Here is a 243,793-nt window from a genome sequence, read left to right as displayed (position 1 = left end):
ATGTTTAACCAGAAGTTAAAACAGTAAATTATATAATTTTTTATACTGTCATTATACTTGATAGACAATAGGAATACCCTTGTTTTGGCGTTTGTCATAGTTTTGATATTTGCCGATTTGAAACTTGGTGCTGCTTTGCATTTTTGTTGGTAATTTGGAGTGCTGTTTTCATACTCAACGCTTGAATATTTCTGGCCTTGCACCTGGTTGGCAGGGTGGATTGAAATGTATGGTTTTGTCTGGATTTATGGTGATGGTAGCCTCATGGCTGAGAATCAGTGCAGATAAACAAAAGCTTGCAGGTTTAGTCTCATCATGTATCAGAGGCACTGCAATCATCACAGCCCTGTTTTATTGCGGTTACATTTATTACAGACCCTGTAAATTCCCTCCTATAAATTGCCTTGAATGAAAAATAAGTTGCATAAAATCCATTTCCTGAAAATAACAGCACCCAGACCCCATGAATAGTCAGTTTGTATAATGGGAAATCACTTTAATATACCCAGCTTCTCAAAATACATTTCAGTGCATTCATAAAACCTTCATATACATGCGTTTTTCCTTCAACATTCTTTTTTCTTCCTTCAAACAAACTGTGACAATGATGCGACCACTTTGATTGAAATTAAAATACATAAATCATCACAGAAAATGTTGCAATAACATTCCCGCCATGTTAAGTTTCCATCAAGAATCTTCTCAACTCTAACCAACGTCTAAAAAGCTAAAACAATAAGATAAATATCCTTTTATTTCATTCATTCATTCGGCTGTTGTTTTGCCAGCACTTATACACAGAAGTTATAAAGGCATTTCATAAAATACTTTGACTTCATATCTGATGATCCAGTAACACAGTACAAGCGGTCCATATTAATTCAACTCATCACCTGCAAATGAACTTGAAATTCTCATTTTAGTGTTTCAACTTTTATGAGTTATAATGCATGATTGCACATATAGTGTAACCAAAACGTGGTACGGAAAGACATTCATAAAGCGCATGGAGATTAATGAGATAACGCTGATACATACGTGACAACTCAAAACTTTCGCATAACAGCCATTTTATGCCATGGACATCTCAGTCCATCTGTACATACATGCAGGCTGACAGTGTATCTCTATAAATAACGGGAGCGTAAATAGCGTCATTGTCAGGAACGGAACAGCTCAAAATCTCTCCAGAGGAGCCATTGTGTGGGATAAAGAACAGGCCTGAGAGAATGTCATGGGAGTCGGGCTGTCTACACAAACAGGAGGACGAGGATCGAGATTAGTGTTGAGTTATGGCATTCCAGGGAATTTCAGAAGCCTTCTGCATACCTTCATGTTGACTGAGCCTCATTATTGACATTCCTCGAGCCATCAGCACCTTGACGATTATCGCTACGATGCTGCTTACAAAGGTAAGGATCCTAGACTTTCTCTACGAGACTTTGCAAGTTCAGACCTAGAGGTCACATAGTGTCAAAAATATGCTAATGTGCATAATGCTTCACAGACTGACCCAAGGCCATGTGATTATGACATTGAGCACAGAGATGTGCTCATGAAACACAACACTAGCATCTATAAAGCCAAGCTTATACAATTGATATGAATAAAAAATAAAAAAAAACATATATAAGACTTGAAATGTTGCCCATTTATAAAACGACAAAGACAGATTTGGAGGTATTACAGTAACACTGCAAAAAATTATATTCTTAATGAGTATTTTTGTCTAATTTTCCAGTAAAAATATCAAAAAATCCTTCAAAGAAGATTAATGTACATACTTTTTTGGAGACAAAATTTTACAACACTGCATTAATGAGACTTATTATCGTTCAAAAGTTTGCGGTTGGTAAGATTTTTTTTTTTTAAGTTGTCTGCATTTATTTGATCAAAAACACAGAAACAATCAGTAATATTGTTAATCTTAATATATTTTAAAATGTAATTTAATCATGTGATGGAAAAGCTCAGCATATTACATCAGTCTTTAGTGTCACATGGTCCTTCAGAAATCATTTTAATATGCTGATTTGGTGCTCAAGAAACATTTATGATTATTATTATCAAATGTAGAAAACAGCTGCTTAAAATATTTGTACTGATACATTTTTTTTTTAGGATTCTTTGATGAATAGAAAGTTCAAAAGAACAGCATTTATATGAAATAGAAATCTTTTGTAACAACTAATATTCAAGATATAATAAGTCGTCTTAATATCTTATGCAGTGTTGCTTTTCAAGTCAATTCATCTGAAAATTCTACTGGAATATTTGACTGGGAAAAAAAGTCAAGAAATACTTTAAAAACTGTTTTTTGCAGTGTAGTATTGACTTTGGTTTCTGTTAATTGATTCATCATGTTTTTTTGATTACAAGTCCACAAATACTTTAAAATACAATCTCTCAAAGAATTATGGTGCTATGATTAAAAAAACAATAGTGATTTTCATCATTTGAATAATTTTATCTACGAAATGACTAAGCACAATCAGTGGTACTTTGCTATACAAGGCAAAATATCAAATGCAGAATGAAAGCAGTCTAAATGACTGATTCAAGCCACTTTGGCCTCTCTTTTGTCATTGTGGAAGCCTGGAGAGCCAATGATCTTGTGGGGAAAAAGCCTGTTATTCAAATGACAGCAGGTCAGGGTGGGATTCTTCGCTCTCCAAGTTCAGGGATCGGTAATCCACGGTGCCGTTCCCCAACAATTCCCCCTCAGTGACGCTGATGCGGCAGCCTCCTTTCCCTGGACACGGGGTGGAAGCCATTCTAGTTTCAGTGTTGGCCAGTTTTTTGGGGTCCAGATTGTCTTTGTGAATGAGATCTGGAACAGAAAGCAGCAGCTGTGACTGATCGACATCCTCCGAATTTTTCTCATCCGTCACCCCAGCTGTGGGCTCGTTTTTTAGTTCTAATCCGGCCTTCTTCTCCATCTGGCTGTCGACACGGTCGCCGGGTTCTGAAGGGTTCTCAAGGGTGGGCTCTTCAAGGCTCGGTTCAGGCTGAAGCTCAGCTTTATCTTTGGAGATCTTGTCAGGTGAGGAGACGAAGGAGGATTCTGGGGAGGCTACCACGGGGTCAGAGGATATCATCATGTCCTGGGTGGTCTTCAGGGCACGTGGGAGACGCTTTTTACCGGTGGGAGGTGGGGGATCTAGCCGAGGGAAGGAGTCTAGGGAAATGTGACTGTGTGAGAGAAAGAAAAAGCAGACACAATGTGACCATGCAGGACAGAATGACAATGAAAGATCAGAGCAAATATGCGGTCAGTTCTCTCGCATGGTGGTCCAAAATGACTACCTCTTTGTAAGACTATCATCTCCCTCTGTAATACAAGAGTACACTTCATTTGAATATATCTTATTAAAGGTAGATTTAATAGCACAGATAAAGCTTCCAGGGATGAGGAGAAGACAGCTGGACAACTCATGCTTTGCCATCTTTACTTAGAATACTTTTGGGAAGTTGACAGCTGACGTTATACTCCATGTAAAACCGTTTTAATTGCATTTTGCCAATTCTTTTATAATAATTATTATACTTTACCTTTTTATTAAAAAAATAGAAGGCAAAACATGGTGACAAACCAAACACGTTTAATAAATAAATGTATTTTACTTTAATTTTTGTAATGTTCCATACAGACACTACAAATTAAAAGTATGGGCTGTCAGCAAGATTTTTGTCTGAAAGAAACAATACTTTTAAAGGAATCATTAAAATCAAAAGTGACAGTAGACTTGCCTTGTTACAAAAATTCTATTTCAAATAAATGCTTTTCTTTAACTTTCTATTCATCAAATAATCCTGAAAAAAAAACCTATCACAGATTCAAAAAAATTTATTAAACAGTACAACTGTTTTCAACATTGATAATAAGAAATGTTTATGGAGTAATGATGCTGAAATCGAAATAGTATTTTGTTTTTTTACTGTATTTTTGGTGAGCATAAGAGACTTCTTTCAGAAATTTGAATGATAGAGTATAATATATAAGTTGATATATTATAATGTGATGTTGAAAAAGCTCTATGGACAAGAAAATAGATACAATGATGTCATGGTCTTCTCAAGTTATTCTCAAGATTCTTGTCTATGTAATAGTGAACTTACCATAAATTTCCCATGATAACTGCACAATTCCCTCAATAATGTCACATATCTATGCAATAATAGCCTTACTAGAGACAAGACGTTGGTTTCTTGTAAATTCATCATTTCGTTTATTATTTTATGACAGTGGAATTTGAACTTGGTCTGTTGAAGATATGAATGTTGATGATGAGAATCAAAGTCCATGTTTTTTTTTTTATTCGCTTAAACATATCATTCATGTCTGTAGTATGAATGGTGAAGGATTGCTAACATTAAAAGTTTAGCATTTGTTTAAAGCCCTAGTAATCTTTTAACGATTGTCTTAAAAAGCACTACAATTATGAACATAAATGCATTATTTCCATATAATTTACAAGCAGGTATAATAAAAAAGCTGGAAGGAACTTGATGTTACATAACTGGTAAGATTTCAGCCAATTAAACCAAACCCTTGACACAAGTCAAAGTTTGCCTGATGCAACACATAGACATGTACATAGACACATGTACATTCTGTTGAAGGCTGCTGATAATAATGGTGGATACAGTTGCTGTGCATGAAAAAGCCTTTTTTTTTCTCTCAAAGAGATGTCAGTCAAATCTCAGCAGTAACGCATGATGTTCATATAATAACAGTGTTCAAAAACATTTCTCCCTTTTTGACATCGTTGCTGAAAGAGTGAACTGCCATCGAAAAATATGATCGGCCATCTGCCACAGTGAATGATGGTACTGATAAATATATTAGTGCCATCAATCGATTGTAAAAAAAAAAAAAAAAAATAAATAAAAAATTCACACTTTTCTCTATTATGAGACCCTCAATTTCTGGGACAAATTAGAAATTATAGCCATTCAACATTAGAGTATAATTGAAATTCATATTTTTAACATTTAATAGGCTTTAAAATATATAACTTGTAATTTAAGTGAACTTCGGATAGGCCGACATGCTGACCATCCTCAGTCAGCCACTCTCTCGGATGTTGTATTAATTGGCAAGGCAAGTCAAGTTTATTTATTTAGCACATTTCATACACAATGGTAATTCAAAGTGCTTTACATATTCAGTGTTGCGATATGTATTGAATTCTGGCACGAGTATCATTACACCCCTATTATAGGTATGCAATAAACAGTATTGGGAAGGTTACTTTGAAAATGTAATCGGTTACAGATACCCTATTTAAAAGTAGTGTAACTATTTCAATTACTTTATTAAAGTAATGTAACTGATTACATTTGATTATTTTTGGATTACTTTTCTAATTTCCAGCACTGAAACACCTTTTTACCATGGTGGCAACTCTCAGACAGGTTGTGGCCTAAAGCTTTCAGTGCCAATGTGGATTGATGTAATTGGCAGACGTGGTGTCTTAATGAGTCATCATGGGCGTGTTTTGGGTGTAACGTGCAATGAACCAATCAGAGTCTAATCTCCCATTCCCATTCCAGTTGCGCTTCCACCATGGTGGATTCGCTATTTACATGGCGGAATTTGCGAGCGGAAAGAGTGAACACTTCTCCAGAGAGGAATCCTTTTATTTTTAATATTTAAAACTATTTGTGTGCTGCTGCACATCCCTTTGTGTGTGTGTGTGATAAGCAAAGTGTACACGTGTTGTGGACCCGCCAATAGGGGCATTTTACTAACACACTCTTTAAATAACAAAAAATATATATATATACACACACACTCACCTAAAGGATTATTAGGAACACCATACTAATACTGTGTTTGACCCCCTTTCGCCTTCAGAACTGCCTTAATTCTACGTGGCATTGATTCAACAAGGTGCTGAAAGCATTCTTTAGAAATGTTGGCCCATATTGATAGGATAGCATCTTGCAGTTGATGGAGATTTGTGTGATGCACATCCAGGGCACGAAGCTCCCGTTCCACCAATCCCAAAGATGCTCTATTGGGTTGAGATCTTGTGACTGTGGGGGCCATTTTAGTACAGTGAACTCATTGTCATGTTCAAGAAACCAATTTGAAATGATTTGAGCTTTGTGACATGGTGCATTATCCTGCTGGAAGTAGCCATCAGAAGATGGGTACATGGTGGTCATAAAGGGATGGACATGGTCAGAAACAATGCTCAGGTAGGCCGTGGCATATAAACGATGCCCAGTTGGCACTAAGGGGCCTAAAGTGTGCCAAGAAAACATCCCCCACACCATTACACCACCACCACCGGCCTGCACAGTGTTGACAAGGCATGATGGATCCATGTTCTCATTCTGTTTACGCCAAATTCTGACTCTACCATCTGAATGTCTCAACAGAAGACTGGCCCGTCTGGCACCAACAACCATGCCACACTCAAAATTGCTTAAATCACCTTTCTTTCCCATTCTGACATTCAATTTGGAGTTCAGGAGATTGTCTTGACCAGGACCACACCCCTAAATGCATTGAAGCAACTGCCATGTGATTGGTTGATTAGATAATTGCATTAATGAGAAATTGAACAGGTGTTCCTAATAATCCTTTAGGTGAGTGTATATGTCTGTATATATACACATTTTGGATGGAATACATTCATTCAGCATTAGTTGACGAAAGTGTACTGGAACCAGATCAACACTCACCCCACGTTTAGAGGAATAATATGTTTACTTCCTTTTTTATTTGACATTTATTAGACAGGACAGTGTAAAGAGAGTATCAGATTGGCACATAACGCAGTCCAGCCTTGAATCCGTCTCTGTAGAAGCACTGTGGTCCTTAAATGTCAAAACTGCTACAAGCTGAAAACTTCCAAGCAATTTGATTCTTAGCATGAAGTCGATTGAATATAACCGTATTGTGGTCATTGCCGTTTGCAGCTGTGAGTGTGTAATCTTTACCTGTTTTTTGCTGAATTGTGGCCAATCTCAGTCAGGCTGGACCACACTGGCTCCACGTTCTTATTCACTTCTGTGACTCCAATGTCTCCGAAACTGTTGGGATCTTTTCGGCGGAGCAAGTCGTTTACCTTCGCACCCATGGCTTTGCCCAAGTTCAGGGCGTTTTTTAGGTGCTGGCTGCCACCTGTCCTTGATCCTGCCAGGGCAGATGTGTCTGTGGAGCCTGCTGGACTGACAGGGCTGCTTCCAGGACGAAAGTTCAGCTTTGGCTGTTCCGCAGCATTGCAGTTCTCAAACATGCTTTGGTCCACTAAAGAAAAAAACAACAACAAAAATGTTTTCAGACAAAGTGAGGCACTGGAGAACTTTATAGTTTTTAAATGAACATTTAAAAGTGAGCTTCAGTAGCTTTTGTACAGACTTAAACACATGACTGTTTAAAACTGAAAGCGAAACACTCCAGGAAAGTGTTCATTCAACCGATTTGTTCAACATAAAACCAATATTACTACATTTAACTTAGTTTAATCTATTAGATTAAATTTAGGGATGCACTGATTATTCTGGATGAATAACTTTATTATTTAAAATTGTTATTAATTATCTTATTATGGCTGATAACTGATCAATAATGATTATTACATTTCTATTCTATTTTCCAATAAAAAAAAAAATTTCACCAAAAATTCTCGTTTTGAGGTTTGCTAAAACTACAGTGTAATTAAATTATAAATGAGCATTAGGTGATGGCAAATGTAATATAAATGTAAAAACATGCACAATTAAAATATCCAATATATCCCCAATAGCAACAGATACCAATTTAAAAAAAAGATACATTTATACGATATGATACCAATATTATATTGTGCATTCCTACTTTCATGCAGTGGTGAATAAGCATTCTATACATCCAATGTTGAACAATGGACACAAATTCATGCAAAAAAAGAAAAAAGAAAAAAAGAATGACCCCAAAGACACCAACATAGAAGGAAATAAAAAGCATTTATCAGGTCGCAAAAGATTATGTTTCTTACCTCAGAACCATTATTTCATTGTTTGCATTCAAAGTGACAAAGAAAGCATGATTTATTGTTTGCATCTACACAGATATTCTTAAAAAAACAGTATATTAATGCTCAAACACTAAAAAACTAAAAAACTTCCATCACAATATAAAAAAATAAACTTTTACCTTTTAAAAGGTGACCGAAGAGAGGTAGACCGACAGTGATAAAGATGGAAAGATAGAAACAGCAATTTGCCAACAAAAGTGGCCCAGACAAGCAGTTTACAACAAAAGCTGTACATTAGGCTGGCTCTAATCAAATGTGATTTCAAGAAACTCTTGATGGCATTTGATGTGGCATAGTTATTTCCAGCTTGTTAAACTCAAACAGTTTCAACACTTGCTCATGGAGGAGTGAGAATTCTCATTAGCTGGTGACAGTCTCTCGTTGACGACAAACACGGGCCACATACGAGACTAGAGAGGCTTTGAGACACAAATATTTGACAAAGGGAAGTTATTTTGATGCTGACAATGTCTTGGCTCTGCAGGCAAGGCAAACAGATGAATGAGGGAAATTTGTGCGCCAAAAACAGCATGTTGTTGTCATGGTAATCATGGAAAAAAAAACTGACGACAAAAAACCCCCATAACTTGCCATTTGTGAAGGGTCTGCCTTCCTATTCCAGGCAAGCCACTGGGTAACAAGATGAGTTTAAAGGGGTCATAGAATGGTACATGCACTTTTACAAGTTGATTATATGGAAATGTGTGTTGGCAGTGCCTGTACACAACCATCCTATAATGATAAAAATACATCCAGTGTTTTTTTTTAATATCCTTATATATTTTCCCCTGTCTCAAATCGAGCCGTCTGACCGTGTGACGTTACACGGTGTACGCCCCTCCTAAGATTGTTGATTGACAGCAGCGTTTCAACACAGACCCGCCCTGAGCGAGCTGTCATCAGTCCGCCATTGTTGATACGCTGGAGCAGAATGGCGTCTAAGCGATTGTGGTGTTGTGTTTTATTAACCTTTATATTAATCTTTGCAAATCGCTTGCACGCTTCACGATGAATGAGGCTAAAGTTTACAGGGTAAGTTACATTACGGCATGCTTTCTGTGTATGACGTTCTCAATATAATTCATAATCCCACGTTTATAATGAACAACGCGTTATGTTTGTTATTACAAACTGTGTACTCGGGTGATAAAGTTAACGTGGTAACACTACACTAAGCTTACTTTTGTACATGGTTTATAACGGTGTCTGTTACTGATTAAGAAGTAATGTAAAAAAAAAATCTTATAACATAACATCAATCTGTCAATGAACTAACACATCAGTAAACACATAGCAACTACGCTACTCTGCCAGTACAAAGATAGATCAAAGTGACATGACGTTAACCAACCATTCAGAAATGTCCTGTTTGAACTTCGTTGGGTTCGTCATCTGTTCCTGGTCCGACTCCGGTTCAAAATGATAAGGTTGCTTAGATGTGTCCTCAGAGACTCCCGTTGCCATTATTTCTCGAAAATATACCCTCAAATGTTGTCAAGGCAACACTCCACGTGTGTTGTGGTGTTGTGTCGGGTCGAACCGAACGCCCCAGAGAGCAGAGGGGGCGGGGTGAGTAAAGCTCATTATCATTTAAAGTCACATACACTGAAATGACTTACTGAAAACTGAGTTGGTTTTGACCAGGTAAAATGAGTGTTTTCTTACAATACTAATGAGAATTTTTAATTAAAGTATATTACAAACTTTTCATTTAGACACTAAAGAATCATATTAACTTGTACAAAAATGTCATTCTATGACCCCTTTAAATAACTCACAGGATTGAGCTTCAAAATGTCTTCTGCATTAAAGGGTTAGTTCACCCCAAAATTTTAATTCTGTCATTAATTAAACACCCTCATGTCGTTCCAAACCTGTAAGACCTTCGTTCATCTTCGGAACACAAATTGAGATATTTTTGATGAAATCCGAGAGCTCTCTGATCCCTTCATAGACAGCAATATAATTAACACTTTTAAAGCCCAAAAAGGTAGTAAAAACATCGCTAAAATAGTCCATGTGACTCCAGTGGACGCAGTTTACGTTGTAAAAACAGTAAACTGCGTAGGAGACTATTAAATTGTTGAATAAAGTCGTTATTTTTGTTTGTTTTAGCACACAAAAAGTAATTATCGTCGCTTCATAAAATTAAGGTTGAACCACTTGAGTCACATGGACCATTTTATCGATGTTTTTACTACCTTTCTGGGCATTGAAAGTGTTAATTATATTGTGGTCTATGGAGGGGTCAGAGCGCTCTCGGATTTCATCAAAAATATCTTAATTTGTGTTCCGAAGATGAATGAAGGTCTTACGGGTTTGGAACGACATGAGGGTGTGTAATTAAATGACAGAATTTAAATTTTTGGGTGAACTAACTCTTTCAATTTTACTATGTGGCTTAAACAAGCAGAACATGCTGCTAATAATGAGCTCTGGAGAGAAATAGGCAGGAGAAAAGAAGCCACTTGTCTGTGGTATCATGTGATTGTATCATTGCAAATATTGATCTGCAGTAGCCATCTAACATCTGAAGGAGATCATTTACCATGCACTTCAATGGCTGACATGTTATTTCATCTGGTAATGTTACAATACCCAGACTAGTTCTGCTATGCTTGTGTAGTATCAGCCTAAGGCGGCGGCCCACAGTTCCTTCACTGCATATTGCACACAAAACTGCAAAACACAAGCATCAATTAGATTTTCTGATTGTAAAGCAACTTTAAAGAAGCAAAATCATGATTAAAAAGTCTGTTTTGTGCCATATTATCTGGTATCATCCGTTTCAAATGTATCTATCCCTATAAAGCACATACAACGAAGCAATCTGTAAGAGCTGTTTGATTAATTGCATTTGATTTTGGCTTCCAAGGATTATAAAAACAAGATAATTAATGTAAAATGATTATTATGCCGCATCCCCTCCCACGCACCTTCCTTTCCTTCACTGCGGCGTTCCTCCCTAAAAGCCCAAACTTGACACCCATATCAGCCAAATAAGTGAGTGTTGAAAAATGCAGTCTACTATTGCTAAAGCCGCGTAAGAGATACTGTTCCCTAGGTGGCCTTCTGCATGCGAGTTCCGCCCCGTCTCGGAGCAAGAGCATGGGAAACAAAGTATACTGTGGGCTTCAGATACGCACCTAAGCGGTCAAATAGCCTACACACAAATATGTCGACATGCCGTTTTGGCAAGTATCCTCTTAAACAAAGCCGGTTATGTCTTAAGTGAATGTAAACACTGAGAAAGGGCCCATGTGTAACAGTATATTGGGTCTTAAAGTGACAGCAGCCTAATAAATCTGCTGCATTCATTATTGTTAATCAAACAACAAAAGAAAAAGAAAAAATTACTCACTGCTCTTGAATGGATAAACTATAGATTAGTCTAATGTATACAGCAGTGTTATTTTACTTTTGATTACTAGGCTATTACCAGTGTTGGGGAAAGTTACTTTGAAAAGTAATGCATTACAATATTGCGTTACTCCCTTAAAAAGTAACTAATTGAGTTACTTAGTTACTTTTTAAGAAAAGTAATGCGTTACGTTACTTTTGCGTTACTTTTTCTCACCTGGGCTGGGCTTGTTTTTTTTGTGTGTTTTTTTATAATATAAAAAGTTATATTTTTGTGCAACGGTAAAGACCTCTTCATACCAAAATTGAAATAATAAGTAAAAATGCAAATTCCCGCATGAACAGTAGAGGGTGCAGCTCTGCTGCCATTCTGGATAATGGTAGAATAGGATGCAGGAGAAAAAAGTTTTACCAATAAAAACAAAATCTAGTAATTTTCATCATCAAAGGTCAGCAGCAAGACATTTAATTAAATATAAAGGTAGATTATGCATAAAAATTGCTGTTTTATTTAACATTTAATTATTGGAGGTTTGCATAGTACTCTGATTTTGCATTTGACTGATTTTATTCATTTTGAGGAGAACAGAATCTTTATTGTGCAAGTGAGATGAATAAAATGCTCACATTTAGTCTAGACCTACAATAACCATCATGTTCACACACACACCTCTGCACTAACTCTCAACATGGGGGCAGGAGAGCTGTCAGTCAAGTGAATGTGAAAAAGTAACTTGCATTACTTTTTTAAAAAAGTAACTCAGATATTTTGTTGTAAATTTGAAAAGTAATGCGTTACTTTACTAGTTACTTGGAAAAAGTAATATTATTACGTAACTCAAGTTACTTGTAATGAGTTACCCCCAACACTGGCTATTACTTATCTGAATACCATTGTCAGTACATCCTAACCTACATTCCCGAAAAAGCACTATTTATTTGATTAGCATTTTTGTTCTGTTGTATTTTTTGTCGGTTTTGTTTGCAATTAGTTTCTTTGTTCTTATTGTATTGCTGACTGTTTACTTGTCTTCTGTAACTGTTTTGAGGACTTTTACTTACATTAATGAACCTAGTATTACTTTTTGCTGAAGTATTGATAATTGTGCTTCACAGACATTTAAAATGACTCATATCATGTAATAAAATCACCCACCAATAATCGTATTAAATAAGCAATTTCAAGCAATTGGAGCCAAATAATCGTGATTATGATTTTTACCATAATTGAGCAGCCCTACAATCTGTGGTTGGTCTTGTTCTAAATGGGTAGTTCTTGGCTTTATAAAACTTTATAATGCAAATCAAAAGTACGGGTCTGTGAGACTAGATTTTGAGAGAGAATATAGCAAATAATATAGCAAATAATCAGCTTTCGAGATTGTGACGCAGTGATCATTGGATTTGAACCTTCTCCACAGGGCTGGGCCTTATCATTTAGCTCGAGGCAGCAGTTTAAAATTCCTCAGTAGTAGCAAATGCTAGGAGGGTGTCTGACACGCTGCTATTCTGGGCTGGTTTATGAGCTCCTGATGTGTCCCAGCAGGAAACCTCTGGACCAAAGGGTGTCCAGCCCACACATACACACGCTGCATGGTACAGGGTTCCCACACTCTGTTTGAACAATGAATTTCAATTATATATCCAATCGTTCAAGTTTAGTGCAGTGATTTAAAAAAATATTTTACAGCAAAGACAGCACTTACAATTTTTAACAGATGAAGTGCTTTTAGTGTATAATATTTGGAGAAGACAATTTCAATGATATATATATGTATATACTGTACATGATATAATACAATACAATAATGTTTTTATTATAATTGTACTTTCTAAATTTGCAGAATATATTTCATACATGCATTATTCATTTTATTGAGTTTATTTATTTATTATTAGTTTAATTTTTAATTCCCATGACTTTTCCAGGCCTGAAGACATATTTCTAGGTTATCCATTACTGAGTGAAACCCTGATGACCAAGACCCTAATATTTATGAACCGTACAAAATTAATCAAACTGAAAAGAGACAAACACTTTTATGATGAACTACGTCATTCAGTAAAGAATCAAAAATAAACCGATGAACAAAAAGCAAATATATATAGACCCCAAGCCAAAACACTACCATCCCCAACACTTGGAGAATAACAATGAATAAATAAAGAATTTTAACCCATTATCCCCAACTCGTTTGACCTAGCAGATGTTCAGGTCAGCAGAAGTTGGGTCAAACATTAATATTTCATTTGAACCCCAATTCTAGTATGAATCTTTAAACACATGGGCATGGGGGGATGGAAAAAAAAAGTTAGCTCTGGCCTGGATAACACATGATGAGAGGGTCATGGTGGAGTAACTCGGAATGCATTTGCACCATTTGACTCCCTGCTATCAACTCCATTAACACAAATGAGGTGGAGCACTATATGGCACAGTGGTCCAGAATAAAAGCATCAATCTCAGGACTCCTAAATGAAAAGGGCAGAGAACTCCACAAGTAAACTGAACTGTTAGGACTATCCATTACCTTTATCTCTGTTGAACAGCACTGCTGGCTGACTGGTCTCCTTGGTACTGTAGATATACTGTAGCGCATTCAAGGCTAGAAAGGAAATAAATTAATAAAACCTCAAAAGAGCAAAAAAAGCTGCCATGGAAACCCTCCTGGTCAATAGCTATTTGTATGTTAAGTAGCGTGCTGTAGGCTAAACCAGCAATTTAAAAAAATACATCGGCAAAAATTGATTTTTGAAAGATGATAAATCTCAAACTATGTCAAAACAGTGTTAAAATTAAGGTGAGACCAAAAACAGCACTGAACACATAAAATATAGATGTGAGGATGTTATTATGGCAATGTTCTGCTACTGGAGACAAAAAACAACACTGAACATAATGCGAGACAATGCCCCAATTTTCGTTTGACTTCAAATCTCAGATCAATAATGAATCAAAGGCTCTGCCACATCAATGTCAAGCATGAACATGAATGCAATGCAACTATCTGCAAGTTTATCATCGTTGAAATGAAGGGATTTGGAGCAAGCAGACTGTGATGCGAGATAATGGCAGCTTATTCACTTGATCGACGCTCATGTGTCTTTGAATAAATCATTGGAACCAGATTGGACTAAAGAAGCGTGACGGTGCATTCTGTGAAATATAGCCAATTAGTTTTTTTAAAGGGCAGTTTTAATTTCATGGTGTGTCACCCTTCTGGGGCACAAAGGAGTTCAAATCAACTGTATTGGAATTCACTTTATAACATGAAGGATTTTTTTTTCCAGTCAAGTGCAGCGACAACCAAAATAGGTCAGTGCCAGCGACCTGGACTTCACAATTCACGTCTCCTTGAGTCTCCTTAGGTCTCAATGTCTAATTTTATAATCCAGAAAGGAAATATAATGAGAGTTTACGGTCTTTACAATAGCTGGAGCTGAACTTTAAACTAAAGTACCTTGCAAACTACAGAGCGAGCATGTTGGCCCAGGCTTGAGCTTCTAATTCAGAGGCACCCGCGTTTCTCTCAGAAGAAGCAGCTGTACTAAAATGAGATGTGATATTGTTATGCAATTTCAATTACGCCGCAGGGAGAAAGATCAATCCGACAGCCGCCCGTTTCCCTGAGCGTGCAAAGATGAGACAGCAACGCTCCAGAGCATCCGTTAAATTACACAGCGATTCAGGTGCTGTTTTCTGCCCTTGCTGGTTTTGTGAGCTCTACACGTTTTAGTGGTTATTTCTATTTCTTGAAGCAGCTGTGCTTGTTTAAGGCATCTGAAGTGGGTGAGTGCCAGCGATTCTTGGAATCGCAGGATTGAACCTCAGCTTAACTAGGAAAGTCAATCAACTGTAATATTCATGATGGATATAGGCCTGTGTGTAACAAAGTGTGCACTTAGAGATGGCTGTTAAAGTGTTGCCAATAGACCCTTTTCACATTTCCGGGTTTCTCAGAGCGGAAGTCGTCATAGTTGGGTTAACTTTTATCGCAGTGAATGAGCGAATACATTAAATATATATTTTTTGTGTGCCCATTTTCTCAAATAGCAAAAGAAAAACGCCACAATAGCTATTTCACAACTTTCAAAAAGAGGGAAAAAATTGAGTGAGATTGATAATGGCAGTCAAAAGAGAGAAATGTGTTAATTTTTACCATCTCTCCCATAGACGCTGAACACACAGCAGCGGTAATTAGTTTTTTGTAATTTGATGAAAAAGTTATAAAATACAAAGTATTAGTGTTATAAATGTACATACATAAAAGAAAAGAAAAGACAATACAAAAAACTTTGCAGGATTGACCGTTAAAATGCGTCATCACAGTCTGTGAAAAGGGTCTATTGATGTAGCCATTTTAAAATCTAAAGAAACACCTTGAATCCAACAATTCAACTTGATGCACGTCACTGAAAATTCACTGACAACGACTCTCACACTGAATGAGCAGTTACACAGTCACGCAGTGGCACTGCAAAGCTCTTAACAATGACAGAACTCATTATAAATGGCTTTAAAATGAGTCATATACTTTGAAAACCTGCAGTAAGCAACAGGAAGGACAAGTGATGGTTTATTATTCGTGACACCAAAGGCTGTTTAGCGTGGAATAATTATTGGCACCCCCCCCCAAAAAAAAAAACTAACAGCAACTAGGATTCAAGGACAACATCAATGGCAAAATAAATAATTTAAAATAATTAGCAATGTTTCCTCAGGCATCAGTATCAAATAAAGACCAAGTATGCTTGTGTAAAAACTGCCAAAATGTTAGAGCTGCTAGGGCTTTGTGGGCAGTTCTAAGCAAATTACTTTTCAAATCAAAAGAACTTGTGGCCAAGGTTCTATAAATGCACTTACACAAACTTCACGAAGTGAATGCATTAACCTGTTTTCCTTTATCAAGGCCATAAACTGATCGACACAGCTAGATTTTTGCACCGTACCCAGATTTCTCCCGGCATATAAACACATTAAGCTGCGTTCTGATGCCTTATTCAAGTCCGAATGTGTGACATGTGACAGGAAAGCACCCTTAATGCTGATTTAAGCAGACAGAGCGAGCCTTTCAAGGAAATATCTATCGCAAACACAAAAAATGTGCTCTGATTTCATGTAGCTGAATTAGAAGTGTTCAGTCAAAATGCTGCATCTGTAACTGCATGAGAGTATAATATACGAGTCCTTAAATTTTCTGTTGACATGTTGGAATACTTTTTTAATGCTATATTTAACATCATAACAATATAGCATATGGAATACTCAAAATCAGATACTGAAATTATCACGTTTCGACCTCACTACTGGAAAACAGCCTGATATATTAATAAAGTCTCATAAACGCAGTTTACTTGTGATGCAGGGCTATGTGTTTACATGTAAACCGGGACAACTGGTTATTTCAAGAACCTGATTTTTGGGAGTTATCAAACGTGCACAATAAAACCGAAGTAGCAACATATATCTTTGCTTTCATATTGTGACATACATTTTAGTGAACAGAGTATCGAGAAAAAGTAGGGCGGGAACAAACAATTGGTTCTATAAATAGGTTGATGACTTAATGGAGGAAGATCAGCTGAATGTGCACTTGCAGTTGATTGTAAAAAAGGGGTGGGGTTTAAGTGGACTAAATGATTGGAAGTTATGACCAAGTGTGCCACACAAGTCCTGAAAAGTGAAGCCAAAACGTTTTGATCGCCCCTAGGTGGCTGGATACAATATAGGTCGTAAACCCTGCCCTCTCCAAGTAAACTAATGGGACACGAGACAAACTTAATTAAATCAAAGATGGTATCTGTCATTTTAGGTCTTTTTTATAATGCTGATGTAAGTTCAAGTGTTGTTAAAAAAAAAAAAAAAGGTTTGGCTTTAGTAAGTTATGTGATGCTATAAAACCTTAGCTTCTCTGAGCGAAGTGAGGCACCAACAGACTTTTTTCAGGATCTTCGGGAGGAGATTTGAGCTTTAACTTAAATTTCTACATTTTCAAAACTGTTTATTTCAAAACCAACAAAATGTGGATGTGTGGACCTATACAATTTAAATGTATTGTAGATCTGCTTCATCCAGCATCTATAGACATTAATCAGACAACGATCTGCTTTGTCGCTGTGCACCCAAGTCCAAGTGATGGGAAACGAGAATTGAATCCTTCAAATATTTGATTATTAGGGCCCAAGCACCGATGGTGTGAGGACCCTATTGGAATGGCTCAGTCTATTCTTCTTCTCCGAAATGAATGCATTTTTGAGGGCCTAAACATCCTCGAAAACTCATGAAACTTTGCACATGCTTCAGAAGTGGTGAAAATTTACATCTTATATGCGCTTCAAAATTTGGTGCCCCAGACTTCACGTTCCTGGCCTGAAGACATCTACATGCCAATATTCAGTTATAGTCAAAGCGTCACCTGCTGGCAGCAGGAAGTGTGGCACATTGAAGTGACTTTGCCATATTTCTCCTTTACCCGCATAAATGCATGTCGCCCACTATTCACTGTTTTCCTAAAGCCACCGGTTGCTGGTGGCCCCGTGTGCGAGGGCCCTTGCAGCTTTAATGCACATTGTATCTTTATACAGACACAACCGAAACTGGGCTAAAAAACTTGAATCATACCTGATATAATGAACTATAGAAATTACTTCAATGTAATTATATGGGATTTCTTCTTATTTTATCGTTCAACATGCAATAAATCATGCGATTGGTGAGAAAATTAACAGCACGCTTCTCCTCAAAAAGCTGCATGATTTGAGTCATCAATCATGCCTGTAACAAAAACTATGTGGGATGAATTATGCACTAACAATACTTATTTTGACTTAAATCCCTGCATATAACAGAAACGGTGATGCTTGAGCCTTAAGCAAACACCACTACAAATGTACTGTGTCCTTGAAAGAGGGGAAAAATCTAAAAAAAACAAAACAAAAAAAACACCAGTCATCTTGTGTTCAGACAATGACACGTTTCCCTGTGGAGGATTTAGACCACAGCTCACAGCTGGGTCTTGGCCTCCAGACCCGCTGCAAGACAACACGACTGGTCATGAATCCCTCATTAGAGATGCAGCGAAGAATCTGTGGGAAGATTTTGTTACAAGCCTAAGGAAGATTTAAAGATGGTAAATACGTAATTTTAGTTTTGTGTAAAGAAAAAAGATCTTAGTGCAAGGAAAAAACAGACATTTAAGACTAAACCAACAACAGAAATGCTTTCAAAGTCCTGCATGTGTGGGAAGACTTGCTTACCACCCTATTATTACCAAGCTAATCGTGCGCACTTGTCTGGCTCTAAATGATACTGGGCACACAGAGAGAAATAGAGAGAGAAAGAGAGGGGAAACACGGGAAAATATAAACAGAGAGTTTAAAGAGGCGAGTAGTTTATCAGAGAGGTACAGGTAAGACATTGAAATATCACTTTTTAGAAGCACAGTAGAAACTGAATGCAAGAAAGCAAAACATGTACAAAAATTCATGTGAAGCAGTCAGACACGACAAGCTCTTCTGAGTATGAAAATAATGTATGTGGGTTGTGAAAATTCTGACACACTAATTGGGGTTCTTGTTGGTAAAGATCTGACCGGTTTAGACGCCTCGTTACCCTTAGGGTATAATTAGCTTAGCATCCTCAGTCCACAGTCATTCAATTAAGAGTAGGTTCTGTCGTGCATGCTAAAACAGATGTAGCTGGGTAATTGTCTTCATTCTGAGCACTTCTGATGGAAGGTAATCTAGTGGCATACATGCCTAATACTGCCCAGAAACAAACCTGCAACTGTACAACTGATGTTATAGATACAATATCACAGGCTAATGTGTAAAATTGGTTGTAAATTTCTTTTCGTATAGATGTACAGTATCTTGTAGGAAACAATTACTTATTTGTGAATAACAAGCAACTGCTTTGTGGACTCTAAAGGAGCGTTAACACAGTGATTCGCACCGACAAAGCAACTGGTGGCAATGGAAAGTGGGTGTGTCCAGGGACGCAACAATGTTTATAACTTTATGCAAATGAGTATCAATGTGATGTGGCAGCTACCAATAAAAGTGAAAATGTTTGACATGATCCGCCTCCTGTGAGCGATTTAATTAATTATTTATAAAACATTTAAATATTATTCTTTATACATATATAATATATATGAATTGTTAATGGCTAATTAATTCATGACATTAATGTTGAAAATGTTAAACATTTATATTAATAATGCTGAAAATAATGATACCTAATGAATTAACTAATGTTATTACACGCCACGGCTCTGTGGAATACTTGATTCTGATTGGTCAATCACGCCATTCAACGCTATGTTACTCCTCAATAACAACCTATAAAAACGGATAACAGGCTCATCTGGGTAACTAAAGTCAGCGCTTTACACTCGCTAAGAATGTTTTTTCTTCGTAGAAGATTTACATTTGGGTAAGCTTACAAAATATTAAAACTCAAAAGAATATTTTGTGTACAATTATATAATTATGTAATCCGGGGAATCGCAGACTTGCTCTCTCCTTTCATACAAATGTAACTGCTGCCATTTTGCAACGATTGTTTTATACACTGTAATGGGTTATAAGATAACATCTCAAATCAATATCTCTTATCCCCATAATTGTATATGTGGTGAAATACCATGTAACAAGAGTTATGACTGTACCGTATCCCTTAAATTCCCGTCTAGTTTGAACTTGCCGCTTGCTAGCTAATGCTCTCTCCGCGGAAGATTTGCGCTTAAAGAGCTAATCAAATATTTTGACTCAGATCAATATTTCATGTCTAATTATTTACTTATGTTGCAATTAGCCGTGTAATAAGCAGGGTTTTTTCTGTCAGGGTTTATTCTGTGATAACAACCGGCTGGATGTACATTATTCCCTCACTTAACAAATTGAACGTATGAAGTGTTACCAAAAAAATGTCAAATAAAGATCCATCTAATTCATATTTTGCATTATGCACTGCTGCAATTTATATACACAGAATGTCACCTTTTAGTGGCAAAATTTGCGTCAAATTAGAGTGAATCTTATATTCCCCATCCAGCAATACATCCCACTTGTGATCAAAAGTGATGGTCAGTTGCACAGCCCACCAACAACACTGAAGTGTTCGGAAGTATGGGCAGCCATTATGACCAACAATACTGCCACTAGAATCACTGATTGTGTGAACGTCCCATTAGAGATACAAGAATCTGACATCTGATGCGTGTCCCTACACTTCAAAATGGAGACAACAGCATTTACTATGCTTTGGAACAGTTTCCTCTTCAATATATGACATAAAAGGTAAACAAAACAGCCACCAAATGGTTAAAGTCACCCTGGTCGCCCAGAATTTTCAGCAGTACAAACAGCAGTAGATGGTTTAACAATTTTGACATTGATTGACTTGAACCGTTTAAGCAGAGCATCAAGCAGTGTTTTTCTAAGCCGTGTGCACAAAATCACATTAAACAGCAATTTCGTCCTCCAAGCAGTCAGAGGGGCAGTGTTTGTTAAGCACATTGAGCAGACGCAGGGAGCTCTCGTCCTGCTGTCCCCAGCTTTCATCACTTTCATCTGTGTTTGACTCGTACTCGGAAGCAATTCCCGACTCACGGAACTTTAGCAGCTCAAGGCTACCCAGAAGCTCGTCCCGTGATGAAGGCGAGACACCTTGGGATGACGTGTCAGGGCTCTCATCCTGTTGGGGTGGTCCAGGGAGAAAGCGGAAACACTCAAACTTGATCAAGCACTGGTCCCTACCTATTGGACTGCCCAGCGGCAGGGAGAGCGGTGTCCCATCGTTGAGTGGTGGAAGGATGGCGTCCTCTGGTCTTGGTGTGGTAGGGTCGCATAGGACTGGGGGTACGTTTGCACGGAAGGTGATTTCAAGGAGACTGTCTTGAGATCCCACTGTTGATAGAGAGGAAGAGATTGAAGGCTTTTTCACACTGGGTTTGTTTCAAGGCCCTGAGAGCAGTTCACATGAATTTTAAACTAATACTCCAAAATAACTTTAAAGCAAACAGAAAAGTATAAAGAAAAAAGATGGGATAATACATTCAATTCATAAATAAATTGAAAAAGTAAAATACTACTGTTCAAAAGTTTGGGGGCAGTAAGTATTCAGCAAGTACACATTGATCAAAAGTGTCAGTAAAAAACATTTAAATTGTTACAAAAAAAGTACATTTTAAATAAATGCTGTTCTTTTGAACTTTCTATTCATTAAAGATAATATATACTTCTACTTCTGGAGAGCGTGTGGCAGCCCTTTAAATAGCTGCGGCCTGGAGGCTTGCTCCAAACACATTTCGTTGCAGTGCACTTGTACATGTGTAAAGACAATAAACTTGAATCTAATCTAATATATTTAGTATGAACCGTTTTCAACTGTGATAAGATATTATATGTTACTTGAGCAGCAACTCAATATATTAGAATGATTTGTGAAGGATCATGGGACACTGAAGACTGGAGTAATGATGCTGAAATTTCAGCTTTGCCATCACAGGAAAAAATTTAAATTTAAATTATATTAAAATAGAAAACAGTTATTTTTATAATATTTCACAATATTACTTTTAATATATTTATGATCAAATAAATGCAGCTTTGGTGATCATAAGAGATTTTGGTAACACTTTACAATAAGGCCTCATTTGTTAACATTAGTTAATGTATTAACTAACATGAACTAATCATGATCAATCCATTTGTTACAGAATTTATTCATCTTTGTAAACGTTAGTTAATAAAAATAGAGCTGTTCATTGTTTGTTCTGCATTGACTAATGTTATCAAATACAACATTTGATTTTAATAATGTATTAGTAAATGTTGAATTTAACATTAACAGAGATTAATAAATGCTGTAGGAGTGCAGTTCATGTTAACTAATGTAGTTAACTAATGAAACCTTATTGTAAAGTGTTACAGAGATTTCTTTAAAAAAAAAAAAATCTTACCGACCCCAAACTTTTGAACATTTCAAAATTAACTAGTCAGTGGGCTGCCTGAACCCTGCGTAGTTGACCAATCGTTTCTTAAGGAATCCCTGTATGACTAGGCTGGTTTTGGAGTGCTTACATCAGACACGGTCTTACATTCCAACAGAATGGGCTTAAACATAGTTGACAGTAAGTTGCTGACTGACCAACTAGATAACCAATCAATATGTCATTCTTAGGGTTAAAAATTGTAACTACTTCAGAGTTGCTTGTACCTTTTCAAACTACTTTTTCAAAACTGTTCTATTTTTGTTCCCCAAAACTGATGTTCAGACATTTCATTATTTCCTCACTATCAATCTCATCTGCCTTCCCTCATATTAAATAACGCTTCATAATGGCAGCTCTGCTCCACTTTTTCTTCCATTTAGTTCTGCTCCAGCAGGTTAATAACAGTGCTCTTACACCTGCAACACATCCTCACTTGCCCTCTCTGAATATATCTGATGTGTTTCAGCAGCTCTCTTTCACTCTCTATGTCTTTTACCTCAGACCTCCTATTTGCCCCTCACCCCCAACCTTTCTCCATCAAGTATATTTTAATTTCACTTTGCCTTTTAATTTTTCTCCCATCATTGCATGTGCATTCCCCACAGGGGTTAATTTCAGGCTTATTTTAAAGCAGTTCGTCCGAGGACACTCTCATATAGACCAGCAGCACCCCGAGATGTGCTGTCTTTAATATTACGGAGTTTCTATTCACACCACGTGCAAATAGCGTGCCTTGTTGGCAAGTGCTCTTCACACTACCTCCCTCTAACAATGCCTGGTTGGGCCAAACAAGATAAAAAAACCCCCACAGATATTTCAATGTCTTCAGTGGTGCAGTCAGTAGGCTTAAGGACCTAGTTTTTAAAGTGAAATTCTCCCTTTCCCCATCACATATCACATCGGAAAGGCATTTACTTACAATAGAAATTAAGAAAATGTTCTAAAGTGGAAATAAAGTGCCTAATGAAATGTTTAATAATAATAAAAGCATTTATTGGGTAGGGTTAGAGGGAGGGCTTTTTATTGTCCCCTTAAGGCGGCATCCATTTAATAAATTAATAATTTTAATAAATATAATAACTTACACAATGTTATTATTGCATCCTGTTAATGTACAACAATACTGACTGAGGTGCCTATGTATCTGTCAAAATATAGTATAAATGTAAATATCATCTATCGTAAGAGACGGCTGTAAACGACTGTCAAATCTCTTCTCAGATCATCTTTAATGATGACACCATATACATTTACATTTACATTTATGCATTTGGCAGACGCTTTTATCCAAAGCGACTTACAGGGACCTTATTACAGGGACAATCCCCCTGGAGCAACATGGAGTAAAGTGTCTTGCTCAAGGACACACTGGTGCTGACCACTGGGATCGAACCAGCAACCTTCTGCATATCAGTTCCATGGTTTAACCCACTGGACCACCATCTCACATATACTGCTCTAAAGTGAAGGTTTGAACATTCACTGTGTTTAGTCCTCTTTAAAATCATAATAAATGATAATAATAGTTTTTTGCATAAACAGGTCTGTAGACATTACATAATTATTTAATATAACATTTAAAATGTATGTACTAATTTAAAATACATCCAAAATAAATGGATGTATTGTAATGCAGCATGAAGGTAAAAAGTAATGCCTGATGAAGGTCATGGGACCAACATTGCCAAATAAATGTTGATATTTTTTATAGTGTGTAGAATTTCTTTTTCTAGTTTAGTCAGGTTTTTGGCAATAGCCTATATCCTACGCACCTATCAATTATTTGTAGGTATGCTAGGTGTCATGGGTGGTTATTTATAAGTAGCGCACGGACTAGGACTAAGGAATCAAGAAACAGTCTTTATTAATAAATCCAACAGGGAACTTGGGAGAATACAACCACATTAAGGGGCTATTTACACGACAACGTTTTCAAATAAAAACTTATGCGCTTTGGCCGTTCATTTACACGACAACGGCATTTCGGGTGCCTGAAAATGCAAACTTTTGAAAACGGGTTTCAAAGTGCAAGTTTTTGAAATCAGTCTCCATGTAAAAAACAAAAATGCGAATCTGTGAAAACGATGACGTCATGCACATGTGCATTACATGTTCAGTCTATAGTGTTTCATTGCCATCTAATGCATTTTTAGTCTCAGCATTTTTAGTCGTTTTGACAATGGTGTCGTCTGTACGCGGAAAACTCGAAGGAAAAACTTCTCTGTTTTAAGCATATTGTTGTTGTACAAACGTACCCTAAATCATAGACAAAACAGGACAAAGGATTGAACCAAAATACAGAGTATAAATACCAAAACTAATGAGGGAATTAATGAGCTAATTTATTAACAACAGGTGTACTGAATGAGGATGACACAGACTAGAAAACTGGGTAATGAAACAGAAACAAACACAAAGCTTACTCCTGACACTAGGCTAATTGTTTATTGCTAGCATGAAGTTAAAGACATTACAACATAAATACAAATACTGTTGTATTCTATGCATGGGTGCATTGTGTAGCCTGAGGCTGTGAGGAGTTATTATTTAACTTATACAAATTATTTGTGAATATTTTTATGACCTTTTTCTACTTAATAATCGGACCCCAAAAAACGGACTATAAATAAATATTTTCATACCAAAATGTATTCAGTTATTTTATTACATTTATTTTCTCTTTTAATCAATAGATAAACTATCTAATAAAGATGTTTTGATAGATGCAGAAGATTGATAAAGATAAACAGACTGCTTATTCTTTCATTATGAGCATTAAATAGGACGCAATTACTTTGTCACAAAACACAGGTTTTTGAAGTTACTCTCTAGCACTGCTGAACACAGGAAATCATACTCACTAGAGCCATGTCCCGCCAGCTTGAGCTCCAGCTCCTGAACCTGTTTGACCAGGAGAGAAATATGCTGCAGTAGGTCCTTATTCTGCAAAAGCAGCTGGTGAACTCGAGCCTGGGCCTCAATCCTTGCTGCAGCTTCTGCGGAGAGCTGATCCTTCAGCAGATGAACCTGAGGAATACATAACAATAGCATGCATGCTTAAGTACATAGACAAGCAGACACTAGAAAGCACCAGCAAACCAACAATACAGAGACACCCAGCAGTTTATTTACTGTATATCTTAATCTTCCCTGCTATGAAATACTCAAACTCCATTTACTTTTAAACATCAGCAAAACTCCAACTTAAAGCATTATTCAAATGTAAAGCTTTACTTTAAAAGAGTAAAAGAAGGAAACGTTTTAGTTTATCATTTGATTAAACTTTAAAGCCATTATTTCATAAATCATTTCAGAACAGAAATCATGTCTGAACACACTGGATTCGGTCTGGGCTTCAAGAGTTCAAGGACACAACAAATATGTTATCATTGTTATTCTAAGAATTTCAAAGTCCTACCTGAAATTATTAATATATTTAAGGTCAAACATCTCTAAAAGCTCTTTATCTAATGCATTCTTTCATGCACATTATGCATTTCTATTCAATACATTTTGAATCTGTTTATATTGAACTTTTATGATAATCTTTGTGAAGTGTTATTATGAAGGTCATTTTATCTACGGTGTGGGTAGCTGCCATTCATGCAAATTAAAGAGCGCTTTCATTCAAAAAGCTTCTTTAACACCACGTCATGAAAGACCTTTGAGCGGACATCAAATCGGTTCATCATTACTGTTAAAATACATCTGAAGAGCAACAACAGAAGGACAAATGACTGATATATGTCAAATCTCTCATCACATCCACTTTAATGATGACATCATATACTGGAGGTGAGAATCGAATACCAGCTTCATTTTCTGGGTGTACGTGTCCTCTAAACAATAATAATAATACTATGAGTATTTCACAGATTAAGGCTGTGATGTACCATGTTTACTGGGAATAAGGTAGTAAATCTAGATTTATGAGATTAATTATCCAGTCAATCTATCCAGTTATCTAATTTATAATTAAATCAGTCATATTTAACAAAGCAGGTTTTTGCATAAATAAATAAATTACATATCACGGCTGTTTGTTTCAAGAAATACCCTCAGTATTCAATTTTCACAGGTGTTTGGTCAAGTAATTATTAAATTGAATCAATCTAGATAAAGGAATTATCTGTAATAGTCTAACAAACAGTCCTCCATTCTCATAAGTACCAGAAATAGACACAAAAGGCAATCCCTCCATACATTGTAATGAAATACTGCTCGGTACGTCCTGCTAATGACAAACGGTGCCAGCTATAAAGATATCCAAAGTGATTATGATGCACTTCAGTGTCCTTCATATGTCCTAAGATTCTATCCAGCGATAGAAGGGCGAATCCATTTCCTCCAGTGTCTTGAGCACTGACTAAGTGTCTGTTTGCTCTTAAAGCCCTTGCGGCCGCCCTCCGAGAGGTCCGGGGTGATTTATGACCCAGCTTAAACAGCGTGCCTGCTCGTGCCGCCTGCCCTTAAGAACAATACATACTCCAGACAAAGCCAATGAGCCGTCAAGATCAGGCCAGCAGGGAGTAGCGCAAAAAATTAAGGGGGTGGGGGGAAATCACCATACTGTAAATGTGGACTGAAAGCTTAGTTCAGGTTGAGGCGTTTGCCATCAGTTCTTGAGTGCACATGCTTGTATGCATGTGCGTGTGTGTGTTTTCTGACAAAGAGTGATTGTCTTTGGGAAAAGAGCTGCCTACCATGACAAAAGACGTTGTTTTCAAAAGGATATAGGATGTAAATGTATACCAGCCTCATATTTCATACTGTCATAGTTTTATATCTCACTCTGAGTGGGGCACATTCATCAGCCAAGGCAAGTCAGGGTGAATGTTGAAGCCCAAATGTTTTGATGATCATCATTTTCCTTGGTGGCATAAAAAAAGCAGTATTTCTTCAGTATTTTATTATTGTAAACAACAAAATCAGCAATGAAGAATTGTTTAATGTCAAATGCATTGCCATAGCAATCAGTTATTATTCGTTTCATTTTCAAGTCTACTAATTAAGCAATTAAAAATTCAGTGTGCAATTACTGTACATCTGGAAAATGAAAAGAGTGAGAACAGTAATATCTTTGACTGTATGATGGAAATGATCGACAATAATTGCTGGCATTAACATTAGTGTATAGTGAGAGAAATAGCAGAGGTTTACAAAAAGTAAATGCAGCAAGTCGAGTCTCTTTCAACATCAAGGACATGAATTTCAACAATTTAACCAGGAATGTTTCAGTTTTCAAACAGCATGTGACATTACAAAAGCAGTCAGAGTCCAGACAGGTCTAAAGTCTAAGGTGAAGTCCAATTTGGCATGTGCTGGTATCAATTATTCATATCCTAATAACTCCTCAAGCTATTATAATGTTACAACGATATAGTACTGTATTTTTCGAAACCGGTAAAAAAAACCTTAATTGTTCTTAAATGACCCAAATTGGCCTTTAAAAAAGGTGCAAACTAAAAAATTATAAATTAAATGAACAGTTACATGGACACTACAGTTAAATCACATCAAATTACACCAAACCCAACTCAACCCATCTCAACTAAATTCATCCCAACCCAAACCAACTCAACCCAACCAAACCCAACTCAACTCAACTCAACCCAACCCAACCCGACTCAACTCAACCAAATTCATCCCAACCCAACTCAACCCATCTCAACCCAACTCAACCCATCTCATCTCAAAGCAACCCAACCCAACCCATCTCAACTCAACCCACCTCAACCAAATTCATCCCAACCCAACTCAACTCATCTCAACTCAACCCAACCCATCTCAACCAAACTCAATCCAACCCATCTCAACCAAATTCATCCCAATACAATTCAACCCATCTCAATCCAACCCAACTCAACCAAATTCAACCCAACCCATCTCAACCAAATTCATCCCGACCCAACTCAACCAAACTCAACCACATGAAACTAAAAAAAAAAAAAAAAAAACAAGCAACCAAAATCAAGTTAATTTCCAAGTTAATGGGTAAGGTTTGCTAGCTACACTCACCTAAAGGATTGTTAGGAACACCTGTTCAATTTCTCATTAATGCAATTATCTAATCAACCAATCGCATGGCAGTTGCTTCAATACATTTAGGGGTGTGGTCCTGGTCAAGACAATTTCCTGAACTGAACTCCAAACTGAATGTCAGAATGGGAAAGAAAGGTGATTTAAGCAATTTTGAGCGTAGCATGGTTGTTGGTGCCAGACGGGCCGGTCTGAGTATTTCACAATCTGCTCAGTTACTGGGATTTTCACGCACAACCATTTCTAGGGTTTACTAAGAATGGTGTGAAAAGGAAAAACATCCAGTATGCGGCAGTCCTTTGGGTGAAAATGCCTTGTTGATGCTAGAGGTCAGAGGAGAATGGGCCGACTGATTCAAGCTGATAGAAGAGCAACTTTGACTGAAATAACCACTCGTTACAACCGAGGTATGCAGCAAAGCATTTGTGAAGCCACAACACGCACAACCTTTAGGCGGATGGGCTACAACAGCAGAAGACCCCACAGGGTACCAATCATCTCCACTACAAATAGAAAAAGAGGCTACAATTTGCACGAGCTCACCAAAATTGGACAGTGCAAGACTGGAATAATGTTGCCGGTCTGATGAGTCTCGATTTCTGTTGAGATATTCAGATGGTAGAGTCAGAATGAGAACATGGATCCATCATGCCTTGTTACCACTGTGCAGGCTGGTGGTGGTGGTGTAATGGTGTGGGGGATGTTTTCTTGGCACACTTTAGGCCCCTTAGTGCCAATTGGGCATCGTTTAAATGCCACGGCCTACCTGAGTATTGTTTCTGACCATGTCCATCCCTTTATGACCACCATGTACCCATCCTCTGATGGCTACTTCCAGCAGGATAATGCACCATGTCACAAAGCTCGAATCATTTCAAATTGGTTTCTTGAACATGACAATGAGTTCACTGTACTAAAATGGCCCCCACAGTCACCAGATCTCAACCCAATAGAGCATCTTTGGGATGTGGTGGAACGGGAGCTTCGTGCCCTGGATGTGCATCCAACAAATCTCCATCAACTGCAAGATGCTATCCTATCAATATGGGCCAACATTTCTAAAGAATGCTTTCAGCACCTTGTTGAATCAATGCCACGTAGAATTAAGGCAGTTCTGAAGGCGAAAGGGGGTCAAACACAGTATCAGTATGGTGTTCCTAATAATCCTTTAGGTGAGAGTATATTTCACATACACTCTTTAAAACTATTTTTAATAACTTTTTTTCATGCTTTCTAAAGACAAATTTAATAACACTAGAATGTCACCAAATGATTCACTTTCACCAACATAACCTAGAGAGTTCTAAAAAAGGTAATTTGTGTGATTCATGTTCTAACAATCCATTTAAATCACACACATTTAAAGTGCAGACTTCCATGACCATAGTAATTTCAACACACAAAGGTAATCTTTTTTTCTTGCACTGCAATCATTGCACGGTTTTTATATGACTATTTATTCCATTGTTGCTGACCTCAAACTGCACCAAATAGCTACATCAAATATTTCAGTGCTGATCTTTAGACACCCCATTGAAAGCTGCAAGAGGGCTGTGGAAACCAAGCAGTGCTGAAATACGAAGAGCTCTCCATAAACCCTTTGTATACATCTAATTTTATCACATTTGACTCTGCATGCACAACTAGAACTCACTAGTTTCAAAATATATTTTAACTGAATTGCCCTCATAAAGCATCTGAAATGTACAGACTTGTAAAACTGATGTTCTGGACGTAGGCATCGCTTTCTGGACGTAGCAGGAGCCAAATGTTTTTGACTAATTTTATCTGTACTGAACTGTCTAAAAGGAGAATATTCCATCAGAATGTGATTAAAAGAAACACAAAACACACAAAAACCTTCCTCCGCAAATAACCCGCTCCACCCACTGCCACTAATCCTGACTTCAGAAAAGCAAATATCGTTTCATCTGCAGATCATTTTCCCTCCATAAGGATGAGGGCCACTGCAAAACAAATGGAGAAATAAATTAATAAGCGACGATTGACTCGCGTGTGCCGCTCTGATAGCATGCTTCAAAGTGTCTCTTTTCTACAACGACTGAAGATATCACAGCAGCTAGAGCAAAGCCACAGCTTGTTTCTCTTTGAACGTGTTGTGTAGCAAATCAGGGTCTGCTTTGCAGTAGATTTGCTTAGAGTTCTGACAGGACGGACATCCATGACTACAGCCATGATCGTTCAACAAAGATATGGGTCAAAAGAGCGTGAAACGAAATTCCACCCCCTGTGAGCCCTTTCTCAGACCTGTGAAGAGGCAAGTGTCTTCCGTGCGAAAAAACAACAACAAAAAAAAACATAACACTTTAAGAGAGAGCATATCCTCTGGCTGAGCATTATGCTTATGAAAAGCAACTGCTTGCAACTCCTCTTGCCAAACTCTTGGTGTAGAACTGTGGCTAAACAAGCAAACTGCAGGTTCTCAAAGGCTGAATAAATAAACCAGTCTAGTGCCGGAGAGAATGAAAACGCTTAAGATACACAAGACTGCAGGTTTTTTTGTGCACTCCAAGCCTTTCACAATCAGTTCTAATATTGTGGCTCACATTGAGACGGCCGTAGTCGAATAAAGACTTTTAGAGGTACAGAGGTATACACTTCATGCCACAGTTAAGACTGCCATTAAATAATTTCATACTTCAAGAATATATATATATAAAAAACGTTATCTAAAAAGGATCCAGTCAAGGTCAAAAATTACAAATTCATCAGTGTAGGAACATTTTACCCCATTTTCCTGCTCATAAATTACTGGAGGAACTGAATTAGATTCCGGCAGAACAGCTGTTGTTTGTATTGTGTTTATCTGTTTGAGCAAACAAAACATTTAGACTCACCTGACCCATAATAAAACTGAATTTGCATAATGCACAATGCGCATTAATAAAACCGCCCTCAAAAGAACAATACATGTAATTACATTGGCAAATGAGATGAGCTAGCTGTGCTTTTTTAACCTCTCAACAACCCCCCCCCCCCAAATATTAATACACTAAATATATAAATAAATATTTCAGTAAACTCTACAGTTTGTGTTCAGTCAGATTTTTGTTTTAGAGAAATTAACACTCTTATTCAGCAAGGATGAATTAATCAAAATAGACAGTTCAAACATTCGTTACAGGGGATGCACAGAAATTCTAGCCACCGGAAATTATCGGCCGGAAAAGCAAAGTCCGCTCAAATAACGAGCCGACAAGAAAATGTATATGTAGTAGTATACTTGTTTCTGTTTGCTACCCTCTCATTCACTGTTCCGCTCCACCCTATGCTCTCCTTACATGCACTGATAAATAATAGCTTTGTAGGAATATACATCATTTAGATAATTGCTTAAAAAATAAATAGTTAAATCTGATTTTGTTGCATAGATCTGAATAAAGAATAATATACTGATATTTAATATTAATATATTTTCTGTCCAATTTCAGTGTTACTTTCAATAAAAGTGTGGTTATTTTATTTTATTTGCTTGTTGAATTATTAAATTTCATTAAAAAGTCTAATATTATTACAATTATAAAAAAGGCCATTTAAAATAAATTAATTAATTAATTAAAAAGGTTTTAAATTAGGTTTAGGCCCAGAATTTTCATTCCCTGTTTGTTAAATTTGCATTAATACAATAATCCTGAGTATCATGGTTGCTACCAATATATTAAGCTACACAACTGAACTACTCAACTTTCAACATTGATAATAATAATAAACGTTTCTTGAGCACCAAATCAGCATATTAGAATGATTTCTGAAGGATCATGTGACACTGAAGACTGGAGTAATGATGCTGAAAATGCAGCTTTGCCATGACAAGAGAAATTAATAATAATAATATATATATATATATATATATATATATATATATATATATATATATATATATATATATATATATATATATATATATATATATATATATATATATATATATATATATATATATATATATATATATATATATATATATATATATATATATATTAATTTCTCTTGTAGTATTTAGTATTTAGATACCTCGATAGTATTTTATACATTTATTAATTAGAATTAGAAAATGTTTAAATTATAATATTTCACAATATTATATTATATTTTTACTGTATTTTGATCAAATAAATGCAGACTTTGAGAGGATACGTTTTCAAAAGCATAAAAAAAATCATCCTAACCACAAAATTTTGAACAACAATAAATGTGTATTTATGTGTACATAATGTGTATTTACACACGGTAATGTGCTAACATACCTGATACTATATGAAAAATGTACACAACAATAACCACAATAGCTCACAGCCCACTACTTCTAATGAACCCCACTACTACTACTACTACTACTACTACTGAATCCCACTAATCCTAATCCCACGACAACTCTATAAATTGTCCATTAAAAGTGCAGTGACTCCATCTTACCTGGGCCACAGCCACATGTGTCTGTTGCTGCTGCTGGGTGAGCTGCTGCTGGAGCAGCTGGAGCTGGTGATGCACAGACAGGGGTGTGCTGGCCGGGAGCTGACTGGATGAAGGAAGCAGCAACTTCGGGGAAGCCAGCAGGATGTTGGGCTCCTCAGAGGGCTGGAGAAAAAGAGAGAGAACAGTTGTTTTTCCAAGAACAGTAATTAATCTACATGTTCTCCACAAAGAGTAAAAAAAGGCTTTGTCTTAGAATAAGGAACAACATGAAATAAGCAGAAAAAGTATAAAATGCATTAAAAACAGACAAAGGCCTTTAACAATGAGCAAAATAACAATACAAGCTAGTTTAGAAGTCATTAGTGCACGACAAACTCCATTTCAGCCCCTGTGCTTCATGCCGGTGTTAACTTAAAAACAACTGCATGCTTTCTATTAGGAAACAATGCTCTGCTCTGACAAACTCTGTGGTCAAAGATGTCTCTTTGCCTGCTCCTACTGAGGCTCAAATATTAATTACAGTAGCGCCTGCAGTCTGTGTAGCTGCGCAAACAAACAGAGCTCCGAGGGATGGGAGGCAGTCAACTGTGACAAATTGTTAGTTTTACCCTACACGGCCAACTTATTAATACCCCTACCGGGATGAAAATATGGTAATGCCAGCTGTCAGATATTGACCTCCCACGTACAGAATGAGGGACTGAGTATGAAAGCCTCAGCAGCGTCCAGATATAAGACTTATTTTGGCTGAGATTGATGTGCTGAAGAGCCCTTTGAAATATCCTGGCATTGCTTGGTGCTGGATCACTAAACGAGGGGCTAGACGCACCAAACCAGAGCTCAGTCATTTGAAACTTGAGCATCTAGATGTACAACTGCTATGAACACCCTAAAGCATGCATTTCAAGCATTATGTTTTTCTTCAAAGTTAAATAGGGTAATGCTCTCCCATTCCAGTTTAATCTGCAGGGACAATGACAAGAATGCTGTCCATAAGCTGATTCTGTCATGCTTCACAACACTGCTTTTGGAATAGTCCAACAACAAACAACTGAATGTTTCGGGTAGGACTACCCGTTTGTCCAAACATGGAAGACAGGGCAGTTCAGAAAGGAAAGTATGGGATGTTTATTCTAAATGTATGATCAAATTTAAAACCACCTTAAATCATTTTTTTTACAAGACATTTTTTATTACTCTTGGTGTCATTAGAAACAATTTGTTAAGCTAATTTTAAAATATGCACTACTATTCATACGTTTGGTGTTGGAAAGCTAGCAAGACAGTAAAACAGTAACATTGTAAGATATATTCAAATAGAAAAGTTATTCTTAAATTGTAATAATACTGTACAATGTAATTTATTCCTGTGATGGTAAAGCTGAATTTTCAGCATCAATACTCCTGTCACATGGTCCTTCAGAAATCATTCTAATATGCTGATTTGCTGCTCAAGAAACATTTCTTAATATTATTAATGTTGAAAACAGTTTAATATTATGCTTATGAATCATATTTTTGTGGAAACCATGATGCATTTTCTCAGGATTCTTTCATTTTGAAATTATGCAAAATCTTCATGGTCACTTTTGAACAGTTTAATGCATCCTTACTGAAGAAAAATATTAATTTATTTAAAAAAACAAAAAACAAACACAACCTGACCCCAAATATTTGAACAGTAGTGTATATACTATTAGAAATTCAATAACTGACTAAACAAAAGTAACAATTAAACAAAAATGCAGCCTGGACTGTATGCATATAGCTGGCAAGTCTGTGAAGACTACTATTAATCACATGTAGTCTATAGGCTTATATGAAACAGGTTTTAACTGGTCATTGAGAATGGCACAAATAGCTTTTCTAAAATACAAATTGTATGAAATTATTAGTGAACAAACCTTTAGACAATTCTTGGTCAATGGCAAATTAAAATGACTGCTTTTCTTTATATTATATTCTTTATATTTTTTACTTTGGGGGATTCATTTGATGTCAAACAAGTTTGCGAGCAGTATATTGGACAAGATGTTCACCTCAGCTTCTCATATTTTTCATTTCTCACATGTTATTGAGGTCGGCTGCATGAGGATTTCCTTCTGTGTGTGTGTGTTTACTGACAGCTGTTTATTTGGGCAGTGCAGCAGAATGGCACATTGTAAACAACACCTGCTCTCACAGTGAATCTACCTCAGTCGGAGAGACCGGTGACATCCACTAAATTCATAGCTTGAACAAAATCAGCATAGTGCGTCTGGGGAAAATGTTCTGTGAATGATATTACTGCTCATCTTCTGATGTCAACTGAAAAATTGAAGATCAACATGACTCCGCTGAGAAAATATTTGCTACTTTTGTGCAGGGCAACTTTGAAGTCATCACATCATGGAGCATAAATCATGGATGAACTCATTTGTTATGAACAGAGTGTCTGGACTGAGAAAGCCACTGTGACCACAAGAAGTGGTATGGATGGGCTTAATGAATATTTTCTTGATGAATTAGCACATTCTTAATGAATGATTCATTGATGAATATATTTGACACACTTAACCGCTACTTCTTCACAGCTCAACAAACGCTGCAGAAACAGATTCCTTAAGTGTGAGAGTTCTTAAAACATGAGACAAAACAAGCTATAGAAAAGATGAAATAAAAGATCCTGCTTCTTCCATACTCTCACAGAATGAGTCTTTCTTGCTGTAACTCAGCGTGTCAACAGTCAGACACAAATGTAATGTGTGGAGCCATGTCAAATAGTTATAATTCTTGCATATTTAGCACTCAACTACAATTAAGAATAAAATTATACTACAAGGATGATCTAAAACTGGGTTTTAGCTCCATTAGTTGAATTGTCACCACTTTTAGAGAAAAAAAAAATCTTACGGTTTGGACAGCTTATGGTGTCAAAATCAAACTTATTCAACTTAAAAATCCAAATAATCTAAGAAGAATTCTACCATATTTCTTTACAATATGTAATGAGGTCGGCATGAGCAAAATTACATAATATTAATGTTCAAAATCCAACCAAAAGCAAAGATATAATACTTGCAACTGGTCTCCTTCAATGGATTTATTTTCATATTGAAATGAGATCTGTCTTCTACATATATTTAACAATCTAAAGTAGAGGTCTGCATTCCAGCTTGTCTTGCCATCACCAGACAAAGCTCAATTTAAGATTGAATATTGGTCTGGGAAGTCTGCTATGTATTTTCTATTGCACAAGATGCGTGACAAACAAGCATAATTCAAATGACGCAATTGTAAGCTGTAAGCAATTGGATAGTCCTTCAACCAATCAGACCACAAGAGGTGATCAACGAGCATCGATCCATCGCTTCTCTATCCGTCATAGTGTTAAACCCGCCAATAGCGCGCCAGGTGGATAAGCCAGTCTGTGATTGGTTCCCGTAAAAGTGTGACAGAAGCAGGATACATGAATGTACAGGTTTCCAGCCTGAGCTGCACGGCGAAATCAAATCGCCGGCAGATCAGGGTGGGTTTACCCAGTCTACATTCCAGCGGCTCTCCCGAGGGAACCTTGGGACGCGATCAGTTTTCTTGTGGCGCGGGAGTAAATTTCCAAATCAAAGAATTCATTAATTTGAATAAATCAGAGTTAATTAAAGTAACTCTGGTGTAGCTACTTTGGATGGGAGTGGGCAGTCTGACAATAGCCCGGCCGCTCCCGTCATCCTTTGACAACAACGTATCCGCGCTTGAACTTGAAGGGAACAAAACTTTCTTCAATGGTTCACACAGTTCCCGAACCTGGCAATATATGTTCTATAGCTAGTAAGCCGACAGTTTTTTTTTTATTAAACAGTGGTTTACTGAAGAAGAAAAAAAGTGTCTGTCCTTGAATGAATTAAATTATAACAAAGTTTATTGAATATATTTCTGTAAATTATAAAGGGAGCCCTTACTTGCACATTAATATTAAAGGTTAACAACCTCAAACTATTAGCCTGTATTCAGTTGCTATGTATTTTTAGGTATAATAAATCAACACTCAAATAACACATTGTTTGCAAACATATAAACTTCACATAAGGCAGTTTTTGCAATAACTTCTAAATCTAATTATAAAATATTTTTTTCTCCAATTCATTGTTGAAATATAATCATTTATACACAGTGTCTGTCATTTTCATGACTTTATTATGTAAACATACATGAAATAATCAAGACATCCCTAACAGGTTAAGTAGAATATAATGAATATATAGGCTAATATAGAGCATATATTTAGTGAAAGAGTTGATTTATCTAGTGAATAAAATTCTGTGGACACTGAATGACTGCCTGAGGTAAATGTGATTCTAACGTTAACGTTACATGACATTGTTTAGTTTACAAGCAGTTATATTGACGTCTTTCCACCGTTGAAACACTGACTGAGCGATTACACCACATATGATACCAGACAGTAAGTTGTAATGTATCCTCAGCATCACTGATCACAGTTCAAGCGGCCGCGTGACGCGCATGCGTGTGAACGCGATCATCTGTGATGGCGATCGATCATATCTTCCTAAAGAATAAACATGAATGACCATCTGAAGGTTGGTCATTCATGTTTATTCTTTAGGAAGATATGATCGATCGCCATCACAGATGATCGCGTTCACACGCATGCGCGTCACGCGGCCGCTTGAACTGTGATCAGTGATCAGTCACGCCACAGAGCGTCAAAGCGGCATTTATCGTTTGAATTTTGTGATAAAATGGTCTGAATACTTATGTTCGTGTGGGAACTCGGATTGAAGTGTGTTCCGCGCCTAAAACAAGCCGACTGTTAACTGTTAAAGATTGCACTCGGAAACAGTTCAGTACAGGCGTGCACCGAACCGAAAGCCCTGTACCGAAACGGTTCGGTACGAATACGTATATCGTTACACCTCTAATAGCCAACATTTTATATTTGTAATCCCAGTCACTCTTTCTTTCTTTCTTTAGGGAAACAAGATCTAAATTTAGCATGATCGGTCAGGTCGGGAAGAAAATCGTTAAGCGGCAAGCGGATGACCACACAGAGAATTTTAAGCAGGAGGGTGCAGAATAGAACCTGGCGGGATCGGGGCGAAAAAAACAGTCCCGCGCAGACCTCTAATGTAAAGCCGTTTACAATGCAAAGGTGGTTTTTTATTACCATGCAATTCCGACAGAAAACAAGACATAGGTCATTATGACAGCAACAAAGTTTATGACCGTTCTAATTTGACATTTCATTTATGCAGAGCTTAAGCTTTTGCTGCTTAGCAAGCACCCGCATTTTCTCTGGAAATGCAAATGTAGTTGATCTATGGTGGTTATTGGAATATTTCCATCACTCCACAGAGAATAATTACACTATCATCTGTTCTGAAATCTGTATTTTTGTGCGTTTGTGTGTAACAGAAAATATAATGCAGAACAGACTTTGGTAATAGGTTGAAGAAAACACATCTGTTAAAAGGTATCAAGGGAAGTGCTGTTCATTTGAGTGCTTTCAATTAACTGCTGCAGAAAAAAAACCTCCTCATTAGCTTCATCTGTGATTATGTAATGGATGTGTAATCAACAGCAGCTACTGTAAGTCTAAGTGTTACTTTAGTGACAAGTATCATCAGGATCCATGAAAACATAAGGTTTTGGTCTAGGTCAAATATGGACATATAGTGGCAGAAAAAGGTCAGTGAGGAGGATATGGGGACGTCTGGCATGCTGCACAAACTCAACTCCCTAAAGGCTGTTACACAAGGGAATCTTTGCAAAGCAGCAAATCGCTGCACATGTTCCCTTGTTTCTGTGTTTGGTTTCCATGTCGTGGTTAGGGGGTGAAGATTCCTTATGATGACTTTTAAAAGCAATACAATGACAACAATTGGTTGTGCTCATTTCAAATGTCTTCAAAATCAGAAGAAAAAATGTAATCCCTATTTGCCAAGGACAAAGTAAAAATACAGCAATTTATGGCGTACAATGCTATTCAATTATCTCATATTTCATTGGATTACAAAATGCCGGTGGAATAAGGCCATTGGTAGTGGACAGTTATTATATATAATATAATTAATACATCAATACATCCATACTATATAATATAATATAATATAATAAAATAAATATGCTACATCTTACATACAGATCTTCTGAAATGCCACAGCAGATCGCTTGGAACAGCTGTGTCCAGTTCAGCCTATTCAATCTTTACTTCCTATTCAAGCCTATTCAGACCTCAATATCAATATCAGAAGATATTTTGCTGCAATTTTCTCATCTATTCCCATGTCGAGCCATTATTACGGTGTCTGCTGAGTGTTGCTAAGCTGTTGCCAAGGAAAGTTCACACAAACTGTGTATTGAGGGCAGATATATTTCACTAACTGTAAGAAACTCTTGACTCCACATGTTTAGATTTATATGACATGCAGACTTTGTGTTGTATTGCCAGACTTTTGACAACCAGCATAATATCTTTTTATCCTCTGCACAAGAACTTCCAACCTAGACATTTCTGCAAATACACTACTGTTTAAAAGTTTGGAGTTGGTAACATTTTTTTTTTAAAATGTCTTCAGCGTCACATAATCCTTTAGAAATCATTCTTAAGCACCAATATTTTTTTGGAAATCATGATACTTAGAAGGGTTTGTAAAGGAAGTAAAAAAAAAACAGTATTTATTTAAAATATAAATCTTTTGTAGCAATGTAAGAAGTATTGTTCCGAATATAAGCCAATGTTTTTTTCTTAGAAATGCATCTGAAAAAATGGGATCGTCTTATATTCAGGGTCTAGACTTTTACGTCAATAATACACCCGCAACAATAGGAGTCGCCAAATACGCGTAAAAAGTGTGTGCCAGGAAATACGGTGTGTCAGTGTAATATCAGAAGATTGCAAGGGCAAAAAGACAGTGGCTGTGTCCGAAATCGTGCCCTATACCCTTAAATAGGGCATATTTGAAGATACAGCCATTTGTAATGGTGTCTGAAACCATAGTGGACGTTATTGAGGGCACTCGTTCAATCCTTCAAATGTACAATTGATGTACGCTCAGCGGCTAGAGAATACCCATAATGCACTGTGAGAGTCGCACGCTGAATGAATTCCCGCATCTCAGCAAGAGAAGGCGCCCGCAGCTGAATCAATCATCCATCCATTTTCCAAACCGCTGTCCACCGTAATAACATATAGGTATATATTCCTCTTAAATGGATTATTAAATCATTTGATTACTGTTTATACATGCTAGTTTCCATGGCAGAGTTCAAGATAAATCTTTTCATTACTACTGGAGCTGCCAGTTTGCTACGTTTCAAATAATTGTTAAACAGCAAGCAGAAACTATGCAAAAGCGACAGCCCTGCAGTGTCCAAATTCACTCACTCGTTTTCATTCACTCTTTCCAGCGGACTATATTAGTGGAGTAATGTAGGGAATAGTGAATGAGGGTACAGGGGGCGATTTCGAACACAGCAAGTTTTAAAGGGATAGTTCACCCCAAAAATTGAATCAGCCCACGATTTACCCACCCTCAAGTCATCCTAGGTGTATATGACATTCTTCTTTCAGACAAATACAATCGGAAAAATGTCCTGGCTCTTCCAAGCTTTATAATGGCAGTGAATGGCTGATCTGTTTTGAAGTCCATAAAAGTGCGTCTATCATCACAAAAGATATCCACACGGCTCGGGGGGTTAATGAAGGCCTTCTGAAGCGGAGTGATGTGTTTGTGTGAGCAAAATATCCATATTTAAAACTTTATAAACTAAAATAACTAGCTTCTGCCACACGGCCATACGCACGATTTACGGCGAAATAGTAACCCTTGACCTGACGCATAGCGTATTGATGAACACGGAAGCGCAGAGGATAGAGCAAGACAAAACACCGGTCATGAATAAGAATAAGAAGTCTAAAATGAGTATTTTTAAAGAGAAATGCCAGAGGATTTTGATATGAGAGAAGAGGAGCTTGAGTTTGTTGCCCAGCCCTATTTGTTTGAACTGCGAGAGGCGTAAAAGCTTGCGATACTCCTACATCCCTCTTTTAATGTAAGTCGACTTGCGTAGGCCGTCTGCCGGTATCTAGTTATTTTAATTTTTTAAGTTGTAAATATGGATATTTTTCTCAAACACACGCATCACTTCGCTTCAGAAGGCTTTTATTAACCCCCTGGAGCCGTGTGGATATCTTTTATGATGGATAGATGCACTTTTATGGACTTAAAAACAGATCAGTCATTCACTGCTATTATAAAGCTTGGAAGAGCCAGGACATTTTTTAATATAACTCTGATTGTATTCGTCTGAAAGAAGAATGTCATATACACCGGCTTGAGGGTGAGTAAATCATGGGGTAATTTTCATTTTTGGGTGAACTATTCCTTTAAAAAACGCAAACAGTCAAAGAAAAGCTTACCGTCTAAGAGCAGAGTGACTCATGTTTGCGTGCCTCGCTGAAGGGACCAAACTTCCCCCATATCTGATTTTAAAACGTAAGATTAGATTTAAAAACTACAAATCTTCTACAGTTCAAGATTTCACTTCTAAAGTTAATGACATTTTGGTAGGCTACATGGTTTTCACTATGAGATGGATAGCCCAATTGTTATATAATTCAAATGGGCAACAGGTTATGCCAAAAAGTGTTTTATGTGATTGTTGGTACATTTTACCAGTATTTACCATACTTTCAATACAAACATTTTAATATGAAAAATACGCAGTATGAAAATTCTTATAAGGCACTCGATTTAGAGCATCACTGATGAATAAAGTATCAATACTAAAAGTATTAAAATATTTGATGGAATTGAATATTTGGGTATAAGTAATTAGTGGATTTGACACAATCGAGCAGATTAGCTCTAATTACTTTGTACTCAAAAGTTCTGTCTCCAGGCGTACTGGTGCATTCTAAAATGGTGATATTGTGAGGAAGTGAGCCAGTCAAATTGGAACTCTTGCTATTTTTTTGATGCATACAATATGCATCAGATGGTCAGTGAACCGCAAGTAGATTAAGACACCTACTAGTCAAAAGACATCAGAGGAAAGTTTGCAGAAAACTGTTTAAATGTATATTGACTTCACAAATGAGATAAGCTGACTGTCATCCTAAGCAGCAATTTCTTGGAAAAATGTTGAATCCTGCTAAACATCAAATAAACGTCTTATCTAGCACGCAAAACGACGATGAAAATGTGCCGAGATCTCTGATAGTCCAGGATGGATGTTCTGTACTTGAAAGCAAAGCATTTAAAAGTGGATTAGATTTCACAACACGTTAATCCACCGCTGCCTGAGAACGTCTGCACATCTTGCATGAGAAAGAAAATATGCTGAGTATTAAAACGTAAGCCTCTCTCAAGCACACTGTTACTATTGCTGGTCTTTTTGATAATTGGCAAAACAATCCAGGAGTCTAACACAGTGCTGCATATTCATTATACAAGTATCACACTTAAAGACCTGAATGTAAAGCAGGAGCTTTTTTCAACATTGTTTGATATTCCAGTCAGACACGAAACGACACACTGAAACGCTCCGCAGCATTTGAAATACAACAAGCTTGGGAGCAAACCGCTATAACTCATTTCTGTAGACTAGACACATTGCCTCTCCTGAACCTGTGCAATATGTCGACCGTTCTGAATTTGAAGTGTTAGTTGTACCCTAGTGGAGAGCGCTGAGCCCTTGAGGGTAACCGAGGGTAAAAGAGCAATGTTCAGCTCACAGCTGGACTGAGTGAGATTCGCCCTCATTGCTTTTCTGCTCATGGGCTTTCTGCTAGGCAGATTGCTGCCTCCTGTTTATTGACTTTTTTTTTCTTTTCTGAGACGTCCTTGACAGTGTTAGAGAAGTAAAGATGGTGACGTTGTTCAGATTAGAAGCTTTTAGTGATGGCATTGAGAAGCACATTATGAAATGTGACAATGTTCATTAACATTTTATTGCAAAAGTTCCAACTTAAAAAGTAAATGCAAAGACATTTTTAATACAAATAAAATAAGTTTTAAAGAAAACATGGTGGCACATACTGCCTAGTTTTGAAAATAAAATAATAAATGAGCTAAATGAATGTAATAAAATGCATAAAATGACAAATAATTTATTCAAGAATAACTTGATAAATATATAAAGTAATATGAATAAATAAAAAAAGATTAATTTATTCAATTTTGTTCAATGAAAGGGTGGCTCACCCTTAAATAAATAAAAAAAATAAGGATTCGTTTATAATTAATAAGTTTGTTCGATAAAAGTGCCGCATTCAGTCTCTTGCATGAATGCCTTTCTCTGCCACTCTTATTGTTCAAAAACTCTAAAAGTAAAAAATACATGTTGGACGAATAAGTCCTACGTCCGAAAAACTGTATACGCATGCGGCATGTGCAAAATGCCCTTGAGAAAAATGTTGGTGTGGAGATTTCAAATGCGGAGCGCGGGAGTGGGAGCGGGAGTGGGAGCGCGAGCGCGAGCGGACTGCAGAGCCAAACCAGCTGTTGCTGAAGAACGAAACAAACATTCCCAAGAGAATAGAGAGATATTCATCATCACAAGACGTTGGTGAGTAATGAGCACTGACATTATTCTCCAGAGTTTTGCTTTATGACCCGGTATGAAGTTTAAAAGACATGTTGTATAATCACGAGTTCATGCATTCATTGGTTTCATGAGTGTGTTCTCGTTTACCACATAATTGTCTAATGGTAGCCAATACTTTTATTTTCCTCATGTCTTATATGTATAAAATATTAGGTAATAAGTAAATTAAGTCATTTGTGTATGTGCGGCATGCGACTGTTGAACACGGTGCGTTTGGCGTCGGCCTCTTTCAGGGCTTGAGTTAATGCCTTTTAATATCAAACACGTCAAGCACGTGATTTTCTTATTCGTCCATTCATTCGTCTCATCCTCATTATATAATAAAGAAACTTCTGTTCTGTCACTTGCCAGATGTGATGCAGGGGAGCTTTGTCATTAATGTTAGTTTTTATTTTTATTTTGCAGGTTTTTAGCCTATGCAGTGCTGCGTTTTCTTCACTACATTAAGACATCCTGTTATGCAGAAGACTTCTTGAATGTATTCAGAGTTTTTCCTTATTGAAATTAATGTATTTTCACCAAATATCCTGTGTTGGAATGTACTTGTTAATTAAGTAATGTGATAAAATGTCAACCCTGTTGTCTGTGTTCTATTTTGCTAAATATATTTATGTTTTTAGTCATTTTTGTCTTTTGAGACAGTGAGAAATAAACAATTGTTACTACAATTTAAAATATTTAATTGGACCAACCTCACAGTTTCATTGTTAAACATTTCTCCAATTTAACATTTTCTAGTGACTGGTCACATCAAAAAAAATTGAATTTCTGTGAAAGAAATTGTCTCAATTCACAGAAATTCAATTTGGCCAACTGAAAAATTTAGATGTGATCGGTCACTAGAATTTTTTTAATTGGAGAGGCCTGAATTTTTTTTACAGTGTCGGTAAATAACATTTTTCCATTGGCTCAACATTTATTTCTAATTGAGCCCATGTTAACAGACTGTTGCCACAATGGATACAATTCAATTCACAGATATTCAATTTGGCCAATTGAAAAATTTTGATGTGATCGATCACTAGAAAATTTTGAATTGGAGAGGCCTTACATTTTTTACAGTGTGTTTTTCACGGTTAAAATAAACATATTAAATACATTTGAGTGTGTTGAAAGTTATGTTGTAACATTATTCTGCGTTCGCTTGGTGGCTGGTATGAGAGACTTGTTGCACTTTGCAGTAATCTAGATAGATATTATAATATCATTAATAAAAACAGGATGACTAAATTACATGCAATTACTTTTAAAATATTGTATGATGGAGAAATCTCACTCTGATTATGCTATGTTAGCCACTTGACAAAATAGTGTTGTCTCTGAGGCATGGTAAAAACGTTACTTGCGGTGAATCAAGAAAACAAGTGATTCAAACAATAAGACTAACCGTGTTGCGCTGTATAACAATGATTCGTTTTCTGTTGATAAATGTACATCAAAACACTTACTCGCCTGTCATTGACAGGCAACACAAGGACATGGTCCGTAACACTGGTTAAAATAACTGACTTCTCTGGATTCAAACATTGTTGGAAACTATTGTGACAATATAAGTAAATATGTAACATTGTTCGAGTGGTTTTGGGATATTTTAAATCTAAAAATCATACATATTGTGCCTTTAAACCCAGCTATAAGCAGGAGGATAAAAAACTAGATGGTTACAAAATAACAAAAAACATGGAGAGGTTTGGACAGCTCTTGTGGGATTAAACATGAAGGGTAGTTAAGTGAAATGCAAGCATAAACACTTAACTACCTGAGTCAGCGCTACTTACAAAGAACAAAAACTACTAAATCAATGGCCTACAGCAGAATGTGACGCAGACAAGAGTTTCAAATGTGACATTATATACCGTTGCTGTGATATAAAACTATTAAAACTATTCTAAAGGAGTTTTGCCGACCGGATACGGCAAAAGTTTAGTCTATCAACTAGCTCTGCATCACCTTCTTTGCTGCTCTGGTTGGTTGTAGTGCTATCCTTTTGTGTGCAGAGGCAATTTGAAAGACAACCGTTTATCCCGCCCCTCGGATTGAGCCCTGCTAATGGCATGTTCCCAGACCCAACATCTTGATGTGGGTCTGGCTTGTCAGGCTAATCAACCTCATTAATAAGAAAAAAATCAAGAGTGCAGCCTTTCAAGCTAAAGGGATCTTGAGGCTTTGTGACTCGAGTAGCCTTGAGGACAGGAACATGACATTGGGGATTGGAATACAATGCTGAAAGATCTTAACAGCAAATATATTCAGGATGTAAGTGAGCACTGTTACCTTTCTCACTGACATGACAGACTCAATACAATAATGTCTGAAAAGTCACAAGGGAAAACCGTGTGCATTGTTAAAGTTATGACACTAAAAGTTGCCTGCGGCTACCGGCACACCCTAGACATAATACAGCTTTAAAACATCAGACAAAACTAGTGTGTCTACTAAAACACAGTCCACATGGATTTCCTCCATTGACATGTCAGGATTTATAGAGTATAGTACAATGACCAGAAACATCAAACAATCTCAAATAACGGCTTTTGAAAGCAAGTTTATAAAGGATATGTTTCACTATGGTGGTTCATTCAGAACCTTGAGAAATATAGGTTAGCATTAAATATCATGTGCTGGGATGGTTGTCAGACACAGTCTGAAGGAGAATCGCAAGAGGTCTAAGCTGTTAAATAGCTAACTAACACGCACTAAAGATGATTAAGTGCCACTATAAAGCTGTTGGCTTTTATTGTCTTCCACGCATTCAAACTAATGTTAAATGTCACTGTAACACATTAGCATATGGATAGAAGTGAATGAACTAATCACGCATTGAATAATCGGGCATCCTTTTGAAATGCGATCTAAATTTATGACTGAATCAATTATAAAGACAAAAGGGCTTTGTTATTATGTCTGAAAGATCATTGAGAGTAAAATGCCAAAGCTTTATCAGCATTTAGCCTACGCATCTGAGCATGGTCGAAGTTACTCTGTTGAAATTCATTTGTAGTTTGCCATTTTTAAGCATCCATTGTTACCTAGCAGGGACGATTCAATATCAGTTCTGCTGCAGAAGGTGCAAAGGCTGCTGTCTGTATGAATACTAAAACAACAGAAGTCCATCTGTCCATCTCTCCTTTTCAATTTCATTCTTTGGTAAAGGTGCTGGAGACAAAGGGCCTTACTGCTTTTCTGTTTCATTTATGACACTATAATAGTTTTTCAAATATAAAATCATACAACATCATATTGAAATATAAACACCATACAAACAAACTGCTCAACTCTTATTATTCTATAAGATGCGTGTTGAATGCAACACTTAACAGTGTTAAAAATGTGTCAATTTTTTCTAGGCTGGATGTGAGTTAATCTCTTAAGAGCTCATTCAAGGCAAACATCAAGGTGATAAAACTGAACTGACTGCAGAGGCTCTTGAAGCAGAAAGCTTTTCCTCTTCAGAGTGTGTTCTTTTATGTCTCCTCTCAGCTGCAATGAAATTAATGTGTTTCAAAGGAAAACAAACAAATAGATGCTCATTATTGGATTGAATTAATGCAGACTGAACCCAGTACACTCAAAAAATAAAAACTTTCACTGTTGTTAGTTTCACTCAAGCCCTCCTTGTTTACATTACTTAAAAACTCATGTAACTACATGAACTTAAATTAACTGAGTTGTTTCTACAAAAATGAGTATTGTCAGTTTTACTTAAGTGTTTGTTCAGTCACCTTAACATTGCTGAGTGAAACTCACAAATTAATGTTGACAACTAACAGGGCAGAGGATCTGTAGTTTCCCGCAATCTTTTCAAGGAACTGCATTAGGAGAATACATTTAGGGATTTAAGTGTTATTTTAAAGGGAAAGATGTTGTTTGTTTATGTTAGTGTTTAATGTTCAGTTATGTTGGACATACAGAGGAGTTTCTGTTATGTTTTTTAATTTTGTGGTTACCATTAAGCAGAAGAGTGGTGCCTGTGTTTAGGCTGTGATCCCTCAAAACATGTTTATAGGATTGAATTCTTGCTCTTGATTAAATTAAGTTTATTCAATTAGTTATTTTTTGAGTGTGTTTTGCGGAGCAAATAGTTAATTAAATAAGGTAAATTAGGTCAATAAATGTGTTCACCTTACATAATAAACTTTTATAAATTTAACATAACATTAAGTAAACTGCACATATGAATATTATGTAACAGTGACTCAAAGAAATTGTGTCAGCTTAACTTGAATTCCTTTTGTTCATTCAACTAAATTGTTACTTGTACTAATTACTCAAAATTGTTGTGTGGAACCACTTGACGCTGCTTTTTTTAAGTAAATCCAACAATTTTTTTTTTTTTTGAGTGTATACTATAGAGCCACGGCAAAATTAATTATAGTTTCAGAGTTGTGAACTTGCAGTCTGAATTGAATGTGATGAAAGAGGATGACTTGTCACCGTGAAATAATACAAACACTATAAATAAATATATAAAATCTATATAAATATAGTCATGTACGTGTTTGGCAGACACTATTATCCAAAGCATCTTAAAAGTACATTTAAAATAAACATTTTGTCTATATTTCTGTTGCTGGGGAATTGAACCTGTGTTACTGTGTGTAACCAGCAGGACATTGGGTTTCTGGTGCCCAACTGGTACAAAAACACAATGAGCAAATCGCTCAATGAATCAGTTACTTATCTGTAAAAACAACCCTTCCCAACAAAAACCCCAAAACAAAGCACCACACAACACAACATAAACAAAAAATGTTAAAGCAAAAAATGCTATTTCAAGCATTCTGACTTATCCTCACTGTTAAAGAGTTGGATTCTCATGCTAAACATGGCCAAAAAAAAAAACATGTCCGGAAAGGTTTTTTCGAGTATGGGCCAGTGTGAGGTCATAATAGGTGGAATTGCTTCTATGCTTCTATGGGCACTTTTCCCGGATGAGCGCACGCGTCGTGTCCATCAATGAGCTTCGTTCAGGTTACGGAAGCCGTCGGCAGCGCTGTCATTTTGTTTTTAGACCACAAAATCAACAATGTCACTAAAGAAGTGTTCCTGTTTGTGAGGGAAAGATAACCCTGTTCCGCTTCCCAAATAACCCAGCGTTAAACAGTGGATTCAGTTTGTTTTTCAGGAGCAGCAATGGAGTTCTGCAAGTGTGTTTGTTTGTTCCCGGTCACGAGTGGAAACTGGTGAGTGAAACCGTATTAAATGTCTGTTTCGTTGGCAATCGGCGCGCAAGTGCATAAAATGTAAACAACACGAACGTATATTGAATAGAAAGTTATCCAGGGAGGAATAATGCCAATAATGTATTATGCGTGCGTGTGCGCGCTCTTTAGCTCTGCCCACTGCACTCCTCCATGAGTTTGGCTGTTTTCGGAAAAAAACGGTACAGCGTATCTGTCTTTTATAAATATGATAAAACTAAAGACTTCGGAGATTTAAAGGATGCAATACTACACTATAGGTACTCTGAATTAGAATGGTGAAGGTGAACCACAAATCTTTAAATTCCTTAAGATGCTCATCCCTAGTCTACCTGCTCTGAAGTGTCTTACCACCAGTCTGGTGCAAACAGCAATGCATTGGGGAGGATTTTCTGGAATTGAGCACTAGGGCAAAAGTAAGCTGCCTCTCTCTTACACAGATACATGGGTTGAACTCAGCTCATCATGAATTACCCAGAGAAACTGACATTACTTTGAAACACATTTAGCATTTCAGACCTGAGGGCTCTTGAGAGCGCATCTCTGTACCACCATTGCCCAAAATCCTAAAATCCCATCTCCAAACACTTTACAAGAACAGTCTGATCTGGATGGACATTACTTCTCTAAAATGAAGAAACAGGGCTGTGTTTACACACAGGGCTATGTTTACCCACTTTCGGTCTGTGATGTCCAGCTCCTCAGGGTCTGGCTGGTTTTAGAGTTATTCTACCAGCATCCAGGAGATGCATGTGCCCAGTAACTAACGGGAACTAATTCCTGGCAGGAACCTGGCTGTTTACCTGGCAGATATAGTCTGATAAGATCACAGCTGCACGGTAGCCTCATTGGATATGTGAAATTCCCACAGCGTTGGGCTGGCTGCCACAGAGTTTCCAGAATGTGGTACTGAGGACTGACATTGGGTGAGATTCAGAATGGTTGAGGAGGACTAATTGCTTTCATTAGTTATTCAGTGACCGTTTTGTGCAGAAACCCTCTAAAGCACACTGCGGTCTCTTATAAAATGGGATGCAACCACTTGTACACACCAAGAGTCCCTTGCCCATTCATTATCTAAGCTCAGAGAGGAACACCATAGAAACTCTAAACTTCTCATTGTATTAGAAAGAATCTGCCAGTTTCCTATAAACAATATGGTGGGGTGAAACAGAGATTTGCTGTTCTATTTTAACTGTCTGCAGGAAAGGAAAACACAATAAACATGGTCATTTGTTCTACATTGCATACTAAATAAGCGCACACACACATAAGCACACACACACACGATTTTATTTTGAACTGATGTAAAGCCAACCATTCCATATTTAAATGACTATAATATATAGTTTTAATTTAGTTGATGTAACACAAAATGGGTTGTAAAATAAAATAATTAAAATGAAATGAAAATAAATCCCCAAACCCATTTCTCAAAATATCTAAAGTTGAATTTTTAATTCAAGTTTAAATTAAACTGAGAAGCACATGTCAGACTATTTAGGGTGCCATTTAGTTCCCCTTGCCTTCTTATAATTACGTGACACGGTCCTGCCCAAAATGTGGATTAAAAATGCATTAAAAAATGATAAGGTCACATTCATCAGTGAAAACACCAGCCGGAAAAAAAAATCTGTGTATGAATTTCATTTCAGAAGGGACAGATAAATCATTATTCTGCTCACTAACCAATATCCATCGATTCAGCTAGGATGCATGACCTCAATATAGACCAAGAGCTTTTCAGCAAGCTATTACAAACATTCCCTCATACATGACTTACTAATCAATTCTACAAATAGGTCTCCAACCATGAATCAAGGAAAGGTGCTCTTTAAAGCATGCACTGTGATTTGAAAACAATGTTTAATCTATTGAGGGAGAAATGTATAGTCTAATAACTGTCTAGGCTTACTCCACCATAAGCTCATGTTCATAAATGGAAGACACAAAAGGCACATGGAGTCGGCAGACTGACATGGAGAAGCTCTCTGCTCCACTAGCAGAACTGACTGCTGGCTTATTGTACAACTCTGAAACTTGTACCAGCCCTAAAAACAGCATGAACTCCTACACAACCAGTCCAGTTCAGCTCCACATGTCCTAGAGGATGGCATGAGTATCCCTGTACTGCAGTGTACAGGAAAATGATCTGCTTATGTAGGAGTATGACAGCATGCTCTCAAAGGCTTTATTCATGAAGACATTTGCTGAAATGCTAAATTTAAATAGGTTTTCTACAAGTGCCAAGTGTACACATGCATGTGATTCTGTTATAAAAATGATATTTCTTTGAAAACCAGAGACAAGAATTATTCTGCAGTGCCAAACAACCAGGCATTTACAAGACTCTCTTCAGTTAAGTGACTCAGACTGTCCTATTCATACAACAGCAGACAGACATGGATCACCTGTATGATCAAGTAGCCAGTCAATGACTCGAATAATGTCTATAACCGGGATGGTGTCAGATTTCAATAGTAAATATCACATATCAATGGGTCTCATACAGCCAAAGACTGAAAGACTGTTCACTCCTATTAGTTATGAATGGGAGAAACTGCAACGCGGAATATTGGCAGAATACTTCCCACCTTCTAGGTAAAAGTGCCAATCGTTGATTGATAATGTTACTATGTCACTGCAGCTGCCGTTAGAAGCTCCGGTTCCCATAGAAACCTGAGACTCGCGCTTAGGACTGCACATGCGCACTGGCTCGTCGAGCCTGAAAAATAAGCTTTTTTTAATGCTATTTGAGCATAAGAAGCAATATATGGCCGCCGAGTGAACAGACTTTCCTTTAAAGGGACTTTGATACAGCACATGTAACCCAAACTTGTGATTAAATTTATTGGAGTCTCAACCAGATTTTAAAGTAGTCACTTGAGTTGTAAAACATTACAATTTTGGCCGATAACTTGTTATACGTTAATGGACGGTAAGTGATAAATGGCTGATACTGTATTATAAATCCATATTATAACAACTATTTTGTCTAAAATTTGAAAAGAAAATAATTACAAACAGCCTATTTACAAGCAATTGCTTTTGATTTAGGCATCACAACATTCTAAATGTAGAGTATATGGTAAATGGTAAATGGACTGCATTTATATAGCACTTTTAACAGACCTACGGCCATCCAAAGCGTTTTACATTTTTGCCTCACATTCACCCATTCACACACTCATTCATACACCGACGACAGTGTCAGCCATGCAAGGCGCCATCCAGCTCGTTGGGAGCAGCTGGGGTTAGGTGTCTTGCTCATGGACACTTCGACACTTGGTCAGGTTTCGAACCACCAACCTTCCGGTTTGTAGACAACCTACATGAACCACTGAGCCACTGCCGCCCGCCGAGTATTTGTACAGATAAATAAAAATGAAGTTATTATATAATGATAGCAAAGGTATTGTATATATATATATAAATATATATATATAGACAAAAAGATAAATAGGAAAAGACAAAAGAGCATGAACAAAATACCCAAAATCAACAGAAATATATCCAATATCAACTGATACAGATAACTTAACACAGAATCAATTTACCAGAAAAATATTGTGCATCCCTGAAACAAACCTATTGAAAAAACAGGACAAGCATATTCTTCTTTAGCATGAATGTAACCAGTCTATATATGAAATCAGGACAAGTACTGAAATTGAAAATTAAAAACAAAACTTCAGAAAATTGTGTCATCATTTCCTCACCCACAAGTTGTTCCAAACCTGTATGATTTTCTTTCTTCTGTTGAACACAAAAGTGGATATTTTAAAGAATGTTGGTATTCAAACAGTTGATGGACCCCATTGACTTCCATGGTTGGAAACTAAATACTATGGTCAATGGGGTCCATCAACTGTTTGGTTATCAGCATTCTTTAAAATATATTATTTTGTGTTCAGCAGAAGAAAGAAATTCCTGCAGGTTTGAAAAAACGTGAGGGTGAGTTAATGATTAAATACTACCGTATGATGACCAAACCTAAGAAAAGTAATGAGTATCTGGAATACAGTCTTTTAAAAAAAACTTAAAAATCATTACTTGTTTGTTTTAGTATTTGACTCATGCTCAAGGATGGTTTATCCTTGCTTTTGTTAACCACACTGACCTCACACATTACACTTCCACCACGCCTCATTAGAGTTTCATATTGGATTGCAAAATTTCCATTTGGGTCAAAAACTTTTTGAAACCAAACAAAACAAGGACACAGTGAACCTCTGAGGCTGGCATGGGAGCTTCCTTTGGCGCAGAGTAAAAGTTTCTGACTGGCTTATAAATCATGAAACAATCATCAGAGACAACCCAAATATTTCTGACATTGTAATTTCCTGAGGAGAGGAATGTCTTATCAGTCTCAGACATGGTTCCAGCCTCATCGCCCCAGACACTGATGCAACAAACCCACAAAATTATGTCTGAGCGGAAAGATAAACAGACTTCAGCGAGGTAGAACAAATAAGCTTTATGGACAACAGGAAACCTGCATTCAACACAATGAATACTCATGCTGCTATTTTTAGGCTGACTCAAAACCTCAGTCCAACTCTATTAGAATGCATGTCATTTAGATGATCCAGATGGTGAAACTTATCAATGGAGATAAATTCAATGCAATGACGACAATCCAGATCCACCAATACTCCAGTACCTTGTTTGTCACTTTCCTCTGATCAACACTAAACTGTCATTACCATAATACTTCTCTTGAAGAATGTCTCAGCTAGTCAGGGTCACAGTATCATTACATAATCCTTTGCAGCACAGCTGCTTTCACACTACAAGATTATGTTAATAGGCTTATAGCTGCATCTGGACCCCAGGCTAAACACAGCCGTGAGCATAAAACAAACCTAATCTGCAAAACAATGTGCATTGAACAACGTTACCTAGATTACTCAAATTAATTGGAAGATGCAGTGCAAGGGATGTGTGGGTAAAAGCTGATATAACAAACTACATTGAGAGCCTGACATTATGGAAAATTGTGGTTAATTATTGATATGAATTGAATAATTAAGTAGGCAAGCGAACTGCAGCTGGATACCTTTTTGTCCTTGGTGACATCTTCCTCTTTCTTGGCCGCATCCAGGTCAGTGACTCCGCGATTGAACTCGTCCATTGTGCTGTCGGGGAGGGGAAGCTCCTCTGCATCAATGTCTGTCTCGTCTGTAGCTGGCTTTTCAGCCCCTGTGAGCTCCCGCCCTTGAGAAAGAAACAATTTATCTTGTTAAATATTAATTCCCAAGCTGGAAATCATGCATAGAGGGATTAAAGAAAAAGCTCACTTTTGTTAGGTTTATGCCATGCAGCCAAGGAAACATTTCTCATTTCAATTTAGTTTAACTTGATGTACTAAACTAAAGCAAACAATTAATACAACTATACAATAAATATAAATATAAATATAAATATATATATATATATATATATATATATATATATAAAAACAATTAAAGATGCAATATGTAATATTGACAGCAAGTGGTTGAAATGGGTACTGCAGTCCAAATATTGGAGAGAGTTGTTTCCCCCGCCTCCTCCTCCTCAGACACCGTTGCCAGAGTGAGGACATGCAACAGGAGCAAACGCAATTGACACTCCCGTTCATAGAGATTTTTAGATGGATGCTGATACTTTTTCGGTCGGTCGGGCGGCTTCCATGGCTGCAATACGATGTGTTTTCCGCCAAATGGCAATATGTGGTGTTGAAATAATATTGGGTAAACTGGAAGCGTGCGGAATCACACAGACCAAAACAAAAACAGACATTCTGACACGGAACACACATTTCAAAGTAGAATAAATGGCTGTAGCATTGTTTTTCAGTGAGTTTAGCATGTTTCCTAAATATTTGCAGACATGGTACTTTTCATGCTCTAGTAGAGTGAAAACATACAGAACCTTAAAAAAGAAAAAGAAACAAAACCGGACAAAATATTTATAAAACACAAAATATTAATAAAAAATATAATGGTATCTCAATGATACTAAAATAACACTGGTTTGAAGAGAACTATATTTTGGTGTTAGTGAGAATAGAATTTTTTTTTGCCCAAAATGCCTTTATCCACACACAGGTAAATGTACACAAACTGACTAAACACTGATGTTTCCCGTGCAAACTGTGGATCCCCTGTGGGAGGGATTGTGTTACTGATATGGGGCCCCATGCATGTTCCGACCACACCTTCACTCAGTCTGTACAGCAGATCTGTATTTCTGGAAATGGGTACTTGACATGATATGTCAAGCAGTGACAGCCATGTGACATGCTATACTACATCAAAAACAATTTTGAACAACATTCTTGTATAATTATATTTTAAGCATTTAATTTGTATTACATTAATTGAGAGACAAAAGTGAATATTTATAATTTGAAGAATGTATTTGTCAAACAGTAGGACTAGATTTTATTTTAATAAATACATATGGGTAATCCAATAAATATTTGTAATTTATACATGGTAAAAAGATCTATGAAATCATTACATAACTTAAAATACAAATTGTGGGGATTATGGCTATTTTAGGGTGACAATTTGACCCAGATCATAAACTGTGTATTGTATTACTGAACATTACACGAGAGTTAAAAAAGGAAATAGAGCTGAGGTCAGAGGCATTTACCCTACACTGAATGTAATGGGACACAGTCCCTCACAGATCTTCACTGGCATTTCTACTGGCTAAAAAACAATTCTGGACTAGAAAAAGATCACTCCTATTATAAACAAAGTTATTTACAACACACATTCCGTTGACAAATCCCATTCCTATGTACAGTGTATTGCACATCGCCTAAAGATAATATATTTTCCCCATCTGTCTAACATAAAATATTAACTAATATCATTTATGTGAGTGTATTGCTATGAATTTGATCTACTAAATATTTAAACAACTAATAACCAAATTTGAAGCCACAAAAAGCTTGTAAAGATTGTCAAAGTATTGTAAACTCCAGCCACTTTATTTTCCCCTTGAACATCTACAATAAAATAAATTGGAAAAACAAACATGTGTTTGCTATGAATTATTTGTTGTAACTTAGACAGCTGCCTTAAAAGTTTCTCTTGGTGGAATTAATACGGTTAGACAATTTAAAATGTTTTTAAAAATCGTAAGACTCAAAAACAAAGGCTGCAATGCACAACGCTTATTTGTCTGAAGGTTTAGTCATTTAAACGGTTACGGCCTTTGGTTCTAAACTGTCCGTTCTAAGGCCTGTTCACTGTGTGCGTTATTAAGGTCTTCCTGTCCTAACACTGGGTCAGCAGTGGAGCTGTTAAACATAGCGAGTCCCATCCATGTGACACCGCAGCGTGTTGGTGCTGGGGAATCCTGTGCAGATTAGAAACAGTGTGTGGGTGAGCGGGAGCTCATCTGCATTTGAAAGGAAAACCTGTTCGGAGGGAGCTGTGGGAGGATGATCAGCCTGAACCCATGGCCCATGCACCGTGAGATCTGCCCCACAGACACAAGCAATCAGAGGTGCTGTTCCATCCTGCCTATCAAAGCCCCGGCACACAAAGACTTCCTCAAACTCACTGCAGTGGATTGCACCAAAATACCTCAAACAACTGCATGGATTTTCCCTTTGCTCAATCAAAGTGTGTCACAGCTCAACAGAAACATCACTCATCCATAATCCCCTCAAACCAAGTTCAAGGGGCACAAACAGACAATTAGAGGGAGTCTGGAGAATAAAAACCTGACTACACTAACTAAGACAATGAAGTGAAAAGAAAAGAGGATACCATTCATTACAGTACCTGGTACTCCAGAATCTGTGCATGTCTTGTCAGTGTCACCGTCTTCCTGGCCATCTGCGTTTTGCTGGGTGTGCTGAAGGCTAAGCTTATGACAGACCTCAAAAGCCTGACCCACTGTCCGCACTATCCGCATGGCTTGGCTCTAAAGAGAAATGAAGATGAGCTTAGTATTAATAATGCACTGTCTGAAATCCAAGTTCTTGGCTGAACCAAAAGTCAAAACCACAAATCCTAGTATTTTATCATACAGAATTAATAATACAAGGACATTCTATATATTTATATTTAAATATTCTTTAAATCCAGCATTTTCACTATTGGATAACCAATTCCTCAATAAAAAAAAAGAAGATTCCTTTTTCAAAAAAGGAAGGAAGGAAGGAAGGAAAGACAGACAGAGATATTTTAACGGAGTTTAGAGTCAAAATCTGAGAATGGGGGCATCAACAGGGTAAAAAAAGATGAAAGTCTCTGAAGTCTTAGTTTAGTCAGAGAACAAAAACAAAGGGACTCAAACAAAAGGGAAATTCTTTATTTTGACTTATACTTGTTCATTTAAATAATCATGACAGCTTTTGATTCCCATTCCCACGCTTTTAATTTCAGATGGTATGCTGATAGCCAGCAAATGTGGAAAACAGGAATGCTGCCAATCATACAAGCAGACAATCAAATAAACTATTTAAAACATTTATCAACAATTCAAATTTGTTATTAATAAATAGAAATGCTCTGTTTGTGCATCAGACGATTTAAAATACAATAGTTTGTCCCAAAAGTAAATGTGGTAACCATCAAATAAAAGAGGTATGGAACTAATGTTTTGTGGGGGTGAAACACTCAGTTTCAGTCAATCTTATGTCAATCTTGAGTGCCTATAGAGTAGTACTGCATCCTTCATATCTCCGAAAATTCTTTAGTTTTATTATTTTTATATAAGAAAGATAGGCTGTACCAAGTCTTTCCGGAAAAAAAAACGAGAGGCTGGAGTCGTATCATGTGGGCGGAGCTAAAGAATCACGAGCGCGCACAGCAATTGCATTGAGAGCATCTGAAAGATGTGACATCCTTAAACGTGGAAAAAAAAACGTTATCCTAAATAAACCATGGAGATCAATCAGATTTAGCCATACATATAGGATCCAGATCTAGAGGCTGAAATTAAACAGGAGAAGCAGCAACGACGACTCCAATGGTATGTACTGTAACTGTAACTTATATACTAGCATAGAGGCTTGTCATGAGCGAGTTTTGCAACATTTGTGTGTGTTTACACAGGACATGGTTTAGTTTATGGACTATTGTATGCGATTTAATGTTGGCAGTAGCAAGCGGAACGGTTTTGCATGTCAGACTAGTGCGTGTTTACATAAAAAAACAATGGAATAGTAGCGCATTTGAATGAACGAGTCGATAGCTAACAACACAAAGACATTTGAAGCAGTTTTACTCACCGCCTGCTTTCAACACACGAGTCACGACCATGAACCTTAATTGCTGGGACCGCTCCATCTTTCAGCATTAGACGAGCTACAAATCCGGAGTTGAACGAAATTCAGGGAACAAACAAAAACACTTGCACAACTCTGTTGCTGCTTCGGAAAAACAAACTCCATCCACTGTCCCATTAACGCTGGGTTCTTTGGGAAGCTGTGCAGGGTTGTCTTGCCCTGACAACCAAAAACACACATCTTTGGTGACATTGTTGATTTTGTGAAGTCCTGTGACTGCAGCGCGCAGCCGATGACTGCCCTAAAGCCGAGCATAGCGCGTTAATGGCCGTGCATTTGCTCTCTCGTTCTAGCCGCGCGTGCGCCCTTCCTGGAGAAGAGCCCGTACAAGGACATTCCGCCCTTGTTGACGTCACTTTGGCCCATACTTTTGGCCCAAACGACCAACTTTTTTTTATTTTTACTTTGTTCATGTTTAGCATGGGAATCCAAGTCTTTAACAGTGTAAAAAGCTCACTATGCATGAAACAGCATTCCCCCCCCCCCCCTTTAAAGAACATGTAAAGCAGCAGACAACTTAACTGCAGCACATGCTTATAATAAGCAGAAAAATTTCCTGCGTTAGTGTAGACCTTAATTAAGTTTTAGTTTTCTTTATAATTAATGCTCTTGGTGTGAACGAGTCCCCATTCTGAGTGCCACTTTATGTAACTTGCTAGTTGTTGACCATCCATTGAGTGTCCATTGGATCAGTCTGCTGACTCAATGAGACTATTGCTCAAAAACCACCTATTCCACAAAATGCTGAAGAGTTGTTTACAGTATGTTGATGGTGAGAAATGGAAAAACAACATTATTCTGACTACAATGTTTGAATCTGCAGATGGTAAAAGGAGAAATGATCAGTGCAGATCTATCCTCAGTTTATTGAGAGCACACTTGAGCATTTGATGTACTATTACCCAGAGAAGCTCTGAATGGCTTGGTCTGTAATGAACAGTGAAGCTGGGGAGAAATGGGCCAGACAGGGCTTTCAACTCAAATGAGCATCTTTCTAAAGAACCTTTGTTAAATCAAGAATACTTCTTTCTTGATTGTCTTTTCACCACAGTCAAACTTCTGCTCTATAATCAATAGCCATTGTGGAAAAAATGTGTATAACGAAAGTAGGGATGCAACAATACAGTTAGTCCACGGTTCAATACATACCTCGGTTTTTGGTTCGGTTCTGATGGCTTGTCACATACATTTTTTGTTATTCTATTCTTAGGCGACAGTAACAGCAAGGGGTTAAAGAGAAAAAATATATTTTTTTTTTATTGTAATACTCTTTCTTTATTTTACTTAAAAGAATTGAAAAACCTTACTTAAACTTAAAACTTTACTTTAAAAAAACTTAATATAAAATAATTATATATAAAGATTTACACTGGCAGCTCAGAGCTGTTCAGCAGCATTTAAGTATGAAATTGAATGAATGAATGTAAAAATAAAACACTACATAGACTTCACTATAAAATATACACTGATTCTTAGCTACTGTTTTAGTTTTTCAGTCAAGAGCAGTGAGTGATTTTCTCTTTGTCTTTTGTTGTTGTATTAACATTAAACGGATATTTCACTCAAAAATGAAAATTCTGTCATCGAGAAATGAATACAGGTTTGGAACAACATTAGAGTGAGTAAATAATGACATAATTTTATAGGTGAACTGTCCCTTTAAGGACCGCGTGTTCACTACTGCCCTGTTGTCAATTTAAGACCTGCGTGCATCTAATATACAGACACACACGATTTTACTTTCACTTTAGACATAACCGACTGTGTTTATGTTAACCTTGTGTGTATTTGACAGTATTAGCGCAGTAAGATGACTACTTAGTCCAGTAATCACGTGTTTGACAGGCTTTTAGTGCGCACGCTCTGAAAAGCGCATGTTAAAACCGCGCACGCGAATGAAACCGGTCCGGCAAGGCTTTAAAACGCATGCAAATAATGAACTTTCGCGATTGTGAATAACTATAGTGTTCCGTGAGTATAACTCTACCACTAACGTGTGATGTGAATGTATGTCGCGTTGTTCAGTATTGGGATGGAGGCAAATTATAGAATTTGTAGAAAAATAATTAATTAAATGCGAAACCGGAAAAAACTCAATTCACAAGCGCGTATTGAACCGTGAATGCCGTACCGAATGGTTCAATATTATATTGAGAATTGTGGCATCCCTAGACAAAAGAAACACGGGTAATATTGAGTCCATGTGTCAGGCTTTTATAATAACAGTCTTTTACAGTTTACAGTCTTCTTAGTTTTTAGTATTGTGGCACTGTTATTACAGTGACCTCATTCTGTATGCTATTTGAAATTTCACATCCAAAGAAGAATCAGGAATGAAACAAAAAGTCAGTTTGAAGATGACTGGAAAGTTGTATTCCGATTAGTGTCTGTTATGTCTCTCACAGCCTTGTATGTGAAAGGCCTATTCAGACTTACAAAACAAACAATTACACACAGACTAGTTTCAGTGGAAAAAAGTGATGTTAATTTGCATATACAGTCTTAAAGGTGCAGTGTGTAGTATTTATGATGATCTATTAACAGAATGTTTTTACTACCTTAGAATGAGCCATTTCAATCTATATACGCCGCTGGTCCCCTTACAGTGAATTTTCCATTTTGCGCCGTCATGTTTCTACAGTAGCCCTAAACAGACAAACTGTTCTATAGAGCGCTAGCAACTCTATTGTCTCCGATGACAACATTTTTGTCCTATGTCAGCCACCGTAGCTTCTCTATGTGCATCGAAAGTGAGGGGTGACCGGTGACCGGAGACCGGTTGCAATTCGTGAACCCCACCACTAGATGCTCCTAAAATTTACACAGTGCACATTTAACTTTACTGCTTTGCTGAAATGTAAATAAGGTACAAAGCACACTGTAAAATGTTTTTTTGTTAATTCTACAGAAAAACGCTACTGTAAAAACCTTTTAATTCATATGATACAATATCCGGTTACACTTTATTTTTACGGTGTCTTTGTTACACTGGAATTATACATTTAGGTAGTGAGTAATATTAAGTAACTACTAGGGCTGTCAAAATTGCTCAAAAATGACGTTCGAATATTCCCTCTAAATAAAGCACGAATATTCGAACTATTCGAACATCTGGTTGCGCATTTTATCAATGACGCGCATTACGTCAATAACAGGACAAATGAATACAAAAGACACATAACTACTTATATAGGTAGTCTATTTAAGTTTAAACATATTTGGCAACGTATTACCTACACAAAAACAAGTAAATCACTAATGGCTAAAGACCGCAGACCTCACTCTCTCTCGCCCTCACGCTGTCTGCGCATAACGGTTTAAATGAACACACACACATTTTGAGACTGATCAAGAGTTTTGTGCAAGCAATTTAAGGTCGCGACTCTTGTCCCAAATATAGCAGGCTTCATTCAGTGATTGAAACAAATATTAATATAAGTTTTACAGCATATTATTGAACGCTCCGAGCGAGCTGTGCTGTGGTAAACATGGAACTTTTCCTTGACATGAAACGGAATAATCAAACCAGTGGAAGCAGTGCATTTATCCTTCATTCATGCAATATCTATTCAGTCAGTACCTCGGTTCCATTGCTTGACAGAACTCCCTGAAGCCGCCTCATCCACGACACTGATCGCTCTCATGTCCCTACAAATTAACTAAATTAATTTCTCCGTTATGGCCTCGCGTGTTGCAGACAGAGAGCTTGTGGCGGGCGATGCAAAGTAAGGGTGGTCCAGTTTGCACATACAAATTAGTTGCTTATATTTACAAAACGAGCCTACAAAAGCATAAAAAAGCCTGTTTAATAAAGAAAAGTTCACGAAACTAACGTAAGTGAAAACTCACTAAAGTGTTTAGTGAAATTAGGAAACATTTAGATATCATAAATTGAGTTGTATAAGTTAACGTTACATTTCTACATACATTTTGTTCTCATGTCACAAGTAATATCAAGGTTTATTTTGATCTGTTTTACATGATTCTTTTGTAGTGTGGTTTTCGGTGAAGTGTACTAAAATAAATATCGTCACCTGTGTACATTAGCCCACTTCTTCTCGACGCTTTTCCTGATAGTTTATAGAACAATTACTCCGAGTCGCCATCTGTCGTTTCAAAGAAAAGCACAACGCCGAGCGCGTCAAATATAAACGCCTCGTCCGTTTGGGGAGGAGCGCGCGCAGTCAGCGTGGGCTCGCGCTCTGGAGACAGGCCAAAGTACACAAGGCTTCAGGCGCGCTAGCGCGCCCACTCGCAAAGCAGACAGCCACGCCTCTACTACCGCGGGCGTTTTTTTCCCCACATTTTTTTGTTTATTCGAATATTAATTTTCACCTTCGAAATTCGTTTTTTAAAAACTATTCGAATATATATTCGAATTTAGAATATTCGTTGACAGCCCTAGTAACTACATGTACTTACTATAGGGATAGGATTTGGTTTGGTTTAGGGTTAGTTGCATGCATAATTTATAGTTATTACTATAGTAACTACATATAATGTGTAACAATGACACTGTAAAATAAAGTGTTACCATATTAATATATGGTGAAAAACTGAATTTTATATAGGTAATTTTACTGTTACATAATATGGATTCAACTATATGGATTTTACAAAAAAATTATGAGAATTTATGGTGAAAAACTAATAATTTCAGTCACTGAATGACATATTTTCTTTAAAATAATGCAATAAACATTTTAAAATGTAATAAAACCACCTAATGTAGGTTGATATATTAACATTATATCACGTGATAAGATACGGTTCTAAGTTGAACAATTTACAGGCACCAATATGCCATCCCGTAACACCTGAAACACTGTCATTATTTTGGTGAATTTGGTAACCACAGCTGCTGTTGTTTTTACTGTACATTTAACAGCACACTTTGTACAGTGCATGAAAGAGAAGAAAAAAAAAAAACTACCGCAAAAGATGTGGTGACCAGTCATACTGTATTTGTCTGCTATAGTAAGCATTTGCCTTATATATACACTTGACATCTTTGCTTACATTTCTCTCTAAGTTCTTACCACTATTTCTCTCTAAGTTCTTAGCACTTGGAGTTATAATGTGATTTGATATTGTGTCAACTAGCTCCTAGCATGAATTCCTCTCTAAATGTATGGTGTGTGTGTAGGCCCCAGAACTGGAGAGGAAAAAAATAAATACCAATTTTCCCTCTCTAAAAAAAAATCTTATTTTGATTCTTGTTATGATGTAGATTAATTGCCAATATTAAAAATAAATATTTAAACCAGTCAAGCAGAGATAAGCAGATCGTCAAATCCGATTGTCAAATCCTTCTCAGAAGTGGTGGGCGTCTTTAAACAGTTTTTTAGCTTTTAAATTTGCCTCTGATTCAAATCCAGTGTGGAAGCTTGAAAGGGATCAGAATTCGATAGCTTTAAGAACTAAAAGCAAGCCCTGTCAGCATATCATTTACATGCTCCACTGCTGAATCATTGTACTGCTCTGCATGCTAGACCGAGAAAGAAGAAAAATATAGCTATTCTGAAAAGTGCACTTCAGTTTCATGGCCAATGGCTGCTGTTCACTTTTTTCTGATGGGTTTCTTCAACGATATGCCCTGAAGTAAAATAAGTGTGCCGAAGAGGGAAGGAACTGACAGTAGCTTTCAGTCTCTTGGAGCCTTAATGACAAGATTCCATTATCCAAGGAAAACCATCAGCACTCAATGTCCTGACTAGAAGATGCGATCAAGAGAAGCCTACCTTTTTCTTCGATTTAAAGACGTTACATCGAAACACATTGCTCTGTCCATCTCTTGCTATGTAACTGAAGATCTTCAAATCTTGAGAGTCGTGCGATACGTAGAATATCCTGTAAACAACAACAAAAAAACATCCTGTGTAAGAAACCAACAACAACCACAAAAATTAATTAGGCAATTACATTTAATTAGAAATAAACAGTCTAACATGTGAAGTACTTGGCCAAATTACAAGGATAGTAGATTCAAGGGGAGCAAATAGAGTTAAAAGGAGAAACGTATTAAAGGGAACATATCTGGGACAGTTAAAAGCTTTTATTCCTGCATTTGGTTAATCTTTCTTGTTATATTTTGGTTCAAAACACAGCAGTGCATAGCACTTTTATCAAGAATCCATTAATGTTGTGCGGAAAGGACATTTATGAATGACCTTTGGCTGTGTATTTTGGTAGGTCATCTAAACAAGAATGATGTTAGTAGTGTAGCAAACAAAGCAGCAACAACACGAATCACAGAAGCATGTTATTCTATTGTAACACTGCGTGAGTGCATTTACCCCAAAGCAAAAAGGACTTTTAGCAATAAACAAGTAGCAATGCAGATCAGAGTGTAAAATACTACATAAACCAAAAGATAATTAATTGAGCATGCAAATCTGGATTAATTTCCTTCACAAGAGAGTAGAGGACTTTTCTTCAGAGCTTCATAAAGTGACAATGCAGCCGTCACAAGGAATTGAGGAAAATCCTGAGCAGAAAACTCTAAATGCTTTGTCGCAGATTTATAAAACGCATCAACGTCAATTGCAACTTCTTTTTGTGCAAGACAACATTTACCAAGAATAAGCGAGCTGGTTTGGTGCATGCCGGTTTGGTGGTGGTACCTTGTATTGTACTATTCACTGAATAAACCCTGACAGACAAGGGAGACAACACACACACACAATTTTAGATTGCTTCAGCAGCTATGTCAGAGAGCGAATAAATGGCAGCAGGAAGAAGAGATGACTACACTACTCAAATCATCCCACTATGGATTTAAAAGAAAGTTAATAGTCCCCTGAAACTCTTCATTCTATCGAAAAAAAAAAAAAAAAATCACTTATATAGTCACAATGACCAAAGAATTAGAGCTGGGAAAGGAAAAATAGAAATCATAGGAACCTGCAAAAACATAACACAGATTGGAAGGTCATGCAGCGTAACGTACAAACAGTTTCTGCAGGTTTTATGAAGATAAATTTAATACTTTTTTAAGACCATTTAAAGAAAATGTAAAGAATAAATTGAAGGGAACATAACACATCAATATGTTATCTAAAGGCTCTCATTTACCTCTAAAGTTTTATGATTATGAATTTATGAATTTTATGATTAAAACATGAATAAATATCTGCCAATGGGTTTATAAAAATCAACTTAATGTAAAGTCATTTTCATACCCAATAACAGATATTTGTTCTTGTTTTAAGCATAAACTCACTTTAATTTTGTTTCTATTTGTCAGAAAACAAGACTTAATTTCTTCATTTTTCATGTCAAGTAAATGTATCTTGATGTAAGGATGTTTAGATATTTGTACTGGAAATCAAAAATCTGATGGAAGTCTTACGGGTTTGGAACGACATTAGGGTGAGTAAATGATGACAGAATTTTCATTTTTGGGTGAACTACCCATCCCTTGTACCGACCTGCTTTTGATTTATTCATCCAAAATTTGACAAATTCCATGACATTCTGCATTATACAGTAAATTCCTTTTTTATTAATGTATTCTGCAATTCCGTCCATGTTTTCTGCATCATAGAAATCATAGGACCCTTATTTAATGCCATGATGTTGAATTTAAGATTTTCTGCCCCACATTTTTAAGGTCTAAAATTGTGGAAGGTCAAATTATGACTTTAAGACTCGCGGAAACCCTGGTAAAACTGTGCAGATGTTGCATAAGAAAAAGTCTGCACACTTCAGCGTATACATTATAAATAGCTGAATATGGAAAATTGCATAGTTAAGAGTTATTCGTTAGAATGGCATAGTTAGAGTATTATGCTGACTTGGCTAAAAAACATTAGGTAACACTTTATCTGACAGTGTCCTTGTTACATATGTTACATGTACTTACCATAGTAATAACAGTAAATTATGCATAATTACATGCAATTAACCCTCAACAAAACCCTATAGTAAGTACATGTTGTTAATCAATATTACGCATTACTTAAAGGGGCTATATGCAACTTTTTCCCCAAAATAAACGTAACAATAGCCTTTTTATTTTACCATTTATGACTCAAAGATCTCCTGATGAGCATACTGACACCTTGTCCGCTCACAGTGGGTGCACCTATAAGTCTGTATCCTATTTTTCATATTTTCTGGCGGGTCGTCTTTTCCCGCGCTGTCTGCGGATGTGACGTCACCACCACTGCGAGAGCCAGCAGAAAATGAGAGCAGTTCTGTTTTTTGGCCACAGGTGTCAGTCGCGAGTTTAAATTTCAGAAAAACGTATATAGCCCCTTTAAATATATAATTACACTTTAACAATGACACCTTAAAATAAAGTGTAACCAAACACTATACTGCAGGAAAACTACACACAGAAAATTGATTAATTTTCTGGTGTAATTTCATCATTATTGATATTAATATACATTTCCCAATTATCTGCGAAAAAATCAGCCATGATATCCATCCCACACCTCTAATTATCTGAGACATTAGAAAGCAGATACTATTGATCCCTCACAACTGAAGAGCAAGCGCAGATCGACCTTTTGAGATAAAAGCCTGACAGTGAGTAACTCTGTTTCAAAAGCTCACAAATGTCCGGTACCATTGTTAAATTAGCTTGGAAAATATTTATTAATTATCCATATAGTCTTCATATGGACCAGTGCAGACTTAATATGGATCCAAAACACACTACTGAGAATAACAGCATGTTACACGTCAGAGCTTGCTGATACATGCAGTGACTCTAAAGGGATCGGATAAACCCTGTAAGAAAGATGTAGACAACGATCATCTGAACTATATTAACCCACCAGTCCACTCAGGGATACACCGAACGCAGAGTCCCGGACAGATGGGAGAAGAGAAACGCCGCTCATTAATTGAATTCTCTTTGCTGTTGACACTTAAGGGAGACGTGCTGCATCAGCGATTTGCACAGATGACACATGCTGTTTAAGAGCTTTTCCCCCGCCACTTTAATTCATCAAATCTGAAAGCAAAATGAGGAGCTGAAATATCTGCTGAGTATATGTAACGCACACTACTTCACTCATCAAAATAGAAAGTGATTTTACTACACAAGCCTGTAGCCTTATTTTATAGAATATAATAAGCATATAATACTTACTCAAAGGTAAAGCGCTGCTTTGCTCATCTCTGATAAGACGCAATGACTAATGGCATTTTAATATTACAGACAAGTGCACCCATTTAACACAGACAGAAAAGGCTAGAGTGATGATCCATTAGCATTCTAATCTCAACGCATTCATCTTGATTCAATGAAAAATCAATAGTGACAAAGACTTTTGGGGATACCTGGCTTAGCTAAAAAAAACATTTTTCAAGGTCGCAACAAAGAGTCATATGCAGGACATTGTACATTTGCACATTACTTATTAGTTTTGTACACTAAACTAATAAGTAATGCTCATCAATATTATTACAGTAACTATAAACGTGGCCATGTAACTTGTCCTGCAGTTTATGAGACATGAATGATACCTCAACTTATTGGATGACAAAACAAACAAAAACATAAAATACATGTGCATTGAAAAGTAGAATCAGAATAGGAATCAGAAAATCACATAGGCTACGTTCAGACTGTCAGCCCAAATCTGATTTGTGTGCATCCGATTGAATTTAGCAAGTCTGAACGGCCAAAAATCAGTTTCCTGACCGCTCTGATCGGATTTTGCGTGGTTTATGTGACTTTCTCACGCCATGGAAAGCCGAAACGTCAGACGTTGTTATAGGAAACATGCTGAAAAAAAACAAGCAGAAACAAGGTTGTGCTGTTGCAAAGTGCCGGTCAAGCAGTAAAATACAATATAACGGAGACATGTTTTAAACCGGCGGAAACGGCAGCACGGAATAAAGCCGCTAATGCGGTGGCTGCACAATGTCATGTTGTAAATAAGACAACATCTGTATTGCAAAACCCTCTATGCTGCGGTTGTTGTCGTTTTTGGCTTATGCCTACCAATGCAAAGTCATTGCCATAGAAACCAATCCAGATATTCCGGAAAACAAAAAGCTGCATGGATAGGCTACACAAATCGGATCGGAACAGTTGCGATACATAGTCTGGATATCAATAATTTTAGATCAGATTCCAATCGTATACGCAAATAATCGGATTTGGACTAACAGTGTGAACGTAGCCTATATATTTGGGGGGGGCTGTTTTGAGAAATAAACCAACCAACCAACCACAACACCATTTAGAAACAACATCATGGCAACCACCTAAAAACACCTACAGTATATAACCAACCAGAATACCCAACACTGTAAAAAAAAATCAAGTCTCCAATTGAAAATGTTCTAGTGAGCGATCACATCTAAAATTTTCAGTTGGCCAAATTGAATTTCTTGAATTTTAATTGAATTAAATTGCATCAATTCACAGAAATTCAATTTGGCCAACTGAAAAATTTAGATATGATCGCTCACTAGAAAATTTTCAATTGGAGACCTGAATTTTTTTTACAGTGAAGGAATGCCCTGACAACCAACACCACCACCCTTACTTTATTAACGTACACCGATAAAAATGATCTAATGTTACCGTCATATTGTGTTTTGAAGTGTATTGAGTTCTGGTGAGGGCTGCATTACTTCTCTTGACAAGTCTACATGATATCTATATTGTATTATTTACTTAGATGTTTCTATGTAAAGCATACACTTTAAAAGATATTATAATTACTAAAGGTGTCAAAATATTGGAGTGTGTTGTTTCCCCCACTCCCTCCCCCTCAGACTAAACGTTCATGCGGGTTGCTAGATTGAGGACATGCAACTGGAGCAAGCGCTATTGTGAATGAAAGCCACACTAAGTTGATGAGTTGATTTATCAGCGTTTTAATATGCTTTCGTTCACAGAGATTTTTAGATGGATGCGAAGGCTTTTTAGGTCTGGTCGAATCTGTGATCTCTGACCCAGTGTGTTTGTTGGCTTCCAAGGCTGCTGCAATAAGATGTGGTTTCCTCCCATGGCAACCCGTGGTGTCGAAATACTATTGAGTAAATTGTCAACGTGCGGTATTGCACAGACCAAAACAAAAACAGACATTTTGACACGAAACGCACAAAGTAGAATAACTGGCTGTAACATTGTTTTTCTGATAAATAAGTATAGGTGAATTTAGCATGTTTCCTACATATCTGCAAGCATATGGTATTTTTATGCTTTAGTAAAATTAAAAACTTACCTTTAAGCACCCTTTAAGTACTATTTACTGAATGAATGTCAAAGGGTTAGTTCACCCAAAAATAAAAAATTGTGTCATTAATTATTCACCCCTCATGTCGGTCCAAACCCGTAAGACCTTCGTTCATCTTCGGAACACAAATTAAGATATTTTTGATGAAATCTGAGAGCTGAGAGTAAATCCTACAAGTATTTTTTTTTTTCAGTGTATGTGACATGTGTACGTGTAATTACTAGGACAATTTATATTTGTCCATTCGGCATGTATTCAAGTCATAACTTTGCTCTATACCACCATTCCCAAACTCCACTGCCCCTCTGGTGAATTTTTTTATATGTTTCTACAGGTTATGAGGACTGTATGGATGAGCCATGATTTCCTCTGCACTTTACAACAAATGAGAGATCTGAATTATTGATACCGCTTATTATATTCCTGATAATAATAGCAGGCCAGTTCTCCTGCTCCTTGGGCTCTGGGTGACAATAAAATACACACGAATGTCACCATTGCTCTTCAGAAGTGGGGAAACAGCAGGCATTCTCACACCTTCAGAGCTGACACGACCCCAATCCTGTCATCCTGAGAGAGTCCCCATACACACATGATTCAGTCTCTTCAGCTTGCAATCAAACACACTCACAGGAGCTGTCAAATGCCTCCTGGGGTTGCTGCTCCTTGTTTAGCAGGCTGTTGGATAGCAAAGTCATTGTAATCACTTAACTACGCTCAAATTATATAGTCAAACTCGAGTGTTATCTTCATGGAAATGATTTAGGATGCTACTATTTTTCCATCCGTCGTACTCAACTAGCTCAAAAACGAAATGCCTAGATTCAAGAGGGCCACTGGACCCCAATCGTTTTACGGCTTCATGTCTGCCAGATAAAAATAAATATTGTCCTGACATGTCAGCTGCCTCATCCAATGAGTCAGGGGATTTCATGGGCATGTTGTCAAGTTAAAGCGGCAAATTTCAGTGAAGATGATTAATGTGTTATGATTGGGCTTTCGTGCGGTTTTGCATTTGATGAGGACACACAGACAAACAGGATTTTTTAACTGCACATTAATACTGTTACCATCAGCAGCAACTGCGTTGCTAAACGGCTTAGCAAAGAACAAACACTTCTAAGCACCTTCTCCTGAAGATTATTGGTTGTTGCTTTAATTTCCATATATTATTTGCATTTTCTCCAAAGCTACAGAAATAAAAAAGCACTGAAGAACGAGTCACGTGCCATTTCCTTTTGCGCAAGCTGTGTGTCCTTTGTCATCCAAATGGATTAATTTCTTCAAGGTTTTCTCCAGTTAATATGTGAAGGTACATACTTGCTATTACAGTATCTCTAAGTGAAATGTCACCATGTTCATGCAAATACAAAAGTGCATGTTGGGTCTACTGCCCAATTCCTATGATTGCACAAAAGGAGCTCATTAATGTTAAATTGCTCACTTAGGCATGATTGTAGTATATTAGAACACTAATGGTATCTCTTGAATGATTCCTTTATCTACTATGTGGTATGAATATATTGAACATGAATATTCATGTAGTAATGTTCAAAAAGTCCTATCCAATCCCCACCATTCCACATAATGTTGTCATAGGAAATTTAAAATAATTACATGACATGAAGCTCAAACCTGACTTGTAAGCAAGACCCTGACAGCACTGGCTAAAACAGATGCAGTGATATTTGCAGATCTGAGTGTGGGTGCCCAAAATGAGTTATGTTAAAAAATATAACAAAATGTTTGGGGTCAGTACGATAAAAAAAAAAAAAAAGAGAAATTAATACTTTTAATTAGCAAGGATGCATTCAATTGATGTGCCGGTAAACCAGAGTGACAGTAACGACATTTATAATATTTAAAAAGACTGATATCTCAAATAAATGCTGTTATTTTTAACTCTTTTGATCGAAGAAGGAAAATGTATCATGGTTTCCCCCAATAATATTAAGCTGCACAAGTGTTTTCAACATTGTTAATAATAATAATTATTATTATAATTATTACTATACGGAATGTTTCTTGAGCAGCAAATCAGCATATTAGAAGGATTTATGAATGATCATGTGATAAGTTTTTGCACGCAGATTTTTTAAGTAAATTTCACAATAAGTACACTCTACTTAACTAAGTTAAGAAAAATGTACAAAGAAAATAAGTAATTTGAACTTGGCCAGTAAAAGTTTAAGTAATTTCTACGTAGTTGAAGTTTCCTTTGCAATACCTTTTACTCAAACAATATAACACTGAATTAAACCACGCTTTTAAAGTGTATGCTTTACTTAGAAACATCCAAGTAAATAATACAATAGATAGTGTGTAAACACCATACTGTATCTACATAATAGAAGTAATGTGGCCGCTGAACACCGAGACCAATACTTGGTACACAATACACAGTAACATCCAATGAATCATTGAGTATGAATGTGTCATTTTGAGTAGAAAATGAACTCCAAATGTCACAAAATAACAAGTTACTAAACCTAAGTTACCTAACAACAAAAGCTATGATAAAACAGCTGGAAAACAGCAAAAAAAGAAAAAACATAACGTTTACTTATTAGTTATTCAAGCACAAGTGCATTTTTGAAACACCAGTATCAGAAAAGTTGAGTAGTTTGACTTAATTTTATAACGTTGTTACACTTTAATTTCTACAAGCTTGAATTGAGTACTAATATAGAATTTACTTTGTTTTTTGAATTCTTGCCTGAACTTACTTTTTCATGTAGAAATTATATTAGTTTTTACTTACTTCACCACAGAATCATTTTTATCAGTGTAATGATGCTGAAAATTCAGCTTTGCCATTTAAAAATATATAAAACAGAAAAAGAGTCGAAATCAACAACTAACAATAATTCTACTGTACATAATGCAATATTGTTTGCTGTATTTTTGATCAAATAAATGCAGCCTTGGTCAGTATAAGAGTCTCCTTTAAAAACATTTATAGGATCTTACCTGACTCCAAACCTTTGAACGGGAGTGTATTTAGAATAAATCTATTTTTCTTTAATTACAAGACCAAACCCCGACGGCACCCTCAAATAACACAAATCTGAGCCAAATCTGGAACCGTGGGGTCCCGTCATGCTTGGATCATGTAGCAGACCTCTGTTATACATGTGTAAATAAAAGATATGAATGAGGAAATAAAATGGTAGTGACAGGAACAAATTGGCAAGAAATGTAGAAACGGAAGAAGCTGAATGCCAAGTTTTGGGCTTATGTTGAATATCAACGTACTGCTGCTGGCATTTGAAAAACTGAGGAATACACCAACTATACTGAAATTCAATCAACTTAAGAACTAACAAACACAATATTTAAATACATTATGTTTCTTTAAACAACAGCTCACACATTTACTATTGACAAACATCACATTTATTTTCTAACTGAGCTATTTACAAGTGCTGTCAAATAGATGAAAGAATGAAAGCCTAGACTGACTTTTCTGACTTGGCTGTTCTACAGAGAAATGGGAGAAAGTAAAACAACGAAAGGGAGAAAGAGGTCTTGCGCTGACACAGCCATTTAAACTTTTCATTAGGAAAGCATAACAATGACAAGCCTTTCCAGCACGCAGCTCTAAACACACTAGCTGACTTGAAAATGTTTTGTTTTTTTGTTGGGGTCTTAGTTGTTATCGCAAGTTCCGACACACTCCCATGCAGGCGACGGGAGTTCAGGTCTGACTTGCGTCATTTCCTGATCCCGCTCCTCTCTATTCTTGTAAACATTTCCTGTTCTTTCTCTGCCATCCTTAGAAACTTAAACATGGAGAAAAGAAAAGGCCCTTTATTGCATATTTGTCCTATTAAAAGTATTGAAATCATCAATGAAGCAATAATTATGATCATTGAGAGATAATAAATACAAAGCCTGTTGACTGATATTCACTGTATAGCCCTGCATTGAACAAAACTGAAGTGCCATTGGCACACATACATTCGCTTACACACACGTGATGCTGGGAGAGAATAGGGTGAGCAGATGGCCACGATAAAACATCAAGACAGGTCAGAGACGTGTATTGCATTGCATGTGCCCCAACACAGTGGGTGACCTCAGTTTAAATCCATTGTGAACAAAAACCTTGACTTCAGTCACATCAGACCAGTTGAACATAAACTTTATCTTATGTTAATAATGAAATCCTGAACGAAGATTTAAGATTTATAATGCCTAAGAACTGGCAAAAAATGGTTTATTAGATTTCCAAAAGAACATGTTTGTTGTAATAAGTTTAGATAATTTATGTACATGCTGATGTGTTAATGCCTCTCAGGTAAAGTACATTTACAGTATATCTAATGTACTGTACACATCTGTAATGTGTGCAATAACACCAGATATTTTCAACTTCCTTCTCAGTATTTAATGTTCAATTAATGAGGCAATTAATTACATAAATGTTCATTTTTAAGCTTGTCTTCTGACAAAAAAAAAGAAATGCTTTAAAATAAGTCAATATTTCACCACACCATACTACACTGAACAAAATCATGTGGCCTTTAATTGTGGCCAGCTGTGCAATAATCATGCTGTCTAATCAGCATCTTGATATGCCACACCTGGAGGTGGATGAATTATCTCGGCAAAGGAGAAGTGCTCACTAACACAGATTTATGAACAATATTTGAGAGAAATAGGCCTTTTGTGTACATAGAAAAAGCCTTAGATCTTTGAGTTCAGCTCTTGAAAAATTGGGGCAAAAACAAGTGTTGTGTTTATAATTTTGTTCAGTGTAATTCTAGTCTTTTTTTTTTTAATACAAAATTTCAATACACAATAATCAGTCAATAATTATTTCAAAATGAAATAAACAATAGCTAGCAATAATCTGAAAACTGACAAAAAAAAGGTAAAACTATAACTGACAAAAATTTGGCCCTCTCTAAATATTTTTAAATCAACAGTATTTCTGATTTATAATATTTTAATTATTGAGTTTCAATCAGTATTATCTTCGTTACGATAAAATAATAAAATAAAAGGCCATGTATTCCTTCGATTGACCAAACCTGTCAACAAACATTTTTCTCAGTAACTTAATTGATGAAAATAACAGCTATATTATTCAATCAAACTAAGACACAGACCAATTATTACAAAAAAAAATGGCAACTGGACCATACCTCTGTTGGGGGGGCGGGACGATCTAACCCGATTTTATCAAGAGGTCTGTTCACTGTAGTGTAATGAGAAATAGCCAAAAACTCACAGCAACATAAAAACTGTGCATATGAGGTGCGTAGACCAAAAAAACTCCAAGGAAATTGATAAAAAAAAAAAAATAAAAAAAAACCCACACACTATCTATCAGGGAAAAAAAGACAAAAAAGTTTTAATGGGAACCATTTCGCTCGCGTGACCTTTCTCAATGCCAAGTGACTGAAACGTTTGCCATTAAAACAGGGGTTTTATCTAGTAATTTTTGTCTTTCCTCATTGATAGAGTGTGCGGGCTCTTTTGAATCATTTCCACTGTAGAGTACAAACACATATAATCACCCTTAAACATCTATTATTTAAGAGGAATAGATACGTTTGTGGAGTAATAACTTCTGTATTTCCTTTAGCAGCTGTGACAGACTCTGAATGGATGTATCTAGTACACAGTGACGGGGCAGTAAAGAGAGAAAGGCGAGAGGAATCTCAAATCTCAGTGTCGTAAGCTGCCAAGCGGGTCAATAATTAAGAGCCATCCGTCTACTGCTCTGAGCTCCCGCTGACACGTCTAATGAGACCTCTCTCTGGTCTCTCCGCTATTGGAAATCTGCAAGCACACACAACTGTCTCCTTCATAAGACAAATGTTGTCACCCACTTCAAGCATCTCAATGAAAATTCTGTCATCATTTAGTCATCCTCAAGTTGAAGGGCCCCAATGACTTCCATAGTATGTAGAAAAAAATACTATGGAATCAATGGGGCCCATCAACTGTTTGGTTGCCTATATTCTTCAAAATCTCTTCTTCCGTGAAGAAATTCATATGGATTTGGAACAACTTGAGGGTGAGTAAAGGACAGAATTTTCTTTTTTGGGTGTACAATCCCTTTAAGGTTCAACATGCACTTTACCTAATTCGCCAAAGTCAAAAGGATGCAGGCTACTGCATGTACTGTACAAGCAGCTCAGTTAAACTACTTTAAGGTTGGCAAAGGATCAAACTGTGTGGAATATTGGGTTTTTAGTTTTATATGCAACCCTCCAGGTTAGTCTTCAAACAGCCTAGTCTCTCACACGTATGTTCTGGAGGTGTGTGCTGGGTTCTCAGGGATGCCCTCCACCAAAAAGTTATAGTTTACGACTTTCCAAGCCTCCTGTAATCGAGTTTAACACTAAATAGAGAAAAATAGACAAGCCTCTGTCTATGCAATAAGCCTTGCTGAGGGCATATCTGCCTCCGTTTCTGCTTTATCAACAGCCATTCAGAGCATTCCGACAGTAATCACCCACAAACAGATGACGTGCTCTGCACACTTCATCAGCTACACACCTCACACCCTGCATGGCCTCCGGTGGCTCATTTAGAAGACCAATGTGGTGGGCCTTTTATGTATTCATGGAATATCGGATGCAGCGCTACAAGCTAAATGTGTTGTGCGATGAGGTTTACGCAAATGGCAACACAGGTACAGCGCTAAAGAAAATACATGTCTGTCTGGCACAAAAATGTATGGCATTCATCTGTGACTTTCCAGAAGGAAAACATATAATAACAACAGCAATTTAGGCCTTTTCTTTCATGATTAGCCGGCAGGACATTTCCAAAAAGCAAGCTTTCTTAGTAAGGAACAAGATGTATGCCAAAATAGAGCATTATGAAATGGATCGTATACGAATTTGAATGAAACTGAATTTTTATTAGCAATAACATTCCTAAATATGTTGCATAAGCACTAAAGCAGGTCACTTGCGTCAATGGTAGGAAGCATTGTGTGGCAAAAACTACTGGTATGCCATCCAGTATCAATTCCAATCAGCCAGTGTGTCAGCAGTTTTCCTGTTGGCCTTCCCTTGTCCACTCTGCTGATGAAAATGTCTACTGAATAAGTTCAGAGTTTTGAGGAACAACAAGGTCTTCCCGCAAGAGACATCTGCAATTCAAACCTAATCACGCCATTCCCTATGTTTTTGTGAGAAAACATACTAGCCAATAAAATTATCCTTGCCGTATTTTTGCAGATATTCACACTCTTAAACTTTTAAAAAATATCACATAATAATGCCTTTAATCTTACTGTTCAACAAGAGAAAAAAACTGATAAAAGTAGTGTTCCCTTTCAGTCGGTCACTACGACGTACGTCGGTAATAACCGACGAATTGGGATCACTTCAGAGAGCCCCTATCAGCTTCGAGAACTTAAGAACAGGCCAATGAACAATTGGCGTGCGAGATTTGCATCTCGCGCTCCGCCCCGCGCCGCGGGTATAAACGGGAAGCGAGAGCACCGCACTGACGTCATTCACTTCGGAGCCGAACCGGCGTTTGAAGTTGCAGAGACTGCTTTCCTGTCTTTTCAGCGAAAGAGAATTCATCAGAACAGAGAAGAGGATCGTGTGCTGGTGTGACGGCGCTTTCCAGCGGGACCGCGAACTCAAGCTGCTAGAAGGAACAAACTGCTGTTATCACAGCAATCTGTTGGTATCGGTGGGCGTTCCATTCTTTGAGTGCAAACACAGGCTGCACTATCCCCTGTGTGTTGCCGCGGTTTCCCTGGGTGCTTCAGCACTCTCTTAAAAGAGCGTTCCTCACAAAAAGAGCAACACGGGTGTGACACTGCGTCTTTTTCAAGACGTCATTCCACTCGTGCGTTTCTGGATGCGGTTGTTTCCTGTCCTGACGGCCACGATCCCTCTCGCATAAACATGTTGAGACTGTGTTCGTGGGTGATCCGTGTTCTCTCAGGGGAACGGGACCACGTCGACGCGCTGGTCATCTCGCCTTCCGCGTGAGGGTTTGAGTGTTCAGCGCGCCGTGTGCCGTCTAGCTGCCGAGTGACAGCGCGGGTTGCCACGGCAGCTCAGCGCGCGTCACTCGGCGGCTACGCATGTTGAGACAGTGTTTGTGGGTGGTCTATGCTCTCTAATGAGAGCATGGCCACGTCGGCGCGCTGTTCATCTTGCCTTATTTCATAAGGGCTTGAGTGTTCAGCGCGCCGTGTGCCGTCTCACGGCCACGCCCACTGTCTCACATGTCTGCCGGTAGCTTACAGATGGGATTGCTGGTCCTAAAAAATAAATAAATAAATAATAAAAAAAAAAAAAAAAAAAGGACCTAGCGTTTCGTTTGGGGCTCTAGCAGAGGACAGATGTCAATCGCTGCATCGGAGAGAGGGCTGTTATGTGTTGAAAATGAAGATGATGCTGAGATTCCCACTATAATAGTGGGCGCTCGTGCTGAATCCGATTCATGCTCGACAGCCATGCTTTCCCGGGTGGCTGAGGCATAGTGCAACGCATAATTCGCCTTGCCTGCCTCTTGCCTTTCCCGGATGTGCGTTGGAAGGCTTTTGCATTATGGAACTATTGGTGGCAAAATATGGAACACCAATAGGGCCATAATCTGTATAAAGTTTTCCTCTCTCTCACTACCCTCATCGGTGGGGTGGCAGTGCCACTGGCAGGCCACCTCCGCCCTGCTTAGGGCATGAGGGTAGTTCTCAGCCGAGGTTGAGCTGCGCACAGCGCTGGCCCTTGGCTAGACGATGTCCAGAAACACCATTGACCCGGATTTGGTTCGGGACTGTTCTTCCCCCGGAGGAGGGCCGGGTAAAAACCATTAGTAATTCTGTTCCGCCACTGGGGTTAAAAACAGCCAGTGGTACCCAAATATATCTAAAAAAAAAAAAAAAAAGAGAAGAACAGTTCCAATATCTCTGGGTCTCAGGAGTTCAGGAATGGCAGCGTGTGACGCTACAAGCCTCGCCGCCCTCATTCCCCTCCCCACAAGAGGGCGAGAATGGCAGTGTGTGACGCTACAAGCCTCGCCACTCTCATTCCCCTCTTCTCAGCGGTGTGTGGACGACAGTGCGCGACGCTATGCCTCGCCGCTCTTGTTCCCCGCTGAGGAAGGAGGTGAGGCAGACCGTGTGCAACGCCACAAAGCCTTGCCACGCTCAGCCCCTCCTTCATTTGGAGAGCGCGCTGGGCGGTGTACAACGCTCCCATGCCTTGTCAGCCTCTGGTGCCTCTCCAAATCGCCAGCAGGGGGTGCCGGCTGTGGGAACGCACTCAAGCGGCCTTCCCACACTCGCGCACCCCCTCAGCGGATGCAGGTCGTGTGTCAGACCCAGACCCCTACACGGACCACTCCCATGTCGTCCTGGGGTCCCTGCATTCCGCCTCGCTGCCCTGCTGCGGGTACGTCTGTGGTACCGATGACCCCGCTTGTTCGGTCTCTGGGGGCCTGGCTAGCGCTCCCCAGCCCGTCTCGCTGGGTCATCTGTACCATCAGACTCGGTTTGCGATTCAGTTCGCCCGGCGTCCGCCCAGGTTCGGGGGCGTTCACTTCACGTCTATTGCGTGGGTGGATGCCCCCGTGCTTCGGGCGGAGATCGCTGTCCTACTGGCGAAGGACGCGATAAAGCCGGTCCCTCCAGCCGATATGAAGTCTGGGTTCTACAGCCCGTACTTCATTGTACCCAAGAAAGGTGGCGGGTTACGACCGATCCTGGACCTGCGTTACCTGAACCGCTCCCTCCACAGGATGCCGTTCCGAATGTTAACCCAGAAACGCATCTTCAGATGCATCCGTCCCCAGGATTGGTTTGCAGCGATCGACCTGAAGGACGTGTACTTTCATGTCTCGATTCTCCCTCGACACAGACCGTTTCTACGCTTTGCTTTCGACGGACGGGCATACCAGTACAAAGTCCTGCCCTTCGGGCTGTCCCTGTCGCCCCGTGTCTTCACGAAAGTCGCGGAGGCGGCCATTGCTCCCATGAGAGAGCGTGGTGTTCGCATCCTCAACTATCTCGATGACTGGCTGATTCTTGCCCAGTCACGGGAGCAGTTGTGCGAACACAGGGACATGGTGCTCCGGCACCTCAGCCAGTTGGGTCTTCGGGTCAACTGGGAGAAGAGCAAACTCTGTCCCGTACAGAGGATCTCTTTTCTCGGGATGGAGAAACATTTTCAGAGGCTCCTGGGGCATATGGCAGCAGCAGCCGCAGTAACGCCGCTAGGGCTGCTCCATATGAGACCGCTTCAGCACTGGCTACACGACCGAGTCCCGAGATGGGCGTGGCACAGCGGGTCCCTCCGTGTCCAAGTGACGCCGAGATGCCGCCAAACCCTCACCCCGTGGTCGGACCCTTCATTTCTACGGGCAGGAGTGCCTCTAGAACAAGTGTCCAGGCATCATGTTGTCTCCACGGATGCCTCACCCACGGGTTGGGGGGCCACGTACAACGGGCTTGCAGTATCAGGTCTGTGGACGGGGCCCCAACTGCAATAGCATATCAATTGCCTAGAGTTGCTGGCAGTTCGTCTTGCTCTCAGCCGCCTCAAAGGGTCGCTCAAAGACAAGCACGTTCTGGTCCGGACGGACAGCACGACGGCCGTTGCGTACATCAACAAACAAGGTGGTCTACGCTCCCGCCGTTTGTCCCAACTCGCCCGCCATCTCCTCCTGTGGAGTCAGAAGCATCTGAGGTCCCTTCGTGCTATCCACATTCCGGGCCTGCTCAATCGTGCGGCCGACGAGCTGTCACGGTTGCCAGTGCTTCCCGGAGAGTGGCGACTCCACCCCCAGGTGGTCCAGCTGATTTGGAGTCGCTTTGGGGCCGCACAGATCGATCTGTTTGCCGCCCACGACACGACCCACTGCCAGTTGTTTTATTCCCTGTCCGAGGGGACCCTCGGCACGGATGCACTGGCACACAGCTGGCCCCGGGCTCTGCGCAAATATGCGTTTCCCCCAGTGAGCCTTCTTGCACAGACACTGTGCAAGGTCAGGGAGGACGAGGAGCATCTCCTCTTGGTAGCTCTGTACTGGCCCAACAGGACGTGGTTCCCGGAACTAGTGCTCCTCGCGACAGCACCTCCTTGGCCCATTCCTCTGAGGTAGGACCTTCTGTCTCAGAGACGGGGCACCCTATGGCACCCGCGTCCAGACCTCTGGAAACTCCATGTCTGGTCCCTGGACGGGACGCGGAGGTTCTAGGTGACCTACCGCAAGTGGTAGTCGACACCATCGCTTCCGCCAGAGCCCCCTCTACGAGACGGCTTTATGCGTTGAAGTGGAACCTGTTCGTCGACTGGTGCTCTTCTCGCCGAGAAGACCCCCGGAAGTGTTCGATCGGATCTGTGCTATCTTTTCTTCAAGACGGGTTGGAGCGAAGGCTGTCTCCCTCCACCCTCAAGGTATATGTTGCCGCCATCGCCGCAAGCCATGACCTCATTGATGGTGAGTCCTTAGGCAAGCATGATCTGATCGTCAGGTTCCTAAGGGGAGCGAGGAGACTAAATCCTCCTCGCCCTTCTTCTATACCCTCTTGGGACTTGTCTCTGGTGCTGACCGCACTGCAGAGGGCGCCCTTCGAGCCTTTACAGTCAGTAGAGCTTAAGATCTTGTCTCTAAAGACAATACTCCTGATTGCATTGGCCTCAGTTAAGAGGGTAGGGGACCTGCAGGCATTTTCGGTCGACGAATCGTGCCTGGAATTCGGGCCGGGTGATTCTCAGGTGACCCTGAGACCCTGGCCTGGATATGTGCCCAAGGTTCCCACTACTCCCTTCCGGGACCAAGTGGTGAGCCTGCAAGCGCTGCCTTCGGAGGAGGCAGACCCAGCCCTAGCTTTGCTCTGTCCCGTCCGTGCTCTCCGGACTTCGTGGACAGAACGCAAAGCTTCAGGACCTCAGAGCAGCTCTTCGTCTGTTACGGAGGACAGCAGAAGGGAAAGGCTGTCTCCAAGCAGAGGATGGCCCACTGGATAGTGGATGCCATCGTCTTGGCGTATGAATCCCAAGACGTGCCCTGCCCGCTCGGGGTTAGAGCTCACTCCACCTGGGGTGTAGCTTCTTCCTGGGCGCTGGCTCGTGGCGCCTCGCTGACAGACATTTGTAGAGCTGCGGGCTGGGCGACACCCAACACGTTCGCTAGGTTTTATAGCCTGCGTGTAGAGCCGGTGGCTTCTCGTGTGCTCGCTTCCCATAGTCAGCTTCACTGAAGTGCCCGTTCTAGTGTCGGCTTGCTGCGCCATTCCCTTCCCCTGGAACGGATACGTGCGCTTATTTTCTCCAGTCGAGTTCCCCAGGATAGGCGAACCCTGTTGAGTCCTCCGCACCCCTCGGCAGTCGGATGTTGCGGAGCGTCCGACGCCAGGTCTGGCACTCGTATGCATTGGTGGAACTTGTGTCAGGCTGGGTTCCGTATGTCGTGACCCCTACGGCGGTCCCATACGTGTATTTCCACGGTACAGCTCCCTACGGCGAGCTCGTGTCTTTCCCTTGGCAGAGTTCTCTGCCGTCTCAGTACGGTGTCGTCCCCCGTCTGCATTAGGCCGGGGCCTCCCCTGGGACTCCGTATGTTGTGCTGCCCACGGCCAGCCCATACGTGTTCTCCACATGGTAACTCCCTCCGGGCATGATGTGGCTCCCGCAGCGTCCTTCGGGCACGCTTTCCCAGCGTTATCCAATCAAGTCTGCTGAATGGGTCTTGCGGAACAGCAGTATGACTCTTCTAGCGTGAATCTTCCCGCCCGCTTCAGAACGGGGTCTGAGGGGCTCTCGCTGGGCGCTGGAAGTGGTAGTAACTGTGGCGTTTTCCATAGGGATCCCAATACGTCGTAGTGACCGACTGAAAGGGAACGTCTCGGTTACGTATGGTAACCCTCGTTCCCTGAAGGAGGGAACGGAGACGTACGTCCCGTCGCCACAGTTCCTTCCATCACTGCTTGGCCGAGTCACTGGTTCGGCTCCTCAGTGAAAAACGTCAGTGCGGTGCTCTCGCTTCCCGTTTATACCCGCGGCGCGGGGCGGAGCGCGAGATGCAAATCTCGCACGCCAATTGTTCATTGGCCTGTTCTTAAGTTCTCGAAGCTGATAGGGGCTCTCTGAAGTGATCCCAATTCGTCGGTTATTACCGACGTACGTCTCCGTTCCCTCCTTCAGGGAACGAGGGTTACCATACGTAACCGAGACGTTTTTTTGTTTTGTTTTTCCAGAGATTCAGAACTTCAGATATGATTCTCCCACGATTCTAAATAGACAACTTAACAAAATAACGTAATTTACTGAGGTTTTGGCAAAATGTTAAGGGATTAGTTCACTTCAAAATGAACATTTCCTGATAATTTACTCACCCCCATCTCATCTAAGATATTAATGCATTTCTTTCTTCAGTCGAAAAAAAATTACGTTTTTTGAGGAAAACATACCAGGATTTTTCTTCACATAATGGTTTTCAATGGCAACCAACAGGTTGAAGGTCGAAATCAATGCAGTTTCAAAGCGCTTCAGAGGCTCTGCACGATCCCAGCCTAGGAATTGGGACGTACGTGGAAGTAGACCCTATAAGATAAGACCCTGTTCCTCGTCTGGGATCGTGCAGTGCCCTCTGTCTGAAGTCCTTCGAAACTGCATTGATTTGAACCTTCAACCCATTGGTTGCAATCAAAATGCATTATGGGAAGAAAAATCCTGGAATTTTTGAAAACTAGTGAAAACTAAAAGCGATGTATTGTGCATGCAAGGCCAGTAGTTGGCGATGTCACTTTATAAAGAAACACTACGTGCCTAAAGACTGAACATGTAATGAGCATGACCACCATTTTCACAAATTCGCATTTTTGTAGTTTACAGACGATAGCGGTATCATTTTCAAAAATGTGCACAAGTTTTTAAAAGTTTGCAATTTCAGCCCCCCAAAACACCATTGTTGTGTGTAAATGAACGGCAAAAAAAGCATAAAAAGCTTTACGTTTTTAATTCAAAATGGTGTTGCGTAAACTGTCCCTTAAAGTCTGAAGAACAGACACTTAAAAATAAAGTAGTAAAAAATCATTGTCAACCTCTATTCAAAATTTCTACATACAAAGTTGTTACATTTATGTAGTACTATGTTTGTAACATTGAATATTCCCTGGACAACGGTGTTAAAAAAAACAGCACTAACAAGGAAAAAATGGAAAACCAAACTCTGATATTCATGTCTTTTATTGAACTACTAAAACGGCAAATCACAGAATGCATAAAACAGTTACGAAAAGTTACTTGGGGACAAACGTCTATACTTTTTAGAGAAAGTTTGAGAAGAGGCAGGAATCACTGAAGGAAATGATTAAATTATCAACTTTCAGATGGAAACAAGTCAGAACTTTAATAAGACAGACAACTAGACCCTTGTGTCAGTATGGAAAAGATTTCCCAAGAGGGCTTACAATCTTTCTTGCACACTTAACTGATAAAAGGTAGCAGGATTTAGAAGAAACAACAATCTGGGGAAAGTGAACTAAATGAAAGAAAGCTTTTGGGAAATGTACATAGCTGACTCTTCAACTGCTCATGCTGGGTTATGCATCTCTGTACAGAACTCAAACAAAAAGCTACCCACAGTTTCTGCCAGGTTGCAGACACTTTGTACTGTGTACACTTACATCTGTACATCTTATACTACCAAGTACCAAGTTAGTCTAGACAGAGCTGTTAAGACAGACAACACTTTTATATTATATTATATTATATTATAAATAATTGTATAAATATTATACATTTAACACAAAGTTTATTACATGGGCCTATTTTATCAGAAGTATTATTATATTATAAATGATTCCAAGTAAAAAAAACCTTAAACTCAACAAAACAGAATTAAGTTGTTAATCACAATTTTGTATGACAATTAATCATCAGCACAAAATTCATGATTGTGACAGGTCTATACAACACATAAACCAACAATTCTTCTAAGCTGGTTATTAAAGCAATAAGCCACTTGAAGCACCGCATTACATTTCACCATGGTTAAAGACAGCACAACATGAAAGAATCAATGTAACACATGGCATTGGCTAGCTTACTGTTTATATAACCAACAAATGTTTAATGAATAAGTAAATTAAAAAGAATCATCAAAATAAAATAAAACATTCTGCCAAGTAAAGTTCATTAGCTTAAATAACTGTTGCCAATCAATATGGCACATTGGCACATTAATACAGAATTCAATTGAAAACGTACAGTCATCGATTTGCATATTTCTTTGAACAACTTTGCCTTCAGTCAGTCACATGATCCTTCAAAAATCATTCTAATATGCTGATTAAGTGCTCAAAAACATCTCTTACTGAGTTGTGCTGCTTAATACTTTGTGACACATTTTTTCAGGATTCTTTGAAAGACAGTATTTATTTGATAAATAAATGGTGTAGCATAAATGTCTTTACTAGAGCAATTGAATGTGTCCTTGCTAAATTTATGAACGGTACTACTAATAAACAAATAAAACCTTTTTACATAATAACTTCAAACGAAACATGCAAAAGCTGCTACTCCAGCAAAGTAGAAAATGCAAATAAAGGAGAAAAACAATGGAAACTGGATCTCTTTGAACTAAAGTTACAGTTGCATCGACTACTTTGCACTGCACTGACTGACTAGCGAGATCAAAGGTTTCATTGGTTGTATGTGCAGGAAACAATTTGGATAATATGACTTATCAGGGTGTGTTCAGAACAGCATTTAACAGCAATGCCATATGCATGCAGTCCGTGTTACTAAAAAGGAAATAACATTAAATGCACCAGCACACACAAAAGAGTGTGACGTGAACAGTTGCTTAATTACTACATTTTACACATCAAACTGCCACTACCCATAACCTGGTCTTCACACCCTTTCCCTAGTGACTCACACAAACTATCGGGAAAATAGTCTTTATGATACAGTCAGATTTCCTGAACCTTTGTTTACACAGTGATCAGATCATAAGCACTAAGAACAGCTGTAACTGGGTCCAAACGGATCTGATAATTGAAACCACATACATGTAAACCAAAATACACACATCAGATATCACAGAATTTGCAGCAAAGCCATCCTGATGAATGTCAGACTTGAATGCTTGTTCACCTGTCAATCATCCACTGTCCTTAAAGGGATAGTTCACCCAAAAATGAAAATTAGCCCATGATTTACTCACCCTCAAGTCATCCAAGGTGTATATGACATTCTTCTTTCAGATGCACAAAGTCGAGAGTTATATTAAAAAAGTCCTGGCTAATCCAAGCTTTATAATAGCAGTAATTGTTCAGGGTTTTTCCTACATTGAAAATTTTTTGGCGGCCGCCAAAACAAATTGTTGTCCCGCCAAAGCCTTATTTGATGAGTTATTGTGATTTAGGAGTGATGTAGAATAGATGACCGCTGCCCTTGCGTTAACTGAGTGTCAGAGAGAACGACCAGAGAGCTCCTCCCCCGCTCGCACGCTCTCTGTCTTCAAAATAAGTATTCTTAGCTTTCTAATATTTCACATATTACGTTAATCAAAATCAAAAGGTCGGAAGACCGAATCCATGTTGCACGTGGCGCTATCAGACGATGTTTTCCTTTAATTACCGCTGGGTGTGAAATGCGCTCAAAAAACATTGACTGATTCTCTGACCAGCTGACATAAAGCATACTTTCAATAAACGTGAAACAAATCCTATCCGGCTATGAAGTGTTTTCTGTGTGTTGACAAATCTTTCGCGATGTTCTAACAGAAGGGATTCACACACAGCGCGTCAGCCAATGTCCGATTCGCCACATTATGACTCCTTTGAACCGAATCATTTTAACGACTGGTTAGAACGGATCAGTCCAACACTGAACTCATGAATCAGTTGAATCATTTACTCAGAACACTTGAAATGAGAACACAAGTGTGCTTACCCACTTTAGCAAGAGTGGATAGTAAGAATTAGCTTTAATCATCCACAGTCTTTCAGCTTATTTATTTGGACAATGTGTAGTAAAATAAATAGCCTAAAATAATTTAGTTTAGACTGGAGTGAACCCAGAACAAAGTTGTGGTTAGCTAGCTGATGAAATTTATGAAATTGTATATAGCAGAAAATTAGGCTATTTGTTCATTTTTAATACTACTTTTTAATATTGATATGATTATATACCAAAACAACTATCAGTAAATAGTGTAAAAATGAGGAACAAAAACAAACATCAAGGTATCAAAATAAGATAAGCAAAAATTACAAATTTTCTTTGAATTTATTTAAAATGTTTTGTCAGTATTGCACTTGCAGATCACGTGGGTATAGGGAACTTTTTTACTGTGCGTGCGTGTGTGTGTGTGTGTGTGTATGGATGACCGTGTCTGTCAGCCACCACCGAAGACCATTTTTGACCCAGGAAAAACCCTGTTGTTGCTCTGTTTTTGAAGTCCATAAAAAAATGCATCTGTCCGTCAAATAACGTGCTCCACACGGCTCTGACTATGCCTTTAAGGGCCCTCCCCTCAAAACCTGATCACAAGCGATAGCATTTGAGACACGTGTCAGTACCAGGTGTAATCGATTGTCTGTCTGACAGCTGTCGTCAGATGATAACGGATGTTGGTAATTGGGGAACTTGGAACCGAATGAAAACATTGAAAAATTGCTTAATCAGGTTAATGTGTGGGGGACATTAAATCAAGCAAACAAGATGAAACTGCATCACCACAGTCACACTCATTAAAGGAATACAACAAATACTTCTCTGCTTTGTAACAGTCAAGCAGTAGAGGTATGATTTACATAAGATTTTCTCCAACCCCCACCCAATTATGGTCCACGGCTACAGCATGAGAATGAGAAGGTATTTATGAAGGCATGAGATGGCATTTACAATGAGCTCTTTTGAATTTTCATGGTCCATTTTAGCTGACGATACAGTGAGAGAATCTCAGGATTAAGCTACTTTGGTGGTCTACATTCTGAAACGGCTCCCTTAAAGCATGAGCCCAATGCAGGCCTCAATGGGGTGTGAATACAGAGGCAGGATTTGTGGCCGAGTGTGTGTTTTTAGGACAGTGAGGGTCGTTCCATAGTGCTGTTCGACAGAGTAAGTGTTAGGGAAATTGGATTATTTCCAAATTCTACAACACACAAGAGATTTTTTTGGTGGTTTGATCAAGGACATGTACATGCATACTGTCAACACGCATCACTATACTTATTTACATTCAAAAATATAATAATAATAATAATAATATAAAAAATAAAATTAATACTTTTATGAAACAAAAATGCATTAAATGTTTAAAAATGACAGTAAAAGATATTTATAATGGTACAAAACACTTCTAATAAACAAAACACTTCAAATTGTAAGGTGGAAAATAATCAAAGATATTTGAAATATGACAAAATCATCTGCTTTGCTGTTAACTGCCATCGTCGTGATCAAGATATTGAAATTGACTCAACCCCCTCCACCTTAACGCCATCAGAGGGGCCAGTTGGGGTTTGAAGAACAAAAGGCTGGCTGGTCAAAAGGTTTTCGCACCTGTGATACAATGGGGGAAGGTTTGGTCTGATTGGTTATTTTCAAATGTCTCACGGTTTGGTCTGATTGGTCAGTTTTACAAGAGTCAGGTTTGAATTTGGTGACATCAGGAAAGAGGATAAAAGAGAATTTGATCTGTAGCTCGCTATCTTTGGTTTCTCTGGCTTTCTCTGGAGAGAGCTGTTCTTTAGCTCTCTCCCTTTCTCTCTCTCTCTCTCTCTCTCTCTCTCTCTCTCTCTCTCTCTCTCTTAGGTAACATTCTAGGCAGAGGCCTACTGAGCATAATTAAGGGTTTATGTTTTACATTTATTTGAAACTATTTTAAGTGTAACCATAACCAGTATTTGTGTTTTCCTTTTAGAAGAGATTTATGTCTATGATGTAATTGACATTTTACATTTACTTGATTGTTAATAAATTGTTACATTTTGATCCTTTCTGAATTAATCTGTAATTATTAACTATCTCCAATGTGGAACGGTATAATTGCAACAAAGGGTTAAAACGGAACGATCAGATGTATGATTAACTATCAAATATAGATGACCAAACAACCGGTTGGGATTCTCTTCTAAATGCGACAACTTTGATAAATGGAGTCAGATAAAGAATATTATAATCAAATCCATTCTTCCAGCTGAAACACTGAACGCGTAAGGCCTTCACCGCGGTTCGCTGCCGATCCTTGGAGCGAATTCATGCGGTCTTACAAAATAAATGCTTTCTGAACTTTCTATTCAAATAATCCTTAAATAAAAATATCACGTTTTCACAACAATATTGAGCAAAACAATTGTTTTTAACATTGATAATAAAAATGTTTTCAAATCAGAATATTAAAATGATTTCTGAAGGATCATGTGACACTGAAGACTGGAGTAATTGCCATCACAGGAATAAATCACGTTATTTAAATAGAAAACACTTATTTTATATCATCATAATATTTCACAATATTACAGTTTTAATGGATTTTTGATCAAATAAATGCAGCCTTACAAGACCTTACAAGAGAGCATCCAAGACTTTCAAAAATATAAAAAAATAAAATTCTTACTGACCACAACCTTTTGAATAAATAAAATAAAACTGGACAGAATGTGTTTTTATATTAAGGGAGCATATCAACTATACAGTACATCTATACACCTTTCACTCAAATACAGTAACACATTTCAACTAGACAGGCAGTATAGAATCAAACAACCTGTATTATATATTAAGGGCGAGTACAATTGTACATAGAACAAAATATTAAATTTCCATGACGACAAACATTCCCAAGAAATGCATACAGGTCTCAAACCTTGACATCACAAAGTCCTGTCATTCTGCAGTAAAGTAAGCTGAATGTTACAACTTGTCAGTGCACCAGGAAATATTAAAACCTGCCATTGAGCCGTCAGCTGTCCATGCAGCCTTGCAAACAGTAAATGGAGTCCCTGTGTTGTTCGGACCAGATAAAAGTCTAACTAAGATGTGTGTCCTGATTCACATGCTGGTCTATTCTTCCAGACGGCGATCAGCCACACACACTATATGGATTAGGTGTACATTTCAATGAGGTAGACTCATAAACACATTGATCAGAGCCTACAAAACCCAGCCACGCATTATTTATCATCCTGAGATTACGTGCTTTTCACCTAGTACATATTGTAATGTATTCCACCTCTTGCTGGGACTGTGCAAAGTATTTCCCAGATGATACCGGAGAAGGGAATGCGAGGATCTGGATGAATGATCGCATCTATACCGCCAAACATCTCCCAAAACCATATTTTTACACAATAAGAGGGAGTACGAGCAATCTGCAGTACGAGAGAGATTCATTTGGGAGTAAATGTCACATGCCCGCCAATTCTGGAAAACTTGCATAAACATGAAGATGCCAGTATGCGAGTTATCCATCATCATCACGATCGAGTTAGTTTTAATCATGGAGTCATGTATTATCGGCTGCTTGCGGTGGATTCTCCAGCACTAATGGGAGTGTATTCATAAAAACACCACTAATGGTTTGTGTCCTCAACACACAAACAAACAGAAACAAATGCACATGCTCACACACATACCCTTGAGCAAGGACGACCGAGAAAGCTTTTCATATTCTAATGGGGACGCTGCGCTCACATGTTGCCTGGGAGATGAAGCATTCTGGGGCTTTTGCAGCAGTGCTGATGTAGATGTTGGCTACTGCTTTGGACCGATCCCAACACTGTGATTCAGGAATGATGAAGAGCTGATGAATAAAATGATTGCATGCCTTAATATTCAAAACAGATTTTTAACATCTGCTCAGTAGTAAGCAGACTTTTCAATACTACAGTATACTTATGGGTTTGTTTCATCATCTATATGAACTATATGAACGCAGCAGCAAAAAGTATATCAAAGGTGCACTGTAAGAAGCTGCAATGCACAAATAGCAAAGACAAAATTCATCTCAGTTTTACCACTGAAAAAGTTAAGAATTAAGAAATGCATACACTTAAGATTGCTGCATATGTATGTATACTAAACGATAAAAGTCTGACAAAGAAAAGCATGTTGAATAGGCATTCTTGTAGCTTACAAAGTGTAGACTGGTGCTAGCAACACAAAGTAATGAGTTTGATTGCCGTGGAATGCATGAGCATTATAAAATGAAATTCAAATGCAAGTTGTTTTGGATAAAACATTTGCCAAATGCATGAAAATGTACCATCGTATTATTGCAATATCAGTGCTTGCATTTTATGAGAGTGGCAATTGAACATTTGCATTTAGCGGAAAAGTGCACCAAGACCACTGGCTTCTAGGGATGCACTGAATGTTCGGCAACCGAAATTATTTGGCTGAGCAAAAATTGCACTTTCGATGTTCGGCCGAATAAGTGAAAAGACCGAATAAATTTTACCGAACAATGACGGTTTTGATGACGCGATCAAATATAGCAACCGGCGTGTGTAAGAGAGAGGTGTGCACGCTTCTAAATACAGCAAACATACAGGTAGTGTGGAAGCATTAAAGTGTCTGAGAAAGAAGCAAAAATGGCCGCTTGCAGACATTTGTGCATCCACATTTCCTTTCCTAGCTTCCTTTCCTCACGTCTTATCTCCACCCCTTCAGGATGTGAGGGAAGGACGCAAGGAAAAGACGCGAGGACGGAGGAATTGAATGAAGTGAAATGAAATATCCTCGCTCCCTTTAGCGCCACTTCAAAGCGTCGTCAAATAATGATGAGTCTACACCGCTGGTTTGCACATAGAGATTCTTGAACATTAGAGATAACCATTTATATTGTAATAGTTTCAACCCCTACAAAATACCACATTTGTCCATATTTTATTTAATATTACCAGTTATTAATAACAACTAATTATTCCCAGTTATTAACTGCTTTTTGTTGTTTATAGTATTACAGTTTCTTTCATTTTCTTGTGCTTTGATATAATTCTGCAACTGTCAGTTGTTGTTATTTGACATAGCGTACATTTGTGTCTTGTGCATGTAAACATAATAATAATAATAATAATAATAATAATAATAATGAATAAACTGTGGCAAGATGTGAAGGGGGAGGATAATTTATACGTTCGTCACGTTTAGTCGATAAAACACTTCCGCAAAGGATACACCCATGTATCCTCGTTCATGACTCCTCAGGAAGCCTCCTCACTCCTCACCTCCTCACGATGCAATTAGAAAATTGAGATGTCCTACAAGATGGCTGAGCTCGGCCGGTTTCCGGGTCATAGGATGGAGGACGGAGGAGCGAGGAAACGAGGAGGGATATTGAGAAGCATCCACTGTTTTGCTGAATTGTCCAAGCACCCTCAAATGCAAACAAGAGCACCCTCAGTTGATACTGTAATAATATATTGGCAAATGCTCCAGTGAGCATTTCAAATGCTCTGAAAAGTTTTAAATGGAAATGTTCAAAACAAGAGCTTAATATACATACCCAAACAAACACAAAAACTCAAAATTCTTTGTGGCTAATAAAATCGTCTTTCATTAATAGCCCATACATCCAAGCTGCTTGTAAATCATCAATATTTTCTCAAATTGCTCCCAACCCAAAAGACAGACTCATGAAAGAATCATTGCAAAACATTTTTTTTTATATACTCTGTTCATATATGCCCTTTACAGACACACCAAGCCGACTGCATTTCATGGAATGCCCTTGAGTCACATGGATCAACTGAATCCTAGATAAAATACTCATATTCCAGGTGGCTGCTATTATGGATACAAAGGAAAGACTCCATCTCGGCAACAAGGTCATGGGCTATAAACCAGCTGAGTGTGTCATCTTTCTACTTTAGAAGACTGTCCTGTGGTTACCACTGGTAGATGTTTTTGTGACAATGCAGTTGTTCCCTGCCAGCTCTGGATCATCTTGATGCTTAGTATCAGGGCGTAAGTGCAAGTGAAGATTAATACTGATGACATAGTGCAGTAGTCCTCCCATTTTTCATTAAGTCTGTCAGCGACTGGTAAATTGGGTCCTGCATCCTCCTCAGCAAGGCTTAGAGGAACAGACAGTGGCTGTGTGTGAAATGGCTGTAAGGAATCTATGACCTTGTCTGCAGTACCGACTGCATGACAGGAACCACAAGGGTTTGTTGCTTTCTTTTGACTAATCCAGAGATTTGAACTCTTAACCACATCTTATTATCGAGGATTTGACAGACGCAGTCGGCAAACAGCATGCACACTGATCTGCTGTTTCGCAAAATTCACTTAGATTCTCCTTGAGAAACTTCAAAATATATTACTATAAGGCTGCGTTCAATAGACTGCAGTACAATGTGTATTGATTTTTCCAATCTGCAAAACAATGGATGTACCAATTTGCATAATCAAAAGACTAATCTGGTGTTAATTGAGCCTCCCACTGTCTAATTACTTAAATGAAACACAGAGCAATTAAATCTCTCTGGTCTCATTTATTAAATTGTTCTGTCAGTAACTGAAGCCTTTTCACAATCCTATGAAGCAGAAAGTCACATTCTGTAAGTCGCCCCAACTACGTGTCATTTGAGTTTTTATTTGGCTCCATTTATTATTATCATCTGAAAAGAAGCACATTAACCGTGGTGGACATTTAAGAGCCAGTCACAGCAAGTTTCATTATGTGAAGAAATACCAGTGAACTACTACAGACTTTAAGGAAGACACATCTGTGCAATGCGAAAACAGGTTTTTGCAAACCAGTTTGAATTAAATGGAGAATAATGCCGTAACCCATGTTTTTCCAACCTTCTACCCGTGAAAGTGCACTGGAACGGCAGTCAAACCCGTGACTTCCCACCCGTGAACTCGTACTAGATCGATGTACTCCCAGTTACGAGATCTGACGTCACATAGCTCGCGAAACAACAATGACAGCCCCGCACGGATGCAGTGTTTATGAAACAAATTAGGGCTGGACGATAAAACGATAACGATATGTATCGCGATAGACATGTAATCGATATCAAGAAAAAAATGCGTTCAATAAAACGTTCAATAATTTGTTTTCGTCGAAAGAAACCAGAGGTTGCGAAGCAAGTTTGTTTGCATGAACAAAGGCACTCGCTCTCTGGTAACAAAGCAACGTAGGGAGTGATAGGCTAACAGCCAATCATGTAACCGTATCCAGTTTGGTTGCGCCATATCGTTGTCTCGTGTTGGATTCTTCAGTAAACAGAACCGGCGTGGAGTAATAAGTGGAAAATGAGTGCCACAGCGAGCAAGGAAATTGTTGATAAAACAGGAAAACAAGTCAGCTCGCAAGTATGGCAGTTTTTTGGATTTTATAAGTCTAATCCGTAGTCAGACCAATGTCGTCTGAACAACTGTCGTCCCCACCAAGACTGGTAATACCACAAACTTGTTTTACCACCTTAAGCCTTGTTTATACTTTTGTCCGGCTCCGCAGCGCGAGCCTCTGCTGACAGCGTGCGCGCCTCGTTCGTTTGGGGACGAAATTATTTGAGTGTTTTCCATGGTTGTGTTGACATTTCTGCCTTTATAACTGAGGGGATTATAAATCAGAGGAAGGTTAAGTTTAAAATAAAAATGTTTAAATGTAAAATATTTTTCTTATTTTAAATAGGTCATAAAAATATCAATAATTATCGATATCGACTGATATGAAACACTTATATTGTGATACAGTTTTCAGCCATATCGCCCAGCCCTAAAACAAATATACAATTAACGTAAAATAAAAGGTATAACAGCATCTCTTGCCTTATGCGCTGTTTTTTCCCCTCCGTTTCCCTCAAATAAGCAAGTAAGCACCTTTGGCGATAGAAATGATTGTAAATTTAGCATAAGCCTCATACGGTCCGCCATGCTTTGTTTACATCTAGCTACCACACGATTCCTTGTGCTAAGGCAGTTTGGCTTGACTTTGCCTGGAACGCTACAAAGTCGTGAGTCGTCGTTTGAAGTTGTAACTTACGTGCTCAAAGACCTGCCTGGAACGCAGCATTAGACTGAGAACAAAACATTAGTAACTGCAAAATCACATTGGCTGCATTCACACAGCAGCAAAAAAAATTTTTTGGTCTTGTTCGGCATGCTTAAAAAATTCAGTCATGAAAGAGAGTGACAAGAACATTTGTAACTGAAGTGACTGAATTATATTAACAGTAAATCACAATCAATTTCAGTGAGAGAGTTTGGCTTGTGGACTATGTCTAGATTTAAAGCTTTCAACACTCACAGGTTTTGAAATAAAATGAAATAGGGCTGTTATATGGTCTTACAGCAAGCTAAATTTCCTGTGAAATGTTGCTTGGGCAATTTAAGGAGGGAAATCAAAAAAAGCAAAAACCCAAATGGAGAGTTTTTGACATACATGAGAGGTTGAAAGAAATTTGAATGTATCGAGAATGAAAACAAGACAAAACAAAACCCTTTTGAATCAAGATGGGGAAAACAACTTTTTTAATGTAAAAACGTCCGTCTGACATAGATACTTCAATCCACAATAAAAAAAATAATAATTATAATAATGCAAAAAGAACAAAAAGGACCATCTCTACTATTAATATGGGCATTACTCTCAAGTTAGAGAAGGAGACCCTCTTCGGTTACCAATTCATTCAGACATAATTTGATCATAACAGTCTGTTGTACAGACAATCTGAGAGTGACACTTGATGGTAAAATGTCTATCAATCTCAAAGTGCCCCTATTATGGTTTTTCGAATATTCTCTTTCATGCAGTGTGTAATATAGCTGTTTGTGAATGTAAACGTTCTGCAAAGTTGTAAAGTTGAAAGTGCATGATAAATAAAGTAATTGTCTCCGAAAAGAAAGAATCAACTCTGAACCGCCCAAACAAGTCTTTATCTTACTGCGTGATTGTTCTACGTCACTAGAAATTATATTTGCATAATGTTGGCCCACAAACAACTTGCCCTGCCCTCAAACACGTCATTTTACAGAAGACTGCTTCTCAAATCTTTCAATGCGGGATTCGCAGAACACTTACTATTGAAAGATGGGTCAGTACCCAGTTTATTTCTACCAGCTTGCTCTTCAGAATCTCGACCTGTACGTATTATTAATCATTGATGTATACATTTTCTACCAGGTGTTCAAAATACGTAGGCTAGTTTTGTGTAAGTTTCCGGCTAACTGACGTTATTATCGCCTAACTAAAATACTTCTGCAAATCAGCTGTGGGCCACTATTACTTAAAACTGTGTCTATTAATGCAGATGTAGGTCTTTCTTACCATACTAACTAAACGTCCTGCTCAAGTCGTCATTGCGTTGGAGCTTCAGGTTGAATAACTAAACTAGTTCTCCCAATGTTTCATTATCAGACTCGAACTCGGATTAATATGGTAAAATTGAGGCCATTGTTACAGTCTTTACAGTGTGTACAATCGCCTTCGCACAGAGCCGAAGTTTATGGTATTGCGAGTTTGTTTTCGATATCCGCTGTAAGCGGTAGACCACTATCAACAGACTGGGACATCTGACCAATCAGAGCAGAGTAGCTCGCGGAAAGGAGGGCTTTAGAGAGACTGATACATCCATTGAGTCGAGAATCATTGAACTATGTGGTGACGTGCAATGTATGCCTTTAAAATAGCATAATAGGTGCACTGTAAACACTGCCATTATGATTGTGAAGGTGACCGTGATATATTTAGGAGCACAGTTTAGGGGAAAACATGACAATCGTTCTCTTTTCCCACTGAAAACCTCCAATTGAGAGCTGACACAAGGTATTACTCACTTACTCTCAGGACTGACTGATACATTGGTCAAGTGCTGGATGCAGTTAAAATAAAATATATTTTATGAAGCGCCGCACCTGTATATTGGGTCTTGCATCACCATCATCTTGCTTTCATCCCAGGTCCATTCTTTTTTCTGCAGGAAATCAAAGTGATCATTTCAGTACACCACAAGCCAGGCTTTAATATATGATAATATATCCAAGGCAGAAACTTACTCTATCAATCTCATTTAGGTTCCAGCTCTAAATTAAACCAAGAGATAAAGAACCAGTTTAAATCAATACTTTATGTTTAAATGAACAGTACAAGGCAACTTAAGATACAGAAATGGCAGGGACTGACTGTACCCAACCCATTAACTTTGAGCTAAGCAAAGCATCTTACTGAAGGACAAGACCATCCCGGAAACCAACTAAAGGTAAAGTGTTTTGCCGAAGGGTGAACACAGAGCAGGACTGTGATGTGTGTTATTCTCATCTGATCTCAAAAACTCCAGGATCAAACCCTTAGCCTTTAAGCTTAAAGCTGCTGAAGCTTATAGCCGTCATCCCCATCTAAATTATGAGTCATAATATGACATGCAGGTATTGTTACTAAAAAAGAAGATAGAATCTAAAGAATCTAAGCAATCCACACATAACTTGAAAGTGAATCGAGTTGCCTCTAGATGTTATGTAATATGTTCATATTAGAAGTTTAGAACAATGGTGAACATGTACAATACATTTCTACTATACAGCCCAATAACGCAATTTATATAGAACAATGCTTCATTCTTAAAAAACAATTACAGATCATTGCAAAGACTCTCTATAGTCTCTAACATCACAAGTATTGCAAACAATATACTTTGTATAGCAAAACTATTTGTCTGTAATAACTGAATTATAGATTTAAATTTGTAGCATCTGCGTTTTGTTGTTTAAGTGTCACTATACCACTGTGTAAGAATAAATAATAAAAATTAACAAATTCATGAAATGTATAAAAAAATATAGCCTCATTCTTTCAACCAAATATGCATTACATAACTAATAAATTAACCGAAGCTTACCTTTTTCTTTTTCCGCAGCGCTACTTTCACCCCATCCACGGACACGATGATGTTGACTTTCTTCTTTTTAATATTCTTCACTTTAAATTCATACTGTAAAGTGGAGAGGAGAGATGGAGATCATTATGGGAAGAAATATCAATACAGAGTAATTCATTTTCCACCCTTCCAGGACAGTCAAGGATACTTATATGAATAAAATTCAATCCGATTCAATCTTTAAATAGAAATAATGTGGTCTATCATCTGCAAACATCACTAACTTCACCCCTTTTTATCAGCGAATATGTCCTTGTAGAGAACGAGCTCAAATGCCATTAACATTTCGACAATTGAAATGCAAGACTAGAACTTTTAAATGAGCCAAGTGCTTATCAACACAACAGTGTGGAAATCAGAAAGAGATCAGCAAAGCCTTTGAAGTGTTGAACAGAGTTCTCTAGTAAATGGGTTTCTCTATGGCTCCTCAGCTCGGAGTTAACTTTGTGATGTACAGTATGCAACGCTCTTCCACTATTCAGAGAGGCATTAGCCTGCTTAGAGATGCATGAATGTGGGTGTCAGTACAAACAACTAAGAGCAAACACACTTACACAAGTAAACAAGAGTCTCTGCAGGGACAGTATGAAGAGCAGCATGTTCTCATTTTTAATTCCTACACATGTGCAGTATGCAAATATACACACAATATTATTAGAACGTAGACCAAGTTGGTTAAGACCATTGGGGGAGTTTAATTCGTAGTTTAATTACATATAATGTCAATGTCAAGCCTAATATCCTTCAAAGCTACATGCCATTTTACACCATCAAGAAGAAAGTATAGCAGAGTAGTCCCCTAGCTACTCTGCATCATGTTTATTCACTAGCTAGGCTAATGTTAGATAATGAGAAGTAAATGAGGAGAAAGTTTGCTTATGTGTTTTCCGGCTTTCAGACGAAAGAAAAAGGGGATTCTATAACCCATTTTGGGGCTGTTTTGACAAACCACAATTTGGACCAGCCACTCAAGATCACAAAGATGTAAAATGATTAAACCAGGATGCAAAATCCAGTGTAAAAAAAAAAATAGTTAGCTAATATAATGTAAAAATCAATGCATTATAAATTATATTATAATAATAATAATGACAAAAACAAAATCAATAAATATACACATACAGCTAAAATTGAGAACATGTAAAATGCCAAATGACATCAATTTTTCATTTATTTTTGATTAATGATGCAAATGAGACTTTGAATCAGTGTTTTGAATCAAATTAATTGAAAACAGTAGTTTGAAATTAAACTTCTCACCTGTCACCATTTATGCAAGGTTTAAAATAACAGATTTTAATATCTCTGCTCAAATACTCACAGACCTTCGAAAACTCATACATTGTGACATTCACAATGTCAATTTAAATACAATTTAAAATGTAATTATAACAGCAACAGGGTATTGACAATGCTATAATTATTCAATACAGCATGCAGTCATATTAAATATGAAACGATTCATGAAAACGTAGCAATACAGAGAGAAACTATTAGCAGTAAACAAGTAGCTGCTGAGTGGGTGAAGGTTTTCAGGGTTACTATAGTTCTTTACCTCCTACCTAATGGTCTTTATTATACAATGGATGGCCAGTCATCATTCAGTATAGTTTATGTGAAAATTTGTTAGACAAAACTAAAAACACTGCTAATAAGCAAGCTGTCAAGGCCGCCACGTGCACCAAGCCATTACCAAGCAGGGGAAGACACGTGTTTAACGCTCTTTTCCATTTCTAGCCCCTCTCTACTGTAATGCCTTCCTGTTAGTCTCATTTTAATTGAGTTTCTTTCAGCCACCTGGACCCCATTTTATGTCTCTCAGTAGGTGCTGAGTGGAATTTCATCTAGTATTGACACACTAGGGTCAAAAAAGACAGACACCGCTGTCTGTGAGAGATTAAACCACAAGATAAAACCACTTCACCAGACTCTAAAACAAGTTCTGCGATTCAACTTACTTTTTTTGTGTGTACTAAATAGTAATGAAATGTGTACACAGACACAGCATCATGGGATTTGTTCAAGATGCACATTATAGGGAAAATCTGTCCACCAACATTAAAAATCTGAACGAATTTGAGACCTGCACACTCAAAGTCAAACAATGCGGAGCATTGAGCTTATCTTGAATTCCTCTCTGAGCTGAACCTTCAAGGTCACAGCAAAGTTCAAACAACCAGACCAGAAAACTAACTGTGCTTTCAGCTTGATTTCAGAGCCAAACCTAAATGCTTTACAAGGCAAACTGAGAAAATTTACATTGAATGTGATGAGACCAAGACTATGTGCTGAAAATAAACAAATCCTGAAAATATAGAGATATGCAAAGCTTACAATTCATATTTCAGCTTACAATTCATATTTCTATATTAGATAACTTTCGCAGTCATTTGAAAACGTTCTGTGGGACATAAGTTCACAAACAGCGCGCGTGAATCACAGCGTGCGCGCGCGCTCTCTCTCCCTTTCAAAATGCTCAAATGGCTTCACATCAGCGCATCGCATCTGCACTAAAATCGAGGTGCTCAGTTGACACAGGATTTGCCACTTTGCACAATCGAGGCAGTGTCGCATTGTCACTAAAGTTTATCATTTGCATTTATTTTTAAGTCTTGCCAGTGTTCAAACCGCACTCGCGCGCACGGTCTGGACACACACACACACACACACACACACACACACACACACACACACACACACACACACACACACACACACACACACACACACACACACACACAGGCCATCTCACAAAAAGCTTGCGAGTACAAAGTGCGCTGAAATGGTCAGATACACACATATGTATGTACTAAATGACCGTCTTGACGAGTATGCACGTAAACCCCGTCGTGACTCGCGAGTGAACATTTGTGCAACTGCATGTAACCGTAACCGTGTTCACTCTTAAAGTGACAGCTGTCGAATAAACTGCTGCTGTCTCTGAGTTTCTCTTTGTCTTGTGTTGAACCTTTATGACACCCACTGCTCTTGAATGACTAACTTTTGCAACCTTAAGTGTAAGGATGAATCTAATTTAATTTATTCAGGGAAGACCAATATTAATTTACATTTGATTTCTTATTAAATGTCTTTAGTATTTCTTACCTCAATACTAATGTTAGACCTACCTGAAAAATTGTTTTTAAAAACAAAAATGCACTGCATGATCAAATATTTAGGTGAGAATTATATACATTTATTATATACATTTATTTGGGAAAGATGGCCTACAATAGTCTTAAGTTATCTCATTTTCTAAAATAAACACTTGGTGGTTCTTCAAGATCTTGACTCAGTTAATTTAGAGTTAGTTTCATTTCTACAAATGGTGCAAACTCTGCAAGATTATAGATAAAAGATTGCCATTCTGTGATCGGCAGTGATCGGCAATCGGCAGATCATGATCTTGGTGATCGGTAATCGGTGATCGGCCCCAAAAATGCTGATCGGAGCATCTCTAAAGTCAATATAACAGACAAAAGCCTTAACGCTGCATTGCACGAGTCTCATAAATGAACTTAAGATGGAAATAATATTTGAGTATTAATTGCCTTTTTTACAGTGAATTTCGTTTTGTATAAATTGTATCTTAATTTTAATCAATGTTTTTTAAACGAATTTTGCTTTATATTGATGTTTAAATATTATACCCTATGTTGTTGTTTTTTTTAGAAAGTTAATTGCTTTCTTTACAGCTCAGACTCCTAGGGGTTAAGAATGACTTCAGTGCCGTTCTGTGTTTTTTCTTAAAGAAAAGCTTAACTCCAAGTCTTACAGAGTCACGGCCAAAGCCGATTCGAAAGACCGCTGATCGCCAGCTTCTTTGTTTTCAAGTAGCACACGGAACCGCCGCAACTCTGCCGTCATTATGTTAAGCCCGCCCACTGACTCTATACACAATGTGATTGACCTGACCAGAGTTTGATTTTTCCAGCTCGCAAGCCAACGGAGAGTTGCTAGACTACCCTGGCTGCAAATTATATTTGCTGCCGCTAGGGTGCGTCTAGATTTCTAGGCTAACATGCAATTTTGCAAATTCCCAATTTATTCCCATTAATTCCCATATATTCCCATTAATTCCTATGGAAAGTTTCCAGCCTTAAAAATGCCTGGAATTTGGCAACTTTTAAAACATCGTTCCCAAAGGAATCAGACAAATTTGTAAATCAACCTGTTTGAATTTTTTTATTGAAAAGAACTAAAAAAATAAAAAAAAATTATTCACTTACAAACAGGCCATCACTACAGCTTGTGAGTAAGATACTACATCTATTGCAATATCTACCAAATATTTTAGAGCAAAATTAGAAACATTTATAAATGACTTATGCCTGGAAAAAACCCAAAATTAAAATGTCTTGTTATTGACAACTTTTACAATGACTGTGGGAACATTGATATACAGCACTATCATTCATTTTTTATATATTACTGACCCTCAAATTTATGAACAGTATATCTGGGAAGAAACACTGGGTCTGGATCTTGGATTAAATAGATCAGACAACCTTTAATGAATAGTCTCAAAATACAGAACAGCAGGACAGGTTATGTCCAAATCTGGGAATCTGCTGCAAAAACAACATCCTGTAACCACTTTACCCTTCCTGACATCATATTATTCTTTAAAGGTCTCGTTTTTCCTGTTTTTTTGAAGCTTTGATTGTGTTTACAGTGTGCGATATAACATGTGTTCATGTTTCGCGTGTAAAAAAACACAGTATTTTTCACACAATTTACTTATCTGTATACCGCTGTTTTCACTGTCCTAAAACGGCTTGAGGATTTCCCTGTTCTATGAAGTCCCTCCTTCAGAAATACTTAACGAGTTCTGATTGTGCCAGCGGTTCCCGTGTTGTGATTCGACAGCAGCTTAGCGCGCGTTGCCCGGAAAGGTCACGCCTCTTATCATAACGGGGAGATGCATGTGCTCAAAGTACAGCGTCCCTGAAGGCCAAACAAAAGTGATTTGACTCCGGGATGAAAATAACAGCGTCTCGACCGGTCTCGACAACATGGCGACAAACACACTCTACGAACGCAACACTTCCTCTTCTCCATGTGGGAGAGCAACAAGACCACACCCCCTTTTTTATGTATTCTTGTGGGCGGAGGTTAGTCAACAAACTGTTCTATTGACGTCATTAAAGCAGGATTTACAAGGATGTAGTCCAAACCGGCCGTTCGCTGTAGGCTTTGAAAGGGAACTTCTGTTAAATAAAATATCTCGCTTGGCATTGAACTTTGAGCTTTATAATTTTACAGGTATTATTTATGCTCTAACAGCAACATTACACACTAACTAAAGTTTGAAAAATGGGATCACGAAGAACAGGACCTTTAAACAAAAAGTGTCTTAAGAAGCTGATGTTCAATATGGTTTATAGCTTTAGCTCTGGACTGTATAAAATCTTCCAGCTTGCGACTACACTCTTTACCAATAATATGGCATGCACCAAATCTACCAATCCCATTGGATCCCTGAAGTCATGTTGAGTCTGCTATAAAAATTAGGGGATAATAATGGCTATTATCTATTATAAACTTCATAGACAGCAAGGACGCTGTTGCTCGGCTATAATAAAACAGTGAATAATAATAACAGAGAAGCAGCCATTCATTTGATCTACAGCACACCTTTAAAATGTCAAGCTCGTTTTGCTCATTGCGACAGCATTCACAATATCCTATGTCGGTCGACTTTGAGAAATGGCATCTTTCAACAGAGTGACATTCACACGCTTTTGAGGCTAGATTAGGATTTTAGTAACCCTCCTGGGAGCAGGAGATTCAATGGGTTACATCACTCTATGCCAGCAATCCTGGGTCACTCATGACAGCTACATGCACATACACAGGTTGGGGCAATGACTTCCTACTAAATCTGATGCATTCATTCTATCTTAACATGTAAGATTAAGGGTTGATTATTGAACCACCCAGAGAGGTAGGGTGAGCCATCATAATGACATCCTCCATCATAGGCGGCACTTTTTTTTGTCTTGTCCCAAGACAACATTACTTACACAGCAGACTTGGGTAAGAATGAAAATAAGGCTGCGTTAACTAATCAATACAATTTGATCATGAAAAATTCAATAATGAATTTCATAATCGATAAGTTGGGTTTTTGCACTGCACATGCAACCCATCTCGAGAAGGTTATCCATTGACATTTCCAATAATCATTTCCAGTTCAACCTCTCAACCTGCATTCATAAATCCATTTGTGCATTAATTGTTTCACTCAAACCAATAAGCGAAATTTTTGTTTTTTTATTTAGACAACTTGCACAGAAATTCATTCAGCTCAGGTTTCATGAAAGAGCAAATATCTACAGCGGAAGGACAAAAGGAATCATATTTACAGCATGATCAGTTTGATCCCATTCACGAAACAACAACAATGACTGCTTGAAGTTGATTATTTTTAATAAATTGCTAAAAATGACTCACAAACTCAGGTGTTACTGGTCCGATGAATCCTTCACTGAGTTTCTGAATCAACATCTGACTTAGAAATTATTATTCAATTCAAATGTACTAAAGTTCAGGGAAACTTGCTGCCTTTTTGGTAAAACATTACAAAAAATACATAATAGAAGCAATTAATAACACTAAATCAGGACTGTATGCATTATATAAGGCAAATAATTTGTGGATTATCCAATAAAAATATAAATATGCTTGTTAGTTGTATAGCGATGCTGAATGTCAAGGATAAGAATGTGCGTTTAGAGCTTTGATATCCAACATATAATCATTCTAACAGATGTTCAACTATATTACAGATGCCTAAACTGAGCTATTGTTTGAGTTAAAGGCTAAACCAGACCATTGGCATACATTATAATATTTCCACCAAGGGCATTCTGACTGTTCTTGGAAGGAAAGAATAGAAATCAATGCGATCTGTACTTTCCAGGGTAAAAGAAGTCACGACATTCTGTCTCATGGCTCTTTTACCACACCTCTTTTGATATAGTTTTGCATTCGAGACAGCGAGTGAGTCACAGGGCCATCCGTTTCTACAGTCCTCGAGCAGCACAATGGGACAGACAATGTGTCAGCATTAATCATCAGACATGGAGGATCTTGGTGACAATTTCTGCAGCTTATCACAAAGTAGCGGTTCAAGACGGGAAAAAGGTCTCAGATCAGAACGTTCTTGCCGGAGAGAAGCACATCTGTCTTGCAAGTTTACACAGAAAGTTTTTTTTAATCATGAATCTCATCTGAAATCAATATCCGGGCGATATATGGCAGCTACCTATTTCACTTCCATAGCTGAGGAAAAACTTTGCCTTTTTAAATTATTTTTTTAAAATAATACATTCCATGATACAAAAAGACAAAAGACACTCTGAAACAACATTTAGATTTGTTCAGTGTCCATGGCTACACAAGATACTATCAAGGATGGCGTTCCCATAGCAACCTATAAAGATATCCTCAAAACGTCTAGGAGGACAACAAATTGATGAATTGATAAATTCTGATAAACTGACTGGCAATTCATTTTGAAATATTAATCCAGAATAACCAACCTTTCGTCTAGCATTAACTTCCAGTGAGATATGGGGGGAAAACATGAATGTCATATAAGACCTGAAATAAAAAAAACTGAAACAATAATGACAAAGCAAAATGAAAACCAGAAAGTGATATACTGAATCTCTATAAATATATAACATTTTCCATGCCACAAAAAAGTTGCCGCCACAATTTTAGGGGCGTGTTGTGGTTGATAAGTGGTTTAGGGTGGTTGCTAGTATTGTGGATGATTGCTAGGTGGCTGTTTACCGGCTCAACTCTAGCACATCAGTCTATATGGCCCGGTTTTCACATGGTATTAAGATGACTATTGGTCGATCGGATCACAAGTAGATGAGAGAGACACCTGGTTTAATCGGTCTCTTTTGTCCACTTACAACCACTTCTGTCCTGATTTCTTCGAGGGGAGGGTCTCGTTTCTGCCCTGATAGCCACGAGAGCCCATCGAACGCTGTGAGTGCGTGTTAGAAATCAGGAATGTGAGAGAACACTGTTTGGTCTTCAAACCAAACTTGGGTCTTCATCTGACAAAGTTTAAATCCCGTTAGGCTAGAGCACATCCCATTATATTAATGCGGTCAGTAGGTCTTTTGTGGCTGTTGGAATGCATTCAACCACATGAGCGTTTACACTACGGAAGCAATCTGGTCAAATGCGTTTTCGACTACCTCTGGAAGTAGGGAAGTGCAATATCGTCTGCGATAATATCGTAATTGTTGTTTTAATGATGTGGGATCTCACATTATTGAGTAGATGTCCATCACACCCAGAAAGTGCACGTATACACTATGTGTAGTCTAGAAGGTTAGAAAATTGCACGTACGTACGCATTTAGTGCACGCTTTCACTGTGTGATATAATCTATTAAAATGCTAAAATGTCTTTTATATTTCTATAATTTAGTATAGTTAATCAATCACACAAAGTGTGACGTTTTTCTCCAGATATCAGCATGAATACAGTGCTAAAACCCGGTGCAATGCATCTCTCCTTGTTATATACAGGGTTAATGTTTTATTGTGCACTGTCCCTGTTCAAATAAAAGAAATAATAATAATAAAAAATGAAAACAAATGTGATATTGATTTTATCTATTATAAATAGTTAATATTAAGTTACTTACATTTAAGACACCATATTGCCTGTTTTTTCGCCAACGAAAATAGTTTCGAAACAAAGCCATAGCACTGTTGTGCGTCTCTAAGCAAAACACGGCAGGTGTTTCCTTCCTGAATGAATCCATTTTTTTAACGAATCGGTTGAATGAATGATTCAATGACTCACTCATTAACGGTGACTTGCTGCCAACTACAGGCGGTTTTAATTTCACATTTAAAGTATCTTTTAATTTAAAATATTTCAAATATCAATATTCAACGTTTAATGTTTAAAACATCAAAACATGCAGTCTGTGTAAATACATCTAAATGCCACTTCAAATGCAGCTTCTACATTTTCTCTCCATTGCAAAGATGAATTATGTCAAATTTGATTTGATTGGAAACACTATTGTGTTTTATGATTAGAATTTAATTAATTGATTAAAATGTAAGAATTTGACAGAAAAGATGATGCATACATATAAAAAAGGGCTTTATAAAAAGGAAAAAAATACCCATAATATATTGTTCAATTATCGTTATCAATGAAATCCCAGAAAACATTGAGATATCTTTTTTTTTGTCAATACACCCCTATCTGGAAGTGGTTGAAAGTGGACAAGCTCAAAACATTTTAGAGCCCATTATTTTACACCTGTAAGTTTACACCAAAACGCATCTTAAAGGGATAGTTCACCTAAAAATGTAAATTCTGTCATCATTTACTCACCGTCAAGTTGTTCCAAACCTGTATGAGTTTCTTTGTTCTGCTGAACACAAAAGGAGATATATAGAAGAATGTTTGTAACCAAGCAGATAGAGCAACCATTGACTACCATAGTAGGGAAAAAAATACTATGGTAGTCAATGGTTGCTCTCTGCTTTGTAACAAGCATTCTTCTAAATATCTTCTTTTGTGTTCAGCAGAACAAAGAAACCCATACAGGTTTGGAACAACTTGATGGTGAGTAAAATGACAGAATTTTCATTTTTGGGTGAATAATCCCTTTAATACCAGGTATAAACAGGGCCTATGATTTCCCTATGGAAATGTTTGATTTTCCAGCTCGCTCCGTTAGTGGTGAAAGAGTTGGCTGAAGCCCTATTCGGGCGGTAATTGTTTCTCGTGGGGTCACAAGGTATTGTCATCATTTACAGTGGTGATTTTATTGCCGTCCGTCCCCCACCACCCGCGTAAAAATCCCAGGCCGAATTACCTACTGCTTTTGACAAACACCAAGGTTGTGTGATAATTTAATTGCTGTCTGAATCCACATCTCTGAGTTTTCAAGAATATATCACTTCAAAATTCACTGTTTATATTAGAGTTGCTACTAACGATTATTTTTTCTGTCGACTAATCTAACGATTATTTTTCCAAATTAATCTGATGATTCTTTTTTACTGATTATTGTATTTCAAAGAGGGTAGCGAATTTGTATATTATTTTAACATGAAATCAATTAATGATGACAATATTAATTGTATTTCAGGAAGGGTAGTGTACTTATGACATTTTATAATGAAATATATGAACACAAGAAGCTTTTTAAACATTATGTATAATGACACTATTCATCATAAAATGTATACAGAGTAGGCCTAATTAGGAAAAGTTGTTTAGTATAATAGTTGAGTATGATTTACTTATTGATTTGTGTCAATAGTAAACGAATCTGAAATCTGCAAAAGGTTCACATACAGGAGCTTTCAGCATAGTTTTAATGTATAACTAGTCGTCTATTTTTAAGATATAGCCTACATGTGCATAAACAATGACTAAAGCTGCCAAAAGTTTTTGCCCAAACTTCAAAGACACATTTAAATGATTAAAACTAGAGGCATATCTTAACTTTAAATGTTACATTAATCATGTAAACTACCTTTATACAGCATGTTATTATGCATATGTGTGATATGTGGGACAGAGGGGAACCCGGTCGCATTTGCAGCAGATATATGCTGCCCATCATAAATAAAAGCACGAGACGCACTGGGGTCGGAGAAGAACACCGGAAAATGTGACCGAATGGACAATATTCCTCTGTATTGCAATACACACGCCACGGTTCAGCCGCGCGAGACGAACACTGGCAGTGTGAAAGCCCAACGGGCTCGCGCACTGCTCCCGCTCTCCAAGCGCACAGCTTCTGCTCTGCGTGCAGTGTGAAACCGGCGTTACAGAGCGAACAAAGCACAGTTTTATTCGGCTTCTGTTTAAGTACTCCCACACTTTTGAATGTCGCGGTCTGGCTTTATAAGATAAATGATCATTTTCACTACGCCCGGGAGCAGAAGCCGCCATTATTCTAGATCTTCTGTTCTATTCTAGAACGTAAATAATGTGACGCCGACGCGTCGAAGCATTTCACGCATATCGACGTATTTTCGTAGTCGACGTCATCGATGCGTCGTTGCAGCCCTAGTTTATATCCTTTTTGACCACTGCAGAGCACCATGCGGTTGCGCTTTGCTGTAATTTGGATACATTTCTAGACTTGTATTTCTTTAAATGCTGGCAAGTACTTTCAAGAGCAATACATTTCATCACTGCTCAAAAAATAAAAAGAAGAAAAGCACGTAAACATTTGAATTGGGCCGCTATTTACGGCAGTATTTATTCTCATCATACCAAACATATGACATTTTATTTATAGCATACAATCATGTTACGGACCACGTGAGCAGCGCGTTCCCGATCACAAAACTCTCCCCTCCACCGTGAATAAATCACAATCCAAATGCACGAGTTTTAGGTTTTATCACTGAGGTGGCGTGCACATTTATTTTTACGGACTTCCATGTGAGAAACAAAAGGCGAAACGGCGCATGACATACGTCACGACCAAACGTTAGCAATTGGTTATGGCAGATCCAGAGGGGCTCTGGGCAGATCTAATAGTTTTAAACTTCAACAGAGTACCCGCCTTAAAGGAAGTAAATGCTTGCAGGGTTTTTCCTGCATTGAACATTTTTTGGCGGCCGCCAAAACGTTTTTTTTTGTCCCGCCAAAGCCTAATTTGATGAGTTATTGTGATTTATGAGTGATGTAGAATAGATGCTGCGCTTGTGACTGAGTGACAGAGAGAACGATCAGAGCTCCTCCCCCGCACGCACTCTCTGTGTCTTCATAATAATCAGTGTTAGCTCTCTCATATTTCACATATTAATCCAAATCAAAAGTGTGTGTGTGTATGTGTCAACCACCACCGAAGACCATTTTTGACCCAGGAAAAACCCTGTGCTTGTCAATGGAGAGTGGCCAGACTCTCTGTACAAATGAAATGTACGAAAGTCTGGTAAGACTTGGCTCATCTACTTTACCCTGAAAAAAGGGGTAAGGGGGCACAGTGACACAATGACTCTGAACATTATAATTAGGCTGGCTGTGAAGAGCCTCTTAGTATAAAATCCCACTGGGGATTGGGAATACAGCCTCTTCACATTCATACTTTTCTCCTCTTTTCTCTCTCACCGCTGTCAGAGACCCACGAAGATGATGCCTGCCCTGTGACACAGCCGTAACAGGTAAAAACTTGTTTCATTACAGAAGCAATAGCAGGCTGACCTACAAAAACATAAGACCATTTCTCAAACTGTTGCCGGGCGTAAAACACCTCCCTCTCATTTAATCTGGCACATTTCATCACTCTAAGCAAATGCTGTTTAAGAAGTTATCCAAAACAACTAAGATGAAACGGTGGCTGAGAGCGAAGCGCCAAATGTAATCAAAGACATCAATTTGGCCTAGCTATTAAGTTATTGCACTAATATGTAGAAATCTAGAGGGTTATAAAGCATTAAAATTATCTTCATGCACACATTCTGGAATGAACATAAAACCGGACTTCAATTTAAAGCTGAAAGTGAGTAATTTCTCACAACACGCATTACCAAATTAAATGGTGTAAGTAATATTCAAACAGCTTTCTCCAACACCATCCCTCATCTCTTATTGGTCAAGCAAACAGATAGTCCCTGCCTCAAACTCACACCAATGGTCAAGACAATGTTGCTGTGTTGAAATGCTCAAACAAACAAATGTAATGCAACCTATTTGGTTGAAACTACTAATTAAATTAATTTCAGCCAAAAACATTTTTGGATGGCTGGAATAATGTTTAGAGCTTTTCTGATGACTTGTTTTGACCATGTCAGGTGTCTATTTCATGCATCCAACATGTAAGCAGTGTGAACACACTTCACTGTGACCAAAAAGGATGCTAAAGTATGCATAAAAAGTTGTTTGGCTGAAATTGAGACATTTTTGTTGTCGAAGAACCTTACTATGAACAACTTTAAAATGTATCTCTTAAGAACATAGCACCATGAACATAATTTTTTTTACCAAAAGTTTCGGTAATTTAATTTATTTAGGCAAATTACCAATTATAACATTACATTATAATAATATATATTTTTTACATTACAATAAACATTTCCTTTAAGTACATCATATTTTTCCCCCAATAATTCCTTATTTTCCCCTAATAATATAATTATTTTTGGTAACACTTTATTCTACAGTTTTTTACATGTGCTTACCATAGTAATAACAGTAAATTATGCATAACTACCTGCAACTAACCCTCAAACCAAACATTAATCCTACCCTAACCCTATAGTAAGTATATGTTATTAATTAATATTACTCAGTACTTAAATATATAATTACACTGTAACAATGGCACCTTAAAATAAAGTGTAACCTTATTTTTTTATATTTTCTACTTTAACATTGATGACATTTCATCTCAGTGATGATTTAATCTCAGCGTGATCGATGAGTCGATTACTCTTACTGACTCTTAATTTATTTCCTTTAAAAGCACCAATGCTATAGCTATAAAAACATTGCTTTCTGTAACCTCTGAATTGTGCATTTATAATTTCTTTCAAAATAGCAGTGAGTCAACTGCAGTAAACAGAAAAATAAAGAACAGTGTGGGGATGTTATTATTGAGAGTAAACCAGTCTCATAATGAACATTGGTTGAAAGCAAACACTAACTGCCAGTCTGTTGCACGCACACAAATATGTTGCCATCATGAGGGTTCTTGTCTTTAGTTAAGCCAAAACTGCATAGAGGCATCAAGTGCAAATAAACTAAAGTGAATTGGACTTTGTTCTCAGGGACTTTGTGCAATGTTTTGTTCTGGAAAAATAAATCAAAGGGTGGCATGCTGTAAGTGAGGATTGAATTATACAGCTTGCATCTCTCCATCTTTTAATGACAACATTTAAGACAACTAACATTAGCCAATTTTAAATCCACTTTTTCCAGTTTTGTTATTGACAAAGTGAACATGATTAAAAAAAAGAATGCGAAATTTGCCATCCAAATGGCCGTTTACCGATAAAATGGTGTGCGTAATGATGTCATCCCTAAAAAAAACCCTGCAGGTCGCACAAGACTTTTTGTTTTGTTGTATCGCTAAAAAAAAATCTGCCCTCAAGTCGTTTTCAAACATAATTTCAGGTATATCGCAAATTATATCATATCTTTCGCTTCCCAAATATTTGTGAAATGCAGAGAGTAATGAGACGATTGAAATGTACTGCTTACTATTTTCACGAATAATAGGCCTATTACTAAATTAGGAAAAATTAATCAGAAGATCACAGCGGAGTGGGAGAGCTTGTCTGACAGGATTGCATGTAACTTCATTTATGTCACGAAGCCCATGGGTTTGTTCACAGGGCAGTTCATTTTGCCTGTATGCAAAAAAAAAGAGAAAAAGATTGGTACAGTAAAATGTTCGGTCATATAGCAACAATCTTTCACGTAAGCCTTGAACATGCAGGCAAGCCAGTCGCGGTTTGATGTGGCCGAGAACGGATATAGCTATTCAAATCATTCAAACCAAGGTATTCGTTCTGGTTTCAGATTTTAATAACAGCAAATAGATCAAAAACATCAAATCGCTTTTTTTCTTCCTCAAAGACAGATGCAGCTGTAACCTAAACTTTTTATTTGTGTAACGCCACAAACGCAGACACTATAGGCTAATTATGTCATGTGACAACACATTTATTTGCGTTAAAGCCCCTTTTCTCGACAAAAAGTGTTTCCAAACTGGTTTTCGCAACATTTGAAGTATCAACAGAGAATTTATATACTAAAGTTAAACGTAAAAAGATTGTGTCGACATTTGCAAAAAAATTATTGATAATTGCTATATCGGTAAACATTTTTTCATATGGAAGCCTGGCTATTGATTGCGGTCATCACTCAAAACAAAAGGCTGGCAAGAAACCTGTGGGGGAAAAAAAAGTTGTATACATGTGGCTTAAAAACAGCGAGAGGAAGAACCGCAGCCCTCACACCCCTTCCTTTCCAAGGAAAATCTGAGAAACAGTCTCTGACAGGTACAGTGAGATATTTAACTGCAGTGCTGTGAATCACTACTTCTCTGAGAAAAACAAGATGAATCTCCCAAGACCACAGGAAACTTAAATGACTGTATAATGAGCTATGACTGAATCAAGCTCCCCACTATTTCTTCATGCGGAATAAGAAATTAATGACACAAGAGTGAGGGTCCTGAAACAAATAGCAAGGCCAATAAATGTTAAACAGTGGAGAGCAAAACTAGTAGGAATACACATTATACTCTGTACCATAAGAGTTATTCTTAACTTTTTAAAAGGCGACCAATGTAGGATAGTGCTTTATTTTAATTGTATTTAAAACATTTTTTAATAAAAGCATCTAGAATGTAATTTTAAAGGAAGACTTCACCCAAAAATGAAAATTCTGCCATCAATTACACTCTCATATTGTTCCAAACCCATAAGACTTTTGTTCATCTTTGCAAAAACAAAAGGAAGATATTTTTAATGAAACCTAAGACTTCACTCCCTCTGTCGAATATCCATTTCAACATTACTTTGACAATTTTATGTGAACATTGATCAACGCACATGCACTCACCTAAAGGATTATTAGGAACACCTGTTCAGTTTCTCATTAATGCAATTATCTAATCAACCAATCACATTGCAGTTGCTTCAATGCATTTAGGGGTGTGGTCCTGGTCAAGACAATCTCCTGAACTCCAAACTAGGGATGGGCGATATCTTATCGTTTGCGATATACCGGTAAAAATTCTCCCCACAATAAGAATTTGTCTTCCCGCGATAATAACGATAAAGCCTAGTTGATAGTGCCACCGCTGGCCGTCTCTTGATGCCCTAAGCGTAATTACTTTATGATGGCCGTGGTGGCTGCGTTCGTCAATTTGTATAGTTGAAAGGGGGTTGGAGAGAGAATTTTCTTGTGGTGCCCCCCGCAGCACTCGGTGCCCTAAGCGTCGCGCAATGGGAGTGGCGGCACTGAATCCGCAGCTCACGTGCAGAGCGAAAACAGCGGAAACTGTGGAAGAGTTCATAGCTAAACGAGGGGGTACCTGAGGGCAGTCTGAACCTGTACATACAGATGTATTTTCACTCGCTGAGCACTTGGACTGAGCGCTTAAGAGATTCGCTCTGTCTCAATCGATCGGTAAAGCATACTATTTCTGTTCAACTCAATGAATGCACAGTGTATTTGACGCACAGTAAACACTAGTGTGAGGCGCGCGACAGAGCGCTCAGTGTTTCACACACACAAAGCGAGAGCGAGAGAGTCTTATACCACACAGAATTGACGTGCTACATGTAAACAATATCCTTTGTTGTATTTTCCTGTAAAATAATGGCGTTTATTTGGAATTATTCAGCCTTTCATGAACAGGAAGAAACTAATGCACAAACGGGAATCTCATGGCTGGCGTGCACCTATTACTGTGCCTGTTTTGATTTCAGCAAATCAGTTTGAATGAGCGCTGACAACGTGATTAATATTTATGAACCCAGAAGCTCATTATTCCTTTGTGCAGTTTATTTTTATTAGTAGAAGAATTCGTGGTATTATCTTATCAACTCAAATTACTGAAGATCTATCATTAAATCATTATTTTCAACTTTTTTGTAATCTGAAGACATTTTTGGGATAATTACTTTTGCTGTTTCTGCTATTTTTACCACTGTTTGCACCATGACTGTATGAATAAATACAGAATCGGTTTACATGTAAAACTTGTCATTGATTTCAAAATTATTATTGTTTGTATTATTATTGTATATATATATATATACACACATACATACATACACATATATATATATATAATTATTATTATTTTTTTAATGTATTATAGGAGCCTATTTGATGACATGTACGTTTTACTTTAGATCATTGTTTGTTTTTCTGAGACTCTCAAGAATGCATGCAGCTCTCACTTGTATCCAAAAACATGGTGAATGATACTACATTTATCGTCATTGATATCGTTATCGCAATAAATACTAAAAAATATCGGGATAAATTTAAGTAAATATCGCCCATCCCTACTCCAAACTGAATGTCAGAATGGGAAAGAAAGGTGATTTAAGCAATTTTGAGCATGGCATGGTTGTTGGTGCCAGACGGGCCGGTCTGAGTATTTCACAATCTGCTCAGTTACTGGGATTTTCACGCACAACCATTTCTAGGGTTTACAAAGAATGGTGTGAAAAGGAAAAAACATCCAGTATGTGGCAGTCCTGTGGGCGAAAATGCCTTGTTAATTCTAGAGGTCAGAGGAGAATGGGCCGACTGATTCAAGCTGATAAAAGAGCAACTTTGACTGAAATAACCACTCGTTACAACCGAGGTATGCAGCAAAGCATTTGTGAAGCCACAAAACGCACAACCTTGAGGACTGGAATAATGTTGCCTGGTCTGATGAGTCTCGATTTCTGTTGAGACATTCAGATGGTAGAGTCAGAATTTGGCGTAAACAGAATGAGAACATGGATCCATCATGCCTTGTTACCACTGTGCAGGCTGGTGGTGGTGGTGTAATGGTGTGGGGGATGTTTTCTTGGCACACTTTAGGCCCCTTAGTGCCAATTGGCCATTGTTTAAATGCCACGGCCTACCTGAGCATTGTTTCTGACCATGTCCATCCCTTTATGACCACCATGTACCCATCCTCTGATGGCTACTTCCAGCAGGATAATGCACCATGTCACAAAGCTCGAATCATTTCAAATTGGTTTCTTGAACATGACAATGAGTTCACTGTAATAAAATGGCCCCCACAGTCACCAGATCTCAACCCAATAGAGCATCTTTGGGATGTGGTGTGAACGGGAGCTTCGTGCCCTGGATGTGCATCCCACAAATCTCCATCAACTACAAGATGCTATCCTATCAATATGGGCCAACATTTCTAAAGAATGCTTTCAGCACATTGTTGAATCAATGCCACGTAGAATTAAGGCAGTTCTGAAGGCAAAAGGGGGTCAAACACAGTATTAGTATGGTGTTCCTAATAATCCTTTAGGTGAGTGTACATACAGCACATCAAATAGGATAAACAGGAGCTCAAACATACCTGTTTGACCCTTTAATAATTCTTTATCAGTTATTGGCAATAACATGAAAATAATTTCCAGCTTTTTGGTAGGACTGGTTATTGACACAAATTTCACGATTTGATTTGGATTTATAAGCTTACAATTAGTTTAAATTCTGATTTCAATTCATTTCGTTTCAATATCCATTAATAGGGGTAATGTATCAGGTTGTCACAATCACCTGTGAGAGTGCCCTGTTATTACCACCAGAGGGCACGCCACTCCGGACTGTCATTCCATCAAAGACTACATTACCCATAATACTCTCTGCCCAGACTCAATATCCCTGATAACATCCACCTGTGTCTCATTACTCGGTTTACCTCACCCTATATAAGCCTGGTTATCTCAGACATTCATTGCGAAGTCTTGTTTTGTTCAGACTGCATTTCTGAGCGTTTTCCCTGGTTTCTTGCCACTTGGTTTTGGATTTCTTGCCTGTTATGTGGATTACCCGTTTGCCTGTCTCTCCTGTCTTGTTTGCCTGATTGGACTGATTACCTGTTATGACCTCTTACCTGTTTGTTAACTACGAGTGTGGATTACCCTTTAAAATAAAGCTGCATTTGGATCCTCAACCTTCCGTCTCAGCAGTACGTTACACAGGTACAGTACATGGCAAATTTTCTCAAGGAAAAACAATCTCTCTCAACTAATGCTGTAAACTATACAGGTACATTACTAACTGATGTAATAGGCAACCTACATTCAAATTACACATAAGCAAGTTTTTAATAAAGGCCTTCTAAAAGGGAATTGATGGGTTTTTGTAAGAAAACTATCCATTTTTAAAACTTTATAAAGTAAAATATCTAGCTTCCGCCAGACCGCCTTCCGTATTCAACTTACGAAAAAGTGCAACTGGTGCGACGATGACGTCAGAAGTTGCGTAAGCGTTTTGAACAGAAAGGCGTTACACTTTCTGCACAAGTTGAATACGCTGGAAGCTAGATATTTCACTTTATTATGTGTTACATTTGGATATTTTTTTTCTTACACAAACCCATCTAATTCATTTCAGAAGGCCTTTATTAACCGTCAAAGCCTTGTGGATTACTTTGTGCTGCCATTCACTGCCATTATAATGCTTGGATTAGCCAGGACATTTTTTAATATAACTCCTGATTGTATTTGTCTGAAAGAAGAATGTCTACACCTAGGATGACTTGAGGGTGAGTAAATCATGGGGTAATTTTCATTTTTGGGTGAACTAACCCTTTAAATGGTGGCTGTCATAAAAACATCACAGATTTATTCAAACATTAAATATTGAAGAACAAGTCATGTACAAAAATACAATGAATATGTATTGTGCAAAATGTTACTCTCTAGAGCTCAATGTTCTTGCCGACTAACAAGTTTATGGTGATTTTCTGTAACATTGAGACATTGTTTATAAGCTGTTTTATTGACATCTCCCGCTTGAAGCACTCATTGAAAGATTCCATGAGATTTCATTAAGTTGTGAGAACGTTGTGCAAGTTTACTGCAATAATGGAGCCGTACTTTTGAAAAAAACAGCCTTTAGTTGATCCTGGTAAGCGCTCATTGTCACAGTTGTAAACACGACGGCGTTCTTTCGCGAGGGAGTTTGGCGTCACGGCATTTGTTTTGGGGCGGATCATTAAAGTATACAACACGCACGTCTTGCAGACATCCTGTAGAATTCAACCAATCAGATGACGACTTCGAAACTCCTGAAGTGTTTCCAAATAAGTGTGCCATGTGCATCAGACATTCAGCCAACGGTCCGTGGGCGTGACGTCTGAGGCTTAGACTAGGCATGACATGACAATATTCCAATGATAAGCAGAACACAACATTTCTGTTCACTTCACAATGTAACAAAATACAACGCTCTCAAAAAAACTCTTTGCGTCTCATACTCACAACATAAGTGGTAGTCCTAATCATTTTTCTGCTTTTACATAAGAATCATCTGGATGAAATCCCTCTTATAAATAAAGCCGAACCCTTTATTGTTTAAAAAGGCTCTGAGATCAGGCAACATAACCGCCGTTCATTGCATAGCCAATTTAAAGCTGCTTTGGAAGCAGAGGGATTTCTCCTTGTGTGGGAGTCGTAATGCACACCAGATTTTGACCAGGGTTGCACAGAACAAACATAATCTTGCTCTAGGCATAATCTCTTAAATGCTTTCTCCTTTAAAAGTTATGAAATCTTACACTTTTCCTCTGACCTTGCGCTCACATCTGCCATCTATATAAACAGAATGGCCATCATCTTTCCTTCTGATGGCCCTCTCAGCTGAATGCGTTTCTCATTTTGAGCTGCTATGAATATATAGTGTCTTCAATTTCCACTGTAAGAGAGATGAAGTGTTATTTGGGAGACAGAACAGATAAGGTTCTATTGTTATGCATTTTAAAATTGCTATGTAATAAGCATCACTTCTGTAAAGTGCCCACTTTCAGCTTTATACACCCCATAATCTAGCAACATATTTTTAACTAAATGTTACAGTCTTCCTGATTTTATGCTACAATAATGCGTTATCATATTTTTAAAATGTCCTACATTTAAAAAAATATATATATGGATATTAATTTATCCATATAGTATTATCATCATCATTATTTTAAATGTAAACTTTTTGGTGCATATATACACACCCATCTAATAATAAATTCAATTAAAAATCTTAATTGAGACACAAAATATATGTCTCAAATTAAACTTGCAGCTGTCTATTATTCCTTATAACTAAGGAAAGTAAATGTTTTTCCTATGTGTTTGTCAAATATTTAAATATTTGTATCGTGACAATGGCTATATGGATGCCGAGTGGTAAAAGGCAGGACAAATAAATCTATCCTTCGGCATAAAAGCTGTGAGTGTCTCCGCAGCCATTATTAAGTTGGAGCCTGGATGGCTATTGGCAATCTGCTTACTGCAATTCATAAAACGTTAGCAAGGGCCCTTCAACACTACAGCACCGCATTTCTGCTGTGAAATCAAATCCAACACTTAAAACTACAGGGATCTGCCGTGGGAATGAAAATGACCACAGCATTCCCCGTCCCTCTGGGTTCAGAGAAACTGGCGTTTTTATTATTGAAGCTGACCGGCCTCATTCGCAAGCTTATCTCTCTTAAAGAGAGATATAGCATAAGGGTTTCAGAGGAAACAATGAAGACAGGACAAAATCCTTGATGAAATCTCTCTCTCATAAGGTTTTGGCTGCTAAAATCCAAAAGACACCCGGATCAAACAGACAATAAAAACAATCAATAATATGCTGTTACACAAAAAATGCTGCAGTTTGTGTATACCAGTCTTTGTCATTTAATTCAGGTGTTAACACCATAAACAAAGCCCAAAAAATTGACAGAATCTGTGCAAATTGCTACTGAAAGACTGACGAGTATACTAAAAATAATGTTATTATTCAAATAAGAAAAATAATGGCCAAAGCCAAAGATCTAAAAGAAGAAAAAAAGTCATGGTCAAATCAAATAACATTCCTCTATGACAAATATACACCAGAAAGCAATGTATTAGAGTTTTTTGGTCAAAAACTTTTATCTAAAGACACTTTGAAAATTTTTTTTTTCCACATAGCACTCTTGGCTATGCGAGCCGACATCAAATGGTGTCCTTTAGAATGGATGGAGAGTGATTTCTGATAAAAGTGCCTTGTTAAATATTTTAGCAAAAAGTCAGCAACAGACATCTAAAAGAGTTAAAGAGGTTTCTCTTCTACATGAAATATAAACAGACGAAAGAGCATCTAACATTCAAGTGCATCATCGTGGTTTGGCAACGTATTTACATGGCAGACTAGAGAAATTCAAATGACTTAAAGGTGATGCTTTGAATGTTACATTTTGCAATTTCACAATGCAAATAGATTGCACGATTGGTGCAAAAGTGAAGAAATGCTGTGAATATGCTATTCTTATGAATTACAGCCCCAAATCTGAAGTTAAAAAACTAAACAAAAGTGCAATGAAGTGGTGACCAGGTGGTGCTTAATTGTCTTTACTAAAAAAAATAAATGAGAAAAAACGCTAATGAATATTTATCCCCAAACAGTTTAATCGTGTTGCATGCAATCTTCACATTTCAATCAAAGATCTTGGTTAATAACAGGCCGATAATAGCAGACTGTGAAAACCTCATCAGAAACACACTGTCAAGATAATTAGTTTGTAATTGAGAAGGAGCCTAACCTCCAATCACTCATACTCCACTCGGATACAGATGTAAGAGAAATAGAAGGATGTAAAAATGAGCCTCATTCACAAATGAATACATCCAAGTTGTGTATGCATGCAGAAAAGGTTCTACGATCAGGTGTGTACTAGTCACTTGAATTTGTTCTCTATCTACAGTGGAAGCATCAAAGCTGAATGCATGCATGCCATGCCGTCATAGAATGTGCAGTAACACGATCAGCTGTAAGCTCGATGACGCCAGCAACAGCAAAATTGGTAAGTAACCATACAACATTTTCAACAGAAACCCACCACAGCTACAAATACATATATAACTAGAAACAAAAGACCATGTATAAAGGGATAGGTTTTTTTTCGTCATCATTTACTCATCCTTATGTCAGTCTAAACCAATAAGAACCACACAGAAACATTTTTTTTTTGAAATATATGATACTTCACAAATTTTTCTTTCAAGATTGTGACTTGTCAGAAGACTTCGATTTTTGTATTTTTTGATGCCCAAAAGTTTAGGCTATGTGGACTTTCAATGCATGGAGGAAAATGTTGAAAGAATGACATTGCATAAAATGACAATTTAAATTGTGTGAACTATACCCTTCATTTATATATTAAAAAAAGTATGTTATATAAAAGCCTCTTACCATTGCATTACAACTAGCTTGTGATGTTTCTGGTATAAACATTTATTTCCCAGGGTCGATTATGTCCCAACTAATTTTGTGAAACATCTCGCAGCACAGGTGTACCTAATGCAAATGAAACGTATCCAGTTGACGTCCGTGTGTTAAATAAGGCAATCTGACGGTGGAATGTGCTGTTTTTGAAATCATGCTGAGTGTTTGTTGCCACTGTTATCAGTGGTGGAACGTTCTCTAGTGGGAATTGTTATTGTACATATTTGATATAGCATTGCATTAGCACCTCCCATCCACAAACTCCTGTCACGCAATTGATCGGCTCACATTATTTCACTTAACTGGACCTTGTTGTATTGACTTTAGAGCAACAAACTTTTATTGGCAAACCCCCAGAGGCCATAAACTCCTTTGAGAGGCTACCGGTTGACAATGACATTCCCCAGTGGCGTTATACCGCCAACCAGTTCTCCTCATCCCCCTCTCCTCTAAACGGAGCACTGACACTGCACAACAGACGAAGCATGAAGATATGCAAGCCTTTGAATGGAAGGCATGTAATTGGAGCGCATTTCAATGCCCTCAATGCTGTGAGTGAGTAAATGTATCAAAGTCGTAAGCAGGCAGGATTTACCCTGCTGCAAACGGATGAAGAAGCCCTCTTGACACTGAGCCTGTGTTAAGAGCCACGGCTATCTGAATGTTTAATATATGCTCATTTTCTGTAAGGCTCAGTGCTCAGCTCAATTTATTTTGAAAGGCACTGTAACAGTCGATAATGAAAAAAATGAGCAAAGTCTTTATACTAAATTAAGTTCCAATGATACCGATTCTAAACATGTGGCTGTAACACGTGAGAAGCTTTCATTGGAAATCAAATATTGTAAAACGCTATTCAAGATCAAGAGACTTCACCATGACTCTTGAATGTGAAAGTATTTCATGTGCGGTTGAATAAAGGCCCTTTCAGGGGCAGCCATTCAGATTCACTGAGAAAATGCTCTCCTTAAATGTTGTTTCTCTCTGTTGAGAGTTAATCAAAAGAGGCTCGAGCCGTTCCACACGGTTCTCTGTAACTCCTACTGTTATTCTACAGACTTTTGTAAGGTTTCCATGGTTACTCCCCATTACAATCATCTAGATTTCAATACCTCCTGAACCCTGTAGTCACAAAATATGAAACCCAGAGAAACCTTTATAAAGAGGACATTTGTATTTCGGAGTGTCTATTTACACTAAGTGCAAATAGCGTGCCTTGTTGGTAAGTGCTATTCGCACTAGCTCTGCCTAACAATGACTGGTTGGCCCAAACAAGATAAAAAAAAAACGCAGATATTTCAATGTCTTCAGTGGCGCAGTCAGTAAAGCGTAAGGCTTAAGGATCTAAATTTTGACGCGTTCACCCCCGGTTGGAATCCGTCTTTTGTCAAGCTCGCTCTTCTCCCTTTTCCCATCACATAGGAAAGACATTTACTTTCAATAAAAAATAAGAATTTTCTAAAAGTGTAAATAAAGAGCCTAACAAAATGTTTAATAATAATAAAAGCATTTATTGGGTAGGGTTAGGGGTAGGTGTAGGGAGGGGTTTTATTGTCCCATTAAGGCGGAATCCATTTAATAATTTTAACACTATGATTTACACTCTGTTATTATTGCATCCTGTTAATGTCCAACAATACTGAGGTGCAAATAGTATGTATCTGTCAAAATAAAGTTTAAATTGCATGTAATTACTATTTACACATATTGCAAAGAACTGCTACTTTTACATGGTGTAAATAGAATATTTCACTATTTTCACTTAGTATGCAATTTCACTTAGTAAATAGCATCTACAGCTATTTGCACTTAGTTTAAATAGCAATTATTGCTAAGAATATATGTTATTTACACTGAGTGTAAATAGAATCTAGTTGCTATTTACACTTGGTGTAAATGGATAGAGTATAGTTGCCATTTACACGATGTAAATAGCATCTATTGCTATTTGCACTAAGTGTAAATAGCAATTATAGCTAAGAAAATATGCTATTTTCACTTAGTGTAAATAGAATCTATTGCCATTTGCACTGCCGCTGCCTTTTTATTTACACAAGGTTCATAAGTATGCATTTGTGGGTCTTCATAGAGTACAACGCTAAAAAAAAATATATATATATATATCTAGAGGAGAAAAGTGGTTGAAGAAGATGATGCTTCCATGCCTTGTCATTAAAAAAGTTAAAAGAGAACAATGGCTATGATGCAAACTGCTGTGTATGAATCCAGTTCAAACGACAACTGAAATAGTTTAGTTTAAAGGGAAAATAACATATAGGACAACTGCAATGCTCTTCCACCAAGTAAAATGGACCACAAAGCCATAAATTATTTTTCATAAATGATCTTTTCTGTACTATTCAAACAGAGTACAGAGTCAGCAATAAATCCTCTTTTACTATAAACTAACATTTGGCAATGGCAATATTGTCAGTTAAGTTAAAACATCCATACTAATATAATTAATATAATATAATATAATATATAATATAATATATAATATAATATATAATATAATATATAATATAATATATAATATAATATAATATATAATATAATATATAATATAATATATAATATAATATATAATATAATATAATATATAATATAATATAATATAAATATAATATAATATAATATAATAAAATATAATATAATATATAATATAATATATAATATAATATATAATATAATATATAATATAATATAATATATAATATAATATATAATATATAATATATAATATATAATATATAATATATAATATATAATATAATATATAATATATAATATATAATATAATATATAATATAATATATAATATATTATATTATATTATATTATATAAAATATAAAATATATAATATATAATATAATTAATATATATATATATATATAAGACAACATTCAATAAATAATTGCATTTCCTATTAATAATGAAAATCACAAAAAAGTCTGTGGCAGGGTTAAATAAATAAAATATAAAAAATAATTTTAAATGAACTTTTATACATTAATAAATTAAAACACATTTATTTTTAATATGCCACACATGCCGTCATGTCACAAATTCCCACCAAAAATTGACAGATTAATTAAAATTCTAAACATTCAATGTGCAATATTCTGTTGAACTGTTCCTGTCTAGTTTATGCTGTGAACCCTTTGGACTGCAAACATTTTCAGCAAGAGTTGAAAAGAGAAGCCTTGGCCACTTTAGCAGTTGATTTTCAAGTCATTTTCAAACAGCACTTCGAACAAAGAGCAAGAGATAGTGACAACCAAAACAATGTATGGCCTTATCAAAAATGTAGAAGTAATATAAAACAAAAAAAAACTTGCTTTGTAAAATGACATGCTAGTTCTGAGGGCCAAAAACTGTTCTAGACTGTAGTTCGATGTGTTTGAAGTTTGTAATAAAATAACTACCAGCATAATCCGCACTGAAGGAAAGTTCAAAGATGGCAGAAGCTGAAATCACAGCAAAGAGATTTCATAGTCTGATTATGGTATTTTTTTGCAAAGGCTCCTACTTATTTAAGCCTGTTGGTTAGCCAGAGAGCAAGCACTGCCCTCATATACCCCTTTTCCACTGACACGGTTCCAGTTCCTGGCCTGTGTCCGCTCTCGAACCATGCCACGCATTTCCACTGCAGAAAAGGTGGTTGCGATGCTGCTGTTGTCTCGCTGATCAATCTTTATATCTAAATACATAAAACGTATGCACATGACTCACGAGAGAGCGAGTGAATCAATGGTTTCAATTTATCTCCGAAAAGGACGGATAAGAGTACCGGCAGTTTATTGCAAGCTGCCCATTTGCTAGAATCACTCCTGTACTGTGGACAGCAAAACAGAAGTGCCACACCGCCTGCACAAACACCAGGATGTGCAAATTTTGTTTAGCCTGGTTAAAGTCAGGTAAACAATACATAGCAGCATTACGTCAGCGGTCATTCCTTAAGTCTGTGGAAACACGCGGCCAATTTGCAACAAGCTCTGGCCGAGAACATGCTCTGGCTCCAGAACGCAAACCATTCTGGTGGAACGAAGTGGAGTCTTCCAAGAAATATTCATGCAACCATGAGGAGAAAAATACAAAATATTTCCCAATATTTTCCAAAAAAAAATTATATCAACCCGAATTGCATAGCTCTGAAACCTAGTTAGAGACCTTCGAAAAAGTATAATTAAGCCCCGTTTTCACCGAAATTACCCAAACAATTTGTCCCAGGAACTTTCTTCCCAGGAATTTTTTCCCCCAAGAACTGTTGCTGTCTGCATTTCCATCATGGTAAAGAACCGTGATGGTTAGTCCGATGATGTAGGACTGCGCGCAAATATCCAGTTCCCACTGAATTTCGCCCTCCACATATAATCTTAATAAAGCCTGAACCTAGTCTTATTTTTTAAACTACATTGTTGATTCAAATGGCAAACATCTCTTACTGCACGCACCGCAACATACTTTAAAAATGGTGTTTGAAATAAAATGCTTCATGGAGTCAACCAATCAAAAATGCTGCGTGAACTCAACCAATCAGCATGTCCAGCGGCCAAGTCCCACCCCCAAAAGTTCCTGAACTTTGAAAAAGTACTACCTCGGGAGCAGTGACTTTCTGAGGGGGACATTTTTACCCGGAACTTCATTTAGACCCTGGTCCCTGCAGTTGAAACATACCAAGTACCACCCCAGAGTCCCTAGTTCCTGGGGAAAGTTCCTGCGGTGGAAACGTGGCTTTTAGTTTCAAATACAACATCGGTGTTGTATACAAGATGTGTTTCACTGATTTTATCATCATGTCAAGCCAAGTATGAGGAAAGTGTAAATGATTACAAGTAAATGGGGCTATTGGTGCAGAAAGCGTATGCCAATGGGAGAATATGGAGACATTAATCACAGCGACGGTTGAAAGCCATAGGTCACATTGCCATTCTCCCCAATTAACTTAAGATCAATGTTAAACACCAAGCCCATCATTGTAATAATTGTGGTCCTAGCACAGCAGGACATTACACTGGAAAGTTTTTGTGGCTTAGAGACTTTCATTGGTGCAGTTAATCAATTAGCATTTGAGGGACACCAGAAGGCGCGTGTGTAGGGCTGCATCAGCCATTGCCATAAAAGAGCCTATGAGGCTTGTGCTCTGCTTGCAAAAATTACCTTCTACAACACAGCACAAAAAAAAAACTGCAATTACAAGAATGAGACCAAGTGTAACAAGATGATTACATTACTATTTCAGATTACATGTTCACAAAAATATAAACTCACTTACACAATTTATTCCAATTGCATATTTTCTTTCTTTTTAACACAAATGGAGATATTATGCAGAATGTCCAAGCTATGTTCAAGTAGATGGTGATTTTACTGCCAAAAAAACAATAAAGACAAAAAAGAACCATAAAGGTATTAAAAAGTAAGCAACTTGTGTGCTATTAATGCTCATATTTGAAAGAAATTAAATACTTTTTATAGGGCTGGGTATTGACAAATTTCACAATTCGATTCGATTTTCGATTCAATTCAATATCGATTATTTCTGATATATGTATCAGGTATAATTAAGGGCGTAGATTTGGTTTGAACATTGGGGGGGTTGAACGTTGGTATGCTGCCTGTTATTTTTTTATATCCATCCATCCATCCATCCATCCATCCATCCATCCATCCATCCATCCATTTGCTTTAACTGATTACAAATTCAACATATACAAATATGAAAGCGACAACATTTAGACATTTATTTTAAGATTTTTACATTCCCCCTTAATGCATTTAAAAATTTAGAAAGTGAGTAAGTGAGCCACTTAAATCGTTCATTCATTCAATTTGTTCAAAAGTCAAATTAATTTAGGAAGAAAACAAACACCGATGTGAATACTTTTGTCATTGATAATTACAGACACTATTGAAAAATGAACTAGCAGTATTTTTTGTCTGATTTATTATGACAAACTCATATTTGATTAGGAACAAAATTGTTACAAAATAAATGAATTCTACATATTTTTCATTTGATCTACTGTGATTTTCATGTTGAAATATTGGGGGGGTACCTCCCCCCCATCCCCCCCATAAACTACGCCCCTGGGTATATGGAAAATTTTCTCAAGGAAAAAACTAATTTCTGAACTAATGTTGTAAACTATGGAAGTCAGTTGTTACTACATTAGCCTAATAATATTGAAGGTAAAAATTAACTGATTTATACAAACACTTAAATGACCTTAAATTATGTTTTTTTTAATATATAATAATAAAGTTATAATATTAACTTTACCATTACATAATCATAATTCTACTCCAATTCGTTTTTTTGAAATCTAAACATTTAAAGGGTATAACATATAATGCCGGCATAAAAACTTGCCAGATGTATTAAATATTGAAGAACATTGACAATGAATATCCGATGTAGCCTAATGTGGTGCATTTAATTAGCAAAATGCTCCTCTCTAGAGTTAATTTTTCTAGCTGACTAACGATCGAGTTTATGGACACTGGATATGGTTTTTCTGAGGTAACTGTGACGTTACGTGACAATGTTTACTTGTAAGCCGTTTTACTTGCATCTTTCTGCGGTTGAAACACTGATTGAGCGATTCTATGTGACATGATACGGATTTCGGTAAGTTGTCCTGTATCTTTTAACATACTTTCAGAAGCTCATTCGTGTTTATTTCGCGCTGTTACTGGTATTAAGGCGGAATAGAAGATCCGTTCATGTTTGCTCCGCGCTGCTGGTTCTCATGAGCTGAGCTGCGGCAGAGCGATCTCACGCGCCAAAACAGTATTTATGTATATTGTTTTGTAAAAGTGAGAATCGATTAAAATCGAGAAATCGATATTTTTTACCCAGCCCTACTTTTTATTAATATTTTTAATAATAATACTTTTACATCCTTCAGCAGGATGTAAAAAAAATATGATTAAGTGACAGTACACGTTTGCATTATATTTTTTGAAACTTCAAATAAGTTCTATTGAACTTTCTATTCATCAAAGAATCCTAAAGAAACGTGCCACTGCTGTCACAAACTTATTAAGCAGCACAACTGTTTTCTACACTGTATAAGAAAATGTGTCCTGAGCACCAAATCAGCATATTAAAATGATTTCTGAAGGATCATGTGACACTGAAGACTGGCGTAACTACTGAAAATTCAGCTTTGCCATCACATTATTAATTAAATGAATAAAATTGTAATTATATATAAAATAAAAAAGGTGAGTAAATGAAATGTATATATATTTTGGGCTGATTTTTATTTAAGGCTGTGCAAATGACACCAATTACTGGTTAACCACTGGGCCTCTGAGTGTCACAGAAGAACTGAGCTTCTCATCATTAAAATGTATAGGTCGCATTATTTCCTGAACTGGCAGAAGTGCCTGTAATTTTCTTGCCGATTGAGACGCTTAAATGCAGACACATGCCCTGAGGGGTCAGCAAGGCTGTCTACCTTTCCAGATGACATGCAATAAGTTCTGGCAGGGCAGTAAGCCCTCATTTCAACCAATTACTCTGAGGGGGCAAATTGTTTCAGCTTCAGTGAGCACTGTACTTGGTACAGTCTCAGTAGGCTACATAACTGGGGAGAAAGGCACAGCCTTTGGACTTTTCTGGAATGCAAGTTATAGATAGAGATGAACGGGAATAAGAGGTAAAAAAAAAAAAAGAAGTGATAAAAAGGTAACTATCAACATTATAATATTTTGTACACCAACCAAACCACTTCCTTGTGCCTGGTATTTGACATAGGTGGGGTCCTTAGTACCGTAAATGGTAAGTCGCTATTGTTGGTGTAACTATACACAAGCAAAGCGTGGACCAAACGTGGATCCCCTTCCTTCCTTCCTGACAGGCCTGATGTTTTGCCCAAAGCACTGATATAATCATCCCAGGCCACTGCTGTAGGTACATGTACACACCATCCCTCATCACAGTGAGGTTTGTCTCATTGTTCTTTAACTTCCTTTCTCCTGTCAAGCTTTCCTGCCATGGCTCATATACTCCAGCCCTCCACGAGTGCTGTATGAGCATATGGTTTGGTGGCTGGGCAGAGTGTTTCCCAGTTACCGTTTCATGCCACCAGTATGTGATAAATCACAAAGCATCTGCCAATGTCATTACCTGCTCAAACACAAAGGGTGGGTCATGCTACTATTCTGGCTTCAATGGACCTCCAAGTTTATTATTTAAGGCTAATTTAAATGATATTTTGAATTAATGTGACATTTTTATAGGGATAGTGCACACACGCACAATTAAAATGTAATGTAGGCTCAGATAACTACAAAAACTGAATGGAGAACAGAAGATTATTTCAAACCAATTTATCTATAATTAATACTTAAAAGTACTTATAGTACTTATAATATCTGAAATCATAAGAGGATTTAAGTCTTATCTACTCCAGGACAAAGAATAGGGCACATGAATAGTTAGACACAACTTATTACAGAAGTCTTATAACAGTTTGAGTGACTTTAATTGAATGAGTTGGACCAGATAGAACAAGATGGCTACTTTGAATAATATAAAATATATAAAAGATTGTTTTTTATATAATTATTTGTGTAACTTGCATACATAACATGCATACATTTGTGTGTATTCTAATTTTTGACGACTTTACTACTGTAGTAAAATGAGTAGGCTAAAGGCCCGGGTATACTTCACTTACCGCGCCCGGACGCGTCACGCGCGCAGCCCTGTCCACGCGTCTTTCAAAGTATACTACACAACGGATGCGCGCAGATGATCGTGTTCGACACATGCGCAGTAAAAAAAGTGTCTATGCTCTACCAGACATCGGATGGCAGCACTGAGTCCTGTCATCAACGGGACATTCGCTGGGCATGATCGGAGAAGAAATGTAGTGCATCCACCATTGCAACATAGTTTGGAAGAAACACTGAAGAATCAAAAATTCTTTTTTTTCAAGCGTGTTGTTTTTAAACCGGTCTTTGCACACTCTTCTTCGACGGCTGAACACTGTGCTCAATACTGTGCATATTGCCACCTAGTGGACTCTTCTGTACTGCAGGCACATGCGCTGTTGCACGCGGACCGTCCGCGCGGTCTCAAAATTTGGGCTGCGCGCGGACGGGGTGTGCGGCCGGCCGCGAGCTCTCCTCATGACGAAAATTACATCATGCGGGCGGTGCACGAGCGCGGACGGCCGAAGTATACCCGGGCCTTAAGTGCATTGAAACTGATGGTCTTAAACATTTTGTGCCTGCCATTCTTGCTCTGCCTGCACAGCTTATGTGAATGCGCTGATGATGCATGATGTCTGCATGAATAGGCTGCGCAGTGGTATGCAAACACATGTTGATTGACAGGGAACACATGCTATAATTTCATTCGGACCGAATGCAATGATTGAACGTCCATTTTATAGTCTTACGCCTTCCACAGATGATATAAAAATACATTTAGACCTCTTAACATAGTGATTGTTATCAGGATATGAGGAGATTTTCAACCAGCATTTGTGTTTCTGTAGACAATCACCTATTGCACCTTTAAGCAAAAGAGCTAATTTACCCAACTGGCTTGAATACAACAAGTCCACAGCTCCTTTCCAGCTGTCTACTTCAGCATAAACTGCATGTCAGCCCCAGCACTGCATAACAAAATGAGCAATTAACCATAATGGGTATCGTTATTCAGATGATGAACAACCATCAAATCAATTGCCTCAGTTTAACCATTACACATTAAAAGCTTCAATCTACTCATATAAAACCAGCAAAATGAGGACATGAATCAAAAAAAAAAAAGTCAGGTTGCCAAGACAGACAAGAAAAGCAATAAACGGAGGTAAAAGTCTGTTTCTCCTTTCTGTAGCACTGGCTTGTGTGTTACGTAGAACACCGGTTGCACATTGTTGTTTGTTGTTGTTGTTTTTTTGTTTTTTTAATCGGCCGCATGCTTTCACGTTGTCATATTTTGTGTGGACACGCAGTCTGTGAGAGCTCTTATTGACTGTGTTCGTGATATGTTTTTTTGTGTGAGCACATGACTTTGTTTAGATTGTTTCTATGTGCCATGTGCTCCGATGTCTATATGGTCTTAACCCCACCCATGTGCCTGCTTGTTCATGCCCTGACCAGCTGCTGGTCAGGTTTTCCCGCACAGGGTAGTTTTGTTTTATTTTATTATTAATAAAGAAGCCCATCAAAAGTCAGTATTTGAATTGACCTATCGGTAAGCCCCGCCCCCTTTAGTTACTGTTGCTAACTCGGACAAACAAACTGTCTTACAATGACAGTGTCATTGTGAAACCCTTATCCCAAGTTGTTTTTGGACACAGAATATAGCGGACCCTCTCTGATTGATGGCCAAACTTAAATGATGGTTTATTAAGTTTATTGCGTCCTTTTTCATTCCAAAAAATCACTGTAAGAGCTGAACAAACAAAGCATAAGAAGTGTGCATTAACGTCTCATTCACAAACTCTCTCCGTTTTATTATCATTAACATACACATCAAATTATACAAAACACACCCTCCAGGAGCTTACGGTCTGCCAGTGAACGACGCCTTGTGGTGCCATACCAAAGAGGCATGAAATCGCTCTCACCGACCTTTTCCTAGCCGAGTCTGTAGCCATTTTCAAAAAACATCTAAAAGACACATCTCTTCCAGCAGCACCTGACCAATCAGGAATAGTACTTATCATTCTAATCATTTTCTGTCTGTCTAATTTATTTAAAAAATAAAAAATAAACTTCTGTCCTGTGTTCTGTGCTAGATTAACTGAGACTTGTTACAGCACTTGCATATTGTTGCCCTTGACTGTTCTAGTTGCTTCTATTGCTCTCATTTGTAAGTCGCTTTGGATAAAAGCGTCTGCTAAATGACTAAATGTAAAAACACTCATACAACTAACAGTAAACAAATATATACAGACCGTCTGCCTTTTCGGGGGTGCTAATAAACTGTAACCTTGTTTCTGAAAACAACACTGATACACTGCTAGCTCTCCCCTCACTACCGTAGATAATACCTATCAAAATAGGAGTCCTCCTTAGTAAGACAGATAATGCAGACCTTAAACATATCTAAACTCACAGAAATGTATGCGTTTTTGACCTACACTGTTAACGTTACATGACGTTATAACAGTTAGTTATTTCAGGGACTAATGAGAGTATGACAATTCAGTGTGGAATCAGTGTTACAGTATCCCAGACCGATTGTTTTACCATTTTTGTAGCATACACACCATCAAACCGAGGAGCGCTTCAGAGTTTCGGTCCCAGCGCAACTAACACTCAACAGCCATTGGCTCATCTGCTTTCGAGAGGAGGGGCTTACAGATAGGTCAATTGTGATAACCCTGTAACTGTAAATGCACCAAAGGCATAGAGGGCTGTTTGTCGTTTCGAGGGAAGAACTAATTTAACCTCTGCTCTCACACCAATTGTGAACAATTCGGACTTTCCTTCAGGTAGATCTGATGGGAGGTTTAAATTTTGGTTATGGGTGAACCAAGGAATTAATCGGCTTATAGACTTGTTTGATGAAGAAGGTTTGATGTCTTTTGAGGAGTTGTATTTAAGCAGAACTTTTTCCATGTTTTACAGATTAGAAACTATATTCTGAAAAATACCTCATTATGTAATAACAGAAGTCTGTCTCCTATAGAAAAAGTACTATTTCAAACACCTGTAAAGAAGTCAGTAAGTCTGTTATACAAGATTCTCAATGCTACAAAATTAAATTTAGAAATTTAGTTCTGAATACTTGCTTGGGAGAGAGAACTTTTTATATTTCTATTAGTGAAGAAGAATGGGGAAGTATTTGGAAATATGCAAAATCTATTTCGGTATGTAATCGTGACAAGGCTGTACAGTTCAGAAATGTATATAGGATGCATATTTCACCAAACCGTAGACATGCATTCAATAATACCCTCTCACCTCTATGCCTTAAGTGCGAAACACAAATTGGTACACTCACTCAGTGTCTCTGGTCATGTAATCAGTTACAAATATATTGGGCCAAGATGAGTAATATCTTTAATAAGGAGTTGGTACTGGATTCTTTATTTTATCCTTGGCCTGCCTGATAAAACTTTGATTTTATCAAAATAAATAAGACTATTATATTCTTCTATTTGCAGCTAGGAAAAACATTTTACTGAGGTGGAGAACTGACAAGACTCCAACTATATCGGGTTGGCACAAGAGTTTGATGGAACTAATTCTGCTGGAATATTTAACATGTCTAGTTAATGGTCAGCCAGACCAGTTTTATTTTAATTTATTTTTATTTTATGTTGGTTTCCTCAATCATGAGTGAGTACATAATGGTTTTGAAATTGTAATGTACCTTTTATTTTAACCTTTAAGCGGCCTAGGTTAAATGTGCTCATTATTACTAGTTTTTTTCCCCCCTAATAGTGGTTAATTTGTTTGTGCTTTCTACTAAAGTTGGAAAATGTTCAATACATATATTAAAAATAAAATGAAGACCATCGTTCTGGAAAAATCACTGCATTTCTGAACTTGTTCTTGTTCTTTTTTTTCTTCCTTTGCATGAATCTTTCCATCTACATGCCACGTTTTGAGCCGTCACAACTGCTGTAAGAAACATCATGTGACAGCAATAAAAGGCAAGTACTATCTAAATGTTTTGTATATGAATACATCAAAAATACAGTAATAATTTGTATCTAAGTGCAAACATTACCATATTTCTGAACATGTTCTTCTATTTATTTCTGTGCAGGACTCTTTCCATCTACACACCATGGTTTGATCTGCCATAATGAAGATCATCTGACAGAAACAAAAGGCAAGTCCATATCCAGGGTTTTTCCTACATTGAAAATTTTTTGGCGGCCGCCAAAACAAATTGTTGTCCCGCCAAAGCCTTATTTGATGAGTTATTGTGATTTAGGAGTGATGTAGAATAGATGACCGCTGCCCTTGCGTTAACTGAGTGTCAGAGAGAACGACCAGAGAGCTCCTCCCCCGCTCGCACGCTCTCTGTCTTCAAAATAAGTATTCTTAGCTTTCTAATATTTCACATATTACGTTAATCAAAATCAAAAGGTCGGAAGACCGAATCCATGTTGCACGTGGCGCTATCAGACGATGTTTTCCTTTAATTACCGCTGGGTGTGAAATGCGCTCAAAAAACATTGACTGATTCTCTGACCAGCTGACATAAAGCATACTTTCAATAAACGTGAAACAAATCCTATCCGGCTATGAAGTGTTTTCTGTGTGTTGACAAATCTTTCGCGATGTTCTAACAGAAGGGATTCACACACAGCGCGTCAGCCAATGTCCGATTCGCCACATTATGACTCCTTTGAACCGAATCATTTTAACGACTGGTTAGAACGGATCAGTCCAACACTGAACTCATGAATCAGTTGAATCATTTACTCAGAACACTTGAAATGAGAACACAAGTGTGCTTACCCACTTTAGCAAGAGTGGATAGTAAGAATTAGCTTTAATCATCCACAGTCTTTCAGCTTATTTATTTGGACAATGTGTAGTAAAATAAATAGCCTAAAATAATTTAGTTTAGACTGGAGTGAACCCAGAACAAAGTTGTGGTTAGCTAGCTGATGAAATTTATGAAATTGTATATAGCAGAAAATTAGGCTATTTGTTCATTTTTAATACTACTTTTTAATATTGATATGATTATATACCAAAACAACTATCAGTAAATAGTGTAAAAATGAGGAACAAAAACAAACATCAAGGTATCAAAATAAGATAAGCAAAAATTACAAATTTTCTTTGAATTTATTTAAAATGTTTTGTCAGTATTGCACTTGCAGATCACGTGGGTATAGGGAACTTTTTTACTGTGCGTGCGTGTGTGTGTGTGTGTGTGTATGGATGACCGTGTCTGTCAGCCACCACCGAAGACCATTTTTGACCCAGGAAAAACCCTGATATCTGAATGTTTTGTTAATGAATATATATCACAAACTTTATTAACTTGTTTTAAAGTGCAAAATCACTGCATTTCTGATCAGTTTTTTTTTCTTTTCCATTGCATGACTCTTTTCATCTACATGACATGGGTTTGAGCCGTCGCAATGACAAACAAGGTAAAAATTATCATGTGACAACATCAAAAACCTATTTCAACTTTCAACTTTAAAACAAGTTAACGTTCCTTTTTTGCTCACTTGATTAAAAAAAAAATTGTTTTACCAGGTTTACAATTGTGACGGCTCAACCCGTGGCATGTAGATTATTTAGGATTGATTTAGAGAAATTTTTCAGAAAAATGAATTGAATTTTTTTTTTTTTGTGAAATTAATTTGAGCAAAATTGCAGAGCATAAATATTTTACTCTGAGAAAATCACTGTATATCTGAACATTTTCATTTTCTTTCTCTGAATGACCCTTTCCATCTACATGCCATGGTTTGAGCCATCACAATGATAAGAAGTAGCTTAAGCTGCAGTTATTGGTAATTGATTCATTTTATACTTGAACATTCTGCCACTTTTATACTTGTAAACAGTAGTTTTGCAATCACTTTAGATTTTGTGTTTCAATTGGAAGAACGAGATCTGTCTATTCATTAAGGTAAATCTCTATAGCAATACATCAAAATTATTGACAAATTAATTTCACAAAAAAAAAAGAAATTCAATTCATTTTTCTGAAAAATTTCTCTAAATCAATCCTAAATAACTCTTTCCATCTACATGCCACGGGTTGAGCCGTCACAATTGTAAACCTGGTAAAACAATTTTTTTTTTAATCAAGTGAGCAAAAAAGGAACGTTAACTTGTTCTAAAGTGCAAAATCCCTGTATTTCTGAATGTTCTTCTCAGTTTCTTTCTTTGCATGACTTTTTCCAATAGTGAAGATGGAGGTTTGTTAGGAGAATAATGAAAGGTAACACATGGGACCATAGTAGGGACTCCAGCTGTGATGTGGAGAAAAGACTCAGAGAATAGGAAAAACTAATGCATTATTCTTCAATATAAAAGTAAGTGCAAATAATTTGCCTCCCCAGAGACGGTCTGATATGGCAGGTCTGGAAAGACTTTATACAGAAGACAATGTGCACTGGTATGATTGTTCTCACATATTGACTACCGGCTCATTACTTCAGCAGCATAAAAGCGACATTCCCCTGATTTAATGACAGCATGTCAGGATGCAGAATAAAGTGTAATTATCATACAAAATGAACACTTGGCAAAAATCCACAAACATATTTAGCAAATTTCTGATAATGTAATAAATTAACATCCATCAAGTGAAGGCAATTCATTTGACTTTTACAAATAATGCATATTAATGCAGTATGCTTTTAGACAACATTGACTATGCTGTTATCGCTTATGAAGGTAGCCAAAACTGGACAGTAAAACCACAGGCTTTGAAAGCGGCTATTTTTAGCTTTTGATTTTGAGAAGCGGCACCAAGGGGCTGAGAAAATTCAAGTCATTGTGAGCAGTGATTTGTAACCGCTGGCCCACTGACCATTCACTGGCATAAGCACTTATTGCCACAATTGTCCAAATGCTCAATAATTCACATGGCAAACGTACAAATGATTTTGGACTAGGGATGTGCATTTTGTTTTGTTTTCCCTGACCAACAACAACCGACGCTAATTAACCAATCATTTACCGTTAATTGAGAAGATTGTTATATGTATATAAAATAAATAAATAAGCCTACGTGAAAAATATGTAACTTAATTAACTGATTAATAAAATGAAAGAAAAACATTGCGACAAGTAATATACTGAGATTCGGTTCATTTTTGTGCTCCACAAAGTTCACGGAAATGAAACCGTGATGACAGAGAGCAGCATCTTGTACGTTGTCTTTTTTTTTTTTTTTTTTTACAAAAGCACAATGTTTTGATTTTATTGTGAGTACACAAATAAAAGTAAACCCTACAGTTTCAAATTATGCCTCAATCTTGACCATAAATGACGAGTATTTTAAGTTGTTTCTGCTGTCACATGAGTTTCCGCTGTTACGCTGGAATGTGAGTGAAGTACAAAGCCTACTCTACACCATCATAAATAATAGTTTAGCATCTAAATAAATCATGAATATGAAACATTTAGATTTGTGCCGAATGGGAGAGGTAGGCTACATGAGCCCAACATCAGTTTCGGTTTCAGTTTTGCATTAAATTAATTCAATTTTATATATGGCATATTTTTTAACCATGCAGTAAACATTTAAAAAAATCCCACTAAAGGGATAGTTCACCCAAAAATGAAAATTCTGTCAAAATTTACTCACCCTCAAGTTGTTCCAAATCTGTATGAGTTTCTTTTTTTTTCTGCTGAACACAAAAGATATTTTGAAGAATGTTTGTAACAAAGTAGATAGAGCAACCATTGACTATCATAGTAGGAGAAAAAAAAAATACTATGGTAGTCAATGGTTGCTCTATCTGCTTTAAGCTATAAACTCATACAGGTTTGGAACAACTTGAGGGTGAGTAAATTATGACAGGATTTTCATTTTTGGATGAACTATCCCTTTAATAAAAATTAAATTAAAATGCAATATATTATAGGCCAGTGGTTCTCAACCAGGAGGTTGGCGCCAACTAGAGGGGCATCAGCAAACTTCCAGGAGGGCCATGTATAACTTATGTAAATTAATCAATTGTAGAAATGCACCGATCGACCGGCCAGAGATCGGAATCAGACAATTTTCCTTTTGATCGGCCTGGACCCGAGACCGGCAGGTCTCTCTCGTCCTTCCGATTCCGAGCAGGTTTTTGTACCAAATATGCAAGTACCAAAATCAGTGGCTCACTGTGCTTAAACGGTCAAATACATACAAACTTATGTCAAAATGTCAGGGTGTTTAACTGAATACTTTACGTAAATATAGTTGAGAAAGATGGATGTTGTGTTACAGCATTTTGAATCCGTGCACAAACTCTTAAAAGGGACAGCAGTCTAATATTCCTGCTGCTGTCTGTCATGTTAATCAAAGAACAAAAGACAAAGAAAATCACTCTCTGCTCTTGACTGAACAATTTTATAACTTTAATTGTAAGCTTTAATCTGTATTGATTTTTTTTACAATGAAAACTAATTTGTAAAAAATGTGTACTAATTTCTGTAGTATTTCTTACCTGAATAATAACCTTCTTTCAGACTCACCTGAAGAACTTAAACCCAGCCATGGTAAAACATGGTATTCACAGTAAATAAAGAACACAAGATACAAGACAAAATACATAACATTGTTCTAGTGTTTTGTTTTGTTTTTACATATTGTGCCTTTAATTAATATATCAACACTAAGTTTCTTTTAATAAAAAAAAAACTAACAAAACAAAACAAGCAGCGTTGTCATAATTACAGGAGGAATGAGAAATATCTCAGTCTTTATAATGATGGGCTTTGAATATTGTGTTGTAAAACAAAGACTTCGAGTCAAAAAAAGGTTAAATAGGCCATGCAAATGTTAATTTGACACTGAAAAAATCACACAATTATGTTAATATACCTGCTGATATTTTTTCTATCAATCTTAAAATGGCAGCTTTAAACGTCCTGATGAGGCAACCCATGTCTTTGATCAGAAATCAAAGAATGCTTGAGCTATAAAGATTCAAATAAAACACAACAAGACAGTAAATCACCCCAGGGTATGAAATGGATTAAACGCAACACTATAAAAGAGAGCTGTAAAGAGAAAGGGAGAGAGAAGCATCACAGTCTAAAGAGAAGACATTCACATGACAATGACTGAACCACTCAAAAAGAAAAAGAGTTTTCATTTTGCGGGGCATATTTTATGTTGAAAGATTTCCATTCAAAATGTAAAAACCGAGTTAGGATAAACTCATTTTACTATTAAAATAAAAAAGCCACAGATCAATAGATGTGGTGTTTTTGATGGATTACAGTGGGTGCTATGCTGGGGCCATTAAACTTGAATAAACCGCATCAAGTGGAGGCGTTTTCTTGATTTTTTTATTTATCAAGTGATTTCTTAGCATCAAGGACATTATTAATCATGCAAACCTTGGCTTTAAATAAAATTCAATATGCAACAGATTTATCTCTGAGATGCTTAATTACTTTTTTACCCACAGAGAAAGAAAAAAAAAAAGAAAGAAAAATCACAAGGAATGAGTTATACCTCTGAGCCACTGGAGACGTTAATTAAAAAGGAGGATCAAATTAGGCCAGAATATTCATTTGTTACAATGAAATGTCTCAGAAAGGAGGTACATCTAAAAAACAAACAAACACATGCAGGCACGCACATGCACGCACAAAGATGAAATTTTGCTCTGTGCTTGACGGGGGTGAAAACAATCCACATAACAGATCACAAGGCAAAGACACTCCAAGGAGAAAGGAGGAGAGTTATGAGTCAATTTACTGTTCTCCGTTACTATGGTTAAGAAGGGGACGTGCTTGAGTATCCTATGGCTCTGTTGTTCTGATGCTAGTCAATGTTACACAGAGGATGTTCAGTTCTTGAGGGGATAGAGAGCTTTTCTAAATCCAAAGAGGCTCTTTGGAGACAAAATGAGGCATGTCAACAGAATGGATCCTGGCCAAAAGTCTTTCTAACGGACAGATTTTGTATGGCACTGTCAAATGTCATCCAGTTTAAGTCAGATGAACAAATGTGAATATTAGCGATAGATCCATTTTTACCCATTTGATTGAAAGCAAGAAAAATGGATAAATACTGGCCTGTTGTAAGAAAAAAAAAGCAAGAATGAATTGAAAAATCACTAAGGCTGCACTGATCAGGTAGCCTGGATGCCAGGCGAACTTAGCCCCGCCCACAACATTTTTACTCAGGCAGTTCGGTCTGGACTTGATCGGTAGAGAAGTAATTATGCCTGAACAGAAACTGTTCGGACCAATGAAATTGTCAGGGCGGGCTTTAGACGATGATGGACAGATGATCAACATTAACGTAATCATGCACGTCATCAAAGGCGGGAAAAAGGCATTTGGGGGGGTAAAATATGTTATTTTGGCAGGACTGGCAGCTAAAAACCGCATTCCTGGTAGGGCTGCACGATTCTTGCTAAAATGTGAATCCCGATTTTTCTCCATGGGAATTGAGATCACGATTCTCTTACACGATTCTCATTTTTTCTTATACTTAAAAAAAAAATGAATCAATTTTAAATAAAAGTAATTAGTTACAATTAAATTAAAATGTAGAAACAACAAATGTAGACAGACTAGATGTAAAGTCTGTCTACATACCATTATTGAATTATGTTCAATAACTATAAGTTAGTTGTCAACATGTCCACTTCCAGTGTTAGAGGAGAGACCTTAATATAAAAGGAATTCATTCACGACAAAACACTTAATCAGTCAGCTTATTAAGGTGCTGTTTTAACGTGCAGGTCATCAATTTTTCCAAAGAGTGAGGTTTTGGCAATCTTAAAGCTAATAATATATAATGCAAAATGTAAGACAGCAATAAGAGCAAAAGGCTCTGGGCTATGCAAACGAGTCTAAAAGCTTTTACAAGAGGACTGCAAGACCGTACATTTTTCCCTTTCCAAATCTGACAGCAACATCTACTCATGCTAATCATCTCCACAAAGATAATATCACGATCAGGTTCTTGCATACAAGGTGTCTGCTAGGCATCTCGTAAATCAAAGAAGCTAGAGTAAACATTCAAGTAGGCCTATCATTTAGTCCACTTGTCACACTTTGGGCCCTATTTTAACGATCTGAAACGCAAGTGTCAAAGCGCGAACCGCAAGTAACTTTGTGGGCGGGTCTCGGCGCTGTTGCTATTTTCCCGGCGGGATAAATGGCTCTTGCGCCCGGCGCAAATCTAAAATGGGTTGGTCTGAAGTAGCTTCATTATTCATAGGTGTGGTTTGGGCGTAACGTGAATAAACCAATCCGAGCGTCATCCAACATTCCCTTTAAAAGCAGGTGCGCAAGTTCCATTATGGATTGCTTTTATTATGGCGTATTTACCAGGCGCACGCCAGGAGCGGTTCACAGCCGAGGAGACTGATGTTCTTGTAAGAGCAGTGAAAGACAGAGAAGTGAAGTTGTAATGTTGTACATTATGGTAAAGGTGATTTCACAGTCTTTTTTTTTTTCAGTCTTTCAGTTTTTTCAGTTTTTCAGTCGATTTTTTTTTTTCCTGGTTCTTGACGGACAAACCAATTTGTCAGATGTCCTTATATACATATATGTCTTGCCACTATTGGGCAAACAGGTCTTATCCTTAATTATTACAATTAGCCTGAATCATTTGTAAGCTAGATTTATGCCTATTTTTTCACATCTTCGTGGCACACCACAATGATTTCCGTCATCTCATGTGTTAATATTTTTTTAGTGTAACAATTTATGATTTGTAAAAATAACTGTTGCATCTGTGTAGATTACATGAGCAAAGTGTATGCGCGTTGTGCACGCTATACATTATGGTCAAGCATGCGCCCTTAAAATAGCATAATGAACAACGCGCAACGCGCCACTGACTTTAGACTAGGTTTTTTCTGGTCAGTGGCGCAATTGTTTAATGGAACAGCAAAATAAGCGCTGTTTTTGCGCTGAACCGCCCAGGGAGTGCAAGTTCATTCACTAGTTTAGCGACGTGCTTCTGTGGAGGGAAAAGCGCGCTTTGCGCGGGTGCAAAATAGGAATGACACATGCGTCGGTGTACAAAGTCAATTGCGTTGGGTGCAAGATAGGGCCCTTTGTGTTAGGGTTATTGTCACACATTGGCTTCAAACAAAAAAATCACCCCTACTGCTGCTTGACACTAAAGGGCCGATATACTTTAAGTGAAATCGAAGAACAAACTGCTGATGTGATGTCATCGAACAAAATCAGGCCAAAACTAAGTTCGTTTGGAGTTCAATTCGGGAGTTTGAAACCGCTTGCAAACTTTCCAGAAAAGTTTGCTACGGCTGGTAAACACCTTTGTACTGCCACCTTTGTACTATTCTTTCACATGGAAATCTTTTCCGGTTCATTTCTCCTGTTTAGTCCATCAAGGTCAGACATCCGTGGGTGAAAATGTGAACACACTGGAGAGCTGCTTTATATAGAAAACGTAGTTGTAGTTCTGATCAAATTAGACACTTGCCCTATTCGATAATCGTTTCTCATAGGTTCGTAAGGTATTTTCATAATTTACAGGGGCTAGTCTGTTTTTTTTTTTTTTTTTTTTTTTTTTTGTGGTCCGAATCCAGAATGTCAATGTTTTTCTCCCACCACCTGTGTAAAAATCCCCGGCCGAATGACCTACTGTTTTTTGACAAACACCAAGGTCGTGTAGTAATTTAATTGCCGTCCAAATCCACATCTCTGAGTTTTCAAGAAGAGAAAATTCACTGCTTATACCCTTTTTGACCACTGCGGAGCACCGTACGGTTGAGCTTCGCTGTAATTTGGATGCATTTTAAAGATTTAGCCTACACTTTTATTACTAAAATGCTGGAAACAACAAAGAACAATATATTTCATCACCAATCAAAAGAGAAAGAGAAGCAAAGCATGTAAACATTTAAAATGGACCGTTATTATGGCAGCAATTATATGTTAAAATAACCAAGCAGCTTTATTTTTCCTCATGTATATAAGAGGCTGTATTAACTTATTTCCGCTCATTTCCACATTTTTAAAATTACATCCTTTATTTTGAGATTAAGAAGACAGAAAAAGCATTTTTCATATGCTATATCTTCCTATTTTCTTCCGATCTTCCTATAAACATAATTAAACAAATAATTAGGATATTATGTTCCTATTTTTAAATTAAATAAGTTTATTCTTATTATACCAAGCATGACATTTTCAAAAGTGGGCGTTTCTAAATTTGTGGGTGTTTTCAAACTGGTGGGTGTTTATAAACCATGCAATGAAAATTATCCCGTTCACCCGACCCGACCCCTAAACCCTACCCACACCGTGACGTGGGCAAATCAGGTAACGCAGTGAAAAACGGCCCTCTGTTTATGGCCTCCCCCACTGATCTAGTAACTCCTATTACTATCCTGCAGAGACCTACTTGGGTTCGTAGGATCACAAAACTCGCTCCTCACTGTGAATCACCATCTGAATGCACATGTTTTATCACTGAGGTGCAATGCAAATGTAATTTTACGGATAAATAAAGAATTTCCAAGGCACTTGAATGGTGTAGAAAAATAGTATTTTTACAGATGTCCACATGAGAAACAATTACCGTCCGAAGAGCTACTGACAGTTTTTCATGTTTAATACGGTAAAGCCGCTTGATTTTAAGCAATCTATCGAATAAAACGCTATATAAATAAACGTGACTTTACTAGTAGCAGAACCCATGCTAACATATCCACGTTGCTATGATCAGATGCTTTTTTATACTTTATTAAAATGCTTGCTGTTTTCTCAATTTTGTTGTGCGTTTATTTTTTTATTGAGAGGAAAGCATGCAGCACATATTTACATATTCATTCAAACGCAGCTAACAGCAGAGTGGGCGGCGTCAAATGTTCGCTAACAGTATATTGCTGGTCACGTATTTCGAACTTCATTTTACCCCCATGCAAAGAACTTCTCCATGAGCATACAGGGCCCCTATTTTATGCCATATATTGTGATGCTCAATAATAATAAAAAACTGTCGACAATGCTTAACTGTTGTTCAGACAGCTCAGGACACTGTTACAAGGGATCTAGACATGTTTAAATGCTTATATACCTATTATTAGATGATTAAAATAAAAAAATGTTTTGCACCAAGTAAAGCATGACAACATACTATAAAGAATTCAGACTCCAGCTCATTACAGTGGGTCAATTGAATCTGGGTGTGGTGAAAAAGGCCAATGATTATAGGCTTCAAGCTTTTAATTCCCCAATGGACTCTAAATCACCTCTTCCTACACAAATAGAGCGCCTGAGTTTTTTTTATTTTTTTTTTATAAACATAACTATTGTCCAAAATGTCTGAGGCACCTGATCACGCCTTAATATTTCCACTCCTACATTATGTGTTTACAAGTTAAACCAATAGCTATATTCACCGGATCTCTTCAACTCAAGTTCCTTTATCAGAGTGATGGCAATTAAGATCAAAGGCAGATAAAACGGAAATGATTTCCCACAGCCATTAAAATGCTCTCCTTTCATTTATAGACACCGTATACAATCCTACAAAGTGAAATACCACAGAACAGAAAGCACTGAAACATTTACTATTTATGCACTATTCTCTTTACATGAATCTTTCACATTGGTAATTTTAATCTAAAGTTGCAAACTGAAATAAAGCATTCTGTAGAGGTAACATGGACTACATGGACTCCATGGACTAATGGAAATGTCCTATGGTGGAACATATATGCCATAATGTTGTATTTTTGTTAAAGTACACAATAGCAACAAACAAGAAGGCAGAAGGCAGTTCAATACATATAAATACTGACAAATGAGCAATAAACAATAGACCGTACCGATACAGATAAGCTGCTTGCCAAAAAAATGATGGTGAATGGGACTTGAAATCAAACAAGTAGGATCTCTTTTGTCAATATTATTGCATACAATTTTCCCTCAAAATGCAATCTATTCAACATTCTCCCATATTCTGACAAGAAAAACATTTATTTATGGTCTGGTAAGTAATTATCACTCACAATATTCTGCAGTGCAACAACAGTTGCAGTAACTAACTACAAATTAAGTAATCAACAGTTAGCAAAATCCGTCTTATGAAGGAAAGGAAAAGTGTTAAAATAGATATTTAGTCAATTAGAAACATTTCTCAGATTCACTGTTAAAGGCACAATATGTAATATTTTTGGATTAAAATAGAACAATGTTATATATTTTGTTGACCTGAGTACATTATCTCAAATGTTTCCAAAAATGTTTAAATGCAGAGAAAAAAGTAATTTTAACCAGGACACAGACCGTGCGTTGCCTATAAATTACATCATACCCCCGCTACCCTCTATTTGTTTTTGTTTTTTTGTAAAAATACCAAAGACGCTTTAATATAGTGTTTTATTAGACAGGTGAGCAACTGTTTGGATACATTCATCGACAGAAAACAAATCATTGTTATATAGCTCAACACAGTCTTATTGTTTAAATTTAGTTTTCTTTACCGCGAGTACCATGTTTTATGACGCTTAATATTGATCTAGCTTACTGCAGTGTGCAACAAGTGTCTGATAGTAGCCGCTGAGCGAACGCACAGAGAAGCATTATAACAACTTTCAACACACTCAAATGTATCTAATATGATAAAACAGCGATGCATTCGCATGACCGGAAAAAGCAGAAGCTGTCGTCTGCGGCATAATAAAAGCTCTGCGAAATCCAGGCGTCATCAAGCTATTATTTTGAATAAGCGACTACATATTGTGGCTTTAAAGGTCTTGTATGTGGTGTCTTTATAGGGCAGTCAATACTGCAAGCTGAAACAATGCTGTCACTGCTTGAACTTAAAACTATTTTACCACTAGGATGATTGGTTTTGTGTAACTTTTGTGTTCAAGAGTTAACACACAATATTTCCCTGCTATAAAGCATGCTTGTCCCTTAGCCAGCAGACCGTTGCAGGGGGTCCAGCGCACTGAAAAGGTTAATAGGATAATTTGCACCTGGTGTCAGCTTCCATGCTGGAAACCAGGATGTTGAAAAAACAAACAAAAAAAGCCTTTCAATTGTTACATTCAAACCGCCGCTTATCACACTTCCCTGAAATAAGTTTCACTGTAATAGCGAAATCCGGCCCATAGAATGCAAAGTATACCAGGAAAAGGAAGTATGTTCAGGTAAAACCTTCCTGACAGAAAAGCAATAACAGTAGTGAATGTTTGAGAAACTGCCATTTATACAGCTAACCAACAACAACAGGCTGGATTGAAGACCAGACTTGCAAAACTAGTCAGGACAGGAGCAGTGTTGGGTGTAATTAATTACAAAGTAATCTAATACATTTGCCCTTAAAATGGTACAGTAAGGATTACCCTTAATATTTCTGCAATTTAATTAACAGTGACTTCTGATGCAATTGCATTAAATACTGTATAGACTATAGAACACTTCTGTATAACAATAGTGGATTTAACATAAAAATGGAATGTTAAAATGTATATTTTTAATGCAACCTTCCCCATTTACACACTTTGGTCAATTCAAGAATAATTTATCCGATTGTATATTGTTTATTTGAAAGAATCAAAATGTGTCTATCCTTGTATTACCAAACTGTTCGAGGTTGATATGAGATTTAGAAAGTTATTTGTAATAATAATAATAATAATCCAATACTTTTAAGTGAGATTAATTAGTACAGTAATCTAATTACACTGTTGAAGATGTAATTAGTAGCGAGTAATTAGTTACTTTTTTTAGAGTAACTTACCCAACACTGTTCAGGAGTAGGGAATTAAAAGTTATAAATACCATTCTATTTACCTCTATTTTTTTTAGGTGGACATTTTTAATATTAATTTTCATACTTATAAGACTGTCGTTAATAAATATATAAAGAAAAAACTAAAAAGTTTTGGGGTTTCACATGTCAAAGCTACAAACAATTTATAATTCATCATATTATATATTATAAATATTATATATAGTTCATGACGTTGCAGGGCATTTCAATAAACAAAATATGCTTAGTGAAGTGAAATTTTACAGATATCACATATTGAGTGTAGGAAACCCCATTAGTTACTATGTAGGTACATTTTACTAATCAAACTACCAAGGATAAAGTGTTTAAACACAATTACAACAAATATAAAGCAAAATGTAGGATTTCTGTCTAGCCACATAGGAAGCCAGTGCATTCTCGTCGCCCGTGATTGGTGGGCGCCAAAACTGGCCCTTTAAGTGCTTTACTCAGAAGACCCCCACTTCAAAGAGCCCTTCTCTGTTTACACCTTTGCACACATGAAAATCCACAAACTCTGTGATAGCCAAGGGCGACGTGACTTACGGGACTGGTGTATGTTTATCAAAGCAACTTTGACAGGGCTATCAATATCCCATCCTCTCATTTTGTAAGCAATTTGCTCATTGATCTGTCCTGCTTTTGTATTTTGATTGCTGCTCGAGGCATGGAGACCACCCGTGCGGAATAGAGGCTGAGTCACGTCGTAACGCTTTATTGGAATACCAAGAAGGCAGTTCGATGCATATAAATACTGACATTAGTCAACTTTGCAAGCTAAATCGACTTTAGGAAGCAGTAAAAGTAAACTGGTGCCATAAAAACTCACCCTTATTCGCCTCATGGCCGCAACAATCTCCACACGGCTATTGGGTCGAGCCACATCCAGACTACCGATATACTGGAAATCAAAACCAACGAGATGAAATCTATTAGATCTCCTGTCGACATGTTCAACTAGATGTGATAACACAATTCACGCGCTCGTGAGTTATAAACTGACAATACGGAATGTAAACAAGTGGCAACAACAAAAGCAAACAACTTTGGGACTGGAAACAGGATTTGCAACAGGATGTAGTCTAAATAAAATATTCGGCTGAAAAAAAACATCATGTCAAAAGAAACTTAACGTTACCTTTGCTTCGAAGTTAATCCCATGTTGAAATGCTTCCTCGTTATGTAAAGGAATCCGCAAATCGTGTCCATCATCGACTAAATTGTATTTTGTTTTGGCAGGCATGGTGACTGTTTCACGTCCTTCTCCAGAGTTGAAAAAGCAAACAGCTCGAGGGGAGTCAGAACTCAGTCTAACTCTTGCAATCCATGCCTTTTTATTAGCCCGAGGTCACTCTTGTTTCTCATGCGTGCTCGCTTTTGACAGAGCAACTTTTGTAGAAATCACTATCTTCAATCCGCCGTCGCCGAAGTGGCTCCCCAAAGGTGTACGTTTGACCAAATATCAATGGTCTGCTCACTTGCTCCCATTCAAGCTGGCAGCCCTAAGCTTTAGCTGGTGTAGTAGTGCCAAAATCCTGCTTCCTGGGCTAGTCCGTTTCCCAACAACTTCACGCCAGCGCCATAACCGAGCCCACACATCCTTTTCGAAGGGATTGTTACGAGGGCAGAGCGCCATTGGTTGAAAGGGGGAATTCCACCTGCTTTCATTGGAACACGGCTTCAGGTTTGGAGGAGGAGGAGGAGGAGGAAAAACACACCGCTTCGCATTCAACACCCAACAATGGTGTTCAAAGGAGAGCTGAGGCTGTCACCTAGTGGCTGAGTTCGGTAGGCTTAAACTGAGGAGTAAAACTGGCTATATTGCTTCCCCAAGAGAATTTGAAAAGATACATTAAGTAGCCTACACACAAAAATAAAATTAGGCTATGTCATTACTTAGGCTAGGCTACTCATCCTCAAGTTGTTCCAAACCTATATGAAATTATTATCTGCTAAACACAAAAGAAGACATTTTGAAGAAAATGGGTAACCAAACAGTTGACTTCCATAGAATTAGCTTACTATGGAAGTGTTACCAATTTTCTTCAAAATATTTTCTTTTGTGTTCAAAAGAAGAAATAAATTCATACAGGTATGGAGCAACTTGAAGGTTGGTAAATGATGACATAATTTTTATTTTTGGACCCCATTGACTTATATAGCCTAGTTGAAAAAAGAAAAAGAAAAAAAAACCTACGGAAGTCAATGGGGCCCATTAAATGTGTGATTACCTAATATTCTTTAAAATATCTTCTTTTGTGTTCAGCAGAAGAAAAAAAATCATACAGGGTTGGAACAACTTATGTAAGTAAATGATGACAGAATGTTTGGGTGAACAATCACTTTAATAAGCAATATCACCATGCTATTATTTTTCTAACTGCGTCTAAACCTTAGCTTATCTAAACCTGTTTTAAAGAGTTCCAACTTTTGTATTTCTTCGACTTCTACACTTTTATTTACATTTCTTCTTTTTGTTATATGATAATCACATTAAAAAGTTCAAAAAGGTCATTTTTTTCTTTTAATTTTTACTACTTTTTAAAATTACTTTTATGTATAGGCTACATTTTGTTTACATGCCCCAATACTATGAAAATCCATAGGCCAAATGTTTAAAACTATGCTGATCTACGCACAGTGAAATACACTTAAATATTTATTGTATGAACAAATTACACCAGTCCCACAAAATTTGTCATCATTTCACAACAACAACAAAAACTCACCCCAATAAAGCTTTCAAAAGTTGGTAAAAATTGGTATAGTTTACCAATTAGACAACAGTGTCAGTGAAGATCATGAGAATGAGAATTTAGAAAAAAAAACATGTAAAATCAAGGTAAATATATTACTTTTTTATTGTACATAATTTCTAAATTTCGTTAAAAAAAAGCAATTACCAGTAAATCGTTTTCACCACAGAGTGCTATTAAACACAATATACATAAATTTGGTGTAGTGTGAATTTGGTGTAGGTATTCTGCATTGTGTACCACATCCATCTCCCTTTTCCTATAATACCCACAACCTTGATAGTGTACCTATATTACAAAATATTTATTTAAACTGTTTTTTTTTTTTTTTGCTGTTTATTCCTACTTATTTGACCTTGTTGTTCTCTCCCACTACTAAACTTTCTTGTGTGGCTTTGATCTAAAGGTGACCTGTTTTTATACACCCTGATTGGTACAAACCATTTTGCATTGATGTGTCCACATGGTAAACTTTTTGTGTGTTAACTGTGCGCAAATTATGAGTGTTTGAGTGGCTGGGATCCTGATCAACCTCTTGTTATAGTCTAGCCCAGGGGTTTTCAAATTGGGGTCCGGGGACCCCCAGGGGTCCTCCAGAAGGTTCTAAGGGGTCCTCAGAAAATTTCAGAGAATAAAAAGACAAAGCAAAAATGGATAAAATGGTCTACCGAACATTTCCACCGTTTCATTTCTAAATGTTTCTCTCCTTTCTTGCCGTATACATACTTTCCAGAATTGTATATGTTTGATTTGTATCTTTCTAGTGAGTTTTTCTCACTATAGTCCCCTTTATCTTGCTCACTGGGGTTGTAAGGCAGTATTCTTAACGCAGTACGTAAGCTGCTTACATACATTTATTATGAAAGTTTCTTATACAAATAATTTTAATTGAAAAGGATCTTCTTCAGGTTTATACATTCAACATAAGTATAGCAAATTTAAGCTTGGAAATAATATGTTGTATTTATAATGTCACACTTACTATTTATCTAACAGTTACACCCCCCCCCCCCCCCCCCCCCCCATATACATAAAATTAGTGCTGGGGAAAAAATGTATTGTGATTAATCGCATCCAAAATAAAAGTTTGTGTTTACATAATATATGTGTGTGTACTGTATATAATTATTATGTATATATAAATACACACACACATGCATGTATATATTTAAGAAATATTTGCATGTGTATATATAATTTATCATATATATTTTTTATAAAGAATAACATATTTTTCTTAAATATATACATGCATGTGTGTATTTATATACACATAATAATTATACACAGTACACACACATATATTATGTAAACACAAACTTTTATTTTGGATGCGATTAATCACGATAAATTTTTCCCCAGCACTAAAAAATATAGATGGATTTTAGGAAGGAGGTCCCTCATAAAAGGTTCATCATATTTGGTGATCCTTGGCATCATAACGTTTGAAAACGATACTCGGTTACTTAACGTAACCTCGGTTCTCTCTAGAAGAGGGAACGAGTATTGCGTAAGTTCCTTACGCTACGGGAAAGTATTCTTTCTTCGAGATTTCTGAAAAACCCAAAATTATCCTTAATTTTGTAACATTGTCAACGCAGTGCGGCAGCCTGGCAGACCATAGCAGGCTATTCCAGCGTGCTATTGGCTGCTCTGCTGGCAACTGCAGCAGCCTATCGGTGAGCCCGCGTGACGTGGCGACCAATGAGGGCGCTTCGCGCCCACCTGGCTTCATTTGCCTACAGGTGGGGCGTGGCCACGTGTATATAAGCAGGGCTCACGGGCTGCATATTCGGTTTTCTTAGTTCTGAAGCGTAAAAGCCCGCGGGGCGCACGGCAAGGAACGCAATACTCGTTCCCTCTTCTAGAGAGAACCGAGGTTACGTTAAGTAACCGAGTATCGTTCTCTTACGAGAGGTTCTCTCGTATTGCGTAAGTTCCTTACGCTACGGGAACATATTGTCAACGCCGTGCGCGCCTCGCATACAGCATATGTATCCCAGGGAACCGGGGACCATAACACTGCTCGGGCAGGGTGGCCGGTAAAGAAAAACGGGCCACCACATATACAGACACTTCATTCGAACTGACGGGTGGTTTACGACGGGTGGTTACAACACCCTGTCCCATGAATGAGGGAACGGCACCTGCCGGTCTCCTTCAAATTCACCACACCTTGTCTCATGAATGAGGGAGCGGCAACGCCGGTCGCCTTCAAATTCACAATATCTTGTTATATGAGTGAGGTAACGGCACCGCCGGTCACCTTCAAACTCACAACAGCTCGTCTCGTAAATGAGGGAACGGCACCGCCGGTCTCCTTCAAATTCACATGAGCCTAGTACCGAACTTACTACCAGTATGTGAGCTATGTCTGCGCAGAATCACTGGGCAGAACCAACGGCCCTATTGAACTGATAACACTTTCGCCTGTAAGGCAGGAACTTCCAGATTGTAAAATCTCACGAACGTAGACGGGGAGGCCCAGCCTGCCGCCATACAGATATCGTGGATGGAAATCCCTCTGGCCCAAGCCCACGAAGAGGCCATGCCTCTGGTGGAGTGTGCTCACCTAGCGGGCACTGCAGGTGTTTGGAAGCGTATGCAGTTGCAATCGCGTCCACTATCCACCTGGACAGGGTCTGTTTCGAGGAGGCGAGACCTTTAGTGCGCCCACCAAACGAAACAAATAGCTGCTCAGAACGCCTGAAGGCGGCGGAGCGTGTGACATAAACCCTCAATGCCCTGTCATTAGGACCGAACTCCATACACGTCGGGCTCACTGAGAGCGCGTGTAGATCCCCCACGCGTTTCACTGAAGCCAGAGCTATCAGAAACGTGGTTTTCAGCGAAAGGAACCTTGGTTCCACAGTCTCGAGCGGTTCAAAGGGATGAGCCTTCAGGGCCTCTAGGACCAAGGCCAGATCCCATATAGGAACCGACGGGGGCCGCGGGGGATTCATCCGTCTGGCTCCTCTGAGGAAACGGACGATGAGCTCGTTCCTTCCTAGCGTGCTACCTAGCGTCGTCTGAGCGAACGCCGCTATAGCCGCCACATACACTTTGAGCGTGGAAGGGGACCTGCCCAATTCCAAAAGCTCTTGGAGGAAGGAGAGCACCCGCTGGACCCCACATTGCTGTGGGTCCAATCCCTTGGAAACACACCACTCAGTGAACACCGACCACTTAGAACTATATAACCGCCTCGTCGAGGGGGCTCTAGAGTGTGAAATCGTGTTCATAACCCCTTCGGGCAGGTCAACGGGTATCCGTTGGTCACCCATACATGCAGAGACCATCGCTCTGGATGGGGATGCCAAACTGAGCCTCCTGCTTGAGAGAGAAGGTCTGCTCTCAGCGGAACTGGCCAGGGGGGTGAGTGCGACAGCTTCACCAGCTCTGGGTACCAAATCTGGTTCTCCCAGCGCGGTGCTATAAGGAGCACCGGACGGCGCGTTTCCCTGATTTTCGCTATGACCTGGGGCAATAGGGAGATCGGCGGGAAAGCATACAGCGGGAGGCTGGGCCAAGTTTGGGACAGCGCATCCTCGCTTTTGGACAGAAACGTCGGGCAGCGGGCGTTCTCTTTTGTTGCAAAGAGGTCGAGCTCCGCTCTGCCGAACAGGCGCCATACCAGCTGGACTGTCTGGGGGTGCAGGGACCATTCTCCTGGGAGAATGAGGCCCCTGGACAGCTTGTCCGGGCCCACATTGAGGTGGCCCGGCACGTGCGCAGCTCTCAACGAGCGCAGCGAGCTGTGTGCCCACACGAGCAGGCGTTCTGTCAGATTGCCCAGACCTCTGGACCTGACACCGCCCTGCCGGTTCACGTAGGACACCACTGTGGTGTTGTCCGACCGGACTAACACATGGTGTCCTCGTATAAGCGGGAGAAACTGCTTGAGCGCGTTCTCTACCGCTATCATCTCCAAACAGTTTATGTGTAGGAGTTTTTCCTCGCTCGACCAAAGGCCCGAGGCTGATCTGCCCTCGAAAACGGCGCCCCAACCCGTGGTGGAGGCGTCCGTCGAGATGACCTTGCGGTGTGAGATGGCTCCCATCGTCACTCCCCTCTGGTACCAGTCGGCTACTAACCAGGGCTCTAGGGCTGACACGCAGCCCTGAGTCACTCTGATCCTGAAGCCACCGGACGCCCAGGCCCTGTGAGGCACTCGGGCGTTTAACCAGCATTGCAGCGGGCGCATGCGCATTAAGCCCAGCTGGAGCACAGCTGCAGCTGAGGCCATACGTCCCAGCATCCTCTGAAACAGCTTGAGAGGTGCGATTTTGCCCGGCCGAAAGTACGCAGCCATGCGCCGACAGGGTGACAGGCGGGCTGACATTGCCACAGTGTCCAGATTCAAACCCAGAAATGAGGTTGATTGCGTGGGCACTAATGAGCTCTTGGTCCAATTGACCGTGAGCCCTAGGCTGTCCAGATGGCTGAGCAGCATTGCCCTGTGGGCGAGGAGCTCGGCCTCCGACTGCGCCAGGATGAGCCAATCGTCCAGATAGTTCAATACTCGCATCCCTCGATTTCTCAGAGGAGCGAGGGCCGCGTCCATGCACTTCGTAAATGTACGGGGTGCTAGTGACAGGCCGAACGGAAGGACGGTGTATTGATAAGCCTGGCCGTCGAAGGCGAATCGTAAGAATGGCCTGTGACGCGGCGTTATCTTGATTTGAAAATATGCATCTTTCAAATCTAGGGAGATTAGCCAGTCTCTCGGGCGAATATGCGCGAGGATCTGCTTGGTCGTGAGCATCTTGAACGATCTTTTCATAAGAGCTTTGTTCAGACGCCTCAGATCCAGAATCGGTCTGAGCGACCCATCCCTTTTTGGCACGAGAAAATACCGGCTGTAAAAGCCTGACTCGCTCATAGAGTGGGGAACCGGTTCTATAGCCCCTTTGCGCAGCAGCGTGGTTATTTCTGCTCGAAGTAGATGTGCTACTTCCTCGCTCACTCTCGTCTCTGTACGCGCACAGAAGCGCGGAGGGCGGCGAGCGAACTGCAGAGTGTAGCCGTGCTTCACTGTTTTCAGCACCCATTCTGATACACCTGGAATGGCTTCCCACGCTCTCGCGTGCGCCACACGGGATAGAACGGCCTCCGGGCTCGAAACGCCGCGCTTCGCGGGTTTGACGGCCCGTATAGGAGGGGTGGGCGCAGTGCGCGCGCTCTCTGTGCTGTGGGCCAGCCGATCGCTCGCGATGGCTGGCCGCCCTACACACTGCATCTCTGCCGCTTCGAGCGGGGAGTGGCTTGTGTGCGGCCCTACACTCATCGCTCCGGCCACCCTGGGCGGAAAATAAATGGTGTGTGGCGCGGCGCGTGGCGCCTGAGGCATAATGTTCGCGAAAATGTGTGAGCGCGTTTGAGCGGGCACAACTCTTACGCGTGGAACATGACCGGTTAAGAGTGGCTGTGTGACAGCGCGTGTGGTGGTTAGTCGTGGACGCAAACAAGCGGACACGTGACCTAACTCTAGCACTCGAGCGGCCGGTGGCCGCTTTATGTGAGTGGGGGACACAGGGTTTATAGTGCTTGTGTGCAGGGGTGAACACAGAAAAGTGGGCACATTTACTGCATTTGAAACACATACGGCGCGAGCCGTGCGACCAGAAATAATGCAACTTTTGTGATTTCTCTGGTTTGCCGTAAAAACGGCGGTTATTGACAGGCGAGAAGGCATTTTTGCCGGCTCGTTGGCTGCGTGAAATCCATCTGCAGCAGCCACAGTGGTGGGGGCTGACAGGAAAAAGAGTTTTGACGGTGGTCCGGCCGCGGCGGGACTTAACCGTCGTTTCTCGCCTCTTGCTAGGAGGACTTTGGAGGCTCGGGCTTCAGCGTGATCCTAGGCCGGGGGCCCCGAGGTGGAGGCGGCTTACCACGGCTGGAAGAGCGCGATCTGGGGCGGCCGCTCGGTCTTCTCTGAGACGAAGGGGGCCGCGCTGGGCGCTGCGCGGAGCTCGTTGCTGGCTGGTCACGAGGACGGCGAGCAGCGGAGCTATTGCTAGCGCCGGGGCGTCGAGGCAGGAAAAGGTTCATGGCCTGCGTCGTTTTCTGCACTTCGGAGAAACGGTCGACGATCCCCTTGACCGCTGGTCCGAAAAGCCCAGACGGAGAGAGCGGGGCGTTTAGGAAGGCCGCGCGCTCTGTTTCTCGCATGTCCGCGAGCGTGAGCCAGAGGTGGCGCTCAGCTACCGTGAGGGAGGCCATAGAGCGTCCGAGGGCCTGTGCTGCGGTCTTGGTGGCGCGAAGGGAGAGATCCGTCGCGCTTCGCAAATCCGTGATTAACTCAGCGTCACAGCATTTCTCGTCCATGTCGCGGAGGAGATTAGCTTGGAGGATTTGCAGCACGGCCATAGAGTGCAGAGCGGACGCAGCTTGACCGGAGGCAGCGAAAGCGCGGCCGATCAGCGATGACGTCACTCTGCAGGCCTTAGACGGGAGGGCAGCCTTTGAGCACCAACCAGAAGGCGGGCAAAGGTGCGCTGCGACCGCCTCTTCCACCGGAGGGATAGCGTTGTAGCCTTTCTCGGCCGCGCCGTCAACTTGTGAGAGCGTCGAAGAAGCCTGAGACGAGACCCTCGCGGAGAATGGCGCGTTCCAGGACTTTGCGAGCTCCTCGTGAAGCTCCGGCAAAAAGGGTGCAGTCCTGGAGGTGGGCGCACGGCGGCGACTGTTTAGGAAGCATCCGTCAAGTCGGTTCGGCGCTGCCACCTTGGGCGGGGCCCATTCGAGGCCTAGCTGCTCGACAGCCCGGGTGAGAAGGCGCAAGAGTTCGGCGTCCTCACCCGCTCGAGAGCGTCCGGAGCCCCGGACTGAACAGGACGCGGAAGACCAGTCCTCGCTGTCGGAAGCCATGATGGAGCAGCTGTCGGCGCATTCCGCGGCCGCATCCGCCTCATCCCCGGAGGCGGCAACAGAAATGGCGGCCTGGGGTGGGGGCGGGGAAGGCGAGAGTGAAGCGGGCGGGAAAGGTTCCGGCGAGCTTCTCTCTGCGAGCTCCGGAGTCCGCTGCGAGCGGCGCTTCTTCTTGCGCGGCGTGGCAGGGACTGGAGGGATATCATCTTCGAACAGGACGAGTCGAGCCCGCAGGGTCGACATCGTCAGTTCTTCGCACTCTTGGCATCCGCCAGTGTGGAGTGCGGCGGCGGCGTGATCACGGCCCAGGCAGAGAGCGCAGATCACATGGCGGTCCCCGGAGCTGAGCTGCGCGTGACACGAGCCGCAGGTGGAACGAGACATTTGTATCAACGCTCGGCTCTTTTTGTGAAAAGTGTGACGCAGCGGCGACAACACTTTGAGCGTAAAAGGATATGGGGCTGCCGGATAGCAGAGCAGGCACGGAAGGCTGAAGGTGGCGCGATGCTGCCGGCTTCCTCAGGCGCTGTCCTCTGCTTGCTTGTCTGCGCGGTCACGGCGGCGGGTTCCAGATCCAGCGATGCGAAGGGCTTCGCTGAAGAAAAGAAAATCGAATATGCAGCCCGTGAGCCCTGCTTATATACACGTGGCCACGCCCCACCTGTAGGCAAATGAAGCCAGGTGGGCGCGAAGCACCCTCATTGGTCGCCACGTCACGGGGGCTCACCGATAGGCTGCTGCAGTTGCCAGCAGAGCAGCCAATAGCACGCTGGAATAGCCTGCTATGGTCTGCCAGGCTGCCGCACTGCGTTGACAATGTTACAAAATTAAGGATAATTTTGGGTTTTTCAGAAATCTCGAAGAAAGAATACTTTCCCGTAGCGTAAGGAACTTACGCAATACGAGAGAACCTCTCGTAAGAGAACCCCTGGGCTGAATCAGAATAGTGAGTCCACTAATACAGTTCACTTGAAGGAGTGAATGAAAACAAGTGAGCGAATTCGGACAGCCATCGAGTGTACATCGTCTGTACGTTGCCCTTCAGATGGTAACAATGCATTATGTTCCCCATTGGCTCTGTCACCTCTGAACACTGCACAACTGCAGACAGATGGGGAGACATGGCAAAAGAAACTGTAAATAATGTTAATGTTCCAACTCGGGTCCAAAAGCCATCAATTTTACGAAGCCCAATCCAGTAACCTTGAAGAGTCTGGAAAGGTTGCTTTTGAAAAGTCTCCTCTTTGTTCTGAATGGCCAACACTGCAGTTCTGCTTTCATCAGTCTTTATTTTTAATGGGCTTCTTTTCATAGATTGTTTGTGGTAAAATAGAATGCATATAGTCTAGTCACTAATTGGGTTTAAATGTATGTACTTATATAAAGACAAGGGAGGCCAGCAAAGCTACAGGTGCTGGTCATATAATTAGAATATCATCAAAAAGTTTATTTATTTCACTAATTCCATTCAAAAAGTGAAACTTGTTTATTATATTCATTCATTACTCACAGACTGATATATTTTAAATGTTTATTTCTTTTAATTTTGATGATTATAACTAAGGAAAATCGCAAATTCAGTATCTCGTAAAATTAGAATATTGCTTAAGACCAATACAAAGAAAGGATTTTAAGAAATCTTGGCCAACTGAAAAGTATGAACATAAAAAGTATGAGCATGTACAGCACTCTATACTTAATTGGGGCTCCTTTTGCCTGAATTACTGCAGCAATGTGGCATGGCATGGAGTCGATCAGTCTGTGGCACTGTTCAGGTGTTATGAGAGCCCAGGTTGCTCTGATAGTGGCCTTCAGCTCTTCTGCATTGTTGGGTCTGGCATATCGCATCTTCCTCTTCACAATACCCCATAGATTTTCTGTGGAGTTAAGGTCAGGTGAGTTTGCTGGCCAATTAAAGCTTGGAACATACTCTGCAAGAACAAAGAAATTTGTTCGTTTTCTCGAGGTGGACAGAACAAGAACAAAGTTCGTTCTGGCCAGGACAGTACATACTTCACGAGAAAAGCAGGTGCCGAACATCTCCATTTCTCCGCATTAACCCTGCCCACTTTAAAATTCTGATCAATCACACAATAGTTCTCGGACAACTAAGGAAAATCCCAAATTCAGTATCTCGTAAAATTAGAATATTACTTAAGACCAATACAAAGAAAGGATTTTAAGAAATCTTGGCCAACTGAAAAGTATGAACATGAAAAGTATGAGCATATACAGCACTCAATACTTAATTGGGGCTCCTTTTGCCATAATTACTGCAGCAATGTGGGATGGCATGGAGTCGATCAGTCTGTGGCACTGCTCAGGTGTTATGAGAGCCCAGGTTGCTCTGATAGTGGCCTTCAGCTCTTCTGCATTGTAGGGTCTGGCATATTGCATCTTCCTCTTCACAATACCCCATAGATTTTCTGTGGAGTTAAGGTCAGGTGAGTTTGCTGGCCAATTAAAGCGTGGAACATACTCTGCAAGAACAAAGAAATTTATTTGTTTTCTCGAGGTGGCAAGAACAAGAACAAAGTTTGTTCTGGCCAGGACATTACATACTTCACGAGAAAAGCAGGTGCCGAACATCTCCGTTTCTCCGCATTAACCCTAACCACTTTAAAATTCTGACCAATCACATATTAGTTCTCGGACACCCACAAGAAAAAAGTTCTGCTCAGACGATGTGTCGAGAACAAGCTGCGAGAACTCCCAAACCAGGGCTCCGAGAACAAAATGACGTAATTTTGTTCTCGCAGCCCTGGGAGCGAGAACTTTTTTCTCTGTTCTTGCGGAGTATGTTGCGGCCTTAAGAACAGGGACACCATGGTCCTTAAACCAGGTACTGGTTTCTTTGGCACTGTGTGCAGGCGCCAAGTCCAGTTGGAAAATTAAATCTGCATCTCCATAAAGTTGGTCAGCAGTAGGAAGCATGAAGTGCCCTAAAACTTCCTGGTATATGGCTGCGTTGACCTTGGACCCCAGAAAACACAGTGGACCAACACCAGCATGGCATGATGACATGGCACCCCAAACCATTACTGACTGTGGTAACTTTACACTGGACCTTAAGCAACATGGATTGTGTGCCTCTCCTCTCTTCCTCCAGACTCTGGGATCCTGATTTCCAAAGGAAATGCAAAATTTACTTTCATCAGAGAACAGTGGCTTGACACAAGGAATGCGACAGCTGAAACCCATGTCTTGCATATGTCTGTGCGTAGTGGTTCTTGAAGCACTGACTCCAGCTCCAGTCCACTCTTTGTGAACCCCCCCCACCCCCCATTTTTGAATGGGTTTTGTTTCACAATCCTCTCCAGGGTGCGGTTATCCCTATTGCTTGTACACTTTTTTTCTACCACATCTTTTCCTTCCCTTCGCCTCTCTATTAATGTGCTTGGACACAGAGCTCTGTGAACAGCCAGCCTTTTTTGCAATGACCTTTTGTGTCTTGCCCTCCTTGTGCAAGGTGTCAATTGTCGTCTTTTGGACAACTGTCAAGTCAGCAGTCTTCCCCATGATTCTGTAGCCAGACTGAGAGACCATTTAAAGGCCTTTGCAGGTGTTTTGAGTTAATTCGCTGATTAGAGTGTGGCACCAGGTGTCTTCAAAATTGAACCTTTTCTCAATGTTCTAATTTTCTGAGATACTGAATTTGGGATTTTCCTTAGTTGTCTGTTATAATCATCAAAAGAACAGAAATAAACGTTTGAAATAAATCAGTCTTTGTGTAATGAATTAATATAATATACAAGTTTCACTTTTTGAATGGAATTAGTGAAATAAATCAACTTTTTTATGATATTCTAATTATATGACCAGCACCTGTATTTCAATAGAATGAACACAACATTGATGTTAGAGCTGTGCAGGCAGGAACAGGCAGGAAGGAGAAGACAGGTAAAGGTAGTTCTCTAACGGAGTTTAATATAGTCTTCACAAGAAAGTCAGACAGGTGCTCGGACAACACACATGACATAACTGAGATTGGATAGAGACTGAAGGAATGGGAGGAACTATTATAGTGAACACCAAGAGGATAATGATAACACACAGCTGCATAGATTAACTAATAATGATGTTAACTGGGGAGACAGACAAGAGGCGGGAAAACTGAACAAAGGAACATGTGATACATGAAAAGAAACACAACAGAAACAGAGCGACATGTAACAATTGAATGACTTTTAACCAATTGATACATTAGAACAACACATTAATATTGTTGTAGTATCAATGGGCTTATTGGGCTTAACATGAAGTGATCCCTTTTTTATTATGTTATTTGATTATAATAATAATTATTTCTTAATATGATGGTGCTTATCTGGGAATTATTGTGATATAGTTGCTCTAGTTCGAGCTTCCTCTAGTTCAGGACTTGCTTTCCTGAAACCTCCGCCAATATAAGCATTGCAGTTATAGTTTCCTTTCTCCAAAGCTGAGAGGAAAAGCCTTCAAGGCAAAGTTTTTCTATTTACATAAGATACCTAACACTTTATGCCAGGGATGTTTCCCAAATGTATTATCACAGCTAAATGCATTAACATAATAATTAACATAATTATTAACATAATCCACAACATGCTTCTAATGCTGCAGTATTATTTAGCAGGCAACATTTTTCAACATTTCAACCCTCTCAAACTCTAAAAGTTGTAGAGTTTAAAGTAGGTTTCTTTTGGGTTGTTTTTTGTTTTTTTTTGGAAACCGTGTTGGTGTTAAAAAGTAACCGCTTGGGAGATGTGCAGGCAGAAACTGACACATTTCCTGTACAGCATTATCTTCAGCTCTGTTTATTTAATAAAGTACTTACAATGTAGGTTATGAGGAGCACTAGGAAGTGACATTCTGGGCTGGCACATTTTCTGTATCTTTCAGTTTCATGGAAATACAAATATTTGTTTTTGTGAGGTAGTGTGTGCATGGAAGTTATTCAGTAGCTAGCAATTACAAGACTATTAAAATACATACACTCTCAGAAAAAAAGTTAAAAGATTTGTCACTGGGGTGATACCTTTTCAAAAGGTGCACCTTTGTACCTAAAGAGTGCATATTAGTCCCTCAAACTGGTACATATTCGTTCCAAAAGTGTACATTTTAGTACCTAAATGGTACATAGGCCTATTAGAACCCTTGTGAAGGGTACTGTTCCAGTGACAGCTTTTGAGAATGTATATATTAGAACAGAATAAATGTTTGAATGTAAAACAGATTAATCAGCATTGTGTATATAACATCGAATCTTGGTAAGATATGTCAACATTTGAACTGCTTTAAAGTTTTTTTTGTTTTCTTTTTACATTTGTATTATTAGATATTTGAGTAAGTTGAAACCCAATACTTAGGGTTAAAAGTATAATTCGGCAATGGATTCTGGGGTGGGGTAGGACATGAATGATCCATCTGCTGTATCCTTTGAATTCACCCTTCGCCGCGAGTTTGATTGACAGGCAATCTGACCAATCACATCGCCGAATCTGCCGGTTTGTCCGACAAAGCAGTCAGGAGAGTTAGTAGATTAATGTAGGTGGACTTAAACTTGAAAAACGGTGTGTACTGACGTCTTTCCGCGGTTGAAACAACATTTCTTTTAGTGTTCATTCATGTTAATTTGATGATTATCAATGAACTAGAAGGAAGAGATGATCGGTTCACGAGCAGCTTTAACTGAGGCGCTACAGCGATCACGACACATTAAAGAGCCACAAGACGCTATTTGTGGTTTACATTTCTTGAAAAAAGACAACATTTTAAAGTTGAGACTGTTTCATATCAAAAGTAACTTGCTCTCTCCTGTCTGTCGGCGTGTTGTCAGTATCCTCTTTGCTCCGTGATGTATTTTCTCTACGTGAGAACGTGTATGTAGCGTGAGAGACCCATGGCTTGTCAGACATAGCAGTAACTAAAGGGGGCGGGTCTTTGCGAACGGTCAATTGGGACAGCCTTCGTTACGCCGTGGTGATACAATCAGTCTCTGAATGCGGCCTTCAAAGGATGCAGCTTCTGAATTGGGACGCAGCTGCAGAAATGAATAAGAAGTGCTGTAAACTGTCATATCTGTCGCTCAATTGTCTCTATGCAGGAGGCTGAGTGGACCAAGTTCCTCAACTCTCCTATCTCACAGGCAGGGCACTCGAGGACTTTGCCCAACAGTTCTCGGCCACACAGAAGCAGACTGAGGTGATCAAACATATTCTGCCCCGGCGGCCAGCTGCTGCTTCCACCCAGCTTCCGGCTCAGACGACCTCAGCCTGCTCTGGGCCTTCGGATCAACTGGGAAAAGAGCGAACTCTCCCCCGTGCAGAGGAGCTCTTTTCTCTGTATAGAAATAGACTTGGTCACCATGTACGCGCAGCTTGCGAGTCAGTTTATTTCAGCCGGACTTGTTTTTCCAAACTCATACTCCTCACGACAGCCCCTCCCTGGCCAATCCCTCTGAAGAAGGACCTCCTTTCTCAGAGACGGGGCACCCTCTGGCACCTACGTCCCAACCTGTGGAACCTACACGTGTGAGTTCTGGACGGGTCATGGAAGGTTTGTGTACCCTACCACCTCAGGTGGTGGCTATCATCACTTCAGCTAGAGCCTTGTCCACGAGACATGCCTACGCTCTAAAGCGGAACCTCTTCGTCACCTGGCGTTCTTCTTGCCGAGATGACCCCAGAAAATTCCAGATCAGGTCTGTGCTCTCCTTCCTCCAAGAAGGGTTGGAACAAAGGCTGTCTCCTTCCATCCTGAAGGTTTACGTGGCTGTGATCTCAACAACCTTTTTGATTAATAAATGGTAGGACAGCATGACCTTGTCAGCAGGTTCCTTATAGGAGCGAGGAGGATAAATCTACCTCTCCCTCTACAGATGCCCTCGTGGGACCTTGCAGTGGTTTTATCTGCCCTGCATAGAGATCCCTTTGAGCCACTGCAGTCTGTTGAGATTAAGTTCCTCTCTATGAATGCAGCGCACTTGATTGCTTTGGCTTCCATCAAGAGGGTAGGGGACCTGCAGGCATTTTCGGTTGAAGAAGCATGCTTGGAATTTCGGCCGGCTAACTCTCACGTGATCCTGAGACCCCGGCCTGGATATGTGCCCAAGGTTCCCACCACTCCTTTCAGAGATCAGGTGGTGAACCTGCAAGCACTGCCCCTGGAGGAGGAAGACCACTGCTCTCCGCACTTACATAGACAGGAAGCAGTGTTTCAGGACCTCAGACCAGCTCTTTTTCTGTTACGGAGGGCAGCAGAAAGGGAAGGCTCTTTCCAAGCAGAGGTTGTCTCACTGGATAGTGGACGCCATTGTCTTGGCTTTCCAGGTTCAGGGACAGCCAGGCCCCCAAGGGGTGAAGGCACACTCCACCAGGAGTGTGGCTTCCTCTTAGGCTCTAACGCCTGGCGCCTCGCTAACAGACATCTGTAAAGCTGAAGGCTGGGCAACACCTAACACATTTGCGAGAGTCTACAATCTCCGTGTAGAGCCAGTGTCCTCTCGTGTACTCACTACCAGTGGCCAGTAAGTAGGACCGGCTCAGTGTCATCGCTTGCTGTGCCATTCCACTCCATGGACTGGACGCGTGCGCTATTTTACTCAGGTGAGTTTCTCAGTAAGCCCTGAGTTCCTCCAGCACTGTTGATGCCGACCGCTCAGTCAGCCCTCTTGTTAGGCTAGGTGCCTCTCCCCCTCTGGGCAACACCCACATGTGTATTTCCACGGTAAGTCTCCTCCGAGCATGTGTCTTCCCTTGGCAAGACACCTTGCCAACCCTGGGGTGGAAACATTCCACCCTGCGGGCTGGATACCTCAGAGTGTTCCATATGCATCCCGTACTCGGGTCATATGTGTGTTCTTAAATCCTCCCTGCAGGCAGGCAATGTGTTGCATATTTCCACATGGGATATGCTTCCCAGTGTTCCTTGGTATTTGGTGTTGAGCCTAGCCCTTCATTCAGGCTAGTCTCACGGCAGGGAGCTCAGGTCAGCGCAGGACACTGGAAGACAGCCGTTGTGATGAGATTAGATAGGGACCCCCATTCCGTCAGTCACTGACGTAACGTGGAGTGCCTGACTGAAAGGGAACGTCTCGGTTACGTATGTAACCCTTATTCCCTGAAGGAGGGAACAGAGTCGTTACGTTCCTGTGCCACAACCGCTGTGCCTTGGTTCAGCCTCGGCTCCACAACAGATAACATAATGTGAGATTGCATACGCAGCTCCTTATATGCCTATGAGGTGGGGCGGAGTTGCGCTATGCAAATTCCGCAGACCCATAGCATTGTTTGCCATTGGCTCGTTTTGCAGAACTCAAAGGTGATAGGCTTCTAAGCGAAACCCCCATTCTGTCAGTCACTGACGTAACATCTCCGTTCCCTCCTTCAGGGAACGAGGGTTACATACGTAACCGAGATGTTGTTTTTTTGCGCACAAAAAGTATTCTCATCATTTCATAAAATTAAGGTTGAACCACTTGAGTGACATGGGGCCAGTTGCATAAACTAAGCCATTATGTTAAGACAGTGTCTTAAGGTCTAGTATGACCCACTAGCAGTTACTCAAGGGGCATTCTGTCTTACTTTTCGTATCAAATTAGGCCAGTCTATGTTTTTATGTAACTGATTTTAAAAAGTTATGAACAGTTTTAAAGAAAAAAACTGATGTCTAACTTCTAAGACTAGTCTTAACGGTTTATGCAACCGGCCCCTGGACTATTTTAACAATGTTTTACTACCTTTCGGGGCCTTTGAAAGTGTTAATTATATTGCTGTCTATGGAGGGGCCTGTGAGCTCTTGGATTTCATCAAAAATATCTTAATTTGAGTTCCGAAGATCAAGGGTGAGTAATTAATGACATCATTTTCATTTTTGGGTGAACCAACCTGAATTCAAAATAAAGGCTCCCCATAAATATGGGGCACAGAAACTGCAGAAACAGGATGCAATTTTCCCAAACCTAAGGACTGTAAACACACTCTTGTACAAAGAGCAAAGCAGCTGAGGACATATTCGTTTGTTCATGTCTGCTGGCTCCTCAAAAGGGTTTAATAGGATAAAATAACATTTTTATGTAGGCCACTGATGTATTATGCACTGGTTCTGACAACACGAAAACAGTATTAATTCTGCATAAATATGAAAATGAATGATGCTAGAATAAAACACCCTACTGATATTGAAATAAATTATCATTCAAGATCTTTAAAACAATATATTAAGTCATTTACTGCATTTCTAGCATACAAAAATAAACCACAGAGGGTCAGTACAGTGCAAGAAAGCAACTGGAGGTCAAACTTGGGCAAGTGACAAAAATAACAGTCTGTATTGTTTAAACCGTATATTGCAGTTTAGTTTTCAAACTTTTCAAACTATATTATATTGTTATCACTATTGTCAGTATATGAAAACCAGATTTGAGCTGTTTAGTGGTTTATTACTTAGCAAAAACAGTTTTTTGGAATGTTTGTTATGACATTTAATCTGAAAAACATTCTCCTCTTTATAAACTACTGTATTACAACAATAATTTTACTCTGCAAAATTACCCATTTGTAAAACCTCACATTTTAATCTTAGTTCTTTCTTGAAATATTATTGATACAGTGTATTGCAGAGCCTAGAGACATCAACACTGAACGATTGCAAACATTTATTTATTTCTATTTATCCATCTCATCTGACAAGGAGAAGAAATGTTGCTGTCTATTTGTCAGTTGTGGGGGAGAACATAAAAAAGGCTAATGGTGAAAGCTGTTCTTTGTTTTCCGTAACCTACATTATTAGTATTTCAGATTGTAATCAATTTGATCATTTGCCAAGGTTATGTAAAAAAAATGTGACGCAACTCATCACTGATAATAGTCAGTTTTGAGGTCACTGTTGGGCTATTAAACTTTCTGTGCCTGTTATGCGTGCTGAAGGCTTCTCTGTTAATTGGTAAAATGTCAAGCTCAAGGCAATGGTGGTTGAACAGGTTTTTATAACAAGGCTGTCAAAACACCACAATAACAATCATTAATCTATGGTTTGACATATCAAGGCTAATTTCCCCCTGTAAACCATATTCAGGCATCAAATTTTGACATGTTGACCTTGATATAAAATGTAATTGCTTTTGGTCACTATAGTAGACAGCTTGGTTTTACTGGAGCAGAGAAGTAGCCTACCATCCAAGGCAATGCTATGCTATATAAACTTGGACTTAGTAAACCAGATGCTTTATTGTAGCCAAGGCCAACTGTTTAAACAGTCTTCAAGATATAATGGTGTGTTTGGCTTATGCAATCTAAACTAAGTCTCTGCAGGGAAAAACTGTGCTTGCCTGTTTGGCCACAGAGTGTCACTGTTGGTCTGCTGATAAATTTAATTTACATCTTGAAAGAGCATTTTTGAAGGCTCAACTGAAGCATAATGGCATAGATAACGTTATATGCTTTATGCCGAACGTCACGTAAATAGACAGGAAAACTTGTTTCATCTTTTAAGGTAACATAATCAGCAAACCTAGCTTTTTATTGTTGCCGTTTTATTTGATTTTAATATCCGAATTTTAGTGAGAAAAAGAAAAAAACTTTTATGTCAACCTGCACATGCGATGGACATCGGTTACGCAAATCTTTGGTAGCTCCTTTGAAGGCATCTTGAGTAAAACAGCTTCATATTTAACGTAACATGTTCAAAAGAACTGAACCGGAAACAATGCAATCAGTTGAATACTTAAGTTTGTTGCACATAGCCAGCATATTACCCATAAGTGTGTGAAAGATGTGTGAAAAAGGTATGGCAACAAAGCCCTTAAAGTCCCCATTAAATCAAAATTAAATTTTTTTTTTTGCCTTTCAGTACAAATATGTTAAGGTTATCTAATGTGATCCAAAACAATAACAACATGCACATTTAGAAGATACCCAGATAGCAAGCAATCACTGAAACAATGTTGATGCATCAATGCAAATTACTGTTACAAAGTGATGTTGCTTCATCACGTTTGCACCCTCAGTTAATGTTGAAGCAATGTTGAGATTTCAACCAGAAATCAATGGTAATATTGATTCAACATTACAAAGTGATATTTTTTTTTCAACATCACTTTTGCACCCTCAGTTACTGTTGAAACAATGTTAAGATTTCAACCACAAATCAATGAAAATGTCATTGAATCAACATTAGCCTACACTATGATTGATTCTTACATCACTGATGTTGAATCAATATTGAAATTAACAAGAATAATCAATTGTAATATTGTTGAGTCAATGTTACACTATGGTGTTGATTCTACATCACTGCTGTTGAATCAACACTGAAATGAACAAAAATAATCTTTTGTAATATTGTTCGATCAATGTTACAACGTGATGTTGATTCTAAATCACTTTTGTTAAAACACTGAAAATACAACTGAAATTTAATGGCAACAATGTTGCCATCTGATGTTAATGTTGAAACAGCATTAATATTTCCACTACACTTCAATGGTGAGTCATCAAATTCCTGACCGTTTCAAAGTCTGGGGAAAACCCAATGACACCTTTCCAGCAGTTGAGTCAATTTATTTTATTTAACAGTTTAACACAAATGACCAAAAAACAGTTTTTTTTTAAACAGTTTGCATGATATTATTTACAAACAAGCCAATTCAGTTGTCATACAGTCACATTCAAGAATGTTAATATTCTAAACACACTCTGATTCACTTAAAAAAAAAGTTGCTCAACACAAAATATTCTAGTTATGATTATAGTATTAAATTCTGTTTATTAATTATATTTCCAGTTTCTATATCAAAAGAATGCACTATGGCAGGGGTGTCCAATTTTTCCAGTCGAGTTTATCTCGAGCCCTAACTAAACACACCTGAAGCAGCTAATCGAGGTCAGCACAAAGGTGTGTTGGAGCTAAACTCTTCATGAAGAGGATTAAACACCTATGACCATTATTATAAACTACGCTTTTTGACTTTCTCAGTTTGTGTAAATCCACTTGGGGTTCAGAGCCCCCCCCCCACACATAATTTTCACACGTCTAGTACAATTACATGGTCTTGTTTAATTAATACAGAGTATACTTTTTTCTTGATTTACACCGAAAGAATTAAGTGAAATGTGACAACATGCCCCATAGGTGGGGTACATTGTAACATGCGAGGGGCACATTGTAACTTGACCTTATGACAGCTTAAAATGTTTTCTGATATAATCAAAAAAATATCCAAGGTAAATGAAAATATTTTGTCAAATAAACTAATGGCATTTTTAACTCATTAAAAATAAAAAAAAAGTTTGAGTTCGACAACAAACACACAGCAAAACACAGCTAGTTCAAAACATAATAATAGTTAATAACTTCTGAACATTGACTCTCAGTCATTATTCACCTTTTTCTCATGGTTTCTCAATAGAATTCATATAGAATATAATAGCATAGTTCTAATAGGGGCACATTGTAACGCAGTGTTACAACAGTCACTTGCTCAATAAACACATGATGTAGTTTTTCTGATTGCATTGAAATAGAAACAGGCTAAACTGAATGGAGATCAGTTACCTTCCTCAAATGTAATACAGATTCAGGGACATGAATGATTACCTGATTAAGTAATAATCTGTGAGCAGGAGTTGAGGCACAGGGCAGGTGATTATGCTGTCGACAGCGACTCAATGTATAATCAATGTCAGCATTATCAGGCGGGTGCTTCTTGTTTTTTTAATTGTCCATCTTCATGTGCCTTGACTCCTACTAAAGGAGCAATGTGCTCTGCAAACACTGATATAAGACATGGGCTGTGTGACGTCCTTGCTCATGTTTGTGTTTCTTGCACTTCAAGAAAACTGGTAAAGGATGTTAGAACTTTATTCAGGAATTTCCCAATAAACATTACTAAAGCAAGATGCATTTTTTAAGAATGTAGAAAAATGTATGCTTTAACACTTTAATAACTTTTTAATGTATCTAATAACAGTCAGTAACAATGCAAATCAAGTGCAAATAACAAGCACGCAATACAAAGGAACAGAGAAATAATAAGGTAGATGCAGCATTGTTTGAAACTGTGCTAGAGCAGTCATGTGTGTATGTCAGGTGGTTCAATACACAAGACTTCTTGGATGCACTTGTGTTTTCTCTCTAAAGCTCGGGATACACTGCACGATTTTAGCAATCCTATAAGATCATTACAAATCACACTGTGCGACATGGATCTATTAGGGGTGTAAAGGTACACAAAACTGACGGTTCGGTACGTACCTCGGTTTTGAAGTCACGGTTCGGTACGGGTTTGGTACAGCAGTTTTACAAAATTGCTTTTTATTTATTTTTATTAAACAGTGGTTTACTGAAAAAAAAAGTGTCTGTCCTTTTATTAAATTAAATTAAATACAAGGCCGAATTAAATTATGACTAAAAGTTTATTGAAGATATTGCTGTAAACTATTTAGGGAGCCCTTACTTGCACTATAATATTAAAGGTTAACAAACGAGACCAAACAATTAGCCTAAATTCAGTTGCTATTTATTTTTAGGTATAATAATCAACACTCAAATAACATACACAAACATGTAAACTTCACATAAGGCAGTTTTTGCAATAACTTCTAAATCTAATTATAAAATAGTTTTTTTTCCAATTCGTTGTTGAAATATAATCATTTATATACAGTGTCTGTCATTTTCATGACAGGTTTATTTAAACATACATGAAATAATCATTCACCAGGTTAAGTAGAATATAATGAATATATAGGCTAATATAGAGCATATATTTAGTGAAAGAGTTAATCTCTACAGTGAACTAACAGCTGTGAACACTGAATGACTGCCTGAGGTAAATGTGATGCTACGTGACATTGTTTATTTTACAGGCAGTTATATTGAGGTCTTTCTGCAGTTGCAACACTGATTGAGCGATTACACCACATATCATACGTGACAGTAAGGTGTAATGTATCCCCAACATACCTTCAGATGTTCATTCATGTTTATTCTTTAGGAAGAGATGTTCGTGCGCGTCGCGCGGCCGCTTGAACTGTGATCAGTGATGATCAGTCATGCCACATTAAAGAGTGTCAAAACGGCATTTATCATTTGAATTTCGTGATAAAATGGACTGAATACTTAATATTTTCGTGTGGGAACTGGAATTGAAGTGTGTTCCGCGCTTAAAACAAGCCGACTGTTAACTGTTAAAGATTGCATTCGGAAACCGAACCGAAAGCCCAGTACCGAAACGGTTTGGTACAAGTATGTGTCCCGTTACACCCCTAGGATCTATTAAACTTGGGTATGACATGTATGTATGTACGATGATGACACCTATTAACTCGTAGGCTACAATGCACGTTTCTATAGAAAAATAAAACGTCATCAGCATGCGCTAGTGGTAAACAAAAAGACCACGATGAATCACACTTTGGCAATTGTAGTTTTTATGTGCTAAAAAAAAGACGCAGCGAAAGAGCAAAGGAAAAGATCTTGAGGTAAGCAGTTTTAAGTTTTAGCGCCATGCCGCGTTGATTTCATGTCTCATTTTTATTGGCTGGTCAGTAAACGTAGGTTGTAGCTGCAGACACTCTGTGCAGTGATCATGCTGAATTTCTGATACACTGTCAGAAGGTCGTAGGTTTTCTTTGGTCTCAAGACTGTGACAACGGCCATCTCATTGTACGATATAGGACCACAGATTAGGAGCTACGATCACAGAAATCGCACAATTGTTTCACAATGGCAAACTTTTGTCTGGGACAGCCGAAAATCGTGCAGTGTGTCCCGGGCTTAGTGAGGAAGCACCAATTAAACTACATAGAAGTACACATGCAAAACCAAAATGAGCGTTTAGCAATCAGTGGCCAGTTTCAAACTTCAATGGAGGCTTTTCAACCATTTTTCAACAGACTTGCTAAACCCATGAAGGCCCACCCCTAAACCATGTCCCCAGTGGATTAGAGCAAATTGGTTAACACAATTGAAAATGTTCATTGTGGTTTGAAAATGCCCCACTGATTAAGAAACACCCACTAGTGTTCTGCAGAGATACATACCTCCATGATCTTGTGGTCATCAACTACTTATCACTGTTAGTTCAATGTCACTGTCTCCACCTATGTGTGCTGTTGACTTTCGTCAAAATTTTGTATACATTGAAATTTCAATTTCAACCAAAATGATGGTTTAGATCAAAACTCAATGTATCAATGTCACCATGCTATCTGGGTATAAGCATTCAAAACTTAGTCTCACACTTTCGCCAATATGGATAATTTTGATGACATCACCCTGCACTTTAGCTTCTCATCAGATTTTCTGTTCAATCAAATGCTCTCTCTAGACGCTGAAGCTGTGGCTGAAATCGGTCAATTGTTCACAATATTACTATTTTATATATGGTTAATGGCGCATTGTTCACAATATTACTATTTTATATAAGGTTAATGGCGCATAGCACACTATAGGGGTTACGAAACGATTCAGCCAGTTTGAATTAAGTCTGGTTTCGCGTCAATGTCACGCGAACAGAGCGCATGGTCCAGAGACACGATAGCACATAGAGGATCATATGCATGAGTCGGCGCAAACCACACAACATATGGGATCCATTTGTATTCTACACGAATGCTATATTATAGCGATATGGAGGAGATTAAGAGAAGAAACAGTTAAATAGACTCGGCATTAGAAACACTGACGAGTGGAAGAGATGCATGCACCAACATACATTTCAAAACAACACATCTACACAAACTACCTTTTTCAAACTACACATCTTCAGCATGATTATCATCACTGTTTTGCTTTAGTAACAGTTTCATGTATACATCGAACGGGAACGACTGACATCTCTCTGTTTTCAAACAGATTACATAAACACAGAATATTTTGTTTTCGATTTGATTTGCATTATTTAAAACCTGACATTTTAACGTTTCTTTAGACATATGTCTCATGTTTGTGTGATAAGTTTTCACTAAGCTACAGGTCATTTTCTGAAGACAATCAGATTAGACCTCATTTACAGAGAGGCTGCAGATCGCGCATCATGTTTGTATTCTTTATTTTGCAAAAAGCTCAACAATTTGTTTTTATTGTGACTGTACACAAAAATAGAAACTTAACATATTATAATGATGTATAACACTTGCCTGAATGATAAAAACGACAGAGTTTTTTTAGTCTCTTTGGCCCTGATAAGAAAAAAAGTGAGTCGACCGCGCCGGTGCGACCGCCGACTCGAGGGAGTTAATTCTAAAGGGGGAATCTATTAGTCTGTGGCTGTCAGAAGCTGTCAAATGCAGATTGCCGAGCTCAACGGCTCTGGCCGAGCTGTGATATAAGCGAAATGCTATTAGCTATTTAAAAAAAGGTGAGGGGCTGTTCGATATGTCCTGTCCTGTCTTCCTGTTTCAGTATGAATTACGTCACCAGATCGAAAAACACAGCACGTTTCAAAGGCACATAAGTGGGCCTTTAAGTATACTTAAATGGTTCGTTGCACTTTTAAAACCACATTAAATGGAGTCACTGATGAAGAAAATTGGGTTGAAACTCCGTAAACAAATGAATCACACTTTTTTTTTTTTTTTTACAGTGATGCAATGACAGTTTCCACAACATATCAACATTCCTCGGGATGGTGCCCTTATTGCTAAAAGAGTGTAATGTTGTTAAACTGTCTATATTTGTGGCTCTCCTCTATTTACATGAACAGATGGTGCAGAAGCAAACTCTAGCTATTTGAGTCATGACAAGGTTAATAAATCAGATTTCTCTCACAAGTTCTCTTTGTTAACCTAAATTCCCAGCTGTGTTTGTTGGTTTGTTTGTTTATTGCTTGTCAAACCTTTGTTCATGTTTACACTTTTTCACTGTTTTGTCCCAGAAAGCTTAGCCACCAGTCCAGTTTTTTTAGGTAATGAGACTTCATCCTCTTTGGTGTCTTGATAGGATGTACACCAAACTCACGTTTTCATGTAATCCATGACACATCTTTACCGTACAACTGTGATTACTTACAATAGACTGGCCGATGACCTGAGGCTATGAAAGTCTTTTTGACATTTACAGGATGATAGCAGCACTGACGTCATCCACGGGTTGTCATCCAAGCGAACATGTTCCTTTTTGCGTCCAGAGAGCTTTCCCAGCCCCTCTCCCACAGCCAAGGCTTGATTATTGAACTGCAGATCCCCCAAAGACCTCCACTGTGGGCCAAGAATGTGTCCTGTTCCATATGGAACATGTGACATGTACAGTAGCTACAATGCTCTTATTATGTCACTGGATTAAATTAGGACTTAGACACGCTGGAAGAATAAATTGACTGTTAAAGATTCCCATTATCGAGTGGAAAAGATGTTTAATATGGGAAACTGAACATGCAACAAAAATTTGCTTGCATGAGCATTTCATATTTCACCAGTTACAACTTATTTACTCTACTATTACTAAATATTTGAGTGTTTCCATTATACATAGGTTTACCTTTTAAGTTTAAACTAAGTATTTAAAGAAGCCTACAACCAGGAGGAACGTCTGGAATAAAATGGCAGACCGATTGGATTACATAAATGTTTTGTGTGACATTCTTTAGTCCTTTAGACACTGTAAACAATGATGTTGACATTTTTGCTCGGTGACATTAAGAGAACATAAGAAAAAAAAGGATCTTAGATACAGGTCTTGAATACTTATTTACATATTTGAATACACTAGTCATAATATAATTATGGAAGCTTGTTTCCGCTACAGAATAAAACATTTTAAAAGATAATAATGACTTTTTTGTTTTTGCAATTGCGAGTTTATATCTCGCCATTCTGACTTATTTTCTCAGAATTGTGAGATATAAACACGCAATTGCGAGTTATAAAGTCCAATTCTGCATTTTTTCTCAGAATTGCACAATTCTGACTTTATAACATGCAACTGCGACTTTATATCTCGCAATTGTGACTTTATAATTCGCAATTCTGACTTTATGACTCGCAATTGCGACTTTATATCTCGCAATTCTGACTTTATAACTCGCAATTCTGTCTTTATAACTCACAATTCTGACTTATAACTCACAATTGCGACTTCATATCTCACAATTCTGACTTTATAATTCGCAATTCTGACTTTATAACTCACAATTGCGACTTCATATCTCGCAATTCTGACTTTATAATTCGCAACTGCAACTTTATATCTCGCAATTCTGACTTTATGACTCGCAATTGCGACTTTATATCTCGTAATTGTGACTTTATAACTTGAAATCCTGACTTTATAACTCGCAATTCTGACTTTATAACTTGCAGTTGCGGCTTTATATCTTGCAATTCTGACTTTATGACTCACAATTGCGACTTTATATCTCGCAATTCTGACTTTATAACTCGCAATTGCGACTTTATATCTTGTAATTCAGACTTTATAACTCGCAATTAAATAACTCACAATTCTGACTTTATAATTTGCAATTGCGACTTCATATCTCGCAATTCTGACTTTGACTCGCAATTGCGACTTTATATCTCGTAATTCTGACTTTATAACTCGCAATTATGACTTTATAACTCGCAATTATGACTTTATAATTCACAATTGCAACATTATATCTCGTAATTCTGACTTTATAACTCGCAATTGCGGCTTTATATCTCGCAAATCTGACTATATAACTCATAATTGCGGCTTTATATCTCGGAAATCTGACATTATATCTCGTAATTCGGAATTATTACACGTAATTGTGACTTTATATCATGCAACTCTGACTTTACAACTCGCAATTGCGACTTTATATCTTGTAATTTAGACTTTATAACTCGCAATTGCGACTTTATATCTCGCAATTCTGACTTTATAATTCGCAATTGCAACTTTATAACTCGCAATTCGGACTTTATAACTCACAATTGCGACTTCATATCTCGCAATTCGGACTTTATAATTCGCAATTCTGACTTTATAACTCGCAATTGCGACTTCATATCTCACAATTCTGACTTTATAATTCGCAAATTCAACTTTATATCTCGCAATTCTGACTTTATGACTCGCAATTGTGACTTTATATCTCATAATTGTGACTTTATAACTCACAATTCTGACTTTATAACTCGCAATTGCGACTTTATATCATGCAATTCTGAGATAAAAAGTCAGAATTGCGAGATGCAAGCTCGCAATTGCAAGAAAAAAAAGTATAATTTATTTCCTTATTTTTTATTCTGTGGTCGGAAACAATTCCATATATAATTTATAATATACTATACTAAAATATCCAACATATATTTATATACTATAATAACTGTAATAAATTTCTTATTTCAAACTGAATTTATTACTGTTGACAGTTACATGATGCAAAAGAAGTGTAAAACCTCCTCAACCATAACCAGATAAACTAAAATTCATGGCTTTTCAGCACTCCTGTTTACAAATTTGAAGGCTTATGACTTAGTACCTTAAACGTTGTGATAATTGTCACTCTAATGTATCTCCTATCGAAATTTCAGGACGAGCATAAAAGGGGGTCATTCCCATCTCAATTCATTCACTATCTGAGGCATTTGCTGCCATTTCAAATCACTCTGCTAAGTGCAGACGAGATGTGCTCTGAAAGGACCGCATTACTATATGAAATGGAGGGAGTGACCGCCAGGGGCCTGAAAGATGATGCATTAAAATACATGCCACAAAACAGAGAACCTCTGATCATTTCCAACCAATAAATGAATCCACACCTCTCTAATCTGTAGAAATGGACTGATTCATCAAATGGACTGCCTTGTTGTTGAACAACAATTCCATTATCTTGTCAGTCTTGATTTCACTGAAAAACAGATGTTCGTTCAGTGAAAACATTAATCACAGACATTTAAAGCAAATCGTACTCTCAATCATATACAGTGCAGTGTGTTGATGAAACAATGTGATGTGGAGAAACACACTGTGGACTTAATCACATGATTTCGTAACACTGAGGACTGAGGTTGAAGTTCACTCTGTTAACAGGCCTAATCAGCATCAAGCAGTGATGAAGACTGAACCTCTTATAACCTCATTCATTCTGAGCGCTTTGAAGTGTGCAAAAGTTGTACTGATTTAAGGGAAACAATCTCTTCGGTCTTTCAGTACCCATAGCGGATAACATGCATGGTTTTCAAACACATGCACATGCATACATAAACAGTCCAAGTCTGTGCTGAAAGGAGCAATGGGCCCTCAAACACCATCTGGCCAAATATTCACCTCTCTTTGTGCTTCCTGGCACGTAGCTCCACGTTTATTTATGTTACCGCAAGCAGACACGGCCACATTAATTCTTCACACATGCTCCCTCGTATGAGTCAAACACGTTCTCACACTCATAGGGTACAAAGGAGTTTGTTTGTTTACCATTATTTAAGTGAATCATGAAGCAACTGATGATGTGCTTACTGGAATAGTACTAGTACACAATCCATTCACATCAAGAGTTTTTAACAACAAACGGTAACAGTTTGACTCAGAATTTCACTTTGAAAAATCTTTATATCAATATCAACTCAATATTTCAATGAAAATGAAAATAAATAGAGGTCACCTTTCTGTCACCGTTCATATTACAATCTATTTTCCATTCAGAAACAGGGTTGTAAATGGCCATAAACATCACAGTCCTAATGATAGAGAAAGCTTAATGGCACCTGTTTTACAATACATTTATCATCTGTCTTGAGTTACGGCATCAGTCTTTGAAATACAACAGATAACCAGAAGCTGAACTTTAGACTCGGATACGCTCAGATGGGATGTTGTATTATCAGTTGTATGCTGAAGATGTGTCTGTTTTTGCATCACGTTCTCACACTCAACTCGTCACATATTGATGTTTGGTCAGGACCCTTCAGGACACTTTTTAACGCACAGCCGGCCCTTAAGCAACATTTTCAAACGTGCAGGGTACTCTATTGATTTCAACAAGAAACTTTTGCCGTCATACACAGACTGGGAATGTTATTGTAATGATGAAATTATAACGGGTTATGATGATTTTACCATTATGATGGAGTGTGATTCTCAATTTAACCAGTCAGCATAATTTGATTTACATTTATTTCATTATTTAAGCTATTTAGACACGTTTGAACACGTAACTCAACCCCATCCCTAAACCTACCCATTTGTGTATTATATGATATAAAACACAGAATATAACAGGCAGATATGACTGCAGGCACAGTTTATTCAAAAAGTACAAATATTCCAATTGTTCCTAGGCCTAACGATTTATTTGTGTGAAGAAACTCCCCAAAAGCGATAAGCGTCTCCATCCGCACATCATGCACACAATCAAAAATTAATATTTACAAATTTATGATTAAATTAAATGAATAGTGCACTGAAAAAGAATTGTCTCATGTCATTCCAAATTCTCTCATGGAACATAAGATATTTTTAATAATGCACTGTTCATTCTTTTTCAGTGAATCAGACTATCAAGCTTCAAAAAAGCACACAAAACCATGAAGTATCATAAATATAACAAAATGAGTCAATATAACTAATGCGCTATATATAAATAAGTTGTTATTCATTGATTTCATTGATATCATAATTTGTTCACTGACAATTTTCTACTCCAATGTTCTGTTAACTTTTGTAGCCAGATCATTGAGTTAGTGAATCACTCGAGATGTAAATTAGATTCTGGAACGAATCATTAATAGATTCAATGAACTGATTCAAAATCAAACATCTAACTCAGAACATTTTGTTCGTGAACTGAACATCACAATTTCTCTCATCAGCTCAAGTAGTTCTTAAATTTCTGTCTGTTCCTCCCACAAAGCTATATGGTATGTCTTGGATTAAGTCTTGCACAATTTTTAGGGTGTTTATCTGTTATTCTGGAGCTTGACAGCCCCGGCCCTCACTTATGTTACATTAAAAGACTTGCCAAGATATTCTTAAAAAAAAAAAGAAAGTCTGTCATTATGAATTTTGGTTTTGAACAGATTGTTCTACTATCCTGACATACTAAAATATTTCAAACATATAGTATTAATGATTCGGTTTTCATAAAAGCAAAAGGGCATGGTTGTTTTTAGGTTACATATAATGAGCTCATAAGAACAGAATCATGTCCGTGCTCTTGTGTATTTGATCACACAATACAGTATTAACATCTTAAAAGTGTAAGAAAAATATCACAATTTCTTAATAAATTACAACCGTATTCTAAAACTACTTTTGGAACAAAACTGTCCAATTTACTAGAGACATGAAGCCTGAACATTCTTCACTTCTGACAAAAATATTTTTTGACAACAGCTTTTCATAGACTGTTCAATTAAATTTCTGAGCTGACAACGGAAAACTGTTATTACGTTGTCCAGCGATGGCAGCCTTTTATTGAGCTAGTTCAAGCAGACATTGATTGAGTGTTGAGCATTGTGTTTTTCACCCTCTTTATCTGAGGCCGATAAGACTAAACCCCGAATAGCACCTGTCTCCCATTCAAGCAGAAATGTGTATTGAAGGCAGTGAGTAAAAGCGCCGTTGATGGACTAACTCTGGCATAACAAAGGAGGATGTGATTTAAGTAAAGCTGGGAACACAATGTGTTGTCCAAAGGTTTCATTGCTAAGGTTCTTTTCAAAAAGCAAGTACGCTGCTTACTACCACCTACATATGTGCCTTCGCAAGGTGCACTTACATTTGAAGAATTGAGGGCAAAAAGGTCCATAGGCTATTATCAATAGCGTGTGACACAAACTCACTTTCAAATCAAGCAGCTTTCTGTTGGTCAGCACAGCGATAAGTTGTTGAAAATTGTAAATGTTGCAGCTGCACAGTCAAGGATCTATGAGAGAGGACTCAATGCAGAAATGAGTTATCAGGGTTTTTTTTTTTTTTTTTTTACCAAAACAGCAGACAAGACAAGATATAGTGAGGTAGAGGAGGTGATAACAGTCCAAAAAATAGGCAGGGACAAGGCACGATGACAGGCAAGCTGAGGGAATGACCACTGAGACCAGCCCAGGGTGTGAACGGGCTGGTGTGCTGTGGTAGAAGTCAGAAGCACCTGGCCAATGGATGCAGCGAGAGTCAGACAGGATCACACAGCACTAGTGGATAGACTCACAGGGCACGATCAGGCATAGCACCGGTCTTGCTGCTTGGCAGAGAAAAGAAGCAGCCAGAGATGCTCAGCTTGCAGGACAGGAACAAACAAGAGACCCATAAAACACAAGGCAGATAGCAGAAACAAATGCTTGGTAGTAACTAGAGAAACTACTAGCAAAAAAACTGTAACAGCATAATAAATAGGCATCACGTATAACAAACCAGCAACACATGAGGGAGAGAGCACACATTGACTGCGTCCGAAAACCTAGGCAGCTGGCTCGTTGCCTCGCTGCCTTATCAGACTATGGCTTGTAAGGCAGCATTTGTGCATGAAGGCACCTCACAAAACTAATTTCGGACAGACTTCTTAGGCAGTTTAACCGTTTAATGATCTACAGCAAAATAGAGAGAGCTTTGGTGAGAACTAAACAAATATTGAATTACTACATGAGTAATTTCTCACTAGAAATGACATCAGAAGTAGAAAATGTTGGTCAAAAACTTACATTTACACACAAACTAACCAGCAAACGCAACTTTCGGACGCCATCTTTTTTTCCAGCTCAACTGTCACAGAATGGAAAGCACAGGATTGTGGGATATCAAAGGCAGCGAAGGATACAGTATATGCTGTCTGCGAAAATTGATCAAAAGAAGGTATCTCAGGAGACAGGATGTGAAGCTAACATTAGATTCGGACATGCCTTGATGCGTTCCTGCCTTGAAATGTGTCCTCTGAAGGCAGCATTTTGCAGGTTTCGGACGCAGCCGAGGAAAGGGTGAAAGGCGGACGCCTAGTGAAACGAGGACTTGACAAGTGCTGCATTCCAGTTCGTTTCTATACCCTTCACTCGCTAAATTCCCTGCTAACTCGGATTTGCGTCATTGTATTACATGAGTGCCCACTACTGGCGGAACCTTTGCAATGGACTGAACTGGAATGTCTTAAAGGGGTGGTAAAACACGATTTCACTTTTCTAACTTTAGCTAGTGTGTAATGTTGCTGTTTGAGCATAAACAACATCTGCAAAGTTACAACGTTCAAAGTTTAAAGCAAAGGGAGATATTTGCTTTTAAAGAAATCAATTTCTAAGGACTACAGCAAACGGCCGGTAGGGACTACAGACATTCCTCCAGGGTTGCTGACATAACTAACCCCAATATTTACATAAACCCCTCCTCCGAGAATATTAAATAAGGGGGGCGAGGCCATTTTTTTATTGCTGTGGAGAAGAGTTGTTGTGGTATAGTTAGTAGGCTGGAGTGTTGTTGTCGCAATGCCGACGAAACGCTGTTATTTTCATCCGGATTGCAGGTCCACTTTGTTCAGCCTTCCTAGGGACGGGGAATTAGGGATCAATGGTTAAAATGTATTTTTAACTCGGTCCCTCATAATTATTACCCAAATCTTGCTCTCTGTTCTGCACATTTTACGAAGGAAAGCTTCCACAATCTTCGCTAGTTCAATGCAGGATTCGCAAAACGGCTTGTCCTGAAAGATGGAGCAGTTCCAACTTTAAAAACAGAAGCTGTTTACGGGCCACAACCTATAAGTATGATTTATTTTTTGTTGATGTGTTTTCCTGTAATAGTTCGTATTGTTAATTGTACGTTGTAGCAAGGAAGTAAACAAATGACAATGCTGTTTGGCTCTGCAAACCAGTTTGTTAAATGCTCATTCATACTTTACGTTATCCGACAAACACCTAACGGTACAAACTTTTTAAAAATCTCAACAGCGAACTTGGAATTAGTGTAAATTATTCTTTGATTAGAGCTTTTATGTATTGTTTATCTACATGCTTGTTTATTATCTACAGGCATGCTAAACATGGTTCTGTGTTTGATTTGACTACTATAGTAAAGCCAATGTTTAGTATTCGTTTTGGGTTAATAGTTCTTGAGACAGAGATTTGGCTATAATCGTTCTAAAAATGCAAAAGTTACAGTGCCTTCACTAAAATTTTCTGGGTCCGATTCGGGCTCAAATTGGTATGGTTTTATTGACGCCATTGTTTCTAATACTACCAAAGCACAGACTACCGGTAAAGTTAAGGGGCGTGACTAGGGTTGCCACCTTCAGTGTGGCAAAATAAGGGACACCCACGACACCCCCCCCCCCAAAAAAAAATTCCCCTAAAAAACAATTGCATAAAGGACAGATATAAAGAATACATCATGAAATGATTATTTCAACATTAACAACTTGACAGCTCAATAATAAACCATAAGAAAACATGAGATCAAGTACGTGAACTTGCAAGAGAACACATGCTATATTATTTTACATTTGATTATTTTATTTAATTCTAAAGAACTCTTAGCTTATTTGGTGCACTTATGACGCCTCATGATGTTCCAAACCTGTATGAGTTTCTTTATTCTGCTGAACACAAAAGAAGATATTTTGAAGAAAGTTTGTACCAGGCTGCTTTGGGGCACCATTGACTTCCACAGTAATCTTCCTATGTGTTCAACATAAAGAAATGTATACATGTTTGGAACAACTTGAGGGTGAATAAATTATGACAGAATTTTCATTTTTGAGTGAACTGTCCCTTTAAGAAGTCATGCTGAACCAGGCCTAATCACTTTTTTGAATTTTAAAAATGTTTATTTTCTTTGAATAATTTACTTATTTTGAAATTATGACTATATTATCGTGTAATTATTTGTCCCATTTTTATCTAAATATTTTTTAAATGTCATAAACTTTATATGACAGGATTATTTATTAGGCTATAATCTATTAATTAACCTGTCTAAAAATAATAATTCTGTCTGCCAAGCTCTGATAATGTATTGGAATATTATATTAATATATTATCCATTAAAAAAAATGTATAGGCCTACCTTTAGAAGCACGGATGTGTCTGTCACATAGACCGGTCTGTCACCACAGTCAGTCAGTCTGAGACACTGAAATGCTTCTCATAAAGTGTGCAGTTGGCCTGAGGTTCATCATGAGTTACTGGACAGACCCATTGATACCTTTTTTTCTATTCAGTTCTATATCTGGGGATCCTCTTGCGTTCTTCAAACGGTGGACGCGACGCGAGCTCGACATGTTTTCAAAAAACCGTGCAAGTTTACAGCAGGCACACTCTGGCACAGCGCATGTTCTCGAGACTCCGCCGCTATGGCAACAAAGCCGCTAAAACGCAATCACGCACAAATGAGCTCCTGTACTACTTATTGTGAAATTGATTCTTTATATTTGCTATCAGTATTCTCCACACTGCAAAATCCGTATGTGTTTATTGAACTATGTGTGTGGACCTGTGTAAAATACGGGACAAATCGCGTCCCGTATTGGTTTGATACGGAACGCGTCATTTTGCTTGTAAATACGGGACGATTCCGTATTTTACGGGAAGGGTGGCAACCCTAGGCGTGACGTTTCTGAAAAACGTGCACTAGGCGGTTAGCGAATCACAACACACTGGGCCAGCTAACCAATCTGAGCCCATTGCATATTTTTGAGGGACTGGCTTCATAGAACCCGGAAACCATCAGACTATTTTTACAAGGAGGGACAGAGCAGTGTAGAATCAAGGTAAAATATATGAAAAATAATGCTTTTTTTTTTTAAACGAAGCATGAACACATGTTACAGTGCACCCCACAAACACAATCAAGCCTTCGAAAGAATGTGTTTTACCACCCCTTTAAGCCCTTGATCACTTGGAATCCACTATGGAGTTGATCTCTTTTTTTCACCTTACGAAATTGTTTAATGCAACATTCTATATGTATATAGGTGTGCTTGGGTTGTTTTAAATGTAAAAAAATATATATATATAATATCATAGAGTTGTTTGTGGAGGGGTAAATTAGACTAAACAAGGGGGCATGGTAAGAGGAAACAAGGAGGCGGGACACAAGAGCACATGGCAAACACAAACCAAGACAGGACCATGTGTTCAAGCACAACATAAACATTGACACATTAAACAATGACAAAACAGACAGAGCTGTCAGAGGAGAACCCTGACACTCACTGTTTTGGAATGGAGCAGGTGAACAAATCTACTTGTTTCATTTAGTTTTATTTATTTATCCTGATTAACCACAATCCTGTTCCCTCATTTAATGTGTTATGGTGAAAAATGACCTGGACAACCTAAGGCCACCATGACTCCATTTCCTGTGTAATGTAGAAGTAGCAGCTGGAACTGATTTGATATGACATTTCTCTGAGGTGAACCATTCAGTTTTTTTTCCTCATGATTTGATAGACTGAGATCACACGTCATTAAACACATGGAGCCAGGAGCGGTGATCTCACCTCACAAGCTTGTTTCTCATCTGGAGTCTGGTTCTTTGATCAATATGCCCTGTCTGCATCAACTGAAGTATGAACTTGAAGGGTTTGTGAGGTGATGTATAACATGTTGAGCTTGAAGGAGTTCCTCCTTGTGAAATGACCCACGGTCAATCCCGGTCAAACCACTTGCAATGACTTGAAGCTACGCAACTTGTGTAAACATATACATACAATAAGTGTGTATATTTAAAGGTGCAGTATGTAAATTTGACAGCTAGCGGTTGAACTGGGTATTACAGTCCAAATTTCAAATATTGGGGAGGGTTTTTTCCCCCTGCCCCTCCTCCTCAGACTCAACGCTTGGGTTGCAAGATTGACAACACCAACATGAACGAGTGCATCTGACGATGAAAAGCATTAAGCCTTACACTGTAAGTTGATCAGCTAATGTATGTGTTTGCAATATTTGTATTGTTTGCCAATAATAAACCAGCTCACATGGATTTTTATAACTCTGAATCTGCGTCTCATTTCGGAGGCTGCTGCTGCGTCCTCTGGAGATTGCATTTATCGGCCGCATAAGTCACTGAAGCGGCCTACCTAGCAATCTAACGTTAGCGTAATTTCACCTCATCCACTGATTCCGTTGCATTTGTATTCATAAAATCAAATTTTTTTTTAAGTCAAACTTGTGGTTTTAGTATTTTCTGTCATGGTTGTTACCGATGTGCAGCCTTGGCCCGTCTGCACCTCTGTATAGTCTGCCGCACAGTGTATCGAACACATGCTGCTTTGATAACCTGGTGCCACGATCTACAGAGTGTACATGCGAGTACTATCTGAATGTTGAATTTAGCCTACTTAAAATATTAATTCCCACTAGTAGCCTGGATACATTAGCTAACTAACTTTAGCTAATTACTTGGCTATCAAGGAGAAAATTTGCTAACTCAGCATTAGTTTTGAAATTGTTTTAAGCTGTCTCCATCTCTCAAGCGCATCTCCAATATTTATATGGCTTTCATACAGCTTGTTAGATGGATGCCGAGACGTTTTAGGATGGGTAGAATGTTCGATCTCTGACCCCTTTCATTTGCCGGCTTCCATGACTGAAATACGCTGTGTTTCCACCGGAAATACAATTAGGTAAACTGGCAGTGGGCGTGATCACACAGACCAAAACAAAGATAGACATTCCGACACGGAAGGTACATTTCAAAGGAGAATAACTGACTATAGCATTGTTTTTTTCAGAGAAACAAGTATGTGAACGTAGCATGTTTCTTATATATCTGCAAACATAATATAGTATTTTTATGCTTAAGTATACAGTCAAAAAAATACATACAGAATCTTTAACTCATCCGTAAGTTGTTCTAAACCTGTAGGAGTTTCTTTGTTCAAAAGAAGATATTTTGAAGAATGTTGGTCCCCATTGACTTCCATCGAATGAAAAAGAAAAATACTATGGAAGTCAATGGGGACCAGAAACTGTTTGGTTACAGCATTCTTCAAAATATCTTCTTTTGTGTTCAACAGAACAAAGAAACTTGTTTCTTTGAGGGTGAGTAAATGATTTTAACTTTAATACCCCTAAAATTCTGAATTCAGTAGGAGTTAGGTCAGTTTACAGCATTTGTGGCATAGTGTTGATTTTCACAACAATTAATTGGAAATTCTAACATAATATTATAACAAAATTTCAAAATATGCAAATTAATGTCTGCTTTTATAAGTTTCACATTTCTGTTCATACAAAAATTGGCCCCATTCACTTCATTTCCCCCCATTCACCATTTACTTGTAATTGTTACCGTATGCCATAAAGGCCGTTGATTGAGCTGAACTTGCATTGATCCTGATCCAGTACTAACAATCATAGACACAACAAGAACTATTCATTCCTGGACAAATGAATTCCAAGAAAAAGAAATCAATAGAAGTAAGGGCTATAATTTCGGAAAAGTATGTTTGAATGTAATCGGCCTGTACTTAAACTCTGAGGCATGAACGTTACAATCAATGTTCAGAAATTACCTTATTTTGTAGTTTTGATTTTGTACATTCTGCACCAGGCACAAATCCAACTCAACTCTGCACTTGCAGTTTAAAGACATAACATTTGCTATTTTCCAACATGCTAATCAAAAACACTAGCCTGGATGCCAGCCTAACTTAGCCCCGCCCACAACATTTGAGGTCGGGGAGTTCAGTCTGGACTTGATCCGTTGTGGAGCAACTATGCTTGAACCAGAGCTGCTCGGACCAATCAAATTATCAGGGCGGGCTAATGGACAGATGATCAACAGTAACGTAATCATGCACGTCACCAAAGCGCGTGGGTTGAATTTGTTTACTAAATGGAGAACTTGTTCGTATGCATTCACCTTTACTATTTTTCTCAAAAATTATGATCATGTTGGTAAGTACTCAGTGTATCCTTGAATTCTTTTTACAACACCGGCCATGATCGTTTACACTCATCTTCTACTTCTTTCAGCATGCTGCAGTTGAGTTGCTATGATTGGTTGTAGGTCTATCCAATTGAGTGCAGAGGCATTTTCGCCCCATAATCACAGCCCAGTGGAGCAGTATCAGACGCATATTCTGACACGAATCTGAGTATGACGACATCAAGGCCTCTACACACCGGGACGAATATCGCGCGCTTATCGCCAGCGTTTTTCGTGCCGTTTTTCGGCGCGTCTTGAGTGTTCACACCCAAGCGATTTTCACTGACGCTGCGCCGAGTGAACGTGCACATTCAGTCGATGCGCTCCCGGTACACAAGATGGTGCTGCGGCACTTTAAGCCTCTGACACTCGCTTGTCACACAGAAGGAGAAGAGAGACAGTATTTACGTGCTTGCCAAAACCATAGACATATTATGTATATGGACAAAACCATTCACACACTTTTTGCTAACTGGCAAGCAGCATTAGCAGTTCATCTTCTTCTTACTCTACTTACTACTTCTTCGTCGTATCAATGTGTGCTCGGCAAGACCGTTTTGTGCTTGAGCGCCACCCAGTCGTGTTTTACTGTCACTTCAGCAGCTCCAGGCACGTGAACAAAAGCGCCGATCTCATTGGTCGGACAGTTTTTTACGCGCCGCGTCAAAATAAAAAAACAAACCCGAGGCGTTTTTTTAAAAATGACGCTTTTACGCCTGCCGTTTTGCGCGTCGGTGTGAACACTCACATTGGCGCACATTGTTTAGTCCCGAGGCGTTAAACGTCGGCTATAAACGCGTGCGAAAATCGTCCCGTTGTGAACAGGCCTTAAGGCTACAAAAGCACAGCAATTTAGTCCGATTTTTTGGCAGGTAGTTAGAAGGAGATATCAAAACTCCACCTAATGGTCATATTGCATAGCATATTTTTAACATCTCTGAATAAACAATATAATTGTGCATGTGATGTGTCAAATGCACAATTATATTGAAAATAATTATTTCATATTATTTTCAAAAATAATATTTTATTATTGTTAGATAATAATATTTTATTATTATTATTTTGTTGTTGTTGTTTGTAGTTGCAGTATTTTACTCCTTTTGTGGTCAACTATGACATTGGTTTCTGTTTCTGTTTACAGATCAATCTTGCAATCTAGTAATCATTTATCTACAGGAGACTGCATCGAATGTGCAATCAGTGAAAAACCTCTGAGGTTTCCAATATCTAAAACTTAATGGACCCGAACAGCCCATGTGCTTTGAGTCACAGCCCCACAACCCCCCATCTGGGACCAGGTAACTTATGATAAGGAGAAGGTGACTTTTCCCCTGAATATGACCTCATATGAGCTTAGTTATCGCATTCTTAGTCTGCCCTCGTTTAAACTATTATTCATTCATCCGCACCTTATATGGTCTAGCTGATGCAGTTGAATGAACTGGAACTGAACGGCTTACTGCTTAGTTTTCTGGTTTTGATGTCACCGGTTTGTCTTTAGGCATTTGACTATCCAGAGCTATTGATAGGATTGGTTCAATAATTTGCATGGATGTCAACAACAATTTGAACAGGACAGAGTGAGAAGAGACGTGTTTTTAAGCAGGTTTTGTGGACAAAGTCTGTATGTGAGTAGCAAGATGAAATGGCTGAATTGGTGTTATTAAAGGTGAACTATGTAAGATTTTTGCAGTAAAATATCCAAAAACCACTAGGCCAGTGTTATATATTTTGTTCAGTTGAGTACTTAGAATATCCCAAATGTTTCCAACTATTTGTAAATCGTGAGAAATTGCTATTTTAACCAGGGCTCTGAACCGGTTCAAGGAACAAAAACGAAAACCGGAAACGAACTAAATTTTAAGAGGAACAAAAACGAAAACGAAATCAAAATCAATTTGAATCGTTCTGAACAGAAACGTTAATTTGAAATGACCATTAACCGGTTAATAACGTTATTTTATCGTTCTCTTTAATATTTTTATTTGGCAGTGACCAATCATGAATAGAGTAATACAGCATGTGACGCTGACGGATCAAGCGTGAGTGAAATGCCCGCGCACCATCATCTATGAATCTACCGTCAGTGCAGACTCAGAGAGCGCATTTTCATGCCTCCAGTACATTTATTTCCCCGCTGAGGTCTACAATGAAAGCGCAGGTATTGGAGGACATTATTTTCGAACGTTTAAATAAGCAGTACGGACTTTAAGCTCAAATAGTCGGATTTAGGCTAGTTTGTGGATTTCGTTTAAGCCTATCCAAGTAGGTTACTAGCATCTATCAAACATTTTTCCTATAGTCTTTCAGATTGCCAATACAGGTCAATGTTTTCTATATAGACGGCTGATGCTTCGTATTAAATGGTATATTGCATTAAATGATCAAGCTTTATTAGCTGACTGAATTTGATTATGTGATGCAAGGACGTGTTGCGCAGTGTTTGCTTTGAAATTACCAGTTGACGGTGCATTAATGGTTATCCAGTTTATTTATTCTTTAATACATTTTTTAAAACAAGTCGTGTTGAAAAAAAGTTATGTAACGTTACAAAGAATGTTATCACTCTTCTGAAAAGAATTAGGCATAAGAGGCCACTTTCGATTGTCTAACGCTCCAAAACAGGTCCGCTGTTTATGCTTTGTAATTAATGCATGTATTTCTGTTGTGGTTTTAAAAATGTTATGAAATAAATATTCAAGTTTAATTACCATGCGTTATATTATTATTGAGTGAAAATAAGTCTATTATACATATTTGTTTAAAGTATAGGCTAAATTAAAATAACGTTATTAACCGGTATTTTTTCAAATCAACCCGTTTTCGGAACAGTAATTTTTAATGAGGAACGCAAAAACGGAAACGCTATAATATCGATTCTGCTCGGAGTGAACCGATTGATATTTTTTTCCGTTTTTAAGCCCTGATTTTAACCAAGGAACTGGGACGTGTGAGCTATGCGTTTGAGGGAGTTGCCTGTCGATTACGTCATATCTGCGTTACCCTCGGTTACCGGTTTTATTTAGCAGAAACGCTGTACTCTCACTGCAGTTTGAACAAGTGTAATAGCAGCCGCTGACCGAACGTCATAACTTCCTTTTCAACACACTCAGATATATCTAATACGATAAACAGAGTTGCTTTACCTCATACTCATGACTGAAAAAGAGGAAGTGGCGCCGGCGACCGTGTCATAATAAAAGTCCCGCCGGCGACTATGCCATAATAACAGTCCCGCTTTTCAATCTCTCCTGCGGCCTTGCTCAGCTCCACAACACTCGGTCCTGCTCTGCTTCATACTACAGTAATGTTAATAATCCCATCCATGAACATGATTTCTGCCCGAGTCCTATCCTGACTCTTTTCCACCGGCTGTGAGGTGAAGACCACATGTCCCATGATTCTGCGTTCAAACGTGGCGTCATCAAACTACGCCTTTGTTTTGAACAGGCGACCTCTAGTGGACGGAAAAGTTACATAGTGTAGTTTTAAACACTGAGCTGGTACATTCAGTTTATTGAGACCTTTCTACGTTTTTTCACAAAGATATGTTTTATGCAGTGTTTAATTAATTACAAATTGGCCAGAGGACAGCTGGCACCCTGACTGAGCCTGGTTTCTCCCAAGGGTTATTTTTCTCCATTATGCCACCTGATGGAGTTTTGGTTCCTTGCCACTGTTGCATTTGGCTTGGCTTGCTCAGTTGGGGACACCACATTTTCAACTAAATATTCAAATAAATGTTGAACTAAATTACTGATCTGCCCACATTGTCACTATATGATAATTGAAATGAGCTGGATAACATCACCATTTTCTCCAGGGTGGCTGTACAGCCGGATCAAATTCTGTTGCACTATTTTCCTGTTTAACACTGTGAAGCTGCTTTGAAACAATCGGCATTGTAAAAAGTGCTATATAAATAAAGGTGACAAATGTTGATGACATGCTGGGAAATTCTAGAAATGATTGCTAGGATTTTAATGCTCCCATAAATTCAAAATGAAGTGCATTTCCTTTGTGAGAGGGTAATTTATGATCTTACACTGTTAAATACATGGCATAATCTTATGTGTAAATCAGGGTAATGATAGCTATCCCATGACAGTCGGTGATTAGGAGTCGGTTCCTGTCTCCAGATCATTACAGAATTTGACCTTTTGCCTTTTCCTTTTAGTTTGAAGTAAATATATATTTTTTTCCATTGAATTGATTTGTATCATGACATGATCAGTTCAAAATAATAATGAGGTCTTAATATAAAGGACATATTGAAATGTATGACCTGGACAGAACAAAATGTTTTGTCTTGTGCACAGCTTTCCCCCCACTATAGTAGTCCTAATGTGTAATATTTATTTATGATCAAAGATCCATTTCTTTAGGGCATTGGAGGGTACAAACAAAATAAACCAAGCATGGAGACCACAAATATTTGACAACTTAGAGAATGTTGCTTCTGTGACCTTAAGGGCTGCATGGTGTCGTGGAGGTCATTCAAAGTGCTGATACATTTTGTGCTGTGATTGTTTGTTCAGACCGCTCTGGTGGATAATGGCTATATTATGGCATTTGCAGAAACGGAAAACATGACATTTGCAGATTATACGATTTGCATTCAAAATAATAATAATTTGTTACATGTAGTGCTTTTATTGACACTCAAAGCTCTTTACATGGAAGGGGGGGAATCTCCTCAACCACTACCATTGTGCAGCATCCATCTGGATGATGCGACGGCTGCCATATTGCGTCAGAACGCCCACCACACACACCCGCTTATTGGTGGAGAGGAGATGGAGTGATGAAGCCAATCAATATGGGGATGATTAGGAGGTCATGATGATAGACAGAGGCCAATGGGCAAGTTTGGCAGGATGCCGGGGTTAAACCCCTTTCGAAGGACATCCTGGGATTTTATTGACCACAGAGAGTCCGGACCTTGGTTTAACGTCTCATCCGAAAGTGAATTTTAAACTACTTGGGTGAAAAAATTAAACCAAATGAGGCTTAGTATATGTTACGTTCCAAAGAACGTAACAAGATACGTTACAAATCATAGTTTAAGATCCTCTAATGCTAATCTTCTGGCACATTATACAGTAATTTGTAAATAATCTTATGGTACTACTTTTAGCCGTGCTCCAAAAATTTGGAATTCTCTACCAAATGAAGTGAAAGGGGCTACTAGCATTCATATTTTTAAAAGGTGGTTTAAGACACATCTTTTTAAAGTTGCTTATCAGTGTGAAGTTGTGTGTTTTGAAGTTGATGTTTTTTTATATATATTATTTATATTGATATTGAGGTGAAATTGTATTGCCAATTTCTGTATTTTACATTGTGAACCTTTCTGTTTTTAAAAATTTTTATATTGACATTGTGTGAATTTGTATTCCCATTATTTGTTTTTAGGCTTGTGAAGCACTTTGAGTTGCATTCCATGTATGAAAACTGCTATACAAATACACTTTTATTAGTAGTATTAGTATTATGTATAGCATGTTAACCACTTTTGCACATTTTATTATGCATTTTGGCTTCCGAAAGCAATAAAACACCTGACAGTCCCTTTAAAAAGCTCTGTTGTTTTTCTTTTTCATGCATTTTATTATTTTCTTTTTTTCGTTTAATTTTAAAAACATGCAGTGAAAGTACACCACAGCAATTCCATCACATTTTTATTATAATTACAAATTGATTTAGGCTCATCAAAAAGAAATGTCATACATCAAACTCCTTTCCTTTAAAAAAATACTTTGGAAATTACCTTGGTTTTGCATCTGCTTTGTTTCTGCCTCCGTTGTGATTGGCTGGCTCTTCTGTTGTGAGGGCTGGGGCTGTATAAAAGTAGAGTTGTAGGAGGAGACAGCATTAAGATTGTGAGGGTCTTCTTTGCGACAGACTCTTTTTCTCTAGCGTTGGATTTGTACTACGCACCAGCACCATGTGTAAAGGACTCGCAGCCCTCCCTGCAACATGCTTGAAAAGGTATGAATATGCTCATTGGAAATTATAGGAGATATTCTTATTATTAGTTCAATATGTTTTTATACTCTGTATACTCTCAAGTGGACTAATAGCAAGGTGTTGTTGTTTTGGTGTCAGGTGTCAATATTTGCTTTAAGTTGGAAAAGGGAAACGTGTTTATTATGCTTTTTATAAATTTGAAGCAGTCCTATGATAGATATTTAAGAGAAAATACGCTACTTTTAAGTTGCTTTTGATCATTTTGTTTCTAGTCTCTAAAGATTACATAATTTCTTCTACAGCGCCAAAGACATAAAGCATAAGATTGGCTTCCTGCTTCAAAAGCCAGATCCACCTCAAGAGCAGAAGACTTTGAATGAGAAAGAGAAGACGAAGGTCACAGTGGTGAACAGGTAAGGCTAATTATATTATATTATATTATATTATATTATATTATATTATATTATATTATATTATATTATATTATATTATATTATATTATATTATATTATATTATATTATATTATATTATATTATATTATATTATAGAACATTTTGTTTATTAATTCTTCATCTGACTGTAGAATCTCTCTTGCTGAAACTGAGAAATGGAAAACATCATTTATCAACCTGATCAAAAATGATGGTAAGTTTCCAGATTATTTGCTTATGCAATAAACAAATCAGCTCCTGATTAAATTTTCGAAACCAGCATGTGTTACTGGTGAACTGGCTGCGGCTTACTAATGACTTAATAAGAAAGTCTGAGATTTTTGCACTGGCCCTTGTTTACTCGGCCTTGTATAGAGCCCTTGGCCTCATTAATGTCTCTGTTAAAGGAGACTATGTTTTTAATCACTCTGATAGGGCATGACCATATTTTTCTCACGCTCCAGTGCGTGTGCTACGTGTCTGCAGACTCTGGTGGCCCCTAAAAGAGCTTGATTGTTCTGCTCTGGTGGGCTACAGGGGTCATCAACCACTAGGACAGTCCTCAGAGAATCCCCCCCCAGATTTAAAGCCCTGACCTTTTCATTCCAAAACCTCCTCAGCATCCGCTCTCTCTGAATAATGAGATTAGATGCAGATTTGAATGTCTTCAGACATTATTATATTATATTGATTATTATATTATATTATATTATATTATATTATATTATATTATATTATATTATATTATATTATATTATATTATATTATATTATATTATATTATATTATATTATATTATATGAAATTCTTTCAGATGGACGGAAGGCTTTCGCTTCCTTTTTACAGTCTGAGTACAGTCAAGAAAACATTGAATTCTGGGAGGCCTGTGAGGATTTCAAGCAAACATCAGTGGACGAGATGAATCTGAAAGCTAGAATGATATTTGATCGATATGTTGATGCTGATTCCCCCAGAGAGGTGAGAGTACTACTTGACTGCAGTAGGTCTATTCGCCTATCACATATAAAAAGTACTCATACATCTCCATTCTTTTATTTAAGGTGAACTTGGATTCGGCCACCAGGGAGCAGACAAGGAAGAATCTGGAAAGGTGTGACGCATCTTGTTTTGAGGAGGCTCAGAGTAAGATCTTCACCCTCATGGAAAAGGACTCGTACAGGCGCTTCCTGAAATCCAAACTGTTACTGGAACTGTCTCAACCACCGTTGCACAGCAAACCCTGTAGTTTAGAGAAGAAAGGAAAGCAGCACATTTCTGACCACAGTCAGTGCCTGTCTAGTTGTGCCTAATCTGACCTTCTATATGAACAAAGGATGAGACGAACTTTGCCATAATGTGATTTCCACTTACTTGGCTTTGTAAAACTTGTTCATGTTTATGAATAAAAAGGTTGTAAGCCAGAGCCAAACTAGACATCATTAGATGGTTCAGCCATTGGGATTGTAACACATTTGCCTTTTAGTCAAGACCTTGTTTCACAAAAGCTATTTTCCACTTTTAGCTTTGCAGCAGTGTTGTGACATCTTGTGAGTGACGGTCTGCTTCTGAACGGATTCTTTGCAGGCAGTGTATTTACCAACAGCAAAAATAACCCACATCTATATTCAACCTTGAAATTCACTTGCATTGGCTTTGGGAAAACAATACATGTGTTGTAGTTTACAACTAAGTGACTGTTACAGACGGAAAAAGTCTTGTGTTTAGGATTTGATTTGAGCAACGATGAGAATAGGGTCCTCAACATCACTAACAATAACCAATTGTATTCTCTTTAACCTTGTAATGTTATGTAATATGTGTATTTACAGCCTATATGTTTATGCATAAGCTCTTTTAACTTTAAAGGGGAAGTCATTTCTTTCTACCTACCTAAAATGTGAACTTTCCTGCATTCTATTGGCCATCCATCATAATCCACAAAATGACAAATGAATGTGATAAATGTGCATGTGCAATGTATTAGCTGTCGCTGCCAATGATTCCCTACGTGCTCCGTAGTGAAACTGTCTCAGCTGTCAGGCAGACTTTACATATCAAATCACAAATGCTCCGGTATAGAATAAATGGCCAAAATTTGAGTTGTTTACATATTTGTTTACTGGTTCCATATTTATTTTTGTCATATTTATGAATAAAATATCATCATAAAATTCAAATGGTCTCCGAAATACTTACAGATCAATCAGAAAACTGCTGCATTTTACATTTCTAAACAAATTGCAAGATTTTATACATTTTTAGTATATATCAGTCTCAGTCACATGTAGAATGTGTTTAGTATTTACTTTTTTAAGTATTCAGTATTTAACCTCGTGGGTGCCAGTGTCCTCATTCAAGGACATTATATTTTAGTGAATTTCTTTGACACCATATATGTCACAGTTTTAAATCTGGATGTCCTGTAAAGAGCACATTCAGGGCTTTTCAGTGATACCATTTGTTTTGAGGTTTCACCAGGACAACTTCTCAATAATCTCAGCACTCTTGTGGAAATATGATAATATTTTGTAATTTTGTTTGTCATTAATCAACATCTCAGGAAAATTGTATGGGGTTTCTAATCAAAATATGACTCTCTGTTACAAAACACCGGGACTTAAAGCATGTTTATCAGCCATTTTGAGAGACACAACCAGTGAATAGGGAAAGAAATTACGTATGTTCCTATAAAATATTAGATATTATTATGAAAATGTTGCCAACTATTACTCTTCTTTTTATTACACTTCTTTTTTCATTACATTTTGCTTCAATAACACATTAATATGTAAATTAGATACAGTGTATACATTGCATTGAATAGCAAAACCCATGTATGCCCATTTTACCCACATTTTGCATAAAGTAAAATGGTATATAAATTCATTCCATTATATCTTTCATAACATAGTTGAGAATCATCTTTAAATAGAGTTTGGTAAAAAAAAACAAAAAAAAAACAATTACTATTCCATTGTATTTGCCTATCCCTGTCAATTCATGTCATTTTATTTTTTACACAACTGAGTCCCGGTGTCCACGTACAAGAACATAGCATAACATATGAATAAAACATATTTTTTTCCATTTGTTTCTTATGCTCTAAATAATGTAATGACAAAAGACTTTGTTTGGGTATTAGGAGATTAATTTGGTTGATATCTGTATCTCATAACTGAAAAGTTTCTCATTACTGAAACATTTCCTCCACAAATATATATATATATATATATATATATATATATATATATATATATATATATATATATATATATATATATATATATATATATATATATACATTAAAAGCATCATATCAATAACCATTATCTCTCAAAACACATGATAATGATCACCCATGTAACTTGAGTGTGACGTAATGGAGGATTGCAGTACGTACGTGAATGTGGAGGACATTGAGTGAAAGAGTACAGGAAGTTCAGATATCTCAAAAACTATAAGTTCTCTCATGGGTTTTCTCCAATATTAGAATTACAGAGACCATTTGAAAACAAGACCCTGTAACTGTCTATTTCAATAAGATTACTTATTAACCATTTATATTGACACATTCAGCAAGTATTCTATTCGTAGAAACAATTTGTTCAATATTTCACATTCCTAAAGTACACTGGTAAAGAATGATTTAAAAAAGAGGTGCAACTCTTCAATTCAATTCACATTTATTTGTATAGGGCTTTTCACAAAGCAACTCATAACGGTAAAAGAAAGGATTACCTTAACAAAGTCAACGTGACATTACATGCAAACACATGGTTGTAATTAGAGGTGTTGTTAAGATGTTGATGAAAAGAGCACAAACAATCCTTTTGAATCTGACATGATATTTTATTGAATCCATTCGCTCTGTCTCATCTCTTGTTGCAGAGAGACACTTCACAGAGAAAGAATGAACAATGCATAGAGAGATTTTTTTAAAGTAATCAAAGTGTGCAAAGAGGCAGAGCTGGAGTCTGTTCTTTTCAAGATGACAACAGAATGGGAACATTTAGTTCTGATTTCTTTTTAAGTGGGAAGCAGAGAAAATCTAGGGATGTAAACAAATGATATTACTTCACTTCAAAGATGCATTGCATTGAAAGGGAAACAAACAGAAACGGAATGAAGAGTGATAATGATTAATATGAAATATTGCTGTTCATCTCACACAGAGCAGTAGCGTACAAAGGAAATGTTTCCGCTGAAGTTTATGATGATTGAAAACATGACTGATGTAGCAACTGTGAAGATAAATGCTTTACTGAAAATCATTTAAAAATAAAGACAGCGAGGATGGCCTTTTATCCCATATTCTGGATAAAGAGATTTGTCATCATATGCAAATAAGTTTGACACCGCATTATTTTTTTGAGAAAAAAATATTCAAATACTTATTGAAAATAACTTAAGTAAATGATATACAAATGTCTGCTTATTTCAAAACACTCATAAAACCTTTCTTGCTTTTAGTAACTAAACAACATCCAGCAGCTGCAATATTGAAGGCATATTTTATAAATGACTCTCTATTGTGATTGTACTGTAGCAGTTAATTAGCCCACTTTGCACATGCTTCAAAACAAGTCTATTCAATCTCATGAAAGGAAAACAATTTATTTCTACACAGGCATCTTCTAACTTCCTCCCCTGCCAAATGTACAGATTTAAAAGATTGAATCATTAATCATTCTATTATAAAAATTTAAATCCTTGTATAATAATACTAATACTAATAATAATTATTATTATTATTAGTACATCTGAGTACATCAACTTACCTCAGTCGTGTAATTTAATATTTTGCAAGGCATAGCAATAAATTGTTGTTTAGGAAAGTGTTGTGGTGGTGCATGTTTCTATTTGCAGTTTTGGGACAGAAAATAAATTGAAAAGGGCCTTTTTACCCCAAGGGGCTTATTATACACCCGGTGCAATGCGACGCCAGGCACAATGCAAGAGTTTTTTCCAAGTTTCAGCCTGACGCGATTATCTGTCCAGCATCACGTTGTTTAAATAGCAATCTCGCGCCCATCTGTTCGCCCATGGGCGGGCGTGCTGGTCTGAAAAGGTCTCTTTTCTCTGTGGTAAACAGTATTCTGCAACCTCCTGATTCTTTGCCATCTGATTTGTATTCCACTGAATTATGTGATTGCTTTATGACTTTTTTTGAGTCTAAGGTTAAAAATGTACATCAACAATTACTTACTGGTACTTTCCATTATGACTCCTGTCAGTCTATCTCTCATGCACCTCCCAACTATGTTTTTTATACCTTTACACTACCAACTACTTTAGAGATAGTGGATCTGATAAAGAAATCTAAATCTTCGACTTGTCAGTTAGACCCTCTACCAACTCCTTTAGTGAAAGCTTGTTTACCAGCCCTGTCTCCATTGATTACATCTCTTAAATCTGCTAGTATTACTCCCATACTTAAGAAACCAGGGGCTGATCCACTTAATTTTGATAATTTTTGCCCAATTTCGAATTTACCTTTTATCTCTAAGATCTCTTATCTCTTTTATCTACTGAGACTGCTCTTGTCAGAATAACCAATGATCTGCTGCTGGCAGCTGACTCTGGGCTTTTAAAGGGGTGGGGAAACACTCAGTTTCAGTCAGTCTCATGTCAATCTTGAGTACCTATAGAGTAGCATTGCATCCTGCATATCTCCGAAAAGTCTTTATTTTTATTATAATTATAAAAGGAAGATGCGCTGTTCCGAGTCTTTCCGAAAAAAGCCGTGCGGCTGGGGGCGTATCGTGTGGGCGGAGCTAAAGAATGTCGAGCGCGCGCCGCTGTTACTGTGTTGAGTGCGTCTGAAAGCTGCGTCATCCCTAAAAGCGTGAAAAAACTTTATTCAACATAAAAAATGGCTTTTAATCAGATACAGCCATACATCTATGATCCGGAATCAGACCCAGAGGCTGAAGTTGAACAGGAGCAGCAGCAAAAACGGCTAGAGCAGGACATCTCTATGTGGTATAAGTTACACTAACTATATAATATGCTTAGCGGCTTGTGTTATTTACACATTTATCCTTTAATTATATCGTGTGTGTGTGTTTACGCGTGGTTTGTGTAGACATGATTTGTAGTAAGCGGACTGGTTTTGCGCGTCAGGCTAGTGTTTACATAGAAAGACATGGAATAGTAGCGCATTTGAATGAAGAAGCGCGCTTATTTAGTTTAACATATTTCCCCACTCTTTGTGTATTGTTGTTTGGAGTGCTTTTACAATACACAAACATACACATATAGTGGCCAGCTAAACAAATGTACACACTATACATCGCATGCTCCATTGATCAATACGTGGTCATGTTTGGGCTACTTGATGGGCATAGGCAAAAACAGACATTTAAAGCAGTCTTACTCACTGCCTGCGGTTCCAACGTTGGGACCTTTATCGTTGGGACCGCTCCATCCTTCAGTATTAGGCGATTTGAAAATCCGGAAAAGCAAATTCCATCCACTTTTGCCTTAACGCGGGGTTATTTGGCTACGAGCTAGCGCTTTGATGGGCGTAGCCTATTGCTTTCACGCGCTCTCTCTCTCTCTCTCTCGCGCGCGCGCTCTTCCGGTAGAATTGTCCGTACGGCCCATACAAGGAAATTCCGCCCTGTTGACGTCAAGCGGACCCATGATCGAAAAAAACTTTCCGAAACTTATGACTAACAGGAAGTACTAATTTTGGCAAAGAAATACTCCCATCAAACGTCCACCTTAGCTTTTGAAACTGTGTCCATGTTTAGCATGGGAATCCAAGTCTTTAACAGTGCAAAAAGATCAGTATGCATGAAACAGCATTTCACCCCCCCTTTAACAATACTTGTCCTTCTTGACTTGAGCGCTGCCTTTGACACTGTTTCGCATAAGATTCTTCTCAACAGGTTAGCTTCTATTGGGATTGCTGGCACTGCTCTTTCTTGGTTTACGTCGTATCTATCTGGACGCACTCAGCATATTCAATAAAAAAAAATTAAAATCAAGAACATCTACAGTCACCACTGGTGTTCCCCAGGGTTCTGTTTTGGGCCCACTTTTGTTTTTTTTACTATTTATATGCTTCCCCTTGGCTATATTTTGAGAAAACATGGTATTCATTTTCATTGCTATGCGGATGACACCCAACTTTACCTGTCTGCCAAACCGACTGGTTCTTTTTCTCCACCATCTTTGTCCAGTTGTTTAGCTGAAATGAAAGACTGGCTTTCAGCAAACTTCTTGAAGCTAAATGGCAACAAAACTGAGGCCTTACTTGTTGGCACCAGATCTGTTTTATCTAAATCTAATTGTTTTTCTTTGGACATTGTCAATAATGCAATCTGTCCTTCCTCACAGGTTAAAAGTTTGGGTTTTATCATGGATAGCACAATCTCCTTTGAAACTCACATTAATAATATCACGCGGACTGCATACTTCCATTTGCGTAACATTAACCGTCTCCGTCCCTCTCTCTCAACCAACAATACCGCAGTTCTTATTCATTGTCCATGACCATGCGCCTGGCGTGCTGACTGTTTTTTCCGTATTTAAACTGGCAAAAGTGGATTCGGACTTCGGACTAAGTGCACCTGCGGCAATGCGCTTCAGACCATGTGCTCAGATCATTAAAATAAGGCCCAAGGGGCCTTAGCCTGTTTGTACCCTGCTTTTTGTTCAATTAAATTAAGTAAAAAGGAAAGTGGAATTGAGATGTTGCTGATGACTTTGAGTGAAGGGCATTATGGAGGTTGCCATTATCGTCACAATCGCATTTTGCATATATGATGGGTAGACATTTCAGTTATTTGAATCCCATAATGAGCTCACTGTGTTAAAAAACAACCTACAAAAACAATTAAACGACTATCTACATAGCTGTTTTACGTTCCCAAAAGAAATGTGTGACTTCTCAGCACCCCTCATCTAAACTGACATGGCATGTTTTGCCTTTGCCTTCAGGTACAGAGCAGCAAACGAGCGTCTGGTAGAGCAGAGTACAGGCTGTTTTTCTCGACCGATTTATCTCTTTTTCTCTGTTATGTGTTCTATTTCGTGGCAGGATCTTGCTGCAGGACAGCAGTCTGCTCATTATGGCTCAGCAGAGGGCTTGATGCAATTACACTCTGCTCTGGCGCTTCAGGTGCTGCAGTGCCTGTTTGATCATTGTTATTGGAGTAGGCAGCTTTTGAAATGGCAGAAACATACACACAGAACCTCATTGAACTTGCTCTAACCAAAGAAGAATAGACCACATTATAATCTGCATTTGAAAATCTCTTTAATAAGTAACACTACGGGCCGTATGAACATTTCAGTTTATTTCAGTGCAAAAACTCCCCCAGTCCAGTTTAACAAGGTGCTATTTGAGCTGGTTATGCACTTTCCAAGAATATACTGGTTCCAAATCTCAAAATGCACCACAATAAAAAAGTGTTGATATGATTAACCACTACACACTCAGGGAATAAGGGGTCAATTTTGGACACAACCATTGTCATCTTGTGATTCACAACTACTTCAAACAAACTTCTGGTGCATAAAACTATACCAGATTATATGCATTTTGGGTTGTACATAATAAGGTCCCATTAGTTAACTTTAGTTAAAACATTAAAGGCTAGTATAGACGATTTGTGAAACATTTTTGTTGTGCTCTGTAAACTCTGAATAAGCTGTCAAAACTCAAAAAACTGTGTTGTTTGTAAAATTTAAGTAAAGAAATTCAGTTTAAGTAAGCCAGAACTGGCAGTGTTTTATTTTGTACTCATACGGAATTGCTATCAACTTGAAATATTTGAGTAAGCTAATTTAACATTAACTTAAAAGTATGTCTCAACTTAAATATTTTTAGTAGTGAAAACTTGGCTAGCTTTAACTAGCTAATTCAGTAAATGTTAACTTGTTAATTGGTAAAAAAAATTATTTGATAGCATGTAAATGTAAGTAATATTATACATATTATGGAAATGTATGTATTTTCATACCTCCGCGCTCTGGAGGGTGGGTGGGATCTCATGCTTTCAAAGCTAGCTTGCTTTTGCTAGCCGCTCCGACAATTGCCTATACTCTACGTTTAACTACCAATGAGCACCACATTTGTTACAGAATTTGTCTATCTTTATTTACGTTAGTTAAACACATGCAACTGTTCATTGTTAGTTCATGTCAGCTCAGATCCATTAAATAATATTAACAAATACAACATTTGATTTGAATAATGTCTCAGCAAATATTGAAATGAACATAAACTAAGGTTACATGTTTTTACATTGTACTTATATTAAAAGCCTGTCTATAATTACAGCTGTGATTCATTTCTGTAATTACATCTACAGTACAACACTGTTGACCCTTCCCTTCTTCCACTCATTATTCATGATTCATGACCATTCACGCCTCTTCCCATACAGCCTTTGTAAAGAATGTCTTAAAAAATGTTAAATCAATATATTGTTTTATGTGATTAAGTAGGCACAATGATTCTCACATCAGTTTGAAGCAAAAACTCAACAACAACACCCATTTGTCAAAAGTCTTGTGGACACATATCTATTGTGTGTTTTGTGGCCTTAATTCGGTGTCTTGCATTTAAAAAAAAAAACATACATAAACGTTATTCTCTCAAAAATACAAGCATGTACACCCAGTACATGCTGCTGTCATATTATGGTGTCCCAGTTTGTGCTGAATAAAGTGTAATTACACTTTTGCCATTAATATGTTTATAAGCAAATTAAAAAAGCACAAATGTCAGAGCATGTCAAGGCCCCAAAACAGCTCAGACTTCAGAGGGTTAAACCTACCCATACACCAAGCCTGTCCATATAACCTTAACCCACCTCCATAGCATTATTGGTAACACTTCATTTTCCAGTGTCCTTGTTACAAAGTTTCTTGTAATTACTATAGTAATTACTAGTTAATGCCAAACTGAAGAGCTCAAGCTGAAGCTAAGGCAGGGGTGTCCAATCCTGATCCTGGAGGGCAACTGTCCAGCAAAGTTTAGCTCCAACCCCAATTAAACACACCTGAACCAGTTAATCAGGGTCTTATTAAGGATACTAGAAACACAGGTGTGTTGAGGCAAGTTGGAGATCCAGGCCCTCCAGGACTGAGTTTGGACACCCCTGCTATAAGGTAGGGGGAGAGCGGGGCACAACCTAACGCGGGGTTAGTTGTAACACACATGGTTTAAAACTTTCCACACATGCCAGGATGACGAAACTTAGTGTATATACAGACTGTCCTCCAAACCTCCGACTCTATAGGTCGTTTTTCAAGCACCTTATTACGACCTTTATTTACGTTTTTAAGTCATGTGCCCTCTAGCTAGTGTAAAAAAAATGACAGTGTCGTGTTTTACGTCTCTCATCATGAAATGAAGTATGACTGTCGTTACCAATCAAAATGCGTGTTCATTTAAATGCAATGTGTGGACTTTTTATCACCATTTGTGATATTTCCATTTTGCAAAAAAAAATCACATGATGTTGTATTTTGCAATGCTCGATCAATTGAGCTATGCAAAACCCGAAATATGACGCAAATAAAAGGAAGCAAAGCATTAAAATGAAAGTGTCCTGTTGTCGATAGGGGGCACACCTTTAGTAAACGCTCCTATGGGTCGTATTTCAGGGTGACAAATGACCTATATAGGCATATTGGTTGGAGGACATGTTGCGTATTTACTATTTGCCATATCAACATTAGAGAAAAATTGCAGCAAAATAAAACAATCTTTAGAAGATATCACTAAACATTTATTTAACCATAGCAAAAGTACATTTCTTACTTAAGTTTATTTTTCATCTTCATTTAAAATAAGACAAATATTATTATAATCTTATATCTGTTATTTAAAAGTTGAGATAGTTCTTTAATGCTGATCTAACCAGCAGAAGACACGAGCCGGGTTTAAATCCCAGTTGGGCAGATGGGGTGTGTTGTAACACTGCGTTACAATGAGCCCCTATTAGAACTACACTATTATATTCTATACTTTTATGAATTCTTTTGAGAAACCATGAGAAAAAGGTGAATAAAGACTGTGAGTCAATGTTCAGAAATTATTAATTATTATTATGTTTTTAACTATGCTGTATAGCTGTATTTAGTGATGTGTTTGTTTTCAAACTCAAAAATGTGTATATTTTTAATGATAATGATAAAAATCAAGAAAAAAGTATACACTGTATTAATGAAACAAAACCACATAATTTTACTAGACGTGTGACCCCCCCCCCCCCCCCCCCAAGTGGCATTACAAAAACTGAGAAAGACTAAAAGTGTTAGGCTGTGCTCCACTCTCCCCTATAAGTGTGCGTGTGTGTGAGTGTGTACGTGTTTGAGTGTGTGTGTGTGTGTGTGTGTGGACCATGCTAATCCTGCCCTTTTGGCACAATAATGTTGTGCCAGCTGCTTGCGCATGCACACAAATGGAAAGAAATGTGGCACGGATACACAAAAAACAAAACCAGGAACTAGATAATGACTGCGCAGGGCTCAGATGGAAAGCAAGATAATGTTCTGTAAATACCCTCTTCATATGGTCATTTGCGTTGTAAAACCAGACCGCTCTCATTAAAGAGACAGCTGTGAATGTCCAGTGTTTTTGATGGCTACCAAGATTTACATAGGAGGATATAAATTCTAGGAACATTTTAATATTGAACTGGTAAGTTTGACTTGTAAATTTTTTTCTTTTCTTTTTCTTTTAGCAAACACCTATGCTATTATATTGATAGAGCTAGATGCATATCATTTGCTAAATGCAGTAAGACTTTACCATTCGTTAACATTAGTTATTAGTAAACATGAACTAACAATGAAAAATATGGTCACACTTTATTTTAGGATGTCTGTGTTACAGTGTAATTATATGTGTATTAATCATAATACTTACTATTAATAATTAACTTCTTTTAAAGAGTTAGGTTTAGGATTAGGGTTTGGTTTGGATTGTGCACAATTTAAGATATAATAGTGTTTGGCCCTGTTATGGATTGAAACATGACTGTTGAACATGTCGTTTCAACACTGAGGTAACGCCACCACAAATGAGCACTGCCATAAAAATTAATTTGGCATGTGAACTGACAGGCTATTTGCGAATGGAACAGATATTCAGTGGCCTAACAAGCATATAGTGCTATTATAGCATTTGGACATAATGCATGAATTTCTTTGCATTATATAACAAAATATCAAACAAGGTGGCATTTATTTGCACAAACACACATTTCAAGCAAAACATTTTACAATAGTTACATTTTACAATAATAAATACAAGCTTTTTAAAATGATTAAATAATATATTGTTCAAAATGTAGATTAAAGTAATCTGATGGACTGACTTTATGCACTTCCAATCTTTAAAAGTTCTTTATTTTAATTAAATTTTTTTTTTTTAAAAGAAAAAACACTTTTATTCAGCAAGGATGCAAAAGTGACAGTAAAGACATTTACCCCAAAAGTATATTTCTATTAATCCAAGAATCCTGAAAAAAATTATTAAGCAGCCCCCTTTTTTCAGCATTGATAATGAGCACCAAATCAGCATATTAGAATGTTTTCTGAAGGATCATGTGACACCGAAGTCTGGAGTAATGATGCTGAAAATTCAGCTTTACATCAGAGGAATAAATAACATTTTAAAATATATTTGTCCACCTTGTGACTGGATAAACATAATTGCAAAACTGTAATTTTAGCTCTGGGAAAAGCTCTTGCATCATTTGTTTATATATATAGAGATTATATTAATATTTTGTATCTAATACAAATACATTCTGACATCTTTGAGTGTGACTTATTTTTAAGCATGCAAGAGTGTCTCAATACGATTTAGGGTCACTGTATGTGGTTTTGTACTTAATTTAATATGCCTATACGCCTTCTTATCATCCTTTAATGGAATATTCAATAGAGCCTAACCAAAGTCATTTCATTTTTAAGGAAAGTATAATTGGATGTGAGCTGTTTAAAAGAAAGGAGCTCTTGTTGTCATGTTCTTGTATGTCTTTGATAAGAGCATCACAATCTAAAACAATTTAATAAAGAATGGTAATCCGGACTCTGGACAAAGCAAAATGGAGATGCTCTTTTGTTTGGCATTTAAGAAAAGGGATGCTTTGTGATGCAACTCAGTAATGGTTTAAGGAATGTCTTTTCACTATTTCAGTACTCAAGGGGTTTGACCCGCAGTCACGAGCCATACGTCTATTTCTTGGAATGAGAGTAGTAATGAATGTGAACAAGTTTGTGTATGACATTGTTTACTTTGGCAACCTCAAATTGTCCATCTGCTTCATCTCAATTTTCCACCTCTCCCTTTAGCTTTCTTCTTATATCTTTCTATTCTTCACACTGATCCACTCCATCTTATCATGGTTTTGTGAATAAAACACTCTGTGGCTAAATGAAAAGGCTGAGAGAGTGTGCCGTGCAGGAAATCAGGAAGCAGCCGCATTGTTATTCAAATTTGGCATTTTAACAATGTTCTCCCAGGAATACAAATAGTGACAACATAGAGAACCATTAAGCAACTTAGAGTAATTCTATGATGGTTAGAAACAAGAGGAGGAAAGCTTAAAATTTAAGTGTCTGAATTACTTTGCATGGTAAAGAAAAGGACAAATTCAGTCCTCATATTGTTTTAAAAATAAAAGAAAGGACACACTCTTATCTTGGTACTTTTTAACTTGAATATCAAACAATCAGGCAATCAATCTTATAGAAAATAAATTAAAATCAACTGTTGCTGATATGTACATCTGAGAAAATAAATAAATCTTCAGAACTTTAATGTGATTATGGATTTTATATGATCAACAAACATACATGCATATAGTTTTATGCAGATTTCTTGTATAAGCGAGGTACTCTGTAGTCCTTACTGACAATTTTGACAATTGTATTATGATAGAATGTTATCATTTATTAACCACCAAATGAATCATTATTTTACTATTTTTTACTAAAGGAGCTGTTACTGCTCTTAAAATTCTTGCCGAATTAATTGAATTTCTCTTAGTTTATGTTGGTGATGCCATATTAAACTAAACCTGTCCTGCAGTGAACAAAAAATTTGCATTGTGGGACATCAGTAAGGACTTCTGGAAGCACCAACCACTGCTCATGTATGAATGAATGTTATTAGATTTAGTAACACAGCTACACACACGGTATAATAAAGAAACATGCAAGAGTATAAGTGTTTGTGAACACACACTTGAAATAAAAAATAAAAAAAACATGCAGAAGGACAGTGAATATCACACTTGTGGGTTACATATGTTTGATACGCCCAAACTGCAATACTTCTTACAAATGATGACTGGCTGCACATGCTAAGAGCAAATAATAGATGTTAAGTTCAATAATAATTTGCAGTAATCATTCTTGCTAAGAGTATAGTAGTTTATAGGTCTTACAATGTGTATATATTTATGCTATTTTGATAAATGTTTGCTGTAGAAAGTCTGGGAAAAAAATCTGAATGTTTTGGGTTTCCATGACTTAATCTAAACGTGTTCTGCTTTTATAGTGGCATGGGAATAAACATTGCCTTTAGAATAAAAAAGTATGTGCCCAGTGCTTTATAGAGATTCCTTCCTACTTGATATTCCCATCTTAGCAACTTTCAATAGCGGTAACCCAAACAACATGTTCCCAGAGACTGGAGTGCATCTTAACATGCCACACTTTTTTTTTTTTTTTTTTTTTTTTTTTTTTAGCATTGACTTATAGTGAAGCTTTCGCTACTGAGTGGGTTCTTTCCCCAATGTTTTCCTGTGGTTTACCATTTGGGCATTTTAACATTAACACAGACATTTCTAAGTAAAAGCCCACTCTCCCGTTCCCATTCCCCAGCCTCTTCCCCTTGATGAACTTGCCGCTTAGATGCTCAGGTCAGAACGTCCTCATTATAAGTACATGAACCACTTCTGCACTTACCCGGAAAGCCATAAATTACAAGAGGGGATCTGTTTTAGTCTTTATTTAGTCTACAGGGGTCAGAAAAGATTGTGACTCCAATTAATAGGACATATAGAATATTTGAAGAGGCGCTTCAAATCCTTGGCATTTTGCTCTTGTACAAATTAAATGTCTGCTAAGGACAAATCACACTTTTATGAGGAGCAATGTATACTGTCTCTTAAACCCTGATCATTAACTTCTTTTATTGAAGTTCTTGACTTTTACATTCAGAGCACTGGGCAGGAATCACATTCATTTTACAATTTATGTTAAGATGCTCTTGTTAGCAATGGGTCGTTTCAGTGAGCTGCAGGGAGACATTGCATCTGGGCCTGGTGTTTTCCACTTTCACCAAAATCATGGTATCGTTTAATGAGCTTTAGAAAAGTGCCGAAAAGCTGATATTAAAGACTTTAAAAGTGTCTTCTATGACATGAATTTGCGATTAAGGGACCAAAAAATAAAGTCTCCCTGCAGCTGGGCAAGTCAGTTTACTTGAGGAGTTCCTGATACTGCTCAGACCGCAGGAACCGACCGAAGGAGTCTTTCTCCATCAGGGTGTAGATCCGGCTCTGAGCCAGCTCGAAGGTGGCGGGAGAAAGATCCACCAGGTTCCTCAAAGTCACATCTTTGGTGAAGTGGTCAATGTTCACCTAAAAGCACAATGTTAGAAATAAGGAAGAAGTATATAAAAGTCAGTCACAAGATGCTGCAAATTGGACAAACATTATGCGTAAGAACATTATGTCAACTTTGGCAGTGTCTGAGAACTCTAGGGGGGCTGGGGAGCAGTCAACCTCCCAGAATAACTAGTGCCAATTGGACTGATTCCCTGCGGTTTCCACACTCTATTTCCCCCCGCTAACCATTATACTGATCTTATCAGTTTCCTTGCATAATCTGGTGTATAAAAATGGCTCAAAAGTCTTTGACTTGTGTTATTTAATAAAGTTTTGCAAGCAGCAACAGTCTGGACAAACTTTTCCATTTGTTTTGACTATGTGTTACTTCTCTATAGTTTTCCATATGTGTTTTGTCCATAGAGATTTGTTATACAATTCTGTAAAGCGGCGTGACTGGCGGATGGTTTCCATGCACAGCGCACAGACGCGACTAACCGATAATCAAATTATTTTTTTTCCATTATTGATTATAATCGATTTTATCGATTCGTTTTTGCAGTCCTATAATATTAACATTTTATGTAGGTACAGTTCCTTCAAGTCAGCTTGTATTTTGCATCCGAAATATAGCCTATCTAGTATTTTAAGCACATTTAACAACAAGATTGTTGGTTACTTATATTTAAGCATCTCAAGCTGGATGTAAGCTAATGAAGATGGGACTTTCCACTAGAGTTTTAGCCAGCCCTGTTGAAAAATCCAACATAAATACAGCATGAATTCTATGTTGGTCCAGGCTAGTTTATGCTGGTTAGAGCTGGTCTTTCTGGTGGACCATGGTTGTGCTGTTTCCACTAGCACTTCTGCCTCCCATGCTGGACATCAGCAAACCAGCATACCATGCCCGTCCCAGCATGTAAATCATGCTGCCCAGCAATGCTGTATTTTCCAGCATGGAGGTCATTTAATGGATAATTTTTCTAATAGCCAAAAGGTTGTAGGATTTACCCCTGTGCCATATGTATACACATGCTGTCCTTGTAGTAATTAATGTCTGTTTAGTTTAAAGTTGAAAAATCGTTTAGTAAACAATCATGTTATTGAAAAATGTTTGTATCAGGATGTTTGCACAGCCGCTTGCTGACGTTCAAAGTATCTGTTATGTAATAGCCATTGGATAACATACACATATTAACTTTGATAAATGTTACAATAGCAATTTGTTTCTTAGTGACCTAGACGATTTTTAAAATCAATGAAGTGCAAACAGTATCTCATTGCCATTTTAACATAATCTTTGGTTGTTTAAGATGAAAAGTAAAATATGCTAGAGCTATAAGTTATTTTAACAAGTAATGGGTAGGTTTAGGAAAAGGTTTGGGGTTATGTTTAGGAAAATAATTATCAGTCTGTATGTATTTAAAATGGTATCGGTCGGTTCATTCTGCGACCATTTGAAATACATAAAGATTGATCATTCTTTTCCTAATTCTGAGCCCAAACTTTCCCTAAACCTACCCATTTAAGGTTAAACGTACAAAATTGAACCTCAGAAAAGACAGCAGCATTTGTAAAGCTTGCATTTTGAAAATACTTTGTAAAAAGCAATACCAATGAAACAGCTCTATGGGTGTGGTTCGCCTACAAAGACTCACCTTACAGACCGCTCTTCCCATACAATGTGAAAGAATAGGAAACCTTGGCTGTAAATGTCATTATAAAATTATATAATATTTTTGCGTAACAAAACCAGCCCAATTGCTATTTAAAATGTGCCCAATCACAGCAAAAACTAGCCCAATTTTGGGATATTCCCACCGATTAATCGATTAATCAAAGAAATAGTCGACAGATTAATCTAGGGCTGCAACAACTAGTCGATAAAATCGATTATAATTGATAATGAAAATCATCGACAACGATTCTCATGATCAATTAGTTGGGTCTGCCACCAATTTCCACTAGTCGCATCAAATTACAGCGCTGAATAACGCATTGCTATGGACAAAATGCATCTAAAAATAGTGTAAACAGAGCAGCTGCCTCTGGAAAGGTACATGATCCAAGCACCCAAGCTTTAAGCTAATGCATTAGCGTTTAACATTTGACAGTGTGTGCATCCTCAGCGCAACACGTTCATTTTACAGTTTATATCCTATCCAGTCTGACATTAAGCTTCAAACTTCACTGAACGAGTACCGGTGCTGCGGGCACGTCAAACAGACAGAACGCAGTCGATAGGGAGACAAATTTTAGCGCAAAAATATTTCACTGAAATATCTACTGTTGGACGCTAAATTTAGGTTTAAAAGTCAACATGTAATTGTCAACATGTAAACATGTTTATGAGAGTAGTTAACTGTTTAGGGATAACAGCGTGTAATTGAATATAAGTGTAAGACGTTTCTACAGGATAAAGACATGACAGTACAGTTACTGTGTCCATATAGCGAATGTAACGTTATGTGTTACATTCCTCTTATCTGGTGAAACTACGTTTGTGTTTTTGTTTAATGTCATTTTAATGTAGGGATTTAAACTGTCCTCTTGCATAGTAACCTTTTTTGCACATAATGTAAAGCACAGATACCCTTACAGAAATGATCCATGGCTTTATTAGATAGTAAAACCATATTTTTGGGTGTATTGATTACCATTTTTATAACCACACAAATCCATGGTTACATTTATGTAAGATATTTTCACCATGTATGTTTTCATAGCACAGTTGACACATTTTTTTTGAAGGACAGCATTGGGCAGAAACGAATCGAGTATCAAAATAATCGTTAGTTGCGGCCCCAGATTAATCGATTATCAAAATAATCGTTAGTTGCAGCCCTAGGTAATATTGAGCTAATACTAATACTTTTTCTCAGTGTCTTGAAGGTCAATTTATTTTAATCAAAGTTCATTTCCCTTAAAAAAAAAACTTGCATATACTCAATTACTTTTCCGATTTCTTTATAGCTCCATTCAGTGGGGAGAACATGGGTCTCAGCGTTTATACAATGATCTAAACCACTGATATGAAACATATTTTTACAGGAGATGATTAACGAGTCAGAGAACTGCTTCCTTCTACTGTATGTCTGAAATACGGTGCTTTTTATCTTAACTGTGATTAGCATAAAAAAATCTGTTACAAAACAGACAAACCTCTTTGGGCCCACCGGTCTGAATAAAGTCCTCATAAATCTTCTTGCCTTTAGTGGCCATTTTCAGGGGGGACTTAGTCTTCTTGAAGTTCTCACAAGCCTCCCAGAACTCAATATTCTCCTCGCTGAACTCAGATCTAAGGAAGCTCTTGAAGGTGGCCAGGCCGTCTATGGAATAAAAAATGTGGAAAAGCTATTAGAGTGAGTACAGCTCTGTGTGTTCATTTTGTACTAATGTGTTGGCGACACGCTGCCACCGGAGACCCCCGTCCCAGCGGCTCTTAACATCCTTATACAAACATTACCGGTGTGCACGCCTAAGGCACACATCCCTTAATGTAATTCCTCTCCAGTTCATGTTGTATAACAGCATGTGCCACCAGCTCGGTGGAATAATCAATGCAATTATTCACAATTCAATGCAGATTTATTTTTAGACTTGCAATTGCTTGTGTAAATGTTCTAGCTTCAACAAAAAGATATCCTCTTATATCTGAATAGAAGAATATATCAAATTTCAATATGACAATGAACAGTTGAACACTTTTTCCAAGGCAAATTGTTGCAATTAAACATAACAAACTGGTTTTGAAACAAATCATTGAATTAATAACAAAGATTTGTTTTCCCAGCTATTTGGAACATAATTCAGTCCATCTGTGCAGACAAAGGCTCTCTTGCCATCTTGTTTATTTATAGGTTTGCTTGTCTTTTTTGTAAAGAACCAACAAAAATTTGTCAGAAAACGAGTTTTACAATGATAAATAAATAAATGTTCTTGGTGTCAAATTAAGTTGTGTAGTGAAGTTTGATAATTTATTGCCGACAAGGAATACACTTTAAAGCTGCACAACAGAAGCAAATGCATAAAAAAATGGGTGTTCTTTACTTATGCAGATTCACTCTGGTAAGCCTATAATAATAATTTATATTTTGAGCAGTCAAATTTGATTTGGTGGGATATTTCAGGTTTACCTCATTCGTATTTGTGTGTTTACGCAGCATATACTTGCACAGACTAAATTTTTTTTTCAGATATGGACCATAGGGCATTCTTCTTGCAATCTTGCATTAGATTCATCTGTGGAATTTTTGTTTCAACCACAGATGGCGATAGAGAGGCCAAAGTCATATAGTGCAACTTCATGTTCAGTGAGGATGGTAAGAAAACTAAATGTGTGCCTTTCTTGAAATGTCCTTAAAAATAAAACAAAATCTGAAGAAAAAAACCCTTCATGGGTACATCCCCAATTGGAATTTTTATTTTATTTTTTTATAAATAAAGCAATGCAAAAGGCAGAGTGGTCTAAAAGTCTATGGTATTTTCTGATTTGGAAAATGTGTGTTTATATATGTGTAACTCAGAGAGAATCTTCTTTTTATGGTTCTAAACTGTTAGTAACATTTTCATAGCTGTGCAGCCTTTAAAGGTTAATGTGCCGTTGAAGGAAAAACTGTTTACACATACCGAATAAAGTGCATCAGTGCAACTTCATAGATTTCTAGAGGTTCTCAACCGACAGATATATAAACATAGTTTTAAAATGTGTTTTACAGACTCAACTGATAAACCCTTCCAATGATTGGTCTTGCCTGAAAGAACATTTGAGATGTAAAATGCAACCAAATGGCTATACTTACAGCTGTTGGAGATGACCTTATCAAGGGACTCGCGCCATTGGGCAGCTTCTTCAGGTGTGGGTCTGAACAAAACAAGCACATTTCTTCAGTTTTTCTCCCCTTCGTATATGGCCAACAAGTTGTTTCCATTCAACAAGCTGTTTCGGGTGTTGTGTTAACCTCTTAAGATCTGGGACCATTTTGGGGATTTCCGTCTGGATTTGGCCTATCCAAATTGAAAAGCTTCCCATACACACATACAATGGTCTAAGTTCAAAATGTTGGTGTTATTTTACAGGAAACCCTTTGAAGTTAAATAAAACACTGCTAAAAGTGATAAACATGTAAGTATATGTTGTCTAAGCTGTAATACCCCCCCCCCCCAAAAAAAGAGACGCTTTTTGATTTTTTTTAAATATAAATTCAGTTTTGAAAGTGTGTAACCCAGGCCCTGTGTGCTGTAGCACCCTGCAGACAGTTGGGCTGTTTCCACTAAATTCCAGAAAATAGTGGAACAAAGAATTTTGTCTGTGTCATGTTGTATGCAAGACTTATTCAAATGGATCTGAAGGGAGGACCCACCCTCCCCTTACCCTGCTACACCCCTACACCCCCCCCCCCCACCATATATGTATATATAGGTATAAATGCAATATCCCAGTGTCATTAAATTAATTTAATATGCTGGAAACAGCCCAAACTGTCTGCAGGGTGCTAGAGCTCACAGGGCCTGAGTTACACACTTTCAAAAATGAATTTATAACCAAAAAAAAAAAAAATCTTATTACATGTTTATAACTTTTAGCAGTGTTTTATGTAACTTCAAAGGGTTTCCTCTAAAATGACACCAACATTTTGAACTTAGACCACTGTATGTGTGTATGGGAAGCTTTTCAATTTGGGTAGGGTATGCCAAATCCAGAAATGGTACCAGAGTAATTTAGTGTAAATGCGTTACTTTGTGTAAAGCAAATGCCAAAGTGATGCATATCTCCAGAAAGAAGAGACTCTAAGCTTTCAAATGGGACCACATATGAGCTCCTCCACAGACATTTAAAATTGGAAGTATATACATGATGATGTCATTCCGGACCCTGTACAGGGTCCTCGGACTTTGGCTTAGTCTCATAGTACATGTGGTATATGTGTTATTGTACATTGTTAGTTCAACTGTTTAACATATTCAGACGTATTAAGTAATAACAAAAGTTAATGATCTAATAAAGATATTGCTCTAAATTTATTTTCATGTCTCCTCCTGTCTAAAAGGTCTTATCCAGCTTATACACGTTTGTCACTGTGTTTTCTATACACAATGTCTTATCCTGTAATTAGAATTTTTTATCTATTCTGCCTGAAAAAAATACAATCCTATTAACAACGCTTGCATATGGCATTAGAGGGAGCTGAAGTGGTTTGCAAATGTTTTATGCTCAATTTAACCTCAATTTACATAATAAGCAGACTCTGCAGTTTCCCATCACAGGATTTAACATGGCCTTTCCCAATTTTCTTTGACACCCTTATTTGCTCCCTACTGTTCAACCTTTGTCTCCATACTTCAAAATACTCATCTTTCAAAATGTTCTGGACCAAAAAAATAAATAAATGTATATATAAAAATATAAAATGTATATCAATATATGAATATATATATATATATATGAATATATATATATATATATATATATATATATATATATATATATATATATATATATATATATATATATATATATATATATATATATATATATATATATATATATATATATAAATAATAAATTAATATGAATCAATTATCCTTAAATATATGCATGAATGTTTTGCCAATCATTATTACATATCCGGATCCAACACGGATGGATCTCTACCTGTCGCGATAATATGAAACTCTCCTGATATTAGAGTAAAAATTACAGAATAACTTTTGGAGCTTGGAAGGGTTCAGTTTGAGCAGATGTTTTATACCATCATCACTTTCCTCATCAGAACACATTTCCCATTACATCTCATATTCGTGATCTCAAACATATTTATATTTTCAAACAAAAACATTAATTTCAACATCTCTAAAATCAATCGTTTAATCACTGCTTCTTCACCAGACCCACCATCAAGTGACAGTAACACTAATATCTGATTGCGTTCAGCACTTCCATTTCAAGTTTTGCTGATGATACTTCCCAAACTTTTGTTTTTTGCCTGCGGTAACTATGAGTGAAACGTCACTTCATCATTGTGTATCAGACATTGCCACCTTGTGGAATAAAGGTGAACTGCACTTATTCAGTCATCAAAGATTCAATTATTGTGTGCAGTGATACAATTATGTGTGCAGAAAAATATACTTACACACCTCGGGTTGATAGCGACCCTATACAATTTTTACAAAAAAATAATGGGAAAATAGCATTTCTTTTTTCTTGTTATATTGTTTATAATGAATTGATTGAGGAATACTAAGAAGGTTGATGTCTAACATTAAAAAAATGAATGAGGAAGAGGGTAGTGAATGACATCCCAGGTCGCTAAAGACCCGAGGTATGCGTTTAAGGGATATATATATATATATATATATATATATATACATACATACATACTGTATGGTCTATGAGTGTGTGAGGCATGTGAAGATGTGAAGAGACACGTGCAGATCTGAGAAAAGAGAGAGAGGAAGAGAAAAAAATTAGGAGAGGCAGAGGGAGCCAAGAGGAACTCACTTCTGAAGCTTCTCTGGTTTCTTCTCAGGCTTTTCTTGGTAGGGGATAATAAGGTCGATGGAATTCTCTGGCTTCTGAAGCAGAGTTCCCAATTTAGTCTTGATCTCCTTAGCCCTGAAGACAGCACAAACACAAACCCATACGGATGTCCATTAGAGCTTTTAACATACATTTATAAACTAATCTATGATGTAATGTATGAATTGTACTGCATGAAATGTATTTCAAAACACATGCTGAAATGTAAAATACCTGTCAACAGATTATTTAATATCAGCCTAACTCATCTATTTTCTTCTCTCTAAGTACACAAATAATGATAATTGGGTCTATTTAGTCTTTATTCTAGTGCACGTCAGCCACAAAAACCTTTTCTTCACTGCTTATTATTCATCGAACTGTACAGCTGTAATCAATAAAATAATTACTACAGTTTGACAGATCACACAATAAAACACCACATGTGCATGGTGTTCAGTTCAGACCAAGTCTGAACTGTTCCACAGTCCCTGTAGAGTTAAGAACAGATGTAAATATCCTTTTGTACAGTTTTGGGACAAAAACACATATTCCTCCCAGATGCCTGTGGACGCAGTGACGTCAAGCAACCTTGGGTGATTTGTTGAGGTTTTCGTGAATCTTTTTGCCACAGACAGATCTATTACTCAAAAATTACTGACATCAATGCACGCATCCCTCCTCTTACAAGTTGAGTTTAGATTATGGTCCAATTCTCACTATTAATTAACTATTAACTACAACGTTTGCCTCAATAAACACATAATTACTGCTTTTTAATAGCTAGTAAGGTAGTAAGGTAGTTGTTAAGTTTTGGTATTGGGTAACTGGGTATGATTAAGGGATGTGGAATTTGGTTCTGCAGAATAAGGCATTAATATGCGCTTTATAAGTACTAATAAACAGCCAATATCCTAAGATGCATGATAATAAGTAACTTAATAGTGAGAATTGGAACCTAAACTAAAGTTTTACCAAAATGATGATGTTATGGCCCAGTTGCAACAATATAAACCACCTCATGTTGTACGTCTTTCAGATGTACAAATAAACTTTTCAGGAGGCCAAAGCCAAGAACAGTGAAACATATTTACACCATGATTGAGCCAATAGCAAAAATCAGAATATGGCACAATAAATGTCCTCATTGCTGTACTTAAAGTCTGAGGAATTCTGCTCCAAACCATGTAGAGAAAACTAAACAAAGTTGAGTGTGTTCTGGACTTTAGTAACATTTGGAAACCTTGATGTTTTCAGACAAAACTACGGAAAACATTGCTTGTTACTATGAAACTAATAGGAGTACAATAAACAAAGTCCTTAAGTTTCTGCTTACCTTTAAAACATACAGGTTTTAACCAGAAAACAACTCTGAACCCAAATAATAAATAACATATTTTATGCAATAATCAATACTCACTACCTAAACCATTTTAAGCATTACCAGCTGTTCCAGAATACACAGATATTGCAAAATACTCAAGAATTGAATCCCAAAGGAGGCTGACAATTCAAAAGTAATTGACCTGGCATGGAGTGAACTTTAAATTGAATTGAATTCATGATGGAAAAGATGTTTTACAGATCTTACCTTTCCAGACATGTCTGGGGCAGGGCAGCTAATCCCTTACACATTTTCTGATCTTTTCACTTGTTTGCAGTGTTAGTCCACCACTATTAGTTGTTGTCTCCTCTCTCTCTTTTAGAAGTTCTGCTCCCCCTCTCTTATATGGAGAAAGCCTTTCTGGCCCAAAGCCAACAACTCCAGAGCCAATCAAGTCCTGGCTCACAATTACAATGGGAGCTGAGAGAGCTCTGTAGATAATCAACACAAGAAAGGACATTTTAAACTCGCCAAAGCACTGAAACATCAGTACACCGCACTTTAGATCTATATCTATGCCTAGTAACAGTTATTACTAGAAACATAGAAAGCTGTTTCGTGAAGTGAATTTTTACAACACATTTCTTAGCTCATTTTTACTTTTAAATCACTTATATTGTGATTAAGGTTGACATCTGTAGTATCAAATACATTTGATTGCTTTTTAGGTTTTAGTTTTAAAACATAGACTAACTATGATCATCAAGAGTCAAACTAACTGTCTTATGTACTATACTAACCAGAAGTATAACAAAATTTTTTGTGATGACCTTTATGGATCATACAGAATTTGGACTTAACTGGAATAGTAACTTCTTGAGGTACATATATAAAAATGACAAAGCACAAAAACATAATAAGAAGGATTGACAAAGTATAATGCTAGTCAACTTTTATACAAATAATCTGCAAAAACATAGGTACATAAACAATACATTGGCTAACTATATTTAAAAAATGATTCATCAAAATTGAAAAGTGCTTTCCGCCGGATTTTTGTCAAGTTCTTACCTCAAATGCAATATTTTAATTTAATTAATACACATATCTATTAAATAAGTAGAAAGTATAGAAAGGCATATTTTTGTGTATTCAAACTTTCCTAAATTCCAATATCAAGTCTAACAAAAATATTGATGTTCTTCCCGAGGAATGATAATGGAAAATTTGGACACAGTATTGTCTTGTCTGGAGACATCTAAACAAACTCTCAATTACACAGATTTTCTAGAACATTCTTTGCACAGTAAAAAAAAAAAAGCAATGAAAATGAATAAAGAAAATAAATCCCGCAATCAAATGTGGCTTGAACAATTCTTACAATGGAGATACAGTATGCACTGTCACAACAATATGATTTATGTAAGATTTTATGTTAGTTTTAGTTTTGTTGTTTTACATAAACATTACCCTTAGCATAAATCATCTGCTTCCAACATCATTTAAATCAGGGTTTTACCAAATTACATAATTGTGTTTGAACAGACGGGCACTTGAATAGCACTTAACAACCCAGCCACCTGACTTATGAGATTTACCGTCAACGTAAGAATGTTGTTTTCATCAAAATGAGAGCATATAGAAAGTTGTCATGCTACAATAAATGGGTCATTAATAAAATATGCTATGAGGCATATTTTATCTTGGTAGCATATGCCCTGCATATGATGTAACATCCCCACACAATCTATTTTTACAAAATATAAACAAAGTGTAAGAATAGGAGCATCACGCTACAGCAATGTTTAACCTTATTGTTTTTGTCTCCAGATATATTTAGTGTTAAATAAATGTCATTATTCAAGTATGTTATGCTGAATAATGCAAACGTGGCTTGTGGCAATATTCATGGATTGCATAAACATGGAGCAGCTGGCAGGCGAATGGTTTGTATGCTTAAGACAGGGCAGACCTTGTGATCTTATTATATCATTATAGGCATTGTCAATACTTCCTTTGTTCTTTCAAGCAGTTAAATAAGATCATCATGACATACAAGGTATACCAAAATGCCAGTTTGGAGTGTAAGATGCATTGGAAATAAATGCAAATAAATACCTGCGTGAAATAAACTCTAGTAGCTGACTATACATTATTGCACTGTTTACATGGCAATCTGATCAAGTAAATAAATATGTGGACATTAAATATTTATTTGAGTTTAAATTATTTTTATAATCTTACCTGTATATTATTAAAGCTTCTCCTAAGATTAAATATTTCATTAGAACATACAAAACAATCAGCATGTGTTTGCATCAATCAAGAGACAGGAGGTGCATCCAAAATCGCATAGGCTACTGTCTGAGGTGCTACAGGTGAGACTGTTAAAAAAGTATGTTTTATGTAGTATGAATTTTCGACGTGCTACATCTGCCATGTTGTTACTGTCACGTGACCTACCAGCATCAGGTGCATCACTGCCACAGTAAATTGTCCATCAAATGCACACTCCAGAATCTCAGCAGAAGATCCGGGTACTTTTCGCCTACTGTTTTTGGAGTCCACTCTTTGATATGAGAGACATGAAAGTAGTGCTATTTGGCTACCTGAATGTGTAGATACGTCTGAAAGCTGTTGCCTTGTTGCCTTATCAGTTCTACCAGGAAGACACTAATGCCACATCATTCATTCATAATAATAGGTCTGGCCAATCACTGCTTAACACCTGGAGTATATAAGCACTGAATTCTCTGTTTTTATGTTCGCAACTGACCTTCCCCTCTATCCTCCCCACCACCACCACCACCAGATTGACCCCTGTCCAACCATTGGGGGTAGGCTCTGCCCCTGACTTCATCTTCAGGCAGGATCAGCTGAATCTGTATCCCCAGAATTTGGACTGAGGACGGGGCCTACGCCAAAGAACTTTTCTATACAACTAAACATGAATCATTGTAGCTCACTACCATCTGTTAAATACTTTACAAAATAAATACCATGCAAACGTTCACCTGCACTCTGAGTCTTTCTGGTAGAAATGACTTTTCCAGGTTCCTTATGAAACTGATTTAGGACAGATTTCTGAGTACAGTTCAATGATCCATACAATAGAGAGAGATTTGGTGAACTAAGCGAAGATTTTTAATTACTTCAATAGTAATTTCTTGCTAAAAAGGAAATCAAAACGTTGAAAAAAAAAATTTTACATACAAACTGATGACCAACCGTAACTTTCAGACACCATCTTGATTTTTTGCTAAACTGTCACGGAATGTAACGCACAGGATTGTGGGATACCAAAGGCTACGAAAGATACATCTATGTTGCCTTCCAAAATTTAGCAAAAATTAAGGTGTCTAAAGAGACAGGAAGTTAAGCTTACTATTGGATACGAATGTGCCTTGTTGCCTTCCTACCTTGGAATGGAGTATGACAGCAAAGGAATCAATCAGAATCAAGACCTGTGGCTGAATATGTTTAGCTCCATACTCTTTAGTATGTGAGCCAAGTAGTATGTCTGAATTCGCAGCACTCATAAACTTACTCATAAACTTACTTAGCCTACTTAACCCCTAGAGGTTTTTTTCTTATCAGTGCGAAAGACTTTGGTCATACAGGCAAGTGTTATAGATTATTCAAATCTGTTAAATTTCTACTTTTATTTGTGTACACTCACAATAAAAACGAAATGTTGTGCTTTTTGCAAAATAAAGAAAACAAACATGATGTGCCATCTGCTGCCTCTCTCTCAATGAAGTCAATCTGATATGTCAGAAAATGAATTGTTAATTAGTGAATACTTGTCACAGAAAGATGAGACATATGTCTAAAGAAACGTTGAAATGTCAATGTTTAAATAATGTAAATGAAATGGAAAACAAATGTTTATGTAATCTGTTTGAAAAGAGAGAAATGTCAGTCGTACGTAAGTGCCTCAATATCCGCTAATGCGGCCACACCCATGGAGAGCACGATCTTTTCAAAGGCTAATTCTGACGCGGTCCATGAGAGTATATCCCCGCCCGCATCAACTCGAAAAAAACATAACGTTTAGTAAAATTCATGTACATTACATCGTTTTGCGACACGTTGAGGAATAATCCTGGAATATTTTACCTCAGAAGAAAAGCTGTTTAATTTTGTAAATCTAGCCGAGGATTGTGAGGTAAGTTTATTCTGTTAGTCTGTGAATATTAAACTGCAAAACTATAACTGTTTAAATATGAATCCTGCATCTTCTGCATGTCCTCTTCATCCCCAGGTGCATTTCTGCCAGTTCCGATGTCACTGTCCTCCTCCAAGTGGTCTTTGGTCTTCCTGGTCTTCTCTTGCCAGGGGGTGTCCATCTAAATGCCACTTTCGGAATGAGGTGCTGGTCCATTCTTAGTTCATGCCCAAGCCTTGTTTGATCTCAACCACCACACTGTGACACCTGGTTCTTCTGTATAGCTCTGCATTTGAAATTCTCTCTGGCCACAAAATACCACATATTTTCCTCAGGCAACAGTTTTGGAAGACATCCAGCTTCCTCTTATCATTCTGCACCACTCTCCAGCATTCAGAGCCATACAACAATACTGGATTTACATTGCTTTTACACAGTCTAATCTTTGTTCGTAGGCTGTACTGTTTTGACTACCAAATAGGCCGAAATCTAGTGAAGGTGCTGCGAGCCTTCCTAAGATGTGCAATGACAGTGCTAACTGTCCCAGGTAGATGAATTCCTCTACCACCTCATTTACAGTAGGATTGATGCACATGATTCTTGGTGGTACTGATTTTGAGACCTGTCCGTACTTATAAAACAGTATGCTAAAAGTACTCTGATGACCTTCCTTAGAGATTCTGAAGTGTGCCTCCAATGGACACTTTACTATCCCATGAGGCCAAAGGAGAGGATTTGTGAATGACAGTGAAATGAAGCAACTGGCACAGTAGGTCACATGACAGTGACAACATGGCCAATGTAGTACATCAGAATTTCATTCATACTACACACAATACATACTTTTTTAATGGGCACAAGTTAAGTTTCAAACCAAATGTAGTACATTCTATACAAGAGAGCCCTGTATTAAACATGTTCAATGTTAATATCAAAACAATTTAAACTTAAAAGATAAACATAAGCAACAATACTTTGTAACATGTAGTAGCCTATACGGAATAAGCATATTGAGTATAGAGTCACTCGCACTTTCACTGAGTTATTTTGGTTGTTCAGAGTTATCTGACACATCTGCTATAAAATGGGTCTTTTTTGGGTAATCATTGTACTGATCAAAACTCCATATACGGGCTCTCTCCCTGTGCAAAGGTCATATCGAAATCAGTATCATGTTCTGATACCATTTATGTCCAATGATTGGGCATTTGTACAGCAATTTATCTTCCCTTCAGCAAAATTAAACTGTTTTAAACTAATAGACATGCTTGCCAGACAGGAAGGCAAGCAAAGCTTTTCTGTGATGTGCCAGCAGTAATTTCTGCAAACACTATTATCACCTAATCGCAGGTTTTTGTCTCAGTCTAAGCGGTTTGTTTAGACTCGCAGCTAATGCTTTGGCAAGTCATTTCCTTCAAAATCACACAGCGGAAGGGACTGATTAATTCATGTCATTGTTCTAGGGACTGTTGTTCAAAGTTTTTTTTGATATGGTAGAACCAAGTTTCTACTGTTTTAATAACCCACAAACTCTCTTCCATAATCCCCATACAATAGATTATTTGTTATTTTTTGAGGACTTGAGTATTAACAAAGAAATGTGAACCATGGTACTCCAGAATGAACAGTAACTAAATTAATTCAGGAGGAATCAAACTGTGGAATTAAGGAATCAAATTCTTCCCCAGTGAAAAATATTTGTAATGTCAAAACAGATGAATGCATTGCAAAATATGTGTTGTTGTTTTGGCACCCAATTTGCCAATGGAATTACTCAACTTGCTGGGTATCATGTTCGGATACCATTAAAATGTCTTCAGTAATTTGACAATGAAAATTATGCAAATAATGTTCTTCTGCTAATGTCCACAATTATGCAATATGATAAAGAAATTCCACACCAAACTTGACGTTGAAGCTAATCAATCGTGTGGTTTAGACCTTTTTTGATAAAGAGATAGCAGCAAATGTTTGCACAATAAGCACACTGTAGCAGAAATATGCTGGTTATAATGCTATTTTGTTATTTGATTATCATTTGATGAGTTATCCCTTACGGAAACAAAAATATATGGGAATATACTGCAAAATACACTGCCCGGCCCAAAAAAAAAAAAAGGAAAAAAGAAAAAAAGTTGCTGTTTGGATTTAAATAGGCAAATGCTTAAGAGTCTATGATTGGATCATTATTGCAGTGATTATTATGTTTCTATCTGTTTGGCAACAGTCCTTTTAGTTGATGTATTGTGTAGCTTTTCGTTTCTTAAACAACCACGTAGGAAGACACATCATGGCCATATTTCAGGATGACAATGTCAAGATTCATCAGGCTCAAATTGTGAAAGAATGGTTGGGTGGGAGCATGAAGAATAATTTTCACACATGAATTGGAACCTCTGAGTCCAGACCTTAAATTCATTGAAAGTCTTTGGGATGTGCTGGAGGAGACTTTACAGAGTGCTTGACTCTTGCATTGTCAATACAAGATCTGGACCAAAAGTGGATGCACCTCTTTATGGAAATAAAATGTTGTGATGTTATTTCCATCAAGAGGTGCATACATTTTTGGAATATATTTTCTTTGCGTAAGGGATTGCTAGCATAATCATTAGAAAATGCACACAAACATCTCACTATTATGAATAAGGTGCAAATCTTACATGGAAAAGGCATGTTTGTACTAAAAAGAATGACAATGTTTTAAACTAAATATGAATGACGCTGGATTGCAAAGGTAGTGCAAGTGTTTAGTGAATCCACACCTATGACAGTATTATCACGACCACTGTAACAAACAGTAAATGTAAACTAGGTTAGGTATTTTTACAATAGTCCACATCCATATCCATTATCCTGTCTCACAAAGGTATAAGCTCATACTCTGTGATACGAATGTCCTCCGACAGGATGCTACAGAACAAGGACAATAATGAAGCCACATCTGTCATGCTGTGCAAGCGCACTGAGTGCTCTTGGCCAGCTGAGATCACGGGTGCTGATTGTACCTGGAAAACATCAGTGTTGAAAACATTTCAGAGGCAGGTGTCAGATATTGCCCTCTTCCAGGTTCTGATACTGAAAAGCTGCATGTGAGCCATGCACATCCATGCTTTGAGAAGAGCTGAAAATCAGTGGAAAATCTTACGGAAATGAATCAAACAGGACCTTTTGAAAGCATGTTCTGGTTTGTATTCAGGATGGAAAATGGAATATGCTTAGACAGAAGGCTTAAAGTGATGTTACACACGAACCAGCCAAACAGCTTTGCTGTGATCTTAATGGCAGCTTTCATCATCATAAACTTGACATGGTGCAGGGCACAGGCTGTCGCTGGATGCCTCTGAGAGTTTGTCTTCACACAGCGCACCAGCACAAGTCACTTGACAGGAAATTAAAATAATGTTCCCACAGCAGCATAAATTGATTACATTACATTGTTTATTTACGAAGGATTTTACGGAGCACCCTGGCTTAATAAGGGAAGAGTCCTTTGAATAAATTATTTGCTTTGAACTAATCTGAGTGGAAAAAGGACAAATAATGTGGCCTTAAAGTCCCCCAGTCCCATCCTTAGAGAAACAAATGACTTACAACCGAGAAAAGTTGTGTAAATTTCAGAGAAGTCGGCCTGGAAGCTAAATGTTTACACAAATTTTGGTAGTCTTTTACCAAAACGGCTGCATGAAGTACATAGCCTTATTTATTTAGTGTAGAGCTTATCATGAAATCTCTCACTTTATTTTAATATTGCTATTAAGTGAAAATATGTATTTTTGTAAACATTTCAAAATTACAATTTATGCATACACATTTTTATAGTAAAGATAACAATTAGAGCACATTTAAATTTAAGACTTTTGACAAAGCAATTGATGCAGACAGGGAATATCCTTCCGATAATCTGCCTATGCAAGCAAACGCCTTAAATTTGCATGATAAAGAGATGCCAAACCAAACTTGACGTTGAAGATAATCCATCATGGAAAATCTGTGCTGTCTGGTTTAGCACTTCTTACATCATCAAGCGATAGCCAGCAAACGGAACAGTCACTGTGGGAACCATAAATATATCCCTGCACCCTAGGACCTTTATAATCTACAATCTTTGGCTGAAACAGGAGGGAAATGGGGAATACACTACTCTCAGCCAGACATTTATATTTGTATAATGGCATTTTGGTGATCACATATGACCTGTGATTAATGTCTGGAAAAAAATATGCACATACAGTATATCCACTTCAGACATTCTGCTAACTGAAAAGAAACTTCGCAACTTCATGTCAATTGGATCTTATTAGTTTACAACAACATGTCAACTAACTCTTATTAGAGCATTAGTAGACTATTAGGTTAGTGTTAGTAGAATAAGTTGACAATAGAATGTCTGTTGGGCAGCATCAAAATAAAGTGTTAGCAGATATTAACCCTTTCATGCATTGAGGTCACTACAGTGGACAGCTTTTCAAAAAGCATTTTCTTGCATATGCACAGGTTTGGTGGCATAGTTGCACATCAACCTCTACAATGAACCCTAATGCATCATCCTATACATTGCCACCAAGTGGCGAGCCGTTGTATGTCGATAATGCACATTACGTTTAATGCATTACTTTACTTGTAACATCAAAAGTAATCTGATTAAGTAGTGCATGTTGCTTGTAATTCATTACTTTACTTGCTAGATCAAAAATAAATCTGTTTACGTAATGCATGATGCTTGTAATTCATTTACTTTACTTAATAGATCAAAAAGTAATCTGATTACACAATACATGTTACTTTTAATGGATCACTTTACTCGTTAGATCAAAGAGTCATCTGATTACACAATGCATGTTACTTTTAATTCATTATTTTACTTGTTAGATCAAAAAGTAATCTGATTACACAATACATGTTACTTTGAATGCATTACTTTACTCGTAAGATCAAAGAGTCATCTGATTACACAATGCATGTTACTTTTAATTCATTATTTTACTTGTTAGATCAAAAAGTAATCTGATTACACAATACATGTTACTTTGAATGCATTACTTTACTCGTAAGATCAAAAAGTAATCTGATTACACAATGCATGTTACATTTAATTAATTACTTTACTCGTTAGAACAAAAAGTAATCTGATTACACAATACATGATACTTTTAATGCATTACTTTACTTGCTAGATCAAAAAGTAATCTGATTACACAATGCATGTTACTTTTAATGCATTACTTTACCTGTTAGATCAAAAAGTAATCTGATTAATGCATGTTACTTTTAATTCATTACTTTACTTGATAGATCAAAAAGTAATCTGATTACACAATGCATGTTACTTTTAATGCATTAGTTGGTTAGATCAAAAAGTAATCTGATTTCGCAATGCATGTTACTTGTAATGCCTTAGTTTACTCCTAACATCAAAAAAGTAATCTGATTACATAATGCACGTTACTTGTAATCCATTACTTTACTCCTTACATCAAAACGTAATCAGATTGCGTTATGAATGTTACCTTTAATGCGTTACCCCCAACACTGCTCATTTCAGATGAGATTGAAAATACCTGATCGCTAGGTTTTCTCAGAGGAGAGCTATGGTAGAAATGTGTCCATCTTGAACATAATCAGATTTATCAGCTAGGGTAAATGGACATACTCTGGTACACTGGAGGGAGCATCTGAGTTGGGTTTCCACAGTTGTACCCTGACAGGTTGTAGAGATCTTTGATGGAATCACATCCTCATGTTCTGATATCAAAAATAATGGAAGTTCAACTTAGATGAAGTTCAATTGCGTTTGCACATTTATATTTTTTGTATATGAGTTTTCACATGATTTTATATAATTTGTTAAATATACACAATATTGCTGTGTTATTACTGTGTTATGTTAAATACAGTAAGTGGACATCTGAAAATCTCGTGAAAAATATGTGTAAATAAAATACATTTCAAATCTTGTTTTTCATGCCGTAAGAATAATAAAAACGCATGGGGAAAAAAATCCTGAATGAGGTTATCATAATTCATGCATGAAAGGGTTTTAATCCGATGGTCTACTATACTCTAATGACTAGTATTGATATGTAGTTGCAAAGTTATAATAGTTAATAGAATAGTAAAGTGGACTATTTAAATAAAATGATACCCATGAGTGTTAGTGTAATTTATTGCATGATTTAAAAGTGAATTACGATTCTTCAATGTGGAATTAAAATGACAAAACTACAGCCTTTAATGTCAGAGAAATGTTATGCTTTGCTGATACTTTTCAATTATAATCATGCACCTTAGAGCCTTGATGAGCCTAAGATGTAATTTCCCCCGCATACGTGAGATTTCACCCTCTGCTTGTACAGCTCCACTTGAAAACACTTAAGTGTTTCATGCTACTATTAATGATGAAGCATGTCTTTAAAGCTGTTGTTTTTCAAACAGCATGTGTTCTCCATTATGCTGCCTGAGGCCAAAACAGGTTGAACATTCCTTGTTGTCAAAAAGTTCCTGGATCAGATCTGAACAACAGATCGCTCAGATGCTCTTTTAGCTCAAATGTAAGTTCATGGCTGTGTATGTGTGTGTGTGTTTTTTAGGTAAGAACAAAGATGAGGTAATAAATACTACGTGCCATAGTTAAGGATGGAAATGGCAGTGCAGAATGCCATTATTGCATATTGAACTGCACCCCTTGGGCTTGAAAAGCTACCAACATCTTGAATGCATCTGTATTGTGTTTCACATGTTAGGCCTTCTTTCACCTCTTTTGGGCACAATTTCCAAAGGCTGTATGAAATCTATTTTGTGGACGGGTACATAAGTATTATTGTATTCATTTCCCCCTTCCGTCATTTTGAAAAAGGACTGTGTGTTCAGAACAAGTGTTCTTGGTTTTTGGAGTGCGCATGCGCAGGTTGTGAGCGCGTTGTTTGTGTTTGGAGCTCCGTCAAATTGATTCATAATCCTTGATTTTCTTCTTAACACTCGCTTACAAATGAATACTTTCTATTATTTACAGCATGTGAACATATCTCCGATAAGATTCTCTATGAAAAACAATCGGATTGCTTTGATATCGCTACTTATATCCGAACTTCCGCTACTAGCCGTAGCCCGCTAGCATTGCACGCGTGGTAACTTGTTTACACCCGGTACCAACTGAAACCTACAATTCGCCATCGTAGCACATCTGCTACAATGGCGAATAACTCGGATGTGTGTCTAATGTTACCTTTGAGTGCAGGTGAGGACACGTTCGAGCTGCATTCGGTGCAGTTGGAGTTGGAGTCGTTGGAGAAGCAGATTTGCGGCCTTCTAGACAGACAAGCCGTGCTGAGAGAGCGAAGAACAGTGCTTGAAACATTGCGCGCCGATGCTCTCAAGTCAGTGGATAGTAACATTTTGACTCCGACCTCGTCTACTCCGCGTGTTTCTCTGCACAGGACCCAAGCACCCAGGGCGCGATCATCATCCCTGGTTTCGTTCACTCCGGCACCGACACAGCACCATGGACCCTGGGTGTTTCCACAGCGGAAGACGCGAGCCAGGACCAGAGCTAGGAACTCTCCGCCCCTCCCGGTCTTCGAGATCTCCACCCGGAACCGCTTCTCCCCTCTTCGCGAGACGGAACGCGACGCTGTGGTCATCGGTACTTCCATCGTCCGGCATGTCCACGCTACCTCAGGTAAAGGCAAGGTTATCACTCACTGCTTTCCTGGTGCTCGTGTTCTCGATGTCGCTGCTCAGGTTCCCGAGATCCTGAACGGTGACGAGCGCATCGGAGCTGTCGTGCTGCACGCGGTAACGGACGACACCAGGCTGCGGCAGACGGAGGTTCTGAAGAAGGACTACAGGAGTCTGGTCGAGACCGTGCGCAGAACATCGCCTGAAGCAACGATCATCATTTCTGGACCCCTTCCCACGTACCGACTAGGACATGAAAAGTTCAGTAGATTATTTGCTCTAAATGAATGGTTAATGTCATGGTGTAATGAACAGAAGCTGCTCTTTGTAAATAATTGGAATCTGTTTTGGGAGCGACCTAGGCTCTTCCGTCCTGATGGCCTTCACCCCAGCAGAATCGGCGCGGCTCTTCTGTCGGACAACATCTCCAGGGCGTTGCACACCAACATATGACTAGTAAGTCAAAGTCCAAATCACAGTATTTGCTGTCATATCTTAATTGACATAAGTACCAATGTAGAACATTATATAGAAACTGTGTCTATTCCTCATTTAGTGAGGTCAAACATTAAATCTGCTGTAGGATCTAGGAAAAATCTAATTGTGATTAAACCAGAAAATCTCAATATTAGTGAACAAAAACAATTTTGTCCTAACTTAATTGACATAAGTACCAATGTAGAACATTATATAGAAACTGTGTCTATTCCTCGTTTAGTGAGGTCAAACATTAAATCTACTATAGGATCTAGGAAAAATCTAATTGTGATTAAACCAGAAAATCGCAATATTAGTGAACAAAAACAATTTCTAAAACTAGGTCTTCTAAACATTAGATCGCTCACACCTAAGGCGGTTATTGTAAATGAAATGGTCACAGATAATAGTTTCGATGTACTTTGCCTTACTGAAACCTGGCTTAAGCCAAATGATTATTTCGGTCTTAATGAGTCTACTCCACCAGGATACTGTTATAAGCATGAGCCCCGTCTGATTGGTCGTGGCGGGGGTGTTGCAACAATCTATAGAGATATTCTTAATGTTACCCAGAAAACAGGTCACAGGTTTAATTCGTTTGAAGTACTAGTGCTAATAATTCGTTTGAAGTACTAGTGCTAAATGTTACGCTCTTAGATGTAAGAAAGAAATCTGTATTATCTCTAGCCTTGGCTACTGTATATAGACCTCCAGGGCCCTATGCTGATTTCCTAAAAGAGTTTGCAGACTTTCTCTCAGATCTATTGGTCAACGTCGATAAAGCATTAATTGTTGGAGATTTTAACATACACGTAGATAACACAAATGATGCGTTAGGGGCTGCGTTTACAGATCTATTAAATTCCTTTGGGGTCAAGCAAAACGTCACTGGTCCCACTCATCGTCTTAATCACACACTTGATTTAATTAAATCACATGGAACCAACCCAACCGATATAGATATTATACCGCAAAGTGATGATGTCACTGACCATTACATGGTAACTTGCATACTGCGTACTGCTGAAATCTGTCATGTTGCGCCACGTTATCGGCCAGGCAGAACAATCCTTCCAACCACTATAGATAGATTCTCAAATACCTTACCTGATCTGTCTCAGCTGCTAAGTGAACCCAAACAAACAGATGAACTAGAGGAAATGACTAGCAGTATGAGCACCATTTTCTCTAGTACATTATAAATTGTTGCACCAATTAGATTAAAAAAGGTTAGAGAGAAAACTAAAGCACCATGGTGCAACAGTGCTACACATGTTATCAAGAGAGGAACTCGTAACTTAGAGTATAAATGGAAACAAACCAATTTAGAGGTCTTTAGAATCGCGTGGAAAGATAGTATGTCACGTTATAAAAAGGCCCTAAAAGCAGCCAGGGCTGAGCATCTCCGCAAACTAATTGAAAATAACCAAAATAATCCAAGGTTTTTATTTAACACTGTGGCTAGACTAACAAATAAACAAGCATCGCCTGAACAAAATATTCCGTTACAGTTTAGTAGTAATGATTTTATGAATTTCTTCACTGAGAAAATAGAAAGCATCAGAAACAAAATTGTAAATGTACAATCTTTAATGATGTCTTATGATTCAACCGCAATTATCGCCCCTCAATAACTACTACACCGCTTTACAACTATAGGACAGGAAGAGCTAAATAAACGTATCATTGCATCTAAACCAACAACATGTTTATTAGATCCAATACCCACTAAACTACTGAAAAAGTTGTTACCTGTAGTGGAAGAGCATCTTCTCAATATTATTAACTCGTCTTTATCTTTAGGTCATGTTCCAAGAATATTCAAGTTGGCAGTCATAAAACCTCTCATTAAGAAGCCACAATTAGATCATAATAACCTAGCAAATTACAGACCAATTTCAAATCTTCCATTCATGTCTAAAATACTAGAAAAAGTTGTGTCCGCTCAATTGTGCTCTTTCTTGCAAGAAAATGATATGAAAAATTTCAATCAGGATTCAGGCCGCATCATAGCACAGAAACCGCGCTCGTTAAAATCACAAATGATTTACTTCTAGCTTCTGACCAAGGCTGTATCTCAATACTAGTTCTACTCGATCTTAGTGCTGCGTTCGATACTATAGATCATAAAATACTCTTAGATCGACTTCAAAATTACACTGGTTTCAGGGACAGGCATTAAACTGGTTTAGATCGTATTTATCAGACCGCTACCATTTTGTCTGTCTAAATGGGGAAAAATCAAAGATAACGTCAGTAGACTATGGGGTGCCGCAAGGATCCGTGCTAGGCCCTCTGCTATTCTCAATATATATGCTGCCACTTGGTAATATTATAAGAAAACATGGAATTAATTTCCACTGTTATGCTGATGACACTCAATTATATATTTCATCACGACCAGATGAAAACGCTAAATTATCTAAACTGACAGCGTGTGTTGAAGATATTAAATACTGGATGATGTGTAATTTTCTGCTATTAAATTCAGATAAAACGGAGGTATTACTTATTGGTCCAAAAAACTGCCCACAAAACCTCTCACAATACAACTTTAACTTAGAAGGATGTCCTGTCACTTTATCCGCTACAGTAAAAGACCTGGGTGTTATATTAGTGTATTTAACGTATCTTCTATCGCACTACAATCCATCGCGCTCTTTAAGATCACTAAACTCGAGGCTTCTGGTCATTCCTAGGATATCTAAATCCACTAAAGGAGGGAGGGCATTTTCACATTTAGCTCCTAAACTCTGGAATAGTCTTCCTGATATTGTTCGAGGTTCAGACTCGCTGTCCCAGTTTAAAACTAGATTAAAGACGCATATCTTTAGCCAAGCATTCACATTATAAATACGTTTTATACTACAGTTAAATCGGATCAAAAGCATTAATATTCTGAACAGCAGCTATGCTAATTATTTCCCATCTGCTTTTCTGTTGTTATCTCGGGACACTAGTCCCGAGGTAATTAGTTCGTCAGCTCCAGTTTGTATCCAGCCTCTTGTGGCGGAGGCTACCGCCGCCAAATATAAAATATATGTATTGTAAATGTTCAACTACAGGTCTCCCAAACAAATGGAAAAGACAAGCAGAGATGTGTACATCAAATCTTTAATCAACCTTTCGTAGAGGTTTAAAAGGATAACCATACATAAAACAACTTCAAAAGAAAATATACAAAATCAAATAACATTTACACACAACAACAACAACAAAACGTTACCATCCCGTGGCCACCTGTGAATGTATCTCTTGAATATCAAGATCCCAATAAATAATTCAACACTTATGAAGGGAAGGTTAAAAAGAAAAAAAGAATTAAAGTTTCACACAACCTTAATTAACACCATACAAATAATTAAACAAACGAAATCAAGCACACCCAAATAAACAACCAACACCACAATCCACACAAACAAGCAAAATAAATATAAACCTTCCTGTCACAGTAGATAATAGCCCTTAATGGTTATTGATGGTTAGAAATTGATAAACAATCAAAAAGGTGACAATGGCCACTCACAGTGTTCAAAACACAAAAAGAAAATAAAACGACAACACAAGAAACAAAATACAATAAAAATCCATCACAAAAGGAAACATAACATCAAATGGTCTCAACACATACACTCCACCACGCGTTCACGCAAGCGCTCACTCGAACACGCGCTCTGAAGAGGACGCGCTCACCAAGGAAGACGCGCTCACAAAGAGGCGCGTTAACTCAGGTTGGTGCGATTGGGCATACACCCACACACACGATCGTGTGTACTTGAAGGAAACCTTGCGGGACGCAGTGACGAGCCACCGCACAGCACAGCACAGCAGCAAAACAGCAGCAGACCGATTTCTGCAGCAGAATTAACCGGCCCTCGGTAAGAGTGGTGAACAATCCACCAATACTGTCTGGATCACGCCCCAAAATGCGTCGATGCGGTTGAACACCCTCAGGCCCAAAATGAGAGGATTTTCAGCCCTACAGGTCCACGGCGCTGAACGAGCACAATGCTTAATGCAAACCAGAATGCTCTCGAGATGCACCTGCGCAACACCTGCCTATCATGCCAGAGGAAAAACGGAAGTGAACGGGAAAATCACCGCATTTTTAAAGGGGCCGCGAGCTTAACTTCCGCCCAGCTCCATCCACTCACGCACCAGAGCTCACCTTCAGGGGGCACCCCATTACATTCTACCCCTGGCTTTTCTATCATCGTCCCGATGATACAACCTACAACCATGGGCGAAAAGGGCAACTCTGTTCCATTGCAACTCGGTCACACTCATTCACAAGCTCTCTGCCCAAATGTACACTCTGAACAATTGCTGCGGACCTTGGTAGATTATAAGGGTTCGAATGTTTCCCAGCAGTAACCCGAGTTGTTTGACGCTGACCCCCCTCCCTTGTTTGGCGGGAGGGATCAACAACCGACATAGGGCCTGCAATCCCCATTCCAACCGGGCTTCCTAAAACCCTCTCAGGCTCCAGTGGTAGATCTACTTCTGCTGAACTTGAGGTAGCGGGGGTTACATCTATAAGGGCTACGTCCAAATCATCCACTGCGGTAGTAGAGGCTAAAAGCTCATCACTGCCTGATAGCTCTAACCCTGGGTCAACCATATGGTCAGGACATGCTATCTGCGGTACTGACTTTAAATGAGATATGTGCACCTGCTTTACCCGGGAAGGGTTGTCTACCGGAGCGATCGTGTATACCCCACCATCACCCCTAGGAGCTCTAACAACTTTGTAAACCACGTTGGACCAATGATTTTGTATTTTATGGCGACCACGGACACCATAGTCACGCAAATAAACCTCTCGACCTTCCGGCAGTACACATTCCCTTCCTACCTGACCGTGGCGCTTCTTACGAAGCTCTGCAGCTCTATCCAACCGAGCCCTTGTTCGTACATAGGTTGCTTTAAGCGTCTCTCTATGCTCAACCACCCAGTCGTTCACTCGTCCACTGGCAGGTTCGTCCACTGCTGCAAGCAGGAAATCAACCGGAAGTCTGGGGACTTGCCCGAACATCAGAAAATACGGTGACTCACCGGTAGTCTGGTGGGGAGTTGTATTGTATGCAAAACATACCTGCGCAATATGACAAGTCCATGACCTTTTCTGCTCTAAGGACAGTGTACGGAGTAAGTCATGGAGGGTTCGATTGAAACGCTCGCACTGCCCATTTCCCTGAGGGTGATATGGGACAGTGCGAGTCTTCTGAACTCCGTACAACTGGCAGAGCTGGGAGACTACTGCACCCTCAAAACTCCGACCTTGGTCTGAATGTATTTGTGCCGGTACACCAAACCTATAAAACCACTCATGAACCAAGATGCTAGCTACCGTAGATGCTTTCTGGTCCCGTGTGGGAACAGCCTGTGTATATTTCGAAAACACATCTGTAATAACAAGGACATGCTCTCTGCCATCACTAGCCCGCTCCAAAGTAGTAAAATCAACTGCCAAGATCTGATTAGGTCTTGATGCCAACAAATGGCCCATTGGAGCGTGGGCTGGTGGCTGATTTGATTTGGCAATTGCACATTGACTACACTCCTGGCATTGTTTCCGAACATCAGCCTCCATCCCAGGCCAATAACACCGGCTGCGGATCAACTCATATGTTCGCTCCCTCCCTTGATGGCCATGAGCACCATGCAATTTCTCAAAAACCTCTGCCTGCAAAACCTCCGGCAGCACCAACTGGTCCACCTCTTCTCCCCCATTTGGTAGTTTTAAGCAACGATACAATAAGCCATCTCTCTCAAACAACCGGCTCCACTGACGAAGCAATTCCAAGCATCTCTTTGACATAGACTGACGTTGTTCTTTATTCGGATACACTTTGGAAGAAAAGAAATCCAGAACCGGACCAATGACCAAATCCTGCTCCTGTGCCTGTCGTAAGTCGACTTTTGAGGTTGTAGCAAAAGCAGAGATTGTGCTCTGTACTGCCTCTATTGACCTCCCTCGGTCCAACAATTCTACCAGAGTGGTCGGCAGAGCAGTACCATATTCCTGCTGTTGAGAAGGAGCCACGGTGTACTGCCTAGACAAAGCGTCTGCATTACCGTTAGTGCGGCCAGGACGATATCGAATATCAAAATCAAACACTGCTAGCTGGGAAGCCCAGCGTTGCTCTAAAGCACCGAGTTTAGCAGTCTTCAAATAGCTCAAGGGATTGTTATCCGTATAAATGGTACACTTCTGCCCTAAGAGATAGTCTCTAAACTTTTCAGTCAGAGCCCATTTCAAGGCTAATAACTCCAACTTCATGGAGCTATAATTTTGCATATTCCTTTCGGTGGGTCTAAGTCCCCGGCTAGCATATGCCACTGGCCTCATCTTACCATCTTTTTCTTGCGCAAGCACAGCCCCTAAGCCAGAATGACTAGCGTCAATTTCTAACACGAACGGGAGGGAGAAATCTGCATATGCCAGTACAGGAGCAGACACCAATCGCTGCTTCAAATTCTGAAACCCCTGCTCACACTCCTCAGTCCAACAGCTCTCAATCGGTTTTCCAGAACCCCTCTTCTTCTTTGTCCCTACCAGTTCTGCAACAAGGCGATGTAACGGGGAGGCCAACTGAGCAAACCCCTCTACAAAACGCCTATAATAACTTGCGAATCCTAAAAAAGACCGCAATTCAGTTACGTTAGTTGGGCGCTTCCATTCAGCCACTGCACTGATCTTGGCAGGATCTGTAGACACACCCTCCCTAGACACCACATGCCCTAGATAGCCCACTTCTTGCCGGAAAAAGCAACATTTTTCTAACTTGGCCTTAAGTCCCTCCCGCTGTAATCGGGCAAAGACCATTTCCAGCCTCTCCAAGTGCTGTGCAATGGTAGACGAAAATATTATAATGTCATCTAAATAAAGCAGTAACGTCTGGAACCTTTGGTCACCGAACATGCGCTCCATGAGGCGTTGAAAGGTGCTAGGGGCATTGCACAACCCAAAGGGCATTCGATTAAACTCAAATAACCCAAAGGGTGTGCAAAAAGCGGTCTTACACTTATCTTCCTCTGCCACTGGAACCTGGTTATAGCCACTGGCAAGGTCCAATGTGGAAAACCACTGGGCTCCACACAGGGCATCCAGTGACTCCTCGATCCGGGGCAGAGGAAAAGCGTCCTTCCGTGTCTTATGGTTCAACTGCCTATAATCAACACAAAGACGAATCTGACCATCCTTTTTCCTCACAACTACAATCGGAGAGGCATACGGACTGGAGCTCTCTCTGATTACCTGACTCTGTAGCAATTGGTGAATATGCTGCTTAACTGCCTCATAATCTGAAGGAGGTAGACGTCTATATCTCTGCCGTATAGGCTCACTATCGTGCAGGGGAATCTCATGAACGATGAGCTCCGTACAGCCTAAGTCACCCTCCTGAGCTGAAAAAACAGATCTATACTGGCGCAAAAGGGACTTGACCTGAGCCTGTTTGTCCTGAGGTAATTGAAGCAAATCCATGTTCTCAATTGCCTCCTCCACTCTATCCACTTTGACAGACTGCAATGCAATAGTGGCTTGATGACAAACTTGTTCCTCTGATGGTACAACAAGATCACCCCCACCTGACAGCAAAACAGTCTGGACCTTACACAAGGTGCCCACCACAACATGAGGCTGCAGTAGGACATCCTGTTCCCCTACATTAACTATAGGTACATAAGCCACCCCTCGGGCAATTGGTACGAGAGATACAGAGGCCAATAGGCCAGCAGGAAGCGGATTTTCTTTCCCCAAAGGCTCAAACAACAGCACAGGTGAAGATCCTACTGATACGGAGAATGTAACAGGCACAAAACGCAATGAATCGGCAGGGATTCGCAACCCCTCTCTACCTCCAACCCTAGCTAGACGTTCTGTGGTCTTACACGCATCAGTTTCAGTCTTCTTACAATACTGCAAGGCAGAATGCCACGCAGGTGTCTCTTTCACTGTAGGAAGGTCAAAAAGATTCTGCCCATGTTGACTAAACAACTCCCTATAGCACTCCTGAATAACATTCATGCCCAACAACCCAGGGAACCCACCGGGTAAGGAGGAATGGGACAGATCTTTCACAACAAGTACCCCTTTGTTCAGTATTCTCTTCCCCAGGACAACAAAATCCAACTCCAAATAGCCCAGATATGGTATATCTAAGCCATTTGCAGCACGCAACTGCAACCACCCACAACTATGCAACTTCTCTTTACCCCAAGGCTCAAAATGTTGGAGAAAGAACCTCTCTGAAATGGTGGTCACCATTGACCCAGTGTCCAATAAACAAGGAACCTCTACCCCACCCATAGTAATAGTGACAGAAGGGCAATTACCTAATAATTTAAAAATGGCCTGGTTCCCACCAAATTCAGAGAGCCGAGAGCCAACTGCTACCCCTCCTGAAGTGTGGCTCATCAATTCAGGGGGTTGAAGTTTTCCGTCGGCCTACTAGGATTCAGAGAGTTACCCCTCTGTGACAAAGACGCCTGCTGCTCGCTAGATCTATGAAAATCCAAAACACAATTTCGAGCAATATGGCCTGGTTGGTTACAACGCCTGCAAATAATAGGGTTAACCCGCCTAGGCTGATTAAACGCATGCCGAGATTGCAATTGCTGCAGGCCTTGAGTGAGCTGGTTGAGTTGCTCTTGTTGGGCCCTCAGCATCTCCTTCAATTCAACCAACTCGGTCTGATTCTCTCTAGCACTGGGAGGTAAACTATGTCCTTGGACTCTATACTGAGTAGCGAGAGATGGAACAGAGTAACTTCTTTCCCGTGCATCAGGACGAAATCCCTCCTCAACCCACCTAATTGCCTCTTTCCTTACATCCAAAATGGTTGACTGTGGATGGAGCCGGACATAGCGCTTAAGCTCACGGCATAGGCTGTTATCAGTCACATGTTCTACGAACTGATCCCTGAGTAAAGTAATTGAGTTGGGTACACCACCTGGAGCGCATTGTACCACCTTCTCCATCAAAGCAAAAAGAGCATGTGAGAAGTCTTGTAAGGACTCCCCCTGTTCCTGTTTACGTGAGAAAAACTGCTCCTGAAGGGAAATATAGGAGTGCGCACAGCCATACAACTCCTTTAACACAGAAAACACCTTTTCTGGATCCTCCCGCTCTTCCCTTGATCTAAACTTAATTTCACTTCTGGCAGACCCCCCTAGATGATCAAGGATAAACAGAGCTTCCTCCCTTACTGATAAATTCCGAGCCCGTAAATTACTCTTAATCTCCTCCACCCATTCAAACACATCCTCATCTCCCCTTCCACTAAATATGGGACATCGTCTCTCTCTAGGGACGAGAATAACACGCTCTGCTATGGGCCTGGGGGCATCCACCATACTGGGGGCACGAACATTTGTGTCAGAGGCCGAGCTAGCACTAACCGAGGGCCCTGCTGCAGAATTAGCTTGACGCTGTAACTGCTCATTCTCCGACTGCAGGGACTGGACCTGCTGTCGCAGCTCTTCCAACTCACTCTCCATTAGTAAAACGCAAAAAGAGAAGAGGGGAGAAAAAAAATACCTTACTCACTGGAATTTTACGAAACCACCAGTCTCGAGAAAGCTTGCCTTGATCACTGCCCGCTGCTGCTTTGCTGCTGTAAAATAGATACTCACACAACATCCAAATTTATAACACAAAAAAAAACACAAAACAAAAAAAAAAAAATTCACTTCTAATTTCAAACCAGCAACCAAGCATCCAAGAATTAGAAGCACACACCTCTGCTTGAAACCAGACCCTGCCTGACTACGCCAAATGTGGCGGAGGCTACCGCCGCCAAATATAAAATATATGTATTGTAAATGTTCAACTACAGGTCTCCCAAACAAATGGAAAAGACAAGCAGAGATGTGTACATCAAATCTTTAATCAACCTTTCGTAGAGGTTTAAAAGGATAACCATACATAAAACAACTTCAAAAGAAAATATACAAAATCAAATAACATTTACACACAACAACAACAACAAAACGTTACCATCCCGTGGCCACCTGTGAATGTATCTCTTGAATATCAAGATCCCAATAAATAATTCAACACTTATGAAGGGAAGGTTAAAAAGAAAAAAAGAATTAAAGTTTCACACAACCTTAATTAACACCATACAAATAATTAAACAAACGAAATCAAGCACACCCAAATAAACAACCAACACCACAATCCACACAAACAAGCAAAATAAATATAAACCTTCCTGTCACAGTAGATAATAGCCCTTAATGGTTATTGATGGTTAGAAATTGATAAACAATCAAAAAGGTGACAATGGCCACTCACAGTGTTCAAAACACAAAAAGAAAATAAAACGACAACACAAGAAACAAAATACAATAAAAATCCATCACAAAAGGAAACATAACATCAAATGGTCTCAACACATACACTCCACCACGCGTTCACGCAAGCGCTCACTCGAACACGCGCTCTGAAGAGGACGCGCTCACCAAGGAAGACGCGCTCACAAAGAGGCGCGTTAACTCAGGTTGGTGCGATTGGGCATACACCCACACACACGATCGTGTGTACTTGAAGGAAACCTTGCGGGACGCAGTGACGAGCCACCGCACAGCACAGCACAGCAGCAAAACAGCAGCAGACCGATTTCTGCAGCAGAATTAACCGGCCCTCGGTAAGAGTGGTGAACAATCCACCAATACTGTCTGGATCACGCCCCAAAATGCGTCGATGCGGTTGAACACCCTCAGGCCCAAAATGAGAGGATTTTCAGCCCTACAGGTCCACGGCGCTGAACGAGCACAATGCTTAATGCAAACCAGAATGCTCTCGAGATGCACCTGCGCAACACCTGCCTAACATGCCAGAGGAAAAACGGAAGTGAACGGGAAAATCACCGCATTTTTAAAGGGGCCGCGAGCTTAACTTCCGCCCAGCTCCATCCACTCACGCACCAGAGCTCACCTTCAGGGGGCACCCCATTACCCTCTCATGGAGACTTCAGATGCCCCAACACCTGTGATGAGACGACTCGACGCCTGTGAAGAGACGACTCAACGCCAGCGTTGTTATGGCCTAAAATAATACATGATTGATTAACTTATTCTAACATTTTTCTTTAACATTCTCTTTCGAACATTTTTCAATGTACATTTATGAAATGCACTTTTTGTAAAGCTGCTTTGAAACAATGTGTATTGTGAAAAGCGCTATACAAATACATTTGAATTGAATTGAATTGAAAATCAAACCCTGCTAGAAGACCAGCAAGAATTTCCATATGATTTTGAATGCTGGTCTAGGCGGTGGAAAAGCAGGTTTGTTAAAAAGCCTGTGTGGGGCAGCAGGACACCACCATCAGAGAGGGACTACCCATGTTAAGAGCTATTTATGGAAATAAAGAAATCTCAGCCTGAATTAAATATATAAAATGGTTAGGAAGTCCACACAAATATATATTTATTGAGGTTTAAAAAAAAAAAAAAAAAATTATATTTAACATTCCCATGACAACACTGAGGACAGTGATGACATGATAGAAATGAGAAATGGCAGGGCTGACTGTGAAAGCTCTAATTCACAGGAGACGGAGGCTCCAAAGCCCCGAGGAACAAGGTCAGTGGACAGAACAGTTTTTCCTTTTCACTGGGGAGCAGAAGCAAACCATTTCCCACGCTTGGAGTGCAAATCAACAGAGGGCTGACCCTTAGATATTAGTTTGATAATAATATGAATTAAACTGCAAATTATTTTAAAAAGTGATCTGTGCAAGCACCTGGTAATAATACCGTTAACTTGCCATAAAATCACACAGCTCAGTATATTCTCAACCAGCCAGAATAGTCGATAGACGATGCAGTCAAGAATTCAGGGAGGAACAAATGATCCAGTGGCTGAATGTCTTTGTCATAAACACAAGTGACTTGATGGGACGAACAGTGCTTGATTTGTAACATCTTCCTGGAATAGCTATTCATTTTTTAAGAGGCACCAAGGGAATGTGTTTCTCAGCGTGTGTTCACAGTGTCCCTTAATATCTTGCATACAACGGGTCATCTGAGGCTTTATCAAAGAGTGACTGCATTCTTTTGACAAGGTTCATAGTGATTGTCATTGGCATGTTAAATAAATTTTTATGCAGTCGCTTTATTATAGAGGTATGGAACAAGTAAAGGTTATATACCTACATATATATATATATATATATATATATATATATATATATATATATATATATATATATATATATATATATATATATATATATATATATATATATATATATATATATATATATATATATATATATATATATCTTTTTCTGTGTGTGTGTGTGTGTGTGTGTGTGTGTGTGTGTATATACACCGATCATATTTGACCTAATATTGTGTTGGTCCCCCTTTTGCTGCCAAAACAGCCCTGACCCTTCGAAGCATGGACTAGACCCCTGAATCCCTGTGGTAACCCCTGTGGTATCTGGCACCGAGATGTTAGCAGCAGATCATTTAAGTCCTGTAAGTTGTGAGGTGGGGCCCCCATGGATCGGACTTGTTTGTTCGGCACATCCCACAGATGCTCGATTGGATTGAGATCTGGGGAATTCGGAGGCCATGTCAACACCACAAACTCGTGCTCCTCAAACTATTCCAGAACCATTTTTGCATTGTGGCAGGGCGCATTATCCTGCTGAAAAGTGGACACAGCCACCAGGGAATACCGTTTCCATCAGAGGGGGTACATTGTCTGCAACAATGCTTAGGTAGGTAGTACGTGTTAAAGGAACATCCACATGGATGACAAGACCCAAGGTTTTCCAACAGAACATTGCCAAAAGCATCACACTGCCTCCGCCAATTTGTCCTCTTACCATAGTGCAACCTGATGCCATCTGTTCCCCCGGTAAGTGACGCACACACACCCGGCCATCCACATGATGTAAAAGAAAACATCATTCATCAGACCAGGCCACCTTCTTCCATTGCTGTTGGCGCTTTTGGCGGTGGACAGGGGTCAGCATGGGGACCCTGACTGGTCTGCGGCTATGCTTTCAGAACCAGCATTAACTTCTTGAGCAATTTGAGCTACAGTAGCTCATCTGTTTGATCAGACCACACAGGCCATTCTCTCCCCACGTGCATCAAATGAGCCTTGGCCGCCCATGACCCTGTTGCCAGTCCACCACTATTCTTTCCTTGGACCACTTTTGATAGATACTGCCCACTGCAGACTTGGAAAGCCCCACAAGAGCTGCAGTCTGGAGATGCTCTGACCCAGTTGTCTAGCCATCACAATTTGGCACTTGTCAAACTTGCTCAAATCCTTATGCTTGCCCATTTTCTAACACATCAACTTTTAGGACAAACTGTTCACTTACTGCCTATATTCCACTTACTAACAGGTGCCGTGATGAACAGATAATCAGTGTTATTCACTTCACAGGTCATAATGTTATGCCTGATAGATGTATGTATGTATGTATGTATGTATGTATGTATGTATGTATGTATGTATGTATATATATATATATATATATATATATATATATATATATATATATATATATATATATATATATATATATATACTCACCTAAAGGATTATTAGGAACACCTGTTCAATTTCTCATTAATGCAAATTATCTAATCAACCAATCACATGGCAGTTGCTTCAATGCATTTAGGGGTGTGGTCCTGGTCAAGACAATCTCCTGAACTCCAAACTGAATGTCAGAATGGGAAAGAAAGGTGATTTAAGCAATTTTGAGCGTGGCATGGTTGTTGGTGCCAGATGGGCCGGTCTGAGTATTTCACAATCTGCTCAGTTACTGGGATTTTCACGCACAACCATTTCAAGGATTTACAAAGAATGGTGTGAAAAGGGAAAAACATCCAGTATGCGGCAGTCCTGTGGGCGAAAATGCCTTGTTGATGCTAGAGGTCAGAGGAGAATGGGCCGACTGATTCAAGCTGATAGAAGAGCAACTTTGACTGAAATAACCACTCGTTACAACCGAGGTATGCAGCAAAGCATTTGTGAAGCCACAACACGCACAACCTTGAGGCGGATGGGCTACAACAGCAGAAGACCCCACCAGGTACCACTCATCTCCACTACAAATAGGAAAAAGAGGCTACAATTTGCACAAGCTCACCAAAATTGGACAGTTGAAGACTGGAAAAATTTTGCCTGGTCTGATGAGTCTCGATTTCTGTTGAGACATTCAGATGGTAGAGTCAGAATGTGGCATAAACAGAATGAGAACATGGATCCATCATGCCTTGTTACCACTGTGCAGGCTGCTGGTGGTGGTGTAATGGTGTGGGGCATGTTTTTTTGGCACACTTTAGGCCCCTTAGTGCCAATTGGGCATCGTTTAAATGCTACGGCCTACCTGAGCATTGTTTCTGACCATGTCCATCCCTTTATGACCACCATGTACACATCCTCTGATGGCTACTTCCAGCAGGATAATGCACCATGTCACAAAGCTCGAATCATTTCAAATTGGTTTCTTGAACATGACAATGAGTTCACTGTACTAAAATGGCCCACACAGTCACCAGATCTCAACCCAATAGAGCATCTTTGGGATGTGGTGGAATGGGAGCTTCGTGCCCTGGATGTGCATCCCAAAAATCTCCATCAACTGCAAGATGCTATCCTATCAATATGGGCCAACATTTCTAAAGAATGTTTTCAGCACCTTGTTGAATCAATGCCACGTAGAATTAAGGCAGTTCTGAAGGCGAAAGGGGGTCAAACACAGTATTAGTATGGTGTTCCTAATAATCCTTTAGGTGAGTGTATATATATATATTTATATATATATATATATATATATATATATATATATATATATATATATATATATATATATATATATATATATATATATATGCAGCTGTTGAATGTGCTTGAATCTTTTTGTTGTTTTTATTACATGCTGGCTAATGACTGCCCTCTAATTTATATGAGACTACTGTGGTGTCTTCTTCTCTTTCTTTGCAGGATGCTGCCCTCTGCTGACGCACATTATAAAAAAATATTCGAATTTTACTACAATGAGATGCAAACAAGGCCGTCCAAAAAAATGAAATGAAAAGAAAAGACAAGAAAAATAACATAAAATAAAATAAAAAGAAATTAACTTTTTGTACAATATTCTTTATTAATAAAATAATACAATAAAATGTTTCTAAATCATAATATAAGCATTTCACACTTTTAAGAGCCCTAATAAAAATATATAAATATCGCACAATATTATTTATTAATAAAATAAAATAATTATGATCTATAATTGTCACAGGGTGTTTTGGTGTGGGTTCATGTTAATTGTTCCTTGTTCATGTTTTTAGTTTGTCATGTTCAGGTTATGTTTTAGGGTGCATTCCATTCGACAGGGTCCCTACGCACTGTTCACTGCTCCCTACTCCCTGAGCACGGTATATCAGTTGAAGTGGATCAGAGCTGTTTAAAAACTATTCCAACCAACGGCTCTGCTCCATCATTAGTTCAGACAGGTGATGCATGCGACGCGCAAAGACATTTGGGTGATTTTCACTCTCTACTTCCTGTGAAGTGATGTATCGATGTTCCCTTCTTCCCTGCGCCGTTCGCAGTGCCCTTCGGACTGAACATGTTCGCTCCCTTTGGATTGGAATCTCACTTAAGATGGCGGAATACCCTCTGAAGTCCACTTCGCAGTCCACTTACGGTCGAACGGAACGCACCCTTAGTGTGTCATGTTCACAGTCTTGTCATACACTTCCTGGTTTTGTCATGTTTCATTGTCATGTGATTCCCATGCCCTCATGTGTTGTG

General features: G+C 38.3%; 3 protein-coding genes across 4 annotated transcripts; 1 reads left to right on the top strand and 2 right to left on the bottom strand.

Moving 5' to 3' along the window:
* Window positions 1–315: 315 nt before the first annotated feature.
* Window positions 316–147,152, bottom strand: nos1apa (nitric oxide synthase 1 (neuronal) adaptor protein a). Of its 2 annotated transcripts, XM_079841674.1 has the most exons (13): window positions 146,543–147,152; window positions 146,234–146,305; window positions 96,983–97,075; window positions 96,144–96,170; window positions 96,003–96,061; window positions 63,721–63,829; window positions 56,469–56,610; window positions 53,738–53,895; window positions 32,870–33,031; window positions 25,255–25,420; window positions 21,156–21,305; window positions 6,955–7,264; window positions 316–3,192 (listed from the first exon to the last, which is right to left on the bottom strand). In XM_079841674.1, exons 1-13 carry the CDS (start codon window positions 146,645–146,647, stop codon window positions 2,631–2,633), a joined length of 2,115 nt encoding a protein of 704 aa, XP_079697800.1. In that variant the 5' UTR covers window positions 146,648–147,152; the 3' UTR covers window positions 316–2,630. The 2 variants fall into 2 exon arrangements, with proteins under 2 accessions (XP_079697800.1, XP_079697801.1); XM_079841675.1 differs by lacking the exon at window positions 96,144–96,170 and having other exon boundaries at window positions 146,543–147,045.
* Window positions 147,153–190,714: 43,562 nt separating this feature from the next.
* On the top strand, window positions 190,715–193,410 carry rgs4 (regulator of G protein signaling 4). The gene is made up of 5 exons (XM_079840361.1): window positions 190,715–190,826; window positions 191,108–191,218; window positions 191,390–191,451; window positions 192,051–192,214; window positions 192,298–193,410. The coding sequence occupies exons 1-5, from the start codon at window positions 190,783–190,785 to the stop codon at window positions 192,544–192,546; spliced, it is 630 nt and encodes a 209-aa protein (XP_079696487.1). The 5' UTR covers window positions 190,715–190,782; the 3' UTR covers window positions 192,547–193,410.
* Window positions 193,411–203,428: 10,018 nt separating this feature from the next.
* Window positions 203,429–216,049, bottom strand: rgs5a (regulator of G protein signaling 5a). The gene is made up of 5 exons (XM_079841566.1): window positions 215,937–216,049; window positions 214,328–214,441; window positions 211,626–211,687; window positions 209,986–210,152; window positions 203,429–206,856 (listed from the first exon to the last, which is right to left on the bottom strand). Exons 1-5 carry the CDS (start codon window positions 215,978–215,980, stop codon window positions 206,695–206,697), a joined length of 549 nt encoding a protein of 182 aa, XP_079697692.1. The 5' UTR covers window positions 215,981–216,049; the 3' UTR covers window positions 203,429–206,694.
* Between the last annotated feature and the right edge of the window lie 27,744 nt (window positions 216,050–243,793).

The sequence above is a fragment of the Gobio gobio genome (assembly GCF_949357685.1).
Source record: "Gobio gobio genome assembly, chromosome: 17".
In the NCBI taxonomy this organism is placed as follows: Eukaryota; Metazoa; Chordata; class Actinopteri; order Cypriniformes; family Gobionidae; genus Gobio; species Gobio gobio.
The sequence above is the reverse complement of the archived record's forward strand: the minus strand, read 5'-3'. Positions and strand labels throughout refer to the sequence as shown.

Excerpts from the sequence above, each read along its gene's own strand:
- nos1apa (XM_079841674.1), bottom strand. The coding sequence starts at position 146,647 with ATGCCTGCCAAAACAAAATACAATTTAGTCGATGATGGACACGATTTG. Across the intron at positions 56,611-63,720 it reads TCTTTAAATCGAAGAAAAAG|AGCCAAGCCATGCGGATAGT; the intron begins GTAGGCTTCTCT and ends ATTTCTCTTTAG. Across the intron at positions 53,896-56,468 it reads CACAGATTCTGGAGTACCAG|GGCGGGAGCTCACAGGGGCT; the intron begins GTACTGTAATGA and ends TTCTTTCTCAAG.
- rgs4 (XM_079840361.1), top strand. The coding sequence starts at position 190,783 with ATGTGTAAAGGACTCGCAGCCCTCCCTGCAACATGCTTGAAAAG. Across the intron at positions 190,827-191,107 it reads CCTGCAACATGCTTGAAAAG|CGCCAAAGACATAAAGCATA; the intron begins GTATGAATATGC and ends TTTCTTCTACAG. Across the intron at positions 191,452-192,050 it reads CAACCTGATCAAAAATGATG|ATGGACGGAAGGCTTTCGCT; the intron begins GTAAGTTTCCAG and ends AAATTCTTTCAG.
- rgs5a (XM_079841566.1), bottom strand. The coding sequence starts at position 215,980 with ATGTGTAAGGGATTAGCTGCCCTGCCCCAGACATGTCTGGAAAG. Across the intron at positions 214,442-215,936 it reads CCCCAGACATGTCTGGAAAG|GGCTAAGGAGATCAAGACTA; the intron begins GTAAGATCTGTA and ends TGCTGTCTTCAG. Across the intron at positions 211,688-214,327 it reads AAACCAGAGAAGCTTCAGAA|ACCCACACCTGAAGAAGCTG; the intron begins GTGAGTTCCTCT and ends TGTTTTGTTCAG.